General features: G+C 36.5%; 7 protein-coding genes and 1 pseudogene across 14 annotated transcripts; 6 read left to right on the top strand and 2 right to left on the bottom strand.

Moving 5' to 3' along the window:
- Positions 1 to 62,540: 62,540 nt before the first annotated feature.
- LOC121425031 (probable JmjC domain-containing histone demethylation protein 2C) lies at positions 62,541 to 142,569 on the top strand. Of its 5 annotated transcripts, XM_041620966.1 has the most exons (25): positions 62,541 to 62,582; positions 66,216 to 66,374; positions 74,981 to 75,097; positions 83,620 to 83,832; positions 88,789 to 88,870; positions 108,137 to 108,222; positions 112,625 to 112,844; positions 118,881 to 120,805; positions 121,188 to 121,499; positions 122,340 to 122,489; positions 122,971 to 123,093; positions 124,251 to 126,266; positions 130,334 to 130,412; positions 130,931 to 131,135; positions 131,678 to 131,895; positions 132,283 to 132,432; positions 133,397 to 133,501; positions 134,025 to 134,134; positions 134,452 to 135,162; positions 135,695 to 135,866; positions 136,312 to 136,533; positions 137,009 to 137,140; positions 137,986 to 138,125; positions 138,774 to 138,950; positions 139,478 to 142,569. In XM_041620966.1, exons 1-25 carry the CDS (start codon positions 62,556 to 62,558, stop codon positions 139,928 to 139,930), a joined length of 8,304 nt encoding a protein of 2,767 aa, XP_041476900.1. In that variant the 5' UTR covers positions 62,541 to 62,555; the 3' UTR covers positions 139,931 to 142,569. The 5 variants fall into 5 exon arrangements, with proteins under 5 accessions (XP_041476900.1, XP_041476902.1, XP_041476904.1 ...); XM_041620968.1 differs by lacking the exon at positions 122,971 to 123,093; XM_041620970.1 differs by lacking the exons at positions 62,541 to 62,582; positions 66,216 to 66,374; positions 74,981 to 75,097; positions 83,620 to 83,832; positions 88,789 to 88,870 and adding an exon at positions 102,840 to 103,367.
- A 3,554-nt stretch (positions 142,570 to 146,123) lies between these two features.
- LOC121424895 lies at positions 146,124 to 159,113 on the bottom strand. Its single transcript, XM_041620759.1, has 6 exons — positions 158,913 to 159,113; positions 155,737 to 155,849; positions 153,148 to 153,374; positions 151,981 to 152,104; positions 151,273 to 151,440; positions 146,124 to 149,747 (listed from the first exon to the last, which is right to left on the bottom strand). The coding sequence occupies exons 2-6, from the start codon at positions 155,831 to 155,833 to the stop codon at positions 149,641 to 149,643; spliced, it is 723 nt and encodes a 240-aa protein (XP_041476693.1). The 5' UTR covers positions 155,834 to 155,849; positions 158,913 to 159,113; the 3' UTR covers positions 146,124 to 149,640.
- A 5,464-nt stretch (positions 159,114 to 164,577) lies between these two features.
- Positions 164,578 to 187,721, top strand: LOC121424922 (small nuclear ribonucleoprotein G-like). Its single transcript, XM_041620812.1, has 4 exons — positions 164,578 to 164,727; positions 184,316 to 184,338; positions 185,702 to 185,826; positions 186,869 to 187,721. Exons 1-4 carry the CDS (start codon positions 164,696 to 164,698, stop codon positions 186,920 to 186,922), a joined length of 234 nt encoding a protein of 77 aa, XP_041476746.1. The 5' UTR covers positions 164,578 to 164,695; the 3' UTR covers positions 186,923 to 187,721.
- A 14,020-nt stretch (positions 187,722 to 201,741) lies between these two features.
- On the bottom strand, positions 201,742 to 215,481 carry LOC121425054 (enolase 4-like). 2 transcript variants are annotated; one of them, XM_041621009.1, is made up of 12 exons: positions 215,402 to 215,481; positions 213,189 to 213,382; positions 212,080 to 212,208; positions 211,173 to 211,363; positions 209,980 to 210,286; positions 209,475 to 209,603; positions 208,927 to 208,989; positions 207,762 to 207,926; positions 205,946 to 206,071; positions 204,482 to 204,674; positions 203,110 to 203,177; positions 201,742 to 201,957 (listed from the first exon to the last, which is right to left on the bottom strand). In XM_041621009.1, exons 2-12 carry the CDS (start codon positions 213,345 to 213,347, stop codon positions 201,748 to 201,750), a joined length of 1,740 nt encoding a protein of 579 aa, XP_041476943.1. In that variant the 5' UTR covers positions 213,348 to 213,382; positions 215,402 to 215,481; the 3' UTR covers positions 201,742 to 201,747. The 2 variants fall into 2 exon arrangements, with proteins under 2 accessions (XP_041476943.1, XP_041476942.1); XM_041621008.1 differs by lacking the exon at positions 215,402 to 215,481 and adding an exon at positions 215,304 to 215,321.
- Positions 215,482 to 215,786: 305 nt separating this feature from the next.
- LOC121425228 (ankyrin repeat domain-containing protein 53-like) lies at positions 215,787 to 219,988 on the top strand. Its single transcript, XM_041621241.1, has 4 exons — positions 215,787 to 216,155; positions 216,925 to 217,124; positions 217,804 to 217,968; positions 218,891 to 219,988. The coding sequence occupies exons 1-4, from the start codon at positions 215,949 to 215,951 to the stop codon at positions 219,792 to 219,794; spliced, it is 1,476 nt and encodes a 491-aa protein (XP_041477175.1). The 5' UTR covers positions 215,787 to 215,948; the 3' UTR covers positions 219,795 to 219,988.
- A 14,633-nt stretch (positions 219,989 to 234,621) lies between these two features.
- Positions 234,622 to 261,630, top strand: LOC121425115 (annotated as a pseudogene).
- Positions 261,631 to 261,731: 101 nt separating this feature from the next.
- LOC121425116 (kynurenine/alpha-aminoadipate aminotransferase, mitochondrial-like) lies at positions 261,732 to 274,563 on the top strand. Of its 3 annotated transcripts, none has more exons than XM_041621099.1 (12): positions 261,732 to 261,980; positions 263,348 to 263,443; positions 265,982 to 266,050; positions 266,317 to 266,449; positions 267,250 to 267,324; positions 268,652 to 268,764; positions 269,518 to 269,677; positions 270,418 to 270,500; positions 270,823 to 270,919; positions 271,264 to 271,390; positions 271,688 to 271,899; positions 272,413 to 274,563. In XM_041621099.1, the coding sequence occupies exons 2-12, from the start codon at positions 263,382 to 263,384 to the stop codon at positions 272,482 to 272,484; spliced, it is 1,203 nt and encodes a 400-aa protein (XP_041477033.1). In that variant the 5' UTR covers positions 261,732 to 261,980; positions 263,348 to 263,381; the 3' UTR covers positions 272,485 to 274,563. The 3 variants fall into 3 exon arrangements, with proteins under 3 accessions (XP_041477033.1, XP_041477032.1, XP_041477034.1); XM_041621098.1 differs by having other exon boundaries at positions 263,344 to 263,443; XM_041621100.1 differs by lacking the exon at positions 263,348 to 263,443.
- Positions 274,564 to 281,583: 7,020 nt separating this feature from the next.
- On the top strand, positions 281,584 to 287,428 carry LOC121425112 (homeobox protein Hmx-like). The gene is made up of 2 exons (XM_041621094.1): positions 281,584 to 282,915; positions 284,652 to 287,428. The coding sequence occupies exons 1-2, from the start codon at positions 282,150 to 282,152 to the stop codon at positions 285,137 to 285,139; spliced, it is 1,254 nt and encodes a 417-aa protein (XP_041477028.1). The 5' UTR covers positions 281,584 to 282,149; the 3' UTR covers positions 285,140 to 287,428.
- Positions 287,429 to 288,358: the final 930 nt, after the last annotated feature.

Genomic DNA, 288,358 nt, shown 5'->3' with positions numbered 1-288,358 from the left:
GGGTGTATTCATTTGAAGGTACATTTTCCTATAATTCTTTTTATCGTTCAAAACGTTTAATTGTGATTATTGTTATTTCCATAGAAGGTCGGTACCCCCCCCCCCCCCATTTCTTTCGAGTTCTCTTCTTTTTAGGGTTATTGTCTTCTTTCCGGTTTTTTAAGTTTTGTTTTATGATGGTGCTTTATTTGAGTTGAATCATGGCCAGTGAATAGCAATGTGACAATGTGGTCATTTTGTTTACAATTTTGAGGCAGTGCAGAGGGCCCAAATGGTGCTGTAATGCAATTGAAGTTTAAGAAACTTACTTGCGTTGTGTTCACATTTCAATGACCCGATAATATGGCAGCCATCTCCTCAGATCAGGAGTATGACTAGTGGTTCGGCCTAAAACCTGTCCGTACAAGTAATCTAAAGTATTACACCGTCACATTCCATCTCGGCTCTATATACCTTACATTCTTATTCATGTCTTTTTCCTTTAGGATCATTACCATCATCACCATCATCATCATCGCCATCATCATCACCATCATCATCAACATCATCACCATTATCAATATCATCATCATCATCATCACCATCATCATCATCACCATCATCATCCTCACCATCATCGTCGTCATGCATCATCTTCATTATCATCATCCTCACCATCATCATCACCATTATCATCATTAATATCATGCACCATCATCACCATCGTCATCGCCATCATCATCATCATCATCCTCACCATCATCATCATCATCATCAATATCATCACCAACATCATCTTCATCATCGCCATCATCGCCATCATCATCATTATCAGTTTCATCCCCCTAAACATTGCTTTTCCCCTGATCTTTTAATTCTTATCATTCTTCTCAGCTCAACTTATCAAACTTTTTTCTTCAACACAGTGACTGTGAATATCATGTTGATAAATATACAGATTAATGGGATGAATGCATCCAATCTCGCTTTCAGAGTTTGTTCAGTCTAGCGTCCTCTGTCGTTTCTTTCAAGACACAATGAAGACTTCCCAAATTCCAAAGCAAACTGATGTCTTAAAATCGAGAATAAAGGAATGCATTGGCCTATATCGGACGGGAAAGGGGGCACGTCCAACGAGCGCCACTTTCAGGGGTGCAAAATTGGGGAAAGGTGATACAAGAAAGGGAATACATTGTTTAGCTGAAATTGGACGGGGTGATTTCAGCACTTTCTGTGCATTTAATTTTAGAAAGGGCCTCATATTAGCGCTTTGCGCCTGCAGAAGAAGCAACAAAAAAAGTTCAATTGAAAAAAAGTCATATTTAGGCCATATCCCCCCCCCCCCCCGACAAAATAGACAGATGCCACCCCTGACTCTCCTATGGCCTTGTACGAGTTAATGAAGTAGGCATTCTGATGTATAAATCTCAGAAAAAAAATTCACGCCGGATGCTGGGTTTTAATATGCTTGCGGGTCCAGAATTACTATAAATAGTCGAAAGAAAGGATTATTTTACATTCACATAAAATGGGACGAGACGTTAAAGTCGGGAGTGAAGCACTGATAGTTGTTGGTTTGTTTACCACTTTCATCGAAGAAACATGAATCTTATCTTAAGAGGCCGGACATCGACACGGCGTCAGTTTACCAAGCTAAAAAGAGTGCGCTTGGATGAATTACATCGGCATTCACCTACACTTGCAAGTCTGACCGAATGTGCATGATTTGCAAGGGTTTTTCCTATTCCTGTTCTTCTTGCATAACCTTGTTCCATGAAACATGCAAAAAACATTTCTTATTTAATACGGAAAGAACTGAATTAATTGACCGCAGTGTTGATGAAGAAGAAGACTCCCACGAGACTTGCAATGTTTTTCATTGATCTATCTCTTCAGCATCGCAAGCGCATTTGATTTGATCTTGGATGAACACGGATTGTTGAAACCTATTCTAGGCTATAAAAGGAGAAAGCGGGATAATATTTGTGTTTGGCGTATAAATCGGAGACGATCAAATCCGCTCTCATTTCCAGGTCGCGTCTTTAGTGGAAAAAAAACAAGATACTTATAAAGAGAGGAGATACTGAAAGCATTCAAGGACGGAACGAAAAGCTGAGAAGGTTGGTAGAAATCATAATCATCTTCTTTTTTTCATGCGATATGAATAAATACGATTATTTTCAAATCAGAATAGCCTGTAAAAGCTATATAATTTTTGAATGATTCGAACATGAATGTGAGAAATAAACAATAATCTTTATTAGGCCTATAATCCGGATTTTAGAGAGAAATAATACTGTGTGTAAGTATTGTCAAATCAATATCAGATTCAAATGTTCGGATTAGTTTTTCTTTAATCAACCGGCGATATCTTCGGGTCATAATATAAATTCATGCTTGATGATGAGAAGGAGAGATGGGGAGGATCGAGGGAGGGTGGAAAAGAAAGTTTACATTGCGCGCATTACAAGATTGGTCAAAATAGTTTGTTGTGTCCGACCAAAAATGGTCAAACAATCAATTTAGTTGATTTAACTCATAATTCGTTTTGGTTGTTTTTGACAATCTTGTGGGGAGGGGATCCGACACATATTGACATGTAACTTGGTTAAATTTATGAGTCCATGTTGAGAGGATGAACAGTATGAGACCCCGTACAGAAATCAAGTTGCTTCTTTTTTTTTTAAAGTGTTTATGGTGGAGAGAGGGAAGAGACGCAAAAAGAGAACTTATCCTGTATCAGCATTCGATGAGTAAAGCTTGTGGAAAAAAAAATATAGGTATACATACTTGAGAACAAAATTTAGGATATATTGTGATCTTTAGCGAAAGTAAAACCAAAAAAATCACAAACATGAGTGTATAATTCCGCTGTTAGCAATTAACCCCCGCATATAAGGGTGGAAGATGACCAAAATGTGACGTCATAATTATTTTCCTTCATTGAATTATAATAAGAGTAAGAAAAACCAAACTTCTCATTTTATATTTTCTTCCCTTTTTCTTCCCTTTTCTCCCCCCCCCCCCCTCTCTCTGTTTGGATTTGTTCTGTTCTCATTTCTTTTTCCACTACTTGAAAATTCATCGGGGCTTTCGCCCCCCCCCCGCCTGTATATGCGGGGAATTATAAAGGAAAACATACTTCTGTATATACGCTATAAAAATATGAAGAAAATATAATACTTGTTTTGTTTTGTTTCATTATAGCCATAATGTGAATCAAGTTTTAAGGTTATTGAATTAAAAATTTGATAATTTGTTGTTATTGAGCTTGAGGAGGATTGGGCCTACTTTTCGTGTTGGTCTAAATAATAAATAATAACTTTTGTTGCAACTTACACAATGAGAGCCCCCAATTCTTCAGAGTGCTTTAACTTAATAATTAGATTATTATACCCATTCATTGCATTAAAATGAGCAAGTTTATTTTGTTGTTTTCTTTGTGTGAATCCAGTCTGGTTCATTAGTATGGGTTTTTTTTGTTAATATCCCTTGGAGTGAACAAATACCTTCTCAACTTCCCATCAGATATCGCATTATATTTACCGTTTACAAAGTGATAAGTCCGTCAATAACTTCGAACTGAGGTGAAAAGCCCCCCCCCAAAAAAAAAAAAAAAAAAAAACGAAACATCCCCCCCAAAAAAAAAAATCTCATGTTACCGTATTCGTTAGCCCCGAGGACACTAAAATATACCATATCAGCATACAGGGCCACATCAATTCACTTTTAGGATCGATTTCTTTCCATTTCCATTGGAATACTATTGCCTTTGGAAAGAATAAAGTGAATGTCCATTACCTTAATAAACTGAAGCTTTATGTTATTTTTTTCTGATGCGAAATGGAGGGAAAACAAACTGCGGTGTTCGGTATTATTGACTGACATGAAGAAAGAAGAATGGAAAAACAAACATGAAAAAAGACTCAAGATCCAAAATTCTTTTATTGGTCAATGTATGCATACAAAGAAATGTGTTTTACAATGTATGCGCAAAGATGAAAAATGAAGTATGTTAACAATGTTGATAATTGTATAGTCCTGTAAACAAACAAATCAAATGATTAATAACCTTCTTCAATTTCGTTAACACCCCTAAAATTGCATGTGCATAATATATGGTCTGTATGCTGCTATAACACCCCCCCCCCCATCCTAGTATTCACGGAATATAATATCGCATTCATTCATTCCGAAGCTTCGTTACTCCGAAGGTTCGTTAGTCCGAAAACTAAATGATTTTTTTTTCGTTTTCGGATTAACGAACCTTCGGAATAACGCCACAAATGTTCGGATTAACGAACCCTTTTACGTTTTCGGATTAACGAACATTGAGGTATAGGCAATTTACGTGTTTCGGAATTACGAACCTTCGGATTAAAGAAGCTTCAGAATTACGAAGTGTAACCATATAATGTAACGTAACAATAAATGTAGAAGAAATAGTAGATAATTTGTACAAGATAAAGGTGAAAGTAAGTTCGAGAGAAGAAGAGGAAACAGAGGAAGAATAATAATAAGAAGAAAAAGTAGAAGAAGAAGAAGAAGAAAAAAAAAAAAGATCAAAGAGGAGAAGGAAGAAAAACAAGATATGAGAGATAGAAGGAAAAGTAGAACATAAAGGATGAAGGGACCAGGGGCGAATCCAGGATTTTCCAAAAAAAAGGGGGGGGGGCAAATTTTCGGAAAAGATTTCTTCCCCAAATAATTTGACAACCCCCCCAAAAAAAAGGTCTTCAACCACAAATAAAGGATATTTCTTACTCGAAAAAAATGACAAGCAAAAAAAAGGAGGGGTCTTCAAGTTAAAAAAGGGGGCACACCTCTGTTTTCATGGCATTTTTTTCATAAAAGGAAAGACAGAGCCTGCATCAGAAACGGAGAGAGAAAAGTCAGTCATCGTTAGAAAAAGAAAAATGGTCTGGCATGATCAATTCAATGTAATTATGCTGCAACAAAAAGACAGATGAGATTTTAATTTATAACCTTTTTTGAATTCTGCTTAATATTCAATTCAAATAAACATTTATTTTCTTCCATTTCATTATTTTTTGTAAACATTAGTTCACACAAAAATTCATTTGTTGAGATATAATATCTTATATTCAATAAGATTGTTTGGGGCTGTCATACCACTTTTAGGTATATACATCGGCCCTCTAAAGGAACTGCCTTGTTGACATGTACAAATTATTATTCCTTTAATGCATTAATGAAGTAGATATAGAGGGAGAAATAGAAAAATATATTGAAAATGACTTGCTGTTCTTGATATTGCATCATATTTTTTCCATTTGTTGTTTGCATAATTATATTCACACTGTTAAAACTGACACCAATTGGTGTTAATAGAGGACCACACCCTGAGGTATTAAAATAACACCCTAGAGATTGAACATGACACCAAAGAGTGTAAATGTAACAACCATGGGTGTTGTAATAACACCTATAGGTGTAAAACTAACACCACCAACTTAACACCGGTGTAAAATAACTGGTGTGGTCCTCTATGTACACCGGTTAACTAACCAGCTTTTAATATAAAATTTACTTGACGTAATAATTAAGCATATATAAGTATGTTAACCAGATAAAACGGATAATCAATTGAAGTTATAACACCGCTTTGAATCGTGAAAGTTGTTTATATTTTATATACTAAACACCACATTCGATTGTCCACCAACAAAATGTTTCCTACAATTGTTTAAAATGTATATCAACAGAAACAGCGTTGGGTTCATGCAGTTTTGTTCCACTCAGTGTGGTTAATATTCTTTTCAAACAACCATCTATAATAATTTTGGTGCTGACAATCCTCTCATCTTTTACTATGTCTACTACATTCTGATAATCATATATTCATTGAATGGAATCCTCATCAATCGGCTAGGGATAAAAGAAGTCTTATTCTCTAAACGACAGCATAAATTCCTATATTGTTTTGGATTTCCTCATCAATCGGCTAGGGATAAAAGCAGTCTTATTCTCTAAACGACAGCATAAATTCCTATATTATTTTGGATTTCATGATTCATGCATATTCAATTGAAATACGAGTTGAAGAGAGGACAGTTAGAACATATTAGACCTGAAATAATATCACTGTATACAATCTTAACTTATTCAATAACATATGACTTTATTATTGTTATTATTGTTTTTATCATTATCGTTATCATTAATATTATTAATAGTATTATAATTGTCATTTTTATCATTGTCATTTTCATCATATACTTTGTAGTATAGTAATGGTAGCAGTATTCGTAATAATAGCAGTATTAGTATTGGAAGTAGTATTAGTATAGTATTAGTATAGTAGTAGCAGCAGCAGCAGCAGTAGAAGAAGAAGAAGTAGTAGTAGTAGTAGTAGTAGTAGTAGTAGTAAATACTACGAAGACTTTCCAATTTTTGCACAGATATATTTATCTAACTGTCTAAGTGCCATTATTTAGGAGCGCCTTGAGCACCTAACAAGGTAGATAAATTATGTGCGCAATATAAATACCCTGTATCATTATCATTATTATTTTATTAATAGTTTAATAGAATATTATTGCCATTTTCATGTGGTTTATCTTGTAAAGTGAGGTAAAACAATATATCAAGACATCAGGTTTAGATTACATTATCGTTTTGTAGAACATAAGTATTATATGGGGGAGGGGCAACGGCCACATCCTTTGCTGCTTTCGGTCATGACAATCCAATTGCCAATTTTTTTATCATGAAGTCCATATGAAGGTAACGATTTCTTTAAAAAAAATCTTTTTAAGAATCAAAACTCTTGAATGAAAATCTAAGGTAGATGTGTACTTATTTTTTTTCAACGTAAGACATCGAGACTCGGTTACTCATTGTTACAAGAGCAACAATGCTTATGAGGAGGAGGGGGATTTTGAACATTGATTACAATAATAATAACGATAATATTACACAGCAAAAATGTGGTGTTAACCGGTGTATACATAGAGGACCACACCAGTTATTTTACACCGGTGTTAAATTGGTGGTGTTAGTTGTACACCTATAGGTGTTATAACAACACCTTTTGTTGTTACATTTTCACTCTTTGGTGTTATGTGTAATCTCTAGGGTGTAATTTTAACACCTCAGGGTGTGGTCCTCTATTAACACCAATTGGTGTCAGTTTTAACACCGCAGTTTTTACAGTGTAGTAATGATGATAACAATGGTGATAATGATAATGATGGTGATGATAGTAATCATCATCATTATCATCTTCACAATCATAATCATATAGTGATAGCAATAATAATGATGATGATGATGATAGAAAAAGTTCATGTGCGCTTTATCAGAGCACATGTGTCAGACATGATATTGAAACTATATAAGCTCCAATATCATGCCACCGGAAAGGGGGGGGGGCTGATAGGACTGTTTCTAAGATAAGTGGCAAGGTGTGGCCAATTTTCCCGCTCGCTTCGCTTTAAACGCTTATCTCGATCTCTTTACTCTCCCGTAATATCGAAATCGAGCCTGGTTTGGAAAGCATATAATTTATATAGCCTACATAATTACAGCTGGGTCAGGGCATACAGGACGTCGCACACCTTACAATATCTGTCTGCCATTCTATATTGGAATAAACGTCATGTAATAGAATAGTTGAGATATTAACATCTTATACTCTGCAAAATGTTAAGTAACAGGGCCGTCGCCAGGGGGGGTGCGGAGGGTGCGAACGCACCCCCCTTCGGAACCAAAAAAAAATAATAATAATAAATAAATAAAAAAAATAAAAAAAAAAAAAAACCGGAGGGGGGGGTAGGGATACTTGAGGGCTCTTTTGAAAAAGATCTAGGCGAAATACTATCACTGCATGAAATTGAGTTAATACGTTGTTTTTTGTGGTTTTTTTTTCATAAAAAGCACCCCCCCCCCTAGAAAAAAGCTGGTGACGGCCCTGAGTAATCGTACGAATCAAGTTAAAATCTGTGACTAGAATAAAACGAATTCAGTATCTTATCGTAGTAATGACATAGCAATCGTGAAAATATAGATAAACTATGGATACCTTTTTTGTACTTACCACCCCCCGCCGCCTAACCATCCCCTTACAAAAAATAAATGGCACACATTGGAAATGTTTCAGACAGCGATTTTTTAATTGCACTATCCTTTTTTTTCCGAAAAAAAAATTCTGGAAAATAACTGAACTAATTTTGTGTGGTTATACATTACCAGGACTGATTTCCTGCTAACGGTATAACGACATAAATCAATATCATTATTCTGTGTCGGTTTTTCCGGCACGATCTTCGTTGCTATGGGTTACTGCATTGCGGAAGACCATAAATGTAGCAATTTGGGCATTAGTAGATATTTTTAGAAACCATAAACCGAGCACTCACTTCTAAAGACGACAGACCTCACACGGACTTCATGAAATCCCCCCCCCCTTTTTTTTACAGGAAACCAGACCCTCCCCGTCAAACTGAGGCCTATTGAGGAGGGTGTGGGTCAATAACTTCAGGAGCTGTATCGTCCTATTTTACGGCATTTTTACCCATCTCCTCTCAAAAAACAAACTTTCTTTCCAGCGCTCTTGTTTTTGCCACGCATGCATGGACGTCTTCATAAAAAACATTGCAAAAACACTCGGCTGTTGATTTACCACCAGCCTGTAATCTATACAGTATATGTCCACACCAGAGAAGTATTGAAACAAATCAGTTTGGAATCAAACCGATGCTGTTTGTATACTAATTGGTGTTGTATAAACACCCATCTGGTGTTAGATACCCAAACTAAACTGGTGTTGTTTTACACTTCTCCGATGTGGACATAATATACCGAGCTGGTGTTAAATCAACACCGGTGTTTGCAGTATATACGATACCCCCCCCCCCTCAATATATAGGGGAGTGAGGATTCAATTTCGTAAAATCGGCCGAAATAAATGTTTCACACCGACTCTGGAACACGACAGAAAATCGTTTTTCGTTCTATGTTCAGACTCATCGCCGCATCTTCTAAGTGATGTCGACTCGTATTACGAACAAAGTCAAGCAATGGCTACCATTTATCGATTACGAGTATACGGAAGTTTCTTTTTTTTAACAGGGAACTCTGTAATATAGTAAGGCATACCGTCCAGAGAGAGAGGGGGAAAGAGAGAGTAGAGGTAGGGAGAGAGGATAGGAAAGAGAAGAAAGGATACACAGCAAAAACTGTGGAGTTAACCGGTGTACATAGAGGACCACACCACTTGTTTTACACCGGTGTTAAATTAGTGGTGTTAGTTTTACACCCGTAGGTGTTATTACAACACCTTTAGTTGTTACATTGACACTCTTTGATGTTATGTTCCATCTCTAGGGTGTAGTTTTAACACCTCAACGTGTGGTCCTCTATTAACACCAACTGGTGTCAGTTTTAACACCACAGTTTTTACAGTGTAGAAGGAGAGGAAAATAAAAGCTGCACTGTTAGAAAAATTTTACTTAAAAAAACATTCCTTGAGCAGAGTCTCGAGAACACCTGTAATCTTGCTGCACTGTGTAATCTTGCATGCATGTGTGTAAAATTACATAAAGTTTATGTTTCGTGAATGTAACCTTACAAGTGCATTGTAATAAAACTATTTTCCCCTTTTCTAAAAATTGGCCTGTTCTGTAAAATGGTAGAAAATTGTAAAAAAAATTCCTGTTATAACAATTTACAGAATGATTTGGTTATTTCTTTCTGTAAAATCTGTTTTTCTGTAAAATATTATATTTTTTCTATATAACAGCGTGAAGGAGAGTAACAAAAGTAACATTTTTAAGTTTTGCATCATCCATAAAAAAAAGTTTCATGTTTTATATATTGGTCAATATGCATATCAAATAACCAATGATATCACCTACTCATTTCATGTTATGGTCTTTATTATAATGTAAAACAAAGTTTAACTAGAATTTTAATTCGTCATGAGGACGAATTAGGTAATCTGTCTCTGATTTCATGATCAGGTAGACAATCAGTATGTTTATTGAGATCAATGTGATCATCACGATAAAGACTGAACTTTTCTTACGAAAAGAACGTGTTGCGTACTCTTGAAAAAGAGGGAAATGAAAAAGTTGTGTATAAAAAAGTGTAGGTCATACACATATTGTTTGTACAGGAACATTGTACATTAAAAGGGATTTTAATCTCTTTTATTGTCAAATATTTTATTTTATATACATTGTAATGGTCATAAAGGACCATTTGCGAAATGTTGAAAAGAAAAAAAATATTATGTTCACCCCTGTCCCCTGGGCTCGAACCCTGGACCCTAAGGATGCAAGTCTCATGCCTTACCCATTGAGCTACACACTTCCCATAGACTTTACACATGAGCAAAACAAGAGAATCTCAAATCCAATTTTGCAAGTGAAATACGGGCATGATCCCGGCATCTGATCGGAAAATGGAGACCACACTTACGATAGCTTACAATCTCAGCTACAACATACTATACTCCAAGCTCAGAGAAAACCAACTAAAAGAAATGGAGATATTTGCTAAGTCCCCATACCTGATGATATTTTGAAGAAAGGGGGTGCTGTAACAATGCTCAGCACCCCCAGTAACAATAGAATAGGTCCATGCTTGTTATCATTCTTAGAGTAAGCTATTTTTAAAGTATGATGATTGTTGTCAAAATTGCAGTGAGAATTATTCCTTTCATAAAATCACTATAATCCTTATAATCATTATCATCATTATTTTTCATATTGTCATTTTCATCATAAGTCATGATTTCAACATATTACCAATAAATAATGTTAATTTTCATCACTTCTCTTTGTATAATTATGTGATAATTCTTGATAATGGTGATAATTGCAATTGATGGCACTTCTAAGTACACTTACTACTGCTGCTGCTACTGCTTACTGGTAGTGTCATTAGAGAACAATTGTAACATTTGTAATTACTTACTTAACAACAAATGAAAGTACAAAATACAAAATGCCTTGAAAAAGCCTTGAAACTGCCTTGAAAATGCCTTGAAATCTCAAGGCTCAAAATCCTCAAGGCCAAGGCCCTCTCGATGCCATGGCTTGAATTTGAATGTTCAATGCCAAGGCTTTGGAAAAAGTAGGCCTTAAGGCACCTTAAGGCCAAGGCCGAACATCAAGGCACTACAACACTGATAGTGATTCAATGGAGGGTTTCCTTATTGCAAGATGTGCAAAAATAAAAATATTTTATAATTCCAGCCATAAGATGAAAAATTTCCATTCAAATCAGCTTTTCCTTTAAAGAAAATAGGATGCTTACCTCTGAAAGTGTGAAAGGAAATCAGAAATACCAATCATGTTGTTGATAGAGATGTGTTTATACACTAAGACCGTATCTGTAACATCTTTAACTAGGAGACAACTCTCAAATTTTTCGTATAGATCAAGAATCAAGCCCCCCACCCCCAATAAATTATGAAAACAAGTATGATATTGTTAAATGGTTTCTAAGATTTTTTTACTTTTGAAAAAGGGATAGTAATTTTGGTAATATTCTTTTTTTATTGATTTTTTTTAAGCTATGCTTGATAAGTCTGGAACATGACTCCATATTTCTATACTGGAATCGTGTGTAAATTACATCAAATGTTGTGGTTGATGGGATGTTACTTTGATATATGAAATTATAAAGTATTTCAAGAAAGCTAGACTTCTCATCGTGAGCGGGAAGAAGTTATCTCTTTCAAGTCTGTAAAGCAGTCAACCTCATGTACGTACGGTTGTTAACCTCTCATGACTATAGCATGTTTCCACGGTTAACTATACTACTACTGCTATTACTATACTACTACTACTACTACTACTACTACTACTACTACTACTACTACTACTACTACTACTACTACTATTAAAATACTACTACTACTACTACTACTACTACTACTACTACTACTACTACTACTACTACTACTACTACTACTAGTACTACCACTACTACCACCACCACCACCACCACCACCACTACTCCTACTACTACTACTACTACTACTACTAGTACTACTACTTACTACCACCACTACTATTACTATTACTACTACTTCTACTACTACTACTACTACTACTACTACTACTACTACTAATACTACCACTACTACCTCTACTACCACCACCACTACTACTACTACTACTACTACTACTACTACTACCACTACTACTACTACTACTACTACTACTTCTACTACTACTACTCCTACTACTCCTACTACTACTACTACTACTACTACTACTACTACTACTACTACTACTTCTACTACTACTACTACTTCTTCTACTACTACTACTACTACTACTACTACTACTACTACTACACTATTAGTACTACTACTACTACTACTACTACTAATACTACTACTAATGCTACTACTACTACTACTACTTCTGTTGCTGCTACTACTATTACTATTACTACTACTACTACTACTACTGCTGCTGCTGCTGCTGGTACTACTACTACTACTACTACTACTACTACTACTACTACTACTACTACTACTACTACATGCTGCTGCTGCTGCTACTACTACTACTACTACTACTACTACTACTACTACTACTACTACTACTACTTCTACTAGTACTATTACTACATCATGTACATACACACACAAAATACCCCACCCTCTCACGGGCTCTATTTAATATTGTCTTGTAAATGATTATAATATTCTGTCATGTAAAGAATAAGAATAGATGGATTTACATGATCGATGCATCTTCCCTGAGCTATTGACAAGTATTTTCCGTGATATAAAGTTCTTAACGAGGAGTGCGAAATGATAAATAACATCAATAAACCGCAACAAAGACATGAAACGGGAAGGAACACTAACACTTCGAGAAAAAAAGTCAACATCGTACGTGAGCGCGTTGCCATGGAGATTCTTTCATTCCGCTCTAGAAAACTTTGACCCATTTCCATCTGGATGAATTCTCTATACCTTCCATCGCTCTCTCTGTCTCTCTCATCTTCATGGTTTAAGGGGGTAGTGGATGCCGCCCCCTTTTTACATATTTTTTCTATACAGAAAATATTTAACAGATATTGATTGATTAATATTGGTTGATATTATTAGTTTTTTAATCTTATAGACACCGAGTGCCATCTATATTCCCCTTCCTTTTCTTGACCCTCTCTCATTATCCCCTCTAACCTCACCCCCTCCTCTCATCCCAACAGGGGCGTCGATCCATTATTCAGATTGGGGGGCCGGGGGGCAAGTCAACATTCCAAAGGCACTCGATCACACAAAATAAACAAATTCTCACACATATGCAAATATTATGTGTATACATGCATGTATATATATATATATATATATATATATATATATATATATATATATATATAGCAATATAATCATGAACAGAATAGATATGTAACTAAACAACTGATGCGAGCGGGAAAAATGAGATTTAGACCTTAACATGAGATTTTCATTCATGATTTGTAAATCATGAAAAGGATGGGTAATTGCGTATTTTCCTATGATAATAATAATGGGAGCGCGAAAGTTGATGATAATACAAGCGCGTTTTAAATAAAGAACAGGCTGTGTATCTCAATAAACATGCGTGTGTTTTAGATTTAGACCTATAATTTGTACATTCTAAATACATTTTTTCTTTATTATGAAAATTAATAATGCGAGCGCGAGCTGAAAAAGGGTGATATTCCGATCTGAAGAAGGGTCAATTTAGGCATTATTCAAGCACTGTGTAGGTAAATATTGTTATTAAGTGGTTACGGTGCGAGCGAGAAGCGTGAGCTGATTTTTTTTTTTTTTTTTTTTACCTTTAAGATCGGGACATTTAAAGGACATTTTTTTTAATTAAAAAAATGACTACCTTCCTATTCCTCTTCCTAATCTCGAGATGAACTCGTCCATATTCCATTCTAAAAAAGGGACAATGTAATTATTAAGAATTCATGGATATGTTATCTTATTTATATATCTAATGAGCCTTATGAGAGCGCAAAATTTGATATTAAGACCTGAAAACTGGACACTTTAAGCACTTTTTAAATTATGAATACTATGCATGGGTACATATGTTTTTTTTAATGCGAGCGCAAATCGCGAGCCGAAAATTATGATAAAACTGTCATGAAAAAGTGAATTTTAAGTAGTTTTTTTTTAATCCACTTAGAAGAGGTATACATAACTCATCTGGATCCACCTATAAAAAAAGCGTTTGCCATTTTCTTGTTTATTCATTGGCAAAAAGAATGCCTGTATATTGAAATTCCTGCGTAAATGTACCTATTATTCCTATTATTCCCATAAAATATTGTATTTGAAATCGTATTTACACTTGCGAATGAGTCCTTTTTTTCCAAATGTTTAATATATTATCTTAGGGGATCCACGCTCTACAAGCAATGCTTTTTAGTGGATCCCCTCATATTCATATCAGATTTTGTTAAAACTATTTTACAAATGTTTTGGAACTCGTAATTGATTTGAAATCATTGTTATCATATTTCATTTGTATTTGCTTATATTTATGTATGTTTGATTTGTATTTGCTTATAATGTTGTTAATGGAAATGGAAAACAAACTTGAACTTAAACTTGAACCTTAGTTAACAAAAGTTCCAATAGTAGATGGAATCATTTCTCGCGCGGAGCGCGCGGAAAATCATAATTTTGTATTGTACAAAAGATGTAAGAACCAAATTTTATACTGGATTTGGCTAAGTTGCCAATTTCTGTGTAACTTTATAGTTTTTATTTTCTTTTTGCACTCAAGGAATCATGGGGGGGGGGCAACGCTATGCTTGCCTCCCTATTTCGTCGATGGGGCGATCGCCCCCATGCCCCCCCCCCCCCATGATCGACGCCTCTGCATCCCACCTCTCTCCTCCTCCTCTCTCACTCTTTCTTTTTCCATTATGTAAATTCAAACTAATCTTTAGCTAGATTATAAATAGCATCAACAAGCACAATAGTTCATGACTGAAAAGCTTCGAGATAGAAAACTTATCTTATTGGATTTATCAAGGTGTATATACATATTTTTTCGATTTGTTTTTAACCCCCTTATTTCCTTCTCTCATTCCTTCTCTTCCTATTCACCCATGGATTCTTCTCTATTGACAGGTCGAGCTATAATATTATGAACATAATCGATGATGGCGCTATATCGAGGAAGCTTGAGTAAACTTGGACACGTAAAACACAAACACCATTGATCTGGACATGGACGGAACACGAATAAAGTTATCATTTTTCAACTTAACTGACTGTTTTTTCGAAGATTTTTCTAAGTTTCAACTATTGCATTGTCTTTTTTTCCAAAATGTACTTTGATCATTGATTAATTAATTAATTCATTCATTCCTTCTTTCTTTATTCATTCATTTATTCATTCATTCATTTGTTTTCATTCATTCTTTCATTCATTCATTCATTTGTTCTTTAATTTATTTATTTATTCATTCAGTTATTTCATTTTTTTCTATCTGTCTGTCTTTATTTTCATATTTGGGGCGGTTCTAGGTTTGAATAATGGAATTGTTTTTGCTTTATGGACCTTACATTTGCATGCATACAATATAACAATTAGTTGAATTGAGAAAGTACATTAAAAGGGATTATTTGCTTTTAACCGTAAACGTCTGGTGAACCTAACTAAAAACAAAAAAAAAACACCTTTACCCCTTCCAGGACAAAAGAAACTCATATTTTTGGCAATGACCAATGAAAATTTGTTTAATTAAAACATAAAGATTATGAGCACGATATGACTATACAAAAATTGATATACACTCTGCATTTTCATATCACAAGCAAATGAAACATTTCTTGGCATGTAACGGTCGATGAGATTTTGATTTGATTTGATTTATTTCTGCATTCAATATAATATATGTTACATAACAACAAGGTGATACAATTAAGTTCACAAAGTAATAAAGCAATAGTCATAATAAAGCAATGACAAATAAATATCAACAAGAAGATATATTCAATCAAAAGAAAATAACAGCTTAAATGAATGCAGGAGACCGCCATCGTGAGCGGTTAAGCTTGAAAATGATGGCGGCCTCGTAAAATGTTACTTAATTTTATTTTTTCATTGATCAAGTGGGTGCAATGCAGGTGCAGGTGCGGGTGAAGTAAAGGGCAGTTGAATAATTAACTTGAAGAGGGGGATGCATATGAATCGATTGTTTTTCTTTTGATAGTGGCTTTAAATTAGTATATTGTTGTACATGACTTAATATTGTCTGGAAAGTTGTTCCAAATATCAGGACCAAGATGAAGATTTAATAAATTTGCCTATCGTTGATTCATTTCAATCATCATCTGAATATATTTCAAAACAAATCGTGGTCAAAGTGATTATTATTGACGAACTTGTTTTAAAATGATATGAAGTAAAATAATAATATTGTCCAATTTAGAACTTGCAGAGAAGGAGAGGACCTTAAGCCGTTGGTCCCCTGTTTGCTTGCTCACAGGCTGGAGCATTCGCGCTTTCTTAGCAGTCAGGTAAAAAAAACTCGGTATAAGTATTTATGATCGATATCAGCATTCATATTGATAATTTTCTTAATTTAAACATATTTATTCTCATGAGGGACATAATTTGATGAGGCCGCATATTTCTATCTGTTCCAGAATTGTATGTACAGGTGTACGTGTCCTCAATTGTTGCATTCTACCAAAAATAATTTCGACTGGCGCCCTCATATTTGTTTGGTTTATTTATCAATTTTATAATTTTCTCGTGAATTGAAAGCTTGCCACAGTGCTGACTACTGATCTATTATAAACGTTTTGCTTTATTTAAACGGAATATCACCGCATAGTTTTTTATATTACTTTTTTAACACGTAACTCGATGAGAGAAACATATCGTGATTAAATTTCCTACACAGTAGCCAGTTGGCCTACAGTATGAAGTAAGCGATCGGACGTACGTCTTTTGTATTTCTATGAAGAGGCTCCTCTCGAAAAATAAAGAAGAATAGCGCCCTCACATTAAATGATGTCCCGTTTTCCCATTCTGAAACCTATACCGACTAATACTCGATAAAAACTATATATGTCTGTATACATGGAAATAAAAGCAATATCTTTGTTGTTCCTGATGCAATTATTATCAAGCCCATGATGTTAATTATTGCTGCTTGTTGTTTGTTTGCTTGTTTTTTATTCTAGGATGACTGTTCGAATCAGACACTAAAACGAGTGTTGAAATTAAAATTTCGACAATACTGTATGATTGTGTTTTCCCCCGAATCAACCTGTTATTCTACAGATCAGTTTGTTTGAAATTCATGTGAAATATTGTAAACGTCTAGAAGATAAACACAAAAGAAGCAAATAAGAATGAAAATTTGCAAAATGATGCCACAGAATGAAGGCAACCAGTGTGCAAAATGTATTTATAATCCAGTCGATATTTATTGAGTTTTAAACTTTCCGACGGCGGCGGCGTCGTCAATATCAAATCTTAACCTAAGGTTAGGTTTTTGAAATGACATCATAAGTATATGGACCTAGTTCATGAAACTTGGACAAAAGGGTAATAAAGTATTATCCCTGCCTTCTTATCAGGTCACATGACCAAGGTCAAAGGTAATTTCGGGTCAATGAACTTTGGGCATGTTGGGGGTATTTGTTGAATTGCCATCATAACTTTTAAAATTTATTGATCTGATTCATAAAATAGGACATAAGAGTAATCAAGTATCAATTTTATAGTGAGGGCGATATCGTATCGCCCCGAGGCCAGTCAATATTGTTTTATCATTGTATTCCCCGAACATAGTTCGGAGGATACTATAGATTTGGCCTCGTCGCGCCGCCGCAGCCGCCGCAGAGATTTCCTCGTGAGCGCTCTATCAGCTGCATTTCTTCTCCGATCATCTTCAAATTTGGCGTGAAGGTCAAGTATGGTATAGCAAAGCCGCATATTGATATCGGTGTGGGCGGAAACATCATTTCCATGGTAACAAGAGTTTTTGTGGAAATAGCAGAGATTTCCTTGTGAGTGCTCTACTGGCTGCATTTCTTCTCCAATTGTCTTCAAATTTGTCATGAAGGTCCATTGTGGTAAACCAAAGCCGCCTAATGATTTTGGAGTGGGTGGAGACATGATTGTCATGGTAACCACATTTTTTGGAAAATTAGGTAAAACCTATAACTTTTGCTTTTGCCATTTTTTCATAACAGTTGGGACACATAAGCAATATTAGAAGGTGAAGACCCCCCCCCCATCTTAGGGTTAGGTTTACAAAATATGCAGATTACTCTATAATATTGTATTCCCCAACAGGTGATACTGGACAATACTTCAGGTTCTGCAGAGTCGCACTGCTGCGTCATAATATTGTCATCAAATTTGGTACCCACATGCAAAATGTGGGCAGGGTCTTTCTCGCCATGATAATTGTATTTATTTGTCAAATTCCTGTGTGAGCTCTATATATCGAAATGACGGAAGACGCGGTGGGTTCGGGGGATTGTGCTCGTCCGAGCGACCCGCCGAGCATCTCTAGTTTACGGCTAGGTATGTGTGTCATACTTCAGAAAGAAGAAGAAAGTACAGTCCAACTACTGATATTTATATTCACTACTTCATTTTTAAGTTTTATTTCAAATTATTATTTTTTACAAACGTTTAGCTTATGTTAATGATTATGGTATAATAAATTCGTTCTTACACCCATTGTGTTTATCTGTATCATTTTATATAGGCCCTTCGCTGTCTGTCCGTCTGTCTGACTGTCCTTTCAACTTAAATGATATTCATTTCTGTGTAATAGATAATATTCTATAATTTGGCAGTTGTTTCTCGCATCATCGATAAACTGATAAGGCCTTCCATTAATTTATGTCAACTGTTTTGAAATTTACTGTGATTATGGAAATGATGATGATGATAATGATAATAATAATAATCATAATAGATGATAATAATAATACTTCATTATTATCATTATTATTGTTGTTTATTATCATAATGATGCTACTACTACTACGACGACGACGACTATAATGTTAATAATAGCATAATATATTGTTGGGGTTCTTATCACAAGGTGGGCGTATGATATTTAACTGGTCTCTTAATAAATATACATACATTCGATCGAAATACTTGATCTGTAATACGAGGGTCGATTTGAAAAAAACAAATACAATGACAGGTGACGGTCAAAGCTCATATTTGGAAACATTGAAGTTGACAGGAGATACATAGGGCAGACATGTGAACTAACGAAGATGATGTCATGGAACTGCCTGTGTTCATAATAATTTTGTGGATATGACATGTCCATTATGCTCTTCCTATTCCATTCATGTGTGTTGGCTGTGAGAGGTATTTACCATTTATTTATTTTGTCATAGTATCAGCAAGGACATACTCATGTAGGTGGAGGTACATATGTGTACCTGTAAAGAAATCACTCCGTAAATTTTATCATAATCTGTTTCGCCGACTAAATGTCAATGATGGAAAATGCCAATACGCGATATTTACACTTATCAAAACTAATATAATGTTTATAAACATGAATTTTCTACTGGCACCATATATAGATATTAGTTTATACCGAACGTGACAATCATCAGACCACCTTGTGTTAACAAAATAATGACATAGATCTAGTAGATGTTCGGATTGATTTTTACCCTCAAAATACGCTGCAGCCTTATTTCCTTTGAAAGCATCGTTTATACCACTGATCTCCATAATATACAGATCAGAAGAGGTTCAAACCAGGGAAGTGGGAGTATCAATAAACTTTTCACCTGCACGCCTATCCAATTAACTACCATCCCCCCTATATCATAATAGACAAGGAGCTAACAAGAAGCTCCATGCATATGGTGATTATTGATGGTTTTCAAAACGTATTACCCCCAGGTATTACCCCCTTATAGGTTTTCATGAAGCCCTTACACTAACGTTAAGCTCCTATTTTAATGAAGTATTTTAGGTTTAACAGGTGGGCACTGCTTTCGAATGAATATACTTAGCATATATTTAAAATTTGCCTTTTATCCATTTCTATTGCTATCACAGTCGTTTATATAATTTTCAATCAAGCATTATGTAGAATGACTTTTAATATTGTAAAAAATTGTATTTCGATTTTGCAATAATTTGAATTCATAAAAATTTCTTGAACCTCTCAATCTTTTGTAAATTTTGTTGTTTGACAGTACTTAAGTGAAATCCATTTTAATAAAAACTTTAAAACGTTGGGGCTATATTAACAAAAAAGAATGTCAACATGCACTTACATAGTCTATCACATTCTGCTCTGGCATGCTTGCTTAATTTTGTATCAAGAAAAACACACCGAAAAAATGCTGACATAATAAATAAAGGGAGAGGGGGGAAGGGGTGAATATCTCTTTGGGGGCATCTCTGTGTGGATCTGTCACCCTACAAGTTCATGAAAGGTCGATCACCATGGCAAAGACATCTTGTAGATGACCCGTGTCAGTACCACCCCTGCCCTCCTTGCTCTGAAAGGAGGGATTTGCACATAACACAATATCATCTTAAGTAACTCTAAATTCCGACAATAATATGCTGCATCGAACAATAATTTAGAGCGTTAAAGGACAAGTCCACCTCAAAAAAATGTTGATTTGAATCAGTAGAGAAAAATCAGACAAGCACAATGCTGAAAATTTCATCAAAATCGGATGTAAAATAAGAAAGTTATGACATTTCAAAGTTTCGCTTATTTTCAACAAAATAGTTATATGAACGAGCCAGTTACATCCATATGAGAGAGTTGATGATGTCACTCACTCACTATTTATTTTTGTTATTTATTGTTTGAATTATACAATATTTCAATTTTTACGAATTTGACAATTAGGACTTCCTTGCCTGAAGCACAAAATGTTAAAATAATGGAATTCCACGTGTTTAGGGAGGAATGAAACTTCATTTTACATGACAATGACGAGAAAATCAAAATATTTCATATTTCATATAATAAAATACAAAAGAAATAGTGAGTGAGTGATGTCATCAACTCTCTCATTTGGATGTAACTGGCTCGTTCATATAACTATTTTGTTGAAAATAAGCGAAACTTTAAAATGCCATAACTTTCTTATTTTACATCCGATTTTGATGAAACTTTCAGTGTTGTGCTTGTTGAATTTTTCTCTTTTTATTCAAATCATGTTTTTGTTGGGGTGGACTTGTCCTTTAATGACAGAAGGCTATTGGCCCCAGATCCCGGATTTTTTCGAAAGGGGGGGGGGACACGTTTTCCCACGAAAAAAAAAGACAAGCCAAAAAAAAAATTCTTCACATTCAAAGGGGGGGGGGGGCACACTTTTGTTTTTTTAACGGCATTTTTACATTACAAATTTTAATTGTGCCTCTCAAGGGGGGGGGGGGGGACAGCCGGCCCGTGTCCCCCCCCTCCTGCATGCATCCGCCGGTCATTATAGACTATACTTGCTAGTTGTATGTATTGTAGATGATAGACATCCAATAGACAAGATAATAGACATCTTATGTATTCATTTAATTCAACCTATTATTTTGATCATCATCATAAAAAAACTCGATCCATAAACACCTCTTCAACGTTACTGACAAAGATACTGATCAATTTGACAGTGGATTCTTGATTCTTTTTACTTTAATCTCTATTCGAAAGTTTAATTACTGTTACAAGACATTGACCATGTAAACCCTATGTTTAAATTAAGTTTATTATTGAAATTGAATTGAATTATTCCTGCGGACTTGTAAATTTCATTTCCTTGTAAGCATTATTTTGTATTTGTAATGCACTAGTGAAAGGCAAATTTCCCGTCAGAGGATAATAAAGTTTTCAATTCAATCATCATCGTCGTCGTCAGACCTGTTCAAATCGATGATCCCCGGTATATAGTTTGTAGGATTATTATATCAGTCGAAAATAGGCTTGAATACCTTGAATAACGTTTCCTCCTATTTCTAATACATAATTTGGTTGGTGAATTTTTTTTACATTGCACACGTGAGAAATTTCCAAACGACCATTTAAAGTAGTGAAGTGTGTACTGCTATTATTGTTTAGAAGTAGTTCAATAATATTCCCGGTCATTTTATGACCACAACGTTTCACTCAGCTATTTTGATCATGTAGCTGTCTGTATACACGATTCAAAGGCACAGGGCGAGTATTCAGGGACCGCCTCAAAATATCTCTTACCGTATATGCCCATCTCCTCGCAAAATTGGCGATATCTCCGATAATGATCGAAAGAGCTTTATGTGGAATTGATGTCAAGAGATAATCACCAGATATCGATTTTATTTACAATAGGCACCTTTTTCAAGAAGTGAACAATGTAGCCTCTATCCATTGACAAACAGATCAGTATAGTATAGTGAATGAAGAAATGTGTAACTGGTAAAGGGGTATAGGCATATTATTGTCAGGTAAAGCTTATGGAGGAGCATGGGACAATCTTCCCCCTTCAAAATTGAGTCCAGATTCTCTACAAAAACAGCCTCATGGTATAAGCATAGAGCTATAGCTCTATAAGGCACCAGATATTTCATAAAATATAACATTCAACCAATCATCGTCAGCACCTCGCTCGATCAGTTCGTCCACTTTCTGCATTATGTTTACCCGATAGCCCCCCCCTCCCCTGGAAAAAAAAAATCATGTGTAGGCCTACATCCCCACGTAATGCATTATGGTACACAGCAAAAACTGTGGTGGTAACCGGTGTACATAGAGGACCACAGCAGTTATTTTACACCGGTGTTAAATTGATGGTGTTAGTTTTACACCTATAGGTGTTATTACAACACATTTGTTGTTACATTTACACTATTTGGTGTTATGTTTAATCTCTAGGGTGTGATTTTAACACCGCAGGGTGTGGTCCTCTATTAACACCAATTGGTGTCAGTTTTAACACCGCAGTTTTTACGGAAAATATTGATTCATTTGTAAGGGATTGAAATTTCAGGCTACAAAAAATAATATGGTCGAAAGCTACATAACACTGCTCACCTAAAACTCCGAAGTACCCGGGGTTTGTATTCAATGTTCGGAAGAAAGGGCTTTCCATTATATACAATATGATAATCATTGCTGTAATTAGTTGACACTTTGAAATGGAAAAGGAATGGGAAAAATATTTTATACATATTTGAACTTATTTGAAGTTCATCATGCAATGACGCCTGTATACTTAAAAATTATCTAATTATAATAATGACAATAATCCGCTTTTATATCGCGCTTAATCCATCGGAACGACGTGTCTAAGCGCTTTACAGATACCCGGTCATCTGATTCAACCAGTCATCCCCGCACACGATGTGTGCACATCCTCCATTCCCTGGGGAGTATTCCAGTCAGTCGCCTGTGAGGCGCACATAGTACTGGACAAGCTACAATGACTTTCACATCCTACGGGTACCCCGATTTAGCACCTGGGTCGAGAGTGGCAAAGTGTGGATTAACGCCTTGCCAAAGGAAGCCAGACCGCGGTGGGATTCGAACACACGACCGTCTGTTTACAAGGCGAGAGTCAGAACCGCTACACCACGGCTCCACCACATTATATCTATAGAGACTTGTATTGCCACAATGTAAAAATAATTGCAGTTAAATATTCAACCATAATCTCACTGGGGGCTGATTCAATCCTGGAATTTTTGTTTTCGTTTAATAATCTTCATAGGTGAAAAGTTGGCTCCGTATATCGTTCTATGATGATTTTTTGACCCCTGGATACGCTTTTCCGAAAATACGATTTTTAAAAGTACGTACCAGACCCCCAACTTGCTCACGTGAATCCATAATGTGCAAATCATATCATTTTCAGCCAAATTCATAAATGTATCATTATTTTTCTATTTTTGCTGTTTAAACTTATATGATTAGAATAAAGTCGCCGATAATTTCCAGTGCGAACAAATAAAATAATACCCCTCCCCCCAAAAAAATAAAACAAATCGAAGAACATGGAGCCTACATAAGAAAAAAAAACACAATATAGATCTTACCACAGAAAAATCGTGCCGGGCATCGAATTTGATTGAATTACATTTGATCAAAATCATATAAAACAGGTTTGGGGCCTATTTTGTTATTAAGAGCAAACTACTGATTTATTAATAAAAAAGAAAGTTAGCAGAATTATGAAGTTATTCGATTTAGTGGAGAATATGATTTTTCCAGTTTTGTAGATTATGTCAGCCGTACTAATGTGGATGCCGATTTTCGTTGCGATCGCGCCGATGGCGGCCAGATCATAAGGGGTGTGGGTGGGGCTCAGGCCCCCGTTTCTTATAGGCGTTGTCCGCCCCAATTAACGGAAAGTTGATTTGAATAAGAAGAGAATCATTCGTCATAGTCGATCGTAAGATAACAAAAAAGTTTGCGGCAGAGTTAACAACTTCGTAACTTGTACTTTGATTAGTCTTTTACAATATTTTTAAACATTTTTTTATTCTTATCATAATAATGCGAATCAATCTTTGAATTATCCCTGAACGCGTGGAAAAACGATTTTTTCGGTTTCGATTTTGCGAGGTGGAAGTAGACGAATTGGCAATATTGAACCCTACGAGCGTCTTTTATCACCTCTCTCTATATAAAAAAAAAACACACGGGCCTCTGATAGTCTAGTACACAGAAATACAATTCGTTGGTCTAGTAGCAGGTCCATGAATAAACAGAACCCCCTATAAACCTACCTCCTCGTATAAACAAATTATCATAAATATTGAATTTATTGTGTTCCTTGTATGTGAGTGCCTGTAATGAAAGTTTGATAGAATAGCTTGATAAAACAATAACAATAACAAACATGTGAATTAAAAGCCACGTGCACCGTCTTTCATTTACAAGCACACATACCATACTTACTGAGTGAGTGGGTGTCGTATCTGGTATGGCGGAAGTGGATATTTGCATAATATGGACTATTCTTTTCCTACGCCATTCAAGTTTACATTTTGTGTGATAAGTCTCGACCTGTGACCTTACATGTGCCCCTATACTGTTACGAATTCATGCGCACTACGAACAAATCCCATGCAATACGCGTAATGTGTACGGCATAGTTATCGCAACTCGCTGTGCAATTATTCAGCATCGACCGTGTTTTGGTTGCTATATCCACAGACATACCTTCGAAAATAATAATTAATTACGGTTTTCGTCATAAATTTAGTTGAAATGATATTGCAGGATGGGAATATTATATCGTGAGGAACTCGTAGGGAAACGGTTCCTGGTTGTCAGTGGCCTGTCGAAGCCGAAAATCTCAAAAATTAGCGAGTGGAAATGGAGAGCCGGAGTTATTCGAGCAGTGGATAAATCAAGCAGGGGAAAAGACGCCACCGTAAGTAATGAAATTCAAAAAGTGTGATTAAAAATGTAAATTCTTACTTAATTTGTTGTAGAATATGTACTGTTGAATTGTGTTCTGATTCTTTAATTAATTAACTATGGATTGTATGGGTTGACAAGGAAAACTATGTTGGTGTGTGATGAATAAAAGTAGAAAATTAATACCGTGAATATGCCAGTCAAAGTGTGTCCACCGCTTGGTGTCATACACGACGCCGTCATTTCGGGCGCGGCGTTGCCTTTGATAATGATGTTTGAATAAGCTTGCCTGTCTGGTGATTGGAAAGTGAACGAGGAATATTATTATGTTTTGATGTGAATTAAGTTCAGGTATCAAGAATTTGATATAGGTGAAATGGGTATGTTATGCCATTGTCTCTCAGATCAGTTTATCAATGTCAAATGAATGATTTCAAAATCAATCATTTTTCACATGAAATTTGCATGTCATGGATTTTGAAACCCACCTGCTTCTAAATTTTTAAGAGTCTTGAAATGTCCCATTAAAAAGCAAGAGATGTTTTGCCATGACCATTCAGTTGGTAAGGTTTACACAGCTTTGTTGGTGTACAGGTACATGTACAGTACCATGAAATAAAAAAAATTCTCACTATTTTTAGATTGGATTTTGTATTGTAGCCTGGTCCCTGGGCCGAATATAATACAAAACATTTTTCATTACCATATCTGAATATATCAGTGAAAAAAATGAATATCCTATAATACAAGGCCTGTGGAACTGTGGGCAGGTGGCTTCCAAGCTCCCACCTTTTTCATTAACCATACAAAAACATGCAAACTGTGACCGATCAAGTTGTTATTCTATTCATATTCAGTCTCCCTGACAAATTAATTGCAAGACCACTGCATGGCATACATGATGATGCTAGAAAAATGATGACCTACAATGTACATGTACCTGAAATTGATTTTTTTGTGACCCTGTAATGTTTGGGTAGGGTTGAATTCACAATTCTAATACATCTAGAATCTGTGGCATACAAACTGAAAGCTCATATACACTGTAAGATAGGGGGTCGGGTGTCCGGACACTTTATATTTTTGAAGCCTTCTTTTCTGTCTTTTGATTGCACTAAAAATATGAATTCAATAGTTGTAATTATCTTTTATTTTGTTCTCTGTAAACATACTTCTTCTTCTTCTTATATTGGTTTGAGTGGCGATTAGTCATATTTGACTATTGTCGCCATTTACTCTATTAATAAAAATCTCACTTCTCACATAATAAAATTATTACCAATAATTATTTATACATATGTGAAATATTTTTCATGTGCATCCTTCTAATATGAAAAGGGATGATTATGGTACAGTTTGCCGTAACTCTAATCAAAATGGCATATAAACAAATCTTCGCCAAAAACAAACCGTTAGCTTCAGCTCAGTTCCAACTAGTTGCGCTTGCCCTGTCCTTTCAAGATGCAATCATACCGGTCAGCACGGTACATTGTGCCGATTTTTCGGACGTAAATGCCTAGGTCACCCATGCATAGACGAGGGGGCGCTAGTGTACCTGTGCTTACAGATGGGTTAAACATTAAAATAATTTATTTCTTCTTTTTTAAACAACAACAACAAGGCGAAAACACTTGTGGGCTTTGTTAGAATACTGAATCATATGGCCTTGATGAAAATGTTAGATAAAATAGAATCATGCAAATGTTCAAGCCATTCATACTTATTATTGGAGGGCACCTTCAAAATTTAAGCTTTCAGACAGATCTCTCGGCTCCCTCTTGCTCACCCTACCAATTTCATAGTGTGCTAGAAGTACAATAAATTCAAGTTTATTACAGATTAAAAGTGTGTATTTTTTGGAACATTTACATGTCATGCAAATGTAGGCTATATGTAAGACAACCTCCTAGGCTAGATGTAGATCTATATGGTTTCAATATTCACTTGATACATCATTTGAGACAATGGGCTGGCTATAATTTCTGATTCAATCTCATCCTTCCTCTCTGTTTAGAGATCATTGTTAATATCTATCAGGTAATTTTACTCTGTGGATGTCTAGTATCTGAGTACATGTACTGTATATGTGTAGTCTTTTGAATGTCAAGTCTTGAAAGGATGAGAAAATATTGAAAATCATTTTTAGTAGAATCTCCCTGAAATTTCTCATGTTTTAGAATGGATCAATTAAGGATATACATGTATTGGTGAAGTAAACAAACTTTTTGTCATTGCATTTAAATGTCTTGGTTCAGTAATTTCAGTTTGGGAGAATTAATGAGCCAAGGTTTACAAAATACAACTCCCTGTATTAACAGTTTAAAAAAAAAATAAAAAAAATTACAATCCAATGATGTCTGCCAGCCATGTTTCCATTTTTTCTACAGAAAACAAAATTAAAATAGGTAAAAACACAAAGGTAATTTAACCTTCTTGAAAAAGGGAAGATTTTATGCATTATTTGATAATCTTACATTTCTTTTTCTATCTACAGGCCTGCGTGTGTGTTAAAATGAAACTTCAGTGGGAACATTAATATTGATGTAGAGATAGATGTATTTTTGACAGCAATACATGTATCTGTTTGTGTGGGTAATTGCGAATTTGTTTCGGAAGGTAAATGGGGCTGTATAAAGCTTGATAATTCAAGGCTACATCAATTTCACATCATGATTTAAGGGCAATATTAAAAGCAATAGAAATTGCATATTAAGTGTAATATTTAAAGATGTCAATACTCCATAGCATGAAAGCTCAATCAGGACAAGGGAATGTAAAGGTCAACTAAAATGGGGGTTAGTCAAATATAGCCAGTATTTTCTTGACAATCTTTCAAGAGTCTTTTGTGAAATCTATCCCTATTAAAAGCCAGGAAGCATCTCCAACCATTTTAAATTAACCTTGTGAATAGCCCTTTATGATGGTTGCACAGGAGAGAGGTTTCTATTATTGATAGCAGCATTTGAAATGAGGCACGCAAACACTGCCATTGATAGGACCTGAGCTTCATATTCTCCCTCAGCCAAGTATGTATTGTTATGCCAAGCATTTGACTAAGCCTTTTTATTCTTGTCAGTATATTGATCTCAGTCAGCAGGGGTGCATTGTGTCTTTCTACTGCTGCCATTTTGAAAGTTGAATGCACATTGTGATGCTCTTTCTCTCTTTCATGAGCATGGTTCTTCATTTTCAGGTGGTTTCCATACATTTATGGTATGTTTCTGAGCAGTTCAGTGATATCACCTGGATTAAAAGCCAACATCCTCAAAACCAGCTTATGAATAACAATGCTAAAGCTCAGTAGACTCCCAAATGCATGTTTCATTATAAGCTTTGTGATACACCATCTTCATTTTATAATTGCTTCAGAGTTGCGACTTTATTTATTTTGATAATCAATGATATACATGTTTACCGAATTTGAAATTAAAGGCGATTCATTTGCGCCCATGTAGGCTTAAATATTCAGAGAATATTAGGAAAGGAATATAAGATTGTAATTATTGTAGAGGGATCAGTTGTATGGAAAATTGTTGTAATTGGCGTTACCAAATGTACTCGATGTTGAGTAGAGTACATCTATTCTGTAGCTCTTGACATACTCTCCAGTGTTCTGGGCTTCCATATTGATCTCTATCTACATGTAAAATGGGGTCAGAAGGGCATACCAATGTAATAAGCTGCTCCCCATCCTGTAGTCTTTGCCAATAAGTGCATTCTGTATCCTCTTGCAGTCAGTGCAATGCAATCATGGCTATGTCAATAACTACAAACTGTTGTTGTCGCCATGCAGTGGTCACATCTTTTTTGCTGGAAAAAAAATCTCTTTGTTTCCACCAAGGACATGTTGTACATTGTATTGCGTTATTGCATTCTTCATGCTTCGCTTGATACGCAACAATTGGTAGGCAAAACAGTCACTTAGTGGATGTGGGTTTATTTATTGCATGCGCTATGTTATTGGCTGTATCATTACTGACTTCCTTAGAATTATTGAATTGCTTGCAACTCCTTGAGTCAGCATTGATTTCCCATGATTTAAAAGAGTTAATTCATGATATAAAACAAGTCCATTATGAAATATAGTCTGGCCTACATTTATATGACCTTCCTGCATTTGAGTAATTCCTTGAATGTTTGCACTCAGTACTTTGTTCTGTTTATTTCAGTTTAATAGTATTACTTTTTTTTTCAATTAGGATACACTATTCCTTTAGGATTTCATTTTTGGGAAATACTTAACTCATATTAATTATCTGTAATTCATCCCAGCTGATTTCATGTTGGACCCTTTACAAGTCAATTACATTTTTTTTTTCTTTTTGGCTTGCATTTCTTTTTCATATTATACATTACGTACGGTACATGTGTGTGTAGTTCTTTGTGGTGCAATATTATGAAAGAAGCATGATCTCTAGTTTCACTCTCAGAAGCACATGGTTTTCCCCACATCTCTTTCACTAGCATACATGTGTATGTTTACCAGCAAATACCATGTAGTAATAACAATGGTGAAATTCTTATTGCTATAACTTAGACTTCCCATCCAGTACAATTACATGTATGTGCAACACTGTCACTGTTTGTTGATGGGTAATAGTATGAAAGGGATGGTCCAGGCTGGAAGTATTTATATTTTAATAAATAGAGTAAAATTCACAGAGCAAAATGCTCTGAAAATTTGATCAAAATCGGATAACAAATAAAGTGATTGAATTTTGAAGATTTGCATTAATCCAGTGAAACAGTTCTTTAAGAATATTCATTAAGTGGTGTATATATATTTTTTTCTCTGCATCATTATTTCCAATGTCAACAAAGACAACACATACATAATCAGAGCCATGCTGTTTGACTGTTATCAAGAGTCTATGCCAATCATTCAAAGGAATGTTGATGTTGATACTGTATGTAATCTCTAATAACAGAATCTCTTCAATATATACACACATGTCGGTAGATTGGTGTCTATTTCTTTATGTTCCTGCTTGAATGCACCTATTCAACATCATATATATGGTCATATGAAGAAAGAAATCAATAAATTTAGGCCGATATATTTCAGATAGATCTAGCCGTTATGTTTTGTATTAAGAACAAATAAAGAATAATTAGGCCTACGCTGTACCTGTATAGGATATTGAGAAAAGGTTGAACAGAAGTTCTGGTAATAAACCTTATCAGTCATTCCAGTAGTGCGTTTGCACTGGGTTGCATGAATATCAATGTATTGTACCAATTTTTTTTTTCATTTTACGAATTAAAGTAATCAGAATTCTAGCTGGAATTGATCAACACTTGTTACTTTCTGCATTCATTGACATTTCTAAATGCACTCTACGTGAGGCTAGAAAATACAGCAGCATTTTAATCTCAGATACTCTCCTGTGTCTACTTATCAGGATGTGATTTGTAGTAATAAAGATCTATATTATTAGTCATTATCTTATGTCAGGAAGTGGAATCAGTTTCCTGTATAGTATTTTTATAGTGAGTGAACATTGAATGACCCCCTAAATTTGAAGTGGAAAATCACTGTACATACATGTAGGCATTAGAACTAATAAACTGACACACAAAACTTCAATAGCATATTGTAAATCATCTGCTCACATACATTTAGTGCATCGATAATTAGCTTCACCTATCGTATTAAGTAATAAGTTGAGCCTTTGAGGATGGGGTGAATTGATTACACTTCTGATCATGCTGATATACTTGCATATCAATGTAATGTCAGGCTATGAAAGCATATTAATAATGGATGAGGGTCATTTCAATGACATCTGAAGGGGGGGGGGGCTGAGTTGGCAATGATGATCAGGCAGGTTCCGTGACTCATATCCATGGGTCAGAGCGTTTCCCTGTACAAATAACAACCAACAATGGGAGTCCTTCCAGATGATCTGTTTTCTGCATTTGCTCCAGATCTCAACATTGCTGTCATGCCTTGCTTTCATCTTCTAGTAACCAGCATATTGGGTTTAATGCTGGTACGCTCTAATGCAGCATTCATTAGCTAATGATGGTAAAGGGGACCAACAGTGCAAGCGTATTTTCTAATTTCAGGCAAACCCATGCCAGGAATTTTCTTGATGCTGCATGTCTTCTCGTATATTATAATGTGTAGTACCTACATGTATTTCCTATATTGATTTGTTTATTTTTGTTTTTGTTTCCCCCTTGATGATTGTCAGAGTCATAAATGTACATGTATGACATATTATTGCATGTGCAGGAATACATAAAAAAATATCACAGAGCCAAAATATTAGGTCTTCACTCCTAAAATATAGGCCTATATATGTCATTTCATTCATCATGACACCTCTAAACTTTAGGGATATATGCTCTGCTACAGTTTTCAGTCAGTAAAATGGGCTGATCCAATGATTAAAGCTTAAAGGTGGTAGGCCAATATGTACGTACACATTCTGATTTCACATGAAATTTAAATGATTTATTTTCTAACAAACAGGAAATACATGTACCTGTGTATAACCTGTAAAAGGAAGTCAACTTGGTTTCGCTGTCGATGTCAGCCACCTCGCTTGTTTTGTCAGAAAGTAGTACTATCAGAATTCACAGCTGCATTGCGGTGATAGACTATGGGAACTTGAAATTATTGCAAATTATTGTCCTACATAGTGTCAGTTTCTGTATGAAGGCCCTAAAACATGGCCACCAAGCACAATGCTATTCTCATGTCCTGATGTAATGTACCACTTTTTTTTGGTATATTCAGGGATTATGGTTAAGATCATAATAAAAAAAAAGAATTGTATTAGAATTGTAGGGCTGTGTTCTACATGTAGGTCTACATTTACTTAATATGAGTAGGATATTTGTGTGATGCCATCATCATACATGTTTGTACATGTAGGCTAAATGTTAATTTTCAATGAAATTCAATCAATATAATTTGCATGGACTGTTTTCAGTGTTTGAAAAAATGCAGCATTAAAGGGGAAGTTCACCCTGAAGAAAACTTTGCTGTAAAAATAGCAGAAAAAATAGTAAAAAATATTGGTGAAGGTTTGAGGAAAATCTGTTAAAGAGTAAGAAAGTTATTAGAGTTCAAAATTTGGGATTTGTGACATCATAGACGAGCAGCTGCCCCATGTGTTATGTAATATAAAATGTGTGAATTTCAAATTTTGTATGGTTCCTGATGACTTAATTTTGTTTTCTTTTCATGATCGGGTGTGAAATGATTTGTCTATTGATATACAAAAGTTACAGTGAAAACCATTTTCAATTTTCTGAGAAAATGACATTTCATTGATTTTTTACCATTCGCTATGTAGAAATGCTGCTCGCATATGACATCACAAATCAAATAATTTAAATTCTAATAACTTTTTAATTATTTGATGAATTTTTCTCAAACCTTCGGCAATATTTTTTATTATTTTTTCTGCTATTTTTACAATAAACTTTTGTCAGGGTGAACTTCCCCTTTAACAGGTAGTAATGTGCCTACCCTTCAGCATTCTTTATCCCACTATTCTGTACATTAAAGTACAGAACAATAGATTTGGTTCACTGAATCTATTGTTCTCTGCTCTATAGTGTTAATAGTGAATTTACCGAATCGTGAAGAGTTACTAGGAAGTGTAGGCTATAAAGTACATGTAGTGTACTAGTATGTTTACATGTACGGTATGGATGTTTATACTGCAAGATTTCTTCGCTGAATGCAGCTTTGGGAGTTGTTTAGAATAAAATTAAACTCTGGAAAGAGTACTTTTGTGGCTATTTACTGTGTGCATTGGACTATGGTCTGAATATAAATTGAGAAGGACCTTAGTACTTAATCCTCTATTAATCCATAGATGTCTTTCATATGACAGAGGCTAAGCTTCATTCAATGAAACTTGCTAGGTTGAAATTAACAGCTTTTAACTGTAATTCAGTTTTTGTTTGAATGAAATATGTGAATAGACAGTCACACATTATCCACCTATTTGTAGAAGAAATATGTACATGTATTTTGATTTGACATTAAAAAATGTTCAAGCCATGAATCAGATCAGTTCACGACCTGAAACTAAAATACAGTGTTATACTGTTTTACAAGATATTATTTCTGTCCTTGGGACATTGAGCAACAGTATGTTGATATATTTCTGATAAAATGACTGCAGTATGGGCTGTTTTGTTAAATACTTCATGGATACAGGGAATAAAAAGGCAAGGAACTTTCAATGTATATACATGTATAGGGTGTCAGATATTTTCAGGTTGCCAGAATTTACAATCATTGCGATTGTTATTTTCATATGGTGGAATGTGTATGTTTACAAAGTGTATGCTTGTATTGCACAGTGGGTCATGCCTTTATACCATTCTAATTCTTCAGATCTTCATGGTCATGTGTTGTTTATGTACCTTCAGATATTAAAAATTTGCATTTCATTAGAGCTACATTGTTTCAAGTTGGCAGGGGGGGGGTGTTGATTCTGATGATATGAAGTCAGAAAAATTCTAACACTTGTCCACTTTTACCCTGATTTTTTTATGACATTAATGGTTTTATTAATATTCTTTTTAATTTATAGCAAAAAATATATACCAGTACACTTGTGTCAGTCTTTGCATGTACCCAAAGATTGCAAGTTGAACCTGGAAGAATAATTAAGGCCTACCGTACATGTAATGTATGAACTTCTTACTTCATCAGACTATGGGTCTTCAGATGAAAAATGAGATAGTTTGTCAACAGAAATGGAAATAGATATTTTGATAAGAATGAAAGATAATTGCGATATACATGTAGGCGATGTGTGTGTGATGATTGCTATTAAATTTAAATTGTGAAACTGAAAGCACGGTTGCACTCTGTGGTTTGGATGACAACAAATTGGCAATGTGCCCTGTTAGTTACTCTGGAGGGATGTTGCCCAGGCTGAGGTCGTTCTTGTTTTCTGATAATTCCATGCCGAGCCAAGGCCTACGTCATGGCTGAGGCAAGCTTCTGACAAAATGTCACATTTATTTGTAGCCGAAATTTTCATGTAAGGCCTGTATTCATTATTGCAGGCACCAAACATGCTGGCTTGGCTTGGTTTGGTTTGGTGATAGTGCAATGTGAACTGTGGATGACCCTGATCTTCCTGAGCTTGCCTGACAAAGATAATGAAGGCTTGCATAGGCTGGTAAACTGCTGATTTGTCTATTGCCAACTCGTCCACTCATCACATGGTCTACTTTCATTTCGTCTAAAGCCATTCTGTCCATCATCATTTGGTCCAATAATCACTTCATCTATTAAATCACCAGTTTGTCTAACACCCTTTCGTCTAATAACCATTTTGTCTAATAGCAATACCCATTTTCTTTTCATTCATTTTGCCCAATTAAGACTTATCCAATTAGACCAAATGGTTTATGGACTATATGGCTTGTGGACCTGCTGGTTATAGATGAAATGGTATAAAGTTGACGAAATGGCAATTGGACCATGTGGATAATGGACGAATTTATGATAGACCAAGTGATAGTCAACAAGTTGGTAATTAGACGAATTGGCATAAGACAACTAAAAAAACCCCAAAAGGCTCATGTAAATTGTGCGTCAATTCTTCCTGTCAAGCTTTGTAGACCTACATGTACATGGCCTACATACATACACATATATATCCATGTGCTCTTTTTGTAGATGCTTGTTTCAGCTAGCTACCAGTATCTTTGGTGGTTTGTTAATAATCAGAAATGCCAACAGATTCTAAGAAATTTGATCATACGCAAGTCTGCCTCAAACCTGTGTTATTGTTTGTACTGAGTGAGTTTGTGCGGTGAGCTAAAGTGAATGAACTCTAATAAACAAAAAAAGTAGACTTACATGTAGTTCAAACAACATACATGCCAATGTTGTATATATACATTTTTAAAATTAATTTATTATTTTTTTTAATAGATGTCCATGCATTTAAGAAGTAAAGATTTGTTTGAACTTGCTCTTGTGCCCGTAAGACATTAACTGGGGGTGACCTGCCACATGGAAATTTAATCTAGCAAGAGCTGGCAGAGTATGTAATGATATACTGCCTGCTACTCTCCGCTTGATAATAAGGTCTTGTGGCTGGTTGCTGGGAGGCACTCACTGCATTTTAGATGGAAATACTGTGCTTTGAGCCAGAGCCTCTTCCCCGAGTCAGTCAAGTTCAAAATTACATGACTCCAGGCCGAGCCGTATACCGTTACACTCTTAATTAGGCCAATGCAGCAGCAGCAAAAAAAAGCAAAACAAAAACTACAGAATCAGGCACTTTTGGGGTGTTGTTTACCTGTGGGTTTTCAGATTTTTTTCTAGCATGAGACCGCAATTTGGTCTGTTCTACCCAGAATGTCATTGGAGGTGCAGAATGAGAAAATGTATTGAATGTCAGTTTCGTTGAAAGTATGCGTTATATGATACTGTGATGTCAAACACTCTCTCTGAAATAACATCTGTGACACATCATAATCTTCATGGCAAGAATGCTGGTGAATAGAGTAAAATGAAATTTGGATATTTCTGGATAAAGACCAGTTTCCGCCTGGACATAGACCTGCTTGTACATGTTTGCTAAATATGGCTGTAACATACATGTACAGTGTAGGCATGTACATGTAGTATATTACACTGCAATTCTGGGTGACAGACTATATATAATTAAACTATGAACTTCAGTACATCGTGATTTATTTTTACTCATGCAAGTGGTGCAACAAGTAGACCTACTACATGTAGGCTGAATATTGTGTCAATTGCTGTATTCATTTGAAATACAGAATAAATTGTTATAGGCTTTCTACCACAAATCTCAATATTATGATTTGGAATTGAAATGATGAATTGTCATTGACCCTGAATATTAAATACTGCCATACTTTGTCAAAATGAAGCAAATTTAGTAGCATTTGTTGTACATGAGCAATGTGTGTTCGTTATTTACATACATGTACATGTAGGCATCAATTCAATATCTTTCTATAGAATGGTCATTTCCCCCCAGATTTTGCCTGAACGTGCAACATACAAAGGGTGATTCAGAAACAACAATAACTCAAATTTAACTGATGTGTCACTTGCTTCCTTTTGCCAAATTTGGGCAGAATATTTAGCATCAGTAGATGAGGGTGGGGCAAAATAAGGAATAAAGCACTAGTAGAGAATGCATAGGCCTTTATATTATACATCATCTGTGAAACATGAACATATTGTGTATGTACATGAATGTAAACATACAGGCTCATATTATGTAGTCATACATGTACATGTAGTTTAATATTCATATTCATAGTCCCTGTTAAAACCCATCACAAATGATGAAGTGCTCATCAACTTGTATCAGTCCTGTACAAGTTCAATTTCTTGTCAAGGACAAATTCATCATCGCTTTCCCAGGTTTGACCCAAGTAGTGAACAGTGCAAAGAGGCCAATTCAGCTTACACTATACAGTTCATGAGAAAGACAGTGTGGCCAGCATGTCCAGTCCAGCTATTGTTTCTATCATTCTATATGAACTCAAATTCAACTTCATATAGAATTTGAGTCAGTGCATGCGCATGGACAGATACAATATCTGGTTAAACTTCTGTCCTTCCCATGTGAAATGAAACCTCCTGGTCTTGTCATCAAATTCATATTAATTACCACATTATGGACATTTTATGATTGTGTGGAAAAGGGCAGAGAAATACAGCATGCTAGCCAGAATGTAATGACTGAAGTACATGTTTATCTGTAATATGTTTATTGTCTCACCTGCATAGCAGAGTGAGACGGCGGCGGCGTCAACATCAAATCTTAACCTGAGGTTAAGTTTTTGAAATGACATCATAACTTTAAAGTATGTGGACCTAGTTCATGAAACTTGGCCATAAGGTTAATCAAGTATTACTGAACATCCTATTAGAGTTTCATGTCACATGACCAAGGTGAAAGGTCATTTAGGGTCAATGAACTTAGACCATGTTGGAGGAAGAATCATCAAAATCTTAACCTGAGGTTAAGTTTTTGAAATGATGTCATAACTTAGAAAGTATATAGACCTAGTTCATGAAACTTAGACATAAGTTTAACCAAGTATCACTGAACATCCTGCATGAGTTTTATGTCACATGACCAAGGTCAAAGGTCATAGGGTCAATGAACTTTGGCCAAATTGGGGGTATCTGTTGAATTCCCATCATAACTTTGAAAGTTTATGGATCTGATTCATGAAACTTGGACATTGGAGTAATCAAGTATCACTGAACATCTTGTGTGCATTTCAGGTCACATGACCAAGGTCAAAGGTCAATGAACTTTGGCCGAATTGGGTGTATCTGTAGAATTACCATCATAACTTTGAAAGTTTATGGATCTGATTCATGAAACTTGGACATAAGAGTAATCAAGTATCACTGAACATCCTGTGCGAGTTTCAGGTCACATGACCAAGGTCATGTAAGGTCAATGAACTTTGGCCATGTTGGGGTTTTTTGTTGAATAACCATCATATCTCTGTAAGTTTATTGGTCTAGTTCATAAAAAGTGAACATAATAGTAACCATGTATCACTGAACATCTTGTGCGAGTTAGAGTAGTTTTCAAAGTCAGCACTGCTGCTATATTGAACTGCGTGATGCAGGTGAGACGGCCAGAGGCATTCCACTGGTTGGTATTTATAGAGCATTGAGTGAAATATTACTTTGCCTTGTTTTTCTGTTGTCAAATAACCTAGGTTCGCTGATTCTTAGTAAAAGAAGCAAAACAAAGGTTTGATGATAATTGGTTATTAAAGTAATAAGATACTAAAATCAAACTTTTAAACTATATTCGTGAGGGCCTATGGGGTGGTTTGATTGGGCATCAGAATGCTGATGGTAAATTCCCCTAAATCAGTGTAGCATCCCTGTTGCATGTAGGTGTTTCTCTTCTTACACACTACAAGTCAAAAACCTATTTTGAGGGTGGAGGTGGCCATTGTATTGGAGTTTGAACAGCAAGCAGACAAGATGAGATACAATGGGTGGATCATGCAAACTACTTCTCCTTTCAGCTTCAATGCCTTTCTGTTTAACTCCTAAAGAATAGTCCACCACTTAATTCAGAGCTTTGTATCAATTGTCATGTAAATGGTGTTCCATCTGACTTGCTAAAAGAAGAAATGTTATCAATTGATGCTTCATAGGTGTGCACACACTCAATATGTTTTGGTACAGTGTTGTAATGGTGGTTCAGATTTTTTATTTCGAAGTACAGCGCATGTAGTAATTCATGAAATTCAAGTTATGTGTACATATGTGTGACATAAGGCATCAATCATATTGCTTCTGTTTCTTTCAGTATTGACCCATTTACTTGTACATGTAGGTTCACATGTTTGCATTTGTGCTACATGTGTAGGCCTACATTTCCACATCATGATTAGATGAAGTTTTTAGGAAGTCCAAATTGTAAAGAGTATGCCTTATTTGGTAAGCTTGATATGATAGCAGGGTACTGATAAATGATAGCCAAATTCTGTAGAATTAGTTTGAGTCTATACTGTACATATGCCAGCTATTATATTTCGTTTCCCAATTTTTTTTTTAATAGAAACCTTGTTCCTGTTTATGGTTATGATGGACTGTTTGACCCCTTTGAGGTCAAGCGAAATTGCTGGCTTTGTGGAGGAATTTATGTTCTGTCATTGTCAGTGTTGATCATGTTGCAAACTTTTACCTTGATGATTAATTTCCTGGGCTCCCAAACCAAAGGATATGACCTTGTTGACAGTAGAACAATGCAGGCTGTTGTACATGAACAACATACTGGGAAGCCAGGTTATGTACCGGTATGTGTTCTCAAGCTGTCAGTATGCACACAGTATTATGCAGCTTAGCAAAGCTTTGGATTTTTATTTTCTAGATTTATGGTGGAACTCAACTCTGTATTGACATTCAAATAAGCAGACTATAAACAGAAGCTGTACATGTAAACCATGTATCCACATGTATTTATGTGAACTGAGTTTTTTTTCATAGCTACATCATATAACAAGTTAATACAGTCTGATAAGTTAGGTCTAGAATCTAGATGTAAACATGTAGGCTTTACACATTAGTAATTGAATACGTACATGCAGGCCTCTATTTTACAACTTAGGCCTACCAAAACAATTATATTTTACACATGTACCTTTTCATGTAGGCTAATCTCATTGCTGTACCAGAAGGGGGTAAATTGCCAATTCGTCTACTGCCAACTCGTCCACTCACCATATGGTCTACTTTCATTTAGTCTAATGCTATTCCGTCCATCAACATTTCATCTAACAACCATTTGGTCCATCACTTCGTCTAATCACCATTTCGTCTATGATCATTCCGTCCAATAACCATTTCATCTAATATCCATTTCATTTTCATTCATTTTGCACAATTTAACACTTAGTCCAATTGGACCAAATGGTATATGGACTAAATGGCTATTGGACCAACTGTTTATTAGATGGAATGAAATTAGACTAAATGAAAGTAGACCATGTGGTGAGTCGACGAACTGATGGTAAACCAAATGATAGAAGACGAGTTTGCAATGGGATGAATTGGCATTTGGCAAATCGGAAATAAACCCTGGAAGGTAGTCACTGACCTAGCAAGTCCCAACATGCCATAGGCATAGGCCCATATCATCATGGTACTATTATATAATAATTTTGGCCAAAAGGTTCACAATATTTTCTCAAACTCGATACTGTTTCTTTTAAAGGGGAAGTTCACCCTGACAAAAAGTTTATTGTAAAAATAGCAGAAAAAATAATAAAAAATATTGCCGAAGGTTTGAGAAAAATTCATCAAATAATTAAAAAGTTATTAGAATTTCAATTATTTGATTTGTGACGTCATATGCGAGCAGCATTCCTACATAGCGAATGGTAAAAAATCAATGAAATGTCATTTTCTCAGAAAATTGAAAATGGTTTTCACTGTAACTTTTGTATATCAATAGACAAATCTTTTCACACCCGATCATGAAAAGAAAATAAAATTAAGTCATCAGGAACCATACAAAATTTGAATTTCATACATTTTATATTACATAACACATGGGGCAGCTGCTCGTTTATGACGTCACAAATTCAAAATTTTAAAATCTAATAATTAAACTTTCTTACTCTTTAACGGATTTTCCTCAAACCTTCACCAATAATTTTTACTATTTTTTCTGCTATTTTTACAACAAAGTTTTCTTCAGGGTGAACTTCCCCTTTAATGCTTTCAAACACTACAAAGTGACCTCTACTACACATGAAAAAAAATTGCTATTATAATTGCCTGTAATAGGAAAGAAGTTCAAGAAAAAAAAACAATGTGTAATAACCACTTGAGATAAAGACAGGTGGCAATAAAACAGATTCTGAGCAGTAGTGTCGGCCCTAAGATTCACCTCTTTGTCACATCATCAGGCAGGGGACACATACCCTCAAGAGACCACCATTCATACATGTATATGACTCATAGATTATGCCTCCCAATTTTTTAAATGGGCAGACAGAAATAGGATCTAGATTCATATGCATGTAGCACCCATGATGGTATGCACTGTAGGAATAGAATGTATGGGGTTGTTTGCCTGTTGCACCACACGTACCCGGTATTTGCAATGGCAAAAGAAAAAAAAAGATAGAGGGAGTGAGAGAAATGTGTTGGAATGTTTGTTCCTAATGATACATGTATGTGAAACCTGTAGGCCTCTGATATATTTACTAATAAAGCGAATGGATTGCTTGTTTAAAAGTTGTAGAGCCTATTCAGAAAAAAACCAAATAATAAAGATTCATACTGGAAAAAAATGTGAACAAAAACTGAATAAGGGGATGTGATTTGTAAGAAATCCTTGACTGTACGTACTACCTGCTTTTAATAATATGAGCTATATGTAGGCCTTTGTATGTAAATCAATTATTGTGCCTTGATTTTTTTTATGATCAAATATCTTGTAAAAACTTTTTGTAAACATAAATCATGCACATAGATCTGGAAAAGGATTATGTCATTGTTTGTGCTCATGTTTTGGCACACTGACACACATCTTAAGAAAACATTTTCAGACCTGTAAAGTTACATGAACAACATTAATGGATTAGGGTATAAAATGATACAGTTTCTGGCATTGAGATGTGTTTAGAAAAGACTGAGGAAAAGGCGATAGCTCAAGATACACAATAGACTCTTCCCCAAACCTTGCATACAAAGATGTCCTTCAATCCACAATGTACTGTCACACAACACAATGATATAGGAAAGCCCACCAACAGACCTTGCTAGAATAAAAAAAGAAAAAAGATTAAATAAATGCTTCAACCTTCCTAGAAGACTGTGTCAACAAAAGGGAAGTTTGAAAGCTTTTCTTCCTTGAATTGTTCAGGAGTTGAATTCTTTTGTAGTTCATCCACAATGGCCTTTGTGGGGGTATATTGAATGGACTGTCTTTCCAGAAGCCACTACATGCTTACATAACAGCTCTTTGTTACCCTCAGAATGGGTCTATTGTGTAGACACCTTATTGTATGGTATGGCCAACAGGTTGCTGGAGTTTCAGTATTTTTGTTCCTCTTAATTTTAGCACAGTAGCACTCCAAATGGGCAAATAATATTCTTCAGAATTTAGTCTTCCATTATCAACATTCCTGAAGGTCTGTTCAAATGATTCTGGGTACTACTTCCTGCAGTGGTTGGCAGTTGATTCCAGGTCGGTTTGCTTTGTGTACAGTACTGATACTGAACAAGATAGTCTTGAAATCATAGTCTATGCTTGAAAGCAAAGGTAGCTTTAAAAGTTTTTAAACCAAAAGAAAAAGCAGTTATCAGTATTTTTTTTATTGTCAGGGTTCACGGCAATTTAGATTTAGGCATTGTTATTGTAAATTTTGCTCAATATGCATACACATATACAAGTGTGTAGGTACAGTATATGAATATGAACTTTGAAGTGAATGATCTTTAGATTTTGATAACAACACTTACGCGAATATTTCTATGGACATACTTAAAAAAACCCAGATATGTCTAGCAGGTCTATCATACAATTCAAAGGTATAATAATAGTCAGTTAAACATGATGAAAAGTAAAATATTTGTTAAATTACTGCATCGATTTTTGGATGAACAAAAGCTGATTACAATTACATGTAACAGTTGGCTTGCCTATATGTACATGGAACAAGTACTTACATGTATTTTTATTTGAGTACTCATTAGATGTATGTACTGTCGGACTACACTAAATTGGACAATAACTGTATACCTGCCAATGTCTCTGTCCTGAAATTATATGCTTTTTGTTTATGAAATTATGAATTTTGAGTTGACGAATAGCCAAACATGCTCAAAGGAGGTTGATAATTCAATTTATTGTATTCGAGCATTCAGTACTATATTTAGAATCTAACAGACAATATGCATCATGTGTTAACAATATCAAAGCTTGAATGGTGACCAAATAGAAATTTGTGCATTATTGCGACGTGTATTTTCAAGGGAGTGTAGATTTTGCACTTATGATTAATTTGTCATTCATATATCAATGATTAACAGATACCAAACAATGATCTTGACATGACTGGAATTCTCAGCTGGTACAGTAGATCCTGCTATATCACGCTCTTTAATATTATTTGTGTAGTGTGTGGTGACCTACATGTGTTTACTCTTTGATAGCAATGTGTATCGAAGGCCACAGACTGGTGTAATAAGCAGTGCAACGGAAAAGCACAAGAAAGTTTAGTCAAATGTTTGTTTCACTTGCGAGTGGCCTTATTGACTGTCAAGAAAAAAAATTGAAAGGATATGAGAGTCTGACAATTCTTTTTTGTCCAAGGGGGACAGATATTGGAGGGGAAGAAAGTATTTTGTTTGAGAGTGAGAGGGGGAGAGAGAGAAATACAGCCATGATTGGATTTGCATCTGAAAAGAAAGGTATTTCAATTGCTTCTGGGATTTAATAATAAGCATATATTGGTATTGTCGCATGTCAGATGGAGAAAGAAGTTCTGTTTGGAGGCAGACACGGGGACAAAGAAAGTAGGTTCTGTCGTAAACGAACACGTATATGAGGACCATGGAGTAACCATGCGCTATCAAGTATTGAATAAATAGTGGAATATGATAGTCGACTATTACATGGCATGTAAAGTGCTGTGACCTCATAGGCAGACCCTAGGGTAGGATTTACATTTGATTACCAAGCACAAAGCATGCCTTCTGTTGCCATACTCTGCTAATGAGAAAGAGTGAGAATTTCTAACATTGGTCCAATGTTATTTCCAGGTCGGCATTGTAAAGAGGATGCATTCATCCGCTTTGCCATGTACATGTAGGTTATTATTGACCAAACATAAATGTACTTTGTGCAGGGTTTACATGTAGTTTATCGAGGCTATCATCGCAGGTTGTGCAGAATTCTGCATCCTGTGTGCAAATGATCGGAAGATACTAAAATCTCAAATTTTGCAAGGATCTAATACCCTTTTTAGACAGGCTAAAATTTCCTTAACCCCGTACTATTGGTGGGGCTAAATGGCAATTTAGCCCCACCTATAGTACGGGGTTAAGCTTAGCCCACTTTCGTTTTACACAGCGTTTTTGCAAAGTGGGCTAACCCCACCTATAGTACGGGATTATTTGGCCCTGCAAAAAAGCAGGGTTATCCCACCAATTGCGGTGCTAAGAGCAATAGTACGGGGTTAAGATCGCATGTGTAAAACGAAAGTGGGCTAAGCTTAACCCCGTACTATAGGTGGGGCTAAATAGTACGGGGTTAAGGAAATTGTAGCGTGTGTAAAAAGTGTACGAGTGAAGTACTTGTACAACGAATGATCGACAAAATCCACTAGTCCGGGGTTAGCGAGTTTCGTGTGTAAAAAGCAAGCATTCCTTATCCGGGGTTAGCAATAACAATTTGGCATGTGTGAAAAGGAAAAAAAATAGTACGGGGTTAAGGATAGTACGGGGTTAGCGATAGTCGGGGGTTAAGAAAATCCTGTGTAAAAAGGGCATAATTTTCCTTGACTCTGGTTCACAAAGTATAAAGATGTATGAGTGAATTTGAGAAATTGTTTGGACAAGTATGTCTTATTTTTAAAAACAAAGCATTTTATACATGTACATGTACATGAGCTTTAGAATTAATAATTTAACCAATATTTTGATGAATTCAGAATGGGTATTGAACTGATGATAATACTGTCACAGCAGAAGAACAATGTGCTGCATGGAGCGTCAAAGACAAGTTGAATTTTATAAGTTCCATGATTGTACAGTAGTTAACCTTTGGAGGCTATTATAATGTGTTTTGCATATATTTTAAAGCAATATCTCATGATCCCAGATTTAACTTGTTGTTTACATATAGGCCTACATGTAGGCTCTAGGCCTACATGTATATGGTTGCTATTGGAACTCGTAGACTGTGATTGTATATCTTGTTGTATCATGTATCGTGTTATTCCATGATGTTCTTCTTGTGTATGTAAGTTAAACTTCTTTCACTCTTTGAATCATTAATGTGCTATGTACTGTACCCCATTCACACAGTCACTCTTTTAGACCTGCTTATACATGTAGACCTATTAAAGGGATGATCTGGGCTGAAAGTATAATAAGCTGAAAGCTTAATAAATAGAGTCGAATTCACTGAGCAAAATGCCGAAAATTTCATCAAAATCGGATAACAAGTAACAAAGTTATTGAATTTTAAAGCTTGGCAATATTTTCTGAAAAAAGTTGTCATGAATATTCATAAGGTGGGCTGATGATGTCACATCTCCACTTGATCTTTTTTTTTATTATATGAAAATTAGGTTTATTCAATTTTTTTCCTCCAAGAACTAGAAAAATGGGATTGACAACTGATTTAGTGCATTAGATATTCATTGCTGCAACTTTATATACATGTATTTCATTATAAGGGAGACATATTATTCACACAAGTATGAAATAATAAAAAAAAATATGATTTTATGTAATAACATAACATAAGAAAACAGAAAGTGGAGATGTGACATCATCAGCCCACCTAATGAATATTCAAGACAACTGTTTTCACAAAATATTGCTGTACTTTAAATATCAATAACTTAATTATTTGTTATCCGATTTTGATGAAATTTTCAGCATTTTGCTCATTGACTTGTGCTCTATGTATTAAGATATAATTATTTTCAGCCCAGACCGTCCCTTTAATACTAGTGTACATAATGTGAAGGAGATTTTTTTAAGCAGGAAGACCTGTAAATAGCTGCATTGTACTTGGTCTTTATCAGTAAGGGTTGCACATTGTATTGTAAATGGCATGGTACGATATCTGACTTGCTATTAATGACATTACCATTAAGCTTGGGATTACAACTTTGAGATTAGCATTAAGATAAGATAAATGTCACAAGGAACATTAGCTGCTGGTATGAAAACTGCCATTTTCCCGTGGGTGTGGAATTATTAAGGATTTTTATCTACTTGTACTCTATTATCTCCTACAAATTATTTTGCCTGTTGCTGTTTTTCATCAGCCCTGAACATACATACATATAGCATACTTTGATAATTCAATAATAATCATGGTGATGATATTGTAATCATTCAAACAGCAACTTCACAATATTACATTTCTTCAGTAAATTGAAGAAATTTGATACACTGTAATATGTCTAATGATAATGATGATGACAATGATGATAATGATGGTAAAGAAATGTAACAATCATCTACTTATATTTCTACTCTTCTGCTGCATCTACGTTACTTAATTTTAATGATAGTGATGCAGTGATAAATAATAATGGTGATAATTATATGATTATCATACTGATGGTTGTAATGATGATGATAATAGATACAGAGCTGCCAAGTAGTACTGATTTACCGTATTTAGTACTGAAAAGTGAGAATAATACTGATAGTTTCATGTAAAATACTGATGTGTCAGTTGTATGTGTGGTCCTATGGTATTTTTTGAAGATACTGATTTCCTCAACGAAATACTTATTTTCAGCTTCAAAAATACTGAAATGTTCCTTTTCAGGTTGGCAGCTCTGATAGTATGCATTGCAGCAATAATAACCTCAAATATTTTTATATTTTACATTGTATGTTTGTATTGTTACCTTTCATTTCTGTATAAAAACTTGAAAATACAATTGAGAGGGCTTTAAAGCATTGTACTTAATACAAAGGCTGCTAGTTTGATAAAGTTAGTCATAAAATCCTGTTTATGAAAATATTTCACAAAGTGCACCCTGAAAGGTTATATTTTCTTCACTGGTTTGACTTTGATTTGTTGATCATACTAGCATGAGGATTAGGAATCTTGCCAAGAATATAGGCCTATTTAGTAGGGTTTGAAACAAATAACATCTTTATTAGACTTGTGACAAAACAACAGCAAACAACAAATGAAATGATGAAAGTATTATAAGTGGTCGTTCCAAGAAATAGATGTTTTGGATTTTTTTTAATGCAGGAGATATTGTGTTTATGTGTTTTTACATATGTATCAGCAGAATTTGACAAATGCACACTTGTTTCCATCTGCCAATAGTATCAACAATAATAAACAAAATATGGAAATGTTTATGTTTGGTTAAAGTCTGTTATTCATCTTGTCAATAACATTACCAGTGTTGTTGCTTTTTTTTTTTGGGGGGGGTAAAGACACTGGTGATACAGTGATGCTAATAAATGCTATGGTGACCAGCAAGTCTCACGTGTGAGTCAATATTTCATGTCCATTTGCTATGCATGGATGCGGGGCTCTCATCAACACGCTGGACATTTGAATTGAAAGGGGGAGTGGGATGGGAAATTATCATATTCTTCACTGTTGTGTCTGCCTGCCCGCCTGCCCCTCTCCGGTGAAAAACATCATGCTGTGTTTTTGATTGATTGCTTTGTGTGGAGGTATGGCATGCTGGGGAGGACAGCGTTAATAATCAAATGGAATATTCATGAGCTGTGTGGAGAATGGGGTCAAGTGTGTGCAGCATGAGCATGGCCGACAGCCAAGTATAATATTTAAGCCTGAGTCATATCGATTATTTTGAAAACCGGTGTTCGACAGCTCTAATTCGATCGAACATCGATGCATCGAATATTGAAGGCGGGGAAAATTTAGTCTTGTTTTTGCGTCGATGCGATGCGCTTTGCATATGCACTACGCACTGACGGTATGCGCTGGCGTTGGCCGGGTGAGCGTTGCACAAGCAGATGACAGCAAAGTTCGTTTGTATTTTCCATGATCACAAAACACACAAAAAAAGGCCGGGGACCAAAGCAGAATTCTTCCCAAAATATCTTCAACAATGATATTTGCAGATGACAACATATAAGTTTAAAATGAAACAATAATAAAGACATGAATCACGCAGAGTCGATCCGAATGATTTTCGGTCAACTAGCATTCGCAGTCCATTCACCAGCCCCGTCCGCAGCTCCGTACACTCACTCTGCCGAAACGACAGGCGTGCTTGACGTCAGCGCCAGCGAACAAGTGCAATCAACGGAGAGCGCTGTAACTTGCCTGAAATTGTGTAGTTGGATCCAAAATGAGTTCCAAATAAATTTATGGGAATAAATACGTAATTTTCTCTGGATGGTCATTTGAATTGCTATTCAATGCTGATATAACGATTGTGAGGAAAGATTGTGGAATATGAGTTATGACGATGTTCGAGAATTAATCCTGATAATGACAATCCAGTTTTTTAGACGCAATTGAGCATGCGATCAAAATAAATACGAATGCTTCGAATCGAGCCCTAAATTCATCTAAATTATTACGATTTAACAAGATTTTATGGTCATACTAAGAATATTGACGATGTCAGCAAAGTATGTTATGTTCATATGGAAGAATTAATACTGGCCGGATTATTTCTATTGTTATTCCATCTCTGGACGTCTCCTCCAAGCTCCGAGAAAATAAGCACAATGCGCATGCGTGTTCGATGACGTATGACATATTTTCCCATTCATGAAATCAGAGCCCAAAGTTGGGCACAAACTAGCTTCAAATTGATGGGGGAAAAAAATCAAACGCAATTTTCTCTGTTTTGCCATGTAAAATGTTATTATATGGTGATATTACGAACTTGAACAGAGTTTTTGCATGTAGACAATGTTCGAGAATCAATCCTGATGTGATGATTATTTTTTTTAGACAAGTGCACTAGCTCGAAGTCAAGTCGATCGTCATGAGATGTCCGCCATTGAAAATTGAAACGAAATACAAACGTTTCACATCAAGCTCTAAATTCATATTAATGATTATCATATGCAAATTATTGTTAAATATTACGATTAAATAATGTTCTATGGTCATGATATTAATATTGTTCATGAAAGCAAGATTTATTTTACGTTGATCGCGTCAATTTCCGGCCATTTTCTGGTTTGATTAAAGAACAGTACACTGCGCATGCACGATCGATGGCCATGACTTCCATTCATGAATTCATCGTGCATAAATTATCTCGGCACGAGCAGACGAGTAAGACTCGAACTATGATCGAAATAAACTTCAAATTAATGGTGAATAGCATCATAATTACTCAATCGGTTTCATTTTGGGGGCAATAGAAATCAAGTAAGTAGTAGTAAAGTTGGACATTACTGATATTTTGATGATTGATTGTGTAAACCAAACGAATCGGCCGGCCGATGTATTTTTTTTTTTTTTTTCGATGCACCGATTTTGCAAAATCTGCACCGGTGTTCGATGACATCGATCGAACACCGATTTTAAAATCGATTCGACTCAGGCTTAATAATATTCCTACAGTGTTGATTGGAACATCTTATATATTTGCAGAAAGGGTTATATAATTTGCCTACAGTGTACTATATAGGACTCGTATTAACCTACATGTACCTGCAGATATATTTTAGAACTGTCGGGCGAATTTGACAGTGTACTATTCCAGAAGAATTTTGTAGATTACTCATATGTATTGTGACAGTATCAGGTTACCGGATGTTTGATGTTTGTCAGAAGAGAAGTGACTAATCAATTTTCCTCAGCAAACATTCATGAGTATTATGTACATGATCTGTACTTATACTCATTTTAAATAATAGCGAGGGATACCAAGGAAATTTCTTTGCCCTCTTCATCTTTGAATACTTCAATAATCCAATGGTAAATTATTGTTTTCTGTTGTTTTGAGCACCGTTTTCCTCCAAATTGAAAAAAAAGGAAATCGGCTAGAGGCCTACATGTACATGTAGGGCCTACCTGTAAATGAACATGACTCATTTATGCAGGGGGGGGGGGGGTGGTGTAAGATGCATGTGCATTCCAATCCTACAAATTTGCAATTGTACCTGTAAAATAAAATATCCTCTACATGTATCTTGTAATATTTAAGTTTATGATAATAAGTTGTTTGAAGAGGGGGAAATAATAACCCCAGTCTACCCTGTACCATGTGTGGTGATGCCCTGGTTAGTATGTGATCTGATAGCTAGGCACCAGCTGACAGCAGGAGCAGTTGGTGTGTTGTTATGACAGACAATGAAATATGCACACCTTTGACCCACCCTCTGCATTCTCCACATTATGACGGGCCAGCTGTGACTGGATTCAATAGCATTGTATATTCATTAATTCTTGTAGCTCTTTTGTATGACACTCCACATAAGTTGCTTTTACAGGGTCATTTTCTAAAGACCTGTAATATGTTCAAATTTAATGTGTTCTTTTCAGACAATGGTTGGCAACCCAAAAGTTTGCCAAGTTGCCAGACATAGCAACAAGCTACATGTACATGCACATGTATGTGCATTGTGCAAATCGGAATCCAAGTATTATTATCGTTATGGCATGTAGGCCCAACATTGTACATGAATATTTTAAAAGGAAATGAACCAGTTCCAGAAAAGAAAGAGCTATCAATTAACTTTTAGAAACAGGCATGTTAGATCATACAAAATATTCAACTATTTTTGGGGTTGACAGCTGTTTAGTTAATAAGTTGTTTATAGTCAAATGCCATGCATAAAAATGTTAATTTATTGTAGAATATGTCTGTGGTCAGATGTTCCTTGTTGTATCATAGGGTGAATCAAACCCCTTTGGTATGGCCTCTCTATGGCATTTCCAGTCTCTACACATGTTGACCCTGGAGGCATTCCAATCATAGCAAGACCAGTAATAATGCCAGCTTCCATCATGTCTCATGTTGCCTACCCAATGGAAATACACATTTACAATGTTTGCAGTTAAACTCTCATCCCTGGTATGATTCCAGTCAATTGGTCAATTACAAGGAGTACAACAGATTGAAGTAGAGATGTTGTTTTATTTGTTGCTAAATTGGGAAAATGCATTGCGTGTTTTCCATTGTCCTTTATACTGTTGTTTGTTGTGTTTACGCTTGTGGTGGCCTGGCTTGTACAATTCAAGGTCATTTTGAGAAGGCTGAATGCAAGTTATCATGGGATGGTATAGGATGATGCATAGACCTACATTTGTACATGTACAAGTACAAGTATATTGTCTTGTTATCCTATTTAGGTGGTCTGTCTATGACAGATCACCTATTGATTTCGTCAGAATTTTCCTTATTTCTTTATTTCTTTCTTTATTCTTGTCACCTATGTTTGTCGCCAACTTTTCTCGGAATTGGCTGAATCAATTTTGCTGATTTTTTCGTCATACATAGAATCTATCATAGAGACGGCATACTAAGCTTTTCAAGGTCATATGGTTATGATGACGTCATCTACGCGCCATTTTGTAAAATTCTTCATTTGATCATATCTTCATTATCAAAAATTAACAATATTTACATGACATTAACTTCAGGTCAAAGGTCATGTAAAGGTCATGACGTCAAAGGTAAAAAATTCTCCAAATGGCCTATAAATTTTTTTGGGTACGTTTCAGGTCATTTTAAGCATTTCAAAAATTTGCGCGCGCGTGATGCCCTAAAGCAACACAGAAACACCGTTTTTTTTTTTACATCATTGCATTGATAATAAAATTTTGAACAATTTAATACCTTGATCAACCTTCTACAACCATTAATAACGAAATTAACACCCGTTAAACTTTGCAGCACGTGTGGGCGCGAGCTCTCACTATAGGCCATATATGGGCAAAAACATGCCTATTGAAAAGTCACTGTAGCTCTTTAAATAGTCCATTGACCCCCAATTTTTTTTTCATATATCGATAGAGTATTAGTTGTAAATTTGATTTCATGTCACCAATGTCCCTCAATTTGATCATGACGTCATCAAAATGGCGCCTAAACTAAAAATTTCATTTTTTCAAAAATGACGTCATCAAATTTATATGATGTAGCTGAGATCCTGAGCTTTCGCAAGTGTTCCCTCCATTTTTTTATCAGATGCCGGGATCATGCCCGTTTTTCACTTGCAAAATTGGAATTGTAATTCTCAAAATTGCTTACACGTGTAATCTCTATGGGGAATATCGTGGCTCAATGGATAACGCATTTGACTTGCTTTCTCGAGGGCGGAGGTTCGAGTCCTGGGGTAAACAAGATGATTTTTTTTTTCTCCATTTTTTTTTCTTTTTACCACCTCGTACAAGATCCTTTATGATAATTCAAAGGTACAAAAGTTAAAATTTAGCAAGATAAAACAGATTATAATTACTTTTTTTCATATCACATGTACAGTATTGTCATACATCAAAGAGACCCTTTTACAGTGCTTTATCATCTCCCGTCTTTCACAAGCATTCTATCCATAATCAACATTCAGTTGTCATCATGAAGATCACATTGATCTGCATGAACATGGTAATAGTGATCATGATGGCAATAGTAAAGACAGACCACCTAATTCATCCGCATGACAAATTAAAATCTAGTTTATACTTGTACATGTACTGTAGTAGGCCTGCATAGAATGTTGTGGTATCAGGGATGCAGGCTTCATATTTGTCTCTCACCCATTTATACATGTACATGCAAATGTACATGCAGAAAATTATATTCACAGGTAATTTACAGAAAAATGCATTCTTTATGAATGAGCTATATTGATAATTCATTGCATGGCTAATCACCTGTTAATGGTACTAATAAAAAAATTCCTGTCTTTCCTGTCATTGATTTTTTGCCATGCCATGTAATGGAAAGAGGGATATTTGTATCAAATTATCATTGTGCATATTAATGTGTAGGCCTACTGATATGTATTTTCGGTAATAAGTTTCAGCGGCAATTGCTCCATGCTTTTTGTCTTTGTAGGGTTAGGCTTTAGTAGGGTTGCAATTAGGATTTTATGTTGGGATTAGCCTTTTGGGCAGGGTACACATTGTAGGGGAAGGCGGGGTAAGTTGTGACAGTTTTTGCTTTTTGCATGTTAGAATTGATATGATTTATAATCTTGTCGAAATAAGTACCTTGCCTTGAAATTTAATTCTTCTGAAATTTTTTCCACCTATATATAACTTTCTATCCCCACACTGAAAGTCATCGTGACCTTTGAAAAAACGATGTCAAATGGCTCAACTTGCCCCATATATGGGGTAAGTTTGAGCCACCTTCTGGGGTAAGTTGAGCCACAAAAACTATGTACAAAATGTATGAGGGGAGAACCAGCATGTCAATTTTTTGTTTAAAGTCTTTTCACTTGCTAATTCTCTATAAATACTAACATCCTTTAAAAGGAAAAGAGCATTCATGTAAATTTGCTCCTTTCAGCCAGCATTTCAATCGATTTTTATCGTTTGTTTGTTTTTTAAGATACATTACCATAGGAATTACCATGGCTCAACTTGCCCCATGCTGTTTGGCTCAACTTACCCCAGTCCGAACTTAGTGCGATAATTTTGTATCCACACATTTATTATGCATCCATCATGTAAAAGACTATGACAAGAATGAAGATCCATACCTGGACTAATAATGTTGTTATCATGTCTTTATTATATTTAAAGACGTGTGTGTTTATAAAGCACTTATCTATTTCACACTCTTTTTTACTTTTATGGCTGAAATTCATATTTTCCCCTCTAAAAAACTACTTTTTGTTTCAAAGTTGAAAACAATATGGTGGGGTTAGGGGTTATGCTATGGGTCATCAATACATGATACACCAACAATGTCTGACTCATTCATTATTGGCCTGGGGCTGGTGGCTCAACTTGCCCCTATGCTCAACTTACCCCGCCTTCCCCTACATGTAGTAAAGTACAGGGTTGAAGTCATTTGATTAGTGTGTGGAATTTGTAGCGGTGCCATTTTCGCTGGTAGTGGTAGGCCTATGTTCTATCCTGAGTAAGTTACAAGGTTAAAGATTATGATGAACTGGTGCTACAAATGGTTGTAAACAAATTCTTGCCAAATTGTAGTTTTGTGGAACCAATTGTTGATGATAGTTGTAGATTTTTTTCACAAGGCACTAAATCACCGTCCAAAACAGATCTATACAAAAGATTGAATTATACATATCAGAAAAGATGGTGTGTGTGCTGCGTTGCATTTTCATTTTGTTCACAATGAATGGAGAGAGATCTTTTTTCACCAATCTCCCCACCCCCTGCTTTCCCATTGTATTATCTGTATTGAATCTCTCAACAGATGAGAAACTCAGTCATACAGTAAACACAGCCAATTATTCTTGTTTGAGATTACTATCAAGATTTAGTCAGGTGTGTTGATTAGGGGTTGGGTTGAATGTATTTTACCATGAATCTGTTTGGTCACATGACAAGTACATGTATTCACACCTTTGTATTGAAAATAATATTAAACTATGAAAATAATATATCATGAGAATTTGTCCAGGCCTCAATTTTTTTGTCTGCTCTTTCACATGTGCCTACCACATAGTTACATGTATTAAAGATCAACCTAAATATGCAATACATTCTTCTTGCCTCCCATCAAAAAGTCTTTTTTAATTTGCTTTATCATGATTTTGTAGAAATCCCTGCAAAAACTCTCAAGCCTCTTGTAGTAGTTTTCTGGTAATTCTAGGTCGTAGAGGATAGACAGTGTCCTTTGCTTTCATTCTGGTGAAACAATATTTGACATTTTGTGATTTGACTGGTGTGAAAGTATTTATGGTATTAGAGTTTCCATCTTCTGTTGACCCGTTATCTGCTGGTGCAATCCATGAATATTGATCGACATTGCAAATATTGATTTGTCTGTTTTTTAATGGTGATGAAGTGTATGCATATTTCCCCTACTCTTCTTGTAGTACAGTGTCATTGTCAGTGGCCTACATATTCACAAAGCTGCTAAAAGAGAGAATGAATATGTGCATGGTTTGATTAGTTTCATGTGGTTAAGTGGTCTCAAAACCACAACTGATTGATTTCTCCCTTTCTATTCCATTCACTTCAAACTTGAAATTGAAATTCATGATAATTGGCAGCTATTTAGTTTTCCTTCTTTGATTTTGATTCTACAGTGAAGATTTTAAAGCCTGTGTATAGCTTTGGTAAAGGGTCAATAATGTGATTGATAATCGAATATCATCTAATATGACAGTCTTACTGAAGCGTAGAGACCGTTAGATATTTTTCCAACTGCACTTCTCTGAGAAAATTTCAAATATTCAAATCTTGGATATATAGCGCCCTCTCTCGGCGATGCTTGATTTAAATTTAAAAAATGGGCATTCAAGCACTTATCTTATAAATTTAGTGATTAGATATCCAAAAGTTACAGACAAAGAACAAATCTTGAAAGTTTCAGCCCATTCTATGATTTTGAATAGGATTTAATTGAAAGACAAAAACACACAGATATTTTAATTTGATCGGGTGACCCGATCAAGTTAAATTTCCATGTAAAATCGCAAAATTTATCCTGTAAAACACATTTTCATTTCATATCCTCCACATCATAACTGTTATAGGGCATATCCAGTCATATTAGCTAGCAATGAATTGGAATAGTGATTGGAGCATTTTGGTGGATTTACCAAAACTATACACAAGCTTTAAGTATTAAAGCTGGTTAGACGTACAGTATATAGATTCATTCATTTAGTACCCTGTATACTTTTTTCCTTGATATGCTACAATTCAAATCTTTTTACGAGTTGTATGGATTTGACCTTACATGTACCTAAATGTATGTTTTAAATAATGTTTGAAAAATTACTGCATAAGTACATGAAGGCCTCTCTAATTTGTAAAATTCCCCAAGAATATTGAAAAGAGATGTTGGTCCACGATTACAAATCAAATCGTTCAATTCCAAATCGGTACAAAAAAATAAAAAGATAAATGTATTTTGTAAACATTACATACAAATAGGAAGCACAATCGAAAATGTATATGAACCAAGTAAGATTTCAACATAATGCAGATAATAATTAGTTGGATAAAAATGATATCAATGGGGTTTGAAGTGATTTCACCCCCAAATCGCTCAAAAGAGCCCTGGCAAATTAAAATAAGATCCCCTGAAAATCCCTTTTCAATGCATTGAGCTTATCTGAAGCTGCAGGTTTGGGCAGTAGGTTGTGAAATTTAGCCCAGAAAATAATGTCATGATCGCAATATCAGCCTAAAAATATATATAGGCCTACATGTACACCTTATGTAGCTGTAGTATAAAATTCATTTTTTACAGTATCAATTATCTACAGTTTGACACGCAGTATATACGTGGAGTGCTACATAGTGGTTTGATACATGTACATGTAGATGATTGTTTGTTGGTACCTTCCATTTCATGGGTGAGTTGAGTCGGTAGTGTGGAACCAAGTCCATTGCCTTGTTATTTCCACTGCACTGAATTATTGACCTACATGTAAAGCTGTGTTTGAACAAGCCCTCTAGTCCAATGCAAATTATGCCTAGTTGAGTGGTGTGCATCAAAGGGGTGTGTGTCAGTAATATGTAAACACATGTGTTCAGGCTATTTATGGGATTTATATATGCTCTTCATCATGCAACAAGGGTGTATACATGTATTTGTCCTAATTTTGCTAGACTACACTGGCTACAGTTTTCATGTATACTGGACCTGTTGAATTTTAAATCTCAGACCATTTTTTCACAGGGGTGGGAAGAATAACTTTATATATTCTAAATTATTTGCAATATGGACATAATGTAAGCCTACATGTCACTCAGTTCATACATGTTTGAGAATATTGGCCTATGTTGTATCAATATTCAATGTAAGGCATGCATATAGGCCTACATGTATAATATGAATGTTACTTGTGCATTATATTTACAATTACACTGTACATGTGTATTTAGACCACAAATGTTTCCACTTGATGCCAGAAGTGGATTATATTCACCCATCAAATTACACAATTTGCTGTCATAACAGTCCTTGGTCATGTATTTACCACCCATCCAGGCATTGGTAGACTGGGATATAAAGCAAACTAATCATAAATCATGCAATGGAATTCAGGTCATCAGTAAACACTGTGTCAGTGATGTGCTTAGTCTATAGGGGGAACCTCCTGTTTTATATGGACAGCTGTATCATATCATTGTCTTTCTGCCTTTTCGCATCACTTTACACCATATGTGTAACTGTATTTCCAGTACCTTCTGGGCTGACAGAGCGTTAGTCAACTTTGCCCCACTTTCAGGTTGAGCTTGAGCAGATTTGTTTTTATTTGAATTTTCTATATAATGTGTTTGCTTATCTTTCATACTTGCATGAGGATCTGAATTTTATTTTAATCTGCAGCAATTATGGTGGATATATGCTAAAATAAGACCGAAGTGAAAATGTTTTTATATCAATTGTTAACTACTGTAAACATATAAACCAAATATTTTTGGGATTGAAATCCTAATATCCTATTGCCATTTTTTAAAATAGCGTAGCATTGCTTACTAAATAAATGACATCAGTTATAATCAACCACATTATTGGTAGTCAATCCTAATTTTCAAACAACCTTGGAGCGGAGCAGAAAATGGTAATACTAAAGAAAAAAAATTACATGCGCTCTTGCATACTATTTATGATGATATATATACAACTGTTATGAACCAAAATCATGGAAAATTCAAAGATGCTGTAACATTTTGTTTGCATCCTATATTGATTTATTACAAGTATGGTTATCCATTTAATTTTACTACACCTATAGTTATTCCTAGAGTGACCTTTTAGTTTGCATGCTTGTAGGCCTATAAATACATTTTGTTAAGTTTTATCAGTTACATGTACATGTAGAGCACAATATCACTTTAATGATTATTGTTTGGTAGTCCTTTATCTTTTCTTATCATCATGAGATTAATTTATTCATTCATAATGAGCCATGGTGATAGTAGTAGTTTCAACCTATTATCCTTCCAGCCAATTCACTCTCCTGTTTAAAAGTCTGCCCTAGCAGGTCTGCTATGATTCATAAAGTAATTTCCCCTGGGTATTTTCATATGATGAAGGGTTACTTAGGTTTAGAGCCTTTTTTCCCTTCCCTTTCTATCCTGTTTTGCTCACTATTCGCGCCGTTTCTCGGTGGTGGTGGTTGTCGGTAGTGGAGTAGAGCGAGAGAAGGAGAGCGTTGCTTCTGGCATCCTACTGACTCATTCCAGATAGGGTTTCAGCGCCGAGCTCTCCCTTCATGAAAGTTCATCCTTCTTTCTATCCCCGGCTTGCCTAATATTCTTGCCTGTGTTGATTCCAGGCGGATAGCATTCCTGCCATAGCGCCCTTCGCAATGAGTGAAGGCTCGTGGGATGGTGACTGCTAGGCGCAGCTGATACCAAGGAAAGCACTTCCCCCTCCAGATTCATTCCATTAGTTGATTTCATTATGGAAAGTGGGGGAATTTACATCCCTGGAATGTGGATGTTTGCAACATGTTGAGAGAAGATGATGGGGGTGGGGGGTGAGGGAGGGAATGTGCTGAAGAAGAACATTGATTATTAATCACAGACCAAGATGCATGCCCTTTTGAGATGTGAACAGAAGACAATTGTGATGAACAATAGGTTGTCAGTTCAAATTGTGAAAGTTACATTCAAACTGACAGACTCAAGATAGTTTGGGGGTTGAATGTTGAATATGAATGTTGAATGATGGATTAATGCAGACATTCATAACTCATACCATATCTAACGAGATACATTTACATGTGAGGCTCATTAAACAGATTTCAACAATGATAATGACACTGTATGTGTGGGTATAGAAAGTTAATCAATTTCATGTTCACCACAAAACATTGGGCATTTTCATGCCAGCCGATTACATAGAATTTGAAACAATTTTGTCTTGAAAGATTTATCAAGTTTACAGCTACCATTTGTTTCAGTTTCATAATTTGTAATGATTATGCATTAATACAAATGGGAGTTTTATCCTTACATGTAGAAGCTCAGATTTAATCATATTCTGACCATAAGGTAACTTTTGCATTGCTTACATTACATGTAACTACAGTATTGGGCCTATGCCACAGGTAGTTTTTTCTTCCGACCACGTGTATTTCTCCATTTTGGCTTCATATTCCAGCGTATTGTGAGGCATATTAGTACATTCCTCAGCCCACCTCCTTTGTTTCCTTGCTTGGTTTGTTTTCTTGCTTAGTTCCCAGTATGATGTCATTTGTGGTTACTCTGACCACAAGTCTCCAGTTAAGCCTTTGATAACACACGCTGGGGCCGTCTGCACCAGCCGAGTTTTCAAATTGGCGCGCTGATCCCACAAATTATCCTGATCTGAACAATTTCGAGATTATTTGTAATGGAGATGCAGTTATCACTCTAGATCGCAGGATTAATCTCAACATTGCAATCCCAATTCGACTTGGGATTATCTGCAATATAGCACGTTTTTGTACGAATTATCCCACTAATTTGCAGGTGCAGATTCACTCCAGATTATTTATTCACGACGTCAGGCCATAGTGCATTGATGCCTCGCTCGAGCAGGTATTGCTCTACTTGTGATGGTGGAGACAGGGTTTCTTGAATCTCGAGATTAAGCAAACTCAGGCTGGTGCAGCACCTTCTAATGAGAGATCAGACAGGGTTGATAAGAAGTGGGGATTAACTTATCACATAACATGTATAAAGATGACATAGGGTTTTTTCCTTTGTCAAAGAAATATAGTATAGAGTAAGTACATTTGTTTCTAAATAATGCTGGATTGATGTACAAGTATTTATAAACTGCAAATTAGTTATAATTTTCTTATTAAATAGATATTGTGCATATTGCACAGCTGGTATAATGACCGGTTTAGGTTTGATCTTAATACAGTAAACAAGGAAATTTGAGGTGTCAACACCTGGTATTCTCTGATTTGATGGGTATGGAATATGCCTGTTGTTAATTGAAGAATGTATATATTCGTCCATGCCCATTTTACAACCTATCGACTATTTACCACAGCAATTGGGATTTGTTATCTGAATAGATGAATTTGCGTCACTCATTTTCATTGTGGCTCCTGATGTATTCAAATCAATGAACTAGCGCTAAGAGTATTTAATTACCACCCTACATGAAGTTAGCATTTGCTTGAAAATAGCAACATGTTTTTTATATCAACATTTATTAAAAGAAAATCTTAAAGATAAGTATAGGCCCTACCAGTTCATTTTGTGCTCTCTTCTTTTCCGCTATCTGACCCCTTTCCCAGTAAACAACGTTTGGTATTCCTGTATGGACTTCAAAGTGAATTCACAGTATCAGCAACATTTACCGTTTCCATTTTACTCAATTTGCAATTTCACTCCTATTGTAATCTTTGAGATATCTGTTGATAATTCTCGCCTACATGTATAACTCACATTCCCATGAACTTTAGGAGCATATGTGGGTCTCTGTTATCTGGCAGATTTCAATATCACATTATAGACTGAAAAGGTCAAAGCCAATCTTTGCCTCTTGAATAAAAAAAAAGGCATGCTCTTTCAAATGAACTTCCAGCGATTGGTGATAAAGCCATGCACTGACTTGAATATATTGCTGTTTACACATGGCAACAGGTGTTTTTTCTTTTCAATTTTTCTAAACATGTTATTAAAATGTGCTTTCTTTGTAAACCCTATTATTAAATTTTATCAAGGAATACTAAAAAACACAGGAACCCCTTGTTTGCCTCTTTTCTTTATTGCTTCCATTCTCATTTCATTATGTTTGACAACTACATGTAGATCATGTCAAATTACACTTGTCTCACCCCATATTAAAGCTTTTCAGTGCTCTGCAAGTTTCTTTTGGTACAGTATTAAAGAGAAATTCCAGTAGTTGCAGTAAACACTTATTTCATGAGAAAGTCTGTAAAACAAGGCTTAATTGTCAGTATATCATCGAGGATCTAGATCTGGTACAGTTACATTAACTGAACTTTGGGAATCTTGAAATCTACGTTGAAAAATATTCACACCGAAGATCCCCAACACAGATAAGCGCACGTGGGACAATGTATAATTATTGCATAGAGCGTCGGGCCCGATGCCCTACCCGAATCCTGTGCGTATATGCTGATTTCTCAGCAATTACACAATTTCTTCCAGAATCCTTTGGCACATGCGTTTTATTTATACAAACGGACACTTTGGTGATCATTTCATTGGATTGTGTACGAACTCATTTTTATATCGTTACCAAAACTAGCATTTACCTTTAAGTTCATGACAAATTATGTAGTTGAACCCACCCCCTTGCACAGTTGAAGGCACATTGTGGTTTGAACAAACATTTTGATGTGGATAATCTTGTTATCATTTAAACTGTTTGAACAGATGAAAGCAAATCAGGATGGGCACATATATGTATCCAAGATAATTAAATCAACAAGTAGAGTTTGAGACAAAATTACTGTATAAAAAAAAATTAAAAAGCACAAGGAAAGGGGATGGTTTCTACTACATGTACAAGTCATTCTAAAAAGAATGTCTACCAGCTACATATAGGTTTACTGACACCCTGGGCTACATGTATCAAATTTATATTTTTCAGAAGAGGATTAGAACTTGAAATTTTAGGAAGGCTTTAGATGTACATAGAAAGTAATAAGAATTTTGATTTGAAATAGTTTGAATATGATATCTTTAATCAAAATCATGTGATTAAAATCACTGGTTAGATGACGATTGCATTTACTTTTAATAAAAAAAAAATGTTATAAGGCATAATGGATAAAACCATTTTCATTTCTTCGTTCATTTTATTATTATTCTGTTCAGTGGGTGATTCTTTTATTTTTATTTTTTTTATAGAAATGTTCCCCTAACACACCTGCATTCTAATAATAAGTCATTGATAATATTATTCATGACTCCACCACAAAATCCCACACCATACCAAAGCACAAAACCACCAGAAAATGACATGACAACCTCTGAGGGGTCAGTGACTGGCATGCACACACAAATCAACACATGTACGCCGCCAACGAGGGTCAGACAAGCAAGAAAGTAGTTCCGGCAAATTTCTCTCTTCCCTCTGTCTCTCCCCTGCATGATATGTCTCTATTCCATATCAAAGGTCAATCAACAAGCGAGGGAGCCCTATACATAGTCTTTGCTTATGAAGTCCCCTACATGCTTGGTCGTCTTCATAGACTGGAAGGCTTGTGGGGTTGAGAGATTCTGTCGGGAGTTACTATCACGATACATGGTTCCATGATAAGAATTAGAGCTGGCATGCAACTAATATAGCAGTCGGGAGTTTGATTGATGAAGCATACAGTGTGCCATGCTATAGGTAAGGTCAGGCGATATTTTGTTGCCCTCTTTTGTTTTTCATCCAACTCCATGTACCTTGATCTGTTATTACTTGAAGCAATAGGTGAACAATGAATTGAGTTTTAACCAGCAGAATGATATCGATCGGGGTTATTCACACTTTTTTTTCATACTGAGCATGACCCTTTTGTGATGGCTGGAGTGTGGTTTCTCTTATTGATTTTCCAATAAGTGGATGCTGCCTCAAATTTGTTCAGTTTCTCATTCAAGCTAGACTTATCAAGGTCGTTCATTTCAACTGAAGCACCCTCAATAGAAATTAATTTTAATTCACACTTCTAGTGGTCTCTTTGGCTTTTGTATGTGTGATGGTATTTGTGGTGGAAATTGATTTACATTTTCTAGGAATTATTTAATAGAATTAATGTTGATAAAATAGATTGTAGTTTATATATAGGAGTCTCAATGCAGGCTACCAATTTATTTCCTGTCAGATAGGTAAGGTCCGAAGAGTTGAATTGAAATCATTTTGCAGACAGCTAGATATTACCTTTTGAAAGTATCCAGACAAATTGTTATCTGATGGCAGCCTTTATAAAAAGAATACCGGTATGTCATCATTCTTCACAACCAATTTCCATCATATGTAAAAATATGTATTATTATTTTTTACTTACGAAATATTCAGGCCTTTAAAAAAAATGAAGTTATTGAGCTTCTTGAAGATAAAAAGTTTTTAAATAGACATTGACCAACTTTGGATTCGAGGAGGTGCCCATTGTAAAGGCATTACATGTATGTGATACATGTACATGGTCTTTCATGTAGAATGGTAAGGAGTTTTTTTTCTGATTGTTTAGTATTTATAGTTGGAGCATTTCCTTATAGTACAGTGTAGGTGTAATTAAAAAACACACCTTACATAGTATAGTCTTATTTTTCCTAAAGAAATAAACTCTACTTATTTTCAGCTGCCATTTGAGATCGAATTTGTGCATTCAAGGTCAATAATGAGATCATGCCTTCAGAAATTATATTGACCTCTTGCTGTCTGTCACATGTTTCTGAATGTTCAGCTTACAAATGTACATACATAGCCTCTAACGATAGTACGGAACTATAATCCTCAGTGAAAATATTATATGTGTATATGAAATTGATATTACCTGCACATCTGATTGGTATTTACAATGTAGTAGATCACCGAGTACTGTAATCTTTTATGTGATGAAGGATATGGCTTTGCTTGTAAATCATACATTCCATGAATAGAGAGAGCACCTCCAATCACAGTCTCTATTATTTTATTAAGATACATGTATAGACTGCACACTATTTGGTATATTTTGCTTGGATGGAAAGTGTAATATACATGTACAACTTCATGATGGGAGGATTGGAAAATGAATTTAAAAAAATTGTTGCAAAATTGTTCCAACTGTTGGAATAAATAGATTTTTTTTTTCCTAATTGAACCATGCAGGTGTACATTACAAGCATGTTGAAGCAAGGAGGGTCATAATATAATTGTACATGTAAATAAAGTACATCCCGAACTGGTCTGTGTGTTTCATGACACATTTTAGTTCATGACAAAAGAGAAGACTATATCAGGGCAAAATCATTTTAGGGATATTTTTGGAAATGTGAAATCTTTCAGCATTTTGTTACTCGAGAGAAAATTATACATGGCTATTAAAAAAAGATTATCTTAAGCTGAAGAGAAATTAGTCAGGTAATTGTGGAACTAGAATTGGCCTTGCTCTGATGTTCCAATCAATGGCGTGTAATAATAGCATGCACTCTGACAAGATTCAAGGCCATACAGCGAAGAAGGCACATGGGGATGGTGACTAATTAGAGCATGCTTGCCTTCTATCACTTTCACTCCGCTAATGGATTAATTCACGCAGAGATAATTGAAGGACATCTATAGCCTTTTTTGAAAAGCCATCTATGGCTGCCATTGTTCAGCTCTGCTCGCATTTATGCATATCGAGGGCTCACAACACAAAATTCAGAGATCGATCATATGGCTGATTTTATAATCAATTTCATTTATCGTTATCTGCAGTCAATCAGACAAATTGATTGCACAATTAATTACTATGTTGTTTGTAACAATGCCCCCGGAACTGCGGAAGTTGGATTTTTTTTGCCCTTTCTCTCCCACTCAACTCTCTGCCCTTTCTCTATACTTTTTTTTACATTCATCTTCCTAATGCATTTATAAAATGTGATAGAATTCGGTCTTGTCTGACAAAGAAGAAAAAAGGGTGAAGTGATTAAGGACTGTCAAAGTAGGCCTACGTAAAACATTGCAAAGTGCAAATTTTGATGAGTGAAATGTTTGAATACGGGTAGACTGTCTTTTAAGAGCCAGACCTTTTTGTATTTTATATGTTGTTGGGGAAAAAGCAGTTGAAAAATCATTTGAATTCTCTCTCCCCTGGAAATTAGTTATTTAGGTCAACAAGGAATCAAAGGAAATACAGTTCAAATATGATTCGAGATATAAGCCAAGATGAAATGGTGAAAATGTGAAATGCATGTGCGTGTGTTTGTGTGTTGAAGGCATTGTACAATTAATGGGAAAGGCCTACATTGTGTTCACAAAATCTTCAAATTCCATTATGGCATTAACTCCATTCTCCCATCAAGAAATCCATTAATATCTCAATTACCATCAGGAGAGGTTGTTGCTTAATGGGTTTGTTGTGTCCAAGAAATATCTGTGTGTGATCAGTTCCCCACTCTACACACACATACCTTCCCCTCTGTTCTTCAGCTATTCCGACTGATGCCCCTAGGGCATTCAACTTGGTTTCTTACTACTGCAACAGCAAGCGCAAAAGCAGGGTCGACTTCCCACTAGCTAAAGAGAAGGCGATTGAGCTCATGCAGACTTCCCAGAATATCACCGCCATCTTGGCAAAGTTTCCTCTCCCCGCTTACTCTCCCCTTTGGTTTGTGGCAGTGTTCTAAATACCATGATAGATGGGGATCAGTTCCCTCTTCATTGTGAAGAAAGGTTTTCTGGGCGTCTAGTCAGGTTGCATGGTATTTATTCATCACCTCGCTGCTGGTACAGTAGAAGCTTGTGAAATGTGCTCAGGTAGGCAGGGGAGTAGCTGCAATGCCTCACCAAAGAATCTCAATTTAGCATGTGGTTATTACATATTGACAGAGAAGCAAGGTTATTGATGAGGTATTGTAATAATGATTGTGTGAGTGTATGGCTTTTGTGTGCATTGCTGAATTGGAAAGCAGTCGCTTTTGTATTGGAAAGGAACGCTTGTTATCTTCTGTCTGTCTCTCCTTTGTTGTATTGGCAAACATTTCTCAGTATGATTGTTTGAAGAAGTTTGAGAAAGAGTAATATAGTGAGCTGTGAGATTTGGTTTTGGAAAGGTGCGTTGGGTATGGTTCTACAACAAAAGGAAACCACGCAACCATTCAAGGAAGAAGTGCTATGGAAATGCAAATAGGTCCATGAGTCATTTCTTTCAAAATCAAACAGGACTTGTTCAGGAACCATGTTACTGCATTTTTTTTTTAAATAACAAAATCCTTTACAATTGGCTTACTCTAATTGTAGAGGATTATATGTAGCTCAGACCGATGTTCTTTGGAACACTAGTAGGTCCCAACTACTGTAAATGAATGTTGAAAGGAGGAAAAGGTGGGGTTTTCAACCATAGTAGGGATCTCCTTTGAGTTTGTATAATTTAATCATGTCAGTAATTGAAGGTATGAGACAAATCAGAAAAAGAGGGACTGATATTTATACTTATGTAACTTATATTCTCTTCACTCTCAGAATGAATAGTTTTTGCCCTCTATCAAGGTAGGACATATTATTAGGGTTCACAGAATCCTTTTACCCACGTTTATAGGACATGACTCAGTCCCTTGCGAAATTATCTATTAAATGCCCGGGGTTTGGGGTTAAAGGGATAGGCTGACTGAAGTTCTGTTTTTATGTAGGTTTTTCACAAAAATCAAAGTAACAATCATTGGTGTGGTGAAATCTGTAACAACCAACAAATAAATTTATCAACTTGATATAGGCCCACAGACGTTTTTGGGGTGCACTTTACCTTTATTGCAAAATATTCCGTTTACTTATTCTCAAATATTTCTCATGAGGTATTAATTTCATTTCAATGTATTGATCAGTTTTATAGTGTTTTTTGCATCTTGAATTTACCATATCCCCTTTCTATTTACTTCTTAATTCAGGTTTATGTGGAAGTGGACAGTCTAAATTGGGAGAAGCGTGAATGGTTGAAGGTCCAGGACCCATCTCATCAAGCATTCCTGGTTGAAAAGAGTCTGGTCTGGGGTGAGAGGGTAGACCCATATGGTACCAAACCAAACACAGTACGCTGGCCTGCTCTGGTAAGTTAGTTCACATAAATGTTGAAGATTGTTATTAATGGCAAGATATTGACTATTACATGCATGGCTCTGAAGAATGGGTCCTGACTGGTCCTGACCAGACATTAATTAGTTTTATTTGTGCAGAAGTATCGTCCAAGTTGATAATGGCACTTTGAAATGAAAAAAAAGGTGTAGGTTATCAGGAGCTAAATATTGGTTATTATGAATAACATCAAGCAAAATATTTTTTGAATGTTACCGCCAGTGAATGTGATACAGTGGGACATATGTGAACAGAGTAGGAACTAAAGCAACTCTCACTCACCAAGGTATAATGAGAAGGAGATGTTTAGACTGGTATCTATCTGGGACATCTAGGTCAAGTTATCAAGAGAATAAAGACAGACGTCAAATGTATTAACCATGTTGACACGTGTTGTTTATAAACCTCTTAATATCTTAAAACCGGGTCGCACATACAGTGGGAAGTATTCAGTTTCACCCCTATGGTTGTTTCTATGTGCAGTTTCAAATGACTCATATTGAAAAAGGAAATGAAGAAAGTATATTTCTTTCAAAGTCAAAGAGTCGCAGTCAGTTTCAAGATATTGAAGGTCAAATCCAAAGGAATTAAATCGATGTTTGGGATTAGAATATGAGGGCATTCAATTTGATAACTTATAGTTAAAGATTCAACTACCTGTTTATTCTTATTAATATAGGCCTAATATTTATGGTTGTGGTTGAATTGTGACTGAATCATATTTTTTGAAATATACATTTTTACACATGTATGCATTTAGGCATACATTAATTGTAAATTCATAAAGTTAGTGTAAATTATGTAAGATGAACACTGTCTCGCTGTAAACAAAATAATATTTTGATTGAATACGATTGATTTTGGGGGGTTTTAAGGTACATGTACAACATACTTGTTTTTGAAGTGAAAATGAAAATGAAAACATATTATTGATGATGACAGTGACAGATGACACTCTGTTATATTTTTACCCATTGTGTCATGTGACTGAATAGAAAGTAATGATGTCATGATATATTAGGCCTAGATGTTTGAGTGCCAAATTTGAGAGATTAATGTGAGTGTTGTTTCAATTGAATTGGCTAAGGTTTGATTGCATTAGTAGGGACAGTGATTTTCCGTTTCAAAAAATTGTATTTTCCGTTTCAGAAAATCATAAATTCCGTTTCAGCATGTCAGAAAACGGAATTTCCGTTTCCCCATAGACTTTGTACACACGGAAAAGTGACAATTCCGTTTACACATTGAATAGCAAAATCACACGTACACTCGCACTGGTCAAAATTTGTATCTGCTACTGTACCAAAATCACAATAGAATCCGTTCTAATCGGATCTATGCGGGCGTATACAATATTTTTACAGAGATATTTAGCATGCATAAATCCTCACCTTTCACATTATTAGCATTATTTCACGGTAAAATGATATTTCATCGATAATTTTGGGGTTTTTTGACATCGTTATCATTAGTCAACGGCTTTTGCCAGTCCGCCATCTTGGATTTTAAGACCACGATATCGTGCTGTTACATCTTCAAACGTAGAGGGCAGCAACACAGGACCGTGTAGTTGGAACGATATGCAGTGAAGCCATAGAGTTGAGAAGCCCAACCCGGCCGGCCGGGTACGGGCGCGGGGCCGGGGTACAATTGAATGTGCTAATGTCGAGTGCAGTCACGATGTGTGAATTGTCATGATTGTAGCGAAGTAAGATCGTGTTTTCTGGGGTTTTGTGGCCATTTAATATTCTCATTTTGTTGTTATTTTGGAGTAATTTCTGTTGCTATTCTGTGTATTTTGAGGGAAAATACGTTTTCCGTGATTTTCCGTTTGAAATGCCACTTTCCGTTTCAAAAGGCCCTTTCCGTGAATTCCGTCCGTTTTCCGCGATCGCGGAAAATCACTGTGACTACATTAGTGAGGGGAAAAGCCACTGGATAGGTAGGATAAGGTCAGGGTGATATAAGAGAGAGGGGGTGTTCACCATTTTGTTTTTGTTATTGTGTGTGAATGAGACAAACAACCATTACTCTCATGACCTAGATAACTAAATGTACAATCATGTTCACACAAAATCATTTTATTTATTTTATAAAAAGTAAAACACCAGAGCGTCTCTACATGTAGTTCTTGTGCAAGTTGATTTGTCTATTTGATTGCACATTTTGGTCAATGCAATCAATTGTAAAATATTGGCCCAATGTTCGATCGTTCCTGGGTGATATTCAGAGGTGATTTACAACTACAAATGTCAATGTGAACTGACCTTTTAATGGGCAGACTTGTAGAAGAGAGAATCAGCAGAATATTGTAGAGCTTTGTGACGAGTGGATAAATAGGATTGCTTGGAAGTCCTTATTTTCAATTTATCCTGAGTTTTAGATTTTCAATTTATCCTGAGTTTTAGATTTTCAAATAATCTTTTTTTAAGAATAATCCCAAGAGTATCACACTTTGTGCAGGTTTCATACAATCTTGAACACCGTGGGTGTCTCTTCTTCGAAATAGTGAACATTTTGGTGAATTATTCAGCTTTATGTGAAAAGTGAAGATGCGCTCTGGTTTTTGCTCTAGATAATTTATTCATGATACCTCACCAACGACCGACCGCTATATTCAAACTTTCAGCTCGAAATTCGCATGCTTTGTTGCCTATGGTCACATTCCTTTGAGAATACCATTCCTTATTCCAATGAGAATATCTGATTTGGCTGATAGAGTTTAGGACTCGTGAATCTATGGACTGACCTCGGATAGGACGTCCGTCCCTCGGATAGGACGTTAAATGGAGGCCCCGTGTAGAGGATAGTCACCACCTTTGCACGTTAAGAACCCACTGCACTATTCGTATAAGAGTAGGGGGGAACCCCGGTGTAGTGGTCCACCTACATTCCCCCCAATCAGTTATATCGGGAGGAGAGACCTGCGGGTCATAGTGATTCAGTTCGCTTTTTGCCTCCCAGGCACAGGTGATGCCAAACAAATAATAATAATAAAAGGTTAATTGGGCTAAAGATAGTAGAATGGCAAATTGAAGGAACTCAGGCAGATAAAGAATTGTTAAATTATCATAACCCCCCCCCAAGAAAAAATGAATAGTTATTACAAATTAATAGGATTGATTATTGAAAATAATGAGTTAATATGTGGTTCTTCAGTGAGTTGCAAAAAAAAAAACAAATACAAAGCAGGTGTGGAGAAGAAAATTAATTTTCCCTAAGTCATATATACGAGGGGGGGGGGGTTAAAATCAAGTTGAAATAAAGTAGACCATACACATACAGGCCCTAGCTAGACAGTATGTTTGTAAAAAAAAATCATTCTTGTGTTGAGTTGAATGACAGTAGATGTAGATGTAGAAATGTATTGGTTTATTCTCATTGGATTTGAATTCCTTAGGCACACTAATAGTAAGAGGGATTGGTTTGAAACAGATGGGGTGTTATTCAGGCATTGTTACTATTTTCATACCATGAAATAGTACATGTATTATAAATGAATGACAGTTGGGCAACCTGATTCAATTATTAGTGCTAATTCACCCAGGAAGTAAATATGGCTGATCAGTGAAAGGATACTGTCTGAAAGCAAAACATGGGAAATTTGATAGTAGTACCAGGAAAATTGCACATATTATCAGATTACCAGAGTGTCTCAGAGTTCTTGATACATTACTCCCATTTGTTTCCTGATTACCTGAGTAAAAAAAAAAATTTAGAGTGAAGGAATTATTTGCTCAAGCAGTTAATGTTACGTCAGATGAAATGATTAATGAGATTTATTAAAGGTGTGATAAATATTACTTCAATCTCACGTACACACATTCTATACTGCCTATCCTTTATCATTGAGTTAAAATGTAAATTGTACACTGTATCCCACCTCTCATATGTTATTGCCACTTTTTACAGCAGTGGAGATAGTATGTAGATCGCATGTCTGCATATTGCTGTATTTTGAGTGGTAACTGATTGTCATTTGCGATCTGTTACCATTTGTGTACTATAGATAACAAGTTGTGATAATGTCTGAATGGATGTGTGATCGATTAGTGGTTTTAACTGGGCGGAGCTCCAATCGTTTGTGATGCCTCACAATGCATACATGTAGTGCACTATGTGACAAAATGATGTCGGCATGGAGAGCAAAATGTGACATTTGTTGTAAGCAATGATATTGATAACATCTTAATAACATGTTACTGATCAGTTGTTGCAATTTATCTTAAATGGCGATAACGTGTGAATGACATGTTACCCATCAGCACTGGTTACTATTAGCACTATATCTGAAAGCTACATTTTGCTGGGAGGCGGGCCGGGCTAGAACTCGGAACCCGGCGAGTTGGGGGGATTTCCCCTGGGTCAAGTTGGTCCGGGTTGAGAGCTAAAATAGCAGAGATCGGAACCTGTAATATGTCTTGCAAAAATACAAAATATACAGCGAGATAATGTGACTATTTACCTCCATGCGTGAATTGAGCTCATATTTACTCCCAAACAATCAAACCTAATTGATCTTTAACATGAATTTCAGCCCCATCTAGCATCTGAAACGACTTTATTTTGTGTTTGATCGCCATGTCTTTATTCAAATTCTTAGTCAAATTTCACCAAAACAAAAGGGCAGCAACCCTTGTTTGTTGACTTTGTGTTTGCCAGTTGTAATAGCTAGCTTCAGCACATACTGAAATAAATATACGGCAGAGTGAGACCCTTAAATCTGATAATTCGAACAATGAAATCATGATCGAAGCCGGAATAAAGCTGTTCCTGATGAGGTTGAAACATAGGTTAAGATCGTTACTTGGGAATTGATTAGGACAAATATTTAGGTTAAATTAGTTTGCTGACATTGCAGGGAAGAATGCTTTCGGGGCTGCAGCAGCGGTGTTGAGCGGTGGCTCCGAGTTTTTATTTTCTAAGCCTTCCGGTTCGTGCTCAACCTGGGTTATCCGTCTGGGCCCCAACGTTAAAGCTACATGAGTTATTATTGGGTTAATAATAATTGATATTGAAAATAAAAAACTATAAATTGTACTATACAAGAGCATGTTCCTGTTTAAAAGTAACCAGGTTAATGCAGTTGTGATTCTTACCAGAGGACGCCCATTGGTGATGTATTAATCTCTATCACCTTACTATCAAACTAGCCTGCCAGTATCCATTAATAATAGATGTTAGTTGAAGCAGGTGATCGAAGACAAGATAAATAGTGACTTGTCTTCGTCTCTGCTCCCGGCCCTGCTCAGTTTGTAACAATTACGTACCCTTACGGAAGGCCCCTTGTTTGGATGCAGGTGCTCAACCTAATGCCCATCATCGTATCCTGTACTTCAGGATACACATTCTGAGTTTGTCGTTTCAACTCTTGGGTCTTAATTACTGGAGATAAGGTCGCTAAGAGGTCATGATACATCACAATGCCTGTAATGATGAATGAAACCATTCCATGTTGGCTTTTCGTTGCATCATGCTCTGACCAAGCAGCTTCATCCAAGGCTGCCTGAAACTGATTCTTGTTGGCCAACGGTCTTTATCACATTATCATCTGGTCACTATGGTGTCTCACAGCCAAGCCTGCTCACAGCATTGAATTCATATTGATGGTCTAATCAGATCGCAATGCAGTGTTTTGACAAGGTAAACATATTTCATTTTGATAGTTGATTCAGAAACAGTGACGGAGGAAAACGACCTTCCACTATCAGATTTTTTCAAGAACTTTTGCTGCAGATTGATTGGGTTGAGAGGGGGAAAAGATTGAAGGGGGGGGGGGGGGTGGTTATATACATGTACATGTAGCTGTAACATGTACGTCATGTTAAAACACTAGAAAATAAGCAACTTGAAGGCCCCCAGCACTTGACATGCTAATGACTGCCAGGAGACAGCTGTAGTAAAGTAGGCAAGGTTCTTACTAATGCTTCACTTTATTGGATTTTGTCCCTGCTTGCCTGGGAGTAAGAAAAAAAAGAAAAGTACAAGAGCAGAACTTGTGTCCTATGTTCGTGACCCCCGTGCAGTCCTGAAATGCCAAGTTGAGTCAAAGTATGCCATGTTGAAGAGGAGGATGACTTAATTTCCTGCCTCTACTAAACTCAGATGTATTAGGAAAAAATGAAGCTGTAATAAAGAGTGACAGAGAGCAGTTAAAGCATGTGAGAGCAGTGTATTTCTTTATTTTGAAATCTCTGGTCTTGTGATTTCACATGTGGTCTTGGTTAAACCGTTTCTGGTCCTGGAAAATTTGCTAAGTTCATGATTTAGTGTATGGAAAAACATTGTAATATTGGTAATTGATATTACACATCGTTCCATGCCCATTCAAAGCTACATTGTGTTTGAACTAGAAAAGGTCCGAAAACTGAAAGGTTTTTACAAGCGTTGTTATCAGTGCAAGCTATCACCAAAAATTATTCGGAATTCCTTTGCTTGATTGTTATTATTGGAGTAATTAAAATGATAAAGTTGACATGTGAATTGTCAGCTATCATTTCACCCATCTTTTTACTTTTTTTTCTTTGACAAAGCTTTTTTGAAGTGATCAGACCTAAAATATTTTGCCCTGACTATGTCTTTACGTAAATATTTTCCTGGGCAAATGAACAAAGCGTTTATTGATATTCCAGACCACACACACGCTCTTGACGTTGCAGCATGGTAAAGCCAAATGGAAGTTCACTGTCGGGTTGGTTTTAATAAAAGCAGAAATGTGAGAGAAATATTTTAAAGAAGGTTCGGTGAAAATCCAATAAAGATTAAAACAGATTATTATTTAAAGGTTTTAAATTGTGATGTCACATGTCAGCAGATGTTCCATATGTTAAATATATCTTGTAAAATCCCTTTCCCTCTTGATTCATAATGATGGATAAAAAATGGAATAAGTCTATGTTTTTAGTAATGATGTAGGTAAAATCATTTGTCTGTGCTTTTTAGGAGAATGAAGGTGAAGGCAAAAGCTAGTGAATGACTTATCGTTGATCTTATAATCCTGTAATGTCATGTTTCAAAAGCCATTACAATCATGTTTGAAAAATATTCATGAGCAAAGACAATGACACGCATTCAATCTAATTGCTTGTCTTCAGTTGCTGGATATTGATGACTCAGCCAAAAATCTATGTTACTGTGGAAAAAAAGAAGATTGAAGTGTTATATGAAATATGTATCAATACAGGGGCTGGCATATATCCTTTATTCAGGAGAGGGGGAAATTACAGTCAGACGTGACGTTTTGTGCAAGCCGCTTAATAACATTTTCTGGCCTGATTACACATGGCATTTCATTTCCGCACGGGCTGTCACCAAATGTGGGTCTCGTGCAATTTGGAGGAGAATTGCCACCGTGGCCTGGGGAGCGGGGAACTGGCGCATGCATTGATTGAACTTTGGTGTAGCCATTGATCAATAAAAGAGAGAGAGGATCAACAAACAGGGTTGCTGTGTGTATGTGTGTATGTGTGCATAGGGGTTGTCTCGGAGGAGGCAGGGGCGGAAACCAACCAGGTGATATCATCACAACAATGCACTGGTTAAAAAAAATCTCAATTGTTGCTATAGACCAAACCATCGATGAAAATTTTATGAGCAGGCAGGAAGATGGAATATTGACAAATGACTGCTTGTCCTACATAGAATGAAATGTCACCATGGTTACACTTGAAGCCAGTTGCAGTGACAGATGAAAGAACTGAACTTTAAATGATTAATTGACTTTAAAAAGCTGATGGTTGAGCAGAGCGAGAGATATTTATAGCATCCACAAAAGTCCAAGTTGCATATATAAACTTGTGAATTGTGCCAAGGCTGTTTATCTTGGTAGTACAGCTAGGTTTCACATTACATTAGTCTGTATTTTCCAAAAATAAATTCAGAATATGTCCTGAAAATTTTCGTAATTTAGAATATAGGAAAATACTCAGAAAAAAATGTTTAGAGAATGGTAATAAAATTTGTGTGTACCTACTTTGATTTTGCCCTTCAAAAAAGTTACTACAGTAGAGGTGTGGTGGCCTATTTATGTAAACTTCATTTGTGCAGATATTCTTGATTTGTGGATGAATGTTTTAAAAAAAAATATATTGTTGAATTATATTTTGATTCAATGTACATGTGCATACTTTATTCTTTTGATACATGACTCCTGATTAATAATTTCATTTTAATGACTGGCAGCTGCTGACGACTGGTATTATTTTTTGGGAAAATTACTTCCTTTTGATATCATAGATTTCTTATCTTCTATTCGTCTGGCTTGATAATTAAGAATTGTGTATTCCCTGTAGATCATGATTGTTGACAATCAAAGTCTCTTTTGTTTCTATTCTATAGAATTGCTTGAAAATGCTAAAGTACTTTGTTTGCTGTTATGCTTACATGTAGGTTTGGTCAATGAGTGTTGAGTGCCAGGAGTTTTACATTTGACAATCATTGAAGTATTAACACCATTTACTCTAACATTTCAAAGTGCTCTCTTAATCTTTAGCTCGGAGATAAACAGGTTGCTGATTACAAAATGAAAGTAATTCATCTTATATTTTGATCTGATTGTGAAATGTTTTCTCTTTCAATCCAGAGCTTTGAAGTTCTTGTTGACCGTGTTGGTATATCGAGTTCGTCACTGCGCCCTCTTGAGTTCTTGGTAGACCAACATCTCCTCTTTGTAAAGGATAAAGAGATTCAAGTATTCAAGGTAAGACATTTATTCATTATAGTAACAATCATGTGCTCGCCTCAGATCATGTAGCACAATGTTTACCTCTCTACTATCACAGGATTAAAGAAATAAGAAGCCAAAATATGAATTCTGGCTTTAATTACTGTCATCCGTAAAAGCTCCAAATGAAAAAAATCAATATTTTTATTTCGTAAAAATTATCCTTGCCCAATTATAAAAAAAGCCTCAATACTTCAATTAAGTCCTTTTGGTTTGTGAAACTCGAATTTTGAAATATGAGAAAAGAAAGAAAAAAGGCCATAACAGTAATGTAGGCATTTTCTTTCATGCGTTATATTTCAAATTATGACCCCATTTTCTGTTGAGAGGATATATGAAGTGCTGATAATTATATTGAGGGACTTTGTTTACGTTCATGGCAAGGCCTTCAAGTACATAGGCAGAACAAAAATGTAGGGCATGTTACATGACACTTGAGAACAGACATAAAGAGCTTAACAAATTTCCATTCCCCCTGAAGTCTTGTTTTCGAAATGAGGTTGTAGAGAGACCATGAGCGGAGGATGTAGAGAGAGCATTGCTTTAGCAGCCAAGCCAACGGTTCCTGTGAATAGTGAGTTGGTATGCAAGTCAGGCTCTATTTATCTAGCCTCTAACCAGATACATGGCTTGAAGGAGAGGATGAAAGATTCATGACTAGACCTTGCTCCATCCACTCCATCTTCCCCTCTCCATCTTCCTGCCCCCCATCTCTTATTAAAGGAATGGTCCAGGCTGGAAATATTTATATCTCAATAGAGTAAAATTCACTGAGCAAAGTGCTGAAAATTTGATCAAAATCGGATCACAAATAATAAAGTTATTGAATTTTAAAGATTTGCATTATTCTGGTGAAACAGTTCTAGGCATGTCTTTTTGAATATTTGTTAGGTGGGCTGATGATGTCATATCCCCACTTGTTCTTTAATATTTTATTATATGAAATTAGGGTTATTCAAAATTTTCTACAAAGAATTAAAACAATTGGTTTGACAACTGATAAAGTGCATTTGTTATTTATTGCCGCAACTTAATATTTCATCATAAAGGAGACACATCGTTTACACATGTATGAAAAAATGAAACATTTGTGATTTATGTAATAACATAACAAAAAAGAAAGTGGGGATGTGACATCATCAGCCCACCTAATGAATATTCATGACGATGTGCATATAACTGTTTTCACAAGAATATTGATAAACTTTAAAATTCAATAATTTCGTTATTTGTTTTCTGATTTTGATGAAATTTTCAGCATTTTGCTCTGTGAATTTTGCTCTATTTATTTAGATGTAAATATTTTCAGCCCCGACCATCCCTTTAAACCTCGACACCTTCTCAGCCCCCCTTGTCTTTCACATATTCACTCATGGACATGAATCCTTGTCAGCAAGTACAAAATGGAACTCCCAGGAGCCATATTCATCCAGCAAAGTGCCTAGGTCACAGCTCTCCCATTTTGGGTCTTCCCTTCCCCCCAAGAAGAGATATTGCTCTGAATATTGATTCCATCTGACAAGTCTCCCTTTCCCCTCAAATATATTTTCATCCTCGTATGTCGGTGTATTGTGAGGTGCTCTCATACCCACCCAATAAAAAAATGTGTTGAAGGCCTGTATCTGATCAGGAATTTGTTAAGATCCAAAAAATAGCCAGGTAATTTGACAGTGTGAAAGCCAAGTACTTTATAGTATCCTAGAAAGAGAATACCACGAGTTAGTAGAAAAAATTCTTTATTTTTTTTAAAGTGTTGTGTCACTATGCAATTGATTATTAATATATTCTTGTACAGTACTAATTTGTTTTGTAAGATTCTGCAATTCAGCCTTTAGCTGCGAATGAATTTTCAATAAACCATTACCAATACCTAAAATGTAGGTCTAAGCTGCTCTTTTCAAAATTACAATACATTTGGCTTGGATTTTCCCAAGGTCTCAAAGAATTTGGCATTGTGAAAGGAATTTACAAGAACATTTGACGGAAAGGAAGTAGAATGAGCCCAAGATCCTTTGCAATGAATTGAATTCAAGAATGTTGTTGCTGGCTTGTATCTACGGGAACTTCCTCTGATAAAAGCGGATGTTAATGCACTAGATAAAATCAGAAGGTATCTTGAGGCCTGTTTAAGTTCTCATTATTTAGAAGGTATTGTGTGATTAAAAAGGATATGAAAGTGGTCTCCTGATCTTGAGAGGAACTCCTCAGGCTGCCAAGCTTTCTACACACAATATGTGATTTAAAAAAAAATAAAAGAAGCCATACATGTATTTTCCCCTTCAAATGATGCTAAATGCAGACAGGAGAGAGGTTACTATTCCAATTGATTATTTCTAGATTGTGGACAGTATATATAGACGGTGAAAAGCATGAGGAAGTTTCCATTACGAGCAGATATCCCCGCTCTTGTCGTCTATATAAATATCTTGAATGAAAACCAGACAAGTGCTTGGGGGAATGGCCCTTAATGTGGTTTGAGTATACCAGGGGTGGAAATCCTTGATTAAAAAACCAAGAGAATTAGGATGATAAATGAAGATTTGAATTCATGGTTTAGTTTGTAGACAAGACTCCACACCCAATCTTGGTTAACATGTACATGGATATTTTTCTCTCTTTTTTTTTTGGGGGGGGGTGAATCAATGGGCTGGACCACCAACTATGACACTGACTGACTGTATTGGAGCACTGCCAGTTGTGTTTGTTTTTCAATGTTATGTCTAGAGGAAATCAAAAACCTTTTGATATTGTTGACATCAGTAATCACCTCCTGAAGCATTTGTCAGTTACCTTCGTTTCCCCCAAAGTATTTTCTTCCTTTCAAATGTCATGCCCAAATGATCAAATTGCAAATCTTCACATTCACACAATAGAAATTCTAAGAAATCCTGCAATTTAGTAATAGTAATTTTGTGCTTTATTGAAAGTAATACATGCAAAACAAGTGAATAATGTATTCCCCAAATATTAGTTGGTCTTCACGATCAGGGCATCCCCCATGTGGTATATCCATTTAGAAGATAGGCCTTCAAGCTTTGGTGTCGCCATGCAGTTTGCAGTGCATGGTTCATATTTCTGAGGTGATCCCTGAACATTGTTTGAGGTCAGCTTTTGAGGTCAAGTCTGAACAGTACATCCTCAGTGAATCAAATCCCTCAAGAAAGTGGATCCTTTTCAGCTTGTTTGGAAGAGGTCCCCACAACAAGATCCATTCAGACATCAGGTTGTAATCAAGGACTTTGGTTTTGACTGAGGTTTTCTTTTACAATCTTAAATCAAATTTATTGTAAGGGTTATAAAGTTCAAGGGTTACAAGGAAGGATGATTTGTTGTTTATTGTTTTACTTCGGTTGTGTTGATAACTTGCAATATCATAACTGGCTGATCTCAAAGTGCTTTCTTAGGGATATTTTACATACCCCACTTCTTGATATATACCCTGTTGTATGGTTGCAATAATGAAAGGAGGAGTAGGGGTAGGGGTTGGAAGGGGGATTCACTTGTCCTTTTTAGGGCAGGGAGTCTGCTTGTGATAACATCTTACCATCATTCCTAACAACATGATCGTGACTCATTCATGGGTGTTGCAAGTTTACATTTCCCCTGTACTCCTAGGAGCTGCTAGTTTGTCTCGAGATTCTTTACAGACTGATTAGTGCTAAGGCCTGGCCCCTGTCAGCTAGTGTGGGATTAAAGAGAAGTTCAAATTCCTGCCAAGGTGTTCATTGGAGAAAGACCTTACCTGATTTTTTTTAACAAAAAGAAAATGCAACAACATAGGTTTTTGACACACTTGTTTTTGTCATATGTCCATTGATCCCACCTTTGTTGAAATATTTCAATCATTGTGCCTCAGCATAACTAGATGGAGGGCATACCTTAGAATATTGTGATATGATCATACTTGATTGAAAGCAATTGCGAGGTGCAGATGGTATGAGAAAAAAAGCTGCCATCCTTTTCGAAAGGGACATTTTCCTTGGACTTGTGCATTATGACATGGGTGGTGAGAGTCATATCCTTGTAAAGGCTGAAAGGGGATTAAGTTTTTCATCTTTCTGAATCAAAGGTAGTGTGAAATCATTTAATTCTGTGCAAGCACTGACCTGAAACAATCCCAGGGGCCATTGTATATTTGGAGGCCTACAAGATTGTGACCCTGACCTGATAGTAAACTCAATTGACTGATGGCCATCCTGCCTTCTTTATTATTGAACTCAGGGGCTCTTTTTCCATTACATCCTTCCTCCTATTTCTCCCTTTTTTTCCTGCTAGTTTGTCATCTTGTTACTTATTTACTATGCCAACAAGGCCAGTGAGTGATTCTGATTAGGATAATGAAGTGGGGCCTAAATTAAAGTGACAGATTGTTCATCAGTTGTAAGATAGTGCGTACATATGATTTTTTTTCTTTCTATCTTTCTAGTCTTTATACACCACTCTCTCATTTCCTATGTTTCTAGGCATCACTGCCCTTCCAATTCATATTTCATTTTGATTTGGTACTACGTTATAAATTTTGAATCATGTTGCAAATATATAGGCCTTATATATCTTCCTCAAGTGTTGAATGAAAGTAAAAGCAAAAGTTACATTTCTGTCTTGAGATGACGCATAGGCCTAACAATTTCCGCACAAACCCAAGCGAAAGTCCTTTTTCCTTCGCTTTTTTTTTTGGCCACTGCTAGAAAGCGGCTGTTCTAGTAACAGAGCAGGATATCTCCAATGTCAAATATCCTCCTTCCAATTACTTCTTCCTGCAAAAGCATCCAAAAACAGGACCAGATTGGTGCAAAAACATGCAGAGGAATGATCAAGCATTTGTGGATGGGGGAAATATTTTTATTTCATCCTGTGAACTTGAAAGCATTACATCATTACTATGTCACATTGAAGTCTTGTTGTAACATACATGTATCTGTCCCTTACCTCAAAGGGATCGTCCGGGCTGAAAATATTTATATCTAAGTAAATAGAGTAAAATTCACAGAGCAAAATGCTGAAAATTTTCATCAAAATCAGATAACAAATAATGAAGTTATTCAATTTTAAATTTCAGCAATAATTTTTTTAAATAGTTATATGTATATGCACATCATCATGAATATTCATTAGGTGGACCGATGATGTCTTATCCCCACTTTCCTTTCTCTTATGTTATTACATGAAATCATAAATGTTTAATTATTTCATACGTGTGTAAATGATGTGTCTTTATTATGATGAAACAAGTTGCGACAATAAAGAACTAATGCGCTTAATCAGTTGTCAATCCAATTGTTTTAGTTCTTGGTAGAAAATGTTGAATAAAACTTATTTCATATAATAAAATACAAAAGAACAAGTGGAGATATGACATCATCAGCCCACCTAATGAATATTCTTAAAGACATGCCTAGAATCATTTCACCGGAATAATTCAAATATTTAAAATTCAATAACTTTGTTATTTGTTATCTGATTTTGATGAAAAAATTTTCCAGCAATATGCTTTGCGAATTTTACTCTATTTATTGAGACATAAATATCTCCAGCCTGGACCACCCCTTTAACTCCTTACTCCTATTACCCTCTCTGCCCCTTTCCTTACCCCATTACCCCTCATGCCCCCTCCTCACCCCCACTGCCCCCTGCCCCTTCTCTGCACCCCTCCTCACCCTAATTATCCTCCCTGCTCCTTCTCCACAGGCAGTTGTGGTGAAGTGTGTCAGCCCCTTTTGCCTACCCCTCCTACTGTGCAAACCTCAGTGGGGTGGCGTGAAGGTGGCATGCACTTGTGATATTTGAGTCCCATTCCAATCAAATCCCTGCTCTAAATGTAGCTCAGCTAAAGTGTGGCCTTCGTGCCAAGGCAACAGAGGTCAAATCCGTCTCCACAGAAGGATATTGTTTTCGAGCTGGAAAAGACTGCAAAATGGAGGATACATAAAAAAAGGAGCTGAAGAGAAATAGAGTGGAAATCACAGAGGGAGGGTCGAGTAATGTTTCCTTTTAAACAATGGCAAAATAAAACCAAGTCATGTGCGTGGGAGTGACACCATGTGGCAAATAGCTCTATAGCACTTTCATATTGAAGGAAACATAAAATGCAGTTTTCTCCAACATAGAAGGTCATGAAGGGAGCAAATGGGAAAATAAATCACTTATTGCTTTGTACTACGTTTCCCCTTATGTGTTCTGATTATTTTACATTGATAACTACGCTGTGACAAGCAGAAAGATGCCCTGTTCGCATCCATTGTTTTGAAAATGAAACAACTTGGCCCATTTTTAGGGATGGTCTCAGCAAGTGTTCAGAAAATTGCTGAGAGTTTCTGTCAAACATGGCACTAAAAAGTTGATGTAAAAAATAAGATAAAAACAGCACTCTCCCAGTGACAGAATATGTTTAGATTATATTTCATAATATCACTCTGAAAAGAATTACAATACAGCTCCAGACAATTCACCCTCTTCAATTACTTCTATCTAGTAAAAACAACTATGTGCCTCACAATAGATTATTTTGGATAGATGACTATATAAATGCCACTTACTTTTATTATTATTAGGCCAACACAAGTGATGAAAAGTCTACAAATTTTAAAACACAGAATGAAATAGAATTTGTTTTCAAAAAGAAAATTTTGGCACTTGTCCATAAGCAGCTTGTGATTTTAGGTGACATCGAAAATCTACATTATTGCCCAAATAATCTTGCATTGCAATACTCTCAATGTGACAGACTAGGGGTTAATACCACCAGTGCAATGTGTGTAGTGTTGGCATGTGGTATCACTTGCACCTCTACCATTCCCTCAGGCATTGTGAAGGAAGGGGGGGGGGGTGATTGCTATCTAAACAACACCATGGCTGAGGTCAAGGGTGCCAGTTGACTGATGGTGAGCTGTTTGTGCAGCCACATTGTTACTCCCCATTCACTTTAGTCTCATTAATCAGACCCTATGAATGTTTGTCAGCAGTATCTCAAAAGAGCATCATTATTCATGGTTTAAAACATTTTGGAATACCCTGTAATTCGTATAAACTAAGACTGCAAAAATGGAAATGGCACTAGAGCTTATTGGACAAATGCTTTTCAAACTCCCTGTATTGTCTTCCCAATACAGAATACATAAATAGTGCAGTATTTTCACTAAGGAGTGGGCTCTATATATGTTTGGGGGTGAGCTAGAATACTGTACTTTACAAAGGCAGTAGGCCTATGCATCATCCACAAAAAAAAAAAAAAGAAAAAAGATTGCATAGGCCCTTACAATATGTTTGTGCATATTAAAGTGAGTGTGGATGTCATATCTGATTTTCATGCTTTTTTTGTGGACGTCATTTATGAACCTTCATACTGCAATATTACGGTAACTTGCTGTATTTTTGTTATCTGCCAAAGGAGGAAGCAAAATACTTCAGTTCATTGACCCCCCATGCCTCGTATTCTATATTAGAAGCATATATCCTTTAAAAAAACTGCATTATTTGAAGTTTTTTTGTGGAAAGCTGGAGGATATGAAAGATGTGATTGTGGTCACTCATTACACAGAGAGATATTATCTGTTGTGCTATTTTTGTATTCCAGATACCTGCTTATAGCAGAGAGAGTAGATAATGTCTAAAATGAATAATTCAGTGAAAACAATTCCAACGATTTTTGTTGCAAGATAACACTGTACTACATAACAGTGCGTGTTCAGAATCATTCAAAATCTCTTGTTTATTTCTTAACTGCCTTTTATGTATACTCTGTTGACATTTGAATGTGAAGATTAAAGTCGGAGGCATTAGATATTCAGTCTCCTCGCCCTTCTTCAAATATTCCTTCATTTTGAGGTCCTGAAACTGGTACTGAGATTAGACTACCAATATTTAGCCCCCCCCCTCATCTAATATTTGTTCATTTTGAGGTCACTGGTACTGAAATACCCATGAAATATGCCAGAATGTGTTGATACCATGTCTGAGTCCCTACATTGACATGTTCTTTATGGTTAAAAAAAAATGATATTCAGTTTAAAAATCTGTCTGTAATCACTGAACATTGTTTTAATATGCTATTATGATGAATGCAATGCCATGTTTCAGAAAACCCAGCAATAAAATTATGATGGTTGAATTATGATTGTTATTATTGTCTTAGAGCTGAGTTGCCTTTACAAATAAGCATTTTCATTCACCCCCCCTCCCTCAGCCCTTCCCCAGCTTTACTCAATATGATTAGGATCCAGATGAGGGCAATCAGGGCCTCAATAACACTTATTTTTCAGTTAAATATTGTTCCAGATTGCACCCCCACATGTATTTGGTCATCGGACCTATTTTGGTCTGTCACATCTTTGGTCATCTATTTTTGCATCGTTCTTTAACTATTGGTGTCAAGCTAATGAGAAACATGATTGAAATTACAGTTGCATGAACGTGAGCTGGGATTGAATCGATGATGAAACATCTGTTATAATTCTTGCTATGTCTGTCTTGTTTTTCCATTTCTTGAAAATGATCTTTAGGATGAGAATGTAAAGAACAGCACGCACCCAATCTTCCAGCGCTACCCAGAGGTCCGTGACGAGACTCAGAAATGGCTTCGTGAGCAGAAGGAGCAGTATGTGTTGATGCACGCCCCCTATCAGCTGACTGGGATACGTGTCAAAGTCTACCGGCTAGGTTCAACCACACAGTGGTTCACTGCAGTCATCACATGGCACGATCTACTATCAAGGGTAAGTATCCCGTGAGGCATCATCTTACATTTGCCACACTTCACCCGGGTGTGTTGCATCATAAACTTGGGCTGTTTCACAAAGATTCAGAGGGCTGACTAAAAATTACATGTAGGTCTAGGGTTGCATGTATACTGAATATGCATCTCTGCTTTGGTGAGATTAAAGGAGAATGAAACCTTTGGAACAAGATAGCTTGTGTGAAAACAGAAAAATCAAAGAAACAGATCAACAAAAGTTGAGAAATATCAGACAAATAAGGAGAAAGTTATGATCATTTCAATATTGTGATCACTAATGCTATGGAGAACCTCAAATTGGCAATGCGACAAAGATGTGTGATGTCACTTGTGAACAACTCTGTCCATTACTTTAGCATATATTTCATTTAAATTGCCTCTTTTTATCACATCCATCAGTAGACCATGTGTTCTTTCTCTAGGAGGGCATGTAATACATATTTTTAAAGAATACATCATGGATATTGAGCTTGTATCACCACAAGAAAAAGCAGAACTAGACATTTTGAGGGTAATTTATAGTCCATCAAAGGGAAAGTTGTTCACATGTGACATCACACATCCTTGTTGCATTGCCAATGGGAGGATCCCATAGCATTAGTGATGGCAATATTCAGATGCTCATAACTTTCTCATTATTTGTCTGATTTTTCTCAAACTTTCATTGATCTGTTTCATTGATTTTTCTGTTTACACACAAGCTATCTTATTCCAAAGGTTTCATTTCCCTTTAATGATTATGATCCATATAGGCCTGTGTTGGCCTACATTTAGTCAGACTTGACTCTTCGTGAAACACAGGGGGCCTACAGTGAGAATAGGAAATAAACTTGCAGAAAGTAAAGGTACTTAAAAAAAAATAACAGGAAGTAATTAACATTCAGATTTGTCAAATGCTTATTCCTGGACAATTTAAGAGTTTCATGACAAAGCAAACGTTCGGTTGTGGAGAGCGACAGAAATGTACTTCTAATCCTTTGTTTTTGGATGCAAATCGTCACAGTGCACTACTCAAGATTGTATCCTCAATTATGTTGCTGAAACAAGATGTCCACCGTTTTCTTGAAATCTTCCTGGCAGAAATATACGTTTGTGGAGGTTTTACTTGATACTGATGTTATCGCTTTCCAAGTACTGCGCTGGACTCACACGAAAAGGTGTTGGGAAGCTGCCAGTTTTCCTCTGAAGATATTCAAGACCTTGATTCGATGGGAGATATGCCCTCAGAGAGAAACAGATAGACAGACATTAGGGGGTTAGGGGTGTGATAAGATATACCCCAGCTCTGACCTTTGAGCATTCCTCGCTCTACTGGTATCTGCAGCAGAAACAACCAGGGAAGTCTTCCTTGAGGAATTGTTTTCTTCAGGAGATCTTTGGCAGGGATATATTACTTACAGGGTTGTTTATACAAGCCTGACAGATGATATGCAAGACTCCTCCTGGTGCTATCATCCCCCATGGAAGTTGATGTGAACAGCAAAAGCAGACCAGGATGGAATAGACAATTTAAAGGAACTGATGACAGACAAGCCATCTCCTCCCATGAAATGTATACCACATTAATGGAAACACAGATTGTATAATTGATTGGAAGTTTTGAATGCATTGATCGGGCAAAACCATCCTGTATCGTCTCTTGGGAAAATTCTGTTCTTTCTGTTGGTTATGAATATGTACCTACCTGTCAACTGAACAGTTATGGAAATGGAAGAGTCTCAATCTTGCCTCCATTCAATTCTGCAAAATCAAGGAGAAGCAACAGACATGGCATATTTACATTGGAAGTAACGGTTTTCGTATATTCGTCCATTTGCTTTTAAGTTGCTAAGCAACCATTTGTAATACAGCAAAAAGCTCAAACGATGGAAACACCAGTGAATTTTAATTTTCCCAACGTGAACAAGTTCATAACAGCGTTCTTTATGGGAAATCATCTCTCTATGGAAATTGTACAATTTCATCATGAGACAGAAAGTGCCCTGTGTGCAAAAATGAAATATAATTGAATGTAAGTGACAGGTTTATGACTTGGTATGATCTACAACTCTCATAAGTTAGTTTCATACACTCAATGAAAAATAGATTCATCTTTAAACCTTTAGAGGTACAACCTAGTATTACACGCAGGCAATGTTTATAAGTGCCAAATATCTTTCAGATCAGATATGTGCAAAATTACACTGATATACTTAAATTTTCTATTAAAAAAAGAAACAAATTTAATTCACCTACTTACTTCACAATGCACATAAAAAGATTATGAATAAATAAATTTTGCAATTTAGTTTAATGGTATGAACATTTGTATGAATGAGACGTCAATATAACATGAGCAAACATGAATACATAAGGGATATTATATTGGTGAAAATTTCAATGTCTGATGTTCTCTTTTCAGTTCGAATCAGTTCAGTTTTTGTGATCATGGTTAATCAATTTTCCTAGTGATTGTAAGGAAGATATGATTTTATTGCAACAATCATAAGTTTCTTAGATCCCATTCTTAGATGCGCATGAGTGTGATTCTTACACAAGTACTATTATGCGTACTAACAAACCACTCGATTGTTCTAATATTCCTTCCAAGGAGGGATGAAGACGTCATTCTGATAAAGTAGACACAGTGTCTGCCAGCTCCTCCCTCTCTCTGTAATACTGAAAACATTTAATGGTCATGGGAAAATTGAGACAACCAAGCTGAGTATAACGTAACATGAATGTTCACGAGAATAATCATGAATTCGGTAATGATAGGAGCTCCGTTATATACTCCAGAGAGGGAAGCATGTAGAAGAGCAATGAACTTCTCATCTGCAACTGTCTCGTCTTGTCGGCCCGGAGGCAATACATCTTGGCGCTGGCATCCCAGACTTTGGTAATGAATATTTTTCAAGAAATAACAGCAAGAAGTAATAATCCAAACATTTTATTGGGGTACAACTTTAAATGCTTTGACAATGGATACGATGACTTTAGAGGTATATAGATTTTCTGGGAAAGCATATTTGTGATGGGATGAAAATATGCTTGCATCCATTTGTTTGATGGTAGAATGAAAGTTAATTGGCACCTTTAATACAAGCAGCAAGCAAATTTGTTCTCTTCTCAAACATTGCTCTGCGTTGACCATAAAAAACGGCTACATAATGGTAACAGATATTCCGTTAATTGCATGCTGGTACAAGTGTTTTGACATTTTACGTTTGAGTAAACGCTAGCATGTCCATTATCGTAGATCCATTTCTTTCAGACCACATAAAGCTGCATTAAGAACTCTGTAGAGAATGCTCATTCGAAGGACACCTATTTGCCGTTTCATCCGCAATATGACAACATGTCTATTTAAGAAATTATCTGTCAAGGCTTCGTGTTTGTGACAGAGACACATAGCAGCCATTATAATCTTCACTTCTATTAATCGACTCACTCGTCTGACCCAGTTTGTCATCAAATTAACTAGCTCCAGAGATTCATTATTACGAAGCAATCAATATTTCACTCAATGGAGCTTTCTCACTCTGTCTCTCTCTCTCTCTCGCTCTTTACCTCTTCCTGTTCCCCCATTCAGTTCAATTTAGTTTGATTTTCATTCCTAGTCTATTTTATCTTTCACCTTTAGATGGATGCCACAGTTTTCATATTTCCAGATCAATATAGGTGAACATGAATACGAATTGCGTCAAAAGATTTTTTTTTTTAATCAATGAAAATCCTGAAATTGAGAGCATGGTAAGAAGAAGAAGACATGTCCATTATTACACTTCTAATGAGGCATTATATAGAGAAGTCAATTCAGGCAAAACACAAAACAAGGACAAAACGAAATGGCAAACTCACAAGAAACAAGCAATCATTGATTCTTGTTTGAAACACAGTGAATTCAGTCAACGAATTTAATCATTCCCTTTTTTTTTATTTACCAAAAGAATATTCACAAATAGATATCGATAACATTGGTATATTTTGGCACAATTCCATTAAAGTATATTTTTGTAAACTGATATTTTCCTTGATAATGGAAACTAAGTCATGTTTACTTCAAGACCAATTATTGTTTTGGTTATAAAGACTTGAAAACAGATTGAGCTCAGTTTTTTTGTTTTAGCAGAGATAGTTTTATTTTTTTTCTCATCAAGAAGAATCATGAAAATGGGCAAAATGTGGTGTCTACAGATTGTGACCAGCTTACATTGAAGTGAATTAATCAATGAGATTTTGTTTCTGTGCTTGCATTATGTGAACCTCACTTTGTATTGCATGCCACAAAGGAATAGGCATTAATTTGCCAACACATAGGTCATATTGACATTTTCCTCATACACGGATAATTTTCTGAAGACTCAAATGGAATAAGATGATAATGTACATTTATGGCAGACAATCTGCCACTATTTATTCAGTATCAGAACGATATTCATGCTGTAAATAGGCTTATAGAACATAGAACAAGTTGTTTTATAAAAACACTCGGGAATTATCTTGTTTGTTTCAGAGGAAGAGAGGGGCAAAGTGCATCTTTGACTGCACTTTTAGAGATCAATGCGATTCTGGTCCAGATTAACAATGCCTCCACCCTTCTTGTGCAGGAAACATCATTTTTTTATTAAACAAATTAGTAGTAATCAGGTTTTGGGGGTATTCATGTAAGCTTGAGGAATTTTCACACATCCTTTGTGTGATCATTAGGAGGGTTCACTGTGATAATCACTAAGATTATATCAAATGATTAGTTAATTTATCTATTATTTTTGTTCAGTGCACATTAGTATTGAAATCCAATTCAATCAAGCATTTTGTGTATTAGATTAGAAGTCCCGCTGATTGGATGAATTGTTTTCAATTATATCGTTTCTCATACCTTGCTTTATATTTGTTTTTATCGAGAATGAAATAAATGCAAATTGAATTATTTTTTTGCGGTTTTATTCTTCAGGAGTTGAGAGTAATGGATGACACTGTTCTGGAGAGTCACACAGAGAATCCAGCTCACATTCAGATGATGTTCCTTGATGATGGTAAGATTTGTTTATTATTGGATGACAAATATTATACAAATAGCGAATAGGCACGAGTGCGATGGTGGGAGATTTCGCTTGAGGTGAAAGAAAGATGCTCTATTCAACGAGGCATCAGCCGAGTTGAATAGAGCGTTTCTTTCTTTCACCGAATGCGAAATCTCGCACCATTGCACAAATAAGAATATCCGCTATTTGTGTTGTACAACGCCTCGGAATCAAGCGAAAATATTAAAAAAAAACAAGAGTTTTCCCTGCAGTAATCTATGAAAAGGGAGCAAAAATATTGAATGCGAAAAGCAAAATCCCACAAGCCAGGCCCACAAGCGCACATGATCTTGGACAGCATTGCGCATTTAGCCAGCGAGCTGTATGCGCAATGTCATTTAATCAAATGAAATCGCATTGTGACGTCACCTAAAGCCGTCCAATGGTACATTTTGGACAGTACATTTTGGATGGTATGTCTTGTGTGCAAAGGTACGAATGTGTGACATTCAGCATCCCATTTGCTCGCTTACAACAAGCTAAGTAGGCGTTGTACAATACTTATCACACGATGTTGATACTCTTCATTTTCACAATCTTTTCGAGCGATCATATAATAGATTTTAAGATAAAATAAATGGATGTGTTTGTCACCTTTTAGACAATTTTATTTGTTACGAAATCTTGAAGAATATTTTCATATAGCTCTTCTGCTTCACTTGACAAGGTGGGTATTTGGAAATTCCTTCACGATTTTAATCAATATAACAACCTCTTCAGATCTAATTCTAAGGATTTGACGAGAGAAGTTGTTTTTCGAAACAGGATATTATGAAAAGTTATTTATCATTCGAGCTTTGCTATTAAAGCTGATGATGGTACAGGGTGGAACAAGAGATTTGAAATAAGTCACAGAATTCAAGATTGCTTGATAATTATGATTTTTATTGTGGCTTCACATTTCTCATTAGTAAACCTAAGTTTCCGCTATGGAGGAGTGAAATGGTGTGTGAGTACTGTTAGAAAGTGTTTTTGTCATGATCTTGTCGTGTCTGTGCGAGAAGCACATGTACAGTATGTACACCCACACTATCTGATGTAACAGTTAAAGGTCAAATTCATTCCGATTTAAAACCTAAACAAAGAAAAGGTAGTACAATGATAAGATTCATCAAGCTGATTCCCTTAAGGGTTGGTTGTTTTTTTGTGATTGAAATCTTTGTAGAACAGTATTTAACTCTTATGAGCTCACCACTCATTCTATCATTAACAATCTATAAAGCCTTCTCAATTTATCACACTGAATGATCTTTCTTTTCAGTACAGTCTCCAAATGAAATTTACTTTCAAGCGTTAATTTGTAATGTGAGCCGATGGATATTTTAATATTAGAGGTAAAGTCTCTAGTTTTCTGTTTAAATGGTGTACTGAGAGTACTTTAGGAAACCCCAATTGATCAGTTCAGGTACAATATGACAATAAATCAGACAAGATTTTATGAAGTTTCAGTAATTGCATTCCACTGTAAAATACAGATTGATTCTACAGGCTATAGTAGAAAAAATTCTGTCCATATTGAGATTTTTTTGAAGCGCTGCCAGATTGATCCAGAACCTTTGTTCATCTTGTTTACGAAATTGAAATTTGCCTCGAATTCTATGTCAATTTACACAAACTTTTATGAATTGATAAGACCCATTATAACCAGTTCAAAAAGCATACATGCCCAATCATTTATCCCGATGAGCTCATATTCTCATGTTGACAAAGGCAAAATAATGATCATTTTATTGTTATCTCATTGTTATTATAGAAGTGCTGATTCCCACATATTCCTCATTTTATTCAGATGAGGAAATGATAAGGAAGCCATTGTATTATTGAATAGACATTACTTTAGATTGGAGGTAAAAGGTCACATCACAGGCCTAATAAAGACATCCTTCGGTTCAATAGGATTGTTGATTGTGCTTGATTGAACAAAGCCGGGTTGTGAGAGAAATCAAAGTTCAGGGATCTGGCTTATTGAATAAAAAAAAAAAGTGATGTAGAAATATTGAACATTGTGCTCTTTAATGGCTTATCTCACTTCAGAATACTACCTAGTAGGAAATCGATTTGAATTGCAGTATTTTTTTTCATTAGGTAAAAATCTTTTTGTTACAGTATGTATTCTTCACTTCTGCTGGAGAAAATAACTTTACAGTACAAGTTCAAGAATTTTGATTTTCAGCTTATGTTAGCTTTCCTCTACAAGAAGTATGGGAGCTCATGTAAATATTGTGACTTGGTGAAGAGATTATTGGTCACTAAATTGTGAAGCTGTTTGTATTTTTTTTTAAATAGTGAATGTGTGACACCCTTTCCTTCATTTCATAACTGTTTTGTGAAAAGATGTCAAACTTTAAAATGACTTCACTTTCTTATTTTGCATCCAATTTTGATGAATTTGTTAGAATTGAGGTGGTTTGATAGTTTTTTTAAATCTCTATAAATTTAAAATTAACTGTTGTTGGAGTGAACTTGGCCTTTTAATTCTTTCCTGGCCATGTCCTGACCAGACTACAGTCGGTCAGTCATGGGTGGAGCCTATGCATGTAGCATGTGTTTGGCAATGAGCGGTCCTGTTTTGAAGCATGGTATAATTAGATATCTAGTTAATGATTGATGTTTGCCAGAGAGGTTGCTGCCTTGAATTCTTGAAGCTAAATGTCATCAGTGTCTGGCATGGCTGAGATGTGAGAGCCCTTCCGAGGTGACTAAAAGTAGATCAATGAATTCATGCAGACTGATGTATTGCCATGTATATGTGCTATCGTGTCTCCATATAGCTTTACAAGTTTATTATGTGAGGTAGTTGTGGTTTGTCTGCAAGCAAGCCGAACTGGGATATTCATATTTTCTATAGCGTTGGTTATAATTCTAAGTCTCCGATCGGCAAAAGGTGCAGTTGATTTTGGGACTATTCAGTTGGCTATTTCATGAATGTCATCTTGTGATTACAATGCAGGGGGGGGGGGGCGTGTTTCATGAAGAGTTTATTGTCATGCTTAAATGTCAACACACGTATGATATTAACACGTAATCTGATGGATGGATGTGTGGTAGTCCACTTAACCGTGTGCATGATCTTACCAATGCCTTGATGTGTGATACATATAATGCAGGCAACTTGAATTTAAGTGAGACTGTAAGTCGCTCTTAAATCTTAGCGAAACATTCCCCCAGATTGCGTTCTAGGGTTTCATCTGAACTTCAAGCGGGAACTTCATCTGGTATAAAGGGGGTATAATTTGCAAGTAAAGATGCACTCTGGTAATGGCTTGGAGAACTGCAGAACAAAATGCCAATGGCAGTGAAGTTAGAAATATCTAGGCCTAATTACAGGTGAATCTGCCTAAATCAAATCTCTTCGGACCAAAAAAATGTGTTAGACTTGGCGAAATTCAATCTAGAAGAGGTACACCTAAATTCCAAGGACTTAAGATAAATACAGATAGTGAATATTTAGATTTGTGTTTAAACCTTGTTGATTTGACTGTAAAGCTAAAAGATTTGAATCTGAGTGTTTGTAGATTTAAAGTTCAATCCTTCAGATTGAAAATAAATCCATTATTTTGCTAGGGACTATTCACAGCCGATCTGGATTTCTGGATTTATTTTAATTCCTTGAAATTCATAAATGTAATCATGTTTTGTGTAATTTTGTCTGAAACATAGCTTTTTGACATTGGTTTTAATTTGAAAGGTCAACCTATGTTAATTTGATTGTAATTAAAAATAATGAAGAAGCTAAGAAACCACATTCTTTTTTACCAAGGACATAACATTCATATCGCTCTTCAAATGCCCCTCCCATACATCATGTGTCTATCATGAACTCCCTATCTGATTGCACATGAACTTTGTTGAAATCAACAAACTCCAATCGTCATTGTTTGCATAGTTGTTATACATACCATCAGAGCCTCCTATTATTTTGACTGACCTATAAATTGTATGCAATGTGGAGAGCATGACTGGCACCAGACTGCACGTAACCAGGGTCGTCAGGGCCAGACTGGTGAGCCCGCCTGTGGTCCCATCTACGGGATTGGTCGAATACGCAGGCTGGTGAGACTTGTCTCCTGAAAGGGTTCATGCACCCGTCTGCTAGTATCCTGACTGATTGGATTTTGGAGAGTGGCAAAGTTGAGGCTTTCCGCTTTTGTGCGTGCCTTTGGAGGTGCTAGCTGAGTGGCATATGGCTTAGCTTTTTAACCAGAGGGGGATTATAGCCTGAACATGGATTTAATGCTTTCAGGATTAGTAATGGTGACTGTACATTTCTAAACTGACTGAGTCTGCCAAGGTATGTTTTTCAATATTTATAAATAGTGGTCTTTGCTGTATTTTGAAAATGAGTATAGTGTGTAACTTCTGATGTATTCAGAGGTTTATACCTTGGTCACATTTGATCTACGGCGGCCGTACGGCGAGTCGACAACAGCCGTTTTATTAATTTCAATTCAAACCACCTATATATAGTTGGTACAAAAAATGTTGAAATGGCCGTTTTCGACTCGCCGTACTGCCGCCGTAGAGCAAATGTGACCATGGTATTAGACTTCATGACCGTGGTGCTAGTTAGATATTCATTTTTGCTATTGTTTTGAAATTGTGCAGATTATTTAGACTGAGTTATGCCATTTAAAAAAAAAATGACATGGGCCCGTATTCTGTAGTTGGGTTTACCTTTAGGCCACGGTCTAACTATGTGCTAAAATTATGGGGAGCCAAAAATTCAAATATTCTCTTTGTATATATTTTATGTATACTATTTTGCTTCATTTTGCTTTCATAATGAAGAAAATCCTTCAGTTATCATTCCCAGGCAATTATAAACAATTTGAGTGTCAAATGAGTTAATAAAGTGGATGTGTACTGTTAATGATTTGTGTCCCAATTGGCTCTCCATACTTTAACCGCAACTTTAAACCCAGTTTTAATTTAAACCATAGTTCAGAATACAGGCCATGAAGTTTAGGCCAAGTAAAAAAAGATAGTAGTTGATCGTCCGGGTTTTTTGAGAGCGGTGATGAGGGAGGTCCTTGCTATTTGCTATCTTACTATTTTTTTTAAGAACACGGAGGCATTTTGTCGGTCCAATTTTTGACATCAGTGATGAGGGAGGTCCTTACTATTTACTATATTTTTTGCTATTTTTTATTCAAATGATTGTCAGGCCATGTCAAGCTCGAATTATGTGATCGATGCATGCTCAATTAAGCTTTTTCGGTATTGATATTTTCAATACCGGTATTACTAATAGCTTCAATACCGGTATACCGACTAATACCGAGTAAATTCCCAATTTATTGTGCAAACAGTGTCCGATGTTAGTTTAGCCCTGATATGGCCTCGGATAAAGAAGGGATGCTTGTGGTCAGCTGAGGAATGCTCAGCATGGTCCGTTCTCATTGACAAAAACTTTCTCTTTCTTTACCAAAAGTTATACGATCATGCTCTCTCCCCAACGAGAGCTGTGAATTACCTGTGCATGTGCGCAAAATTATCTCAGCAAGCACATGGTACGAAATCAATAAGTCAAGTTGCCAAATGCTACACCGCACAAACTCACTGCTACTTACTTTGCTAAACGTGTGTACATGCCCTAACTTCCAAGCACCAAAATTCCCTGCTAAAACTGTCAAGAATATATGCGTGATTTTCCCTTCACCGATCTTGCCCCACTCATTCACATTCAGATTCGCCCCTTTTGTTTACCACTCACATCAACACGTGTTCGTCAAAGGTTCGAAGTTTGTTGACCTCAAATTTTGACGTCTCGTACATAACTTTTCTTATAAATGTCCATTGTGTTGAACCCCCCCTCTTGTGAACCTGCACGTTGTCTACAAGTAACCCCCCCCTAAACTTCTTATCCCCCGGCTGCCTCTTTCTCACTCATTTTTTCTTGCTTTTGTTTTTCTTTATCTCCCCAGCCCCTTAATTCTTCACTCTCTCTTTCCCATCGGCCCATTCTCTCCCCGTCACCACCCCTCTCTTACCACGAACAATCAACATCCTCCTCTTCTCCGAATCTCAATCTTCCCCTCTTTTTTGTCAATTTCATCTTTCACACATGCCAAATTTTAGTTGATCAACATCTTATCACGCCACGAGACCATCATACAATCATTCCAATAGTTTATTTTATTTTATTCATGACCGCACATGCACAAAACGGATACAACACCCATCACAAATCACACAAATATTCTCAGCCACTTTCTTCCATTTACGATCACTTCACAGATCAAAATAAACAAAGAGGGATGGCGTAACATTTTTTTTCCTGTTAATGTTATCAACATTTTCTGTCTTTTTTTATTTTCATATTTAATTAATTTATTCATTAATGTATTTATTATTTTTTTTGGGGGGGGGGTCAGACGATTTTTGTAGCAGGCTTATAGTATAAAAGTAAACTTGTCATAATTGAAACAATTCAAGAGCAGTCCAGAAAAAAAAACATTGCATAAAGAAAAAAAAGTTAATCCCTGTGGTTTGTCTGTCAATGCACAGCACCCCCCCCCCCCCCAAAAAAAAAAAAAACTCAGTGGACAAAGAGCAGTCCGAGAAAAAAAAACTTGCATAAAGAAAAAACAAGTGTTAATCCCTGTGGTTTGTCTGTCAACGCCCCAAGCCAAGGTTGATACTTTGTTGAAGCCCGCAATACACCACGTGGTCAAAAGGCAGGCTAGGGAGTGTTTCAAAAAGAGTTTTGTCAGTGATTTTGTTTTTGTAGAGGGATGTTACAAGCTAGGAAACCCTCGCATGTGATTGGCGGAAAGCAAATCTGTTGTTGAAACCACTGAAAAAAACTCTTCATGAAATGCTCTCCGTCTCGGTCGACTTCGTTGTTTATACTGTAGCTGTGTACACGAGTGCATGGAGCTGAGCCGACATGCACCCCAGTATCATTAGCGGTGGGGCCGAGGCCTTATGCAGCGGCTAACGGAGCTCAGACAGTAGTTAAGGGGCGATGTATTCATTTCGAGGTTAGATTATTGGATTCTGATTTCATTAAATACGTTGAGCCAAAGAACTTATTGTTTTGGCTTAATTTTACTGTAAAAATACCCATAAACGACAATACAGAAGAAAATACCGGTATGATATTTTCAACTTTTGGTATGACGGTATTTCGGTATTGAAATTTCTACGGCGGTATCCATACCGGTATGACTTTCATACCGAACGGTATTACTAATACCGGTATATCGAAAAAGCTTATGCTCAATATTAATAATAAATGATTAGAAATATATATATATATTATTATATATGTATAAATATCTATGATTGATTGGAAATCTATGGAAAAGGATAAAAATCTATTGATGTATCTATTGATGTGCGATATTGATGTGCGATAAAAATCTATTGACGTATTATTACTGATGTATACTGGTACTGTATTGTTGTCAAACAGAATGTTCATGTCAAGTGAATAATTGAAACATTTTAATTTATGTAAGGGTAAAAAAATGCATGGGGGGGGGTCTTTTTTATTGTCATGGAGTCTTGTTCAATTTTCCAGAGCCAATCTCATTTTTAGCACTGGGCATGGTTTCAGTTCACATCGCAGTTTTCGGGTGCTTGTTCGTTTACATAATGTTGAATACTACTGCTCAATTTTTATTCATTTTTAAAATTGATATTGAATATTAAATCCCTCATTGAATATTCGATGCATTGCCTCCTGACATTAGAAAACTCGCCAGAAAATTCAATGCATTTCACAAATTCACATGTCACGCCAGCACAGTCAATCACATCATCCTAGCACACATGCAGTTCACCCAACAGAGTCACAAGCACACAATCACCGTAACACACATCTAAGTACAGGCGCTATCACTCACCAAAAAACCCCGCTGAAATACAAATTACGTCATTAGAATTGATTTATCTGCGCCATATTTCCAGAGCAGGCGACGGATTAGTTCAGATTCAGTAAGCGGGGTCCCCGAAAATGCACTAAAAATGAAGAAATCCGCGATCTTATCCGAGTTTGCAAACTTTATTTCCTCGTTAATTTATGATGGTATCTTCAAAATTCCAACAAAAAAACAAATCAGAATTTTTTTCTTTCTTGCAATTACGGCGATATCGGACTTTGCAATTGTTTTTGAAGTTGCGAGAGAGATCCCAGAGTAATCTTGTGAATTTTTTCGTTATTCAGCAGCCATAAAAATAGTTAACAAGAAAATTGATGCTGCAATTAAAAAGGGAAGATGGCGCGGACGAGAAACAACACAATTTTTTTTTTTTTTTTTTTTTTTTTTTTTTTTTTTTAGAAAATAGTAAATAGCAAAAATTTTCATGCGGCGGCCAAAAGTGATGCGCGCGAGGACGATCAACTACTTTCTTATTTTACTTGGCCTTATGGTTGTGATAGGGATGGGGTGGACCATCAAACAAAAGGAATAGTATTTGGAGAAGAGGTTTTGGAGAGGAATAAGCATCCAGTATAGTATTGCATGACTGTGTGAAAGAGATCATCAAATTTTCCATATGTCTAGAGAAGAGGAAGAATGCATTTGAACTTGAAATGCCATCTGATCTAGTCAGACAGGCAGGCCTTGGTAAATAGATTGCATTGATTTCTGTCACTCTGCACTTCTGGTCACGACCTTTTCCTTTCTCTGACCCCTTTATTCAGTCCCTCTCCTACCCAGTAAGGTCAGAGTCATAATTCCTACATCTGCACAAAACCTGAGCTAGAGTTTGAATTAAAAGCAAAATGTTTAACTCACATGTTTTGCTAGTCTTCTTTTTTTATTTGGTATGATTGGAAATAGATAGGTAATCAATTGTGTTATTAAAGCAAAGTATCGTCTTAATCTTCATTTGGAATGCAACAGTTGCATTGTAGTACATATCCCCCCCTTTGAGAGATTTACAGTTAAGATGCTGCTTAATAATATGTATTCAATGCAGTTTATTTGTGCATGTGTTGCAGTTATCGAAGATTGAACATTAAAATTTAATTTAAAAAAAGATAAGACACTAAATACAATTATATTAAAGTTCCTGTAGCAAACAGCTCTGTCTCAGAAATTTTAACCAGCATATTATAAGTAAAATAGTCCATTGCCCCGTCTTACAAAGAATTACGATTGATCAAATCGCTCTCCACTATGGAAATCCATCTAAACTATAATTTTTTTCTGCAAGTAATTTGCACAATCTCCTTAGTAAACAAAGAGAATCACAATGAATCGTCAAGAGAATGATTGAGTACATGAATAAACATATCTAGAAAATATTTTGAACAAATTTGCGTTTTAGATGCTGACGTTGCTGGCCGTCCGTAGTTGTGATTGATCGGATCAATCGCAAGTCTTTGTAAATTGACGGGACCCAGGATTTTGTTCTGAACTCTGTAGGCCTACTGATTAGGGCCGTCTGCACCATCCAGAGTTTGAAAATTAGCGCACTATTTCTGATCCGGCAACTTACCCCGATCTGAACAATCTCAAGATTATTTGCAATGGAGATGCACTTCTCGCGTTAGTTCGTAGGATTAATCTCGAGATTGCAATCCCAAGTCAACTTGGGATTATTTGCGAAATAGCACGCTATTTCACGATTTATCGCGCTAATTCGTAGGTGCAGACGCACTCAGGATTATTTATTCACGGTGTCAGACCATAATGCATCAATACCTCGCTCGAGCAGGAATTGCTCTTTCTGCGATGGTGAAGACAGGGTTTTGTGAATCTCGAGATTAATCGCGAAGAGGGCTGAACTGGCTAAAATCTTGAGATTAAACAAACTCGGGATGTTGCAGCACCATCTAGGCCTATTGGTCCATTCAGAAAATTACTTTCAACTCTGTAGTCCGAGGCAGAGTCTAGAAATAAGCTCTTTCATGTAGCTTTTTGGTGATTTCATAACTTTATATTTTCATATTAAACACATTCGTGAAGTCTTACTTCTTCCAGGGGGGGGGGGTGGAATTATACTTCATTGATAATTGAACTGCCTTGATATAAAGCTACTGAAACGAGCAATATTTCTTAGTAAATTAAAAAGCATTGTGGGTTAAAACCTTGAAATAAAGCAATTAGACAATATTAGATCTTTAGTGAACGGTCATGAGGTGTGATAACAAAGTGACAATTGAATTGGAAATAACATGTGGTATTACCACATTGAAGTCTGTACAAAGCAACTACATCCTGCACTAATTTACTGGCTGTTTTTCAATGCCCAAGTCTGTGGTGAGAGGCTCCGTTTCCCCCAGGTCGTGAGGAGGTTATCCGACCCAGTGAGAAAGTGTGCTGTTGGTTTCTGTTTTTATGGGTTTTTTTACTCTGCCACTAAACTAGCGCGTGCACCGCCTTCCTCCCCTATTCCATATTTACATGTAGCCTACATTGCATGTTTGTGTATTTTGAGTGAAGTTGTTATTCTGAATCCATATTCCATTTTATAAGTGTTCGGGTTGTTTATGACTCTTTATCACTTCCATTATCACCTTATATTTCAAGGGCTGTATTCTGAGCCAAATGTTTGTTTACATTCAAGCCTGTTATCTCATATGAGATGATGAGAAATCATGCGAAAGACCTTTTGAATGTATTTAGACTGGGCAGTCAGTCGGGCTTTGTCACACTGTACACTTTTGCCAACAAGAGTCTCCACAAGTTTATGCCCACTTTGGTGGCAACGATGGCAAATTCCAAATAGTCTAATGGGGACACTATTGATCATACCAGATTTAGAGAAATATGATTGTTGATTTTCTTTTGAAGATCACAGGAGATTGAGAATGAGAATCAAAGGCAATGCAACAATAAACTTCATAAACTTCCTAATTAGAATCATTGGGCTCATTGCTTGAGTAAATTGCAGAGATTTCCAGTCATCCATCTATCCCTTTCGGCTTGGCTTCAAAATGGATCACCCCCCCCCCTTCCATGATGTATTGATGAAATCTTAGCCCTTTTCACACAGGAAGCCCCTATTACTCAGTTCTTTGTATCCTTGTGCAAACACTGCCTAGGAAATGCAGCAAATTTACATGTTCCCTGAACTTTTTTTTTTCTATTGAAGCCCTGGTACCATGGAGATATGATGGTAAAGCAAATATTTCATGTAGATATCTGTCATTGAGACATGAAGGCCAAGATATGTACTAGCAAGAGATATGACTGGAGGATTGACTGCTGTTTGCACTATTGGCAAATTATTAACACATATACTTGTTGGGAACATGGTTGGTGATACAGTGATAAAGCCAGGTCTTCTATTGATTGTCAAAATATATAGGTTATGGGATTTGATCAAGAGCAAAACTGATATGGAGAGAGAATGCCAGACTGACGTGTGGTTCTAAAGTTCATCTTTCAAGGGTCACTATTTATAGCGCTTAGCAGCAGCATCAGCTATCTGCGTGATTCGCACAACCAACAGTCTACAAATATGTACACAGTGTTTACCTTATGCAAACTTTGAATGAATTCATGTGTGTTTATGCAGATACCAATGGGTTAGGCAAACTTTCATTCCCATTTACATTTTAAGAATCGATAAACTGATTATTTAGTTTTGCTCTTGGATGCTGAATAAACATGTGTACTGCCTAATCAGTAATCACATGATGTAAAATATGTGTCTGTGTGAGGCAGTGGCGTCATGGGCCAAAAACAGCCGAGGGGGGGGGGGGCAGAACATACTATGTGGGGCAAAATTTTGAAAAAGAAGCGAGCAAGAATTTCAACCTTTTAAAAATTTATTAACAGCTTTTCATTTCTGAATAGATAACTGTACCAGAAATAGTAATATTTCTTGAGATCTACCAGATCATTTCTTTTCAAAACTTGACAGTGTGAATGGAGAATGTGCCCTTGCAGTTTGTATGATATAACATGACAACTTACACAATTATTTAGAAATTGAATCTGCTCCAAGATCTATTCCTTGTTTATATTGTAGTATTACATGACCATGAGATGGATTTCTTCCTTCGGGCAAGTCATTATTAAAATTAAAAGTTGTCTCCGCCTAGAAGACACAAGCCTACAAAGAAGAATATATAACTGTATATTATTGATATTTTTTCTCATTACTCTTTTGAGATGTGTCCCTCAGTTTATCCACATAGAGATGAATCTGTCATCTGTATTCCAGACATGATGAATTTCATCAGACGCATTTTTTGAAATATAAGTAGCTGCTTATTATAGTATGACATTTGAAATTGCCTGGCATATTGCGTTCAGATATGATGAGGTTCAGAAAAGATTGAATTTTTATGAATGAAATATATTCCCAAAGACATTGACGGAGTCTGTGGGAAGGAATAACGCCTTGTTGTCTGCCAAGGAATGGGATATCTTGGAGGGAATTTAGAGAGAAGTTAGCTGCCCTCGTGTGTCAATGAACCTGCAGTGTGATGAATGAGAGAGAGACATGGTGTACTGCATTTCATGTGAAGCTGCAATGAAGAGATAAATACCCAAGAGGCAACATAGCTCAAACGATCGCGAGCGAAGTTCTTCAGTTTCCCCTTCTAGTTCCAAGTCATTTAATTCTTCTTTTTGTCAATGGACACCTTGTCTTATGTCATGAACTTCGTGATTACTCACCTCCATTTCTCCTGAGGAATGTTTCATGAAACATTGGTGTATTTGTTATAAGCCACTGCATGCAACTGATTGGCTCGGATTCTAATTTGTTAGATTTTTCACTATTTTGAATTGGTTATTTTGATAAAACCGTTTGAGACAATTTGATTATCCTTTTACACTTTGATTCACATGTAATACAATCTTTAAGAAACAAAAATTGAATTGATGCTCTTTAAATCAAACAAGGAATAGAAATAGGGACAGTGATTTTCTGTTTAAAAATATTGCCTTTTCCTTTTCAGAAAATCGTAAATTCTGTTTCAGCTTGTCAGAATACAGAAATTCTGTTTCCTCATAGACTTTGCGTATATTAAAAATTGACAATTCCGTTTACCCATTGAATAGCAATATCACAACACTCGTGCTGGTCAAAATTTGTATCTGCCACTGTACCAACAACGCCAAAGAATCCGTTCTACTTGGATCAAAATTATTTTGACAAACACATTTAACATGAATACATCCTCACCTTTCATATTATTAGCATTATTTTACGGTTAAATAGAAACGACCTTAAAGAACTGTAAATTGAAACAGAATGTTGGTGTGATGCTTACAGATGTTTTTGGTGCATATCATACACTTGAAGTATCAAATCATTTTTATTTTTTTTACCTTGTAGTTTTAGCTTTTCATTCTCAATAATGGTTGTTTTCAGGGTTTATTAGTTCTGATACATGCACTAGTACACGTTTCTCTTGGTTTGATCATTTTTTAAATCGGCTGCTCACAAAGTTAAACAATACCTTTAACCCTTCCTTGTCCTGGACTAATGTCACATTATAATCATTGAGAAATGTGGTTGCATAAAGTGATTGTGTTGTGTTCATTATATTGATTGTGTAGGATTCAATGATTTAGTCTGTAAACTGCACCTGAAGGCATTCATCAACCAACTCTTTTCAACCCCTGTGCCCATTCTCCAGCTTCCACTCCATGCATGCCCCTAATTGACCTCACTATACCTTCCTTCTCCCCCTCCTTGTCGTCCCCTACCCCATACACTGCTTTGCCCCTTATTGACCTCGCACAATACTAGTAGAGATGACAAGAAGGGTAGCAAATACTGGTATGTGAATGTATACCTTTGTCACAATTTCTGATGTCCCCCTCCTCCCATCTTTCCCTATCCCTTCTCCTGCCTTCCCACTCTCTCTCTCCCCTCATTGTGATACCCCTCTCCTCATACCCCCTCCCCATACCCCTCCTTGCCCCCTGCTGACCTCACATTTCAAGTGTTGAGAAGCAGGGGTGCAAATATGTGATTGTGTACCAGGCAGTCTGTGCAGCGTGGCCTTACACACATGTGTAATGCTTCCTCTTCCTGCATTGAACTGTGTACGTGACCTTGTGCGGTGAAAAAGGACACCAGTGTGGCTCGCAGACAAGACTGTGTAGCAAATAGCAGGCCAGGCATGCAGGCTCTCTGCTGCAGCGGAAAGCAAGGCTTGTTGTCTAGTTGTGCGTTCCTTGCCTCATGTTCGTTGCTCTCTTGAGCTCTCTCATTTCTGCATTCCGTGTGTCCTTCTCCATTCACACGCCACTATAGCTGGAAAGGTATTGCTGGATAGTCCTTTGCCATTTGCAGACATTGTGTGCCCTATTCCTTCAGTGAACAGATATTTCTTCATTCATCTGACCTGGCAACAATCATTTACCAGTAAAAGGGAAAGGAGTCCATGAATACATGTGGATTAGCATATTTGTTGTGTGCTTTTGATTGTGGTTGGAGGTGATCTTGAAGAAACCGATTGGGGTAATGGAAGAACAGCATGGTTAATGGTTGCAACATTCAGCGATGTTCAGTCATGCTTATGATAGCTGTGAGTAGCCTCATTATAACATCTCCTATAACTTATTGATCAATGTTATTCTATTTTCAGTTTTGAGTATGGTGTTGGCCTATGTTAGGCCTAGATGTTGGTTTACATTCATTATTGACCAGGCATGTGGGGGCACAGGGTTATTCATTGTCAGTTGATTGTTTAGTTATTGACTTTCTAGACAAAAGGGATGGTTTATAGATTTTTTGCAGAGTCTGAGAAATGTCTGTCAAGTTACGTTTGCCAATGCCGAAAGCTTATTACTTGAGTAAAACTGGAGGGGTGGGGCCATTGATAACAAAGAGTCAGGGACGTTATAAAGATCACTTCAAGGGTAACAGTAAGTGGGATTAGCGATGTCTGCCTGGATGCGTGGATCATGTCTGCCGTAGACTGATGAGGGCACTATACAGTGATGAATAGGACAGGGGTGATTAAAAGGAAATCTGCAGCATGCTGTGTGTTGAAGCATGTGCCTGGCATTCTCGTCTGTCTGTGTTTGTTGTGTAGTGAGTGTGTGTATGGTGTGTGTCTTTGAGAAAGAGAGAACGAATGATGAAGGCTAGAGGTGTAGCGCAATACAGCAATTGGGTCGCTACCCTCTTTTCCTCTTCATTACTAGCCAGACTTTACAGTGAAGGAAGTACCCAATAAATGGTTTATTCCTTTTCTTCTCACGATGACATGGTGAAGTCACTTCTTCGAAGTGAATGGCAGGGATGCCATAGAAGATCGGTTGTCTTTCTATCTCACTATCCTCGCATGCTATCCTAGCAGCGCCTCATTTTGGCTCCATCCATTCGCCCTGTGATTCAATTTTAATGTGGTCAGGATATTTGTTGCCCCTTTCTCTCTGCATTTTTGCCACGCAATTGGGAGTGATGAATGACGTCTTGTTGAGTGAAATCATTTGTTAGTAACTCTCCTTATTCTAAGTACAAGAGATGGAAACAATAAGATATGATGATGATGTGTGTGGTCGTGATTCTGCCAGATGCTTGTCAGCTTGGTTACCAGACTATTGGATATAGTTTATAATCCGTGGTGAGTGATGGACTGTTCTATTTTGGTTTTGCCTATCGGTTATTATGATAAATATTTTTTGCAACTAATATCTTCCCTAGCTGGGTCAATACATAAATGTGTCATAATTCAAGTCTTATATATTATCCATACTCCATAGGGACTTGAATGATAACAATATGTTTATTACCCCAATGTTTGAGTCCGTTCAAACAGTGGTGTCTAGGATATGGATAATTTGTCTATGGTGTGATGACTCTGTATGACTCCATCACTAAATCTAATTTCCCTGCGCCTGGATTCCTAGAGGTCAAGTTGGGTTCAAAGGGCAGACTAGTCATTGTTGAGTCTTGATAAACATTTCCTTTTCTAGGCATGCTGAGGAACAAAGGAATCCTTTGCCCCAGGGTTGGTTGGTAGGTGGGTGGATAAGGTTACACATGGAAAGTCAAGAATGCAATTATTTCAGGAGGTGATGGGTCAAAGGAAGACATTGGGATCGGGACATGGTAGGAAATTACATGTATTTGACCTCTTTTTTCTCAATATTACCCCCCCCCAAAAAAAAATTCTTCCTGATATGAGAGAAGATGAGTAAAGTACTGTTTTTTTATTCATCCAAATATGGCAAATTATACTCTAATAACATGACGAGATTAGCAATCCCAACTTATGAAGGAACATGCAATATATGGCATGGCTAGTACATGTAATTCATCCTTGAATGTGGTAGGTAGTTGTTGTAGTTTCATGGTAGTCATGGTAGTAGGTAGTAAGGATGTCACTTTCCGTTTGCGTGTGGTGGTTGTGGGGGGGGTGACAATTCCCCTATGTCCCTCTTGTGTTTGCTACTGTATATGCATTCAAAAACATAGGTCCACTTATGTAATGTTGAATGTTTTCTCTAGATACATCACTCTAATTGGATGCACCTGCACACCTAAGAGATTTCTGGGACAAATTGCTTGGAATAGCCTTCGGAAAGTGATTTTGATATCACCAATGGTCTGTGTAAGAGAAAATCATTCATTGAATGAATGATTGTAGATCATTTAAGGTATTGAGACTTTCCAATGTACGGCAGGGTTTGAGGTAATTTTGGATTTTAGGGATGCAAACATATTTCTCAAGGAAAACAAAAACAGACCCCTCCTGCCACACTCAAACGCAATTCCAATTGAGATAAGGACGTGTTCCTTTTGCGATTTTCACAAAGCTGGATAGAATAGTAAAGTTTGTTAAAGACACAAGAAATACACATTTGAAAAGGAATGCGTACAGTACTTGTTAATAGATGGAATACAAATTTGTCAGACTCTCTCTTAGTCGTCAAGTGTTGGGACATACAAGAGTATAGTGAATTTTGAAATGATGCAAGATTCAATTGCAACAGGTGAAGTAGCATTAGAATCTTGGTTTCTGGATGTGCTTTAGTGGTCATAAGATTGTGATGCAATTCCCCAAGGTGATTAACCGTAACCAGTGTGATACTTTGATCTCATTTCTATCTATAGGCCTATTAACCTTCATTTGGATTAGTATTTTCTTGGTATGATTGTTAAGGTGGAGAGGAGTACATGTTTGACCAGAGATAAGATATTTCAGTCTTCCAAACTGTTTGTCTACAGCTGTAACACTGCTAAAATTATATCATTGACATAGGTACGCATAGGGAGGTGTTCTAATGATAATTATCCTATTGACCTCTAAATTCTGTCATGATTTATACTTTGCAGTTTGTGCATAGACCATACAGATACAGTACTAGTTAGCATAGAGTAAATATTCATTGTCTTAAAAGAGAGGTGTATTTATCATGGATACTAGAAGCGTGGTATCAGTGAATTGTCTGTTTCAAATAGCTTACCTCTGTCTGCATCATCAAGTCAACATTGATTATGATATATTACCAATAGGCAGTCTGCAGAATCAACCTGTTAATACATAAAAAGAAAAGAATAGTAACTACTAGTACAACTTTATTACATTAAGGTCAATTTGGTGTCAAATCAATTCTGTTTCATTACTACATGATGTACATAGTACAATATCCATTGAAATGAATAATTGCTGTATACCAGCAAAAAATAGATATATATTTAGAAAGAGAGAGAGAGAGAGCGCAAGTGAGCATATCTGTTACAATTTGTTTGGAATCTTTTTTTCTTTCAATGACCTGTGGGTGGGGAAATGGATAATCTTTTTTCAAGGGAAGGACATTGTTGAGTGGCCTTTTGTTACCTGATACACTCACAGAACCGTGAAGGTATTAGCACTAGCAGTTAGTGAGTGCTGCTGGAGTTATCTGCTCTCCAGTCCTACATTGCTTGGGTGGCTATGACTGAGCTTCTGAGGTGATCCCTAACTCTGTTGCTCTGCTATGCATGAGTTGCCTTTCAATAGGAAAACACCAAGAGGACTAGTCTGGCTCTACTCCAACTGATGGAAAACACTCACAGGGGATTGAAATCTTTTGTATTTATTGAAATTGAATGCTCTTTAATTGAAATGAGGAATGATATGACAGATGAATCATTTTTTTTTGGTTCCGAACTCTCATGTTATAAGAACATTATCCTTCCATGGTAAATATGACAGTGTATCATGCCTAATTTATGTGCTATGGACAGAGCTTTCATCCAAGTTTGTTATATTATATGACATTCCCAATTTGTGTTTTCAGTAGTGTTGTAGATACATGTAGGCATACAACTTTTGAGTCACTATGAATTTTATCAATGACATCCATATGAATAAATCTGCATTGCAACCATGTTGAGTTTCGTAAAGGGGATCGACTTCCTGAAATGATATAGCCAAGTCTCCATGCAGAACACATGTCACTCTCGATTTCATTTTAATCTGTCGTTAATGTAGGAAATTGCATTAAATGAATGAGACAGCCTCTCAAAAAGCTTCACAGGGCAAACTTTGCTAAAAGGTCATCTGCATTATGTTTTAACTGTGGAATATACTCAGGCGGTTTGCTCTGTCAACAGTGAGTACGGTTTCAGCAAACAAAGATTGTATTGACAGTATGTGGCTTGTGGGAAAGATAGGGATTGTAGACTGGGTTTTGAACAATGGGTTAGCATGGAACATTAAACACAGCTCCATTACAATGATATATCTAGATTAAAATGCTGCATAGTGCTCCTTTATGATTCTTGTGTCACATGTACTGCCATTCACATACGTAGCTTGTTGATTTATTTTAAAGGAAAATGAGTGAAAAAGTTGTTTGAATCGTGGGAAATGAGTGTTTGTATTCTGAAAAATAAGTGAGAATGTTATTGGCATAAAGTGTATGTAAGTAAAGAATGTGAGAGTATTGCTGTATGAATGTGAATGTGTTATTGAAAATTTGTGTGATTTTGGTTTTAATTTTAAGAACATTTTTATGAATGCCGTACCATGGAAAATGAGTTTGAATGAATATTGTGTTGTATCAAGGAAACTGTGCTATCCCCTTGTGTTCCATCAGATATTCATAAATCAGTTGTGCTGTGTTGACCGACAATTTGTTTGATCTGAAAATTGTCCTTGTATTAGACTGGATAAGAAGCATTATCATGTTTGCTTTGAAAATGATTATCTGGCGGTGTGGGATGAAATATCTGAATACTCCCCAGCTTTTCTCCTGGATATTTTGAAGAATTAATGTTTTTGTGATCAAAGAATTTATTTTGAAGTCAAACCTCTGTTTCCTTAATTTTGAACATTCCATTTCTTTTTTTTTGTTGCAGTTGTGAATTCTCTTCTAAAGGGAGAAAACGTTGGGATTACAAGACGTACTAACAGGGCTCCAGCTGTTACTACCCAAGCTACCACTGTAAGTATTACACATCTCTCTTTCACTGTGTCTTCATTTTTTTTCAATTAATTCTATGCACTTTGAAAAAATATCCACATTATTATAAAAACAAAACAACAAAGAAGCACAAAAATCAGATGGGCAAATTATCCTCCTCTGAGTTGTAAATTGATTGAAATAGCAGTGTAGGGTACTTACACTTACATTAATTGTTTGGAAGCGAAAAGCTCAAAACAAACCAAAATGATAAAGACCCTGCCCATCTTAATGGTAAATACTGGTATATTAGATCTTTACATCTTTCAAACAAGGTCGAGGTCAGGGTTGTTTGTGAAATTGATGAAAGAAGAAGGGGAAAGATGAAATTCAGAAAGATGCGGTTGCGTTACATTGACGCGATCGCCTGTAGCTCTTATTCCCTGATTTTAATAATTGCTGGAATGAACAATGAGAGACGGCAATCAATATGACATGTACGATGCTTTTTATTCCACTGTCTTGCTTTCCCGCTGAGTATTATCCAACGCTCTTATTATTTGGGTCTGATGATCAACGTTTCTAAGAAAGGGCCTCAAGAATCGTCAGCTTGTGCTCTTCAAATGCCATCAAGAAGATCAGTGATAAAGCTTCCCCTCCTAATGTATCTCGGCCTATATATAGCGTGATGATGATAAACCCGACTCTTACTGACATCAAGAGTAATCAGTACACACACTATTAGACATAGGTTGACTAAAAAGGGAACGATTTTTATCACTCGCAAATTGACACGTTTTGCAATTATACATCCTGTGTGTGTGTGTGTTTGTGTGGAATGGTAATCCTTTTGCCAGTGCTGCATAAAATTTGCATTTCAAGCCTGCGCTTCATTTATTACCTCAATGGTGATGTATGAAGAGTTGTAAACCTTTTTAACATGTATGCTGATTGGGTTATTAACCAGCAGTTGGAAGTCATTGAATTGGTTGGTATTTGAATAAGGTTGAATTAAATGTGTGCTGAGGTAGAAGATAAGAGGTAATCTCAAAGAAATTCCATGAACAAAGAAGTACATGTAGATAGGCCCTGTGTGATGTATATCATAAAATCGTGGAATTCAACATAGAATATGATTTAATTTGAATCATCCAAGTATCATCAACAAGGATGTCTCATGTGATGTTTTTCCAAGTCCTGCACACAATGACTGACATGATTTTCTAGACATGATTTTAATCTCCATGCCTATCAACATGATGTCTAATAGTAGGCCATCTTGAAGTTGAATAACATGAAACAGAAGGTGCTTTCAGACCTACCTGATCAACTAAATGAACATATTACTACTTGTCTAAGCCTAAAAATATGCATATTTCTTCCCGCTTCAAATGTAATAGTTTCTTTTTTTTCTGGGGTGCAAAATAGAAAAATTTTTATGTAAGATTACCCAATTTTTAAGCTATCTCTTACCTACTTTTTGGCTTGGGGATATTACAAGTTCTTAACTTGCCCACTGGCAAAACACCTGTGCCCGTATTCTGATAGCAGGTTTAACTTTAACTTGGGTTTAAAGTTGTGGTTTAAGTATGGATAGCCAATTGTTACATAATCATGAACAGTAGAGATATACTGCAGCCCATTTGGCTCTCAAATCATTCATAATTGTCTAGGAAATATAAGTAGATTGTCTTCACCATTGATGAATCAGGAAAGAGCACAGTAAATATAAGAAACATGCTAATTAATAACAAAATTGATACTTTTGGCTTCCCATATTTAAACCACAACTTTAAACCCGACTTCAGAATACGGGCCCTGGTGTTTTCTATGATGAGATTGATATGAAAGTATCTTACCCATCACATGAACTCAAGGCATGCCAGAACTATCCTTGGAATCACCTTTGTCCTTTAAATACCCTTCAATGCCTGTCTGCATGAAGGTCTTCAGTTATCATTGTGTTTACAGATCAGATAATCTTCAATGCAACAGACTTCCAACAACCATTAGAGCCTTGTTCATATGTGATGCAGGTATCTGCTTCAAACAACTATAGCAGCCTGCATGTACCAGATATATAGATGAAGATGGTTTTACAGTTGATATAAAATATTTTTTATATTTTTCTCTTGGGTCTTTACAAAAGTGTTTAATTTGTTTGCCACATCAACCTTATATGCAAACAATTTTGAATTCACATACAATCTTAAAACAGTTATGCAGGCCTTGATTGAATAATAAAACAAAGTTGTTAGATCACTTTGTGAAAGCAATGCACTACCCAATATTTGAACAGGGCTGCAACCTCTGTTTTATTATAAGGTCATGAACCATCTATTCAGTTATTTTCATTGACGGATTGCCATTGGCCAATGAGATTGAAGGATTGCAGTAGCTTTTAACAGATGCCTGAAAAATTGACCTATTGCTTCATGAAATACTATCTAAATGTACTAGTCGTACAGGAAATATTTACATACTGCTATTTTCACTCCAGATCCCTTGAAATTGTCTCTTTATTGCTATCTCAAAATATCACATCCGCTTTGAAGTTTTCCTCTTGACCTCAAATAACTAATAATGAAACTGAAAGCTTGTGTTCTCGACTGTTGTAGTCCTTGTGTCCTTCCTTGATTTGGTTCAATCTCAAGAGCTTACAGACAGAGTAAGATTAGAATGATGAAAGCCTCCTAGGACTAGAGGAAAGTTTTTAGTATTAGTATTTAGTATTTTTAAAGGTCAAGTCCACCTCAGAAAAATGTTGATTTGAATCAATAGAGAAAAATCAGACAAGCACAATGCTGAAAATTTCATCAAAATCAGATGTAAAATAAGAAAGTTATGACATTTCAAAGTTTCGCTTATTTTCAACAAAATAGTTGTATGAACGAGCCAGTTACATCCAAATGAGAGAGTCGATGATGTCACTCACTCACTATTTCTTTTGTTTTTTATTGTTTGAATTATACAATATTTCAATTTTTACGAATTTGACGATTAGGACCTCCTTGCCTGAAGCACAAAATGTTAACATAATGGAATTTCACGTGTTCAGGGAGGAATGAAACTTCATTTCACATGACAATGACGAGAAAATAAAAATATTTCATATTTCATTTAATAAAATACAAAAGAAATAGTGAGTGATGTCATCAACTCTCTCATTTGGATGTAAATGGCTCGTTCATACAACTATTTTGTTGAAAATAAGCGAAACTTTAAAATGCCATAACTTTCTTATTTTACATCTGATTTGATGAAATTTTCAGTGTTATCCTTGTTTAATTATTCTCTTTTTATTCAAATCAAGTTTTTGTTGGGGTGGACTTGTCCTTTAATTGTAGTCATATAACAGAGATTGAAACTGCTGGGTCTCTAGGCTGATCTTGAAATAATAGTATGTTGTTGAATTTCAAGTGTTAGTTTCCTGGTTGGGAACTATTGCTAGTCTTCTATTATGATTTGGTATCCGGGATTGAATTTATTTGAATTTTTTTTCTTCAATAGAAATTCAAATTCAAATGGTATAACAAAGAATTTATATACTTAAAAGTCGCATCTTAAAGGGTTATCTTTTATTATGTTTTATTGAAGTTTAAAATTGGTATGGCTTGAACTAGAGGAAACATTTTCTTTATTCCAGGAACTTATCCTGTTTTTAATTTCACAATCTTTTTTCTGGATCTCGAGCTTAAAATTTAATGCCATATAGTTTCTAACATGGCATTTACTTGATTTTAGGAGCATTCATGCAAATGTAACCATGCAGGTTCTTGAGCAAACTCTTGGTTCTGGTCGACCGTGTGGTGGTGTCAAAGAGACTCCTGCCCATGATTTTTAGAAGTCAAATCAAGGTTAACCAGTGCCTGTAATACCCATTTTGTCATGCACGTGATGACTCCGTATCTTGACTCTCTATCTTGACTCTCAGTAGGTGGTTTCAGACCGCCTCGAAGTTCGCCAGTTCCAGGTATTCTCTGATCGGGAAATTTACCCCGATCAGAAAATACCAGGTATTTTGGTAATGTGAAAGCAAACTACGCGTAATCTCCCCGAAAGAAAATACCCGCTAAATAGTAGGTACTTGGCGAAATTACGAGAACTTTCGTGGGGATTTTTCCAAGGTCGCAGGTATTTTGGCGATGTGAAAGCAAATTACGGGAACTGTTATCCCAGCGTGTAGTTGGGTGCGGCGGCGTGGGTGGCTGCTGGGCTAGAGATTTTGAATCTCCCGCCTTGCCTGCTTATCAGACCACACTGCGCATGCTCGTAACTTCGGGAACTTATCCCGAAGGATGTGTTTCGGGGCGGTGTGAATGCAGGAATAACTAACGGGTATTTTTTAGCCTTAAAAAGTTCTCGTAATTTAACGGGGATTCTTGTGATCGAGGCGGTTTGAAACCGCCTAATCTTGACTCTCAATCACCTTCCCTCTATCCAGACGACCCACACCCGGACAGTGCAGAGGAGCCACAGTCCAAGTCATGCCCCTTCTGGACCCCAGACTACAGTTATCAGTAACAACAGCAGTAGCAGTAGCGGAGGTAACAGTGGAAGCAGTAACAGTAAGAAGAAAAGGAAAGAAAATAAAGATGTCACCCCAGTCTCCACCCCGCCTGTTGTCCCTCAAGAACAACCAGAGAAAGGTGACAAGACTTTAGGTAAGTGCTAGTTTTTAAAGTCATTGAAACAACTAGGATCCAATGTGTGTGCATTTTTTTTAAATGTAGGGTCAAATAAACCTGCATGAATAATGAGAAAGAACAGATCCTAGAACTATGCATATTTGAAAAAACATAAATAAAGTCGCGCTGTTGTTGTCTGTTGTCTTTTTCATTGAAATAAATTGCAATGGGTTTTTGAAATATGCAAAGTTGACTGATTCAAATCTTCAGATAAAATCTTTTAATTTTACATTCGGGATGAAAAATAATCTAAAAAGTGTGGATTTAGCAATTGCAGCACTGAACAAAAATTTGAGTCCCTGGTACAGACTATTATTAAAATTTTGGACCAAATTTGGAGGAATTAATGAAAGGGCAATCAGTTCGCTTAGTTTGTCATGAGATATGGGGTTACATTTAGTATTGTAAATCTCAAAAAAAAATTATAGCGAGTTTCAGGTTAGGTTTGAGGTTAATTCTTGTTATTTTGAGTTCAGTATTTTTATTTTTTGAGGTTGTGATCAGGAAATCGGTGAGTCTCGGATGTTGACCATGGCACAGTTATCACCACAACAGGTGTTGAATCTCACTATATTTTTCCTGTCTTCAATGAAAATTGTTGCTTACAGGAAGAAATGTCTTGATTGTTCTTGGATAAGTCCAAGGTGTTTCAGTCATTTCTGATTCTTTACATTATCAAGAATGTTAGTACAGGAAATGAAAAACAAGCGTTTTCCTGAGAGTTGGTCAATTGAAAGTTCATGGTGTTTGATACCATCATGGACCTAGTATGGTCCATGATACCATTGAATGAACTGATCATAGTTACGCTCTTGTGCAGTTATTTTTAAATTGATATTTTACACCTGTTAATACTTTGTGGGCTTGTGTTCCATTATTTTTATGAAAAGATGCTTGTGGGATAGTTGTATGAAAGATGCAGTTCCGACTTTTGATAAGGTTTACATTGATTTTTATATCTAACGAATGTAATCAATCATAAAAATAATTTCCAGGGTTAATCGTATAAAAGCTTTTTGTTTCGGGGCATAAGTATGCATCTCCGTGTTAATCAATTGCATGAGGCATATATATCTTAGACTTGCCTTGTCTTCAGTTAATTTTGAATCTGTTGCTCCATTGACAAAAATGTAGTGTTGAAAATGATCAGTTGAATTTTAATCCGTATTTAGCACTTTTGTGAAGCAAAGATAGGTTGGCCTTGCCTTGTCTTTATGAGTTGACAATTGCAAATGAGAGGATATATCCTGTCCAGTCTATCTTGAGTAATGTGCAATTAAAAATAGGATCATATGGATTAGCTACAGTATATCGGATTAACATGTCTTCTTAATAGCAACACATTAAATTGGGAACACAATGCAATTTAGGGTCAAAGGAGTGTGTTGTTCTCCATACACAAATCCTGATTGATAAGCTTGGTTTGTTTGCAGAGGGTTTTTTTTTGTGAAACATGAAGAAAGAGCCAACTCATGCATCAGTCAGTCACCACAAAGACATTACTTGAAATCACCCCCCCCCCCCTTGTCTCTCCCATTCTATGACTCATGGTGCCAGGAAGACATTGCAATGTTCAGAGATCAATCCACAGCAAGGCCTCCTCCACATTCCAATAAACCCTGACAATATAACTAACTATCTGACCTTGCCAAGTGATTATAGGTCATGGGTGATGGTTACAGATAAAGAAATGTGCACGGAATAGAAATGGGGCTGTTTTATGATCACGAAACCCAAGTTTAATGGCCATTACAGATGTGATGATTTATAACCATGGCAATCAGACATGCCATGAATGTGAAAATTCTCAAGCGCTATATATACATCCTTGTCTTGGATGTGTGAAGATATTTCCCACACATCATTTTGTGGGTCTGTCCTTTTGGGGCTGTGGTGCGTATTACCATTAACTGTTGTGTGTTGTGGTATTTTTATTGATTAATCGTTTGAAAAAATCAATGTACCATGGGATTAAGAAATATTGTAAGCATCCTTGTCAGCAAACAGCATGTACCGTATCTGTTATGCTAGATTACGGGTAGGCTTTCCTAATTGCTTGTTTTTCAATATTTCATTAGATCTTGAATTGAAAACATGCACATGTTATGGTCTTATACTTAAGTTCCTGTTACATGATGTTGGATTGTAATGAAATGGTAATTGGATTATTTTGTATATTCAGAAAAGGACACAGGCCTGCTATTTGACCTTGTGGTTTTACTACATTGGCTAATCTATTGCGATAAAGGTGTTTGCGCTGGGGGATGTTTTTCAAGCAGGTGCAACTTAAAATTACACAAATTCATAACATGTCATTGCGTTAAGTGAATGAATTAGATCATGTTCATCTAACACCTATTCAGCAATGAGATTTTAACACGTGTTTGATAATTGATATCATATGCACATTAGCAGTTAACAAAGAGTTCAAACTTTTTATAGGCCAAGTCTTTCTCAGAAATAACTTTGAAGTTTTTTTTTTGTAGAGAAAAATTATATGGTTTAATGCTGATAATTTCTTCAATATGGTGAAAATATGAGAAAATTACTTCTCTATGTTTTCCTGTGTTCACAAAACAGTAGATGCACATATTTCCTGATATTGAAATGAGGGAGTTTATGATACCACACATTCCTTATTTCTTTTGTATTTTATTATTCTTAGATTAATATGAAATATTAAAATTTGTTGATAATGATTTGGTATTTAAGCTATTAAGCTATTCCATCAGGCACAATAAAGTAAAACGAGTTTACGTGTTCCATGACTTAAGTTTCACATCATCAGTGGAAAAAATGAAATAATTGATATTTCAAGTAATAAAGTCCAAAATATATAGGCCTAATAAATATGTGACACAAATTGGCTCCTTAATTTTCATACAGCCCATGAATGATGTGCATGTCACTATTTTGTGAAAAAATGCAAATTCACAGGCCCATATTTTTAAAAGAGGTTTCAAAATTTGTACCATGGTACGAAACCATGCACTATATGGGTTTCTTGTATTTTTGTGCTTCAATTACATGTAGGCACCCTTTACAAAAAGGGCATATTTCTAATTGGACTGTATGCAGTGAAGCAATGAAATGAGCGTGATGTATTACATACATAGTCCATGGTTTTGTACCATGATACAGTTGAAACCTCTTTATAAGACGTTTCATTTTGTTCAAATCTTGGTAGAATTTTAAGTTCTGTACTTTCTCTTTTCATGCAAATCAACTTTTTGCTCAGATGTACTTGACCTTTAAGGTTGTATTTGCATCTTGTGAGGGGGTATATCATGGGCCAGAGTTTTCCAGTTATTTGTCCATTTTAAACCATTGGGAGCTCTTTCTTTTCAATTTGACATTGATTTTTCAAAGCTTCATCTTTCGAAGAGTGCGGATGATACCACATATAGGCCTAATACAAGTTACCAACATGTTTTCAAATCACTCAAATGCTTTTAAAGAAATCCATGCGTATATTATAAATACAATTCCTAAAATATTGTCTGTTGATGCTATCCTTTTATAGAAAGTGATTGATTTATTTTTATACTAATAAATTCTCAATTCGATATGAAACAAGTACATTTTATGACACCCTGCAGCCCTTTACTTACACTAGACATACATCAGGTGCATAACAAGTTACATTGAGGCTTTGGGGCATGGTAGGTTATTTTAGAGCTCGGCAATAAGTGTCAGATTGAAACAATTGGAGCATTAATCTTGTTGTCCAAAGACAACTGTCCCCATGTTTACACCTCAACTAAACCTGACCTCCTGAAAGCCATCAGGAAAGCAGTTGTTATTCATTCCCTGGTGCACTCCAAAAAACCAAACCTAATGGAGTTAGTCACCCCACACTCCCATGTAGTCTTATCAACTAGACGTTGGTAACACCTTGGCTGGCCAGTGAGCCATGCCTAACTGGATAATGGGAGGATTGAATGTCAATACTACGGTGGGAAATGCAGGCCTACTTGTTCATGTTAGCATCACCCAATATTTATAAAGAAAAAAAGATATTTGTGGATAGTAAGAGGAGGATAAGAAACAATTAAACCTCACATATAATGTGATAGAGAGGGGGGTGGGACCTTAACCCATGTTTTATTTTATTTTATTTATTCATTTTCCAACACATGGGCTGGATAGCCCTCTTCAGCCTAGCGGCTGTTTTGGAACGTTGCAGGGGAGAAACAGTTGGAAAAGTGCCAAATCAAGATGGGAAGTACTTATTTATATAGTCAGAGCATAGTTTGTGCTAGGAAAGGATGTTTAGAAGGATACATGAAAAAGAAATACTTGTGAAACCAAAACAGGCTTGTCAATGTACTTTATAATGATTTTGCACTTGATGTTATATGAAGCTTGTTGTATTTCGTTAAATGATATTATTGATTTAGTCTTCCATTTCTCTGTGTGATCCCTTGTGGGATAATAAATCCGGAAAGTGTTTATATTTATATTTGTAATGATATTTATTATCTTCTTTAGGGAGGGGGGGGGGCAGATAAATTTTGAATATCTTTATGAACTTCATTTTTTAAGTTTGATATTAAATCACTTCTAATATCAGTATAAAGTGTTGATAATCAGAGTCAGGTTTTTCCTATTCTGATACAAAGACTGTTATTTTTTTAAATGAATAGGAAACTCAAATGCCATTGGTAGGCTACACTTGGTTTTATTTGTTATATTCACATGCAGGCAAATATTACCTTGAATAATTTTTCATGTAGAGGAACATATTTATAATACATGGAAGAAAAACCAAAAGGTCAACAGGACTTTGACAGAAGCCGTTGATGGGAGTGTTTCATTAAAGGAGTTGTCAGACGTTTTATCTGACAAGTCCCATTTCATCTAACAGTTACCATAGTAACACTTATCCAATCAACATCTTTGAAAGTTGTCAGATCTGACAACATGTCGGAAAAAATGTTGATGACACACTCCACTGATGTGTTTGAAACTATTTATTCTAAACTCAATTCCTTGTTTCCAAGATTAGCAAAAATTTCATTAATTTACACATCGCAAAATTCTCTTGTTCCAGTTAACTTCCTTATATTTGAATACATCCTCAGACATTTATTTAAAAGTTGTAGTTCGAGTGTGTGAGTTACATGTATGCTGCTTTTACATTGTCTTCAGACAGATGTTTACAGTTTATATAATTGAGTGTGTGAGTGACGGCCAGAACATGTGAACATGCTTTCAGACGGTTCTTGACAATTAGTTAGTAATTAGAGTGTATGAGTGAAGAGTATTGGGGTCAAACACGCAGGGTGTCAAGGTACTATGATTAGCCATGTCTCTAGATGAGAGATCCTTTTAAGTGGATAATTTCACTTATTACAAGTTTCCTGTGCTGATGACTAAAAAGATGAAACTTGCACCTCGGCAAAGATCCTTCTTTTTGCTGTAGACTTATGAAAAGAATCTTATACTTGCTCTTTTCTGGTTATTTCTGAAAAAAATATTGGTTTGAAGTATATTGGGTACGATTAAGTGTTTTTTTTTAAGGGGAGAAGTGAAGATACAATGTATAGATATATAAAACGATAGGTTAGCAATCAATCTCAGGCTTGGCAGTTTCCTATTCCTTGTATCAAAATTAGATTTTTGCTCAGGCAATGACTGAGCATTTCAGTTGTTCGTTGTATGATTACTTCTATTATTTAACAGTCATTAGTAATTACCAGTCGAATGTCGGGCTTCATTTGCGGTAACCCCATGAACCCCAGTGGGTTATGTGCTTGAGTGTTGGGTGGTTTTGCTATTACTTGTGCTGGTTGGTTTTGGCGGCACAAACCACATTGTGGCTTGATGATTCGTAGGCCTGGCGTCATCCTGTTTCCTCTTTCAATGAGATATGTCATCGGTCTGTAATAGTGTTAGATTCCCCTTCATTCAGCTTGCTCTGCTGATGCCTGTACAACAGGTTGTAGTTGCTACGTCTGCCCAAACGATATGCCTCCTGAATATTTCTTTAACCTTTGCTTTTTCCTGCAGAAAAACCTGGCAAGGAGAAAACCTTAGGAACCTGTGCCAGTGCACACAAGAGCAAGAAGGAGAGGAAGAGAAAATCGGATGAACCGGTTGAAGAGGAGAAGAAGCCGCCATCTTGTACACCTGAGAAGCGACCAAGGTCAAATTCTGGGAATTCTGAACCATCTCAAGAACGCGTTGAGTTGAGCAAAGGTGAAACTCTTGAATCCGTTATTCCTGGTAGTGAAACAAATAAAAGTGAACCTGCATCAAAACCTGATAAAGTGTGGCAATCGAACACTACTCCTGTGCAAGTGGAATCTAAACCAAGAGAGGATATTGATGTGGGCTGTAATTCCAGTAAAACCAAGAGTAAGGCAGTAAATAAACAGGAACAAGCCATTAGCAGTGATACAAAGGATTCACGTTCCTCTACTCCGGACTCTGTCAAGAAGCATAAGTCAAAATCAAAGAAGGAGCACAGACTCAAACAAATAGAACCCACAGAGGATACTCCACTGGTTATACCTGCTATTGATCAAAGCAGAGTGACTGCATCTACTAATGTGACAACCAGTGTCTCCAAACAAATGGTTGAGTCTAAAACTGAAGCAACTGGGACTGGTGGTTTGAGGCCACCTATTCCTGAAAAGGAAGCAAACAGGAAGAACTTAAGAGAGTTTCCGTCAAATGTTCTGAGAGAACAATCACTCACATCGGCCATTGCTGGAATCATTGCTCGGGAACTGAATAGAGACTCTTCAGATGTTTCCTCAGGTGTTAGTAAGAAACCAGAACCTAATTCAGTCACATCAGGTATTTCCACATCGGAAATACAACCATCAAGTGTATGTCAGCAAATAACAAACAATAGTAGTATTACAAAATCTAGCATTAGTGATAGATCAGTGAAAAGTGGACCAATAACCACAGCGTTATATACAAGTAGTAGCCAACAGAGTGTGTTACCAAATAGGACGATAGCTTCATCAAACTCTGTACCTGTGATATCACATAGCAATGGCGGATTGACAGGACTACCAGGCATGGATAGAAACTCCTCTGGAATTTCAAGTGAAAATACCAAGTTATCAAACTCTACAAATCTTTCATCCAAACCTTTTGCTCAACACCCAGTGCTTGGTGAAAGAATCGCAAGACCTGAAGCCAGAGATCCAAGAAGAGAAACAAGTAGTTCAACAAGTGAAAAGAGTGAAGGTGGGAAGTCTTCTTCCACAGATAGGAGCAGAGACTCTGATCAGTCCAGGACAGACAAAAAGACAAATCTGGTCACTGACCTAAAGACTCCAGTACAGGTTTATCGGGATCCAAATTTGTCAGACTCGGAAGTGATTCATGTGGATTCAATTCAGCATCATCCAGCTCACTTGATGAAGATAGGGGATCAGGCACAGCATACCCCTTCTCCGGGACAACACCCTATCACTCCATCCCCACACGCACTCAGGAATCCCAGTGCCACAGCAGCCCCTGCCAATCCCAGCGCCATTGTTGCCTCGCCGAGTGCCTTCGTGGCTGCACCCTCAGTCGGTCACATTCCATCCCACCATCCCATCCAACACCACGGTCACGCCATGTTTCCTGCGCACCTCCAACTTTATCAGCAGCATCCGTTGGCCTCGCAGCTGGTCGTACCGGGACACTTCCCGCAACACCATCTCGCAGGTTTGGATCGGCATTCGCTGCAACAGCTTCATACACAGGGCCTCGTTGGGCTAGTCCAGCCTGATCCTATGACCAGAATTCGGTTGGGTGGTATACATGGGATTGTGTCTCCACAACATGCTGCTACTGCTCTTCAGGGAAGCATGCACACTGGCTTGACACAAGCTCAGTTGCAGGCCATACACCAACAACATCCTGGCTTACCACTGCCACCAAGTTGGGTTATACAGCAGGAAGAGCTGGAAAGGGCTCATCTACAGCAGGTTCGTTCATTCAATCAATTATTAAATGAATCTTGTTAAAATCAGTTGTTTAGCTGGTGCATCCAAAATGAGTTGCTAATTGGATTTAAGTTTATTTGAACCTTCATGTAGAGAGTACCAAACATTCTTTCAAATGACAGAAGGTATATGAATTTGTATATATGCAAGTAGTGATTTTACAGTGTGCTGGGGGGGGGGGGGGTGGATGGGTGGTTCGTCTGTCAGTCTGTTGCAAATTTCCCATATCAAACTACATATTAGTTTCTGCTGAATGTATGTTAATAGTTCTGTTTAAAGAGAGCTCAAATGAAATTTATTCCATGTAATTTTGTCTGTATTTCTTCTTAATGATCATTCTACAATGTTTTATTTGGTTTTACAGCAGAAAACTCAGGCTGCTGCCGCAGCTGCAGCTGAAAAGGGTTCTTCTTCCTTACCCCACCACCCATCAGCCCCAACCAGCCAGGTACGGATCGACCCTACCCCTTCAGCTGCTTCCAGCGTGGACAAGAAACCCCATCCTGCCCATCTCCCTGCAGGCTCTCACCCTCAGCATCACACACACCCCCAGCTGATGTCTGTCAGCCAGGCTGCCCAGGGTGGTGCCCAGGGTCTTGTAGGACATGAATCAGCAGCAGCAGCCGCAGTAGCTGCTCACCATGCTAGGCATCAGTATCAGGAACTGGATGCACAGGTTAGTAAGAACAGGGCAAACCTGGTGCATTGATATTTTATTATTAGCACTAGATATTGGTACAGGTCAAGTTTATAATTAGAAGTCCCCCTGGGGTGTTTAATAAAAGCTGTTCATAAACTTATGCCCAACTACATGAACAAGTGGAATATAGTATCCTCAACTTAAATGGTAAACTTTCTATTTTTACAAGATTTTTTTTTTAAGTTACTGTTATTTAATCAATCTGTAGCTTAATTTAGTCTTGACATCACTGTTTACATCAGTGTGTGAAAATTTCAGCTAGTGCATTCAAGAATGATTTCGAACCATGCTTTGCTTGCTTTTTCAGTAGTTGATAAAATTGTGTGTACTTCTACAAATGTTTTAGGAATAGTTTTTTAAAACAGCCCCTGGGTTTGTGTAGAGTCTTCAGGATCTTCCTTGGTCCATCTTACTTTCCCAGTTTGTGTGTGATTGTAATGCACCCAAAATGGTCAATTTATTATGAACATTTTTTTTTACAGAGTATAAGTGTAGTTAACTTCTATATTTTTTTACCATAATTGCTAAACAAAAACAGTTTTGATGTTTTTGTAGATCTTACAGAGTTAAGCTTCGTCCTTTTGTTTTATCCTTTTGGATTCTAGATATAAAATAGAAGGTATACATTGTAAGGGTTGCAAGGATATTTAATTTGAAGATTTCTTTATACATAGTAGCATCTTCAGATATCAAAATTTTCACTGATGGCCTAAAATCAAGTGATCATGTGAGAGGGATTCTCATTGCATGATTTGCTATTGGTTTTGTGCATAATGCTCAATAAAGAATAATAAATTTGACACCTTCTATATCCAGGCGGCTGTCCAGCAACACTTCCAGGAGTCCCTGCGGAAGCTGCAGGTGCCCTTCTCTTTCTCTGCACCTACAACAGGTGGCAGTATCACAGAAGGTACAGCTCTTCCTAAGAACAAAGGACAACTTCCCAAAGAAGCCATGGACAGACAGGTGAATTTTCTCAGGTCATGCCAGAGCTGTGGTCGGTCAGCAAGGCTCAGTGAAAAATTATGCACTTTTGAATATCTTGAAGAACTTTCAGTGGTCAATTTATTCTGTTTGAGACATCGATTTCCTCATTTGATAGTCTTCCTGAAATTCTAACTAGATTCTAAAATTTCTTAAGTTCCTTTTTTTTTTATTTATCTTTTTTATATGTATTACCTGATCTCTTATCATGGTCGATTGGAATTTAAATTGCAAGAAAACACTTGTGTGTGCATGACTTATGAAGGGACTTGACCATTCGGGGGTCCCTGCCAAGTACCTCAAAAATGATTGTGCTATAAAATCAATTACGTTACTTAATTGGCCTGTTTATAGTGATATTTGAATGCATGTGATCGATAGACGACCCCATTTATGTTTGAAAGCCCTCTTAAGATTTGAAATATGAAGTGGAATTTTTTTTTTTTTGCAATGTTATTTACAGCACAAAGAGAGGCAAGAGCATGAAGAAAGATTAAGGAGGGAAAGGGAAGAGAAAGAACTTGAATGGCAAAGAATACAGAGAGATAAGGAGCGCAAGCACCAAGACTCTGATCCCAGACTAAGAGTAAGTAGGACAGAAATGTGAATAGTTGAATGAAAAACATAAATGATTTGCAATGCCCTTTTAATTGCTTGAAAATATTCTTAAATAAGTGAAAATGGGAATGTATGCCAATTAGAATATTGGTACACAGTATCTTGTTAAAGGTATACTCACATGGTATACTCACATTAACCGAGCAGTAAAGAGATCATATCAGATGACACAATGTGTTTTTGATGTGGAATGATGGTATGGGTGATCAATCTCAGTGTTTGCTGTGAACAAGGATTAGTTCTTGAATGTTGGTGATCAGTTTTGACGCTCTTTAAAATATCTGGAAAGGGATATCGAATTTCCCGTAATTCTGAGTGACACTTGGTTAAGTGAGACATTCTTTTGCAAGTTGGTTGCTCACATTGAAGTGCTGCCACAGTTCAGGAAGCTGTAATGGTTTGATTTTAGTTTTGATCACTCGATGAAAAGTGAAACCGTGAAAATGTCAAGGCAACGAAGCCAGGCACTTATAATATTACTCTAATGTTCTAATTATGTCTTCCTGTAGTCATTAACACTAACTTCTGGAGGCCGCTTCATTAAGATGGAAGGTGTAGAGTCGTTTCCCCCTGTCAAACTTGACCTTATCCATTTAGAACCCTATCAAGTATTGAAATTCAATGTTGGAAGCTGAAGGTTGAATCATAAAATGTTTGAATAAGCTGTAAACTTTTCACCTATCCTCTCCAGAAATAGTAAAATAATGGTATTTTTGTTTAGTCCCCGACATCATTGCTGTGTTAGAGTCACGCTTATCAATACTGTTTATGAGGAATATTAGATCTGTTGAATGAAGACAAATATATATGATATAAGGATGTTCTTTGTTAGTACTGCCAATACTTTGAAAATGGTTTGGGTTTATAATACTTGAATAAGATGTGACAGAAAAAATAACCTGAACAGAAATACTATGTTTTAAAGGACTAGTTGGTCTCTAACATTGACACAGTTACCTTTCAATCGGTTTGATGTTAGGTTTTTTTCCTCAATTCATGTGATGAAGCATGAAGCAAATGAATCAATGAATCCCCCTCAAGGAAACTGAGAGGACATTTCCTGACAAGTTTACTCTTAGCAGGATGATATTTATATAAATCTTGTTTTATGCATTTCCTTTACAGTTTCCTGGTATGGAGAGTGAGAGCGTGTACAAACATCCTGTCTCAGAGGGCAAACATCCCTATGATGATCCACTTTACAGGCAATCATTAGCGCATGCTGGACTTGTGCGATATCAGGAAGAACTGGCAAAGTACCCAATGGATCTCAAACACGAGCCCAAAATTAAACTTGAAAGGACAGAATTGAATGCAAGGACTCACGATGGGCCAGGTTTCAAGGCGTATCAGTCTTCAGTCAGATCGGATGCGCACACAACGTACTACAATACTTTGTCTATGAAATCAGAAGAACCCAGAGCAGGTGTGCCAGTGAGGACTGAACAGAATAGGCAGATGGCAACCGCATCGGCTTACAAGCCTAAACCTGATAATTTAGTGGGATATCAGCCATTCCTGCACACCATCACTAGTCATGGCGGGGAGAAAGGGGAACCGTATAGCAAGCATAGCGAGGAGTACAAGATGGCTGCTAATGCTGCTGCTATGCAGGGGGCTAGGCGAGCAATCCCAACCCCACCACCTCTTATTAAGAGAGAACCAGACAGGTCTGAAATAGCATTGCACTCTAGTGTGGTTCAAGCATCCAGGAGTGAGCGAAGGCCAGAGACTATGCACCATGCTGGAGCAGTGTTTACCGCAGCAAGTTCCAGTCATGATATCCATTTCACACAGGCAAGCAAGCATCTTGCGTTGTCAGATGTTAGAACAAACAATGAGGTATCACATTCGGTACCGGTCATCAAGCATACAATAGGCACTCCGCCTCCCTTGCATAGCTCGGCAGGCCAGACCACTGCGAGTCAGTTGGTAAGACAGTCTCATATACCCCCTCAGTCCCCTCTCAAAGTGGCAACTCCACAGCAGCTCTCAGCGGCTGTTCTTCAACTTGGCTCTCATTCTGTCAGCAGTACTACCGCAACAACCATGGGGGTGTATCCCCATCATGTCTACTCCACTGCCCAAACAACTACAGCCACGAGCTCTAACTCACTCCTCATGTCGGCCCTTCGTCCTCAAGACATAACGAGAGTGAGTGAAGCCATGGAAGTTGATCAAGGTACTATGAAGCGAAAGCCCAGTCACGCAGCGGCTGCCATGTTCCACAAAAAGAGACCAAAAACAAAGGAGGATATGCACAGTGATAGTGGGAACTTGGACAAAAAGGAGTCTACTGGTATGTCATACATCGAGCAATACCATAATTTTGTGATGGAACCCAATGCTCATAATAGTACGTCTGTTGGAAATGCAACGGTTTGTAAAGCGACTGAAAACATCGAGCTGAAAATTGAAAAAGTTGATCAGTACAAGCGATTGAGCCTAGACTCCTCAGCGCCAGCGTCTCTGTTGTCTGGTGAGACACATAAAACGCCGAATGGGACGTGTTCGGATGGTGAAAGCAACCGGTGTATTTCACCGCGTAGTACTGCCAGTGATTCTTCAGAGGGGCGTAGCTTGAAGTCGGCATCACCGCACCGTGCAGGAGGACATATGTATCTCAAGAAGGCCTGGCTGGCCAGACACTCTGAGAGCAAGACACCATTTGGTATGCCTGCTGCAGGTGCATCATCCACAAACAACCTTGATCCTAAACAAGAGCCTGGTCTTTCATCCAAGCTCTCAAATTCTCTTCCTAATGGACATCTCATGGGTGGTACCTTTGCACAGGTGGCGCAGAGCATGGACGCTGACAAATCGGTCACCATTGATGACATTCCAAAAAGCATTCCGAACCACATCTATGACTTTGATCAGGACAAATCCTCCACCTGCTCGGAAGCATCGACGGTATCCAGCCACAAGTCGCGATCGCGAAAAAGTGGGAAGGACAGGACTAAGAAAAAGGATCGTAAGCGTCATGGTTCCCCCGCTGAATCCAAGAAACATGGGAAAGATAAAGGAGATAAGAGCGAGGAAAAGATTGGTGACTGTGAAAAACCAAAGTCGGAATATGTGCTGGGACTGGAAGCCTGTAGGATTATGTCAAACAACGTGGAAAGCAAAAGTACTCAACAGGTCAGTATAACCAAATTCTTATCACTCCGTTTAAATAAAAACATATGTTTGGAGCAAGAGCATTGTTTTTTGTATGTTGTACTTAAAATATATTGGTAATCGTTACATAAAACCATTGTAGGTCTAGACCTTATTGATACTCCATAGAAATAATTCCATGAAATGAACAAAAATAGTCATTGGATGTTCAAGCATTTGTGATGGTTCATTGAATTGGGTTTCAAGTTGATATCCTTCTTGCTCTTTACAAACCATATGTAGCATATTATGTGTTGTGTTTGCACCACAAATTATATCGATCTGTATCATATAAATTAGCATTTCATATCTCCTGGCTCTGTATCTAATGCTTATCAGCCTTGTATATCATGCATCATGTTTTATTTGTGTTTAGTTAATGTAAATGAACGATGAAGCTTGTTTGGAAGCAATTCTTAGAATGACATTGCATTCATGAATACATAATGATTATGGTAGTTATACCCTTCCCCCTGGGAAGAAGAGGAAATAATTTTTCTGATTAGATATTATTACATACACCTGTACATGTGTAGAAATTATTTTCATGTGTGTGTCGATAATTTAATATAAAATGAACAGCATCCCAAATTTCAATTATCCGTGTAGTGTGTGAAGTGTGGTTGCAGTCTTAACAATGATAGAAATCAAGCACCTCAGTTTGTGTACAGTGGGATTGTGTTGGCATACTGAATTCATTGAATAAGAACATGATTCATCTGGAATGCATGTACATTCCCCTTACATCCCCTGCCAGGAAACCAGAATCAGATCTGCCTAAGAGTTAACCGTCAACAGCCAATTTAAACCCAACCCTAAAAATCTACTCCTGTCTTGCCAAGATGTTAGCTCGCAAGCAAAGGGGGTGAAGTAGTCGTTCTTATTGGTGTCCCAGATATAGGGAGTCACTACGAGGGTCAATTAGTCCTGAACTCAAAGTACCTTATGGGGTGAACAGGAAAGGGGTTTAGATCAGTCACGCATACGCGCAAAGTCAGGGAGCTTAAGAACAGTTCTTACATTGAAATTATGTGTTAAATAATTTCTTGTGCACATACATGTATATCATGAAACGTGTAAGTAAAGACCATCCATGGTAGACAGGAAATTGTCTTGATAAGTTCATGGTCTTTAAAGAAAGGTTCCTGCAATACTATATGTGGAAAACTAAAGGCATGGTTTTAATAGACAGGTGATCCTTCTATACAAGTGGTTAATTCATCAGCTTTGACTATGTTATGATTGCACGACAGATAACTTCATGATTAGCAAAGATCTCTGTAAGCTGTATTGAGTAATCTTCAGTTATTTTGATTCAGGATGTGAAAGGATTTTAGTACCTTATCTGAAGTATGGGGAAATCGCACTGTTAAGGATGTTAATGGTAGAAATAATTTATGAATGTGTCATATTCTTTTTAAATTGATAAAAAGAGAAAAAACATAAGGAGAAAACACACAGTACAATCAGCTGTAGCATTTAAAAAAGTATTTATTGGGAGGCGTTTCTAAATTCAATTGACTCTCCTGACTTAAAAAGTACATTGGGTTTATTTTTAACAACACTACAGCTTTGTAGAAGCTGAGGTTCATGTATTATAGATCAAGGTGAGGTTGGTTATAACAAATTAGTGTCACCTGCTGACATGACACTAGCATAGTGTTATATTGATGATGAATCATATATGACAAACAGCTCAAGTGTTAGTATGACCCGAAGGACAACCCTAGGCAAAAATCCCATCAATTATGTTTTTAAGAGATAGGATTAAAGGATTCATTTTTTATGAAATAATAGGTATTGTTTGACAGAGTCACAAGGTGTTGAAAAAAAATTAGAAATAAAACCCTTTTAGTATTTACATGTAAGTGTCATGATATTTTTTTTAAACAAGTGATATCCTGCAATAAATTTGGCACCTATTCTTTGAGTGTTTAGTTTGAGGAATGTTGAACATGTATCAGATACCCCTTTCACAAACCCAATCATGTGGATAATATTCCTATAATTTGATCGTAAAATCTGAGCAGGACCAGAGTTATCCACATTATTTCGATGCTGCAATTATCCGCATAATAGCAGCATCGGGACCAGATTTTGACTTTATGAACGCATTTCCAAAGTAATGCGGATAATTGCCATGGTGCAGTCACAAGGTCACCCTTTTCCAACGCAACCCCATCAGAGGGGGCGTGTGCAGTTGCCATGAAAATTAGCCACTTTTTTCAGGTCGGGCGCTCGTAGAAAAATAGTGCGGATTATTTTCGGAGTTTGTGAATGCAATTTTTATTGAATTATCCGCATTACTCTTAGGCGGATAATTGGAGGATGGGTTTATGAAAGGGGTATGAGTGTCATGACTTTTTTTTTAACAATTGATATTGACCTTGCAATAATTTTGGCACCTATTCTGTGAGTGTTAATGTTGAACATGTATCATAGTATCTTGTTAGGAGAGTCATCTGACATTTCCAACTTGACTTTGGCATTGTTTTCATCTAACTTCTGTGTAAAGTGAATTCCCATGGCCCATGTGTACCAGGGAGTACTATGAAGGAATATCCTAATAAGCTGGTTAGTGTTCATCAGCTGGGTTGGTGATATGATGGCATGTGACTGGCGGGAAGGAAGGGCTGAGCAATGCTCATGTTCCTTAGGGATCAACAACCATAGTTCCTTTGCCTTTAGGCCTTACTCTATCACTCGCAACCCGACCTCGTTGAATACCCCTCTCATTATTGAGTCTCTCTCAACTTTCCCTCCGTTTCATTATAAGTATGCTATGTTCACCATGTTTTATTTCTCTCTTTAAATCCCCTTTTTAGTATTTTAATTACTTCTGTCTTTCCCTTTCTGTTTATTAATTTTCTACACTAATTTGTTTTCTTTCTTGATTCTTTCCCCCCTTTTCCCCCATCTTTTTTTAAAATCCTCATTCTATCTTGCATTTCTTTTCTTAATTATTGTTTGGATGTGTATTCGCTTGATGCTGTTCATCCCTTCTGTTTTCCCCCATTTTTTCCCTCATTCCTATGATTACCCCCACCTTTTGATTTGAAATATTTCTTTTTCTATCTCCCTGTCTTGTAGAGGTTTTTTCATTGCCATAACTTTCATTGGAATCATCACATAAGTCACATAGTATCTATACTTTCATTTTTCTTGTCCTTTGGCATAATGTTCTCATTCTATGTCCTATTTCATGTCTCACACTCTTTTATCCAATTCCAAACAACCTTGTCCTTTGATATTTTCATCAGGATCATTTATTATTTGATTTGGATCATTGCCTTAGAGGCAGGGAGGAGATCAGTTTACTATGTATTCCTCTGTGGGTCATGTTACATTGATTCTCACCCATGTCTCAGACTGTTTCATAAAACTGAAGTTATGCATGACTTCATGAGATACTGGAGCATGGAATGATAAAATAAGAGCGTAAAGGCTCTCCTGATTAATTTGAATAAAGTTTGATATCTTTATAAAATTATACAATGATAGTGGCTACATATAGCATGCATGTCCACATACCTGCATATACATTTCAACTTTATTTGACTTGGAATATAATTGTATGTCCTTGATTGGGAGTACATTTGTCAGAGGGTCGTAGCATTTAAATGATTATTGCTATGAATTGTAAGTTTTGTGTAATATGTTATGTATCATTATCCTTGTATCACCTTAGAATTTGCTTTCAATGGCAAAGTGTTATGATATGTTTCTTTAAAAGAGACATTTCATTTGTTAAAATCAAAATCAGGAAATGTATCGTATTTCCCCCCTAATTCATTATATTATGTGTGACTGTGTACTATGATGATGTAAACAAGTCTAAGGTCATGTGTACATGTAGGTTCATGTACTATATGTAGAAAAATCATTGTAAGTTCCATATTGCAATTGTTCATATGTGTACATAACAGGATAGCACAAAGGTATTGCACAGAGCCCTACATATCATACTTCTTTGTTATAACTCATTTAACGAGGTGATGAAGGATGAGATTGATGAACATGATTTTCTTTGTTCTCTTTCCTATATATAGATCACAGAACTGCTAAATCTGATAGCACAAACCCCAAAGAAAAGAAAGCTTACAAGATCCAGCAAAGATAGTAAAGACGGTATGTTCTCATTTGAACAGTTTTTTTTTCCAAATTTATTTCTATAGTAGATTAAGACTCTAATGACAAATGATTAGCAGGATGTATTACTGCTCTGATGCCTTTTGTAATGGAATTTACAAACCTTCTATATGCAATGGTAATAAAAACTTAATATTTGTACCTTATATTTTGGAGAAATTATCTTGCCAAAAAGCTTAACTGGATTGTCTGTGCAGTGAGTTGGCAAAGTGACATTGCATGTTGATGATTACAATGGTGAATGATAGGTATTATTTACAATAAAACGGTGATATGCAAGTAATGATAATGAACATGTTCATGTATAGAACCCTCGTAAGATTCCTACAGTAACAGTTAGTAAGCAATTGATATGATGTCATTTTACACTGATGTTTAAAGAGCAGAAATGAAGTTATCGTAGTGCTAATATACTCGGTAATCTTCACTGCACCATGTGTGAATTTGAGCCACATACATGTACACAACTTGACAATATTCACACATTTGCTCACCAGGTCAACTGAATAGACAGGTTACCAAGCCTGCTGTGACCAAGCCTACCGTGACCAAACTCAAGAAGTCTGGAGAGGCCTTTCTTCAAGATGGCTACTGCTCCGACATCACACCGAACCTCATGAAATGCAGAGAATGCCGGATCAAACCTTCATCCAAGCAATCTAAACTTAATAACATTTTCTGCAGGTTCTATGCCTTCCGAAGGTAAATATAAAGCCATTGTCCTCGGAGTTTCCATAGTTCAAGGTTCCTGATACATTATTTTCAGTGGTAGTACATGGCGAGGATCCTTCAACCTCAGATTTGTATTGGTATTTCCTTTTGTAGAGTTCCTGGGGCTTCAGAGTTTCTGACAGATGTTAAATCATTTCTCAATTCCGTTGATTTCTGTTGGTCCTATACCTTCATTGGTACCAAGATTTTCTTGACAGTTTTGTAATAATCACATACCAATTTGCCTTTATCCATTTGTCTGAATGATCATCATGAGTGGTGTAACATTAAGAGATAAAATGTAAGATACAAATATATTGAACATGACAAAAATCTCACAAGTTTGTAATATGTAAGAGACTAATTTAACAAAATATTTAGGCAATAGCTCTCAAACACTAATTTGGGATGAAAGCAAGGTTAAGGTCCTTTAATTTTATGATTAATGATGATAACATTCTACTGGCATTGTTGATTTATTGTTGCCTATGACGGTCATAATCACAAGTTTCCTGTGCGTTCCTCCTCTCCAGACTGAAATACAGTACCAAAGGTAACCTAACCTTAGCCGGGTTCTCTGAGCCTGAACAGTGTGACTCAGAAGACCTTAGCCCCTGGTTACCTTACCCTCCGGACTCCGAGAGCAAGCTGGATCTGGAGACGTGTCTGTATATCTTATCGAGGGTCGGACCTCAGTTCTGTCAGCTGGTGCAGCAGGAGCAGCAGGCCAAGACCTGGTGTCCAACCCCAGGTCAGTTCATATCATCTTTGCTGTGGTTTCACAAACAGCACCCTCATGCCACAGTCAGACCAACCAAATTATTGCATTATTTCCAACGGGAAATCGGTCTCATTGCTGTGACTAGCGTTACTGAAGAATATTATTCAAATGTACAGTTTGGTTTAATATGGTTGAAGTTCATTTATCTTTTTATCTTTCATTAAATTGTGTTTATTCAATTGTTTTGTACATGCATGAATTAAAATTATCAAATTCACAAAGTGGTTTATCAATATTGGCAACTAAATTATGTGGATAGCAGTTTTTAACAATTCATGGATAGGATACAAAGCTTATGAATCATTTACCTAGTTCGACTCTTCTCTAAATGAATGCCTGTTTTCCTCTCCTGCACAGACAAAATAGCATGGAAGAGGGCAGTGATCGGTGTTCGTGAGATGTGCGATACCTGTGACACCACTCTCTTCAATATCCATTGGACATGCTCTAAATGTGGCTTTGTGGTCTGCCTCGATTGCTACCACTCAAAGAGCAATGAGGAAAAGAGTAAGTACCTTTTTAGTGTCCTTCACAAACAGCATCTGTTCAAGTGTCCTGTCTTTTCTCAGCAGGTTTGTATGTTCAAATGGATGGTTATGAGTCCATAGTACATGGAATGTCGTCTTGTGATGTTACCCAATGCTGCATGATTGTCCTTGGTAGACGAGTGTTCAACTGCCACACTTCTTGGATCAGAGAAGTCAACCTTCTGTGATGTCTAGTTTTTATTTGTGTTGCTTAACTCTTATCAAATTTAATGTTTTACAGGAAGTTACATTTGTTTGAAGTCATTGTACTGCACTGTATTATCTATCTTGTACTACACTCCTTTGTGTTGATAAATATTCTCAAAATGTAAATGTTTTTGAGGAAGTCCCATTGTTTTTGTGGAAGTTCTTTTTTTTTTTAAGTCGGTATTCTGTTCAATATTAATACATTGTGTACTGTATCTCTTCGGTTGGGAATAATTTTCTGTAATCTGCAGAGTTTTATTGATATGCCTTAAGTGACTAGACGCAGCATTACTCAAGAGGGGAAACAAAGAATGGAATAATACTAAACTTATTCATTAATGTGAAGCTAATCAATTATCAGAATTAAGAATCATGTTACTCTTGCTTCGGTTTCTACTCTTGTGATCGTTGTCAGAAACAGGAATGTAAATGCAAAAACATAGTAAAAATTGCCATGTCACTGGCCTTTCAAATTATTGTTCCCTGTAACTTTTTAAACAACCTCTTAAAAAAAAAACATTAGGAGAGATCGGGGTTAGTTGGAACCCGGGGTAAGTTGAAACATTGTAATTTTCTTTTCTGCCTGTAAAATAAATTGAGGGCAGTATTGAATACATTTATTTTACAGGCGTTAAAGAAAATTACAATGTTTCAACTTACCCCGCATTCCAACTAACCCCGATCTCCCCTACCTTTAAGATTGATAACAAGATTGAGTGTATTTCCTGTCTTTACAGATGATGAAAACGCTCCAGAGAATGGACCCAAGTGGTTGAAGTGTATCAAAGATCAAGTTCATCAACCTGATAGTCTCATGCTAACTCAGATGATCCCTGGAAATGGTGAGGATCTGTCTTCAATCAAAGTTTCTTTGTTTTTTTTTCCTATTAGGAAAAAAAGGGGAGGGGGTGGTGGGGGAGAAATTGGAAAAAAGAGGAAGATGATATCAAAGACCAATTTCATCAAATATAGGAGTAAAGTGAAGGGTGAGTGATAAATTTTGAGAAAGTATTGAATGAACATTGTTGCTACAAGTTATTGTGTTCAGGAGAATACATGTCCATTTATCAATGAAAATTTGCATGTTGGAAGGGAATTTTTTTATCCGTGCAATGAAAATCCTTAAATGCATAGTATAAATATGCCTTTTCCAGATACTGGGAATTACAAAATGCCTAGTCATTTTCTTGAATCAATCATATCTTTTCTCGGTGTGTAACAATGATTATAAAGCAATTTATCAGAGAGTGGTATCCATTCTGCTTAGTGATCAAGGTGTCTATTTACCAACCTTGGAAGAGTGCAGCATGACATAGGTGGATATCTTGCAGATGATTATTATCTCCTTTTGTATTAATTGCACAGCTTTGTGGGATGTAGGAGAGCTGATGCATCAGGTCTGCACCAAATGGAGGATACCATCAGCTTGTCCTTGTCTTGGAGATGGTAAACCAGCCGTCAACGGCATGTCGCCGGTAAGCCCAATCTTCAACTCCTTCACTTTCTGGCGCAAGGAAGCCCTGAGTGCCTCAATCTTACACCTCGCATTGTGTTGAAATGCTAATGTGCAGTGCGTGAATTTATGGAAATAAGGTTGTTTTGTCTTGACTAAATAGTAGGTCCTACTCATGATTTCCTACCATCCGCTTGTCAAATAATACTTTTGATACTTTTTAATATGAAGTATGGAAAGGAAGACTATGCATTGATTTTTAGGAATGAGGTTTATTTTGTCAAAGCAATCCACACACTGTCTTGATGTAAATCATTTTGTGTTCTCTCTTGTGTACAGACGAGTGGCCAGATTGCTTCAGAGTGGAAGAGGGATGACCTTCTATCATCTACCGCCCTTAGTGGTCATCTTTCAAACTCTCGTTCGAATAGAATGCCCAAGCTGACATCTCTCCCGCAGTCGGCCTCACCACTGGCCTTCCTAGCTGACATTGCTACGTCGCAGGATGGCAAACGTGGTGTGGATGGCAAGAAACTGGATGGCCTCAACTCTAAATCAGTTGACAAAGCGTGTTCTGTTGACGTTGATGCAAAGGGTGAACCTTGTTCCACGCTCAGAGACTTACTCACCAAGACAGCCGGGAAGCTATGCAAACCATCACCTAACGATGGAAACCTTCTCACGCAGTTGCTGCCCAAAGTCGATGGCATCTCCAAGAAGACGTCCCGCACGATGACAAGCACATTTGAGGACATCATCGCCACGGTCGTCGAGCAGAACATCTCTGCTCCTGGGAAGGATCGAAGCGGTGTCAAGACTCCTCGACTGTCCACATCCTCTGTCACGGACACGACAACGTCACCAAGCAACAGCAGCAAAATGGAGAAGAAAGGAAAGACTGCAGGGAATAGGAACACTCTTGTTGAATCTAGTGTAACATTTCCTGATGTACCTCATTCCTGGTTATGTGATGGGAGGCTGCTAAGGTTACATGATCCTTCTCATGCTGGTAATCTACGTATCTTTCAAGAACAGTGGAGGAAAGGAGAGGTGAGAACAATCTCTATTAGTTTTAATGTTATTAGATAAGTCAAGCCTATTCATCTTGCATTCAAAATGAGAATCTGACACCTTTCTCTATATTTGAAATTTTTAATTCTGTAATGTTACTTCACAAAGCTGAAATCTGTTTATAGCGTATCTCAAACAGATGATTTTGAATCCTGCTATGACACTGCCGTCATTTAACAAGGCACTGATTTACATAATTTGCTCTTCTCCATCTTGGTTTTAAATGACTACCAGTCAGGTTTGAAAGAAGATGTAGTTTACTCAGTTACTCAGTATTGTAAGCACTTAGGTGTCTTGCTAGAAAAATTCTTTGGGAGTGGAGAATACACATTTACCATGTGGTTTGGCTAACAACTATCCAATGACCCTATGCCTAATTTATGTGTATCTAAGCTCTTAATATGCATCCTTGAAGCACTGCATGCTATTTGACAGAATATTATTGTCTTGTTTGTATTTAGTCATTATTTATTAAAGTTTGGAATAATTTTTTTTTCTTCTCTGTACCCAGCCAATCTTGGTTAGCAATGTTCACAAGCAGCTTGATGATAACCTGTGGCATCCGACCTTCTTTAACAAGCACTTTGGTCACCTTGAAAATGACCTTGTAGACTGTCGATCAGGGGACGTTATAACAGGTGCCCCTATGAGAGACTTCTGGAATGGATTTGAGGATATCTCAAGTAAGTAAAGAAAGGAGCAACAGCAGTTGTATATTCTAAAGGCATACTTTAAAGAGATATGATTGATATTTACAATTGATAACTTATTGTACATAGTTTTCGATAGACTTAGGCTTAATTGAACCACTAAACCATTTTCTGTTCATTTTTTTTTATACAAATTTTATATATACACATGTATATTCAATTGATATAAATCATGTAAGAGTCCTATGTAAAAAGAATGCCATCGTTTGATATTTAAAAAATTTCCATGAAATTTTTTTGTTCTATTTTTCTTTACTGGATGACAATTTCATGGCGTTACTGAATAATAATAATTGTGTTGATTTCGTCAACTCTAAAACTTGATAGAAACAGTTACTCCTTATCAAAAGACCTTAGTTGTGACTCTGAAACAAGGGTAATGATATATTCAATTGAAATATTCTCGTTTTCTGATTAGATCGTTTGGAGACAAAGCAAGGGTTACCCATTATCCTGAAACTGAAGGATTGGCCACCAGCACAAGACTTCAGCGAGCTTCTACCTCGACACTTTCAGGATCTGATGAATAACCTACCCTTACCTGACTACACCCGTAGGGATGGTAGGTTCAACCTATCGTCTAGACTGCCAGATTTCTTCGTCAAACCCGACCTTGGACCAAAGATGTACAATGCCTATGGTGAGTTGATGTCCAATCATGACTGGGGGGGGGGGGTGTCTCATAAAGCAGTTTGTAAGTTATGCTTGACTATGTACCAGTGACATGGTATTGTGCTGAATGATATACCCTAAGTAATTGCAAACTGAACGGATCATGCATTCTTTAAATTGGTAATACTTCAGATTTTATTGAATATGCTTTGATTTATTGGTAATTTAACCCCCCCCCCAAAAAAAAAGCCAATCATTTTAAACGTCTGGCCTTTATTTTTCTCTTTTGATCAAATACTTCAACTCCATTAATTGTTCAATTAATTAATCATTTGGAAACCTCAGAAATGGTATGTAGGAAAGTGATGAAAAGAAATAGAAGCTAACAAATGATGATGCTCACCAACATTTAGATCGTAGTGCCCATGAATAGTGCACTAGATTTTTGTTACATGGGAACATTCCTGATAAAGGAACATTCTTCTGTTGTTCTTTTGCTCCAGGCCTTGCCCGCTATTCATCATGCGGCACAACCAACCTTCATCTAGACATCTCTGATGCTGTCAATGTGATGGTATATGTAGGCAAGCCACATAGCATAGACGGACAAGAAACATGTGATTCATATGAAAAAGGTGAGTGGATACAGGCTTTAACCTATATCACAGGGAGTATTTGGAGGGGGGGGTAAGCCCGGGGGGGGGGGGGGGGGCACTCAGTATATAATGCATAGTGGGTATGTGCCGCGGAGGGGACCCCCATTTTCACACTCAAATTTCCGTTCCAAGGCATAGCATTTTTGCCTTGTTGATAAAAAGAACAAAGAAAGCCGCTCCAAGGCATAGCATTTTCTTCTTATCGAGAAAAAAGAAGAGGGAAATCCGCTCCAAAGCTTCGCATATTTTTCGTTACGCCGCTCCGATCGCATTTAATGAGTCGAATTTTGGTGAAAAGCGGCCGCAGAGCTCCCCCGGCGGAGGCTGCGCTAGCTGCATCATGCACGCATGACCGTTCCGTGGGGATGCATACGCACTCACACGCTGGCGATCCGTTCCAAGGACCCCCGTTTTCACAAACATTTGTCGTTCCGAAGCCCGTTCCGAGGACCCTCCTTTTTACAATAAGCCCGCTCCAAGGCCCCCGTTTTTTGTCTCGCCCGCGGCACACCCCCACCACATTTTTGGTCGAGTGCCCCCCCCGGGGGGGGGGGGGTAAGCTGCCTTTAGACCACTCCAGCACCCTACATCATCATCATTGCAAACTAACTTTTTACATGTCGTTGCTGTCTTAATTCTCTTTAAGGACCTATGATTTGCTCTCGGGTTGTGATATGTATGTGTATCGACCATAAAGATTTATGTCACTGTCAAAGAAGAGTTTTAGTGGAGCAAGTACTAAAGATAGAAATTATCGCACTGTCTGAATGGCTGAATTGATGTGACTTATTGTGGATTTATTTATTCTTGTTTTGGTTTTTTAGAAGCAATCGAGGCTGTGAATCACATGTGTATGGATGAGCAGACCAAACAGAGAGTCAGAGAGAAGGAAGAGAGGCCCGGAGCCATCTGGCATCTCTTCAGGGCTGCTGATACTAACAAGATTAGACAGTTTCTTTGCAAGGTGAGTCTGCCTTTCCACCCTTCAAGACTACAATGGTTTTGGGACACTCCTGGCCCACACCCACTATGGCGACTTCCTGTTCAGTATAATCCATTCATTCATTACAATTTATAGGTGTCTTTTTTTGTGTCAGTATGTAACATTCATGAATCAAATTTTCATTTGACAACATGCTAAGTATGACAATCTTTCGGTGACGATAGTGGAAATTAGACATCAAAGCTTTAGACTAAACAAATTTAGAATATGTGATGGTTAGACCAAGTGGGTTTTTAGCCATGATGGTCTTAGCTGATCTAAGGGGGGGGGGTCAATTTGACATAGGCAGCATTTGACTGGATTGAGAGGATTGTGATTTGTATATAAATATCAAACAATTCAAGGAGACTAAATCATCAAGATGCAGAATCTTCAGATGAAGAAATGAAGGAATACTGTGTTGGTAAATGTAAACATATAAGTGACATACAGAAGTCTGATTCTTCCAGCTTATAATTCCAAATTCTCAGTTGGGTACCAGCTGGTCCTGAATATTTTGTCACCAAAAGATAGTAATAAGTAGGTCATTAGCAACTATATACCATATTTGGGAACAAACTGAATTTCCTTTCTAACCAACACATCCCATCTGATCTCATTTGCATACAGCTGTCTGAAGAGAAGGGCGAGGATGTGCCCACCGACCACGACCCCATCCATGACCAGAGCTGGTATCTGGACAATGAGCTGCTGGATCGTCTCTATAAGGAGTATGGGGTACAGGGATGGGCCATCGCTCAGTGCTGGGGTGATGCTATATTCATTCCTGCTGGTGCTCCGCATCAGGTAAGCTTACCGTACCCATATCATTGTGAAGAGTTGTGATTATGATGATAAAAACATGTATATAACATGCTTTTATACACAAGTTTCAACACCCATGGAAGGGACTGGTATATGTTGCTCTGAGAAATGATCCTGCATTATTCCAAAGTCTGTTTACTGGTCTACTGAGTGATTTTTAACTATCATTATGGGGTTAATCTTTAATAGACTCTCTTATCACATATCAGCATATGGAACAAGTTGTTTGCCCTGCTTTGTGTGTATACCCTCAGAAGCATAAGCTAGATTCAATTTTTGTTAAATTATGATAAGCTACACAAGGAGTGGATAATGTGATCTTACTAAGCATGCAGCATATTGTCCTGAATCATTCTCCCAATAATTCTTTTCTATGAACCCATTCATTTAGAACTATGTTGGATGTTTGATTTGTGATCCATCTAAAATGATTTTAATCTTTGGTTTTTTGATACTTGTGATTTTCACGATGCTGTAGTGACCATGTCTGTACTTTGATTTCATTTCAGGTGAGGAATGTCCACTCGTCCATCAAGGTTGCAGAGGACTTTGTCTCTCCAGAGCACATCAGTGAATGTTTCTGGTTGACGCAGGAGTTCCGTCAGCTCAGCGCCACCCACTCCAACCATGAAGACAAACTTCAAGTAAAGAACATCATCTACCATGCCATTAAGGACACCATTGGGCTACTGGTGACCAAGACACCGCCCGGGGAGTTGACCGACCCCATTGGAGCTGGTAAGGTGGTTGAAGCACTGCAGCAACAACAACAGCAGCAACTTCTGCTGCAGCAGCCACAGACTACTGCAACATCACAACATCATCAGCAGCCACAACATCAACAACAGCTACAACAACAACAACAGGTCCCCCAGCAACTGGTTGCGAAATCACCGCAGTCTAAGCCCTCTCCTGCGTCAACGCCACCAGTCACAAGCAACAACACCTGCAGCAGCTCGTGACAATTAGCCAATGAAAAACGGGCGTTTCAACTCGAGAGGATAGGGTGTCAAGTAAACTAGATGTTGGTCATTGTTCAATCTGACATAATTACAATGTGTAATAGTCTAGGAAACTCCAAAGAACCAATATATTCTATTTAGGTAGAGGTAGAAATGTCTGTCAAAACCAACAAACTCACTGGGGACTGGAGTGAGAAGCATTGGGGTACAGATTTTGCCATGAGGTATGTAAAGTGCCAGGAACCTGTAGATTTACAGAAAGAAGATCCCTACATGGGTTTTGATTCTTCCAACATAGTATGCCAATCAGATATTCAAAATATGGGATGTCATAATGCATATTGCTTACCACTCGGAGCAAATCTTTTGAAAGTAAAATACACTTGTAAATGAAATAAAGGCATTTAGTGGTTGGCTTGATGATCGTGGTTTGTCTCTTTTTTTTGTCTCTTCCACTATATACATGTACTTGAAGCAGAGTATATAGAAGACTCACTGATTTACATGTTAAATGTCCAAATACCTCAGCAATCATGGAGATAAGGTGCTCTGATTCTATAGCAAATTTAATTTAGACATGGAGCAAGAAATGAAGATTATATTAGAGCTATATCGAATGACCTCAATTGGAATATGAAGAGAAAGAGAGATGGATTGGAAGATTTTGAAAAAGGTGGAGGAAATGAAATTTCAAATATTTTATTTCTAACTTTCAATGAATTCATAAATGGATGAGATATATTTATGCGTTTTCCAATGGAATTTTGAAATTGATTTTATATGACGAGGTGTCTGTACATGTACAAAGTTAGTGAATGAAAGCAGGAGAGAGCATCCTGTTCGGTACGTGTAGTCAAGGCTAGGTGCCCAGAACAGGGTTTGAAATGCTTCATTGCTTTGTGTTTGGAACAGCAGCAGTGGCAGAGGTGTGGATGTCAAGAAAGACATAATCACTTGCAAATCCATTGTTTTTAGGAACCATTTTCGATTAGTCACTGTCTTATTTTGAGAAGGAAAAGGAAACCAAACTTTTTAAGATCATAATTTTTTATTTATTTTTTTTTACATTGCAGTAAGATGTTCTGAATGAAGATATCAACAAAAAGCAATGGGAAATGTATTTTGGCTGTCTAATATCGAAGGGCATCAGGAGTTCCCATTCATATAGGACTGAACTGTGATATGCATGATTTAAGCTCTCATTTCCCTATGTTTATTAAGTATTTTATTACCCTGACTTGTCCAAATTGTGAAATGGACAGTTTGAATGAAATTAACCATCAAATTGAGCAAATGATCACTTCTGTTTTTGTATCAATGAGTTGCAGAGAAGTGCGATGCATTATGGTTAGAAATGTTTATAAGTACAAGGTCGTGATAAGGATTGGATAACTAATTAATGTTTTTTCCTATAATTGGCAGTCCATTGTGTTGTATGTATAACTATCATGTTGGTTGCATGGCATGCAGCATTGTTGATTTCATTACAATTCTTTCAAACATTCCATATGAATTTTTTTATTTGTAGTGATTTTTTTTTCTTCTTGTTTATATCAAGATTTGTAAAAACCTCAGAAAATCATTTGACCAAAACTAAATGTGCCTGATAAATAAACGAATGAAATTGGGCGATTTATTGTAGAAATGGGTATAGGATGTTACTGGCATAAGGAAATATTGAAATATGAGATCTTGTTGATTCATGATTGATTTTAGAATAAGGAGGAATAACTTTATGTTAAAATTATGTCCATACAATTTTATAAGTGTGTGTTCATAATAGTTCAGAGGACTCTTTTTTTTGCATTCATTGATTAAACTGCCTTTTCCATTTTATGTCAAGCACATTAAGGGTTCTTTTCAGCTTGGATAGGTCAGCATCATGTAGTTGAAAACTTTCCAGATGTTTGTAGGTTATGGTTGTATATGTAATAGTTGAATCTTGTCCTCATTTATAGAAATTATGTCATTTCTGTGATGAAATGGATTGGTGAGTGTCATTTGTACAGCGATGTAGAGAACAATATATGTAGCACGGAATCAAATGTTTGTCATTATGGCAAAAATCATATGATCATTGTAAATATGTGAGAGATAGATATATAGCATCTATGTACTTTATATCTTAATTCTTGTCTCGCAGCAAAATGGACTTTTCTCTTAGAAAAGCTGTGATATCTTTTTTTTTTTAACACAATTACAAAAATGCACCTTGATTGTGATATTTTCTGTTGATAAAACCCATTTATATGAAATTGATTTTTACAAGAAACAACAAAGATTGATTTCTTTGTAGTTGTGTTTGTTGTGTGGTAATGTATATACTTAGGGTCATAGTGATATTTTTGTATGGATAGGGATTCCTGTCTCCTTATCTCTCTTTTATGAGTTTGTAATCGAAATCACTTTGATGACCTTTTTAGTTGACAGAAGACGATGAAATGTATTTCGGTTGGAAATAGAATTTATAGTCAAAAGGAAAATTGTGTTTATCTGTAAATTCTTGTGAATATGACATTCTTATTTTATGAAATCAGTTGACTTGTGCATGGCTTGGCTTGCTAAAAAAAGTGAAGAAAATGAAGAAAATCTTGTTATACAGTTGACTAAAACAAATAATACAAAAACATAAAATATAACTTCCAATTTTGTGATGTTCTTTTATTTGTGTGAAAATGAAAGGGATTTGTCGGATACTCGTTCTGTCTGCATGATTAACGGAACAAGATTGTATGTGAGCAAAATCAACAGAGATAGAGGGAAATAGGGAAATGTGGAAGATAGACAACAGAATATTGAGAGAAATTTGAATAGAATGTGGAAGTGTTTAGGAGATGATAGTGAAGATCAAAAAGAAATAAAAGAGAAATGAAAATAGAAGGACAAGAATCATAGAGAGAGCAAATGGAGGAGGAATTAAAGTGGATCTATGAGGGAAAATTATGACATTTGATATACTGGAAAGGAAGTGCAAAAAAAGAAATTCAAAGGAGATGTGTCATCTTATAAAGTTTCTGTTTGGGATCGTGAGAAGTGAAATTTAAATACTTAAAGGTCAAGTACACCCCAGAATAATGTCCATTTGAATCAATAGAGAAAAATCAAAATTTCATTGAAATCGGATGGAAAAAATTAGAAAGTTGTGATACTTTAAAATTTCGCGAAACAGTCATATGGACAATTCAGTGACATGCAAATGGGAGATTCAGTGATGTTGCTCACTATTTCTTCTGTTTTTTTTGTTTTTTTTGAAATGTACCATATTTCAATTTTTCCAGATTTTACAATAAGGACCTACTTGACTGAACCATAAAATGTTAAAACATTGGTAATTCCACATGTTCAGGGAGGAATAAAATTTCTTTTCGCAGGACAATAAGGAAATTTGAATATGTCATATACAAATAATGCATGCAGCTGAGTGCATTAGTGGAAATGCAGAGCACGCGAGGTTTCTTCAGATAGGTGCCGCACTGTGCATGAGCCGCTTGCGGCGAGTGTCCAGTGTGCACCATCTGAAGGAACCAAGCTTTTTCTGCAATTAAAGGTCAAGTCCACCTCAGAAAAATGTTGATTTGAATCAATAGAGAAAAATCAGACAAGCACAATGCTGAAAATTTCATCAAAATCGGATGTAAAATAAGAAAGTTATGACATTTCAAAGTTTCGCTTATTTTCAACAAAATAGTTATATGAACGAGCCAGTTATATCCAAATGAGAGAGTCGATGATGTCACTCACTCACTATTTCTTTTGTTTTTTATTGTTTGAATTATACAATATTTCAATTTTTACGAATTTGATGATTAGGACCTCCTTGCCTGAAGCACAAAATGTTAGAATAATAGAATGCCACGTGTTCAGGGAGGAATGAAACTTCATTTCACATGACAATGACGAGAAAATAAAAATATTTCATATTTCATATAATAAAATACAAAAGAAATAGTGAGTGAGTGATGTCATCAACTCTCTCATTAGGATGAAACTGGCTCGTTCATAAAACTATTTTGTTGAAAATAGCGAAACTTTAAAATGCCATAACTTTCTTATCTTACATCTGATTTTGATGAAATTTTCAATGTTATGCTTGTTAAATTTTTCTCTTTTTATTCAAATCAAGTTTTTGTTGGGGTGGACTTGTCCTTTAATATAACGCACGAGAGAGCAAGTGCATTATTTGTTTTATAAAAAGAAAGAAATTCTTAAAAAGTTACAGTACAGTTTTGTTGGACTTCTACCGCACTGGTTTGCTTGAGCGTGCAATGTCAATTTTCGTTGCGCACCTTTTGCACTGCCATGCAGTGCACAAGAAAAGTTGGATGTCATGTGACGCGTAAAGGCCAATCGCGATGCTTGAAATAATACACCTATTTTATAAAATTAAATAGTGAATGTCATCCATCCCCTGATTTGCATACAGACCGGGATGTGCATATATCTAATTTGTGAAAGTAAACGAAAATTTTGAAATGTAACTCTCTTATTTTACATCCGATTTTGATGAAATTTTCAGTGTTATGCTTGTTTGATTATTCTCTTTGTATGAAAATTAACTCTTTGTTGCAGGGGGGGGGGGGTACTTGTCCTTCAAATTGGGCAATTCTAGAATATAATGAAGGATAATTCCGCAAATATTGAAATTAATTATCCATTTTCTAGTTCACATGGTAATGGTCTCAGTTATTGGCCTGAGCAGTTCATAACTTAAAGAAAGGAGTCAAAATTTGGAGTAGGAATGCAAAATGATTTTATGGAATCATGTTCAAATCTGTGACCATGCTACCATCCTTAATGGAATAAAAGCGAATTAAATATTTAGTCTTAATGACGTCATAGCAATCATACTAGTGAGTGCAATTTGACCTTTACTCCAAAATAAGGGCTTCTGATCATCTAAAATTGTTCTTTTATTCTTAAAAGGTAATTTCATCCTCGAACATGACACTTCATACATATTTTCAAAACAAGTAAAAATGTGATTTGTTTCATAAGATCATTGACCAGTCTTAAGGTGTACAGAGGTCTTTAATGCTTGAGTGTATTCCAAATCCCAATCACAGTTTACTTTAATATTTTTCAAAATATATATACAAAATGCAATTTGTTAAATTGGATTATTACCTGAACGAAGCATTTCGGAGACGGGTATAAACACGTATTTTGTCCGTCTAATTGATTGATTTGACACAAAATACATCACAATGGCCCAGCCAGGGATCAACTGCTCAACTAGGGACCATAATATTCATACACCCCTCCTACGCGAATTTGTCATTTTTCTAGTGCGCTTCTGTAACAAATTATGGGTTCATATCCGTATTCCCATTCATCGAACCATGGAGCTGTAACAGCTCCATGATCAAACCCTTTCTTGTGAACGTGTTCAGTATATGCATGGAGCTATCAGCTCAATAGTATGTGTGAGCACCATGCATGGGGAGCGTCTGCGTTGTGTACACTTATGTCACAATTACTTGACTAGGATTACTTCATCAATTTTACGAATAACGTGAAATCAGAAGTACCAATAAGTAGATATGAAGGCTTGGTCCCACTGCACTTACGGATGCAGAGGATGTAATATGGAAAAGAATCTTGCCATCCGTTGGAAAAAGTTATGTATCCGATGTTTGCTCTTTGCACACATGTTTCGTCCTCTCTATATCCATCAAGCATCCATCCACTGATTTTATTGTTTGCCCATTTTGTCCATTGTCTGGAGCGGATGAAAACGGATGGAGCCACCCCGAAATTTTGCTTGTCCGCTGTATCCCTTATGAATGTGTTATTGGCAATTGGACCAGTGGCTACAAATAATTCCTTCAAGTACACATCATACAGCTGTGGGCTTACAGGTAATATTGACTTGCTTTAATTTTCAGGAGATACAGTCATTATACATGTATTTCCCTCAGTAGACCCATAGTGTCCTCATTATTACTCAGGGCAATATGAGACTACTTTTGACTTTATAGAGAAGTATATATGGTATCTCCCTAAAAGCCGGTTAATATTATATAATTGCAGACTTATGACAGTCATGAGACCTTTAATGGCTTATTATCATTCTTTATCAAATAAGACTTTTAAATTTGAACCAAGAATTCTAGAAGGGAGAATGTACCATTAACAAAATACTTATTTACAAATAATTTCAAAAAATGAAAAAACAAATAGACAAATATATCATATATATATATAAAGAAATTTATTACAAAACTAAAACAAAAACAACAAAAATGACTTACTCACTTATAGAATGATGCTGTTATTCTCATGTCACATAAATAGTCATATACAGGCATCTTGATTTCATCTGTACAGTATTATAGCATTGGTTCATCAAAGCCCTAAACAAAATCTTCATTACCATTCTTTACACATGGGTCCTACTTCATAGAGTCTTGTTTTAATAACAAATGCACAATGTCTATAACAAGATTATCATTATCAGCCAATCAGAATTGAGTGATTCCAGTAGCTCTGACCTTTTGCAAATTTGTTGCTACACCAAGTTTTGTGAAACAGGCTCCTGGTTCAGCAAAGCAAAACTGCTGTATGTATAAGTTTTGTTCTCGGATTAAACTCTGAATCTAACTTTGTGGCAGATGCCCACATGATTAACTATTTTTTTCAACCTTTATTTGATTTTTCTTTCAAATTTTAACAGTGCATACTGAATAATTACAGCAATCTAAACTAGTAGCTGATCAATGAAATTCAGTTTAAGTTATTTTAAAAGGATATTACCACGTGTAAAGACCACCAAATACAATTTTATGCTGTTATTACAAACAGCAACTGGAAATCAATCATTTGTTTGTGATAGAGAGTCACTGCCATAATACTCTTTCGGCACTTAGTTCCTGTCATTTTTAAAGCAATGTGACAATGATAGATAATAGAAGTTTGATTTTATGTCAACTACCAAAATTCATCATTCTCTTTTTTTTAATGGGACCACCTGTCTCCAGCAAGCAATTGGTAATGTCCTTCGTACTAGCAAATAAATGAAACTATCCATATTTAAAGCAAGAAAATAAAATAAAGCAAACAAAATGAATTTAGTAATACTTCACATATAATATGAGGACAATCAACACCAACTACTGCTTCCATATCAAGCTTAACGATTGTGAAACGTCAAATCCGACTCAACATCAAGTTGTATTAAATGGAAAATGTCAAACAAGCAAAGCACTGATAATTTCATCAAAATTGGAGGAAAAATATGAAAGTTTATGGCATATTCTTTTATTTTTGCAAAGAATTCACAAGTTAATGAACAACATGGGGCACTATGCAAATGAGGCAACTATTGGCATCACACACTCACTATCGTGGGTTTTATTACAATAATTAAATATTTACATTTTTCCCTCTTGTAATTCAAAACAAAGTTTTGCTGCAATGGAATATATGGGATCACCATCAATATATATTCCATGATTCAACCCCCACAAAAACCAACTTACTCTCAAATTTGCAAAAAGAAGAAAATTGATTTGACTCTCAGAATTAGTGTTTGTGCATGCAACATCATCGGCTCTTTCATTTGGATATCATATGTGTTGTGCTGTGCATTAAAATGTGTTGTAAAATGAAGCAAGACTTTGAAATCACATAACTCTCTTATTTCACAATTTTACATCCAGATTGAGATTGATACTTTTTTTTAGTTTTCTTTATTCATTCAAAACAACTTATGGTTGAGGGAGACTTGAGTTTGATAACTTTGCACATGGCATCATGATCGTTTTCAATCTTGGAGTGGGCAAACTTTTCAAACTGAACTGACTTGCCCTGCTTGCAGATGCAATGTTCTGTCCAAAAGATCCATTATCTATCTCTACATCACCAATAAAAAAAAATCAAAGAACAGTTATCATATCCTGTTCTGTTTTTTGACAGCAGTCCTGGAATATTACCCAATTTATCAGACATGATGCAATATTGAACCTTTTCAAATGTGCTTTAGCAGTGCAATGAAAGTTAATGCATTGAGAACAGATTTAGTCACTTATTAGACCCCCCCCAAAATCTTTTTTGTTTAATTAACCTGTATGAGAGGAATACCATAAATGGTTTTTTTTTTCTGCTTTTATTTGCGATGGCTTACTGAAGTTTATCAAGTTGTGAGATGGAAATTCTTCAATTTTTAACAAATTTTTGGACAAAAAATTACAAAGGATAGTCACATCACCTACACCAGAAAAATGATCAACTATGGGTGATTCCTAAAAAAAAAAATGGATGAATGCTTGAAAATTCTAAAATTTCTGATTAAAAAAAGCAGCACTTTACATGTGTTCAAATTGAAATGAAGAAGCTGGAAAACCTGGATCTTTGACATCATTTATGTGACACAGAATTTTGTCAATTGCTCACTGAGTGGTAATGGCTAATTAAGATCATTGTTGCATGCACTGTTAGCTAAACAGACTGAATATTGACCATTCAGAATTGTTCCCTCATATTTGTGTTCCAGGGACTAGTATGATCTTTTTTTTTGCTATCATCTTAAAAGACATTTTAAAAAAGACATCTTGATAGTAAATACATGTACATGATTATGATATATACAGTATTACAGTTATTAATTAACTTTAAAGAGTTTATGTTCCTTTTTGGCTTTAGAAACCATGAATGCAGCCCTTCTCTGCTGTGGTTATCACCTTGGGTATCATCGACTCATATTTCAGTACATTGATATAACTAAGTGGCATTAACAAGTACATTGCTTCATGATAAATGAAGTCAGACAGTATGGTGTTAAAGAGATGTAATGGTATGATGGCACTCACTAGATTTGTCACCTGTTCTTGATATGAAAAGCTCCACATGACAGGGCTACCTGGTAATGTTAGCGGACATTTTCTCCTATGACAATTTCTTCAAGTCCACGGGATGTAATCTGAAATCTTGTTGGATTCAAACTCTGGTTTAAAGTTATTGATAGCCACGAGATGTTCATTTTATTTTTCAGTACTTTTGGTACCCCAGTAATTCATAACTGTCTGGGAATGATTTACTTATCTGAATTGTTTTGTCATCATTAAAACATGGAGAACAAATTGAATATGAGAAACCAGTAACGTAAATAAGGCTTTGGCAATTTGAGTTTTCCATAATTTAAGCACATAGTTTGTTCATGGTTCAACTTAAATTGGACTTTAGAATAGGCCATTGGATTAGGGTTTCAATAGGGTTTGGGGTCAAAATAACATAAGGAATTAAGGTTGTTGTTAGGTTTGAGGTTGAATTTGATATGTAGGTTTCCCATGGGGCAGCTGTCACGGGAGCAAACATTGTAGAATCACCTGATGATGTTGTTGGCACGGCCAATGATGCTGTCAAGGTCATCATCTCGAGGAATGATCTTAAAAGTGTCTTCCATAGATCCTGCAGCACACTGAAGATATCCATATGAACATCTTTCATTGATTCAAACAATCCCTGCCAGACAGGTATCAAAATCACAAATAGTCCAGTTTATTTTTCAATACCTGTATGACAAATTCTCTACTGGCATCACAGCTCCAGGTTTTGGCTTGACATAACGCAGCAATGGGACAGCATTTACACACAACAACAAGGTTGGATAGATTACTTTACTTTTACAACAACAGTCAATATCTGTTTCAGGAGTGCTTTCAGAGGACAGAAGTTCCTGGATGATGTCCGCTCCCTGTCCACTGGAGAAGTGTTTAATCAAAGATAAGATTATTGATATCCAGGAAGTCGATGGATTCTACAGGTGGAAGATCTAAGCACTCCATTGGAGTTGATGAAGGTGGAATCAGCAGATCATCATCTGTAACACATGATAAGAGAAGGATGGACAATTAAATTGCATCTACACAACTAATCACCATTCAATAATCTCACAAAGTATGCAATTTGGGTGAAAATCTAACGTAAAGGAGGCAATAAAAAAAATCAATACCAAATCAAGGCATGATTCTTTGAGGTGTCATTTGTATTTCGTCTATGACTACACAAACCTGAAAAACCAAAAACTTATTTATATATGTCTAAATAGCTTCCATAAATAGAATAATAAGAGAGAGGAAAGATGTTTCCTGTACAGAAATCCAGATTTTTTTCTCTCTCAACACCAAAACCTTGTACCTGCTATATTCAATTCAATAGACCAGATCGTTTTACTTCAGGGACAATTTTGGTAAAATGACCTTTCATTTCTTTCATTATGATAGGCAGATTTGAAAGCAAGATATTACGTAAGCATGCCTTACATAGCAACATGAAGAAATTGAATGGACCAAGTGACTAGAATAGCACACCAATGAACACTATATGAAGGTATTTGTTGCATTCCTATTTTTAATGCATATCATAGCATGTTGCAAAATGTACTTGGAAAACTGTGAAATACCAGTCGTTCGTGGACGCATAGGTAGTTGTTTTTTGTGGATGTACATGAAAAAACACAATTCAAAAGAATATATGCATAATCAAGGCATCAAAGTTGGTGCTTATCTCATTAGATTTTAAACCACTTTGTCACTTTAGTACAAATGACCTTCCTCTGATCATGCGCAGAATCTTTTGATCATGTACAGAAAGGAACTACCAACTGGCTTATTCAAATTTATTTCCTCAAGTAAAATATACATACATACAAATCATTGATATTAAGAGATATATTACACATGGAGGGGTCAAAGAAAGCACAACTGCTTACATATAATAGGCCCCAAAGTAAGAATAAATGATATTAATACATGTAAAATATATTATCTACATATATAATAAAGATAATATATATTATCTACATGAGGCCAGAAAAATTCAACTCAATAGAGCCACTGTTGCACTCGTATACAATTCATGCAATATTCTCTAACTCGTGGAATACTTCTGGGGAGAATTTCATGAAAAAAATCTGTGTAAAGTTTTATGCAAAGAGTATGTTTTATCCAACAGTCAAAAGAAAATTTATCAGATCTGACAACTTGTCACAAGAGAAATAGCGATGGAACGTCCGGTATCCCATATTGAGCCATCTAATAATCTAACAAATTGAAGATCTACCCAAACCCCTTTTTGGTAGGTTTGATTCCCAGTCATTGTGTGCTTTCCTTCAGCAAAATTTTTGACACTGTGCTGCACTAAACCCAGGTGAAGTCAGTAAGTACCCGTTAGGAAGAAATTCCTTGAATGCTCGAGTGCCCGATTAAGGTAGCCATGCTAAAGCCGGGGTAATAACAACACAATCATGTTATGCCCACTGGGAGGATAGTTTTCGTAACTGAAGTGGCTACCCTGGGTAGAATATGACATTGTAATCATGATTACCAGTGGAGGTAATATATCACCTGATTGGCTGGGTCTGATGATCTTATCCAATGAGAGATGTGAGAAGTCTGGATTGATATCATCAACATCTCTGACAGGGTATCTAAATAGAGTGGTCTTCATGGTACCAAGACGATCTAGGTGTGAAGACAAGCAATCCTCGGCAGGAAGCCGGTTGAAGGTCCGGTCTAGGAAAGACAGAGACAGTACTATAATGGTCAAGTAAAGTATCATTATCATAATTATCATCATAATAATGTGTGATGTTTTCACGGGGTCAGTATTCCTAGAAATCAAATATCTAGTAAGACAATATGCAATGAAGACATAGCGTATGGTGGTGATTGTTTTTTTTTTACCTTTGAATCTAAGAAAGAACTGACACTGAATTTTTAAACCAATTTCCTATATTTTTATTGAAAAAAGATGTGAGCCGTTGTCAACTCCAATGAAGTTAAATTCACAAATCACAATAGACCGTATGCTTTGATATTATTGCACCAGCTTCTTGGAGGTCAGTGCCATTGCCTTGCATGTAATAGTGATATGCAGCTGGCGCATTCCCGACAACTCTGTTAAACACATATTCCTATATCCTCTGAGGGAGGGCAATATGAGATTATGATATCAATCACATGCTTAAGGTCTATATTACTCCATACAGAAGAAATAGAATACACTCCTGTTCATATCACCAGAATTTTGAAAACATTGAGAAATCAACTTACCATCATCTTTAAAGATCTTCATGTTTTCTACATCAGGGAACGTGAAGGTTGGTTTGGGATTACTTGCTAAGGATTTCTTGATCTCTGGTTTGACCTTGGGGGCTCTCTTCTTGCTCTCTATGCCCTAAAATAATATAATACAATGAGAAATATATCGGTACCTAAGCAAATATTGCTACATGCACAGGAATCCATGCTGTTAACTTTATAGATTTTAAAAGACATCTTTACAACAAAAAATATTGAAAAGGGAAAACAAAAGGGAATGATTTATTTTTCAGACATGGGGAAGAATTGACAATTTACATATGTTGGTAATAGAACATAATGTCTGAGCACTAACATTTTCCTAAAATTCTGTTCATGTTTAAAATAATTCCTGATAACTTTTGGTCCACCTACCGGTATAGAAAAAAAAAGAACCTGCCAACCTCTGGGAATGAAAAATGTATCCTATGATAAAAAACTGTACTTTTCCCAAAAAAAACTGTATCTCATAATAAAATGCCGTGCACACTCGCTCATCGCGGCGTTCAAGCTAAAATGCTCACTGCTCTTCCAGACAAAAAAAAAAACGTTGAAACATGTGAATATCTCACCCTGGTTTTAACAAAATGATTGAAAAAAAAAGTTACCTGAAATTACACTGATTTAATAACCATATTGGTGTAAGTTTTATGAAATAGAGATACGATTTTTCTCAATAAATTACGATTTTGTAAAAAAAAAAAAAGTTTAACATATTTTTTAAAGAAAAAACATACTGCCGTATTTTGGTTGCAAAAACGTACTCATTACGGCCAAAACGTACTGGTTGGCAGGTCTGAAATAAGCAAGAGAAACTAGCTTCATCCAACATATATTACTCTATCATTGAATAATTTAATATTCAGCACATTCATAATGAGTTTTACAGGGGATAAGTGGCTGTGTATAGGGATGGGCATCTACATGCAGACAATTGTGGTCTTTAATAAGTAATCTATTAATCATACAATACTCAAGACTTGTGAAATCCATGAATTCATATACATCACTCTTAAAATTCCAACTTATTTACATTAGAATCTGGGTCCACAAAAATATATTTCATTATGCTTATGGAAGGTTAATATATATGTAACATCAACTGTACTATTAATTTGTTTTGGATCAAAAAATCAATACCTTTAGAGCTGGTCCTTCTCCGAACACCTTGATGCCAGGCCCTGGCGTCTTGAGCTGACTTCCAAGAGGTTTCTTGATGAGTCCACTACCCTGGTTAGTCTTGTGAATGGTGTTACTTAGACTCCCTAAAGGTTGACGACTGGCCTTGTTGTTACTCAGGTCACCCAGAGCCTTCCGGTGGGGAGTCACTAGAGAGTTCTCGTTGGATGAAAAGACCTTGCCCAGACCTGGCAATATACAATGAAAAAAAAAGCACTAATGCTTGATTCTTTAAAGGACAAGTCCAACCCAACAAAAAGTTGACTTGAATAAAAAGAAAAAAATCCAACAAGAATAACACTGAATATTTCATCAAAATCGGATGTAAAGTTGTGACATTTCAAAGCTTCGCTTAATTTCACAAAACAGTTATATGTACATCCTGGTCAGTATGCAAATGAGGAGAATGACGATGTCATCCACTCACTATTTCTTTTGTATTTTATCATATGAAATATTCTAATTTTCTTCTCGTTGTCAAGTTAATTCCTCCTTGAAAATGTGAAATGAGCATTGTTTAATACTATATGGTTCAGTCAAGCTGGTCCTTAATTGTCAAATATGTAAAAACATATTGTATAATTCAAACAATAAAAAAAAATGTGAGTGATGGACATCATCGACTAATGTGTATGTCACTTGAGTTGTGCATATCACTGTTTTTGTGAAAAATAAGCGAAAATTAAAAATGCCATAACTTTCTCATTTCACATCCGATTTTGATGAAATTTTCAGTATTATGCTAGATTGATGTTTCTCGATTGATTCAAATCAACATTATTCTGGGGTGTACTTGACCTTTAAAGATAAATGCCAGTAGTGGATCTCAAAATGAATTTGAACAGAATCCAATAAAATGACCACCCAAGTGTTTGCATGTATGAATAACACATATGTGCCAAATGGCTCTGGAGAAAACTGTAATTGCTGAGAAATAAGCAACATACGCACAGGATTCCATAAAATATTGTGCATTTCTCAAAGCAATATTAACACACTATCCCCCCATATATATGCCTTTTTGTGTTAGTGATCATCAGAATTATCAGTTTTCAGCTAAGATTTCATGATTTCACAAAGATAGGTTTATTTCAATGTAGAACTAGATCTATAACAATATGGTGACAATTAACCTTGATTTTAAAGACTTTCTCGTGAAATAATTGTTTGCTGCAACCACTTTCTTTTACCTTTAAGGAGAGTGTAAATGTTTCATGTAATGTGTGCAATTCAAAAGAAGCAGTTCAACGAGCAAATCAGGCGATTGGGAAAAAATGAGCATGTAATTTTTTTTTAAGGGGAAGTCTGGCTCCACCCCAACAAACATTTGATTTGAAAAAAAAAAAAAAAAAAGAAATCAAAGAAGCATAACACTGAAAGTTTCATTAAAATCAGATGTAAAATAAGAAAGCTATGAAACCAATGATGATGGAAAGATAAATGGTTCATAATCACTTGGTAAAGTTGGTGTATAGCAGATGGTCTAATTTTCTAACATCTATCACCATGGCTAAACCAACTTGGTCTACCATCAAGTCAGTCTAATTTTCATTTTGTCCAATAAAGTATTATGCCCATGGCATAAGGTCCAATTTCCATGTCATATACTACCTTTTCCCACATATATACCGAGACTTAAATACTGAGTGGATATCAAATGAAAATATAGCAAACTGGAAGTTAGACAAAGTGGTAAGTGGGCTAAGTGACAATTAGACCAAATGGTTAGCAAATGAAACACTGGTAGGAGAACTAGGATTAGACCGTGTGGGATGAGACCAAATAGAAAGTAGACCAAGTGGCAATTTACAGGCTTTATTTATTTATTTTTTTATTTATTCTCGAATATTTATACAGAGTGGCCTGATCAGCATAAAAATACATACAATGCACGAAAAACATAGTTACAGGACATTATGAGATATAGAAAAAGGGAATAAATACAAGGTAAAATACGAAAATGTGTTACGAGTTACAGATGGCAAGATACATGATGAAAACATGCAAAATATTAACATTAAAAGCTGGTCTACCCCAGGGCTCTGTGATTATATATAAGCATTTAAAAACATGAAAGATCGTTAAGACACAAGGCAATGTATTACACAGTACTAATAAATTTAATTTTGGAATAAAAAAAAAAAAAAAAAAAAACAAGCAGAAGACATCTTGCATCATTGATAATTTTATCACTTATATACATCAAGATAAAAAAGATAAAAACAAAACAGATAAAACACAACACGTTTTAATGTCTAGATAATAAGTGGTAATAACAGAAAGACAACAAATGAGCAGCAATCGATACCAAATGTACTATAGGAACGGCACGGACAATAGAATAGTGTATGATAAGTGTATTGTATAATGATTAAAATGAACGATATGATTTGTCTATATGTGTTTAAGTTGGAATTTAAAGGAATGAACAGATCTTGAAAATCTTATATATTCAGGCAGTTTGTTCCAAGTGAGAGAGCCTGAAAATAGGAAAGATTTTTGGTAGAAGGTCATACGACATTTTGGCAAGACTTACTAGGCTAGACTTACCTCTCCTTGGTCCTGCAGATAGCATCTGTCCTCGTTTACCAGCCATCACTCCTCCTGGGTTCTCAGTGTCTACATTATGCTGAATAGAAGTTGCCATCGTCCTCAAAACTGAGCTGAAATTTCAGATATGGAAGAGGAACAAGGACATTTTTTAAGAGGGTATTGGTGTTGATTGCCATGAATGGTTATGGAAGAATAAAAATGAGCAATCACATCTTTTGAAACCATTTTCACGAAAATCAGGCATACTTTTATGACGCCGCATGACCTGTACTGACAGCAGCTCAAAAACATAATAAAGCCAATGTAAATAGTTTTCTGTTTTTTCTTAGGTATGCATGAAAAAGTAATAATCATATAGACTAAAAGAAAAAAAAGATGCATGCACGCTCTCTACACATCAAACGTCTATGCCACTTTAAATCTGCTTTTTGCATTAGAATATCTGGATGAAAATTTTCCTTTTTTTCACAGAAAAGAACTAGGAATCACTGAGTGATTGTGGGTACGAACATAGAGTAAATAATCAATTTAAGTAGAAACTTTCATTTTGGGGGGTTGTTTTTCTTTAAAATATTTGCAACATTTTACCTAAAATCTAACACGTGATTATAAATAATTAGTATAATACTGCTAATTATTTATAATCATGTAATAAATTTTAGTATTTGTGAAATAATTTTTATTTATAAATTGTTCTTCAAAACGGCATCGCTAACCGGATGTACGTCAAACATAAGCGGTTCAAGGGTCGACCCTATTGTTTTTGCGTTGTGTACATTTGGATCGAGGGATCTCCATGACAATAGTCTGGTAAGAAACCTTCATTTATTAACATATTAATTGACCATTTTTTAAACCTTCCTACACATCAGGCATACCAAGGTGTAGAGATTAATAAAATCACAACAGTTTACGTGATTTCTATATTAAAAGATGGATCTCCTAGGGAAATCCATCTGTTTACATGTGTCTCTTACCTGGGGGGGCCACTTACATTGACGAGTGCATACCATGCGCGACCAAAAAACACGTAAAAAGGATGTCCTTTTCACGATAGGGCACGTAACGTGATAAGGGTGTCAAAAACACAAAAATAATGAAAAAAAGGGTATCTATTTCGCTAGGAAAATTACGTGTTAAGGGTCGATTTTGCGGGGATGATAAAACAAAATTAAAATGTTTTATAAAGGATGTCCTTTTTGCCCCAACACTTCATGTTTAGAGTCCGTTTTGCGCGAGGTGTAGAAGGTAGGATCGTACTAAACCAAATAAGGTAAAGCCGACGACCGAAGGACCCGTAACAATAAAACATTCCTGTACTTGTTTAGGGGTTCATTTTGGGGAATATTTGCCAAGAGTTCTCTCCTTCTACCCCCGTCTCGATCGGCCATTTTGTTACAATTCATAACAAAAATGGCCGATCGAGACGGGGGTAGGAGAGAACTTCGTTTTTTGAGGTTCCAGTCTGTGCCCAGATGTCAGAAAAACTGCCACTCGTTAGACCATCATCCATATAATCGTGGTGATTGATTTCTGTTTTAACTTTTTATTCGAAGAATTATTTTGACCATACTTCACGCTTGTCAGGTGAGTATGCCAAATTGCACGTACGATCCTTGGCTCCTGCCCGCGTAAGCGTAGCGGGCAGGAGTTCCCTGGGGCTGGGTTACATGCACGCATGCCCGTTCCATAGGGTGCATGCATACACACGTACTCACACGCTGGCGATCCGTTCCAAGGACCCCCGTTTTCACAAAATTGCAGTTCAGAAGCCCGTTCCGAGGACCCTTCATTTTTATAAGCCCGCTCCAAGGCCCCCGTTTTTTGTCTTGCCCGCGTCACACTCCTAACCACTCATGGTTTCAAATCGTCTCGTGTGTGAAGGATTCATATGCACCTGGTGCACGCGAATCTTTCACACCATTTTTACTAAAATAACTATGACTTTACATCATAGCTATGAATTATAATTTTTCTATAACACTTACCAAACCATATGGATCGTTTGTTGAATTCTCTTTGTTGTTTGTTTTAATAAAATAAGAGCATTTTTCGTGATCTTCACGTAGATGCCTCTTGATCAGCGTTGATATCAACTTTTGCCTAAAGAGGGCGCGCGATATTATTCACCAAGCCGGTAGGCACTTAAGAACCAAGTTTGAAAGGATACTCGTAAAATTATGTCACTCTCGCCGATGAATATTCATTAGATCGTGGTCGTGCGTGTTCAATACACACCGAGTGCATGCATGCAGAGAGTTTGTATTGAACACGCACGACCAGGATCTAATGAATATTCATCGCGAGAGTGACATAATTTTACGAGTGTCCTTTCAAACTTGGTTCTTAAGTGCCTACCGTACCTTTGTTTACGGTGTTGCAAGCTAGCTGCATTCTAGGCGATCAGCATTATTTTCTTGCTCGTTCAATCCACTTTCATCATCATCTTGTCAAAAGATGGCGTACTTTACCAATAAGTATATATCCTACATGAGATGCAACCTGTTGATTTTTGGTACAATTTCCTATTACGCGCTGACGACTTGAATTGAGAATGTTCGATACGAAAAATTGCTTTTCGATTGTTGTTTGCGTACTTTCCACCACAGTATTAAGGACGGATCGAACGGAGTATCCTGGTTGAGACTTGGAGGTAAGCGATAAAAACAGTTTTATAAATAATTTCCAATTCATTTTTTTTTTTAAAACTAAAACTATTACAAAGAAATCATTAGTGGAGAAATACTGAAACGTTTGACGTTTTTATTCCCTCACATTCGTGTGATGAATGAAAACGTCAAAGTCCACTATGAAACCACATGCGTTGTGCGAGGTTAGTATTACTAACCTCGCATGTTCAATTGTTGTGTGAGTGGCACCTAACATGCCTAAGCTAAGGCTAAGCCAGGCCTAACACTTTTTTGGTCGAGTGCCCCCCCCCCCCCCGGGGGTTCACAATCTTGAACTGGCGTAGACTCATATCATATACTACACTAGATAGGCTTTAGGCCTAGTATTTAAGAAGAAGAAGACTCTGCTCAGCTCAGCGCCGCCGCGGAGAGGCCAGTCTCCTGAGCTGAGCTGAATTTCGTTACCTCACCCGCCGCAGCTCAGTCACACCCGAAACCAGAGCTCGTCATCCTACATGCCGTACCGCACCGTACGGTACTTACCTGAAAATTCAATGATTTTGTATCGCTTTGACCGGTGTTCACGAGGAGATCACCCACAAATTCTGCAAAATTGGAGTAGAAGATTTAGATAGGTTATAATAACTCACAAACTAAAAAACCAGACGAGAATTAATCGAGGCTCAAAAGAGGCAAAGAAGTCTGAGGTTTTTTTAAACACGCCGCGTCAATGAAAATAACAACAGCTAAAGTCGAATTCTGATTGGTGCATAGCGGTGCATGAAATTGGAACCAATAGTTTAGTGCACGGTGTATGGTATCCTCGAGATTGTGAAGGAAAATAAACAAAATAAACACGCCAAGCAAAAATAATATGAGGATGACTTTTAACAATTGAGTGTCAGTGCAGATCAACAGAATGATTATAATAACGATATGATAATGACAAAATAAGCTGAAAAAAGGAAAAATAACAGTATGAATAAGGAAGAAACTAAAATATGAATTCTAACAAAACTACAAAACCTAATTTTTAAAACATGCCTTGCCTGAAATTCGAGAAAAACAATTAAAAAAACTAACATATAAGAATGCATAATTAAGTGATTAAATAGAGTATTTTATTGAGATGATTTTTTTATAAAACTATTGCACACGTAGTTACCATGCAGTAATGCATATAGCATTTCTATTTATTTGAAAGCAAGATCATAAGAGCATGATTAAATGCGTTGGTCACGGAACCCCTAAAAGAATGAATGAATTGATTTTCTGTGACAATGTGAATACTGTATTCCGAAAAAGAAAATTGGTCAAACGCACAATGTTCATGTTATTTTTTCTCTTTTTATTACCAGGTTTAACTTAATTTCATTTTTTAATCTGTAATACAATCATTAAATTCAGTTCAGTAGGTTTATATGAAAACCAAAAGGCACTCACAGAAATGTTTCCTCTGCCGCGCCCCAGCATAAATATAAGAAAAAGAGGGAGAAGAAAGAAACGTAGTGGGAAAAATTTATTGTACATTATAATGTTATATTATATTATGTTATATGTTGTGTTACATAAGAATTATTTTTTCATAACTTTATGAAACATAATGTGCTCAGGGCCTATTTGTTCATTATTCCTAGCACTAGCATTGTCTGTTTAACGAGATATACATGTACAATCATGTTGGACCAAAACGTCCTGTTTTCAAGTCAATATGCACCAAATAAATATCATCGCACTTCGAGTTATTATTGTTTTATGTAGTGACATATGCTTCTTTTCATGACTACTTAAAGTGATAGCCCCATTTTAAGGTCTGCATATTAAAAAAAAATCCTGTTCGTGCTTACGTTCTAATTAGTGGATTGATGAGATATGTCTGCTCTTCATAAATTCCTGGAATCGGTCCTTAAAATGTCTCTTTTTCTAATGTAAATACCCGGGTGTAAATATCAAAAATTTTCAGCTCGCGCTTCGCGCTCACATCATTTGTTTAGTGAAATACGTATGGTCATAGTAGATTCCTACAAACAAGCCTTAGAATGCCCCTATATCTGAATTTCCTATATTTTCAGCTCGCACTTTGCGCTACTGAGATGCATATGATAATCATGATTACTATGACTACAAAAAGCTCTTCATGTGTTTGAATGCATGTGATTCTAACAAAATCAGCAATCGCTTGGCACTCGCATTGGATGACTATGGTGAGATATGTATACTCTTAATGGATTTAAAAAAAAAAGAAATAGTTCTTAAAATGTCCCTGTTTGGGGTCAATATATACAAAATTTTCAGCTCGCGCTTCGCGCTCGCATCACTTTGTACGTGAAATACGTATGGTCTTCGTAAATTCCTACAAACAAGCCTTAAAATGCTTCTCTTCAGGTCTGAATTTGATCAGTGAGATACATTACATATCCGTTAAATGGCACAGTCCTTAAAATGTCTCTATATAAGGTCAATAGGCCTATACCTAGTAATTGAGCGCGCTTTACGCGCTCACTGAGTGACTCAAAATTTTTGCTGGTGCCCCCCCCCCAATGCCGTGACCCACGGTACGCCACTGGCGTTGTGTGTATTAAACGTCTCTCCCCTATTCTATAAATGCAGGCTATGTTACAGGAAGAACAATCCGCCCCTCGGCTATGAGTTACAGGTCAATTCCACCCCAGCAAAACGTTGATTTGAATATAGAACAAAAATCACACTAGCATAACACTGAAAATTTCATCAAAATCGGATAAATAAGAAAGTTATGGCATTTTACAGTTTCGCTTATTTTTCACGAAACAGTGATATGCACAACTCAGTGACATGCAAATAAGTCAGTCGATAATGTCCATCACTTACTATTTCTTTTGTTTTTTATTGTTTGAATTATACAATATTTCATTTTTTAAAGATTTGACCATATAGGGACCGACCTGACTGAATAATATAATATTAAACAAATTCCACATGTTCATGGAGGACCGGAGGAATTAATTTTTGTACTGGACAATGAGGAGAAAATGAGAATGTTTCATATTTCATATAATAAAATATAAAAGAAATAGTGAGTGGATGACGTCATCAGTCTCCTCATTTGGGCTTATGTCGAAAGGGTGGGTGCTGTCGCGTTAGGGTGCGTCAACGCGAACGCGAAGATTCGTCCAAAGCCCCCCCCCCCCCGGTTTGGCCGAAAGGGTGCGTTGGGAGCGCCACGTCGCGTCGCGTTCACTGGAACGCGCCCTTTCGTCCAAAGCCCCCCCCCCCCGGTTTGGACGAAAGGGTGTGTTTAATAATAATGAATAAATAAATACAAATATTTATAAGAAAGCTGAATATAAGGTATTTTGTCAAACATTTCCAATTTGCACGTAAAATAGTGGATTTTCAATCATTTAAAGCATTGACAATTTGAGGAAAAGAAAGAAAAGTTCAACTAAGAATAATAATGATAATAATAATAATAATAATAATGATAATAAAATCAGATACCCACCCTTGCAATAAGCCACTTGGCGCCAATTTTTCACTCCAAATTCATTTCCATAAATTCACTCTTTGGGGTGAAAATTATTATTATTATCATTATTATAAGTATTATTATTATTATTGTTATTATTTTTATTATTATAAGTATTATTATTATTATTATTATACAAACAACACGCACATATTATTATTATACACACAACACGCACACATACACAACAGATACATCTCACAAAATATACTGAGGCAGGGTCTCAAGTGTAAAATATAGTAAGGTAGGGTCTGAAGAGTTAAACGTTGTGAATGCTGACCCGACATCAATTTTGGCCTTGCCCTTCCAGGACACATCTGCCGTAAGTTTTATAATTTGGGGGACACCAAATATATCTCCAGGTATACGAATGTTTTCCTTTGTAATAAATACACACATGCAAAGTATAAAATTGAAGGTAAGTTACTTTTTTTTATTTGAAAGAACCTTGAAATCAGTCATAATTTTTACATGTATCAATATTACACCATAAAACATTTCCACCGAAAAATCCTCATGCAGCATGCCGTCATTGTTTTTTTTTTTTTACCTTAAAAGAATGTTTGTGCCATATGATGATTTATGTTCCTATGCAAATTTCACATATCACTCGTCTTTTTTGTTTGTTCAGCTTTCTTATAAATATTTGTATTTATTTATTCATTATTATTAAACACACCCTTTCGTCCAAACCGGGGGGGGGGGGGCTTTGGACGAAAGGGCGCGTTCCAGTGAACGCGACGCGACATGGCGCTCCCAACGCACCCTTTCGGCCAAACCGGGGGGGGGGGGCTTTGGACGAATCTTCGCGTTCGCGTTGACGCACCCTAACGCGACAGCACCCACCCTTTCGAAATAAGCCCCTCATTTGCATACCAAACAGGATGTATGCATATAACTGTTTTATTCGTGAAATTAAGCGAAACTTAGAAATGTCATAACTTCCTTATTTTAAATCCAATTTCGAAGAATTTTTTTAGTGTTATATGCTTGTTGGATTTTTCTCTTTTTTTTCATTTTTTTTTGTTTGAGTGGATCTCCGCTTGTTCTCGGATTTCTCGAGATATTCTTGTTGGGCATTGTCATCATTTATGTTTGGTGGACATAATGATCTACTATTTGGAATTAGTACAACATAGTGACAATACGCGTTTTGGGGGGTCACGCATGTGTACAGCAGTTGGCTGCCCCCCGGGCAAACATTTTACACTGAAAGTTTCATCAAATCGGATGTAAAATAAATAAGTTATGACATTCCAAACTTCCGCTCTGCACAAAATAGTTATATGTATAAATGAGGGGACTGATGACATCACGGTCCACTCACTTTAATTATTTTTTTGTATTTCAATATATGAAATATATAATATTACTCTCATCATCCGTTGCGAAGCAATGTTTAATCCTCTCGTTAATATTAATGTGGTTAAGTCAAGTTGGTCCTTAAATCTGTACCAATTGAAATATTGTACAATAAACAATACAAAAAATAAAAGAAATGGTGAGCGAGGGACATTATCGAATCTTTTATTTGAATAGGAAAATAATGTGCAAGAACTGTTTTGTGAAAGATAGGTGAATCTTCAACATGTCACAACTATCTTCTTGTTTTATATTGGGTTCAATGACATTTTCAGCATTATGCTTTTTATTTTGTTTATTTATTCAATTCAATATTTTTTCTTTGGTGGTAAATTCGACGCTTATAAAACTCCGTTTGAGCATTGCAGAGGATAATCTTGAGCTAGTATGCAGACGCACACAAACAAAAACGACCAGCACAATGCATTCTGAATCTGCATGCATGTACGACTATTATGCTGTTCTTTACTCATCTTCCTTACATTGTACAAATAATAAGTTCAAAAATATACCTGGCATCAAAATATTAAATTGAACAGAGCGGGGCGGACCTAGGATTTTCCAAAGGGGAGAGCACACTTTTCCCGAAGAAAAAAAATTGACAAGCAAAAAAAAAAAATTCAACCGTAATTAAGGACATTTCGTCCACGCAAAATTTGACAAGCAAGAAAAAAAAAGGATTTATAAACAAATATTACGGAAATTTCTTCCACGGTCTAGTATCAAATGGATATATTAGTTTTGATAGACTGGTCAACCTTCAATGATCAATTGCAGGGTCAAATGTATTTGGGGCATTTTTTTCCAAAGTTTTTTTTTCAAAAGACTAGCCAAACGTGTTTAGGGTATGTGTTTTTTTCCCCAAGCCTTTTCCTGGGATCATAATCTGGCGACAACTTGTTTAGGGGCCAAAATGTGTAAATAAAGCCCTCGAAAAAAAACTTGTTTAGGGGGTTATTCTGCACACAGAGAAAAACTCATTTGGGGGTGTTTGGAAATAATTTGGCCACGCGTGTGTACAGCAATATATTTGACTGTCCCCGGCTGCGCCCCCCCCCCCCCCCACTGGATCCGCCAGTGGAACGAGAGAGAGAGATATACGGTACATGTAGGCAAAATGGACAACTATGTGTGTGTGTGTGTGTATTTGAGTCTTGTCAGACGTGTATCAATCAGGTATGATTATTTACGTCTGGGACCGACCTTTAACGTCACCATCCGAAAGTCGTGATCAGGGCTAGAACCTCGAACCTATGCATCAATTATTAACTTCGATTACAGGCGCACGCCACAACGCCCAGTCAAACATGATTGATTGCCGATACCATACAACGAAAGAAAAAAAAATAGTCGTCTAACTTCACAAATTTACCGATCGTTTCTGCTTCGCCTTTTCGGAATCCAAACTGAATCTGATTTAAATCTTCAGAAATCTTCGCGATCTTCTCACCAAATCATGAGTAAAGCACATCCACCAGAACTCAAGAAGTATGTTTATATATATTCTCGTTTTCAAGGAGTATTTTAAACGATAGCCCATTGTGTTGACTGTTAAATCTTTGCGCTAGGATAGCTTGCTTTAGAATTTGGCGAATTTTCGTGCGCTTGCTTTGAGTTTGATGATAAGTTACTAGTTTTCATTGGTAATGATTTGTAATATTGCATGGAATAATCCTTGTAAGTAGTGATAGAGTCTAGATGCTACTCCGAAATTCGTCCTCATTCGTTTTATCTACCGTGAATGTGATGTTTTCCTCCTTTCACCTACGCGTCTTGATCATGTGTGGGGCATTTGCATTTGAGTTGACGGACAGTCCCATTCATTTATTTTGATGTGGTGCGATGGGTAACGAGCGTGCAGGGGGGGGGGTTTACTGCGGCAGCCCGAACACGTACTGTGTTCGGGCTGCGAATAGCTTCACCCAAGCTCACCGGATCCGGACCGGATCGGCCAAAAGAGATTCGGGAATTTAATGATTATTTGTTATATTGTAAGACATTGGAAAGAAGGAATCAATACATACTTACAACTTAAGCCGCAATATTCACAATCCTCAAAACGAAGAAGTAATGTCCCAAAACTAGGCAAAAATGGAGGGATGTTTTTCCGATGTGCATTAAAAGTCGTTTGTACAGGAACCAATGGAGGATCGATATAGCCTTTTGACGAGGCAACGAGATAAATTTGATTTTTGTCAGCAAACAGGCGAAAAAAACAAAAACAAACAATAAAGGAAAAATATACTTAAAAATAAAATGATAATTGAATATGCGTAATATTTGTGAATTGGCAGTGTATACAGCCACACGCGTGTGTCTTTACCATCCAGCCACACGCGTGTGGTTATATCCAGAACACCTATCTGTGGATACCGCCACACGCCGCCAGTAATAACAGTAAAACTCGTACCGCGGTATGTAGGTCTGACCGTCTATATCACGATCAAAATAACCTCATTTCTTCATTAAATTCTTACATTCTAAACTCCTTTGATTTCTTTAAATCGTTTCAATTTCATTCTCACCGTCTTCTTTCCTTGCTTTTCTTGTCTTGTTACAAAAGGCCGCCTGTTAAATAGCAAATTTCCACACTTTTTCTACTTGTGTTGACTCTACTGAATCTAGGCTATGTGCGCGTACGTACGAAACCCAAACTGTGTATGTCTACTACTGCGCTGCGCTAACGCTGTATGGGTCTGCCACCGCGAAGGAAGCCAGAATCGACACAAGTAGAAAAAGAGAATTTGCTGTTAAACAGACGACCGTTTGTAACAAGACAAGAAAAGCAAGGAGAGAAGACGGTGAGAATGAAATTGAAACGATCTAAGGATATCAAAGGGGTTTAGAATGTAAGAATTTAATGAAGAAATGAGGTTATTTTGATCGTGATATAGACGGTCAGACATACCGTACGTGTTTTACTGTTATTACTGGCGGCGTGTGGCGGTATCCACAGATATGTGTTCTGGATATAACCACACGCGTGTGGCTGGATGGTAAAGACACACGCGTGTGGCTGTATACACTGCCTTGTGAATTTTAGTAAGTTCGCATGCATGTTCATCAGATTTGCCAATAGCACTAAAGTCCATATAGAAAATATAACTTAAGGCCCCGACAAAAGGCTATCATTCGATGCGTCGGAGAAAGATACATGAATATTCATGAGTCTAGTTCCGTAAATTCTTGCTTTTCCCTTTGCCTGATAACAAGTCAACATACGGCTTTGGTTTTTTCTTTGAAAGAAATAACATATTTTCTTTTGAATTATTTGTTTTTTCTTTCTCCTTCATTTTTTTCTTTTCTTCTGTTCTATTTTATTTTCCTTTGCCCTTTTTTTTATTCTCGTTATTTTGTTCCCCTACCTTCTCTTCATTTTTGGGTCGGTTTTTTTTCTTCCTTTTTTTTAGTTTTCGCATTTGTTTTTTTTTTATTCTTTTTTTTCTTCTCTTTTTTTGTCTCTAATTTTCTTCTTGTCTTCTTTGTCTTCGAGAGATAATACTCATGGTGTCGTACTACAAATTTTTATCATTATTATTATAGAAATCTACAGATATAGGTAAATAAACAAGCGAAGAAATAAATTAATACTCATATATTAAAGGATATTTTCAGGGGCGTACCCAAAATTTTCCGTGGGGGGGCAAATTCGTCTGCCCAAAAATTTGACAAGCAAAAAAAAAGAAAAGAAATTGTCTTCAACCAGAAATAAATGATTTCGTACCAGAAAAAAATTGACAAGCAAATAAGAAAAAAAAAGGTCTACAAGTTCAAAAGAGGGGGCACTTGTGGCTCGTCGGGATCAGTTGTGATTCGTCATGGGGGCAGGGGTACGTCCATTGCATGAGTTATGACTCGTCAGAGGGGGGGGCAGTCTACCCCCCCCCCCCTCTCTCTCTCTGAGGTACGCTTGTGAAAATATTCGTTGATCAAAATTATTGAGTGATCAGCAAATCATCTCTTTAAGATATTGATGCCCATTTTCTGGAACCCAGCAACTGAAAGGTCTGCGCTGACTCAGCCTAGAATCTAGAGGACTCTGTGATGTGAAATGATTTTAAAGACATTATCACGGAGTCCAATGCTGGCTCCCACATATTTTAATTTTGTTCTTTCTCTCTTGTTATGTTTTCCATTTTATTTATTTTGTATACTGTGCATGCATGAATCATTCTGTCAGTTTGAATTGTATGTTGTATGTTTTAATGAGAATTTAAAATAAATAAATGAAATGAAAATATATGCAAATCTCATTATCATCCAACAACCATTTTCATATACTCTTGATGCTTATATCAATATCAATTTGTAATTTGTTTGAACGGAGATTATAAGATGATCATGAAATATGATTAAAATTCATATGTTTGTTTCTAGATTACTATGTAATCTTTCATCTTGTTGACATTCTTTAAGCCTCAATCATTGAGTATATAAATCTCTGCGGGGATTCCCACAACGTTCTCGCCAGTGTAGAACACTCGCGTCGCATGCGACACACGCAAATTCCACAAGCTCCTGGTGCGTCACGCGCAAAAAGTGAGCGACACGGGCAAAAAAAAAAAATTATAAAAAGTGAGGGAAAATCATCGAAAATAATTGTTGCATCATTCATCATCAATCCTCAAAAATATAGAATGTTTCAGAATCATTTCGGCAACAGACAAACTACGATCTTATCACTTGACCGGATAATATCCATGCATATACACTGGCGCATTTCCACTTCCAGCCGGCTAGCCAGCCACCCAGCCACGCTAGCTTTGCCAGCCCGCTGGCGCGGGTAGCTAGCTGAGCCAGAGCCGGACCTGCACGCAATGTTTGGAACTGAATTGTCCGCGATGCGACGTAACTTTTCATTTTTACATGATACCGTATTCTGATAACTTTCAAGTAATTTTGATTTTAAAATGAATTGTTCCATATAATTTTCCTAGTAATTACTTGCTAAGTATATTCTTAACGTTCATTCTCAATTTCTGCTGTCATGTAACAACGAAATAATTGTTGAAATTCTGAACTCTAATATAATAGGCTTGGCCGGCCGCGCGTTTCCGTTTTACACCCTGGCGAAGGCATTTTCCGGAAAAGTAGCCAAAAAGCGACTAGTGAAGAGTCTACACACGTCGCTGGTTGCATGCAGCGTGCGACACAGGCGAGTCCACCACCGCATGCAATTTGCACAGTTACTGATCATATCAGAGCACAGAGTTCCTCGGCACTTCATATATAGAGAGAGCGGCAGTCAGGAGTGAAATCGAACATGCTTTTGCCGGCAGTCGCGTTGTTTATGATAGTTTTTTTCTTCTAAAAATAAATTATTAACTGAATGAATAGAATGACAGACAAAATCAAAATAAACAGATACTTATAATGGAAAGACAAATTGAAGTTTGATGGATTGATACACTTAGAAGCTGCCGAAAGATAGATATAGAAGACTGATAAATAGATAGAGACAAGATAAATAGATAGAAATAGAGAGAGAGGTGAATAGATAGATAGAAAGAGAGAGAAAGAGGGAGATATGGATGGATAGATAGATAAATAGAGAGGGGGGAGAGACATGAGAGGTCGACATATAGAGGGAGAGGGGGAGAGAGAGAAAGAGAGAGAGAAGGATAGATAGCCGATAGAGAGGGAGAGATGTTATAGATAGAAATATGGACGGACAAAGAGTAAGAGAGAAAAAAAGACAGACAGATGCTAGAGAAGGAGAGAGATAGAGAATTTGAGAGACAGATAGATAGATGTTAGATAGATAGAAAGATAAAGAAAGAGAGACAGAGAAGATAGACAAATTAACAGATAGATAGATAGAGAGAAATAGAGAAAGACAGACAGATGGATAGATAGAGATAGATAGATGAGAGATAGATAGATGTTAGACAGATAAAGAGGGAGAGAGACAAAGAATATTAACAAATTAACAGATAGATAAGTTAAAAAAATAGAGAGAATAAAAGACAGACAGATGGATAGATAGATAGAGATTAAATAGATAATTAAAGAATGAGAGAGACAGAGAAGATTATTAACAAATTAACAGATGGATAGATAGATGGATCTGAGAGAGATAGATAGAGAATTTGAGAGATAGATAGATGTCAGATAGATCAAGAATGAGAGAGAAGAGCGACAAATTAAGAGATAGATACTGTAGTTACATAGGTAGGTAGAGAGAGAGAAATACAGAAAGACAGACAGATGGATGGATAGATAGAGAGAGATAGAGAATTTGAGATAGATAGATGTTAGATAAAGATCGAATGAGAGAGACAGAGAAGATTATTAGATAGATAGATACTGCAGTTACATAGATAGATAGATAGATAGATAGAGATAGAATTTGAGAGATAGATATATAGACAGATAGAGAGAAAGACAGACATCAGCAAATCGGCAAGGCAAATGATCAAGGCCGAACATCCGTATTGAACCTGGAAAGTATAAGCTCAGCTGCATTATGTTCTGCGGATAACTTCGGTGCGGACTTTGGATCGCGCGCCCAGCAGATAATGTAAACAAACGTAGACGTAGACTCTTCACTAGTCGCTTTTTGGCTACTTTTCCGGAAAATGCCTTCGCCAGGGTGTAAAACGGAAACGTGCTGGCCGGCCAGCGACGTGCGTATGGCAAGCTATTTTAACATTTTCTGATATCAAAAATTATTAGATTTATTGATATCAAGAATTAATTTCTTAAATTCATTTCTTGATATCAAGAACTCATTTCTTGATATCATAAAACGATTTCTTGATATCAAGAAATTAATTCTTGATACCAAAAAACATTTATTTTTATATCAAGAATTAATTTCTAACTTGATATCAAGAATTCATTACTGATTAATAATCAGAATGATTTTTTTGCAATAAATTGACGATCGAATTCAGAAATGAATTCTTGATATCAAAGATTCATTTCTTGTGATATCAAGAATTCATTTCTTGATATAAAAAAATAATTTCTGGATATCAAGAATTCATTTCTTTAAAAAAATCAGATTGATTTTTTGCAATACATTGACGCTCGAAATCAGAAATGAAAATGAATTCTTGATATCAAGAATTGATTCCTGAATAAATATCAGAATGATTTTCTTGATATCAAGAATTCATTTCTTGATATCAAGAATTAATTTCTGAATAAAAATCAGAATTATTTCTTGCAATATATTGATGCACGAAATCAGAAATGAAAATGAAGACCTTGATATCAAGAATTAATTTCTTGATATCAATAATTCATTTGTGAATAAAAATCAGAATGATTTCTTGCAATATATTGATGCATGCACAAAATCAGAAATGAAAATGAAGATCTTGATATCAAGAATTAATTTCTTGATATCAAGAATTTCTGATTGAAAATCAGAATGATTTCTTGCAATACATTGACCCTCGAAATCAGAAATGAATTCTTAATATCAAGAAATTAATACTTGACATCAAGAAATTAATTCTTGATATTAGAAAATGTGAATGAATGTTAAAACGGTTTGCGATATACATGTGGATGATTTTGTGAAAGGAAAAAAGCGAGATCCCAGGAGCGAGATGTTAATGTTATTTGTATGACAGCTAATTGCTGGATTCACCATTTATTTTTCATTCTTTCATCTAAAACAGACTATAATTTCTTGTATTGTTTTTCACATGTGTGTACAGTTCTATTGATTGATGTTCTAGGGGGGGGGGTGGCGTGAGATCGATGTTTAGGTATTTTTAATCGATATGTCATGCCAACTCCCCCGCCCCTAGATCCTGCATCGTACAGATCAGAAATATGCCTAAGACTTTGCAACATCTCTCTAAAGGGAATTTGAATTGCAAAATGATGAAAATGGTCAACACATTTTCGAAGTCTCAACCTGAAAAAAAATAAAGCATGGTAAAAATGAATAAGTGATTTTGTATATTTCCAATATTTCCCAACTGAAAATTAACTTACTGAAAACACACGTTCGTGATACGTAGGTGTCATTTTCAAGTGACCAAACATTAAAGCGGGAGTTCACCCTGACAAAAAGTTTATTGTAAACATAGCAGAACTTAAACATAATGATAAGCATTGATGAAAGTTTTACGAAAATCCATCAAAGACTTTAAAAGTTATTAGAATTTGTATAATTTTTTTTATTTGTATAGTCGCTGATTGAAAAAAAAATCAATGAAATGTCCGTCACCACCCAAAGCAATCGCTCTCATGGCTCATGTTTTAAAATGACCTCAGTGGCTGCCCAAATGATACCCAAGAGAAACGATTTTCATCTCATGTTTACCTGATTTAATGGTTCAGCAAATCTTGGCAGATTATCTAAATTTGTTGTCGAGTGTCCTGATGACAGATCTAGCCCAGCTGCTTCACCCAAGGTATTACGCAATGTACCTTATATGACGAAGGAGGTATCACTTGCTTTGGCTGTAGCTTCATTTTTTTTTATTTCTTAAAGAGTTCATAGCAAAAGCCTAAAGGTATATAAAATATATTTTAACTCGTTAGGACCTCAAAATTTTTTAAAACATTCCTAATGGATCGTTCATTAATCTGACATTTTTGTGACTTCTATTTCGTTTTATTTTCTTTCCCGCGGTTGTCAGAAAATGCGTGATTTATATTTATTTTTGGAGAACGGGAGTCCGTACCGAAAGGTATATTAAATATATTTTAATTCATCAACACATCAAAACAATGTTAAAACATGTCCTGATAGATCGTTCATTAATCTAAAATGTTTGTGACTTTTGTTCTTTTATTTTCATTTCCGCTGTTGTCAGAAAATTGCGTGCTTTATATTTCTTCTCGGTGAACGGGAGTCTGTAACGAAATGTATATCAAATATATTTTAAATCATTAACACCTTAAAACAATGTTAAAACATGTCCTGAGATAGATCGTTCATTAATCTTAGATGTTTGTGACTTCTGTTCTTTTATTTTCATTTCCGCTGTTGTCAGAATAAATGTGTGAATTTTATTTCTGAGAGAGTTCAAAGCGAAAGGTATATTAGTCCAGTCATTTTAACTTTTCACTTGGAACAAATTGCAACAGAATTTATTCCAATGCAGAACATTTCTTTGATGTCCATAGAAGACCATACTAAAAGTCCCCAAAAATCCGAATAGGGGAAAGTGTTCTAATTTGCATAAACATAATGGTTAATTTTGGCCATATTCGCTCATTAAGTTTACGTAGCAGACGACGCTAGTGTATATTATGTACTCAGACCCGATTACAAATCATATCAATTCCGGCCTCGATATACTATAAACATCGACTTCTTCAAACTATCGCTATATCATAAATATCAGAAAGCAAAAATTTATACTACAAGAACATTGTTACCATTAACATTAAATACATAAATTCGATTCTGTTTGGACTCTATCAATTGTTTAACATGAAAGGGTCTAGGCACGGAAACTATCATATGCTAGTCACGTGACATTGTACACCAAAATAATGACATTTACTGCTTGCTTGTTCAAGAGAAAAATAAGATGTAGCTATTAGACCTGCCACATCCTATCATACTACTATTAAACTATATACCGAAGTCACACTTTTTCCGTATTTTGCCAATTTATAGGAAAATCTGTCAATTTTGAGCCCCTGAAGAGGGAAGGGGTCGATGCGCCGTATTTTGCCAATTTATGGGGAAATCTGTCACTTTGGAGTCCCTGAAGATGGAAGGGTCGATGCGCTGATAAACCAAACCTACTCATCTCTAAGTTTCAAATAATAAAAGTGACTTAACCATATAGCAGAAATGCCTTTTGCCTGAATAGGGGGGGTCAAACACTGCAATTTTGTTTTAAGAAAGAGGAAAAATAAGCACAAAAGGGTGGAGAGACTTCGGAACCTCTAAGGGGGGTAGGCTTTGCTGAGCCAACACTTCTTTATTGTAGTTGATAGAGGAAAATCTACTTTTTTATCTCCAAGTGGTTACGAAACAATGAAAGAAATTTGCTATAGAGCAGAAACAACGTTTTGCCCCAATAGGGGCTCCAAATTGGCAGATTTTCCCCATAAATTATAAATAAAATAAGGAGGGGAAAATTTGCAAAAAGCGTGGGGAGACTTAGGGAACCTCTGAGGGGGTAGGCTTTGCTGAGCCAGCACTTCTTTATATAAAGCTGATAAAGGATTTTTTTTATCTCCAAGTGGTTACGAAACAATGAAAGTGGTTTGCTATATACACATATATATACAAATTTTTTGCATCAGTGAGGGCTCCGAATTGATAGATTTTCCATAAATAGGCAAACTATGGAAAAGGGATGGGTGAGTTTGGCAAACCCCTGAGAGGTTGGGTTTGCTGTGCCAGCACTTCTTTGTATGTAGCTGATGGAGGAAAATCTAATTTTGTTATCTCCAGGTGGTTCCAAAGAATAAAAGTGGTCTACTGCAAAGGGGGAAACGCCTTTTACCTCAATGGGGCTCCAAAGTTTTACAAGAAATGGGCAAAATACGCAAAAGGGGTGGGGTGATTTTAGCAGCCCCCTAAAGGATGTAGGCTTTGATGTGCCAGCACTTCTTTATACGTAGCACATAGAAGAAAGGCTACTTTTTTGTTTCCAAGTGGTTTTAAAACAATAAAAGTGGTTTACACTGTAGCAGAAACATCTTTTTGCCTCAATGAGGGCTCCGGATTTATAGATTTTTCCATAAATTGGCAAAATATGGAAAGGGGTGATTGACTTTAGCAAACCCCGTAAGGGATAGACTTTAATTGCTGTGCCAGACTTATCTGATAATAGAAAATCTATTTTGTCATCCCCAAGTGCTTACAAAACAATTAAATCACTTTACTGCAAAGGGGAAACACCTTTTGTCTCAATGGGGCTAAAAATTGTGCGAATTTTCCAAGAAATGAGCAAAATACATAAAGGGGTTTCGTGACTTCGGAAGACCCCAGAAAGGGTAGGACTTGCTGTGCCATCACTTCTTTATATGTAACTGATAGAGAAAAGCCTACTCTTTTGCCTCCAAGTGATTTCAAGACAATAAAAGTGTTTTTCTTTGTAGCAAAATACCGCTTTGTCACATTGGGGGCTCCAAAAAGCATGATATTTTTAATAGTTGAGCTACGGAAACTTTGACAAGCTATTGCGGGGCTATGCTGTTATGTTCTTGAACGTAATTAAATGCAGGATGCAGAGCAATGCATCCTCTAACTTTTTCTAAGAGATTTCATTAACATAAAAGTTACTTTAATATGCAGAAAAAGCCCTTTGTTCACTCATCAATTTAAGTAATATACATCTTTGTATCGCTATACGTCATTGTATTTACGCGTGTTAGTCACACCAACAAAGGAGAGGCTAGACCGATTTAATATATTGTACTATCTTCAAAGGCATGCCAGCGATCGCGTTGTAGTCGATATAAAAGACTGACTGGGACACGGAGGTTGGTTTTTGGTGTCACTTTGTCGCAATATCGCATAATACATTCGGATGTATTTGCGCTTAATCTAAGCAAGTTAAGACATTAATACTGTTATGAAGCATATCAATTTTCTCGTTGATATATCCCCTTTCTTGTCGAATGCTGATATTTTGCATTAGTTGTTGATGCTAATGATAAAACAGAAAGATATCAACGCACATGCAATTTTTGACCGAAAACATGGAAATTTTGACATAATTTCTCACATTTTTCGAAAAATATGAACCGGGCAGTCCCGGAAACGATTGCAATCGATTTATGATATCTTAATCATAGTGAATTGCGTATTCATTTCAAGATTTTTCCATTATCTGTACAAAAAATATTAAGGATAAGGCATATCAATTAATTTTGGCAGCCATCTTGGATTTATGCAAATTAGCTCCCTTTCCCCTATTCGGAAAGTTTGGGACTTTTAGTATGTTGTACTAGAGACCTCACAGAAATGCATTGTGATAGAAAAAATTCTGTTGCAATTTGTTCCAAGTTTGGTCAAAATTTGGGCTAAAATGACTGGGCTATATAAAATATATATAAACTCGTTAGGACCTCAAAACAATTTTACAACATACCTAATCGATCGTTCGTTAATCTGAGATGTTTGTGACTTCTAATTTGTCTTATTTTCTTTCCCGCGGTTGTCAGAAAAATGCGTGATTTATATTTATTTTTGGAGAACGGGAGTCCATATATAACGAAAGGCATCTCAAACACCTCAAAACAATGTTAAAACATGTTCTGATAGATGCGTGATTTATATTTCCTCTCGGAGAACGGGAGTCCGTACTGAAAGATATATCAAATATATTTTAATTCATTAACACCTCAAAACAATGTTAAAACATGTCCCGATAGATCGTTCATTAAACTTAGATGTTTGTGACTTCTGTTCTTTTATTTTCAATTCCGCTGTTGTCAGAATAAATGTGTGATTTTTATTTCTTAGAGAGTTCAAAACGAAAGGTATATAACATATATCTTACATGTAACTCGTAAGGACATCAAAACAATTTTAAAACATACCTAATCGATCGTTCATTAATCTGAGCTTTTGTGACTTCTATTTTGTTTTATTTTCTTTCCCGCGGTTGTCAGAAAAATGCGTGATTTATATTTATTTTTGGAAAACGGGAGTACATAACAAAAGGCATATCAAATATATTTTAACTCAAACACCTCAAAACAATGTTAAAACATGTCCTGATAGATGCGTGATTTATATTTCTTTTCGGGGAACGGGAGTCCGTACTGAAAGATATATCAAATATATTTTGATTCATCAACACCTTAAAACAATGTTAAAACATGTCCTGAGATAGATCGTTCATTAATCTTAGATGTTTGTGACTTCTATTCTTTTATTTTCATTTCCGCTGTTGTCAGAATAAATGTGTGAATTTTATTTCTGAGAGAGTTCAAAGCGAAAGGTATATAAAATATATTTAAACTCGTTAGGACCTCAAAACAATTTTAAAAAACATACCTTATCGATCGTTCATTAATCTGAGATTTTTGTGACTTCTATTTTGTTTTATTTTCCTTCCCGCGGTTGTCAGAAAAATGCGTGATTTATATTTATTTTTGGAAAACGGGAGTACATAACAAAAGGCATATCAAATATATTTCAACTCAAACACCTCAAAAAAAAATGTTAAAACACGTCCTGATGCGTGATTTATATTGCCTTTCGGGGAACGGGAGTCCGTACTGAAAGATATAATAAATATATTTTGATTCATCAACACCTCAAAACAATGTTAAAACATGTCCTGAGATAGATCGTTCATTAATCTTAGATGTTTGTGACTTCTGTTCTTTTATTTTCATTTCTGCTGTTGTCAGAATAAATGTGTGAATTTTATTTCTGAGAGAGTTCAAAGCGAAAGGTATATAAAATATATTTAAACTCGTTAGGACCTCAAAACAATTTTACAACATACCTAATCGATCGTTCATTAATCTGAGATGTTTGTGACTTCTAATTTGTCTTATTTTCTTTCCCGCGGTTGTCAGAAAAATGCGTGATTTATATTTATTTTTGGAGAACGGGAGTCCATATATAACAAAAGGCATCTCAAACACCTCAAAACAATGTTAAAACATGTTCTGATAGATGCGTGATTTATATTTCCTCTCGGAGAACGGGAGTCCGTACTGAAAGATATATCAAATATATTTTAATTCATTAACACCTCAAAACAATGTTAAAACATGTCCCGATAGATCGTTCATTAAACTTAATGTTTGTGACTTCTGTTCTTTTATTTTCAATTCCGCTGTTGTCAGAATAAATGTGTGATTTTTATTCTTAGAGAGTTCATAGCGAAAGGTATATAAAATATATTTTAACTCGTTAGGACCTCAAAACAATTTTAAAACATTCCTCATAGATCGTTCATTAATCTGAGATATTTGTGACTTCTATTTTCTTTTATTTTTCTTTCCCGCGGTTGTCAGAAAAATGCGTGATTTATATTTACTCTTGGAGAACGGGAGTCCGTAACGAAAGGCATATCAAATATATTTCAACTCAAGCACCTGAGCCTCAAAACAATGTTAAAACATGTCCTGATAGATGCGTGATTTATATTTCTTCTCGGAGAACGGGAGTCCACAACGAAAGGTATTTCAAATATATTTTAAGTCAATACAGCTCAAAACACTAAAACATTTCCAGACAAAAAGACCCATACATTTTTAGATAAACAGCAACTTAACATTTCAACATTTTGCCGATGTCAACTCTAAGTTAGGTATTGGTGTGCGCCGCCGATTAGAACAATATTACAGTGAACTTCGCGGATTGGCAATGAAACTTGACTTTACCAGCATCAAATCATCAAAGCACATGTGAAAATCAAAACATCACGTGTAAAATCGGCCACCACCGAATCGGCGGGTTTGCGACACGCGTAAGAAAAATCCTGGCGAGAACGCTGCTGCGGGATAAGTATAGGCCTGTAATTACAAAGAATTGAATTGCTCATTACATATAGGATGCATAAATTCGCCGGGAATCTTGCTTATCTGATTGTTTTCCTGGCATCCAAGAGGCGCTTTTTTTCGAATACGTCCCGTTCTTTATATATCTTAATTGTTTTGCTTATAAGAATTAATGAATAATAATGATGACACTAAATCAGCTTATCTATATTTCTACTGCAGTACCACTGAAGTATTGATGCAGAAATCAAATTTTGTGATAGATTTTGTCATAACATCCCAATAAAAGTCAGGCCTTTGTCATGAACCTTTTCCATTTTTCTATAACAAGTGCGTCGCAAGGAGGCGGTGGGGTGGCCTACCCCATCCTAACGCCACCCCCCCCCAAAAAAAAGAACATGAGAAATGGTGAGAGCGAAGGGTAAGCAATGGCGAAAAAGATAGCTTTGCGGGATTTTCTTTCTCTATAAATATTTGCTTCCTCGCAAGTTTGCGAGGAAATCATGAAAATATAGTTTTCTCCTTTGTTTACCTTTCCCCGTTTTCCCATCTCGGCTTAATTCTATTTTGTTTCGTTGCGGCATCAAGTTTTAAAAAATAATATTTGGGAACGGAACTTTTATTAAGATTACAGGTCAAAGTAATATATTTCTTCAAATTGATCAATACCAACTTTCCGATCCCTAGGTAAGGGCGGTAAACTTTATAACAATGATGTCAATTACCCACAAAGGCTACTTCTTCCGCTTTTCAGCTCTTTACTAGTGAATTTATTTGGGGCCGCAGACGGCCTTATCATGAGCATGTAAAGGGGCAGTTATAAAAATTGTGAAAAAAGTACAATATTACTAGATGATGGAAGTTCATATGTCATCAATCTCCTGTCGCCTATTTTGCGCCATTAATTTGATATTTTGCATGTCACTTTTTGTTCCTAATCATTCAAATACACTGTTAAAAATGATTGAAAAAACGCTGTTTACGACACGAATCACACAATTGTTCAAACAAATATTTAAAATCTTAAACAACACAGTTTAAATTCAAAATTTGATTATCAATAATTAAATTCAAATATCAAATTATCAATAATTAAAGCTTGATTGTTTAAGATTTTAAACACTTATTTAAAATGTTTAAACAACTACTGCGCAAATCACACAATAAATAGTGTTGTTTAAATTATTTTTGACAGTGTAAGCACTTCATATAAATGAGCTCAATTAGGGGCGGAACCATGATTTTCAAAAGGGGGGCAAATTTTTCCAGTGAAAAATCTGACGAGCAAAAAAAAAGAAGAAAGGTTTTCCAACCAAAATTAAGGAAATTTCGTCCAGGAAAAAAAAATTGCTAAGCCAAAAAAACAAAATGAAAGAAATCTTTTTAACAAAAAAAAATTATTTGGCCTGAAAAAAATTTGACAAGAAAAAAAGGGGAGGGGGCACAGTTCAGCTTTAACACCATTTTTAACATCACAAATTTTCATTATGCTTCTCAAGGGGGGGGCGAGCCGGCTTTGCCCCTCCCCCCCGGATCCGGCAGTGAGTTCGATGTTTTTAATGTGAATTTGACAAGCAAAAAAAGGTCTTCAACATAAAATTGGAGGTCGTTTCGTATCAATTTTCTTTAGAAGGGGGGCGATTAAAAAAACCTATGCTACTGCCATGGTGATTAGAGATTATCAAAGCGGCAGAATTTTTTTTTTAATCATAATTATTTATTCTTTACAATATCTTGATATTTATTTTAAAAGGAGGCAAAGTTGTTTTTAAGTATGTCCTTTCATTTAAAATCATATTCATTCCTTCCTAATTGCTATAACAAGTGAAAAAGATGAATAACATCAATAAAATCAGGATTCATATTAAGAAAATCGTTATTCTAAATGTAAAATTAGAATCTGTAACTATTTCTTTAATATCTAATACTCACAAAGGGAATAATCATAATACAGACTAAAAGTTTCTACATGATCTAGATATCTCTTAATATAAATATAATACACAATCATGCTATTTCGTAAATTTTATTTTGTTCAGTATATAAAACACACACACACCAAGAGAACAGTCATGCTCCCCCCTTCCCATAAGCAAAGCATAAAAAGAATGAAAAGGAGAAAGAAATATAAGTTTATAACAAATGACAAATAAAAAAAATATAAACATGTATTATAAAAACACAGAATGTAACAAAATAGAAATATATATGAAATAAATTATTTTTTCATTAATACAGATTTTTTTTCAAATTAAAATGAAAAAATGGTATTGAACATGCCTAAATCACGATGTAACTGAATCGAGGCGACTTGCCGAAAGTTTTGACTACATGCATATTCATTAAACTGTTTTGTAAAGGCAGAGACGTCATCTTATGAATATTTATATACGCATGCGCAGAAACTATTTTCACGTTCTTCAAACATGGCGATCTCGCGATTGGAACAAAAGTCCGAAAATTGACGTTCTTTCGAAGGATTTCTTGGAATTGTATACATCAGTTTTAATTGAAAGTTAAGCTGATTTAGGAACAATTTGTTTAGGTAAGATCGATATTCATCGTTAGATTTTTAATTCATTATTATCACCGGTTTTCTAATGCCAAACATCGCGAAGTTTTGTACTCCGGTGAGAATGCATGGAGGGACTCGGGACCCCGACACTGTCTGAAGACGTGTCGGGGTCCCCGGGGCAAGGGGGGGGGGTCTATTGTCCGGACATTGGCGCTGCCTAAATGCAGTTTCGCAGCTTTCTCCACACAACTTACTAGAAATCCCAGAAATTTGAACCGTAAGATGTGCCTAGTCTTGAGGACGCAATGATGATGATTTTTTTAAATATGTCATATATTTCTTCATCATTGACGTCTTGACACTCTCCATAGTGCCTTCAGCGAACGACCAAAACAAAGATGGATTCCCCCCAAAAATCCATCCTTTTAAACCGAATTAAAGAGCATTCATTTAATTTTATTAATTCTTACACCTTCCTACGCCTAATGCGTAGGAAGGTTTTAAATATTACTATTTAAAAATGTAAAAAAATGAAGATTTCTTACCTAACTGATGCCGCGTAGACCCCTCGTTCCACATGTAAACAACGGAAATACAATAGCGTCGACCCTTGAACCGCTTATGTATGACGTACTTCCGGAAAGCAATGCCGTCTTAACGAACAATTTAGAGATAAAAAATCTTATTTAACAAATATAAAAATTTATTTTGTGATCATAAATAATTTATATATATTGATATGAATTATTTATGATCACAAAATAAATTTTAATATTTGTTAAATAAGATTTTTTATCTCTAAATTGTTCGTTAAGACGGCATTGCTTTCCGGAAGTACGTCATACATAAGCGGTTCAAGGGTCGACGCTATTGTATTTCCGTTGTTTACATGCGGAACGAGGGGTCTACGCGGCATCAGTTAGGTAAGAAATCTTCATTTTTTTACATTTTTAAATAGTAATATTTAAAACCTTCCTACGCATTAGGCGTAGGAAGGTGTAAGAATTAATAAAATTAAATGAATGCTCTTTAATTCGGTTTAAAAGGATGGATTTTTTGGGGAATCCATCTTTGTTTTGGTCGTTCGCTGAAGGCACTATGGAGAGAGTGTCAAGACGTCAATGATGAAGAAATATATGACATATTTAAAAAAATCATCATCATTGCGTCCTCAAGACTAGATGTGCCAGCACCAATGCAATTGAGCATGCCAGTCAGTCATTAATGTAAACATGTTGATTCAAAACAAGTCAACTTAGCCTTAGGCCAGGGCCTAGAAATAATAGATGGCAAGTCTTCAAAAATCGGGGACAGGGTGACCAGATTTCACAAAATGATCTAGAATCTACGTGACAATTGACAAAGCATGCTGCACGAGCGGATCAACAAAGAAGGCTACAGTGTTAGACTTGTGAAAAAGAATATAAAAATTGGAAGGGAGGGTGAACAAAAGAATGAAGGAGAGAAAGTAAAGATGAACGAAAAGAGATGAATTGAGAAGAAAGAAAAAAATGAAGGGGAAATGAAGGAAAAAAATCCAAAGAAAGATAGAATAAAAGAAGGATGAAAGAAAATAAAAGAGAAAAAAGGATTCCATTATTCTTTGAAACGAATAATAGAAAGAAAAAAAAGAAAGGAAGAAAAGAAAAGAAAGATGAATAAATGTCTGGAAACAGAAAGGAAAAAAGAAAGAAAAAAGGAAGAGGAAAGAAAAAAAAAACAGGAAGGGAAGGAAAAAAAGAATAAGGGAAAAAGAAGGACAAAATAATGAAAGAAAGAGGGAGGAAAGAATGGAGGAGATCATGAAAAAAGAAAATGATGGAAGAATGAAAAAAAAAGGAGCGGAAGGGAGAAGGAAACAAATAAAGTTTAAGGAAAGAAATATGAAGGAAATAAAAAAAGAAATTTAATAAAGAAGGAAAGTGAGAGAAAGAGAAAGGTTCAGGGAAGAAAGATAGGAAATAAAGAATAGATTGAACAAAAAAGGGCAAGCAGGAAGGATAGAATAAAGAAGGATAGAAAAGAAAGAAAGAGGAAAAATTTCAAAATTTAAGCCAAAAAAAATCCAATCATATAACAAAAATCTTTTGATATTTGGTGTTTTTTAAATATATTTTTAAAAGTTTAAAAATCTAAAAAAAATTAGAAATGAATAAAATTTTAATGTGAAACATTTTCAAACTTAAAAATAAGATAGATGGAACAAAAAAAGAGCAAGCAGGAAGGATAGAACAATGATAGAGTTAGAAAAGAAAGAAAGGAAAAACTTCAAACTTTAAGCAATAAAAAAAATTCAATTGTATACCAAAAATCATAATGATATTTGGTGTTTTTAAATATATTTTTAAAAGTGTAAAAAATAAAATCTTCTAGAAATGAATAAAATTTTAAAGTGAAACATTATCAAACCTAAAAACAAGATGAAACATTGCAGCATCATATACAGGCATCTCTCATCCCATTACAAGTTCGCACCGTTAACAAGACTCAAAACCAAAAACCAAAGCTGAAACAACTAGTTCTAATTATGAAAACTCAATAACTTGTTCCTCCGATTTCATCTCCAAATCAGTTCTCTGAGAATCCATTATATAAAAAAATTACTGCTGATTTTGTGATTATTTTGGTGGAAAAACTGTTTATCATGTGAGATTGTTTGCACCATTGAGAATCTGCTCAGATCCTACATGCCTAGCTAGTAGCGTGCCACACACAGGCAGGAGGCCAGTTCGTTTCCAATGTAGTTCATGGTATTAGGTTAGCAAGAAAATCACTGCAGAACTTGCAAAAGTTTAGTTATCAATTTTATTGTTGATTATTTGAAGAAAATTGATTTGTCACTTTTAAATGTATTAACTATATTTTGTTCAATATTTTAAAATACGGGACAAATAGGCGTCCCGGTAAGGGTTTGTCGGGACGCCGGGACAAAAGAGCAAAATACGGGACTATCCTGGGAAATACAGGATGTCTGGTCACGCTAATGGTAATCCCACTTGGCTTGCTCACTGCAGCTACTAGTAGTACTTTGGTGACTTCACCAGAGTTAAAAGTTTTGCCCTTTTCACCGCATTCACGCAGCTAAAAATGGTCATGGTTTTGAGGGAAAAATCATGTTCATTGCATTTCTGACATATATGATCCCGTTTAATATCCAATTTTAATGATTTTGGTATCAAATCAAAGAGAATAAAATGCTTTATGTGGCATCAATTTAAAAGAAGTTCAAAGTCTTGTAAATACCCTTCCCCCACTACTCTAGAAAGCCAATGTAAAACTGCACACAAAATATCTGCACTCTAAGTGTGTTGTGAAAAATTATACTACAGAGCCTATTGGGAGCATTTGGCTGAATTTCATTCGAAATTCATTTGATTATTACTCAAATACTGATTCAGGCATTATACTATGAAATTTTGTAGACTTCAATTTTGCACTATTTTCATCAAGATAAAAAAAATCAGACAGTTTAATGCAACTATCCTGCCTGTGGTGAATCTACAGGTAGGACTATGGTATGCCAATGCAGTACACAACACACACTTTAAAGATACATGTAATCATTAAAATAACACTTTTCTGACCCAAAATATTAATTTCCATACAGTTGCAATTTATTTTTCATTAGTAACATGGGAATAATTTTGGTATTCACCAGAGCGCTCAAAAACTTGAATCTTGGGCATATTTTTGTGCATGCCCTCTATTGGTGGAAAGTAATATGGCAAGAAAATTTTCATTTTTCAATCTCTTTTTTAATTTAGAAAAAAATATTAAAAGAATCGAATTTACTGATTAGCTGCAATGGAATCTGACAGAGTCAAATGAATATTCTGTCAAACAATTAAGTATTTGTTCCAAAGAAAAAGAGAAAATAAGCCAAACATTGCCAACCTTATTTTGCCACACATGGAGTAAAAAAAGAGGATGAGGTTATCTTATAACCTTGTTCATTGAATGAGTGGGTAATCCTGTAGTATTATTGCTGTTTTACAAATAGAATTCGTATACAATGTAGGCGTTCAAATTGATCATCTGCCCGCACTATCTATACAAAAAAAAAGAGAAAAAAAAGATATGTCCATGACTGTTGTGTGAAAGAAAGGACATGCCAGAAGCAATAAATAAATTTAATCCCTGTCTTTGTCTTTTTCTTTCTTGTAGGTTCATGGACAAGAGATTGTCATGTAAGTACAAAATACCTTAATATAATTCATATTCTCCAGCTAGATGGCGGAAAAAAAAAGTTTGGATGAAGCTTACGAAGAGATGCATTATGTCTTGTGTTTCTACATCTAGTTGAGTCATGATTGAAGTTAAGAAGAAAACAGCTGTTCGTTTGATCTATGCACTCTCATTTTCATTGAAAATTTAGTTTCAAATATCAAAAAATGATTTTCATGACAACATATAAATTTGTGTGACGGTTCAGTGTCACATACACTTAAATGGATACTCCAGGCTGGAAATGTGTATTTCTCAATAAATATAGTAAAATTCACAGAGCAAAATCAGCGCATGACGCCCACACTTTTCCGACAGTCCCAGACCAGTTGAAATTGTTGACGGGCCTGTAACTTTTCAGAAATAGCCAGATTTACTGGTCTGACATGACCATTAAAAAAAAGATATATATCAAACTGAATACAAGTGATATCTTATCTTTTGTAAATTAATAATAATGGCTCTGGAGTCTCAAAAATATGACTCTCACAAATTATGTTGTGTGTGTGAGTGTGTACCTTTGCCATAGTTTTTGTTTTTTGGAGGGGGGGGGGGGGTGAGGGGTAACGATAAGCAATAAAAGACAGCAAAATAAACTCTTTTTTTAATGTTTTTCTTTATTTTCTTTATTTTGGGGACCAGTAAATATTAGGTGTGGACCAGTGAAAAATTGAAAAAAATGGGTATCTGCTGGTCCGACATGAACAGGTTGGACCAATAGAATAGAAGGGTTAGTGTGGAGCCCTAGCAAAATGCTGAAAATTTGATCAAAATCGGGTAACAAATAACAAAGTTATTGAATTTTAAAGATTTGCATTGTTCCGGTGAAACCGTTCTTGGCATGTCTTCATGAATATTCATTGGGTGGGCTGATGATGTCGTATCCCCACTTGTTATATGAAATTAGGTTCATTCAAAAATTCCTACCAAGAACTAAAACAATTGGATTGACAACTGATTAAGTGCATTAGTTATTTATTGCCTTGGTGTATGAAAAGGTGGAAAAAAATGATTTCATGTAATAACATAAGAAAAAGGAGACTGGAGATGTGACATCATCAGCCCACCTAATGAATATTCATGACAATGTGCATATAACTGTTTTCACAAAATATTGCTAAACTTTAAGATTCAATAACTTCATTATTTTTTATTTTGATGAACTGCATTTTGCTCCGTGAATTTTTAATTTTACTCCATAAAGATATAAATATTTTAAGCCCGGAGCATCCCTTTAAAGTCAAGACTGCTACATACATTTGCTTGTATTTACATGTTGATTGCTTGGTGGATAAGTGTCTTGTGTCTTCATTTTTGGATAAACAGTGAAGCTGAATGGCAACCGTAGAGTGACTGGAGTTCTTAGAGGATTTGACCCTTTCATGAACCTTGTAATTGATGAAGCAACAGAAGATATTTCGGCTACACAGAAAAATGACATCGGCATGGTGGTACGTTGTTGAACATGTCATCAAATTTCGTCTTTCTAACGTGATAAGCTATTACAGTCATTGATAATGATACAACTGACTTCATTGTGATTGCCAGAGTGGGTACTCATTGTAGTTTCCTTTACCTAATGCTGTGATGTGAATTCAAGATGCAATTTCTGAAATACTAAGATGGTTGAATGGAATAATTCAATAGATCTGTTTTCATGTGCATTCTAAGACTTCCAGCTTGGCAGTGTATCTCTCTTCAAATATGGAGCATATTCAGCATTTATATTCAAATTTTAAGAACAGTGAAATTGATATCAATTTTTTTGTGTATACTTGTAATGAACATTGTAAAGAGTATTTACTACAAAAAATATTTTGAGCTTTAGTGATTCTGAGAGTCATGCATTATGATTACGTGATGAATTGTTTTTACAAATTGAAATGGAAATCTGTAAATGCTGGTTGATTTTTGGTGGAATCCCTGGGGTCAGCAGCAGAGATCTCATAGGGGGTGGAATCTGTTGCTCGGATATAGAATAGCTAAAAAGAGCTCAGCTTTAATGTTCTTCACAAGTATGCACATGAAATATTAGTATATATTTTCATTTCATTGATTTTGATATGTGAATATGAGTGTTGAATAGATTACTATTTAAAAAAAACTATTAAAAAAAAAACTTTGAAGGTGAAACTGCCAGTCCAAGAATGCACATAAAAACAAATTTATTGAATTATTCTATTTACCCATCTTTTCAGTTAAGAAGTAAAAACAAAATGTAAAACTGTTGAGAACAAAAGGTGGCTCCCAGGAACAATGCAAGTACAACCAAGTGCAAGTTTGGCACACGTATGCCACATAAAATGTGAATGTTAGACTTCGCCAATTTTTACATCAGCATCCTTTGTAAAACAAAACCTTAGTATAAAAAATTGTGAGCCTTGTCAGAATTTGACTTTGGGTTTAGGATTATAAGAAGTTATATCATGAGACTTTTAGGTTAAAATGTAGAATCTAATTATATTCCCATTTTTGTGTGTTTACTTCCAACAGGTGGTGAGAGGAAATAGCATCATCCTTCTTGAAGCCCTGGACAGAGTATTATAGCAATAGCCATCCAGTCATGACTATTCATCTGTTCTAATGCCTTGTATCCATTGTGAAAGCTGGAGGAGAAATCACCTGGACACTCAATAACTTAACACAATTAACACAATTGGTAGAATCATCATATCAATATTGTCAAGTTCCGAAACGCTTGATTTACAGAGATATCATCTCATAATCATGTAATTTATCTTTTCAAAATTATGAAAAAAAGATATCACAACTTAAGTCCAACTGTAAATAATCCTGTAAATATATTTGTGTCTTGTTGGAAAATGTAATTTTAAAAGAATTTTGTTGAAGGGGGAGGGGGGGGGGTCAACATCAATACATTTTGGAGAGTGGAAATAATGAGGAAGAAAACCACAGATATTTTTATCATTCCTTTAGAGAATATGCCCAATTTTCACTTTCTGTATTTACATGCTAGTGGGTAATTTTCTTTTTTTTTATACAATGCAAATATACAGTTATACTGTTTTAGATGTTAATGGTTTCTGCATTGCAAATCAGTAACAACAATGTTTGAATTATTTATCTAACCAGAAATAATGGTAAATCATACCGTGAATGTATTCTGTGAAATTCCCAGTAGGTCGGGGTATACAGTATTTTTTTTATTCATAAGTCTTGGTGATTCATGTTCTGTATCTGATCAGTTTCTGAATCGTTCATGTGCACAAACCTTCATCACAGATGTGTTTTGGGGATCATCTAAAGGAGTAATTGTACTAAACGGTTGTTACTGGTTTTGTATTTTCATTGTGTTCAATAAATCCTGCTTGTACATTTTCTCAAAGAAATGTTCTTCACTGAGAATTCTTTGTATCTGGAGATTGGGGAAAGTTTTACGACTGTTGTCTGTAAACTGTTGCCACAGTTAAAACACCTTTGCTTCTAAGCCAATCAAAGTCAAGAAAATTTGTCCGATCAGACAACTTTCATGTAAGTTTCATCAATTCTGATTGGATAAGAAACGCAAGTGTCTGACTGTTACTATGGAAACCATTGGATAAAACAACCTTTGCAGACAAAAAAATTTTAAAAATGACTTATCACTCCCCTGACCTCTTGGCAGATGACAAATGTTGATGAAATGCATCTTGGGGGATATTTTAAAATGTCTGATATTTTCACTGATGATGATAGCTAAAATCCTCAGCAAATCAGTCAAAGTTACAGGCAAGACGCTTTAAATCTGAAAGTGAAACCATGGTCTCAGTAGATTTTGTATATTGACTCTAAAGCTTGATGTAATTTATGTGAATCTAAGGCCGTGTTTATGCTTCCACTTTTCAGGCCAGAATCAGCGTTTCCAAACGTGGTTAGTCGAAAACACGGTTGCGTCCATGCTTTTATTTAAACGCTGTTTCAAAACGCCGATTGTAAACTCACAAAAAGGTGCGTTTGACCAGAATCAGGCTTTCTTGGGAAGCATAAACAGAACCATGATCGTAAACGTGTTTAAATGACGTCATTAGGTACATGCTTCCGGTGAGATGAAAATCCGCGGGCAAATACAGTCGTATTGCTCCATGTTATCTCTACGTAATAACAACAATCGGAAAAAAAACTTTCGAAAAAAGGCCCGCCCAATTTGACCTCGCTTTACGATGCGAAGCCAGCTGGAGATCATGATTTGCTCTGAAAAGTGAAGCATAAACAGCACTCCCAGAACTACGTTTACGATCGGCGTTTGAAATCGCTGATTCTGTCCTCGCAATGGAAGCATAAACACACCCTTCATTAATGAAATGTTTATGAATTCCATGCCCTGTAAGCGTTTTTTCTCCACTTGATATAAGGGCTAATTCACCTAAATGGTATCCAATTGGGTTAATATAATCGGACTACACCTTGTGAATATTCATGAGAACAGAATGTAGTGTAATTTCCGATTATCAATCAGCTCGACAGCTGGTGTGGTGCAATTAGTAAAACGATGCGCTATTGTGATTTGACCGCAGTCAAGATCATTGATGCAATTTCAAGTCTCACCTTGGAGATTTTTTAAAGTTCAATTCAAAGCCTCCTGAACGGAGTTAGCCCTTATCTTAAAATGGGGGGGGGGGGGGGGGGAATATGTGCCTTGTCAAAAAACTGCACAAATTATAAAGTTGGGCATTTAAAATGGGGGGTGGGGGCTGAATATGCATCAAAAATCACAAAATAGAGGGCAATTTTCATGTTATTGAACACAATGAAAAAAGTGGGAAGCTGAAGCACCCCTAACCTCCCCTGTTCCACAGCCTATTTGTGAATGTTCACTTTGCTTTGCCAAATCCATTTTACCACCATGGTTGGTGGCATTTTTGGGGGTTGTTGATGAAAACGGTTCTCTGAAAATGTAAATAAAATGGACAACAGCACATAATGTATATTTTATTCTTCAAACATAATTTAATGAAATGTACATATATACATGTCACATTTTTTAATATATAAATTTACAAAAAGTTGTAGCCATATATAATCATATGTACAATATGTTACATGGTTAAAAATGTGTGATGAAATTTCACCACTCGGACAGAATTTAGATAAAATTTACACAAAATTGAGATCAAATTATTTTAGTTATTGATACATCTCATGAGAAAAATGCATTTTAATGCAAATTATTGAATTCATTCAATTATTAATTCATTCTTGCAAATACTTCCAACTTGCTACTTGTAAATGAACAGCCAACAAGTCCAATCAATATAAAAGCTTTTTGAGGTAACTCAAATCTATTATTATTTCATTTAGGATGAGACAATAAAGAACAAACAAACATGGCCAATATTTTGAAAATTATATCTTATTTAACTTGCTACATTGGTCAAAATTGAATAAACCATTTGCTTTTGATTGTGCATTTTGACTTGTGCCTTGGACCAAGGGCATGAATTTGCACACTTCCAACCAAAAAAGCTTTCAAAATTTGTTATTGACAAAGATAAAAAGATAAAAATAATTTTCAGAATAAATGGCTATGGTCTCCAAAATCATTACATTTCTTTCAACATACAAATATTTGCATATTTCATCATGTTAAACAGATGTTTTGGTAACACCCACCCATTAACCCTAGAGGCGGGGGGGGGGAGGAGGGGGTCTCGGAGGCCCCCCTCAACGAATCCCGCAATATTTTCGCCGTGCGAAATTTTTTGACCACGCCGCTCGCTGAATTTTTACTTTCAAGTATTGCGCAACTTTTGAGACCAACTTTGCGTTACCCGGGTACGTGGTTCGGAAATCACGCAACATTGTGTAAGTGCATGTCAGACCGAAAATTGCTCAAAAACGTGATTTCGTGTACAAAGTCAATGTAAATTGTGTTTTCAACCAAAATTCATAATGTATGATTATTTTTAGTTTTGCTGGTCTAAATGTATTTATTTTATGCTTTTTATGATCACAAAAGAGTCCCCAACAAATTTCATTGAAAAAACAAAAGGTCAAAAAAAAAGTAATACATAAGAAATTGATATCACAATTTTTTTCATGTACACTTGCTAAGAACACTGCAAAGAGTTTCTATACCAAAAATTATTACATTTGGAGCTTTATTTAGGGAGTTAGAGGAAAAAGTATGATTTCGCATACTAATTACGCATAAATTAGCATAATCGCTTAATAGTGATTCACATGAAATAAATTAATATACAATCTTGTAGATTATGTCCCAGGCAACCCACGTGCCAATTTTCGGCGCGATCGTGCGGTTGACGGGCTCTTAGGGGGGCCTGGGAGGCCCCCCCCCCCCGGCATATGAACTCCCAAAATACCCCGGCCTAGATAGGGTTAATGGATCAAAATGACCCAGTCTATATACAAAAAAGGAAAAGTGATGTGTGGTCCAGTAACACATGCACATCAATATCTCTTTTTAATCTAAGTACACAAGGGACCTATGTGCATGTGAAAGAACACTTCACTTTTGGGGGGGGGGGGAAACTTTTCATTCTAGCAGTTTGAGCTTTCAAATTTCAGATTTACAATAGCATTTCATCCGTTGGTCCACGAACCAAATACTGTTACACATATACATGTATTAACTACTGCATCCAAGTTGTGACCTTGCAAGAATAAATGCATTTACTGCTGCAAGGTTAGGCAGACTGCAATACTTTGACTGACCTATACCATGCTACACAAACTCATTGTTATACTTATTAACTATTGAGTAAATCAATTATTGTAGACATCCAAATGGGCACCGTCACCCAGAGATAAACTAATGTGAAAGATGGATTAGTCTTCATTAAAGGTCAGTTTGTGTGCCGACCTTAAAGTGATGGGTTAACATTGGTTTGACTTTTAAAATATCTGGGCTAGAAGGTCACACTTGTCACCTGTGTCTGTGATATGTTCCAAAAATGAAGCCCAGAAAAAATTGCGTTCGAAAATGATTATTTAGTGCTTCAAAAATTGAAATATAAAGTGACCGGAAACAACATCTTAATTTCATCCCATACACTTATGTGTACTATTTAGGTGTCTAGAAGACGCCTATTTACAAAATCAGGGTTTGCCTTGCAGCTTTAGCTCTTTATTCTCAATAATGGTTGTTTTCAGGGTTTATTAGTTCTAATACATGCACTTGTACACATGTTCCATCTTGGTTTGATAATTTTTTAAATCGGCTGCTCACAAAGTTAAACAATACCTTTAACTAGGTTATCAATTATTTCAAGTTAAAGGTATAGTGTATGATTGGTTGATCTCAGACAAGGGCAATGAATCAATTTTGAAATTATTGCATTCATTAAATACCTATGTTATTACTCTATTTTATCACGGAAAAGAAACTTGCATAACTTTTCTATTTTCATGATATTGAGGGGTGAAACATAATTATACCTCGTCTCGGTTAACCTAGCTTAATTGTTGACGCCCTCTCGAGTTACAAAATAAATTGAGATAAGAACACCGTTCGAATCATGCATATTCATTACAACCTCATGCATATTGATGAAATACGTCATGGCGCATGCGCAGTATCAAGAAATCCCCGTATCAACTAAGTGCAGTACTGTATGTGAAGCTGAGTAGAACGCAAACATCGAACGGTGCGTGCAAGCTCAATGAGCCGATGCTAGCCGGCTAGCGATATGCATGCTCTCTGCCTTGGTTTCACACATAATCCACTGTTAGCGATAGCACACACAGGACGAGAATATTACATTGAGCTATGATTGTATCGTATACGTGATCATAAGGATTCAGACACGTTGACTATCTGACGTGAATGAGGAAGCAAAGGATTGCTCAATACTGCTTACTTTCGGAATCTATAATGTCATGGATCTGAAAGTACTCCAGGACTAAAAGAGATACGAGAATCCCAGAGAAGGGCAATTAGGGCCGAGTTTGATTTTTATTCATGTGGATTGTAGCTCTTATAGGCATATTTTCCCTTCATAGCTTGGGGTGCTTTATACGGGAACTAGGAGCGAGGCGCTAGCGCAGCTTACTGTATACTGACTCATTGGCCCTCCCCAAAGGAAAGGGGAAGGAGGAGACTGAGAGAAGAAAGAAAGAAGTGGATTGGTAAAAGAGCATGGGTGTCGATCACGGGAGGGGATATATTTCCCAATATTTCAAGGGGGTGGCCTCACTGGCCTGTATTATCACCCCCCAAATAATTTAGGGTAGAAAAATTATAATGATGAAAAAATGAAAAATTTGATCATGATGATTATAGTGATGATTATAGTATGCCATCAGTCAATTTGTTTCTCTCGCAATTTGTGTGTATTGTTATTAAATAAAAACATTCTTTTCCAGGACTTTTAAACAGATGGGTGGAGGTTCAGGATGAAAAAGAATGAAATGTATGTAGGTCCTATATGATATTTTAACACATGACATGAAAGGACCTCAACGAAAAACAACTTTTGTTGAAAAGGTGTTCCATCCTCTAGTGGTGAATAAATGAATTTTAATAAATCAATTAATTTAAAAGGGTGAAAAATAAACGGGAGTAAAAGGGTGATAAACGGGGAAAACCCCATGGACGTAAATCCCAGAGGGGTAGATCTTGAAAAAGTACAAATAACTTTTCACAGATAGGAGTTGCATACATCATGCTCAATCAAAATGTCCCAGACAATTTTTGTAATTTTTCTTTCGTATGAGTTTAAAATAGGCTTACTTGTAACACAAATCGAATTTTCCAAAAAAATAAATAAGTACAGTACACTGCAACAATGAAGGAATTTCCAAGAACACCGTGCATATCTCCACTCCCAAATGTCAATGTTGAAAGATCCCCATCCACAAGAACATTTGTGTCAATCATCCCCCCCCCCCCCAACCAAGAATACCGATCGATCGACACCCATGTAAAAAGAGAATCAGGAGAGCGATCATAAAGGGATCTGAACACAACCAAGGAGCTTCCTAATATAATATTTTGGTGTTTTTTTTTTCTTTCCTGAATGTTTCAGTCAGTTTCAGATATTATTTGTCTCCACTCACAAAGTACAGAGGAGAAATTGGAAAAAAAATTAAAACAAAACTATTTTAAAACTCTAAACAGACGGCCACCACCATTCTGTCTAGAGCCAAGCATGAAGAAAGGGAAAGGGCGAAGAGAAAAAAACGATTATTTTCAGGGCGGGTTGGGTTCTGCGATATAAAGCAGGGCTTGTCTAACACGGGGTTACATAGAGGCCTATAGTAAAACCATAGAGCTATTACAGAAAGCTCTACATGATAAAACCAACACAAAACGAAAATGCAACCCCAATGCAACACTTGACCACTTTTCGTTTGTTTAGATTGAACTTTAGAGGTCAAAAGGTGAGCTGAGAAACCTGTTGATGCGAAGTACGTACGTGTAGTCTACATTGTGTAGACCGTGATAGTGTGAATGTGACCAACGCAAATTGCAAGTTGCAAATTTCGAGCAAGCAGAGTAGAGGCGTCATGAGCCTCCCCCCCTCCAAAAAAAAAAGAGGTGGCAGACATGACGCCAGGGACAAGTTTTCTTGGAAAAGTATTGTTTTTGCAGCCACAGAAAGCTTGCATCGAGATATGGTAAAATTAATGAGAAGTTGAGTATTGCGCGGTGGGGGGGGGGGGGCACTTCCATTCAGAGTGGATACCATGCGCGACCATGGGGTCTCGAAAAGCACCCTAAACACGTAATTTCCATATTATGAAAATGCACCCCTTAACAAGTATTGGCGAGTGAAACCCTACCCTTAACAAGTATTGGAAACAAAACGATACTCTTGGCAAATATTCCCTGAAATGAACCCTAAACAAGTACAGGAATATTCATTGTTACGGGTCCTTCGGTCGTCGGCTTTACTTTATTTGGTTTAGTACGACCCCACCTTCTACACCTCGCGCAAATCGGACTCTACACACGAAGTGTTGGGGCAAAAAGGACATTCTTTATAAAACATTTTAAATTTGTTTTATCATCCCCGCAAATTCGACCCTAAACACGTAATTTTCCTAGCGAAATAGATACCCTTTTTTCATTATTTTTGTGTTTTTGACACCCTTATAACGATACGTACGTAACGTGCCCTATCGTAAAAAAAGACATCCTTTTACGTGTTTTTTGGTCGCGCATGGTATCCACTTGTCAATTGCCCCCCCCCCCCCCGGGAGGTGCTATATGGTCTAGAACCGCTCTACGTATCCAGAGTTGTGATTTCCAGGGCCGACCATGCATGTAAGAGTTTTTCAACAGAACTTTACAAGACACACCGTGGGACAAAGTGCAATAACGTATGTGAAAGAAGACTAAGCAAACTTAGAGAAGCAGCAATCATGGCAATGTACAACTTGTCCAAGGGAATTGTTCAAGTACGTCTGCATTGAAATGTGTACATTTCCAGAGAACACACTGAAAAACTGTGAATGAACGTGTGACGTACATGAGCAGGACAAAGACATTTATACTTGCATCATGATTGCCATAACATTTTAGACTTATTTAGCAATGGAAGTGTAACTCCCATTTCCCTTTTATAACTATAGGAAAAAAAGAATGATAACTGTTGTTTTATAGAGTGGAAATTTATTTTTCATATTGGGACAAAAGATATCCCGGCGTGTCAACATTTCGAAACTCATGCGGGAAAATGATATAATAATCATTTTTGATGATTGAAAAAGAAGTTCCAATGTTCACACTGTCACGATTTTTTTTTGGTGGCGGTGCTGAGATAATTTGACAAAGCAAAAGAAAAATATAAAAAAAATGGTTCCAATACAAATGTTGGTAATTTTCCTTCATTTATCAATTTCGACACCTACCAGAATTCCAGGGGTGCTGCCTATATGGAAAACAATACACGCCGCATCCCCTTGTAAGAGCTTGGGGTGCTTTGCACCCCCCCCCCCCCGTTCCAAGGGCCATATAATCGCGGAATAATTAATCGTATCAGATCAGTCGAGGCGGTCGTATTGATCGTAGAAAGTGTTGAAATGGTTAAACTATGTGGTGATGTGACTTTCGAAACAAAACAAAAATATTTTTTTTTGAAATTTTTTGGCAAGCCCATTCTGGAGAGTTTTAATTGGTATACGATTTTTCTGGTCATGGACGCTATGTTCTGATGTACTTAATTTATGGTGATGTAATGCACATAATTATGCTGCCGATAAAAATATAATATTTTGCCTTTATGGGTGTTTTACAACTCCAGGAGGATCAATGAGGATGCAGTTATAATTCTGAAGTGAAGGCAAAGCGGCCATATAGCATGATGGGGCATGCAAGCAAACGAGTAATTATACTTCCTTGAATAGTCATACCATAATAAAGTTGGAGAGCTGAGAGAATAATATTGAAATATAGAGAAAAATAACATTGAAAACGCGAACATAAGGAATACACGCAACCCAAGGCTAGGAATTGTATAAACATCGAAAAATGCAGAAAGATGTTAGGAACCATGCATGAACGTATAATTTCAACCAGTGGTGTAAATAATGAACGTAAAAATATGAAGGGGCTAGATATACGTATCGGACACAAATCATTTTTTTTATCGGTGATAGATTTTGACATAATATTCAGATAATAGTTCCCAATTCTCGCTTTCTTTTTGTCTTGGCCGTGACAAATTTGGGAATCCATATAGCCCCAATCCTTCCCCATTATGTTGAACGTCACTGATTTCAACTGAATATCGTCAAACATTATATTGATTGATTGATTGATTGATTTTTTGGCAAGTCACCATAAAAACAACAGGCTTACACAGGATGACCCACAAAAGCTCGAAAGCTTATTCCCAATGGGAATTGTAGGATTTAACTTGTAAATAGATATTACCTTGGAAATAAGCTTTACCTTGTAAATAAATATTTACGAGGTATACTTAGTCACGCTGACAGACGATGCAGCGTGTGAATACAGCATGAATTTCATTACATGATAATAATAAAATGATACTTACGTAATGTCATGGGTGGTGAAAAGAGGATGGGACGTTTGTAATTCGCTACGCAGGTTTTTGATAGTAATGTGGTTAAATAGAGGGTTGAAAATAAAATAATGAGAGACTGAAACGATCTATTCATACTATAAATTCCATGAAAGAGAAGCGATTCAAACAGAGTATTATAATATTGCGTATTCCCTTTTGACATGTTTGATCGTTCTTTCTTCCTTTCTTATCTCCTCCATGTGATCCCCCTTCCCTTTCTTGGGGCGGCGGATGATGGGGGGGGGGTGTATTGGATATGAGGAAGAATGCAGTTAGGTGTTATGGCACACTCGGACAAGTTCAATTCAGTGGCCTAGTAGCTCCATTGGTAAATTGCCAATTCGTCGTCTTCCAAGTGCCAACTCGTCCACTCACCACATGGTCTAATTTCATTTAGTCTATAGCCATTCCGTCCATCAATATTTCTTCGAACAACTATTTGGTCCAGTATCCAATTCATTTTCATTCATTTTGCACAATAGCACGTTGTCCAATTAGACCAAATGGTATGTGGACTAAATGGCTATTGGACCAACTGGTTGCTGGACGATAATGGATGGACTAATGATAGACTAAATGATAGTAGGCGAGTTGGCAATTTGACGATTTGGCATCAGACGAAATGGAAACCATGCACTTATATAGTGTCACGCCGGTATAGATAAAGAGCTAGGTACAATGTTGGAAACGATGCCCAACAGACATGCGCGTATCCAGGATTTTGCACTACGAGGGGGGGGGCGACTATTTTTGCGCCCCTGTGAACTTTTCGGGAAATGACACCCCGATCCGCCCAGCCAGGCATCTGTTTTCCGATCAAACATTCTACATTTTTTTGCAACCTGAGCATAATATGTATATGAATTATTTAAACAATTATTATTGATGCGAAAGCGAAACGTGAGCTGACATTTTTTTTATTCTGACCTCAAATTTGGAAAAAATCTATGAGCACTTGGCTTTTGGTAATCAAGAACAAAATGGGTACCTATCAACATTTTATGTGATCACGAAGTGCGAGCTACCAATTTTTGAATTTCTAATCCAACACTGGATATCATAAGCACTTTTTATAACCATGAACAGGATGGGTATAGAGTATTTATCTAAATAATTTAATTAATGCGACCGCTAAGCGCGAGTTCAAATTTTTTGATATTCTGACCTAAAATTTGCACATTATAAGTATTATTAGTAATCATGAACAGGATGTGTATCTAACCAATCATTTAAAGCGAGGCGCGATATTCCGACCCAAAACTGGACATTCTTATAAGCATATTTTGTAACCATGGAAACGATGGGTATCTATTTAAAAATTGTGGTAATCATGAACAGGATTGTCATCTAACTAAACAACATTGATGCGACCGCAAAGAGCGAGATGAAAATTTTTCATATTCTTACCTGACATTTGAGTGGCATTTTCGATTATCATGAACAGGATGAGCAGTAACAAAACAATTTATGCGAGCGCGAAGCACGAGCTCATTTGAAAATATATTAATTTCGATACAAAGACAGACATTATAAGCACTTATCTGCATGACCATGAACAGGATCGCCACCTTACTAAACAATGCAATCGCGAAGAGAAGGATGATTTTTTTTTATATTCTGATCTAAAATTAGGACTTTCTAGGCACTTTTGGTAATCATGAACAGGATTGGTAATTGATGTGAGCAAACATGAGTTTGGCACCCCCACCCCTCCCTAGGTTAATTGAACCTGAATTTGGCGCACCGGGACAAAACTCAAATTGGCGCTTGGTGAACATCCATTCGGCACCCCTAGGTTGAACATCAATTCGGCGCCCCTATGTCAAACATCAACTCGGCAACCCGAGGAAAAACATTGATTCGGCTCCCCAGCCCCTAAGTTGAACATTTTTTTCGGCGCCTCATACGGCGCCCAGAAGTAAAACATCAATTCGCCCCCTCCCCCTAGATTTAAGAGCAATTTGGCACCCCCTAGGTCGAACATCGATTCGGCGCCCTAAGCAAAACATAATTTCAGCACCCCCTAGGGTGAAAAAAAAATTGGCGCACCTCCCTCCCCCCATGTCAAACAGCAATTTTGCAACCCTACGAAAAAATATCGATTCGGCGCCCCCTCGGTGCCCCTATGTCGAACTTCGATTCGGCGCCCTCCTATGTCGAACATCTATACGTCTCCCCTTTCTTTGTTGAACCTAGGTCGATTATCAATTCGGCCCCTCCCTATCCCCCTCCCTAGGTCGAACATCAATTCGGCGCTTACCTTTCCCTCTCCTTTTTCCCCCTCCTCTCTTTCTTGTCCCCTTTCTCTTTTTCTTCATTCCCCCTTTCCTCCCTATTTCTTTCCCTTCCTTTTCTCCCTATTTTGGCGCCCCTTTTGCCTACCTGGGGGGGGGGGGGGCGGGCGAGAATTTGTGATATTTTAATCTGAAAACTGGATATTTCTAAGCAGTTTGAAACCAAAAACATAATGTGTACCTTTGATGCGAGCTGAAAATTTGTGACATTCCAACCTGAATATTGAACATTGTAAGCACAATATGTAACCAAAACAGAATGAGTGCCTTACTCAATAATAAATGATGCGAGCGCGAAGCGCGAGCCAAAAAATTTGTGATTTCCATCCTAAAATGTATTGTTTGACTTCAAAAAAAGTATTTTATTTTGAAAAGGGACATACATCACTTTGAAAGAAGGGCACTTTCCATAAAAAAAAACATTTTCCTACTAGGATTTCCTTGGGGGGAGCAGGGGCACTTGCCCCCCCCCCCAGAAAATCCCAGTAGGAAAAAAATATCTAACCCCGGTTTCGCCGCACTGGTTGTAATATAACATAGGGTTACAAATTTTATCTAACTTCAAACTGGTTCAAATTTTTTACAATTTCTTTCCCTCACATGTTTGCGTGTCCGTTGACATGCCCAGCGCTGAGAAGTCATGCCAAAACGAGATTTTGCATGAAGCACATTCGCTGAACCATCATCGGAACTTCGGAATCACACAGAAATGGAAGACCCTTCCCCATATAGTTCCAACTTGCTGTATGTCCTCGAATATGTATTTACAGTATATATGTCTCCATGATAAGTACGTAATTTTATTCTCCAAGCCCAGAGGACCATGGAGGAGTGGGGTGGAGGGAGAGGCACCCAGGAGACGTCATCATCAATTTCAATAACCCCCGCAATGACCCAAAGGGGGATAAAGTCACACATGATACTTCTTCATTATATACTACCATTACAAGTTCAAAAGAAAATTACAAAGAGAAACTTACAAAGATAAACACCAATTGTACGCCCCCCACCCCCATATTGACGGCGCGACGTAGGGGAAAAGAAAGGGAAACAAGTAATAGAAACGAAAGCAGAGGGGGGGGGGCAAATATAAGAGGAGGAAGAATGAATAAAATAAGGTGAGGGGAATTCAGACTTGGGAAGGGGGAATCATATGTCACTATAATAAAAACAATTTAGCTCGCGCTTTGTGTTCGCATTGCCTGTTCGATGGAATATATATTTATCTATACCAATTCATTTATTAATTCATTCATTCAGTCATAGTTAAACAGGTTCAAAAGATCAGAGTTTTTAGTAATCAATTACTTTTTTCATCTTAATTGGTCCTTGTATGTAAAAACATATAACAGTTACAATAACAAGGTACAATTCATATCAAAACAGTAGAAAACACAGAAATATTGTTGAAGGCCTTGCCCTAACAGTAAAACGAACAAGGGAACTAAATAAGCATTTACTACATGTAATTCACATGCCACGCTAAAGCCGGGGTAATAATATTAGCAAGGCCCGCTGGGGAACACGAAACTGAAGTGGCTTCGCGATGCACTATGTAGGCCACACCGTTATGAATATTTTGTTTTACCATTTCTATATATTCAGAGGCAGATCTAGGATTTTCCAAGGGGGCACATTTTTCCTAGGACAAATTTGACAAGCGAAAATATGGTCCTTTTAAAAGGGGGCACACGTGTTATAACGGTATTTTTTACATTAAAAATATTGATTGTGACTCTAAAGGGGGGGGGCACAGCCGGTCCCTGCCGGATCCTTCAGTGTGCATCTTGTTAATGATCATAATGATATTTCTCTGATCAATTTTCAGGACACAACACACGATTTCCGAAAATAATACCTCACGCTTGCATTTTTTGTAGGGCTATAGTACTGTTACGACTATAGATACCAACAAAAATTAGCTTTGAGCTGCAGATCGATCGGGGAAAATGTGGATGAAAGTATTGTTCACCCCCGGCCCCCCTATAATGAAACCTGGATCCGCCCCAGAATATTGTTTAAAAATGGGGAAAACACTAGGCCACGCTGTATTTGTCCTTTTTTATTGATAAATACATTGAGGCAGTATATTGACAAATAATTAGTGGAATAGATCTTATAGGCCTAGTATAGTACGCAGAAAGCAAAATGAAGAAAATGGCGGCCAAGCTAGTTCAATACAAAGTGATTTTCCTTTCCTTTAAAAAATGTACTATATCTTATTTTTATCACAACACGTGATAATGATGAACAAATCAAAATACAGAACCTGAAGAAATTGATAACAATTCAGTGAATCGGAAACGAAACAAAAATAGGGGGGAAAATATGAAAAAAAATAATAGCCCTTTCACAAGCAACCATAATTCTCCCTCCCTCCAGAAAATACAGATAAACGAAGCAAAGATGAAAGCAAGGAAAGGGAAGGAAAGCCGTCTTTCGGCACTCTGCCAGATATCCAGATGTCAATCTCCGCGATTTGAAAAACAAACGTGCATAACATCCCAATATTCATGATGGTCATTTGAAGAAGTTCCTTGGAATTGGTTGTTTCCAAGTAATTTGTATGTGCATTCGAGGGACTCATGGACTGCACGATTGTACATGCTTCTACGGAAAATGAATGAAAACGTCGCATAAGACCGCCGTTCAATCGGTATACCGTCTGTACATAGCCGGTATACAACTATACACACAGATCGGCACGCGAGACTCGAGCGAAGGCGATAGATATGAATATTCATGAGGAGGTATTGATGTCATTTGGTCTCGAGGTGGCGCTCTTTATTTTTTATGTCAATTCTAATATATGAATCAAATGAAAGCTCACTCGGCAAAACTTCTCTTCTTTATATATTTTTTAAGAACAAAAACAGTTCTTTCTGACCAATGCAATACATTGTATGGACTCAGAACTTGTTTATGAATATTACGAAAAGCGGAGAGTGAAATATAAAAAAAAGTTTTGAAATAAACAAATGTCACATTATACCTTTAAGCAAAATATGTGAAGGGGCATGATCAATAAACGTCCTGGAACACAGCTTATAAACATGTTGGTATGACCCTTCCTCTCAATTCCTCTCGATTATTTGCTACCATCCTGTTCACTTCCCTGTCCCTCTGATGGGGATGGAGTAGGTGGTCTCTTGATGGGGAAGCTAAACTCCTCATGGACTCTAAGCTGACCTTGCTCATTCAAGGTCTCTGAGATCTGCAGGAGACGGTTGTACTTGGAGATCCTCTCGCCTCTTGCTGGAGCACCAAACTTGACAAATGTAGCTCCGATACCAACAGCCTGTGAAACATAACATTTTCATTTGATCAACATGATGTATTACAGAGTTTTTTCATTAGATAGTATTCATTGCTTGCTTCAATTCAGTTTACATGAAATTATACTAAAAGCATAGACATAAATCTAAAACTTTTATACAATAATAAAAGCAGCACCCCTTAAAAAATATATCGCACTATATCTAAAGTATATAAAATGTATCCTGTGTTTGATCGTAATGTTAATCTTGAAATTATGTTATCTTTCAAGAAATAGTAATGAATTATGGCATCGCATAGAAATGCCACTGCACAATGCAAAAAAAAGCAAGGAACTATTGAAGGATGGTTTTGTTTTAACATGATAAGCTATAGTGCTTCTAGGGTGATTTTACACAGCTGCAAGTTTCATACCATCTTTAGTATACTCGTCTTAACACTCATCTTTGACATGAATTGAATGTTAATTATTGATAACAGCAGAGTCGCTGGGGTGAGCACATAATACGCCCACCTGTAACATGGAATATGGAGTTATTGGTCAAGCAAGAAAAGTGGAAGGTGGCTAATTGACCTTTGACCATTTGACCTCAAAATCAATGGGCTTGCTGGGATCTATGTTAGTATCATATACACCAAATTATATGAGTCTAGCAGAGCTGCCAAGCAGTACAGATTTTCAATATTTAGTACTGAAAAATAAGAAGAATACTGATGGTTTCATGCAAAATACCGATTTCTAAAGTTTCCGTTTTATGTGTTGTCTTATGATATTTCATTGAAAATACTGATGTCATCATCAAAATACTGATTTTCAGCTTTAAAAATACTGAAATATTATTTTTCAGGTTGGCAGCTCTGGCCTAGGTTAAGTTAAACTAAAGTTTTTGTGTTTACAAGGACTTCAGAAGGGTTAGATGAAAACATGTCACCGTGACCTTGACCTGAAAATCAATAGGCTTCCTGGGATCCATGCTAGTATAATAAACACCAAATTATATAAGCCTAGGTTGAGTTAAACTGTTAGAATCATCCCTACTTAATTTTAAAGACAATAAGAACACAAAAATATATGCAGTACTGATCAGTCATCACTACCTAGCCTATTAAATGAACATGTCGATAAGTTATCTCCAGTAAAACTTCTGTAATGGAAATTGAGTTTGCTACTTACTAGATCAGCTAGGAATGTATCAGATGTATCACCTGGTACACTGGAGATGGCTGTGATCGAGGCTTCCTCTATCATGAAGAAATAAAGAGAGAGAGAGAGGGGGGGGGGGAAGGGAGAGTGGGGGAGGGGTGGACAGAAATATTAAGAGAGGGGTGGATGGAATGCACAAGAGGTAAAAAGATTAATGCTTACCCGTAGATCTGAGCCAGGTAATGTAAACTAAGATCAATAATACTGCCATCAAAGCAACACACAGTGTAATACTCAACGACCAATCAAAGTCAACATGTACATTACACCTAAGGTATTTCAATACCATGTGTTACATAATAATAATAATAGCGGCATATTTACCCAAGGTAGCCACTTCAGTTCCGAAAACTGTTCTCCCAGCGGGCACCCTTTGATGCTATTCATTAATCTTCAACTACATATGGTTTGCATAATCACTTCAAATAGGATAAGATGAGACAAGGATTGAAGAATAGCTAAATTTGACATCACCATCTTCACTGTGTTACGAGCATATACTTGATCGTCCCTACTTAAATGGTGTATTTCCATTTCGTCTAATGCCAATTCGTCCAATTGCCAACTACCATTGGTCCATCATCAGTTCGTCTACTCACCACATAGTCTACTTTCATTTAGTCTAATGCTATTCTATCTAATAACCAGTTGGTCCAATAGCCATTTAGTCCATTTACCATTTGGTCTAATTAAACTTAAGTGTTTAAAGGTAAATTCCAGTTTTGGTAACAATCTCAAAATGACTTTTTACAGAATCTAATATAATGACCACCCAAGTGTCTATTTGTATGAATAAATAATATGTGCCAAAGCATTCTGGAAAAAATAGTGTGATCGCTGAGAAATAAGCGCTGATTCGGTCACTTCTGTCGGGTCTTTATTCCAGCAATAATAATACACTGTCCCACATGTGCCTATCTGTGTTGGCGATCTTCAATGTGATCGTATTTCAGCTTAGATTTTATGATTTCACAAAGTTCAGTTTATGTAACTGTACCAGATCTAGATCCACAATGATATAGTCATACTTAACCTTGGTTTACAGACTTTCTCACGAAATTAATGTTTTACTGCAACTACTATCATTTAGCTTTAATTGTGCAAAATGAATGAAAAGAAAATGGATATTAGACCAACTGGTTATTAGATGAAATGGTAATAGACGAAATGGTTATTGGACCAAATAGTTATTAGACGAAATATCGATGGATGTAATGGCATTAGATTGAATGAAGGTAGACCATGTGGTGAGTGGCAATTTATCCTTAAATCATACATTCGTAAAGGAAACATAAAATATGAAATAACAACTTGTGATTTCTAAACAACAAATTAATCATACCTTTTATAATTGTAGCTGCCTGTATGATGTTGGTAACTGTTGTCATCTGACGCACACGCAGTGAGGCACCGCTTGCTGCCAGCTCGCCAAACCCTTCTTGAACAAACTTCTCTACACGTGGGTAGACGTGCTCTCCTATGATGTAACACTTCTCTGAAAGACGCTCGCAAAGTTTGGTCCATGTCTCAGAATCCTCAGATTGAAGATCAAATAATAAAACCAAAATATCTTTACCTGAGCCTCTCAAGCCAATATGCCAGTAATATGTTAGGCTTAGGAAAAAAATGACTTAGCTGAGGTATATAACACATGTTTACATGAATTGGCCTAAGAAAATAACTTCAACTTTAAAGGCAAATAGTTGACTTAGTAATGCTAGGTCAATTTACGCAAGTTTACCTGCACTACATTCATTCAAGCCCAAATTATGAATATTGAAAAGGAGCAATAATGCTGAATGCAAAATGTCTGGATATAAAGCAACACGACATGTTACCTCGTATAGTCCTCAGATAATTTTTATTACATAATTCAGGGCTATATTTCATCTCATTTTCTAGTTGATTTTAAATTTTCACCAGACTTCTCTTGGCTCCAAACAGGATATGCTATCTATCCTTTAGATTCATTTGTTTTCATAACTATAATTAATAATAATGATAATAATATAGGGTATTTATATTGTGCACATATCCACCTTGTTAGGTGCTCAAAGCGCTCCTATATTACCCGGCTAAGCTAGGCGTTCATAGTGCACACAACTTTTTAAAGAATTACTTCCTACCGGTACCCATTTACCTCACCTGGGTTGAGTGCAGCACATTGTGGATCAATTAATACAATATCCCATCAGTGATTACTTGTTGTCTGTGTATATCAATGATTTAGCATGATATCGGTTGATGTTATCAAAGTAAAACTCTGCATATCCTCTTTGTTTCTATAACTATCTTTAATACGATGCTTCTTTACCTGTTTCTGTATTAAATCAATGAATATCTCGATCGGTTGATGATGTCAAAGTAAAACTATATCACATCTATAATCTTGTTTTTATAACTATCCTGAATGAATATTCCCACAATCAATCCAATGAAGAGTATAACTTACTACTGCTGTATTAATGTTGCTATTCGGTCACTATGATTTATTATTGTTTTGAATTACATGTCCATTTTGCTTTACCTGAAAATTTGTGATTTTTTTTTACCTGATTGCTATATAAGAAAGCATGAATGCTTGTAAGCAAGCAACCTGAGGGCCGATGGCGTAAGGTCCTCTCCGAAGGACCTGGTACTGAGGATTAATGCCTTACCAAAGGGAACTAGCAAACCAAGTGGGAATCGAACCCGGGTCCCCAGAAAACGAATCCCCGCTCTACTGATATGATATTGAATGATATTCAATGTTTTGAATGAGCTATAAAACACATAAGATAAAGAAAGAAAAAAAATATTTCTTTACCTGTTTTCTGAGTGGATCAATCAATGCCACAATAGCAGGGTATCGGTTGATGATGTCTGTATAAAACTCTATCATATCCTCTGATGTCTTTAGCATACCTGTCATAACTTCATACTTATTCTTTTCCTGAAAGAAAAAAAAACATACAGGTATTTCATGTGACATAATATACCTCAAGCTACTTACAAAGTTAGTCCATTTTTTTTTCATTTTACTTGGACATTAACTGCAATAAAGTATTTAAGTAGTAAATTTCTCTCTGCTAATAATTTTTCCCGTGGTGAAAGCTCACATACTGTATTCATGTCAATAATAATAATAATAATGATAATAATTAGCATTTAGTACGCTCTCCATAGTTAACTATATCACAGCGTTTACAAACGAGTTTAAAACAAGAGTACATAATAATTACAATAAAAATACATTCAAATGAAATTAATCGGAAAAGAGGTATGTTTTTAGAAGTTTCTTGAATTGATCTGAAGAGTTTGATGATTTAATGAAAGTGGGTATGTTGTTCCATTCCAATGAAAATCCTGAATTGGATGTGGCAAAATAAGTCATAAACTTCTTTTTTTTACCTTATTATTCTGTGTACAGATTTTTCAATATACATGATTTATTTTCTTTAATAAAGATGCTATAATAAGTAATGACATATCTGATCAAATGATCAGAGAAGGAAGAAAATGTTTGGACTCGAATCTGGCACAATGACTTGTTTAGAATCATTTTAGAACTTGTCTACAGTGAAACCCTGGCTATTTTGTCTGTATTATGTCCAGAAAACCATGAAGATTCTGGATACATTCGTAATTCCGAAGGTTCGTTATTCAGAAGGTTCGTATTTCCGACGATTCGTAATTCCAAAGGTTCGTTAATCTGAAAAAGAAATGAGGTTCATAATTCCGAAGGTTCGTTTGTCCGAAAACTAAATGATTAACTAACCTTATTTCGTTTTCGGACTAACGAACCTTCAGAACAACGAACCTTATTTAGTTATTGGTTTAACGAACCTTCAGAACATCGCATCTTATTTCGTTTTCGGGTTATCGAACCTTCGGAAAATCTTCGGATTAACGCCAAAAATGTTTGGATTAACGAACCCTTTTACGTTTTCGGATTAACGAACATCGAGGTATAGGCAATATATGGGTTTCAGAATTACGAACCTTCGGAATAAAGAGCCTTCGGAATTACGAACCTTCGGAATTACGAAGTGTAACCGAAGATTCTATGCAGTGAGCCTTCCAACATGCAGAGGAGCATTTCATTGGGTTGGTTATTTTCTTCAATGTTCCCATCCTGTTTGTAAAGTTGCTAGTATCTCCTGAAACCCATTGGCCCATATTCTGAAGTCAGGTTTAACTAACGGTAGACCAAGGTCTAACTGTGCCAAAATTATGGGAAGCCAAAAGTGTCAAAATTGTTATTACACTGTATGTTTTTTATGTTTCCTGTGCTCTTTCCTGATTCTTCAATGGTGAAGACAATTATCTATTTATGCTTTCTAAACAATTAACAATGATGTGAGAGTCAAATGAGCTGAAATATTATATCTCGACTGTTAGTGATTTATGTCTCACTTTTCTATCCATGGTTAATCCACAACTTTAAACCCAAGTTTAAATTAAACCAGACTTCCGAATACGGGCCCTAAGAATTTTCTATATTACAACATTAAATTCCAAAGTGTCTTAAAAAACACTTGTTTTAATTGATTGTCTTTCAAGAGGAATACATACTTCAAGTCAGAAAATATCCTGAAAATGCTATAAAAAATAGGAAGAAATAGAACCTTAGCGATACCTACTGGTTCATATATCTCATGGGCAGCACAGTTCAAAGCAATAAAGATGTCTTCTCCTGGTGTTAGTTCCAGGGCTGTAACCGCTTCCTGGACCAGGTCTAGGAACTGTTCTTGACGATCATACTGGGGAGTGAAGGTTCCGTTATCATTGACGTAGTAGGCTGGGACCTATGATCAAAGGAAAAAATGTAATTTTTTTTCATTTGTATGATTTTTTTTATATGGCTGCACTTCTAATTGCATGGGGTGACTGACCTTGGTGGTGGTTCACAAAAATATGAAATTATACATTACTTTATGATCAAGTGGATGTGAAGTGCTAAAAGAATGCCAGCCAAATGCTTTTTTTCTATATTCTTTTCAGAAAAATTGACTGATTATTAAAAAAAAAATATTTTCAATTTGATTGCAGCACACAATGAGACGTGTGCAGGAATTTCAAACAACATAAATTTCTACCTTAGATATAGTTGCATTTGATTGCCATATTCTACGTAGTCATCAATAGATTGAAATACACACCTTATTAAAACAATATCCAGGGTGGTATATCATAAAGCTCTTTGTAAGTTACACACAACTTTAAGCACGAGTGATAAACCTATTCTAAAAGAACACAAAATCACACTGCTGGCATCATTAACATTAAAATGGGTTTATAAGATGACAGACTGATCATGCCACTATTCATAAAACAGAATATGTTTGGCCATAGGTGTGTATATCCACACTTGTTACCTTCAGAGTAGTCCACCCGCCACTGGCGGATCGGGGGGGGGGGCACAGCCGGCTCGTGCCCCCGCTTTTGACAGGCACAATTAAAAATTGTAATGTAAGAATGCTGTTAAAACAGAAGTGTGCCCCTCCCCTTTTGTGAAGACCATTTTTCTATTTTTTATTAATTTTTTTGCTTGTCAAACTTTTCCTCGGGAAAATTTGCCCCCCCCCTTCGAAAAATCCTGGATCCATCCCTGCCACCTACTGTAGATTGTTGACAATGTTTTTTAAAGTTACCTTGTGATAATAATCATGAAGGTATCAGACAAAACATCCACAATGTTTTTAATAATTTTTAGGTCAATCCCATCTAGGTCTCTCAACCAACAAGAACATGCCATAGCTGATATCAAGTGAGTGCAACAGATCATATATGATCTGAATGACTTACCCCTAACTTGGCAAAGAGGAGCTTTCCAATTTGGTGATAAACAGTCGTCACTTGTTTCATTCCCTAGGTTAGAGAGAAAAAGTATAAAAGATTTCCAGACAAATTAAATCATTTAAGAGATTTTAACAATTATACTTTCTTTGTCAAAATGAAATCACAATTCAAAATTGAATGAAAAGAAGAGAAAAGTGTGGATTGAATCAAACTACTCAATGTGTTCAGACTCCTTCTTTTCTTCTTCTTCCACTCCGATGCAGACTTCTGCTGGCATATCATTGTACCCTTCACATTCATATGTTGTTTTACTGATCTTGAATAATACTCAATGAGCATGTTGGAACTTTTATCATTGTAATGGTAGTATGGTCATTGTAAACTCCCTATTCCTTTGGTATTATTTACACAAGTCTCCATTGAATATCAACCTTTTACTTTCAGAGGTAAATTTAGTCACTATTTTACTTCATACATTTATATTCAAAGGGTTTAGTGCATGCCCCCACCCTAAACTAAGTTATGATGCCTCTATTACTGTGATTGGTACATACCTCTTCCAATGACAGTCCAGGTTTAGGCAGAATTAAAAGTTCTTTGATGAGGTTCTGCTTGCCTGGGGCTGGTTTACCAGAGCTCAACACACTCACCATGGGCATAGGCATAGTCAATACATCCATATCCTACAAGAAATTAAATCAATGATCATTCATCAGCATATTCTCTAATTTTTACCCCTTTATAATTTACTTCATTGGAATATGATGATTGTTCAGCGATCATCCCTTACTGTTAGTTTCTTACAAAATAAGCAACTATGTATCATCCCCCAACATAAATTCAAATATCATTGCAATACAATGTCAGAAAAATTCAATATCTAGATGATGGAGACAGGTAGCAGTTTCGAAGAAATATTGAATCACTATCAAACATATACTACTGAATAATTATTACACAACTGAATAATAATATACTACTCTTGCAATAATACATAGTGTAAGGTTGAGTAAACCATCATTGACTGTCCATATCAAAATAAACAGAAGACATACATACCACATTTCCAGCAATGTGGCATATGTGTTCATACAGCTGGACCTTCTTCACTAGAGCTCCCGCCATGGCAACCGCCTGAGATACGGCACACGCTGCACTGCATGCTGGGTACAACGGCTCTTTTGGCTCCTCCAGGGCTACAATGCCTGACCTAGCACTCCCTGCCTTCTTCTTCCCTTTGGGTGAAACAGTTTTCTCCTCCTTAGCGGGCTCCTTCGGCTCCTGGTTGAGCTCCTCTTCGATCCTTTTCAGCCGCTCCTCCTCCTCCTTCTGGTCAGCCTCGGCTTTCAGCTTATCAATCAGTGTTCTGAAGAAAAAGTGACGTAAGTGTAACGTAAGTGTTCTGAAGTGTGAGGTAAGTGTTCTGAAGAAAAAGTGACGTAAGTGTAATAATGATCTCTCTACGCCTTTATAACATCTCTTAAAAATCAAGAATAATCTGCAACATGGTTTATAATTAATAATATCGCAAAACAGTCAGCTAGTTAAAACCCACAGGAAAATCCTTTATTATTTAGATGTGATAAAATGTAAACCCGTTTAATCAGTGTCTTCGAGCTGAACTGTAATCTAAATCATAATATGAACTGATTCTCCTATCTTTACTGCACATGTCAAGATAGTTTTGGAGTGTATATTTCATAATCACACTCAAAATATTTCTAATATTCCTCCATACTGAAATGTACAAAATAATGCAGGCTGTGACCAAATTATATTAAACAACTTTTACACACCCTATATAAATTAGGACTTGAACTTGAAAAGATATACTGTAAACCACATGGCAGCCCAAATCTGAATTGGGTGGAATTTACATTTGTCACATTAAAATACAACAAAATAATCAATCAAGACACATTGTATACCTGCTTACCATGAACCTCAAGAAATGGGCTAAATGAATTGACATAGGATGAAAACAGGGACATTACAAAGTTTTCCAGACAATGGTATTTGATGGGGGGGGGGAGGTAATCCCTTTGGCAGCTCATACAGGAAGCTATACTGGTACATTCAGATTTCTCACAAAAATAAGTACACAACGGTTGAAGTGGCTCTCTCTTTGGCCAAAAATAGGGACAGTTGGCAGTTATGACATAAGAACAAAGTGTAATTGAAGAAGTATGAATAAAGTGGGGTTTTTTTAATAGAGATTATGAAATGTGACAAAATAATTCTTATATGCTCACATGACAATGTCATCAGCCTCTTTCTGATCAGTAGGATCGACACCGCATAATGCTTCAGTGAGTTGTCCATTGATCAGTGATACGGCCGCCTGTGTGTTCTGCAGCCTCTCCTTCTCATCTGCTTCTCTCTTCTCCAGCGTTACATTATCAGGGTAGTGATTGTAACTGCTGGCAGTCGCAGTAGAGAAATGCTGAAAGATTGAATACGATAAATGAATGAGAATTTCTGAACTGCAGCAATAGTCTTGTATCAATTGAGATGTTTATGAAATCATACAAATAACTAGAATACATGAGGAAACATTTGATAATGTTCAATAACATTTGCAATAAACAATATCATTTTTTTCAATAAAATAGATATCAAATATCAATCAAAGAATTGATAAACTGGTGTAATTTGGATTCATCCATCAAGATCACTCAATTAAAAGGTTAACATAATAATCATAGTCGCTTTGACAATTACATCAATAGCAACGTCCTTATCAAGCCTTTTCCACTACCAACATAAATGAGCTAAAACAGCATCCAGGATCACATGTGAAACATTTTCTTTTAACTCATAATTCTTGAGCACAATTTCATAAAGTTTGTCAGCACTGACAAGTTGCCTTGCTCCGACAGTTACCATAGCAACAGCCCGAGACTAGTGCTTCTCAGCTAATTAAAACTGTCAGGGCTGACAATTTAGTCAGTGCTGACAACTTTCTTGAAATACCCCCAGAAGAGCAAAATCAAGTGTACTTTTCATCAATGAAGGACTCATGTTTAAAAACACAGTTTAAAATGTGCTGGCTAGTCACTGTACACAGCCTGTGGAAATGAGAATAGGTCTATTCACTCATTGAAAAATCAAACTTTGCTTAACTAGGATATATCTTAAACTAAAAACATTTCTTCTTACCTTTTCCAATCCTTTGATGATACATGATATATCTGCTTGAACTGTGGGCTGACCTTTGCTATCATACACCTCTCTCCCGTTTACTTTGTGAATGACAGGTGGTTTCGCCTTGCTTTCAAAATACTCAGACTGAAATATTCAAGGAGAAATTGAAATATAACAGATAATTTCCTTAAAGGTCAAGTCCACCCCAGGAAAATGCTGACTTGAATAGATTTTTCACAAAAAGGTGATATGCACAACTAGGTGAAACAGTTGATGATGTCTATCACTCACCCTTTCTTTAGTTTTTTATTGTTTGAATTTATATATTTAAATTTTTCATAGATTTGACAATAAGGACCAACTTGACTGAACCATATAGTATTAAACAAGGCTAATTCCACATGTTCTGGGAGGAACTAATTGTTGCATCACTTGACAATGATGAGAAAATTAGAATATTTCATATTTCATATAATAAAATACAAAAGAAATAGTGAGTGGATGACGTCAGTCTCCTCATTTGTATACCAGCCAGTATGTGCATATAACTGTTTTGTGAAATTAAACAACACTTTAAAATGTCATAACTTTCTTATTTTACAACCGATTTTGATGAAATTTTCAGTGTTATGCTTGTTGGATTTTTCTCTTTATTGAATCAACTGATTCGCTGGGCTGGACTTGTCCTTTAAAAATATATATAAATGTATATGATCTTAGGCTTATGATGTGAGTAGCTTTTGGACTTAAGACTGAATATATATATAGTTCAATATGGTAAAATAAATTGAGAATTACAGAGGTTTGAGGGCCTAATTTGGGCAAAATATTAATTGATCAAAGTTTTAAAAATCTCAGCAAATTTACATTCATATGTATTATATCATTACATTCTTTCCAGCTATATTTATGGGTTGATGATGCAACATCAAAGAAATATTTATTTCAAATCTTATAAGTCTTTCATTGTGACATTTACAAATTACTGCATGGAAAAATACTTCAACTTAAATCTTTAAACTGTGCATATTGGAAGTTTCTCTGTATGAAACGCATATTTTGTGTCTAAAAATTTGCTTCTACTTCATCAGCTGTCAATATGAGAGCTTATAAAATCATCTCACCAGATAGCCATAAACATCAGCAGGGTTTTCATGGAACATATTATTGAGAACTTCCTCAATCTTCTCTGGGACTTGATTCTCTTTGTAGAAATTAACAGCCCTTTGCTTCATCTCATAAAATTCTCTTGCACTCCGTTCCGAAGCTCTACTGGCAGCCATCTTTAGATTACAACTCACTTCAATTCTTGATCTTCCTGTATTGGAGAAACAAGACATCATCTCATTTAAAGGTCAAAGCTTCGGTCTCTGTTATGTTGGTTGTTCCACTGAACTTTGTCTGAGACCAAAGTTCTAGCTCGATCTGGACAGGGAATCGATGGCGATATGTTTATGTATTAAATTTGGACTGTTTTCTCCCTTTTAAGTTCATTTTCCCCATTTTGTTGCATTTCAGGCCAAAACGGAATGATAACCTTTATTTTGGTACAGTTCTTCTTATATATTTTTGTGAAATAAAGACAAAAATTTAGTATGAGCCTCATCGGGGGGATTTTGCATTGTTAACCCCCTAATTGCCCTAATAGTAATAATGGTGGCTGCACGATAGCGAGCCGTCTGTTTATGAGAAATAAAAAAAATAAATAAAATGTTTAAAAAATCCTCGAAACAGACGTCTGCCAGCTGTCTTGCACGAACATCGCTTGAGCCTGGGGTACTATTGCTAGGGTGTCTGGAGAAAATTTTTTTTTTTCTTATTTCAAGAAAATATCACATTTTCTTGGTGAATTTGAAGAGAAATGACCTTCAGACTGACAGAAATGTAACATTTTTGAAAAAAATCCAATTATTGGCTACAAAGAAGATTGAAATTAGGTCAATTTTCAGCATTTCTCTGCCATAGACTGATGAAATGGACACACACAAATCCAAATTTTTAGCTTCCGAGAGCTGTTATAAATTTATCATGAATGCCAAAAACTTGTCCATATAGAGTCAAATAGGATGTTTTATGCTCTTTCTGAAACAAAATAGAAATATAAACACCTTCAAAAACACCTAAAACTCTCATTCCTTAATGAGTACAATGTATGACACACATGAACTGCTTTATTTTTTCCATGATACTTGCCTCTCGACCCTATTTCTCTTTCCCCTCCCCTTCCCCTTTTCTGCTGGACACATAATCGTTTCCTTTTCTTTTTCCCCCAGTTTTTTAATATTCCCTTATCCCCCTAACCTGTGTAGTTACTGCCCCCTTTTTCTTTTCTTGTTATTCAAACCTATTCTGCCATACTTTATATATGGTCTAGATTGTCTTACTTTACTTTTAATTAAATATGATTAAGATTACTTTAAATTTATTCTAAAGGACTTACAATTACAAGGTTTGCTTTTTAATAAGTCCCTCATTTCCATTTTCACATGCTAACTGTAATCTATAATTTGTCTAATCATCAAAACGTATCTGGAACAAAGAATTCTTTATATTTGATTTATTTGCTATGAATTCGTTAATTATTGAAGTATTCTTATAACACTTATTCTGTTTTGCACATTTATACAAATGTATATATATGTTTGTTATGTTTATTATCAGAAAATTTAAGTGAAATAAACTAAACTGAATGGTATGATTTGCATGAAGATTTGGAAACCAGATCACAATGAAAAATTGCGACAAAATGAAAAAAATTGTGCAAAACAGAAACTTCATTTTCCCATAGAAAACGCATGGGGAAATGGCAATCTCAACACACATAAATAAGGGTTTGCAATTTATCTCTAAATCCTTATTTAAAATGATCATATAAACTTATCCTTACAATTGACTTTGTCAAAAGAAGCCCCTGAATTTTCTCTTTCCATACATGTCAAACACAAGTTAATAATCAATTCAGATCACATTTTTCTAGTACTCAGTAGTAGCCTGAACTTCCCGAAAAAAATGTGACATATTTCCCCTTAATCAGCCTGTTTTATGCTGACACTTTTCAGTGTGGATTCAGACACCCTACTAATTGGCTAGCAGCTCAAGCGATAGTCAGGCACAGGGAAAACAACCTCAACGTCACTCAGCTCAGCCACAGGGCTCTGCCGCGGCAGCGGCGAAGATGAGGCTAGAACGTGCTGGCCGAGGCAGAGGTTATGAAAAATGAGGGGAAAAAACTCACTTACTCTTGTCCTAGATTAGCTGCTGAGCATAAGAATATGATCGAGATTTGTAAATGAAATTGCAGTTTAATTTTCTGGGATGTAATTATAAGAGAACTTACAATATTTAAAAGGTGAGTATTCGTTTTTCCGCAGCTGCCAACCGATCGTCGCCTTTTTTTCTGCGAATTTCCGACTGTCGACTATCAATTCTGGCTTATGGCAAGCTATCTATTGCTTGATTCCCCTAACCTGTTCGATTTTTTTATTGTCTAAAAACAATACATATACAATTTTGATAAACATATCAAACATAAAATTTTGATTTTCATTGTCATAATTTAAAATTTCAAACTATTTATAGCAAAATAAAATTTTTAGGGCAGTAATTTTTAACAGAGTGTCATGAGGTTTCAGAATCATGAAGCGTGCCATACATAACCCGGAAGCAAGATCAAAGAGACTCCCTAGCAACTACTGTAAACAATCACAGTCATATAGTAAGATACTATACTAGCTGCGAACTCTCTGTGTGCGTTGTCGTTGAGTTGAATGAATGCACCGTAATCTTTAGACAAATGACTACTTTTACTATTTCGGAATGATTCTGTAAACTGTAAGTTGTAAACAGACATACTTTTTAGAGGCGAGAAAATTTCCAAAGTTGCAATGGAATCGAGCTCACGGATCAAAACGACAGGATCCAATTACACGATCGCCACTGGCGCTGGAGCCGTCCCGTCCACCTCCACTTCGAAGCGGAGTCGAAAGGCGGCTCTGGGCGGGGATGAATTTATGGCAGCGGCAATCGGAGATACAGCCTGGCTCAGACAGACTCTAAAAGAGGGGAAAAATCCTGCAAATTTTGACAAAAATGTAAGTGTTTTGAAATAATCAAGGTAGGCTAATCATGTCTAAACACCTACACCATCATGTAGGCCTAGTCTAGAATTTGAAAATGTGTCGATGTAAATATAGTTAGAATTTGGAGTTTCTGATCTTTTCTATTTGTCAAAAATTTTGAATGTTTTTATTTCAATAATAAGTAAGCTAAATAATATTCCAGTCCAGGAAAAGCCTGGGATCGGGGAAAAACTCTTACATTGTTAATGTTATAAAAAAAGAAAATATAAAAATCATATTTTCATTTTGAATATAAATAAGAAATTATAGGCTAAGTAATGCAATTATCAAACCTAATAATTTAGGAACTTGCTTTGGATATTGTTACATGCATGATAAATGTCTATGGCTTTCTTTGAATAATTATTAATTTGTTAAGCATGCAATAATAATTCTATATTGCACAATTCCTTTACATACAACTATGCGTTACTTAACATGTGAAATAGTTTTAAAACAGAAGTAAACAAAAAGAATGATTAAGTTATAATTATAGGAAAATAGGAAGCCCCTGTCTCTTCAAATTGTTAATAAAACATGACTTATTTATTGAAACTCTTATAAACTAAGCAGGTTTTTAGTTTAACTAACGGCACATGTGCATTGTCTAATAATCTGAACATATTACACAGATGATAATGAGTTTTTGAAATCACTTGAATTAGATTCCACCTTTTTTATTGACTACATCTATATTGAATCAATATTTATCATTTATGACTCTAAATGTTTATTTTTACAGGGATTATCTGCTATTCACCTGGCTTCTCTACATGGTAGAATAGAATGCCTGAAACTTCTGGTTGAGAAGTACCATGTGAGTGTGAACTTGGCCAGTTCTACGGGCTGGAGACCAATCCATCTCTGTATTAACAGCAGGACTGGAAAGAGATCTCTGGAATGCATGAAGTATCTCCTGGACATGGGTGCAGATCCATCGGTGTAAGTTGTTTTTCATTGTGTTAAAAGTTATAACCAGGCCAATAATACACTGACTACAATAGGGCTAATATGTATTCATGAGGTCATATCTCAGGCACCCATGGACCGATTCTCACCAAATTCTGGTGGTGGAGGTATTTCATAATGCTTTACCAAAATATGGTATAAAAATGCTGAAATGGTGAAAAAAAATTGTGACGTCATCACTTTTGTACTCTATAATGGCAAATTCATTGATATGATGTAGTAAGGACTCTATATTTTAATCAATTTAAAACTTAACACCAAGAGTAAATAGAGTTCAACTTAAACCAACTAAGTGATTAAGAAAATTGGTTTAGAAATAAATGTATGTAGTGAATTGTTTTTGAAGTCAGGATTTCAAATAGATTGTATAATTGAATATTAAAGGTTGATCTTAATTTGAATATTTAGTCAACATCCTCAATATTTCTCTAGAGTTCATGTGAATATAGATTTTATTCTCTCTTCTCTTGCAAGTCTAGATTGAAATTCTTCTTAGCTATAACATATTTACCAATTTCTTGTATTTTACAAGCTTTTCATCTTATGATTTTATGAATGAGTTTTTTTATTGTAATCATTTTAATATTTTGTAGATCAGATGAAGAGAAGACATGACTTTACTGCTCTTATGTTCTATATATCTTTTGTGTAGACCCAATGAGGATCTGATGACCCCTACCCACCAAGCTGCTATTGAAGGAAGTGTTAAGTGTATGGCAGCTCTTCTTGCTCATAATGCTGATATAAGTACGCCTGATTGTAATGGCCATCTACCTCTTGATTATGCAAAGATTTGGGGACATAGAAAATGTGCCAGGTAAATGATTTTAATGATTATTTTACTAATGATTATACTGTGTAATTAATTATTCAGCAAATCCCTTCAGCAGGTGGGTCAATCTGCAGTAAACTAAGAAATATGATTCAAAAGTTTATTAGGCAAATATTCTATATCCTTTTTTTCCATCATTCATTCAGTTGTTCTTTTGCTCATTCTATTCATTCACATATGTATTTGATATTTCATTTACTTGTTTGGTTCCATTTAAGTTATGTATGATTAGTAGGTTGGATGATATTGTTACAGATTTGAATTCTGGACATCAATTCAAAGATCATGGCCTGTATTCTGAAGTCTGGTTTGATTTAAACTCTGTTTTAAAGTTATGGTTTAATTGTGACGAAAATCTCTCACAGTATAATTTCAATGCATCAGTTCATTTTGTCTCAAAATATTCTTAACTGTTTCTGAGGGATAAATAAGGTAGCTTTCTTCACTGTTCACAAGTTAGGAAAGAGCACAGTAATCATGAAGAAATGTAAAATGTAAGGTAAATTTTGACATTTTTAGCTTTCCATAATTTTAGAACAGAGTTAGACCGTGGTCTAAGTTAAACCTGTCTTCAGAATATGGGCTCGTGTGTTAATCACTTTGAGGTAGAAAATGAAATAAACATGTTCTTACCCACTCCTGCATAAATTTGCATAGCATAGGTTCCATCAGTTAAGAAAGGATGATCTAATTTTAGGAATATTTCATTTGTCATTTATTAATTATAACTGTGATTGTCTTCTGATAGAACCTCAATATAAACACCAATTCTCCTTTTATGGGATGCAGTGTATATCATAATATTGTTACTGCTTTGGTGCTATTTAGCTTCAAGCTCAGCATTTTACATGTAGTTCAGGAAATTTTCAATTCATGTTTACCGATATTTCATCTCTTCATTTCATAGACTACTGGCATCAGAGACATGGAAGCGAGAGAAGGAGGCAGAATTGACCAAGGTGACTGAGCTGCAGCAGCTTAAGAATCTTAAGGATGCTGTTGATGATTGGGAACAACAAGATCAGCAAGCTTACAAGGAAATCCAAGCTGACCAGTTGTTTGAAGAGTGGATGGAAAAGAAAGGTATAGCAGACAAACAATCACCCCGACTTGTCTCTCATAAAAAGGAGTCTTCAACACTTGGAGCAATGGCCAACCAGCTTTACCAGGCTAACAGTCCTCGGAAAGCAAATGTTCCTGCAGTCAAGCTACAGGCTGTTGGTGAGAAGACTGCAGCAAAAGGAAAGGCAAAGGATTCCAAGGGAAAGACACAAACCAAGTCAACACCAGCTCCTGTAAACACCTCTGGTGCAGAGCATATTGTAGCCAAGGAAAGGTTATGCAAAGGCAAGACAAAGCCAAAGCTAGAACCAGTAGCAAAGGTCAAAGTCCCCATCCTTGAAATCACTGGAAATCCGAACCTTGACAAAGTTAAACTCTACACACAACCTGTGCCTGACCTTCCGCAAGAAGTCATTGACAGAATACTTCTTGAGAAACTCTCACCCCATGAACGTCCTCTTTCCTTCAAATGCAAGAACATTATCGATGCCCAGCACAGACGCCTCTATGATGACAGCGTTAAGCCTATCCAGGAGGTCTATGCCCACATCTCAAATGATAAATCATCAATGTTATTTCCAGGAGTAACCGGTTCTGGGTCATCATCATCAACAAGAACAAGTAGCATCTCAGATTCAGACAGTTTTAATAACCAGAGAATAGCAGGTGCCTTGAAACACATAGCCAAACCATACAAATTTCCTCAGATTCATGGAGAAGACTATACATATGGCTTTGAAGTATTATGATCCTGATCCTCTCTTTAAATTATTGCTTAGTGTCATCATTGATCAAACAGATAAGAAGGTCATCATAAAATCCAATATAACAAGCCATTGCAATGACTACATCTGGAATATGCTTTCTATTGGATAAAAGGATAATTTTTTATAAATGTTTAAAAACCAATTCCACTCCAACAAGAAGCTTATAACGCTAAAAATATCATCAAAATTAGACAGGAAAAGGAATGTTATTGCATTTTGAATTTTTACTTGTTTTCACTAATCATTCATGCACAACATACTAAATGATATCTAAGTGAGAGAGCCGATGACACCACATTGTCACTATTTATTTCATATTTTATTATAAATAAGATATGTTTTCATATTTCAAAATATGGACTGACTCCAACTTGTCCAGCATGTTCATGTAGAATAGTCTATTGAAATTTATTATGATAAATTCAAGTGCTTATTTATTTTTAAATTCACAAAATAAAAAAAAACATGGTTTTTATTTTATGAAAAACAAAAGAAATAATGTGTGACATTATGGAAATGTTGGTTGGAATACACTTTATTTTGTGCAAAAATGGTTTTGAATAGTGGAGTGAAACTTCAGAATTTCATAACTTATTTTAAGTCCAGTTTTCATACAATTTCTGTGTTCTCCCCCCTCCCTTTTTCATGTATTGGAAAGGGTTGGATGATAATAAATATGTATTAATTTTTTTTTTCCTTTTCCCCTGACATAATTCCCAAGGTATTATTCCAGTGTTCATACATTAATATGTAAAATACAGCACATGGCTGCTTTTATGTTTACTTTGGATCACAATCACCACATCTCCCCTGCCCAAAAAGTATGTGAATGAAGTAAGACATCTTGGCTCCAAATTCACATTAAGGTTAATATCATTTTCATGGATAAAACTTCATATCAAGGCATTCTGGAATGAGTTGAAGAACATGTGAATGTCCAAAATTTTCAATAATTGGGGGCGTAATGGGTTGCATTTATAATAAGCAAATCTCATTCATCTTTTGTTATCAGTATTGTTGGTAGTAAGCTGTATACGATTTTGTAAGAATTTGTCCTTGTATTCTTGCCAAATGTTTTAAAAATTAACCAAGTATTTAATTTGCAGATAAGTGTTACCATTTTATGTGTAAATTTTTTCTCTGAATGAAAAAAATCTAATTTGCCCCCCCCCCTCTTCCCCAAAATAAAACCAAAAGAAAGCATCAGGTAATCAAATAGCCTAAGATACAATGTTTTCATAACTAGTGATATGAATAACTTTCCATAGTCAAGGAGTCCGGAAGCGGGGGGGGGGGGGGGCAGGGGGGCAAAATTTTGGGGGGGCAAAACGAGATTTTGCCCCCCCCAACGTGCCCCCCTAAAGTAAAAAAAATTATTATTCAAGGAGAAAAGTGAACGATGAAGGCACTTTTCTGCCTAAAAATTGTCATTTCCATTGTCAAAAATGAAAAATTTCGACCCTGACGGGGCAATCATATAATCATAGTAAGCCTCGCGTCTTTTGACGAACATGTTCCTCTATGAAACATAGGCCTACCTTTGAGAAGCCCCTTTTCCACCTTATTACAGTGTGATAACGTATAACCTTTTAATGAATATAATTCAGACTAAAACCGAATGGCAAATAGAAAGTGGTTCACCAATGCGATGCTGGTTGTGTCGGCTAACAAACGCGGCCCAGAAACGCTCAGACCGGACCCGGTATCACTAACGCGCGTGAACTTACTCGAGCAACATATCTGAAAATGACTGTAAAACAGAAAAGGTTAAAGAGTTGAAGAGGCTTGAGTAATTGGATCATTGGATAAATGAGAAGATGCTAACTTGAGTCGGTGAATGGAATGCAGAGCAGGAGTACTTATCTATCAAATACTCAATCCTCTTCTACCTTTTCTGGTTTACTGTCTTTTCAGGACTACGCGCATTTAAACAAAAAATTACTTGACGATCAACTGTTCACTTCCTCCCCTATCAATTTCATTTCTTCCTCTATCCACTTTTTCGAAAACTCCACTTGGTGTTCCGACAACCATATTCGCTATTGGAATGTAATTGTTTTCTTCTAATAATGTTACCTAATGTACATTATGAACTGCGGAAGTTTGTTAAAGGGATGGTCCGGGCTGAAAGTATTTATAGTTTAATAAATAGAATTCACTGAGCAAAATGTTGAAAATTTCATCAAAATCGGATAACAATTTTTGTATTTTTTTATGACTTTGTATTTTATTATATGAAAATAGGTTTATTCAATTTTTTTAAAAGAATGTTCATGACGACTGTTTTCACAAAATATTGCTAAATTTTAAACGTCAATAACTGTATTATTTGTTATCCGATTTTGATGAAATTTTCGGCATTTTGCTCAGTGAATTCTACTCTATGTATTAAGATATCAATATTTTTAGCCCGGACCATCCTTTTTTCATGATTATTTACAAATGAATACTTCCTGGAATTTGATAATCATCAATTCCTAATTATGGTCACATTTTCCCCAGAAAATATGTAAAGAAAAAAGAAGATTTGAAGGGGTCATCTAAAAGTGCTTCCCAGCCATACAAACATGCAAAAGGAAAAACATAAATCGAGTAATGAATGTTTTAAACTTTAGAGATTTTCAGAAAAGTTTTAGATTGTTAGAGAATTAAGCTTGACATATTTCTTTTTCCTTCAGTTACAAAATATGAAATGTATTGCCCATGCATGGATAATCAGGGACTATCTCCAATGATGATGTCAGAAGTGATTTGCATAGAATGGGTATTTAAGTGCTTATCTACGTCTGCCACGTCAGAACAGTATGACATTTTGAACTTGAAGACATTCATTAGAATTTATTTTGTTTCTGTTGTTGCGCTTCTTCTGCTTAATACACTCCTTGTTCTGACAGGAATTACTTGAAACTTATGATTGTGCTCTCTCGCGTCTTCCTTTATTGCTAATGTACATATAAATATTACTGAAAAGATATTGCATGAAAAATGTAATTTCTGGTATTTTGAGTCAATATAGGAAAGTTAATTGATCAGACACAAAAAACACATTCCGAAGCGATCGTTTTGCGCGTAGATTTCATAGGTTCTCATATGATTGTGAGTATAGTCTTTCGAAGTGCTAGTCTTTTGTAGTGAATTCTATGTTTGAATTTCAAGAAATTTATTTTTGAATGCTCTTAGAAACGCAACTTTTATACGCCATTTTTACACAAAGTCCTTACAGGGGGGGGGGTCCCACTCCCACACCCTCTCCCGCTCGATCGCTTCGGTATCTCACGCTGTCAAAAATATTGTGCCCCCTTCGGGATTTTGCCCCCCCCCAAAAAAAAAACAAAAAAACTGAAAGTGTTCCGGCGCGCCTGTCCATAGTTTGTCAGATTTATTTATGCGACATTTAATATTCATTTAAGTGATGCTTTGTTTCCAGTACAATGTACAATTTTACTTGCTCAAATGATTTGTTACTAAGCTCCGATAGCTTACATTATATTAGTTGTTTAATATAAACAATCTGAAAATCTCAATCATACTCAGTATTAATGAGATTTTTTTATTGATTGATATTGATACTGTATTGTCATGAGATGTATTTTCAAATACTGAAAATCTTAGAAAATAGTTCATATAATATTTTGCTTGATTTTATATGGTGCTTGTAAGTGCTGTTTAATTCTTTTTTAGATTTGAAAAAGAAGGGGAAAACTATATTTGAAAACAAGTTAGCATTTAGATGGGGACATCCCGATAGACCGCGGGTTCGATAGACCGCGGGTCCGATAGTCCGCGGGTCCGTTAGACCGCGGGTCCGATAGACCGCGGGTCCGATAGTCCGCAGTGCGTGTAAAATTATGATCAGATATATCAAATGTCATCGAGAGGTCCAAAGGTCAAATGATACAAGACCATGGGGTTCTATCAGATCCATGGGGGCGAGGGGGAACTGCCTCACCCCCACCCCCCCCCCCGCTCAAAAAAAGAGGGGGAGAGGGGAAAAGGAGAGAATAAAAAGAGAGAGGAAGATGGGAAAAAGAAGATAATAGAAAAGAGAGTAAGAGGGGGAAAGGAAAGACAAGGAAAAAGGGAGAAGAACAGGGGGAAAGAAGAGAAAAAAGAGAGGAGGGAAAAGGAAGACAAGAAAAGAAAGGAGAAAGGAAAAGGAGGAAAAAGAAGAAGAAAAAAAAGAGGAAGGAAGAGAAGAATATTTAAATAGAGAGGAAGATGGGAAGAAAGATAAGAAAAAAGAGAGATAGAGGAAGAGGGGAAAAGAAGAGAATAAAGAGAGAGAGAGAGTGGAAGGGGGAGGGAGAGAAGAAAAAAGATTAAAAGAGAAAAAAGGGGAAAGGAAAGAAAAAGAAAGAGGGATAAGTAATGGGGGAAAGAGAAAAAAGAGGAAGAGGGAAAAGAAAAGAAAGGAAAAGGGGGAAAGAAGAAGAAAAAATAGGAAGAGAATAATATTAAAAAGAGAGAAAGATGGGAAGAAACATAAAAAAGAGAGAGATGGAAATGAATGTCGAATGTCCCATTGGGGGATTTGAAATCTCATCTTTTTAGGTTGGAATATCAAAAATGTTCAGTTTAATCGTTGAAATATGTATCGTCTTAATGGCTAACTTTTCGACCAGGCCATAATATGTAACATTTCTGCTCGCGCTTCGCGCTCGTGGTAATTATCTAGTTACATGCGCGTCCTGTTCAGGTTCACAAACATTGCCCAGAATGTTAAATTTTCAGGACAATATACATGAAATTTAATTTTTAGCTTGCATATGGCTTATGAGATTATAACACATTTATGTTGCTTATAAAGTAAATCTAGGAAATGACTGTTAGGACATGGGCGTTTGCCCCCTCCCCCCCAACAAAAAAGAGAGAATCAACGCTAAGAAAAAATAGAGAGAAATAAAAGGGATATTAGGATGAAATATACTATTATTTTCCAAATATTATGTCAAAATCTATAATACTATCACAACCTTGTATTTTTGTAATAAAAGTGTCAACATATTTGCTTGCTCGCTTCGCTCACTGCCAACTTCTTATTAATTTTATGCGATACGCCATATCGACACCCCTCGAAATTGTTGGCTCATTTAATACGGCACTTGGACAAATCAACTTTGAGCGGCCGATCGGGGAAAATGTGAGTGAAAAAAATGGCCCCTCCCCCATTGGCGGAAGCTGGGTCCGCCCCTGACTTAGGCTTTCAAGATGAAATACAGGAATAAAAAATCAGAACGCGCTTCGGGTTCTCATTATTTATTTAGGCCTTGTGAGATACCTCAATGTGTTTTCCAAGAATAAAATATCAGATTTTCTTTAACGTCTACCCCCCATTTCATCTATTTTTATATAATAATAATAATAATAGCCAATTTTTATAAAGCGCTTTTCCCAGAATGGCCCAAAGCGCGTTACAGCATATTATTACCCCGGTCATTGGATACATTTCAATCCCGCACGAAAAAGTGCACAATTTCCACTCCCTGGGGAGCATTCCTTGCATTCATCGCAGCCTCATTATGGCGCTGGCAAAATCAAACATACAATATCTTTCGCATCCTACCGGTACCCATTTAGCACCTGGGTCGAGAGTGGCAAAGTGTGGATTAACGCCTTGCCAAAGGACGCTAGGCCGCGGTGGGATTCGAACACACGACCCTCTGTTTACAAAGCGAGAGTCAGAACCACTACACCACGGCTCTTCCACTTATGCAACTATATATCTTGGTGCCCTCGGCCCCCCCCCCGCCCTGCACCAATGCTGAATAAATACGCCACTGATGAGGATAATTAGTCGAGATTGCATATTCCCTATAGAGGTTATCATTAATAATATTGAAGGGTATACTAAAACAACAGTACAGAAACTACAGCTCCGGTTCACAATATTCTAGTAGGGCCTAATCTGGTGAGAAGTTAAACCAAATTGAAACCCCCCAAAATCACTCGTGCTTCGCGCTCCCATTGATATTACATCATGGGCGGAAATCCCAGGGGGGAAAGGGGGGGGGAACGTGTCCCACCTACTCAAAATAGTCGGGGGACACAATATAAAATGTCCCCCTACTATTTTGGTCTTTTATAATCATAGAAATACATTATTCTAAATCGAAATAAAACATGTATTTTGGGACGAGATGACCTTACTTTGGCGATGATAACCCTTTTTTTTGCTTGTCATATTTTCCGCCCCTTGTCCCCATAGGCGGATCCAGGGGGCCGAGCTTCCCCCCCCCCCCCCTTGGCGGAGCAAGAACGAAAGAAGGAAAAAGGAGGAAAAAGAGAGGAGAAAAGGAAGAGAAGGACGACGAAGGCATGAAATAAGATGAGGGGAAGACTTGGAAAATAAAAAGAATCTTTCGTGCAACTATATAAAACTTTCGCTCGCGCTTCGCGCTCGCATTGCCTATTAGATGATTTACATATCTTGTTCAGGGGTGGATCCAGCTTTCGCCAATAGGGGGGGGGGGGCGAAAATATTTTCACCAACATTTTTCCTCGATTGGCCGCTATAATCTGATTTCTTGTTGTTGGTTTTTCACGGGGTAAATTCTTTGATATATTATGTCCCTAGAGCTGAAGATTCTGAGCAGTTTTTTATAATCATGAACAAAGAAAAGTATCCAACTTAAGAATGCGAGCGCGAAGCGCGAGCCGAAATTTTATTATAGTAACGTGAAAAGAGACTCAATTAGGACTTTTTAGTGATTAATGAAGAGGATACAAGTATCACCAATTAAATAATGAGAGTGCAAAACGCGAGCTCAAAATTTTTGATATTCTCACCTGAAAACTGGACAGTCTAAGCGCGTTTATTTAAATAAAGAACAAGCTGTGTGTCTTAAACAATTAAATGCGAATGCGAAGCACGAGCTTAAATTTTTTATATAATGACATGATAAAGGAGCATTTTGACAAATTTTGGAAAGAATTTCCAAAGAGGACAGTTATCTCAAACAATGCGAGCGCGAGCTGAAAATTTTGATATAACAATTTGTGTAAATCAAACAAAATAATGAAAGCTTGGTGTGCGAGCTAAAATATTGCGTGCAATTTGATTTCAGAAGTGTCATTTAATCCTCTTGAATGGGATTCATTACACAGGCAATGCGAGCACGAAGCGCGAGCGAAAATTTTTATATAAAGTCTATTTTCCATTTTTTCCCCTCACCTTTTTCTTGTTTCCTTTCGGGGTCGGGCCGGCCGTTACGAGGCTGTATATTACACATCATGGGTATAATACCTCTTTCTTACTTTTCTTTCTGTTTGTCGTAGTTTCTATAAAGAGTACACTTTTTTCTGCAGGTTATCAAAAAATAGGGGGGGGGGGCCGGGGCCGGCTCGGCCCCCTCCTGGATCCACGCCTGTTGTTCAATATGTAGTTCGAATATCAAGTTTGGAAGTCAATATACAACACATATATATTTCACCTCGGAAATCGAACTTTCATTATTTTGTGTAATTTACAAATTGGTTTTTAAAAAGTGCTCTGTAAAAATATCAATTTTATGGTTTGAATGTTAACATTTGCTGCTTGCGCTACCCGCTCGCAAATTTTGATTTATCATGTACCTATATTTTCGTGTATTCCATAAAGTTTTCAAAATATCCCTTTTCTTGTCTGATTGTTAAGACGCATCAGCTAGCGTGCTGCACGCTCGCATTTTGATTGGCGAGTTATATAAATGTTTCAATATAGTTTATACAACAAACTATTTAAAATCCCCTTTTCATGACAGTTTATCAAAAATTATAGGTCGCGACTTGCGCTCGCATTAATGGTTAAAAATATATTAACTGATGCATCCTATTCATAATCACAATTGTGAAATGTCCAGTTTTTATGCCATGATATCATCAGATTTCGTGCCCTCATTAGGCATTAATAAATATGATATCAATTTAATAATTAAATTGTCCCTTTGTTTCATCTCGCGCTTAGCAAGATGAATAGGAAGATAGTCATCATTTTCATATGATGGCATGTCGTAAGGATGTCCCGGTCCTTATGTCAAAACTCAAAGTAATAATAATATCAGCTCTTTTTTAAGTGCGATCCATATCCACCTTACATTTTTTCTACAAAGTGCTAGAAATATAAAGCTGAAATTGACTCTTTTTTTTCAGATCGGACTATCAAAGTTTCATGATTTTCATGATTAAAGTTGTATTTAGAATGCCTAGATTCTAGGTCTAAATATGAAACACGCTCGCGCATGTTTATTCAGATACCCAACTTGTTCTCTAATTTAAATCATTATCCAGTTTCAGATCACAATATCAAAAATTTTCTGCTTGCGCTTTGATGATTTACAAAACATGAACAAGAGTGGCCCCCTTTTAGGTCTAAATCTCTTTTTTTTCTGCTTGCGCTTCGCGCTCGCATCAATCGTTAAATTACATAGCTATCCTGTTCACGATTACAAAAACTGATTGAAATTTTCCATTCTTTCTTTAAAAAGTTCAAAAATGTTCAGCTCGCGCTTCGCGCTCGCATTTTTTGATTGTTGAAATATGTGACGCGTTCATGGCTAAGTGCAAGCAGTCCTTAACAGGTACCAGTTCAAAACGTATAATTTTTTTTGCGCTCGTATTATTAATACTCATATTTTTAGGATTTACAAATCATGAATAGAGTGTCTCGTTCAGTGAAATATTATGGGACTAAATCTAGAAATTTTCCGCTCGCGCTTCGCGCTTGATTTAATTGTTTCTCATATACCTATTCTGCTTGAGTTAATAAAAAGTGCTTAGAATTTCCTTTCTTTGGGTGAAAATTTCGAAGAGATTTAGCTCGCGCTTCGCGCTCGCATTATTTGATTGTTAAATCAAATCTAACAGGTATCTTTTTCATCAGTTCATTTCCCCCTCGCGCTTTGCGTTCGTAGTAATTATTAAGTTGCATACATGTCTTTTTCAGGATAACAAACATTGCCCAGAATCAGTTCAACTTTTAGGAAAAAATACATAAAATTTTCCAAAAAATTAGCTCGCGCTTCGCGCTCGTATCATATAAATGAGGATGATATTATGTATTAATTTATGAGAATAAAGCCAAGAAGTGACTAATAAGGACTACCCCTTCAAAGAAACAAACAAAAATTATCTTCGAGCTGCCGATCGGGGAAAATATGGCTGAAACAAATTTCCGCCCCACCCCCTATTGGCGAAGGCTGGAACCGCCCCTGTGTCCCCCTACCTTTTGGTATTTATGTATTCATGGATTTTTTTTTCAAGAACACATTAAAAAGTGGTCTTTATTTTTTTTTTAATGTGATTATAAGATAATTTAATATAGTCTGACCGGGAGGGAGTAGGAGCCATTTTTCGAAAAGTACACATGGGCGCCAAAAATCAGGTCAAATTTGCTCCCCCTCCCTCCCCACGAAATCCTGGATCCGCGCCTGCATGGGTTCTATAACAATAACCCAATTAGGGCAATCACCCCCTGACAACTACTTCAAGGAAAATATTATCCCCATATTTTTTACCGCCGGGGACTGTTACCCCCCTCCCCGGAAATTTACTCTGCAGACAATTGCCCCAGATAATTATGAAAATAATAATTCCGAAAATGCCTTAACGTGACAACATGGCGTGGTACTTAATCATTGGCGGCCGAAGGCAAAACATTTAAGGGGATCCACCTGAAACTTTGGGATGGACACAGGTAAAAAATTGACAAGCAAATCAACCAAAATTTTAGGAGGGACCACCAAAATATTTTGACAAGGAAAAAAAAAGAAGCTTATCATCCAAAATAAGGGGGGGGGGGCAAAATATTTTAGGGTGGTCTACCTCAATTTAGGGAGGGGGGACGTAGAAAAGATATTGACGACCAAAAAAAGGTTCTCAACTAAAAATTTAGGGGGGAAATCCCCCCCGCTTCCGCCGCCTAAGTAATTAATAAGCTTATTATTTCGACATAGCGATATATTCTATCTTGTCAAGTAGATATGTCCACATGGCGAGATATGAAGTGTACAAGTCCCGGCAAGAATCTCGATGAATCGCCATGTTGACATGCAACATATTTAAGTCGACTTGGCAAGATACAATATCTCGTCATGTTGACTGTTGACATATAACTTTTTATAAGTGGACTGACTTGGCAGGATAACGTATCTCGCCATGCGGACATAATAAGCTTATTTAGTCGATATGGCAAGATAAAGTATCTCGCCATGTCGTCAAGTCGATGGCATTTTAGAGGCTCCGTATGGCGTCTAGAGGGTATATTTCCGGGGGGGGGGGGGGTAACAGTCCCCGACGATAAAAAATATGGGGATAATTATTTTCCTTGAAGTAGATGTCAGGGGCGATTGTCCTGTGGGTCATCGTTATAGAACCCCATGGACTCGTATCATTGACCTTTTGACCTCTTTATGACATGGATTTCACTATATTGTCATGATGATAATTTTACACACACCGCGGACTATCGGACCCGCGGTCTATCGGGCCCGCGGTCTATCGGACCCGCGGTCTATCGGGCCCGCGGTCTATCGGACCCGCGGTCTATCGGACGCGCGGTCTATCGGACCCGCGGTCTATCGGACCCGCGGTCTATCGGGCTGTAACCCATTTAGATTACTGGTATAGTAATAGAAAATAAAGTAAATGTTTAAAATGATGATATCCATGAGAGCATTGTTAGTAAAAAGTTTGTTAATAATAATAATGATGTGACTTGCAAAGCGCCAAATCCACTCTATAGTGTGCTCAAGGCACATAAAGAGCTAAGAGTAAAATGAGAGTTTTCAGAAGATTTTTCAAAGTCTCGACATAGGTGCATTTTTAAAGTCTTCATGAAGGCTATTCCACAAAGTGGGGGACACATAAACAAATGACCTTTCCCCCAAGTTTTAGAAAAGATATCTAAACGTCAATTATTTTATTGTACGTTACCTGCCAAATGAAATGAATAGGTAGATCTCAATTATCTCTTCCTGCTTATTTTTATTAAGGAGAATGCAACTTGAATAAAAAGTTGGCTTGTGAGAAAGCGGAAAAAAAAGATTAATGAAAGAAATCAACGAAAGTTTGCATAAAATTTGTCAAACATATTAAAGTTATGAGTTAAGAACATTAATGCTATATGGAGATTCTAACATGGGTAATGCGAAGAAGATCTCCTTTGCACACAATTAAATGGTTCCAAAAGCAGTGTTGTAGTGCCTTGATGCTCGGCCTTGGCCTTACCTACTTTTTCAAAGCTTTGGCCTTGAACACTCATGCCTTGGCCTTGAGGATTTTTAACCTTGAAATTTCAAGGCATTTTCAAGACTTTTTCAAGGCATTTTGTTTTTTGTACTTTCATTTGTTTTTATATAAGTAATTATAAATGTTACTATGTTATTAGTAATTGTACTATATATTCAATGGCACGACTTCCAGTCAGCAGTAGTAAGTGTACTAGCAGTGCCATGAATTGTGATTATCACCATCATCAAGAATTATCATATTCATGTATGTGACAAAGAAAACAGTAATGATGAAAAATAGCATTATTTATTGGTAACGTGTTGTAATCATGACTGATGATGATAATAATGATAGTAATAATCATTATGATTAAGATAACAGTGATTTGATAACAGGAATAATTCTGACAGATCTGACAGCTAATTTTGACAACAATTTTCATAAAGAATAATAACAAGGACTTTCCTTGTATTATTTCCTTTGGCCAAGAAGAATGTTTTAAGTCTTAATGATATTATATAAAGATTTGGTAAACTTGAACACAATCTTCAATTTTGTCATATCCAAATGGGTTATGTCAATTGCATGACGAACCAAAAGTTTTGAGGGGCCAAGCATGGCATATATATAGAGCAAAATTTCTGCCAAAAAAGTTGAATGGCAAAAAGAAGCTGCTGAAAACTGCATATATAAAAAAAAGAGCCAATGGAGTAAAAGCGATTGAAGTGAGCGAGCGAGCAAAATTTTTCACCCTCTTACTAAAAGAAAAGCTAGTTCTTTTGATAGAATGTGACAATATGTTAAGAAAATAATATCACATTTACTCATTTACCTTTCCTTTTTCCGTTTTTTCAGTTTATTCTTGGTGGTGGAACTTCTCTCTCTTTTTTGAGGGGGTGGGGGAGGGGGTTCTGATATTTGTAAAGAGGTGAGAAAGGGGGAATATAACTTTATTTTTCTAGTATTCTTTATTCCGATTTTTGAGGTAAAATAAGTGTAGAAGATACAAGAAATGAAAATTGAAATTTAAAAGGGGTTGTGAGCAAGAAAACAACATAAAAACGGACAGGAGTCCTAAAAGTGACTCCTTTTCAGGTCAGCATTTGAAAATTTCAACTTGTGCTCACTTGCTCCCCTCCCCCCGAAAAAATCATTGTAGGAAAAAATGCCCCTCTTCCAAAATCGAAAATGCTCTTTTTTCCAAATGAAATATGCCCGTTTAAAATGAAATACCTTTTTTATAGTAAATTATAATACATTAATTAGGTTTGAAAATCGCCAAAGTTTGGATCGTGCTTGCATCATTTATTGTTTAGTACAGTATTAATCCTGTTCATGGTTACAAAAAATTAATGTTTAGAATTTTCAGGTTGGAATATCACAAATTTTTGAGCTCGTACTCTGCGCTCGCATTATTTTGATCGGTGAGTTATGTATCATTTATGAGTCACTAAACATGCTAAATGCAGTCCCTAACAAGTAACTTTGCAGACCTGTCAGTATATTACAAATTTCAGCTCGCGCTTATTAATTCTTTAGTTAGATAAACATCTTTTTCATGATTACAAAAACAGCCCGGAATATTTAATTTTTATGTCTCAATGTAAAAAAGTTTTTGCTTATGATTCGCGATAGCAACATCTCGCAAGGATGCCCTTTTAAAAGTGATTAGCACTGTAATTGACCAAACATCGAGTTTTTCAACTTCAAAATTGATATTTTTTTAAACCACTAAATCAAAATATCTGTCTTATCAATGAGAAATCACTAAAAAGGCTTTGGTCAACTTTAGGATTGTGATTTTTTTACATGGTCAGCCCCCCCCCCCCCCCACTTTGAAAATCGTTTCGCGGCACCTGCATATACAGTAGAACAACCTATACTCATTTTCATATGCTAGTCTTTCTCCTCTTTTTCTTCCTTTTGTTTTACTTCTTTTTAATTTCATAGAGGCGGTCACATTCCGTCCCTGTGGTGCCGCCTTTTGGATATAGGGTGTTAGGATGATACCCTTCCTTTTCATAATGAAAAATAATTGTTAAGAATGCTCAGATTCTATGTGGGGGGGGGGGGTTAAATCTAAAAAAAAAGAGAGAGACGAAAAACGATTACGCATCACGCATGAAAGGTTTGAGCTACGCATGTTATTCTTGATTTAAAACCCCTTGAAAACGTGCTTGAATTATCCAATTTCATAGCAGAATATATAAAAAAAATTCTGCTCGCTCTTAGAGAGATACCCATCCTTTTCATGATTACAAAACATGAATAAAGAGTGTCCAGTTTTTAGGTCGCGTCATTTGCTTAGTTACATACCTATCCTGTGCATGATTATAAGAAGTGCCTATAGAATGTCCACTTTTCAGGTCGGAGCAGAGACGTCGATCCGGGGGGGGGGGGGAGCGATCGCCCCACCAATGAAAATATTGGGGGGCAAACATATCGTTTTGCCCCCGAATAATTCTGCATGTGCAAAAAATAAAATGCTACACAGGAAACAGCAAGCGAGATTGAGATACATAACTCGATCTTTAATTAAAATCGTGCTCAAAATTTCCGCTTTTCAGATTGGAATATAAAAAAATATAAGCACGCGCTTCGCGCTCGCATCATTTCTGTTGCAAAAACCCATACTTTACATGATTAAATAGGTGAATAGAATGTCCCGTTTTCAGTTCTAAACCTCAAAACAACTCCCGCTTCGATTTGCAATAATCTTTTGTTGGATATTTATATCTCGTTTTTTATTAAAAATGTCCATCAAACTAAAAAATTTTCAGATATATATATATATATATATACATATATAAATAATTTATTGGTTGGATGTTTAACTTAAGCTGGTCGTACAGTCTGTTTCACCCGAAGGATCATCAGCGACTGGTAGTATGAAGAACACAATTTTTTGATAGTATATACAGAGCATGTGCATTAGGGTATAACATTGGGTTGACAGAGCATGTAAATATGAATGGGGTTACTGAAGGGGTACATGTGCTTTGTTTATTACATAAGGGGTACTTAGGGGTCATTACTGCATGGTTACAAGTGAGGGGGGGGGGTAGGGCTATCCATATCCAGCAAGGAGGAACCCCGGGGGGGGGGCACTCAGTATATAATGCATAGTGGGTATGTGCCGCGGAGGGGACCCCCATTTTTACACTCAAATTTCCGTTCCAAGGCATAGCATTTTTGCCTTGTTGGGAAAAAAAACAAAGAAAGCCGCTCCAAGGCATAGCATTTTCTTCTTATCGAGAGAAAAAGAAGAGAGAAATCCGCTCCAAAGCTTCGCATATTTTTCGTTACGCCGCTCCGATCGCGTTGAATGAGCTGCAATTTTGGTGAAAAGCGGCCGCAGAGCTCCCCGGCGGAGGCCGCGGTAGCTGCATCATGCACGCATGACCGTTCCGTAGGGATGCATACGCGCTAGTACGCTGGCGATCCGTTCCAAGGACCCCCGTTTTCACAAACATTTGTCTTTCCGAGGACCCTCCTTTTTACAATAAGCCCGCTCCAAGGCCCCCGTTTTTTGTCTCGCCCGTGGCACACCCCCACCACTTTTTTGATCGAGTACCCCCCCCCGGGGGAGGAACTTTTTCTTATGTCTACAGGTAGATATGAGTACCTCTAAGTACCCCTAAGTACCCTAATTAAGTACCGGTCGACTGCTCCGGATTTTTTTTAAGGGGAAACCGTTCTGCATGATTTGGTCTTAGTCTGCAACTGGAACAAGATACTGTTTTTTTGCCTAGATAAATAATCACCACTTTCTTGGTTCTGTGTGATTTGACCACTTTCCATTTACACGATATACTACGAACTAATTTTGTTGATGCACACCACTATCATGGATTATGATAAGTTTCTTACTCGAAGGGCTCTACTCTCCCAGCCATCACCTATCAGATCATTTCGTGAGTAATAATAATTTTAATCACTTTTCCCCGTATTTGGCATGCAAATTCGATTTGAAAAATTAACATCGTTTGGTGTCAAGGGTGAATTTATAATTTATCTTGGCCGGCTTTAAGGGCGCCATGACAGTTGGTCATAATTATCCAACTTCAATGCGGCGGCCATGGGGGGGGGGCTTTAGAAATAGAATGCGAAATTCCCTTAGCATTGTATAGCTAAAGAGAATCATCATCTCATTTGAGGGGGAATGTTGATTTGCATGAATGTGATTACGCAACGTGTTATTGTTGCTATGTCAGGTGGAAGGCAGTTTTCTGGTTAGCTTTTAGTCGCGATCATCACGCCATACAGAATAGTAACAAATTTTCTTCCCCCAGACTTCTTTAATTACGGAGATTTATAAAAAAAAACATAAAAACGTACAAATGGCGGAAAGGGTTATTTAACAAAATTAAGTATGAAAATATAACCCCAGCCGGAACCTCAGGCATGGGCGGAAATCCCAGGGGGGTCGTGTCCCCCCCCCTACTCAAAATAGTAGGGGGGACAAAATGTCAAATGTCCCCCCTACTATTTTGGGTCTTTGGTGATGCTAAGAAATATATCACTGAAAATGGGAATAAAACGTGCGTTTTGGGACGAAATGACCATTTTTTTTTGCTTGTCAAATATATTTTCGTCTAAATGACCTTAAATTTTGTTTTAGGTAATACCCTTTTTTTTTGCTTGTCAAATTTTCCAGACCCTTGTCCCCCCTACCTTTTGGGAGAGATTTCCGCCCCTGACCTCAGGTAATGTGACTTGAGTTCATGTTTCAGGTGTGCATTTCCATCGCTGCAGATACACATACATTTACCATATGACAAATCAGCACCCAAATTGTTCTCTGAATGCTCCTATTAGATGCATTCTTTTAAATTTCATAAACCTTTCACACATTATCATGATCCGGTCCAGTTATAACGAATCCATTTTGTTATTTTGAAGAAGGGGATCGAAGGGGTTTCATTATTTTCATTATTTTCATTATGGCTTCTTATTTGAAGCTCTAAAGTTTCAGTTCTAAAGTTATAGAACATCTGAACCGTATACTTAATCCGATTTTAAAATGCAGCGGAGTCAGACCACTTATCATTTGCATGGTTTAAACTGATCACGAAGTCAGGTAAATGCGCTGTTCTGTCGGAGGATAGAGCTTAGTCTGCAGGCACAGACCCTCATTGGAACTTTGATCAACAAGTGAGCCTCCACGCGAAGACTAGCACATACAAAACTTGCTGTTCCAATAGAGCCTTCAGTACACAAGGCATGAGTAGGCTGCACATTCAGACCCTTATTTCGAGTGAAGGGTTTGCCCAGCAGACTAGATAGAGCTTGACATTGAGGTCACTTTGCGACTCCTGCAAATGTTGATTTGACAAACTAAATTTTTGTTTTCAAGACTTGACTTTTATTTGCAATCTATTTCTTTGACACTTCTGGTTGTACTCGTATAGGCACTATACTATCCTGATACTGGTCAAATGGTAATGATTATCATGCAGTGATCATCATTACCTTTCGACCAGTTTTTAATTGTCTGTTCGAATCAAATTAATGAGTATTTCTTTCCTATAGGAATCCATGATAATGATCAGGGGCGTAAATCCATGACGTCATACTATTCAAATGAGGGGGGGGGGGGTAAACAATAGTTCATCCCACCTGAACAATATTGCCCGTATTCTGAAGTTGGGTTTAACTTAAACTCAGGTTTAAAGTTGTGGTTTAAGTATGGACAGCCTGTTGTTGCATAAATCACTAATGGTAGAGATATCATATTTCAGCTCATTTGGCTCTCAAATCATTCATAATTGTCTAGGAAGTATATATAGGTAAGCAAGTGAGTAGTGGTATACTGCAATATCTAATAGTGCTTGACTGTGTAGGAGCTGAGTATAAATAATTTATCGGCTGGATGCTTAACTTAAGCTGGTCGTACAGACTGTTTCACCCGAAGGATCATCACCGACTGGTAGTATGAAGAACACAATTTTTTGAGACAGGATAAAGTATATACAGAGCATGTGCATTGGGGTATAATGTTGGGTTGTCAGAGCATGTAAATATGAATGGGGTTACTGAAGGGGTACATGTGCTTTGTTTATCACACAAGGGGCCCGTTACATAAAACTTTTTACCTGAGAAAACTCAGGTTGTTTTTACCGGAGTTTTTGCCCTGTGTTAAAGTCAATGGCAGAAATCAGACTAACCTTAGTTTTCAGTTTTTACCAGAGTTTTCTCAGGTAAAAAGTTTTATGCAACGGCCCCAAGGGGTACTTAGGGGTCATTACTGCATGGTTACAAGTGAGGTGGGGGGGGGGGGGTAGGGCTATCCATATCCAGCAAGGAGGAACTTTTTCTTATGTCTACAGGTAGATATGAGTTCAGTTCGAGAGTTCAAATTGTTGTTTTTCTTTGCAGTGATGATGAAAAATTTCTCCCATAGGCAGAGGTTGCAGCGTTTTGTGAGTGGAAAGTATGGTTGTGCATGGCGTACGATCCTCCAGGTTATCTTGTGGGGTGTGCCCTCATCTTTCAGCTTCAAAATATGCTTGCTGAGCTCGGTGCTGTGCCTCTTCTCTTTATCCTTAAATGATGCTTTGTGAGATGCATGTCTGGTTTTGAACGTGGTGGAAGTCAGTCCGATGTAGGATTTTTTGTCGTGGGGGGTGGTAACTTTGGCTTCGTAGATCACGTTTTTTGTTGTGCATTTTCCTGGTAGAGGGCAGTCTTCTGTTTTCCGGCAGTTGCACTTTTCGGTTTCTCGGCTTTTTTCTGTATTCGATACTTTGTTGTTGTGTGCCTTTATGGATTTGCCTATGTTATCCCTGTTATCCATGCAGCTGTAGCTTATTTTTAGGGTGTTTCTGTTGCAGATTTTATGGAGTTCATGTTCCTTGGGGAAGTGTTGGTCCACAAGTGCCAGAAATCTTTTCCCGATGTTTGTGTTGATATTTTGGCTATATGGCGGGTTGAACCAGGTTATCGTTCTTTTCCTTTGCCGTTGGTGTGGCCTTGGATCCGTGTTGTTCTTGGGGTTGTCGGTGAGGGCAGCATCGTGGCCGGCTTCAGTAACCCCATCCCGGGGGGGGGGCCACTTCCATTCACGAGTGGATACCATGCGCGACCATGGGGTCTCGAAAAGCACCCTAAACACGTAATTTCAATATTCTGAAAATGCACCCCTTAACAAGTATTGGCGTGTGAAACCCTACCCTTAACAAGTATTGGAAACAAAACGATACTCCTGGCAAATATTCCCTGAAAGGAACCCCTAAACAAGTACAGGAATGTTTTATTGTTACGGGTCCTTTGGTTGTCGGCTTTACCTTATTTGGTTTAGTACGACCCCACCTTCTACACCTCGCGCAAATAGGACTCTAAACACGTAGTGTTGGGGCAAAAAGGACATCCTTTATAAAACATTTTAATTTTGTTTTATCATACCCGCAAATTCGACCCTAAACACGTAATTTTACTAGCGAAATAGATACCCTTTTTTCATTATTTTTGTGTTTTTGACACCCTTTTCACGTTACGTACGTAACGTGCCCTATCGTGAAAAGGACATCCTTTTTACGTCTTTTTTTGGTCGCGCATGGTATCCACTCGTCAATGTAAGTGGCCCCCCCGGGAACCCCATTCATATTTACATGCTCTGACAACCCAATTGGGACCTTTCGCAATCATCACGGACGCTAGTATTAGGGTCCCCTAACACAAAAGTTAACGCTTAATCACACACTTGATTTTTAAGATTGATTGTGCATTACAGTCAATAGAATCAAACGTAGAAAACTGCTCTACGATCAATGCTAAGCTTTGTGTGACAGGGGGGTTACAGGCCCTACAAATCTGCTTTTCGTGTGCAAAATCCCTTTCCGCGATACCCGTACCGCATACATGCATGTATATTACGACTGATGGCTGGAGATATTCAAAATGCAGGACCTAAAATAGATTTATGACATGGATAAGAAAGTGGTTTTTCAAACAAATCGAGAACATATTGAGTGAGGAAAAACTTACTGAATGAAGGCTTAAATATAGATCATTACAGTCCATCGAATCGATATTACATTTAATGTGGATTATTGGTGGATCACTGGCAATTGATTTCATGGATAAGATCAACCTCTCCAGCCGAACATTTCGCATGCGTTGATATGTACACATCATATGCGATACCTTTGAACTCGTTTCCTTTTGTTTCTTTTGTTTACTCCTTATACACAAACGATATGCCTCTCGCACACGATGTGAGGGGCATTATGTTTTACATTCCCCAGAAATGGGGATTAGATTCAAATTCCGGGGGGGCCACTTCCATTGATGAGTGGATACCAGGCACGACCATGGGGTTTCGAAAAGTACCCTAAACATGCTAAACAAGGGAAGCAATTCTTTTCCAGATTATGAAAATGCATCTCTTAACAAGTATTTGGCTTGTGAAACCCTACAAGTATTGGATATATATCCCTTTTTCAGCATTTTAAACATCGTTTTGACACCCATATAACGTTACATAGGCCTATATACGTAACGTACCTGCCCACTCTGTCCCCTTTTACGGGTGGTCGCTACTGGTATCCACTAATCAATGGAAGTGGGCCCCCCGGGCGGCCTCTCGAGCTCTAGGAGGAGTCAAATGTGGCTTTGGAAAGTCGTCCTCAATCGGATAAATCGCTGTTACCATAGTAGCAACCAGAATTTTGCACACGAAACGCATATTGAATGTTTCCGTCGTAGATGCGAAACGAACAAAAAATCTCATGTCACACAATTTGCATTGCAGGACTGAGTTTTACGACCATGATGACGGGCCCAAAAAGTCCCTTCCAAAGTCAACTACCGTTGTAAATAAGCGTCCGCGTCCTCAAACGAAAGGTCGGGAATATCATACCCTAATGCACATGCTCTGTATATACTTTATTCTGTCTCTAAAAATTGTGTTCTTCATACTACCAGTCGGTGATGATCCTTCGGGTGAAACAGTCTTTACGACCAGCTCAAGTTAAGCGTCCAACCGATAAATTATTTAGGAAGTATATATAGATTATTGTCTTCACCATCTCGTCAGGCAGCATATGTCATCTACTTTGAACAATTGGCTGAGTCTGATTTTTCACTTTTATGTCATTGGTAACATCACAAGGAACAACTTCCAACTTGGTGACAAATTTCTAATGGTCTTCTTGACCATGTGAGGGGTCAAAATGTGGTCAATAGGGGTCAACTTTTTGAATTGCCCCAATTGTATTGAGTCATACACCAAATTGTTTATCTGGTTATACTGAACAAAAAAGTGTACACAACTACATACTCTTGACCTTCCATTAAAAAGTTATGACCGGAAATGTCAAGAGGTCAACGAACTTTCGTTACATTGTATATTATATGGCAAATTACACTGAAGGTGATAAAAAGTTAATATTTTCGTGTGTTTTTTTCTTTTTTGTATGTGTGTACTTTTTTTTTTTTTTTCATAATATTTTCATCTTTAGAGGTCGTTATCCAGAAGATATTAAGGGTCAAGACAAGGTCAGGGAAAGGTCAAAAGGTCAACAAACTTTCATTGGTATCCAAAATACACTAAAAGCGGTTTGAATCTTAGAAGTAGGTTCTTCATTTTGAAAAGTCTCTAAGAAGACATTATCCATTAGATAAAAAGGGGGTTAAATCTGCTCATTTAGGAACAACATAGATGAACAGTGATAGACGTCGAATAGTTTAGTGCGGTATTATGGTTTATTGCAGGAATACCTTGAAACGACTTGACAAAACTTATAAAAATCGTATCATCTTCATGATGTTATAAGTGCAACCAGCTCTTTCCGAGTTTCTTGATTAAGGAATTCAATTCAAGTTCTTTTCATTTCCAATTTACTGGTCTTTGATATGTAAAGAAACATTTCGTCCATTTGCTTTGTACAGAATATTTTAATCAACAGAAAATATTGTAATGTCCTGGGGTGTATGTGTAATACTATGCTAATAAACACATCGATTGATCAGTGCTCCCAACTCCAAAGAAAGATGCCTAACATCTTATTTGATGTAACTTACGAATAAGATAATGAGGTTAGGATTGAGGGTGATATGATAAGTTCGGGCTCCAATTATTGTTCCTTGATTAATTGGAACGAGTGACGGTTATATTATTTCTAACAAAGAGGCAACATTTTGCAGGCATGCACATTGTAGTCGTTAGTCATGTCCATTATGCTGATGTGATATATTCTGACCATCACTCGATTTCTGGAGCCAAAAAGGACTGCACAATATTTCTGATTGTGCTGTCATTAACACGGCTTTAAGCCTACTATTTTATCAAGTGTTTATCAAGGTTTTTTTCCAGAGCATACAACGAGAATTTAAACTTAATACCTGTTCTCACGATAGTGATATGTAAAGATGCTGATTGTTCTTTTGTCGTGTTTTTTCCTACTTGATGAACTACCTGGATGTCGCCAGAAAGAATAATCACATATTTCATTGAAGTAAACCACGGCCATGCCGCAGCAGGCGGGGGTGGCAGCTGCCCCCAGAAATTGTGAAAACTTACATTTTTCTTTACTGAAAGATACATAATAATTGACCAAAAGTATGCACGAAATCTATAAATTTCTTTTTACAATTATGCAAAAACTGCCCCGATGATTAGCTCAGAACAGCACAGCACCAAAAATGTGTAGTCCTTCTTGACTCCAGAGATCGAAATATTCAGAATATATCACATCAGCATAATTGACATATACACGACTACAATACGCATGCCTGCATGATGTTGCCTCTTCAAAAGAAATAATATAACCGTCACACATTTGAATTAATTAAGGAGCAATTGGAGCCCAAGTTATCATATTATCCTCAATCCAAACCTAATAATCATATTTTCTTAAGTTAATCCAAATGAAATGTTATGCATCTTTCTTAGGAGCTGGGGCACTGGTCAATCGATATTATTTTGTTAACATAGTATTACACTTATACCCTACTACAATACAATAATTTCTGTTGATCGAAATATTCTGACAAAGCAATGAAGGAAATGTTTCTTTACATATCAAAGACCAGTAAATTGAAAATGAATTGAACTCAAATAAAATTCCTTAAAGAGAGACTCGGAAAGAGCTGGTTGCACTTATTACATCATGAAGATGATAAGATTTTAAGGGCATAAGGGTTTGTCAAGTTGTTTCAAGGTATTCCTGCAATACCATGATACCACACTAAATGCATTCGACGTCTATCTCTGTTAATCTATTTTGTTCCTAAATAAGCCCCTTAATATATTTAATGTCTTAGATACAGACTTCTCAAAATAAAGAACCCACAAAAAATTAGACTTCTAGGATTCTAGTCGCTTTTAGTGTATTTTAGCTACATGTTGACCTTTTTTACCTTTCCCCTACCTTTTCTTGACCCTAATATCTTCTGGATAAGGACCTCTGAATGTGAACTTATTAAAATCGAAAATAAAAAACAGTACAAACATGCACAAAAAGGAAGAACAAACCCCCCGGAAAATAGCTTTCTTAACACCTTCAGTGTAATTTGCCATATACAATGTTACATTGTTACAGAAACGAAAGTTTGTTGACCTTTTGCTATTTCCGGTCATAACTTTTTAACGGGAGGTCAAGAGTATATGATTGTGTACACTTTTTTGTTCAGTATAACCAGACAAACAATTTGATGTATAACTCGACACAATCGGGGCAATTCCAAAAGTTGACCCCTATTGACCACATTTTGACCCCTTACATGGTCAAGATGACCATTAGAAATTTGTCACCAAGTTGAAAGTTGTTCCTTGTGATGTCACAAATCACATAAAAGTGTCGAAGTAGCCGGTAAATCATGACATATGCTGCCTGACTAATCGATGAATCAGGAAAGAGCACAGCAAACATAAGAAACGTACAACTTAATAAATTGATACTTTTGGCTTCCCATACTTAAACCACAACTTTAAACCTGAGTTTAAGTTAAACCTGACTTCAGAATACGGGCCTAAAGGTTCGATTTATACTCAAGTGAACGAGATATTCTTTTAATCTGTTTGTAATGGATGAACTGCAACATAGAATCCAATTTTTATACATGTATATTTACATGGATGATGTTTGGCAAGCTTTCAGATTTGTTTAAATTAATATGTGCAGACAATTAAATCGTTCGTATTGAAGGGAGCATTGGAAAAAATAAATGATGTGAAGAAATAATAATGTTTTTAAGTAGATATCAGTTTTGTCACTGAAAAGAACATTATTGTGATCACCATCCCCCCTCCCCTATACTGCTTGGACCAATTTCACCACCAATGTCACTGCCAATTGTCCTCTGTCTTGACTTTTCAGATAGGCTGGCTCTGGGAAGTCCTCTTCCTGTCATTGACATGGCACTTGGAATGCCAAACGATGACCGGACGTACCTTGTAGGGGCGAAGTTCAATCTCAGGTTCGTAAACGGTAGAATATTGGACGATCAGAGATAGAACGGGCAAGCGCGGTCATAGAAAATAGATGGAGCAGGGATGGACCATAGGGGGGGGGGGGGAGATGAGACTGATTTCCGAGAAGAGGATTAGGGGTGTGGTATGTGGCATTTAAAGCCGAATGTGATAATAGACTACAGATTACCTGCTTATGGAAGCTTAAAAGTGCCACCGAGATGTAGAGATAATTATCTCGGGAAGTCGACATCTTGATAGCAAAAGTTAAGATGACGAGATCCTGGATCTCATCATGTCAACATCTTTTAGAAGAGATGATGAGATGACAAGATCCCGGATCTCATCATGTCAACATCTTTTAGAAGAGATGTTGAGATGACAAGATCCTGGATCTCATCATGTTGACATCTTTTAGAAGAGATGATGAGATGACAAGATCTTGGATCTCATCATGTTGACATCTTTTGGAAGAGATGATGAGATGACAAGATCCCGGATCTCATCATGTTGACATCTTGTAGAAGAGATGATGAGATGACAAGATCCTGGATCTCATCATGTTGACATCTTGTAGAAGAGATGATGAGATGACAAGATCCTGGATCTCATCATGTTGACATCTTTTAGAAGAGATGATGAGATGACAAGATCCCGGATCTCATCATGTCAACATCTTTTAGAAGAGATGTTGAGATGACAAGATCCCAGATCTCATCATGTTGACATCTTTTAGAAGAGATGATGAGATGACAAGATCCTGGATCTCATCATGTTGACATCTTTTGGAAGAGATGATGAGATGACAAGATCCCGGATCTCATCATGTTGACATCTTGTAGAAGAGATGATGAGATGACAAGATCCTGGATCTCATCATGTTGACATCTTGTAGAAGAGATGATGAGATGACAAGATCCTGGATCTCATCACGTTGACATCTTTTAGAAGAGATGATGAGATGACAAGATCCCGGATCTCATCATGTTGACATCTTGTAGAAGAGATGATGAGATGACAAGATCCCGGATCTCATCATGTTGACATCTTTTAGAAGAGATGATGAGATGACAAGATCCCGGATCTCATCATGTTGACATCTTTTAGAAGAGATGATGAGATGACAAGATCCTGGATCTCATCATGTTGACATCTTTTGGAAGAGATGATGAGATGACAAGATCCCGGATCTCATCATGTTGACATCTTGTAGAAGAGATGATGAGATGACAAGATCCTGGATCTCATCATGTTGACATCTTGTAGAAGAGATGATGAGATGACAAGATCCTGGATCTCATCATGTTGACATCTTTTAGAAGAGATGATGAGATGACAAGATCCCGGATCTCATCATGTCAACATCTTTAGAAGAGATGTTGAGATGACAAGATCCCGGATCTCATCATGTTGACATCTTGTAGAAGAGATGATGAGATGACAAGGGCCTGGATCTCATCATGTTGACATCTTTTGGAAAAGATGATGAGATGACAAGATCCCGGATCTCATCATGTTGACATCTTTTAGAAGAGATGATGAGATGACAAGATCCCGGATCTCATCATGTCGACATCTTTAGAAGAGATGATGAGATGACAAGATCCCGGATCTCATCATGTTGACATCTTTTAGAAGAGATGATGAGATGACAAGATCCCGGATCTCGTCATGACGACATCTTTTAGAAGAGATGATGAGATGACAAGATCCCGGATCTCGTCATGTCGACATCTTTTAGATGAGATAATCTGACAAGATGCTTGCACCTGCACGCATTAACACCGACAGGAATTTGGTTGATATTCGATTTTCGATATTCAAACTGTGAAGTTGGTTCGATATTCAAACGCGTGTGAATTTGGTTAATTTTCGATATTAAAAATTAGGGGCTTTCAAAGCTAAATAGGGGGTTTAACAGGTGCAGCACATCTCGGGCAACCATAAATACACTGGCTTGCCCTATTACGAGGACATTTAGGGGACAAGGTCAGTGAATAAAAGGGCATGAAATTTTTAATTTTTGATTTTTTTTTCGAGGGACCCCTAGAGATATCCCGACGGCTTAGCCAGGGTAACCACGTATCTGAACTTGTAGAACTCGACTCGGGCAACCAGATAAACACTACCTTGACCCGGTGCATGCACATTTAGGGGGCTCAAATTAACAAAATTAAAGGGAATAAAGGGCTATTTAGAGCATTTTTAACTAAAAAAAAGTATTTTTTCAAGAGGCCGGCCCCAGGGATATCCCGACGGCCTAGCCATGGTAGCCACGTATCCTAACTTGTAGAATTCGACTCGGGCAACCAGATAAACACTAGCTTGACTAGCTTGACCGGTGCATGCACATTAAGGGGGCAACTCGGTAAAGCATCTCATGAGCAGATCTTAATCTATTATACTCAGTCCTCATTCCTCCGCCAATAAAATATTCCGAAAGCTGAGTGACACATGTATTTTTCTTTTATTTGCACAAAATATGTTTAGTGGTTGCCCATTCTTTGTTTTTAGAATCAGTCTAATCATTACACATACTCTTCATTGTAATCAGTTTACAAAATTAAAAAAAAATGAGAATTGGTTGGGTCGAATGAATATATTTAACCTTTTGTTGTAGATCGTCATATCTTGGAGAAAAGATGTCGACGTATATCGATAGAAAACGTATTGTCAAAATATAAAATATGAGTATAAAGCTCCTCTAATCTTTGAATGATTGTCATGAGACATTTTCTTTTGCATGTATCTTTCAATTCAATTAACCAGCAAGGAGTAATACCCCTCCAATAAAACTTTCATGAACGAAAATGTCTCTTTTAGACAATATCGCGTGACTAATTTCAAAGCTCTTGATTGATTGATCGACTAAATTTCCAAAGCGACTATCACATAATTAGAATTTAATTTCAAAATCATTTTAAAAGGCCAAAATTTTCTAGCTCGCTTCGCTCGCTTGCGACTTTTTCAAATTATTCCACATTTGCTATGTTGTCGTGCCTTAGCATATTTCGTTTATTATCCGCAACTGCGTTGAACTTAATATAATTGTGGTGTATGTACCCGCGATATGATAAAAAAAATTGGCCATCTGCAATATTTAAAAATATCACGAGGTTCCGGGGGCTCCGCCCCAGACCAGTGGCGCCACCGAATGGGGAGGCCCCAGTGAGTCCCCCCCCCGAAATTTGAAGAAAAAAGTGTGTTGTAAACGTCATAATTCTCCAAAAATGTTTTTTGTTCTTTAAATTTTATTTTTTTCCTCCATTCAAAATGTTGCTCGCGCTACACGCTCGCAGTTATTAATGATTGAGATAAGTAAATTATCTGTTCACATGGGGCTTAAAAATCATACGTTATTAGAGTTTTCATTATTCGTTTTAGCGAGATACATATCCTGCGTATTCATAATTTTCATAAATGAAATATTTTCAGCTAATTAGATAGCCATTCAGTTCATGATTAGTATTACAAAAAGTGCTTAGAACGTCCAGGTATCATCCCGGATATTAAAAATTTTCAGCTCGCGCTTCGCGCTTGCATTATTTATTTGGTGAGATATCATCTTTATGACCCGATCAATGCAAACAGCTAATCCTTAACAGGTCCCTTTTCAATTCAGTATAGGGACTACATTTTCGAGCTCCTCACTCGATTTTTAAAAAATTGTGTGTCACCATCCCCGGCCCCAAAATGTTTGTTTTTCCTCCTCCTAGGTTAAAAAACTTGGTGCCATCATTGCCCCGGACCCGATCCGCATAGCACTCCCCCCTCCAAAAAAAAAATATGATGTCATTTTCTGCATACCATGTCAAAATCAATCTCAAAGTTAAAGGTGATTTTTTTGTCTCGCTCACTTCGCTCGCCTGAGATTTATTATGAAGCAAATTTTTGCTGCGTGCGCCATGGTGTGTCCTCTCTTTTTTGTCCTTATCACGCATTGAGCTTCGCCCTTATGCTCGGGGCATGATTATAAAATATCCTGTTCATACAATGATACGATCAACCCATCAGTTCTCCCTTTCCTTTCTCTCCCTTCCCCCCCTTTCTTTCCTATTTCCCCCTTTCGCTTCTTTCTCTTTTTTCTATCTTTCCTTGTTTTTTTACTGTACCCATTGGCGGTACCAAGGGATGGGGAAAAAGTCAGGACCGTGGTTCCCCATGCTTGAAATAGCCCTATATTCCTTTAATTTTGTTAATTTGAGCCCCCAAAATTTGCATGCGTCAGATGAAGCTAGTGCAAATCTGGTTGCCCGGGTCAAGATCTACAAGTTAGGATACCTGGTTGTCCCGGCTATAGGCCGTTTGGATATCTTGGGGGGCCACTTAAAAAAATCACTTTATTAATATAAAAAATGCTTGATATAGCCCAATATTCCTTTATTTTAGTTAATTTTAGCCCTCAAAATGCGCATGCACCTGATCAAGCTAGTGTTTATCTGGTTGCACGGGTCACGTTCAACAAGTTAGGATGCCTGTTTGCCCCGGCTAGGCCGTTGGATATCTCTGGGGGCCCCTTGAAAAAAATATACTTTTTTAAATTAAAAAAGGTGCTCTAAATAACCCTTTATTCCCTTTAATTTTGTTAATTTGAGCCCCCTAAATGTGCATGCGCCGGGTAAAGCTAGTGTTTATCTGGTTGCCCGAGTCGAGTTCTACAAGTCAAGATACGTGGTTACCCTGGCTAAGCCGTCGGGATATCCCTAGGGGTCCCTCGAAAAAAAAATTAAAAATCTCATGCACTTTTCTTCACTGACCTTGTCCCCTAAATGTCCTCGTACTAGGGCAAGCCAGTGTATTTATGGTTGCCCGAGATGTGCTGCACCTGTTAAACTCCCCTATTTAGCTTTGAAAGCCCCTAATTTTGAATTTCGAAAATCAACCAAATTCACACGCGTTTGAATATCGACCCAACTTCACAGTTTGAATATCGAAAATCGAATATCAACCAACTTCCTGTCGGTGTTAATGCGTGCAGGTGCAAGCATCTTGTCAGATCATATCATCTAAAAGATGTCGACATGACGAGATCATAGATCTTGTCATCTCATCATCTCTTCTAAAAGATGTCGTCATGACGAGAGCCGGGATCTTGTCATCTCATCATCTCTTCTACAAGATGTCAACATGATGAGATCCGGGATCTTGTCATCTCATCATCTCTTCTACAAGATGTCAACATGATGAGATCCAGGATCTTGTCATCTCATCATCTCTTCTACAAGATGTCAACATGATGAGATCCGGGATCTTGTCATCTCATCATCTCTTCCAAAAGATGTCAACATGATGAGATCCAGGCCCTTGTCATCTCATCATCTCTTCTACAAGATGTCAACATGATGAGATCCGGGATCTTGTCATCTCAACATCTCTTCTAAAAGATGTTGACATGATGAGATCCAGGATCTTGTCATCTCATCATCTCTTCTACAAGATGTCAACATGATGAGATCCGGGATCTTGTCATCTCATCATCTCTTCCAAAAGATGTCAACATGATGAGATCCAGGATCTTGTCATCTCATCATCTCTTCTTAAAGATGTCAACATGATGAGATCCGGGATCTTGTCATCTCAACATCTCTTCTAAAAGATGTTGACATGATGAGATCCGGGATCTTGTCATCTCATCATCTCTTCTAAAAGATGTCGACATGATGAGATCCAAGATCTCGTCATCTTATCTTTTGCTATCAAGATGTCGACTTCCCGAGATAATTATCTCGTGGTTACCCTGGCTAAGCCGTCGGGATATCTCTAGGGGTCCCTCGAAAAAAAATCAAAAATTAAAAATTTCATGCCCTTTTATTCACTGACCTTGTCCCCTAAATGTCCTCGTAATAGGGCAAGCCAGTGTATTTATGGTTGCCCGAGATGTGCTGCACCTGTTAAACCCCCTATTTAGCTTTGAAAGCCCCTAATTTTTAATATCGAAAATTAACCAAATTCACACGCGTTTGAATATCGAACCAACTTCACAGTTTGAATATCGAAAATCGAATATCAACCAAATTCCTGTCGGTGTTAATGCGTGCAGGTGCAAGCATCTTGTCAGATTATCTCATCTAAAAGATGTCGACATGACGAGATCCGGGATCTTGTCATCTCATCATCTCTTCTAAAAGATGTCGTCATGACGAGATCCGGGATCTTGTCATCTCATCATCTCTTCTAAAGATGTCGACATGATGAGATCCGGGATCTTGTCATCTCATCATCTCTTCTAAAAGATGTCAACATGATGAGATCCGGGATCTTGTCATCTCATCATCTTTTCCAAAAGATGTCAACATGATGAGATCCAGGCCCTTGTCATCTCATCATCTCTTCTACAAGATGTCAACATGATGAGATCCGGGATCTTGTCATCTCAACATCTCTTCTAAAGATGTTGACATGATGAGATCCGGGATCTTGTCATCTCATCATCTCTTCTAAAAGATGTCAACATGATGAGATCCAGGATCTTGTCATCTCATCATCTCTTCTACAAGATGTCAACATGATGAGATCCAGGATCTTGTCATCTCATCATCTCTTCTACAAGATGTCAACATGATGAGATCCGGGATCTTGTCATCTCATCATCTCTTCCAAAAGATGTCAACATGATGAGATCCAGGCCCTTGTCATCTCATCATCTCTTCTACAAGATGTCAACATGATGAGATCCGGGATCTTGTCATCTCAACATCTCTTCTAAAAGATGTTGACATGATGAGATCCAGGATCTTGTCATCTCATCATCTCTTCTACAAGATGTCAACATGATGAGATCCGGGATCTTGTCATCTCATCATCTCTTCCAAAAGATGTCAACATGATGAGATCCAGGATCTTGTCATCTCATCATCTCTTCTTAAAGATGTCAACATGATGAGATCCGGGATCTTGTCATCTCAACATCTCTTCTAAAAGATGTTGACATGATGAGATCCAGGATCTTGTCATCTCATCATCTCTTCTAAAAGATGTCGACATGATGAGATCCAAGATCTCGTCATCTTATCTTTTGCTATCAAGATGTCGACTTCCCGAGATAATTATCTCAACATCTCGGTGGCGCTTTTAAGCTTCCATACCTGCTCGGTATTATGGGTCTTCATCATTCTGTTAGCACCATTGTAAAACTTTATATAGCTGTGTATATATATCTAATTATATGTTCAATGCGCCCATGCTTATAGGCCCATGCTTTTTAGCACTGAGATGTCTACGAACATGTACATTATGGTGTATTGGCAAGAACAATTATTTTGTTGGGCCAGACGTATTTTACGGAAACGTTTTATTATAGCTTGGTTTGTTAACATTATACAGTGCGTATCAAAAAAAAGTTTACACTTTGAAAAAGCTCTGGGAATTAAAATATATTCAACATGTGGGTCATTTTTCTACATATACCCTTCGGTTTGGGTCTCATCTATCCAATGAAAATAAAAAAATTGACAGAATGTTACACTTGAGTGAGCACTGTTCATTTTTGTAAAGCTCGCAGAAATCTGCGCAGATTTGCTCGTTTTCACGCTGTGCCAAGGGGAAAAGGCGAAGTCAAACTTACTTTGCGAAACATTTCTCGTACATTTCCCTTTCACATTGAGTCAGTTGAAAAAAACGTATACATGCAAACATGTTGTGACAATTTGCCAACAAAATTATAAATTTAACATGTACTTAGCACAACCTTCACCCCTTTTGTGCCAGGTGGATCTGAGGACATAACTTAATCTAAACAAAAGCTTATATCAGACATCTCCAGCAGTTTTTCACTAAGTTTTTAGCACTTAAAGTGGGTTTATATTTCATTCATCATTTAATACTTGTTTCTCCACTTTTTCCAAGCTTGACAATGATTAACAAAATTAAAATCAAGCACAAGCCATTTCATGAAAATCACAGATCAGTGTAAAGCAAATATCATCACGATGGCTTCAGTGTGTGGGGGAGTGGGGTGGAGCGCAATGGCTCTATTCGAAGTGTTTTGGGCAAGGAAACAAGTTAAAAAGGGTAAAAGATATCTTCAAATCACTTTTATTAGCTAAATTCTATGTGTTCTTCATGATTAAGGTCTACTTTTATTTGCAAAACTATTTCAGAGTTCTGCGCAAATCATTTTTCACTAACTTTGCAAAAGTAAGTGGTGCTCACTCAAGAGGAAAATACTTTTTGACAGTTATATCGTCATTTGCTTTAATGGACCTGTATCAATGTTAAAATGTGGAAAAAATTTCAGAATACTACAAATGAATAATTTGACAGGACTTTTTCTAAGTGTAAACTTTTTTTTGATACGCACTATAGTATATGAATGTCATCAAATCGAAATTACATGGCCATTTCTTGTACAAATTTTGGAAGTCTTTCTTTTTTACATCCGATTTGACATTTTTTTTACTTTATTGAGCTCACTTTGTAGACTTATCATGTAAGAGTAGGAAAAACATCGGGAAAATTGGGGGAATGGAAAATGTGTTCCCCTATAACAACTCAAAATGTAGTCGCACGGTGAAGGAATGTTTACAGGAACTAAATAGGAACAAAAAGGAAACATCAAGCTTTCACCTTTTCAGTGTTAGGTGATACGAACGGGCTCACGTGGTGTCATGTCACATGAACAGATGTACGTTCGGCATTAAAGGGATATTCCAGATTGAAAATAATATGATTTGAACAGATAAACATAATACTGATGATTTCATCGAAATCGGACAAGGAATTACAGTTCAAATAATTGCATTAATCCGGTGAAATGGTTCTATGCATGCCCTCATGATTTATGCGATGAGCAAGCTGATGTCATATCCCTATGTATTCTTTTGCATCTTAAATTGTATTTATTAAAATTTTTTCAGTCAAGAATTGAATAAAAATGGATTGATAACTTATCAAATATTTAATGTGTAAGATAATCATTGGGTGGTTTCCAGTCCGGTGTTGGCCTTGGTGTTGGTGTGGAAGTTTGGATTGCTTGCCCTTGCTCCAAAACTTATTCTTAGCTTGTAAAACTGATCCAGATCACATTATTGACATCTCAACAACTAGTGAGTGACTTTTTAGGGACCATCTTCATTTTATGTTGGGCGTTGTAATCGTGTAAAAATGGACCTAACACCAACACCAAAAGGTCAATACTGAACTTGAAATCGCCACTGCTGCAGCTTATTCTTGGCTGTTACAAGGAAAACATCATCATATACACGTGTATGAATACGAAATAACAGAAAGTGGGGACATATGTCATGATATCAGCCCAACTGTTGCTATTCATGAAGTTGTGCAAAATTATTTTTTTTTCACAAAATATTCAATATTCAATAATTATTTTGGATCAGGTTTTGTTAAAAATTTCCATCATGTTTCTTGGTGAATTTTACTCTATTTATTTTAGATATAAATGTTAGATATAATAAATGACCGATTTAGGTCTGGAGAGGGTTACCACATGCATAACGCCACAAGCAGCCATGTTAGAAGAAATAATAATTATACTTGCTTATACATGCGCTAGTTTGTCAGAAGTCTCTAAGCTGTTACGCGCGCTGCGTTTCAAGGAATAAATCACTATCAGGTACCCATTTACCTCACCTGGGTTGAGTGCAGCACATTGTGGATCAATTTCTTGCTGAAGGAAATTATGCCATGGTTGGGATTCGAACCCACGACCATCTGTTTCATAGTCCAGAGACTGATCCACTGGGCTACAAAGCTCCACGCTCCAAATAACAACGATGTCAATGGGAATCTTGTATATTGGACCCATGAAAACAACTGATTGATGCACAGGTTTTATTGTTCGCTCTCCAACATCGTGAAAATGGCTGCTTGATGGAACTATCTTTGCTATATCCATATCACACATATCTTTTTGATTATATGTTTTTTTTTTCATTTCAGAGATGGTACTACGATAGAATTGAGTGAGGAAGATATGAAAGTAGCTCAACAATACAATCTTTGTGATGGGTAAACCTTTTTTTTCATATCTTAACATTGTATTGGTTATATTCAAACCATATTCGATATCCTACAACTTTTGTTAGCTTTTCTTATACATGTATAAAAGTTTGAGAAATAGCACGGTGTTTATGCCATCGTAAACAACGCATTTTTTTTAAATCTACGCGGACCGTTTTATCGTACGTCAAATGAATGAAAGAAATATTATTTGTACGTGTTTAAATCATCATGATTTCAAAGTTAATCAATGGAACGTGGTCTCCCAACATTTTCATGGCAGGATCGTCCCTCTGCGTGAATGGGTGACAGAACTGACAATGAAGATGCACAATCCTCCAACCTATGGCGATGAGAACAAGGAGAAAGCATTGAGGGTTATCGTGAATGCTGGAGGGATCCATGGCATCAGTGGGGTAATAGAAGGAGAAAGGATGGAGACTGGAGAAATGAGGAGAGAGAGAGAGATAAGATAAGGAGAAATTATGGTAAAGAGGTGAGCTGGCACCCGGGAGGGAGGGGGTAGAGGAGAGAGAGAGGGAAGTAGAGAAGGAGAAAGGTTCTATAGAAAGATAATGGAGATGGAGAGCGGAAAATGTCGAGAAAGGGAGCTGGAGGGATCCGAGAGAGGTGGGGGTGTATAAATAAACTTATTTGGAAATATAGAAACTGATATTGGTATTGATGATGAGAGTTTATAGTGGTCATGGTGGCCTTCGTGGAAATGCAAAATAGCGATGATTATTCATCATATTGTAGAATATTTGTCGTTACCATCGACAGTTGGATGATGTTCGCTGAAATACTAGTAGATTTTATAATGAATCTTTGAATATATTTTTCTCACTCTGTCATTTCCTTCATTATTTAGGCTGTATCCACCTTTGTGAATCCTGGTGATAAAGTTATTGTCACTGACTACTTCTATGCTGCATTCACTGGAATGGTAAGATAAGAGAAATCTCATCCCCGATTCATGTATTCGAACCTCTATCACCGACGACATGATGTCATTGCAGTGATTTGCAATTAAGCTTATGGGTACATGGAAAAGTTAATATGGAAATGGTCATATCTGGCCGATGAAGATTGAATTTATGTTAACTTTTCTCCTTATATTGTCACTAAGTTTTGTGAATAACCTTTCACCACCAAAATGCATGATCTACTGAAGCTTCTAAGTGCCAGGCAGATTGCGAGATAATAAGACGAAAGGGCGGGTTAAATGACGAGAAGACATGTTATTGGAACCTGGCAGGTCGGCTTGTTCGGAAATGTTGACAAAATGACAAATTGCTGAAACTTGGTATTATTGACTTGTTTGTAATCATGGTAATAGTAGGAAGACAATTTGACGAGTTGTTGGGATTCAGCAAGTCGACTGGTTCGGAAATGTAAATAAGATGACGAGTTGTTGAATCTTGGTAAGTGGACTTGTTTGGGAGAAAAAAAGATGATGAGTTGTTCCATTTTGGTACACGGCATCTTGTCTACAGTTCCAAAGAAGTTGATTTGCCAAGTTTCAATAATTTTACATCTCGTCTTCTTGTCGCAAACAAGTCCACTTACCAAGATTCAACAGCTCGTCATCCTATTTTCATTTCCGAACAAGTCGACTTGGTGAATTCCAACAACTCGTCAGATTGTCTCCTTATCACAAACAAGTCGACTTATCAAGTTTCAACAACTCGTTACCCTGTCTTCCTTTCCGGACAAGTCGTCATGGCAAGTTTCAATAACTCGACATTTTTTTTTGTCCCAAACAAGTCGAATAAGCCGTCGCCTCCTCGTCATTTAACCCGTCTTTGTGTCTTCTTTTAAGATTCCGTATCTATTTGATTCTGGAATGATAGAACTTTCTTTTGAGGTGGCGAAGTAGAGTAAACACTATTCACACACGTGGCGGATCCGGGGGGGGGGGGCGTGCTGCCCGTGCCCCTCCCCTCCTGGGAGTCATATTCAATATCTTTAATGTAAATATGTCGTTCATACACGAGTGTCCCCCCTCCCTTAATAGTAACAGCAAATATTTTCAATGGGAATATGTCGTTCATACACAGGTGAGGACTTTGTAAAACTTTCCTTGCCTTGGGAAAATGTGCCCCCCCCCCTTTTTTGGAAAAAAATCCTGGATACGCCCCCGACCCACTCTCCCCTTTTTGTCCAGGACAGTATAGTGGTGTACTAACATGGGCTAGCAGAAAGTGACGTCTGTATACTTTAAGTGGCGATCGGGTACACATTCCTTGCTTCCCCACTGCCGGAAAATTCTAAGGGATACCATAATCATATAACGCGACGTGAAGGGGTTATCGTATGTGACAAAATTCACGTCTTCGTACTTTTATCATTTTTCCCCCGTTCAAATATTGATTATATGAAGTTACGACGATATGAGGCAGAACCTATATCCTTAAGAACCGAAGAAGATGGACCAAACATCGATCAGCTTGAAGAGATACTCTCAAAGTATGATAGATCGGATGAACAGAAATGGTAAGATAAAACCCCTCACCCCTCTCTCCAACATAGCCCATTTTACTCTAAACCTGAAATATAAAGACAGCTCTGAGAAATAATAACATTTTCAAAATGTTAGATTATAACCCACTCTTAAACAGTCTATACTCAAAGTTAAATACTTTGTCAGAGGGACTCTTAATACAATTTCTGTATTTAAAAAAATCCTTGTCATTTTGTTTCAAATTTAAAGGAAATTCTTATCGTTTGACAAGAATGTACATTTCTTTAAATATAGATTTCATTGATTACCCCGTCTGACATTTTATAACTACAAAATTTAGTTAATTGTTGTTGTTTTTCAAAATATTTTGAATCAACTAAATCGCCAAGTCTGTTGACGAGTCTTCCCCGTGTGGAACGCTATTAGCTTAGTTTATTTCTGTATCCTATATCATTTATTGATGTAACCATTGTACGTCTAATCGGTCAAACTTACGAATCGTGGAACTTATTAATCACCTCGTCTGATTTTGTTGGCGGGAAATAGTTAGTTTGTTTGTTTAATGTTATTTATTCACAATTTAAAAGAAAATGATAGTTAAATGCAATCACCATAATTCATCGAGGCGATGAGTAAAAGAAAATAAAAGATTACCAAAGTTATTTAAAGCAAAAAGTCGTCTTTGGGCAGAGTCGCAATATCAGACGAGCTCACGAAGTTTCTCTTTGTACTTTATAATTTTTTTTAATTGTTATCAGTTATTCATGTAATTACTTTAATGATATTATGATTTACAGGAGTGAAAGACCTAAAGTGATGTACACAGTACCAAACGGCAACAATCCATCCGGAGAAACGACAACTTTAGAAAAACGAAAAAGGATATACGCCCTTGCACAGAAGTATGATTTCATTATCATTGAAGATGACTCCTACTACTTCTTACAGTTCAAAAAGGTACTGAATTCTTAAAATTTGTCAGTGCGTTATTCATGGGGAGGGGTAGCTGCTATGTACTTAGTACGAATCGTAACTGTCGGCAACATCCGGGTGAGCTTTTCATGAAAGGAGTTCTCAGACGTTTTATCCAACAGTAACCATAGTAACGTTGTCGTCACAGCCAATTAGAAGCAAGGACACTTGACAAAGTTGATCAAGTTGTCTGACAAAAATCTTGATGAAGAACTTTGAAAATCTAGATAATATAGGGTATTTATATTGCGCACATATCCACCTTGTTAGGTGCTCAAGGCGCTCCTATATTACCCGGCTAAGCTAGGCGTTCAGAGCGCAAACAGCTTCTTAAAGGGGAATGAAACCCTTGGAACAAGTAGGCTTATGTAGAAACATAAAATCAAAGAATAAGAATAAAGAAAGTTTGAGAAAAATTGGAACAATAATGAGAAAGTTATGAGCATTTGAATATTTCAATCACTAATGCCATGGAGATCCTCCTATTGGCAATGCGACAAGGATGTATGATGTCACTGATGAACAACTTTCTCTTTGGTGGACTATAAAAGCCCTTAAAATGTCTCTATTTGCTTTTTCTTATGATGATACAAACTCTTTATCCATGATGTATTCTTAAAAAATATGTACTACATGCCCTCATGTAGAAAGAACACATGATCTATGGATAGATGTGATAAAAGAGGCAATTCAAATGAAATATATACTAAAGTAATGGGGAGAGTTGTTCATCAGTGACATCACACATCTTTGTCGCATTGCCAATTTGCTATCTCCAGAGCATTAGCGATCGCAATATTCAAATGCTCATAACTTTCTCATTATTTGTCCGATTTTTCTCAAACTTTCGTTGATCTGTTTCTTTGACTTTTCTGTTTTCACACAAGCTATCTTGTTCCAATGGTTTCATTCTCCTTTAAGGAATTACTTCCTACCGGTATGATGTACCTCACCTGGGTTGAGTGCAGCACATTGTGGATCAGTTTCTTGCTGAAGAAAATTACGCCATGGCTGGGATTCGAACCCACGACCCTCTGGGCCACAATGCTCCACGGTAACGCACTATAGGTTTTATGCATTTGTAACCGGGGACCGGAGGGGGGGGGGGGGCAAAATCGGAATTTGAAGTTGTTTTCTGATTAAAAGGAAAGTCGAAAAGAAAATGGTGAAAGTTAGAGTATATTGCAAGTATATTGATTTTTTTTAACACAAAGTGTAAAAAATATTATATGTTTTTAAAATGGAATGTTAAACCTTATCTGCTGAATATTAACTTTCTTGTTTTTTTTTAGGAGCGACTTCCATCTTACTTATCTTTAGACGTTGACGGGAGAGTCATTCGGTGTGATAGCTTCTCGAAGGTGCTGGGTGCCGGGTAAGTCTATAGATAAAAGCCGCAGCTATATAGTTGTGGGTGGTTATTCTTTTAAATATTGACAGGATTCAACAGTGTTTTCCGACAAAAAAAGAACTAGGCATGTTTATTATGAGAGATCTAAAAGTCGAAAATGGCATGCATACACGTATATTTCCCTTGACTTATATTACAAAAATCATTTCAAAACCGCTTTTGCTTGATTAAAAAATTGCTGGTATATCGTACACTCTAAATTACAGGGATTTAAAATAAGTCCACATGGACTGTAGTTAGGGACCAATCAAAGTCCGGATTTAGTTTGAATCCATAAGATTCATTTTTAAATCTCAAAAGTTTTAAATTTAAGTCTTTAGGACTAAAACTAAATCCAGAAATCGACTGGTCCCTAACTAAAGTCCAGTTGGACTTATTTTAAATCCCTGTAATTTAGAGTGTATGCCCTGGGATAATAGCCTAATTAATATATTCAATTATTGTAAAATAGTTATTCACCATATATCCTAAAATTAATTAATTGTAATGTATTGATTATAGGTTCCGAATAGGCTGGGTGTCTGGACCTAATGCGTTAGTAACACGAATGTTCTACGACCTACAGTATACTGTTCAGCATGCTAGCATATTTGCGCAGGTATGTAAGCCTATAGATTTGACAATTTGTTCACTGTGGTAAGTCTGCAATTTATAAACATTTTTTTTATAGAAATATTAGTATTTTGACCAATTCGTCACCCGGCGTTCTCAACACAGTCTTTTCCGGGGGGGGGGGGGGGTGCGAATCCTAAGATTTTGCTCCAATTGTAACTATACGGTATCACCAAAATAGTGAATATTCATTACCCACACCGAAATAATTCCATGACGATGATCTTCATAACTTTATAATACATAAATTCTCTATTTGTTGCCCCCAAAAGGATACCATTTTTTTAACCCCCTTCCTTTCAAATCTCAAACACCATGACATAGGTGGTGGTCAATAGACTTGTAAGGCGATGGGGTATAGAAGAGTTCGTACGTCGAGCCGATGATTTGAGAGACTTCTATCAACGTCGACGGGATATCGTGGCCCAGGCTGCTCAAAAACATCTCACAGGTAAAAAAAAAATCAGTAATAAGGGATGCGGGATTGGGTGGAAATTAGGAGGAACAGGGCTCCATAGGGAGTAACAGGTGGGAACGGACCCTCCACACCCATCGACCTTCGAGCCCCCCCTCCCCCTTAGGGGGAACAGATCAGTGTTACTATTATGGTAATTTTACCATTGACTAATATGGTCAACAATCAATTAACATAAAAAAATTCCATGGAAAGGGGTGGTTTTAGTATCAAGAGATAGAGAGCAAGAGAAGATAATACAAACATATTTAAACCCTCTCCCTTTTCACCCAGGACTTGCTACATGGAGTGTGCCACAATCTGGTATGTTTTTATGGATCAAATTAATTGGACTTGAAGGAAACTCTGAAAGTTTCATCTATTCCTTCGCCGTAAAGAACCAGTTTATGATGGTACCAGGTGGGCCTTTCACCCCTGGAAGATTACCAATCGTGTCCCTATCTACGAGCATCCTTCTCAAAAGTCTCAGAAACTGACCTCGAAGAGGTAAGGTACAATAATAATAATAATAATAATGATATCCGCATATTTACCCAGGGTAGCCACTTCAGTTCCGAAAACTGTTCTCCCAGCGGGCCCTGCTATTATTACCCCGGCTTTAGCACGGCTACCTTGATCGGGCGCTCGAGCATTTGAGGAATCTCTTCATACCGGGTACCCATTCACCTCACCTGGGTCGAGTGCAGAACAATGTGGATAAATTTCTTGCTAAAGGAAATTGCGCCATGGCTGGGATTCGAACCCACGACCCTCTGTTTCAAAGTCCGAAGACAAATCCACTGGGCCACACCGCTTCAATATAAGTGGTTGCTGCAATCACCAGTCTAATTGATTATTAATTTGGTGATTTTCATGTATTATAGAAACGGGCAATCACGGGCGGGCAATGCACTATCAATGCCCATGTTCGCATATTGTGGGAAGTTCGGGACAAATTAGTTTATATTTAGTTTTGAAAATTTTGAAGTCAGATTTCGTTGTCCATCTAGCTAATTATTATTTTTTGACATGTCTTTCTTTCTTTTCCAGGGTCTGAAAAGATTGGCAACTGCACTGAAAGAGGCAAAGACCAAACAATCAACATCAGACAGTGATTGAGAAATGACATGTACCACGAACACTAGCTATATACCTAATCATTCGGACGGACAAAGTGATAGAAGAGCACCATCTATTTCACATTCTGTCTGTCATCTTGACCGTCACCATTTTATTTCTTTCCAGCATAATGTATGTGTACTGCATGATGTTGGCCACTAAAATTAAGGAAAACAGGGAAGGGGGGGGGGGGTGAGTTTAGTGACTCATGTCTCTCGACCATGCCATGAATATATTTTCTCACACCTAATTTGGTCATGATATATTTGACCATCGATCATAAATAAGTAAGGCAAAAAAATAAAATATTTGATGCGGCCTGTACCTAGAAATTGTTTCTATAAAATCAGGCGAGGTTGGTGTAGGCCTATAGGTGTACATGATTTGATTATATTTTCATTTACTCTCAGTCTCTATGTATTAAATCTTTTGAAGTAATAATCCAGTATTGTTATTCTATTTACATTATCTTTATTTAGTTATTCATTTATGATGTGTTGAATGCTGCAGTAAGTAATTCATCATGATTTTATTGATACGACTGTTTTTTTTTAAACTTCTCATTATACCCCCCCCCCTTTGTGGTTCTTCGATTCTATGCCGCATCGCACAGGATCTTTATTTTCTGATTACTCCATTGTTTTTACTCTTATAAAACCTTTTTTCATACTTATAATCCTTGCAATATTCTTACGGGTTTTTTTTATTTTTATATAGGGATTTATGCTATAATATCTTTTAATCGCATGCTGGGTTATGTTTACACTAAAATGTATTACAAATCAAGTAAGTTTTATTTTTAATTCTACGTTTATTAATATTGGACAACGGGGGCAGGAGACTTTTTCTATCGTGGCCTGTATTTTGAGATTTTTAAAGCTGAATAGAATCGTATACTGTAACTTTCTCAAACCAAAATAAGATCCACTTGTTTATGAAATTTGTCAGAGTATATGGGGGTTTGCAGACTAATCGTCATGGGTTAACTTGTCGTTGCAAGAACCCATTGCTTTTTATTGAGTAACCAATCAGGGAAGAAGTGGATGAAAATATAGTTTACCCGCCCCCTCCACATATTGGCGAAAGCTGGACCCGCCCCTGTTTCCGACCGGGTACATACTGTCGTCCTGTTTGTTAACATGATTGCGACATTTACGATCCATGTACACCAATGAGTTTAAACAAATATAGAGTGAGCAAAGTTCAACCTTATGCAGCTGGTATCTAGTTGCTTTCTCTGGATGTCAAGTATGAGGCCAATAGAGGAATTTACCTTGTCATTGTCGACCTGGGCTTATCTGAAGAACGTCCGGTAGACTGGTCCGGATTTTTTTTTTAAGGGGAAGCCGTTCTGCATGTTTTGGTCTTAGTCTGCAACCGGAACAAGATACTGTTTTTTGCCTATAAATAATCACCACCTTTCTTGGTTCTGGGTGATTTGACCACTTTCCATTACACTACGAACTAATTTCGTTGATGCACATCAGTCACTATCATGGATTATGACAAGTTTCTTACTCGAAGGGCTCTACTCTCCCAGCCGTCACCTATCAGATCATTTCGTGAGTAATAATTGTTATCAATCACCTTTTCCCCGTATTTGGCATGCTCCTTGCAAATTCGATTTAAAAAATTAATATCGTTTGATGTCAAGGGTGCAGGAATTGATACTTTATCTTGGCCGGCTTCAAGGGCGCCATGACAGTTGATCATAATTATCTAGGGTTTCTCGTCGTCATATGTAGAATGATGAATCCAACTTCAATGCGGCGGCAAGGGGGGGGGGGTGCGAAATTCTCGTAGTATTGTCCCGGAGTATTGTATAGAAAGAGAATCATCATCTCATTTGAGGGGGAATGTTGATTTGCATGAATGTGATTACGCAACGTGTTATTGTCGCTATGTCAGATGGAAGGTAGTTTTCTGGTCAGCTTTTAGTCGCGGTCATCACACCAGACAGACCAGTAACATATCCCCCATAAGCATAAACCTTTCACACATTATCATGATCCGGTCCAGTTATAACGAATCCATTTTGTTATTTTGAAGAAGGGGAAAAGGGGTTTCATTATTTTCATATGGCTTCTTATTTGAAGCCTATTTCAGTTCTAAAGTTATATAACATCTTAATCGTATACTTAATCCGATTTTAAAATGCAGCGGAGTCAGACCACTTTTCATTTACATGGTTTAAACTGATCACGAAGTCAGGTAATTTCGCTGTTCTGTCGAGAGATAGAGCTTGACATTGAGGTCATTTTGCGACTCCTGCAAATGTTGATTTGACAAACTAAATTTTAATTCTCAAGACTTGACTTCATTCGCAATCTATTTCTTTGACACTTCTGGTTGTATTCGTAGGCACTACTATCCTGATACTCGTCAAATGGTAAAGGTTATCATGCAGTGATCATCATTACCTTTTGACCAGTTTTTAATTGTCTGTTCAATTCAAATGAATGACTATTTTCTTTCTTAGGAATCTTTAGTAATGATCAGGGGCGTAAATCCATGGCATCATACTATTCAAATATACTATTCAAATGAGGGGGGGGGGGGTAAACAATAGTTCATCCCACCTGAACAATAGGTTCGATTTATACTCAAGTGAACGAGATATTCTTTTAATCTGTTTGTAATGGATGAACTGCAATATAGAATCTAATTTGTATACATGTATATTTACATGGATGATGTTTGGCAAGCTTTCAGATTTGTTTAAATTAATATGTGCAGACAATTAAATCGTTCGTATTGGAGGGAGCATTGGAAAAAATAAATGATGTGAAGAAATAATAATGTTTTTAAGTAGATATCAGTTTTGTCACTGAAAAGAACATTATTGTGATCACCCCCCCCCCCTACTGCTTGGACCAATTTCACCACCAATGTCACTGCCGATTGTCCTCGGTCTTGACTTTTCAGATAGGCTGGCTCTGGGAAGTCCCCTTCCTGTGATTGACATGGCACCTGGAATGCCAAATGATGACCGGACGTACCTTGTAGGGGCGACGTTCAATCTCAGGTTCGTAAATGGTAGAATATTGGACGATCAGGGATAGAACGAAAATAGATGGAGCAGGGGTAGACCATACCGGGGGGGGGGGAGAGGAGACTGATTTCCGGGAAGAGGATAAGGGGTGTGGCATGTGGCATTTAAAGCCGAATGTGATCATGGTGATAATAGACTACAAAACCTGCTCGGTTGGTTGACCTTCCAAAACATGGGTCTTTTTCATTCTGTTAGCGCCATTGTAAAACTTTATCAATATCATCTGTTCAACATGTTCAATGCACCCATGTTTATAGGCCCATGCCTTTTAGCACTGAGATAACTGTCTACGAACATTATGGTATAAGAAAATAATTGGCAACAACCCATTTTGTATTGGGTCCGACGTATTTTACGGACACGTTTTATTATAGCTCGGTTTGTTAACATTACAGATTATGAATATCATCAAATCGAAATTACATGGCCATTTCTTGTACAAATTTTGGAAGTCTTTCTTTTTTTACATCCGATTTTCATGACATTTTTTACTTTATTGAGATCACTTTGTAGACTTATCATGTAAGAGAAGGAAAAACATCAGGAAAAGTGGGGGGATGGAAAGTTTATTCACCTTTAACAACTAAAAATGTAGTCGCACGGTGAAGGAAGGTTTACAGGAACTAAATAGGAACAAAAAGGAAACATCAAGCTTTCACCTTTTCAGTGTTAGGTGATACGAACGGGCTCACGTGGTGTAATGTCACATGAACAGATGTACGTTCGGCATTAAAGGGATACTCCAGATTGAAAATAATATAATTAGAACAGATAAACATAATACTGATGATTTCATCGAATTTGGACGAGGAATTACACTTTAAATAATTGCATTAATCCGGTGAAATGGTTATGCATAGGCGGCGGAAGCGGGGGGGGGACGTGTCCCCCCTAAATTTTAGGTGGGGGGGACGGTCCCCCCCTAAAAAAAATTTGCTAACCTTTTTTTTTTGTCAAAATTTTTGGAGCACTTGTCCAATTTTTTACATGTGTCCAACCCAAAATTTCAGGTAGACACCCCCAAAATTTTTTTCCTTCCGCCGCCAATGCCCTCATGAATTATGCAATGAGTAAGCCGATGATGTCATAATTATCCCCACGTTTTCTTTGCATTTTAAATGATATTTGTTACAATTTTGTCAGTCAAGAATGAATAAAATGGATTGATAACTTATTAATTATTTAATGTGTAAGATAATCATTGGGTGGTTTCCAGTCCGGTGTTGGCCTTGGTGTTGGTGTGGAAATTTGGATTGCTTCCCCTAGCTTCAAAACTTATTCAGAGCTTGTAACTGATCCAGATCACATCATTGACATCTCCACAACTAGTGAGTGAATTTTTAGGGACCATCTTCATTTTATGTTTGGCGTTATACTCGTGAAAAAAAAATAATATAGGGTATTTATAATGCGCACATTATCCACCTTGTTAGGTGCTCATGGCGGTCCTATATTACACGGCTAAGCTAAGCAGTCATAGCGCACACAGCTTTTTTAAAGGAATTACTTCCTACCGGTACCCATTTACCTCATCTGGGTTGAGTGCAGCAATTGTGGATCAGTTTCTTGCTGAAGGAAATTACGTCATGGCTGGGATTCGAACCCACGACCCTCTGTTTCAAAGTCCGAAGACTAATCCACTGGGCCACAACGCTCCACTGGACCCAACACCAACACCAAAAGGTCAGCACTGAACTTGAAATCGCCCACTGCATGCTGCAGCTGATTCTTGACTGTTACAAGGGAAACATGTGTATGAATACGAAATAAGAGAAAGTGGGGTCATGATATCAGCCCAACTGTTCCTATTCATGAAGCTGTGCATAATTATGGTTTTTCACAAAGTATTCAATAACGTCGTAAATTATTTGGATCAGGTTTTGTTAAAAATTTCCATCATTTTGCTTGGTGAATTTTACTCTATTTATTTTAGATATAAATGTTAGATAGAATTTTGTTTGTACCCCTTTAAATGACCGATTCAGGTCTGGAGAGGGTTACCACATGCATGACGCCACAAGCAGCCATGTTAGAAGAAATAATAATTATACTTGCTTATATAGCGCTTATATACTTACTTTGTCAGAAGTCTCTAAGCGCTCTATAGTATATATGCAGCATAATTACCCTGGCTTTAGCAGTGCAGTTGTTAAGCGCTCCGCGTTTCAAGGAATAAATTCCTGCCAAGTACCCATTTACCTCACCTGGGTTGAGTGCAGCACATTGTTGATTAATTTCTTGCTGAAGGAAATTACGCCATGGTTGGGATTCGAACCCACGACCATCTGTTTCAGAGTCCGGAGACTAATCTACTGGGCCACAACGCTCCACGCTCCAAATAACAACGATGTCAATGGGAATCTTGTATATTGGACCCATGAAAACAAATGATTGATGCACAGGTTTTATTGTTCGCTCTCCAACATCGTGAAAATGGCTGCTTGAGGGAACTATCTTTGCTATATATCACACATACCTTCTTTTAAATTTCATGTTTGTTTTTCATTTCAGAGATGGTACTACGATAGACTTGAGTGAGGAAGATATGAAAGTAGCTCAACAATACAATCTTTCTGATGGGTAAACCTTTTTTCATATCTAATATTGTATTGGTTATATTCAAATCATATTCGATATCCTACCGCTTTTGTTAGCTTTTCTTATACATGTATAAAAGTTTGAGAAATAGCGCGGTGTTTATGCCGTAAACAACGCATTTTTTAAATCTACGCGGACCGTTTTATCGTACGTCAAATGAATGAAAGAAATATTATTTGTACGTGTTTAAATCATCATGATTTCAAAGTTTATCAACGGAACGTGGTCTCCCAACATTTTCATGGCAGGATCGTCCCTCTGCGTGAATGGGTGACAGAACTGACAATGAAGATGCACAATCCACCAACCTATGGCGATGAGAACAAGGAGAAAGCATTGAGGGTTATCGTGAATGCTGGAGGGATCCATGGCATCAGTGGGGTAATAGAAGGAGAAAGAATGGAGACTGGAGAGATAATATAATAATAATATAGGGTATTTATATTGCGCTCATATCCACCTTGTTCGGTGCTCAAGGCGCTCCTATATTACCCAGCTAATCTAGGCGTTCATAGCGCACATAGCTTTTTAAGGAATTATTTCCTACCGGTACCCATTTACCTCACCTGGGTTGAGTGCAGCACATTGTGGATCAGTTTCTCGCTGAAGGAAATTACGCCATGGCTGGGATTCGAACCCACGACCCTCTGTTTCAAAGTCCGAAGACTAATCCACTGGGCCCCAACGCTCCACGATATGGGGAGAGCAGAGAGAGGGAGAGAAAGAGAGAGAGATTAAGATGATAATCATAATAATATGATAAAGATAAGGAGATATTATGATAAATAGGTCAGCTGGCACGAGGGAGGGGATAGAGGAGAGATAGAGGGAAGAAGAGAAGGAGAAAGGTTAGAAAGATAATGGAGATGGAGAAAGGGAGCTGGAGGGATCCGAGAGAGTGGGGTGTATAGATAAACTTATTTGGAAATATAGAAACTGATATTGGTGTTGGTGATGAGGGTTGTGTTTATGGTGGTCATGGTGGCCTTCGTGGAAATGCAAAATAGCGATAATCATCGCTATAGATTATTCATCATATTGTAGAAAATTTGCTGATTTTGTAGATCTTTGTGATGTTATCATCGACAGTTGGATGATGTTCGCTAAAATAATTTTTAAATTCAATCTTTAAATTTAAGGAAATATTTTTATCTCGCTCTGTCATTTCCCCCATTATTTAGGCTGTATCCACCCTGGTGAATCCTGGTGATAAGGTTATTGTCACTGATTTCTTCTATGCTGCATTCACTGGAATGGTAAGACAATGTAGAGAAATGTCATCCCCGATTCTTTATTGAACCTCTATCGCCGACGACATGATGTCATTGCAGTGGTGTGCAAGCATGAGGAAATGATATCTGGCCGATGAAGATTGAATTTCCGTTAACTTTTCTCTTTATTTTTTCACTAAGTTTGGCGAATGACCTTTAACCACCAAAGTACATGATCTAATGAAGCCTATAAGTGCCAGGCAGATGACGAGATTAGAAGAGGAAAAGGCGGGTTAAATGGAGAGAAGACGAGTTATTGGAACTTGGCAAGTCGATTTGTTCGGAAATGACGACTTGTTGAAACTTGGTATAAGTTGACTTGTTTGTGATAGTATAGGAAGACAATAACGAGTTTTTGGAATTCAGCCCGAATTCAGCAAGTCGACTTGTTTGGAAAAGAAAATAAGATGACAAGTTGTTGAATCTTGGTAAGTCGACTTGTTTGGGAAAAGAAAAGATGATGAGAAGTTGCATTTTGGTACTCGGCATCTTGTCTATACGGTTCTAAAGAAGTTGATTTGTCAAATTTAAATAATTTTTCATCTTGTCCTCTTGTCCACAAGTCCACTTACCAAATTTCAACAAATCGTCATCTCATTTTCATTTCGGAACAAGTCGACATGCCAAGTTTCAATAACTCGACATTTTTTCTTGTTGTCACAAACAAGTCGAACCCGCCGTCGTCTCCTTGTCATTTGACCCGTCTTTTGGTCTTCTTTTAAGAACTTTATAGAGGAGAAGTAGAGCAAACGCTGCCACACGCGTGGCGGATTCGGGGGGGGGTTGCTGCCCGTGCCCCTCCCCTTCTGAGAGTCATAGTCAATATCTTTAATCATGTTAATGTAGATATGTCGTTCATACACGAGTGTCCCCCTCCCTTAACAATAACAGCAAATATTTTCAATGGGAATATGTTGTTCATACACAAGTGAGGACCTTATAAAACTTTTCTTGCCTTGGGAAAATGTGCCCCCCTTTTTTAAGGAAAAAAATCCTGGATCAGCCCCGACCCACTCCCCCCTTTTCTCCAGGACAATAGTGGTGTAACAACATGGGCTAGAAGAAAGTGCTGAAATCGCTCCATTCCATTATTGGTGTGTGGTTTTTTTTCTTCATCACATGAAAGTTTTATATTTTGTTCTCAATTTTCTATCTTTTTTTCATACTTTAAGTGGCGATCGGGTACACATTCCTTGCTTCCCCACTGCCGGAAAATTGTAAGGGTTACCATGAAGGGGGTATCGTTTGTGACAAAATTCACGTCTTTATACTTTTATAATTTTTCCCCCGTTCAAATATTGATTATATGAAGTTACGACGATATGAGGCAGAACCTATATCCTTAAGAACCGAAGAAGATGGACCAAACATCGATCAGCTTGAAGAGATACTCTCAAAGTATGATAGATCGGATGAAAAGAAATGGTAAGATAAAACCCCTCTCTCCAACATAGCCTATTTTACTCTAAACCTGAAATATAAAGACAGCTCTGAGAAATAATAACATTTTCAAAATGTTAGATTATAACCCACTCTTAAACAGTCTATACTCAAAGTTAAATACTTTGTCAGAGGGACTCTTAATACAATTTCTGTATTTAAAAAAATCCTTGTCATTTTGTTTCAAATTTAAAGGAAATTCCTATCATTTGACAAGAATGTACATTTCTTTAAATATAGATTTCATTGATTACCCCGTCTGACAATTTATAACTACAAAATTTAGTTAATTGTTGTTGTTTTTCAAAATATTTTGAATCCACTAAATCGCCAAGTCTGTTGACGAGCCTTCCCCGTGTGGAACGCTATTAGCTTAGTTTATTTCTGTATCCTATATCATTTTTGTACGTCTAATCGGTCAAACTTGCGAATCGTGGAACTTATTAATCACCTCGTCTGATTTTGTTGGCGGGAAATAGTTAGTTTGTTTGTTTAATGTTATTTATTCACAATTTAAAAGAAAATGATAGTTAAGTGCAATCACCATATTGCTGATTTTCATCGAGGCGATGAGTAAAAGAAAATAAAAGATTACCAAAGTTATTTAAAGCAAAAAGTCGTCTTTGGGCAGAGTCGCAATATCAGACGAGCTCACGAAGTTTCTCTTTGTACTTATAATTTTTTTTTAGTAGTTATCAGTTATTCATTTAATTACTTTAATGATATTATGATTTACAGGAGTGAAAGACCTAAAGTGATGTACACAGTACCAAACGGCAACAATCCATCCGGAGAAACGACAACTTTAGAAAAACGAAAAAGGATATACGCCCTTGCACAGAAGTATGATTTCATTATCATTGAAGATGACTCCTACTACTTCTTACAGTTCAAAAAGGTATTGAATTCTTAAAATTTGTCAGTGCGTTATTCATGGGGAGGGGTAGCTGCTATGTACTTAGTACGAATCGTAACTGTCAGCAACATCCGGGTGAGCTTTTCATGAAAGGAGTTCTCAGACGTTCTATCCGACAGTAACCATAGTAACGTTGTCGTCACAGCCAATTAGAAGCAAGGACACTTGACAAAAGTTGATCAATTTGTCTGACAAAAATCTTGATGAAGAACTTTGAAAATCTAGATAATATAGGGTATTTATATTGCGCACACTGATATCCACCTTGTTAGGTGCTCAAGGCGCTCCTATATTACCCGGCTAAGCTAGGCGTTCAGAGCGCATACTTCTTAAGGAATTACGGTATGATGTACCTCACCTGGGTTGAGTGCAGCACATTGTGGATCAGTTTCTTGCTGAAGAAAATTACGCCATGGCTGGGATTCGAACCCACGACCCTCTGTTTCAAAGTCCGGAGGCTAAACCACTGGGCCACAATGCTCCACGGTAACGCACTATAGGTTTTATGCATTTGTAACCGGGGACCGGAGGGGGGGGGGGCAAAATCGGAATTTGAAGTTGTTTTCTGATTAAAAGGAAAGTCGAAAAGAAAATGGTGAAAGCTAGAGTATATTGCAAGTATATTGATTTTTTTAACACAAAGTGTAAAAAACATAATATGTTTTTAAAATTGAATGTTAAAACCTTATCTGCTGAATATTAACTTTCTTGTTTTTTTTTAGGAGCGACTTCCATCTTACTTATCTTTAGACGTTGACGGGAGAGTCATTCGGTGTGATAGCTTCTCGAAGGTGCTGGGTGCCGGGTAAGTCTATAGATAAAAGCCGCAGCTATAGTTGTGGGTGGTTATTCTTTTAAATATTGACAGGATTCAACAGTGTTTTCCGACAAAAAAAGAACTAGGCATGTTTATTATGAGAGATCTAAAAGTCGAAAATGGCATGCATACATGTATATTTCCCTTGACTTATATTACAAAAATCATTTCAAAACCGCTTTTTCTTGATTAAAAATTGCTGGTATATCGTATGCCCTGGGATAATAGCCTAATTAATATATTCAATTATTGTAAAATAGTTATTCACCATATATCCTAAAATTAATTAATTGTAATGTATTGATTATAGGTTCCGAATAGGCTGGGTGTCTGGACCTAATGCGTTAGTAACACGAATGTTCTACGACCTACAGTATACTGTTCAGCATGCTAGCATATTTGCGCAGGTATGTAAGCCTATAGATTTGACAATTTGTTCACTGTGGTAAGTCTGCAATTTATAAACATTTTTTTTATAGAAATATTAGTATTTTGACCAATTCGTCACCCGGCGTTCTCAACACAGTCTTTTCCGAGAGGGGGGGGGGGGTGCGAATCCTAAGATTTTGCTCCAATTGTAACTATACGGTATCACCAAAATAGTGAATATTTATTACCCACACCGAAATAATTCCATGACGATGACAATGATCTTCATACTTTTATAATACATAAATTCTCTATTTGTTGCCCCCAAAAGAATACCATTTTTAAACCCCCTTCCTTTCAAATCTCAAACACCATGACATAGGTGGTGGTCAATAGACTTGTAAGGCGATGGGGTATAGAAGAGTTCGTACGTCGAGCCGATGATTTGAGAGACTTCTATCAGCGTCGACGGGATATCGTGGCCCAGGCTGCTCAAAAACATCTCACAGGTAAAAAAAAAATCAATAATAAGGGATGCGGGATTGGGTGGAAATTAGGAGGAACAGGGCTCCATAGGGAGTAACAGGTGGGAACGGACCCTCCACACCCATCGACCTTCGAGCCTCCCCTCCCCCCTTAGGGGGAACAGATCAGTGTTACTATTATAATAATTTTACCATTGACTCATATGGTCAACAACCAATTAACATCAATAATTTTATGGAAAGGGGTGGTTTTAGCATCAAGAGATAGAGAGCAAGAGAAGATAATACAAACATTTTTAAACCCTCTCCCTTTTCACCCAGGACTTGCTACATGGAGTGTGCCACAATCTGGTATGTTTTTATGGATCAAATTAATTGGACTTGAAGGAAACTCTGAAAGTTTCATCTATTCCTTCGCCGTAAAGAACCAGTTTATGATGGTACCAGGTGGGCCTTTCACCCTGGAAGATTACCAATCGTGCCCCTATCTGCGCGCATCCTTCTCAAAAGTCTCGGAATCTGACCTTGAAGAGGTAAGGTACAGAGGTGGTTGCTGCAATCACCAGATTAATTAAGTGATTATTAATTTGGTGATTTTCATGCATTTTAGAAACGGGCAATCACGGGCGGGCAATGCACTACCCGTTCAGATCAATGCCCGTGCAGATCAATGCTCATGTTCGCATATTGTGGGAAGTTCGGAACAAATAAGCTTATATTTGGTTTTGCAAATTTTGAAGTCAGATTTCGTTGTCCATCTAGCTGATTAATTTCTTTTTTGACATGTCAAATATATCATATTAAAAATGATTAATATTTCTCTGTTCAGATTGCTTGCTTGCTTCGCTCGCCCATTCAAAATAATTCTGATTTAGGCCACCGTACTATATGTGGAAATTTACACACTATACATACACTGAATGCTTGTATTTTGACAGCCATATTCTCTCATGTATCTAATATAATCGCGCTCAAGCTCCTTCCTGTAAGTTCATTGCACTATCCACTACATGTATTTATATGTCGATGCGTTTCTTTTTTTCCAGGGGCTGAAAAGATTGGCAACTGCACTGAAAGAGGCAAAGACCAAACAATCAACAACATCAAACAGTGATTGAGAAATGACATGTACCACGAACACTAGCTACCCAATCATTCGGACGGACAAAGTGATAGAGCGCCATCTATTTCACATTCTGTCTGTCATCTTGACCGTCACCATTTTATTTCTTTCCAGCATAATGTATGTATACTGTATGATGTTGCCCAAAAATTTAACTGGGCGTTGTGGCGTGCGCCTGTAATCCAAGCTGTGGGGAAGTTACAAATTGATGCAGAGGTTCGAGGTTCGAGCCCTGATCACGTCTTTCGGATGGTGACGTTAAAGGTCGGTCCCAGACGTAAATAATCATACCTGATTGACACACGTCTGTCAAAAACTCAAAATACACACACACTAAAATTAAGGAAAACGGGGAGGGGAGGAGTTTAATGACTCATGTCTCTCGACCACGCAGATCTCTAATGAATATATTTTCTCACACCTAATATGGTCATAGTTTGACCATTGATCATAAATAAGTAATGCAAAAAAATATAATATTTGATATGGCCTGTACTTAGAAATTGTTTCCATAAATCAGGCGAGGTTGGTGTAGGCCTATTATATAGGTGTACATGATTTGATTATATTTTCATTTACTCTATGTATTAAATCTTTTGAAGTAATAATCCAGTATTGGTATTCTATTTACATTATCTTCATTTAGTTAATCATTTATGATGTATTGAATGCTGCAGTAAGTAATTCATCATGATTTTTTTGAGACGACAGTTTTTTTTTTCATTTTAAATTCTTGTTATATTTTTCTTCTTTGCGGTTCTTCGATTCTATGCCGCATCGCACAGGATCCTTATTTTCTGATTAGTCCATTGTTTTCTTTCTTGTAATTTTTTATACTTATATATCCTCGCAATATTTTGATCATATACATTATATGGATTTATGCAATAATATTCTTATCATCACATGCTGAGTTATGTGTACGCTGAAATGTATTTCAAATCAAACATTTTTTCTATACGTTTATAACCATCATGACCATTGGACAATGGGGGCAGGAGACGTTTTTTTTCTATTGTGGCCTAAATTTTGAGATTTTTTAGGCTGAATAGAATCGTATACTGTAACTTTCTCAATCCAAAATAAGATCCACTTGTTTATGAAATTTGTCAGAGTATATGGGGTTTGCAGATTAATCGTCATGGGTTAACTTGTCGTTGCAAGAACCCACAGCATTCTATGCGTTATTATGAGACATATCATCTTTTGCAATGACAATCCACAGTAATGGCTATCTGCCACCCCCCCCCCCAAAGTTTAAAAGCCATGTTGGTATATGTGTTTACCAATCTTTCAATTAATAACAAAAAAACAGAATGTCGACGGTTTGTCTACCCCCCCCCTTGTATCCGCCAGTGTTTGTCCCCTTTCCTACAATAATTCAATGAGGTAGAATCTGGACAAAATATGAAAATTAGGTATTTAGTTTTTCATATCATATCTGGCCTTGTCACTTGAAACCTTAAAAATATACATTTTTTTTATTGAAAACAGAGTCTTATTTCTGCATTCTTGAAAAAAATGAGAAGTGAAATGATAAAAAAAAGTTTCATAGAGCTTTATCTCGGCATTTCCCTTCACCATCATGAGCGATGATTGGCTTGATAAAGTTTACATCCGACCAACCAGAGAATGCGTTTCATTTAAGAGATTTTTTCGGACGCATTTGAGATTTCCTTGTAGCATGGACGCTTTGATTGATGGAAAGATGAGCCGGAGACCAACATGAAGACTTTATCTAAACAGTCTGGAATGAAGACCACCCAACTTGCCCTTCCACGGAGCATATAGACTTGTGGAATCTATTACACGTATGACATCGATTGTCATTTTCCCACTCTTTCTGTCATTCTCAAAATGTGAGAAATTTGATGTCGAGTAAATAATTACCACCATCACGGTTTTAAACATTTCAATCAAACTGTCGGCTTCAATTTCGAATTAAAACTCTCGGTCAATCCCATATGCTTTATATCCATTTCGAGAAACAAAATTGAAATTAATTTTGAAAGGTTTTCTAAATTATCATATTTTTATATCTTATATCATACACTGTAAAAACTGAAGTGCTAGTTTGGCACTTACATTGCTTGTATAGTAACTGCAGTACGAGTGCTGAGTTTCTAGTTGAAATTTAAACTAGAAAGTCAGCACTCGTAGTGCAGTCACTATACAAGTACTGTAATTGCTAAATTAGCACTTCATTTTTTTTACAGTGTAGAAACAAATTTAAAAAATCTCGAATCGCTGTATCTCAATAAGCAAATGTTATGGAAGCTGAAAGAAACTCCCGATCGATTGTAATTTTATAGGTCCTGAAATCAATTATTGCTTCTTGATTCTTGCAATAAAATGGAAAATAAATGTTTCATCAGAAAGTAGATCTGTGCGTTCATAGATTTGATTTATCGATCTCTAAGTGAAATTGACGTTTCAATGATTTAAAAGATTTAATTTGATTGATGTATCAATTGTACATTTGCACTTATCGTGTGCAAAGAGCTATTGCAATTAAGTTTCTTTGTAAACCTTAACCCTCCAGTTTCTCCAATGTCGTTCACATGGTATATTTATTTATTTATTCATTCATTCATTCATTCATTCATTCATTCATTCATTCATTCATTCATTCATTTATTTATTTATTTATTTATTTATTTATTTATTTATTTATTTATTTATCTATTTATTTATTTATTTATTCATTTATTTATTTATTTATTTGTTTATTTATTTATTTATTTATTTATTTATTTATTTATTTATTCATTCATTCATTCATTCATTCATTTATTCATTCATTCATTTATTTATTTATTTATTTATTTATTTAGTTAGTTAGTTATTTAGTTATTTATTTAGTCAGTCAGTCAGTCAGTCAGTCATTCATTCATTCATTTATTTATTTATTCATTTATTTATTTATTTATTTATTCATTTATTTATTTATTCATTTATTTATTTATCTATTTATTTATTTATTTTATACTGCAGGGTAGACCTGTTCAGTTATGCAAAACTGCTTTCCAAAGGCGCCCTGCAGTTTAACAAATAATTCAACATCATAACAAATCAATGTATATGTAACATATAATATAGTAAAAACAGACAAAAATTATGTACATATAGAGTGAAATAAACAATTACTCATGGAATCATTACTTTTACATCAAGTTATTCAGTGCAATTACATGTAGGAGGACAGTAAGAATATACAATGTTTTTCTAATGCATGGAGGGACGTGCATTTTTGTATATCACAAGGGAGAGAATATTTATATTAAACTTTAAAAAAAAGAGTATCCATTTTCGGAAAAAAAATATTACATGCATTTTTTTGCAGCACACTCCCGGTCTGTCTATATTAAACCTTCAGAGTAAAATCATAGCAGACCCCCTCCCCTCCCCACCCCCATTCCCCATTCCTTTCCTCCCGTGCGTTCTATTACTATACCATCTTTCTCCACGTGTTTCCATTTCGTTTTCCTCAAATTCCTCTGATTTTAATCCCCATAGCTCTTGTGTCGTCCTTCGATTAATGTCAAGTGTAATTACTTCCACTGATATGTATATCAAAACCTTTAGTATAGAATTGGAATGTAATCATATAAACAAACTTATATTAAAATCTTCCAACTTTTTATCTGCTACACACTCAAGATTGCATCCATCTGAGCTGCGATATACGCGTTGTCTTCGGTATCAGACTCGAAACCGAAAGAGAGTCCCCGTTTGTACGGTGTACTATCACGTGTTTTGTAAAAGGTGTAATTTTTGTGACAGTGCATTTAAAAAAAAGTAGTGGTCAAAATGAAAGTTAATGATCAAAATTAACGAAGATTCCTGTACATTTTAATCAATAATTTCGTTATAATGAGTAAAATATTTTTTTTTTCTGTCTTACCAACATTTTGGTTGGAAACATATTTGACAACACAATATGAGTCAAAATAGGGTGGGGGGCACAATCCCCATAATTTTCTTCATTCTTGTAAAATCGACTTTGAAAAATAGTTCACAATTATTTTTTTTTTCATTTTTACTCGCTAGCAAATACACTCTAAAAAATTTAAATAGATTCACGCAACAGTCATTCTTACTAAATGCCAATTATCATAATTGGGCCCGCGAGATGTCTTACCTTAAAGACTATATGAAGACCTATAATAAAATTCATTAAGCAGTGTCATATGTTTTTAAGTAATCATATCTATTCTAGGGAAATGCTTTGTCGGTCGCTGTCGCCGCTCATTATTTAGTAGAAATTAAATAGTTTTGGACGAAATGTGACCAAGTGCTATAAACAGATTTTATATCTACATAATAGATAATAACGAATTGTCACTTCTGTAAATCCTATGAAAATAAGAGGGTTTTTTCACATGCTCCGCTCTTGGATGACATAGAGGATGGAGGCAAGGTGAATTCGAAAAACAGAAATATAAGCAATTTATATAGATGATCGAGTCGGAACATCGAATCTTATAAATAACAATGATAAACAATGATGACAATTAGTTGGACTTATGTCGTGCCAAATCCACTCTGTATAGTGCGCTGTGCACAAGGCGCTTTTCAATAAATATTAAATGAAATCACATAACATATCTAAAAGACATATAGACTATCTATATATATATTAGATAGACAGATATAATTACTCGGTCTGTTCGGACATATAATTATGCAGGGTGGCATAAATAAGCTGATTTCATAAAATTAGGAAATCAAGAAAATCCAGCGATCTAAATAATATATAGTTATGTCCATACCATATATCTAATGCATATATAAATACTTTTTGGCGAAGAAGATTCTCTTCACTTCAACCTGCTATTAACTCAAACCATCGCTACTCAAGCCATATGCAGCTCATCTCATCTGGTTTACGGTTACACTTCGTAATTCCGAAGGTTCTTTATTCCGAAGGTTCGAAATTCCGAAACACGTAAATTGCCTACCTCGATGTTCGTTAATCCGAAAACGTAAAAGGGTTTGTTAATCTGAACATATTTGGCGTTATTCCGAAGGTTCGATTATCCTAAAACGAAATAAGATTCGATGTTCCGAAGGTTCGTTAGTCCGAAAACAAAATAAGGTTCGTTGTTCAGAAGGTTCGTTAATCCGAAAACGAAATAAGGTTCGTTGTTCCGAAGGTTCGTTAGTCCGAAAACGAAATGAGGTTCGTTAATCATTTCATTTTCGGACTTACGAACCTTCGGAAATACGAAACTTCCGAATAACGAACCTTCGGAATAACGAAGCTTCGGAATTACGAATGTATGCGCTGGTTTACAGTCCTTTTCAGGACTTCAATCACTTTCAAGAAAAGAATACTTCTAATTTTCTCTGTGTTCATCCTATTTTCCATTTCAATCTGTCTGCCTGTATTTTTTCCCCTTCTTCATATTATACATGGTGAACCATGAACCTTCTCCACGTTATAAACCCCACCATACAAACCTACAAAGATCATAAAGAATGGTATTACCAGTACACTGTTAGAAAAAATAAAAGAAGTTCCTGCAGCAGAGTCTCGAGAACACCTGTAATTTTACCGAATTGCGTAATCTTACAGGAAATAGGTATTTGATGTATGGAATCTTACAAATTTCCTTGAATAAAACACCCTTTTCCCCTTTTTAAACAGACCTGTTCTGTTAATTTGCAGAAAAATTCTTGTTTTATGAATTTACAGAATGATTATTACGCAATTCGGTAAGATTACAGGTGTTCTCGAGACTCTGCTGCAGGAACTTCTTTTATTTTTTCTAACAGTGTACATTAAAAAAAAATGGGGATTTGATAATCATTTTTTTTTGGTATCGTATCTGACTCCATAAACTTGTGCACGTACCCCAGTGCTGTTCTGTTTAATCATGTAAATAGATTTTTTTTACTTTTTTATTTTTATTGTCATTTATATTGATCATTAAAGATTGAAAAACAACATATAACACTTCTACATATATAGAAGACGGTATAAATGCTTCCTCGCTTGCCCCGCTCGCTAATATAATTTACATGATGGTAGTGGTGTCCCCCATCCCTACCCCCTCCAAAAAAAACCACCCAACTAACAGGAAACAAATTGATGCCCCCAAAAACAACGAAAAACAATTTTTCTAAAGACAGAAAAAAAGAAAGAAAGAAAAGGGGAAGGGCAGAATAAAAATTAATGACTATGGAGGGAAAAAAGAAGAAAAAAAAGAATAAAGGAAAAAAAAATTGAAAAGGAAACAACAAAATAGAAAAAAGATAGAAAAGGAAAAATAAGAACTAATAAAATGGTCGAGATGAAATAAGATGATGGCAGAAAATAAGAAAAGAAGACGAAAGAAAGAACGAAAAGAAAAAAGGAAACACAGAAAAATAGAAAGAAAGAAAGACAGAAAGAAAAGAAATAAAGGAATAAAAACACCCAACTAACAGGAAACAAATTGATGCCCACCATGATGACCAACAAAACGGCTTGCCTGTACCACTTCTGTTTGTTTTTAATTAGCTGTTGGCAAGTATTAAATTGACATTGCTTAATTCATATTGTTTTGAATATCATTTGAACATCAAAGAGCTTCTTTTACTTAAAGAAAATGTTTGAATGCAAGTGTTCGTCTCTGTATATTGGTATTTCTGCCGGTTGCCATGTTCGAAACTGGTCTCGACACGGAGACAAGACGGAATGCGCGCGTGACTCGCTCAAGAACCACCAACTGAGTTATAGAAGACCTAAGTACCAATTATCATCCATAACCTTGGCTAGTCGCAATCCTTTCCTCATCATTATGTCATTTCTAATCACAATTTTTCACCAAACAAACAATTTTAAAGGGAATTAGCCTCTTTATCTGCATCCTATTTCTGTTATAATCGATCAAAGTTTTTTTAGTCGAGTGTCTGGATCAGTGGGATAGCAATGGATAGCTTCTGGTTGTACTGGGTGTGTTTATATTGAGGTATTCAAAGTAATGGTTTCGATTAGATATATTTTGATAATTAAAAAATAATTTTGACGACGTTAATGTTAAATTCTGGAATCTGAAATTACTGTCAAGAGTGATAAAGATTTGGAATCAGACTAATGCCCCAATGACATGGTTGAAATTGCTTTTGAAGAGAATACGAGATTCATCAATACAACAAACAAGAAAAAAAACAAGGAAAAACATTTTTTTTAAGACAGACAGACAGAAAGAAGAAAGAAAGAAAGAAAGAAAGAAAAGGGGAAAGGCAGAATAAAAATGATTGACAATGGAGGGAAAAAAAGAAGAAAAAAAAGGATAAAGGAATAGAAAAACAAATTGAAAAGGAAACAACAAAATAGAAAATAAATAGAAAAGGAAAAATAAGAATAAAACAGTCGAGATAAAATAAGAAGATGAAGGCAGAAAACAAGAAAAGAAGACGAAAGAAAGAAAGAACGGAAAGAAAAAAGGAAATACAGAAAGATAGAAAGAAAGACAGAAAAAAGGAAAGAAAGAAAGAAAGAAAGAAAAAAAGAAAGAAAGAAAGAAAGAAAAAAAGAAAGAACGACAGGAAGAAAGAACGAAAGGAAGGAAGGAAGAAAGAAAGAAATAATAAATGAAAGAAAGAAAGAAAGAAAGAAAAAAAGAAAGAAAAAAAGAAGAAAGAGGTCGATTAGAAGAAATATTACCGCCGAAGACTGATAAAAAGAAGAATTAATCGAAATCCAAGACTTAAACAAACCATCCAAGCAACATTGCTAGATTGTAGTAGATTTCAAAATAATTTCGGGATTTGAAATCAACAAACATATTAAAGGAACTATAGTTTTGTTTGGGTAAACCTAACTACAGTATGATATTTTCCAAAACTATCGTTTGATAAGAATATACGATACCCTGTATATTCACATACAATCACGTAAAATGTTTCCCGTCTTCCCATTAAACATTTTAAATAAATAGAAGTGATATTTGAAAACCAATAAGGCATTAACTAAGACTACATGGGTATAATTTTATGCACATGATAATCACAATATATTTTAGGAGACGCTCGTATACCAGTCTATACCATTATTAAATCCATATGACAATTCAAGTATTGGCGTCGTTCTACATTCCAATTACAACATATTGAATCGGTTTGAAGTGAAAGAAATTCTAGACATTCTGGTACCATCTCAAGAAAAACATCATCCAGAAATAGAATAAGGTTTGAAAACAATATCAAGGCACTTATCCGCGTGTTTTCCGTGTCAAATCTTATTCGAATCAAGTTTAATGAGGCCGAATTTTCCTATGCAAAAAAGGTCACGCGCCCTCGTTAATGAGAGTTGGTCCGTCCGGAAAACGAGACGTACAATCGTTAAGAAAACCGTGGAAACGATGAAATATGCTCATCTTTATGATTTGCTTTACATATCATACTATTTCGCATCTTTATATTAATGATAAGAATATATGATTTCAAAGAGGCAGAGGCAGTGAGATAGCATAACAACAAATTGGTTAATGTTGGCATGGTAACTTTCTGTTATTAAAAAAGTCCGAAGGTTACAAGTACATATTACGCAATGATCACAATGGAGAGGTAGAAGGACGCTAAAAATGGGACAAGGAGTGAGAGAAAGAAAGAGTGAGAGGGGTGAGAGAGATGGGATGAGCAAAATTTCTACGAGAAAATAGGAAAATCAAATAATACGGTTCCATGTTCTAGCTATCTAGATATTTAAACCATTCCCAGATCTGTGTTTTTCATCATGAGCCATTGGTAGAGCGAGTGTCAATAACTTCATCCTGTCATATCCTATTGCAAGGTGTTGGATATTGGGTAATCACCCGAAGTAAAGCACCAATTAGATTCCACTCAATAGGAACCATTTACTTCGCTGCTTCCTACAACATCGACAACTCAGGTGAACCTCAACTCGGTAGGGTGACGAGCAGCGAAACCCGACTCCCGACATCTTTTGTTTGAACTGGCATCCGCCCCGCCGCGTGAACCAATAGCATGCGTTGATAGGACATCACGGGGGCATCTCTCCACCCCCTCAGGGGGTTGTTATCCTAATCGTTGGTCGCCGAGCTGTCAATCTACCCACCGCCTGTCAGTTTAAGTTGTGATTATCCCAACAAGAATAATGGATATTGTCGAATAAGCCCACCCCTATACACGTACTCGTGCGTGCTCGTATGGTTGAAGAGCCGGGGAGATTGGAAGACAGTTAAAGTGGATGTGGTATTGGTAGCGAACTTGAAAGATGAGAGGGGGAGGGTTGGAGTAGATCCCAAGAAAGAGGAATAGAGCGATAAAGGAAGATTAATGCCATGATTGACGGGGGCCTAAGGTAGACCACCATCATCATCAGGACTCCTCTTCGCTGAACCAAGGGGTCAAGAGATTTCTACTCTCGGCTATAATGGTCAACACATTCCTTCTCTTTGGTCAGTTCAAACAGAGGAGGGAGACAGACAGGTACCTCTGATAGAAACAGCGCTCAACAAAATTTTGTCGAGTTTTGGACGTATAAGTCATTTTTCGATAAGATTGGTGGATATACATATCAAAATCTAGTTAAGTCTCTCGTCACTCGGAGCCTCATTTCTACTGCTCTGATTTTTGTCATCCTGCACTTGGTTAATATTTTTTCCTTCAAAATTTGGATCTAATCGAACCGCATCATTTCCAACCATCATGAACGAGACTCAATTTACCAAAGACGCGAAAGCAGATAAAATTGAGCGAGGTGTCTTGAGCGAAGAACGTTTTGAGGACGAAATGGAACACAGCGACCAGAATAACAAAGTCACATCTTTTTCTATTTTGGATATCTTGGGAAAATCCAGAGAAAACAGTAAAACGTGCAAGATCCCTGTTGCCTCATCATCGCCCAGATCAACGTCGGAATCTCCATCGAAACCATCGAACTTATTAACTGTAGCATACCCTTTTCATCCTAAGCATCGTCATCATGTTCATCACAAAGGGGAATATCTTCGTCATCAGATGTCACACGATCACATGATGCGACATCACCACCACCACCACCATCATCATCCTCGTCAACATCCGTATCATCCATTGTCGCATACAAAAGACTCCACAAAAGATAAACCATCAGACAATTCACATGCAGGTGATTTCGTGCTCACTGAGAAACAAAAACTTGCCTTGCGTCTTCAATCACCACCCCATCCTCCGAGCCATCTGCGTCGGCAGCTCGAATCATTCGACCACCATATCGACGAGGAGACTGATGATCGCGAAGACCACATCGATCCGGTCGATGAACTTTTCACCATCAAGCGAGAATCATTTCACGATGGAAGGACGATTTCCTCCTTGAAAGTGGATGTTGACTCTCAAAGTATCCATGGTAACGGCGTCGATGAGGAGGATGACGAGGAGATGACGAGAAGTCGACAATCTCCTTCTCAGTGTTCGTCACCCATCTCTTCAGGTGAGTAAATATAAATATAAAAGAATTTAAATTAAATTACAGGTTATTATTATGAGGGAAGCTGCTGGAAAGCTAAGGTACTGAAGGTGGTATAATTTCCTAGATCCATTATAAGTCTCGATCATTCGATGAAAACTGAAAAAAAGGAAATATTATGGCTGCTGCTATTTAGGCCCTATGGCTACAGGAAAAAAATGGTTCTTATTAATTATTCAAAACAATTCCAACTCCTCTTAGAATCATTGGTCAAAGTATTCTTGATGTTGGTGAACATGACTGTGTACCACCAAGCTCATTATCTACCTAACTTCTAAACGATTTAACCAACAATTTCATAATAACGGCGAGAGAAATGACTGTAATGAGCATTGCTTCATTAATAATCCGCTACACATACATAACCAACAATCTTGTTATTTTGTCAAATTTGTCTTTGAGGGTTTATCCGTTGTTTTATTTGAACTTGGTCATCTCTCTACTTCCGCGATCATATCGTATTGAAATTACGAGATCACAAAACAGAAGTCATCCGTTAACAAATCATTTGATACCGAGGTCCCATTCTTCTTCTCTTTGCTCATCTGTCATGCCTGTAGCGATTGCTTTTAAGACATTAAATCCTATTCTGTCCCACGACGGTCATCTTGACGATGATATTAATTGCTTGGACACGGTCTGTTCTAAAATGGACCTGAGATAGGTCTTCAAGTTCATGGTACCCCTATAGATAAAACAAATATCACGTAGCGAGGGTTGAAGTGAATTCACGTGAAGCTCACCAAGACGGCGACGACGTTCCGCGATAGGCACGACGCGACGCAGGTTTTGTTTGGATATATAACCCCATTTTTTTTTAAAAGATATATCGCATGTCTGCCTAGTAATCAAGATTTATGTACATGTCGATGAGCGAGATGTGATGAAATCATAATGGTTTCAATGGAGCAGGTGCTTGTTCGTATTATAATTCGCAAGAAAATCTTAAGGCAGCCGGCAACCTGCCGAACTGTTGTATGAAAACCAAATTGAATGACCAAAATGGCTAGCTCTTCTATAACCTACTGCATATGCCGAAAAGAGAAAGTTTGGTTTCATTTAGATAAGGAGGAAGTGATTGGTAATAAGATGAATGAATGTACAGAACTAGTTCCGATTGATTTAACGACATTAAAAACCAAACGCAAGACTGGCGTGTCGCATGTTCGCCAGTTTAAATGTATAAACTCGGCATCTGTCATTTATATCGACATTCATGTCTGGTACCTCACAGAAATCTAAAGACCTAGATAATTTTTCTATTTTTTCAACTCGGTTCACTTAAAAGTTTAACCATTAATGAGTAGGGAAAAAATTGTCTGTTTTAGGTGTAGAATACAAACCAAATGCTGCGTTAAGTGTAATATAATATAAGCAATGTTCTTTCCTCTTTCCTACCATTGCAAAAAGTGTATGTTCATTTTTACCTAGTTTTGGGGTATTTTTTATTCAACCCTTTACTAAGGAACGAGTCGGACCATCGGCAAATAAGAATATCGATAGAGAAGATATATTAAAATAAAGCAGAGAGTTCCAACTCCCTGACTGCAAATACTATGCTACAGACAAATAATATATCAGTCGTTTAAAAATGATTTCATATTCTCGTTTTCGCGTTTTAATTCTTCATCCAACAAGTAATCTGAAATTCAATTTATTCTTCCCTAACATTCATCTTTTTCTTATCATTATATTGCCAGGAATCGACCACGATTCAAGGTATGACGACGACGTCCAGTCGTCATCGTCGAAGACCAGAAAGAAGCGATCACGAGCAGCGTTCTCCCACGCTCAGGTTTTCGAGCTCGAGCGGAGGTTCAGCCACCAGCGCTACCTGTCTGGCCCCGAGCGAGCCGACCTCGCTGCCGCTCTCAAACTCACAGAACAGCAGGTCAAGATCTGGTTTCAGAACCGACGATACAAGACCAAGAGAAAACAGATGGCAGCCGAGATGATGTCGCCGTTGCCTGCCAAGAAAGTCGCCGTCAAGGTCCTCTTTAAGGACTCCCATCATCTTCCGATTCCTCATCATCCTCATCATCCCATGGGTTTTACACCAGCCGGCATCGAGCATCTCTTGCCGGCATCCATTGCTCATCTCTACCCGCAACTCGCCGCCTACCACCCATCCGCCAACCCGTTATATCACTACTCAAGTGCTTTGCACGGTGTTCTCTATGGACACTGAGAAAGGAAAATTTTTATAAAACTTTTAATTATCTTTTTTTTTATTCGAAGGCGACAGACCTTCTAGTTTTGAGAACCTTGGATGAATAAAATATTGGCATAGGTGCTTTTGACTTTACACCTTTCTGACTACCAGACTCGGTCTTATTATTTTCATATTCCAAGGGGTACTTGAAACCTTTTTATCTAGGGACCGAAAATGTTCAAATATAGATAATATCACAAACAACCTTCTAATGAAAAATGATTGGATACTATGATATGCAATGTGATATTGATAATAATTATCATTTTGTGTTTCAAATTAATATTCATGAATTTAGATTTGTAGGCATAATTTTGAAATCTTGTTTAGAGGGATAATTTCAAAATAATTTCAATATATTTAATTAAGTCATCGGGTTTGGAGTCAGTTATTGTGGAAGAGAACTCTTTCGGATTGTTATGAACAGGTAAGATCAATGTTGCATTTTACCCGAAAATAAGACTTACAACATCTTTTTGTTTTCTTATTCTGAATTAATCTATTCAGTGGCGTATGACTGTATGAGAGAGAATGATTGAAGTTTTGCTAGACGTTTTTATTGCACTCAGTATTCAAATATACTCTGTTTTTTTCAGTGTTTGATGTTTCAAATAATGAAATGAAATTAGAAAGTGAAAAACAAATACTGAACTCAATTCTACGAATTGGGATTGGGAAAATGTTCATGACAAGTTTGTTATTCCGGAATATATGAAAATATTTCCTTGGGAAGATTATCGAATCATTTCTTCTCATCTAATATAAGATATATTTCCAGCACCCTATCGTCTATGCTATTAAAATGCATGACAAGAATTTCATCTGAGTAAACATTATCTAGAAAAGTGAAACCACCTTTTCGTTATGAACAACAATTTGACATATATCCGTTGAATTGTTTATAAAAACTACAAATTTGTTAAATTCCTCTTTTAATTTCTTTGTTTGTGTTTTTTTCAAACGTTCAATCTACTTCTTTTTACCCAAATTCCTAACACGAGTCTTTTCAACGCAAAACTTTCTTTTCCAACTCAACCAAGTAGACGGGAAGAAAAAGAATGTTTGAGAACTGACGCACTTAGGGGTTAAAGACGCTACTTGCGGATTGTTTATTTCCATGAAAATATCACCATAAATCATAAATAAATTTTCTCTTGAATATTTGGGGTAAGAGTATATAAAAAAAAATCAGTCTGTATAAACGAGTTTTGACGTTAGGTACTGTGCTTTGATAGGCAACCATTTGGTTCAACCCCATAAATCATGTTTTTCATGTCTTTGCATTGTTGTCGGTTGATGTATGAAAATAAAGTTTGAAAAGTTTGGCTTTTATATTTGACTGGTTGTATGGAATGCTATACAAAGGATGTTACGATTCAGATTTCAGCATTCATGTGTGTGTTGTACAAATACATTAAATAGATCGTTTTACCCTTTCCTAAACAAAGCAGCCTATTTTCTTTCTTTTTTTTCAAAAGAAAAGAAATATGTTGAATAAATTAAACAAATCGTGCCTTCGTATTAACGCGATCAAGCATGTCGCTTTTGAAAAGAAGCATCGTTTAATATCTTGTAATAAAAATAAATGAAGTCATGCAAATATAGTTTTGGTCTCTTCGTCATCATCAAATATTAGACCGTTGTTATTGAATAAAGAATATAATCTGTTAAAAGGATATAAAATAGTATAAATTGGGCATAATACCAGTTTCGGGTTTATGGTTTTATACTGATTAGATAAATAATAGGCTTACAGTATTTGATTTCGAGAATTTGAGATAAACAAATGTAACGAAAAAAATATATTTTGTAGAATAACGATTGAAAAAAACAATTTTAAACAAATTTCTGTATCAGAAATACAAACTTCATGTGATTATCAAGGGAAGTAGATACATATTTTCCTTTTGCACTTGCAGTGTTTCATTGTGTGACGTCAGTTTTTGTGTATATTGAGCGGCTTATATCATATATACATATATATTGTATATACCGTCAGTGATTTTATCGGTTATAGGAGTTATAATTATTATACACACAGTCGAAACAGGTTTTGTAGTTTTAAGGAAGAAAAATTGTTATTATAGATTTATACCTTAAATCTGATTTTTAAGATCCGTTGTTTTATCCTTAAAATTTCTGTATATACTTTTCATGCGGAAAAATAAATCGTTTAGTGCCAGAGATTATGTTTTAGTTTATCTTCCTTGTTGTTGAAGAATGTGAGTTTTACGTTTAAAATGCCTTCATCTAGATATTTACCGCCACAAGTTTTGAATTAAATTTAAATCTGCTGCAATTATTATCAAACCATATCCCCTAGTAAATCACTTGCATGTGATTTACTAGCCAAACTAAAGTTTTTCATGAAAGTTTGAAAGTTTGAAATACGACATGAATGATGACGGTAATAATGTAATGATGATTATGAAGATAATGGTGGTGGTGGTGATGATGATATGATGATGTTGATGATAATAACAATAATGATAATAATAATGACAATAATAACAATAGTGGTAATACCGTGCAAGAAGAAAGAAATTATGTGGATATGCAGCAGGGATCCAACGACAGAAAGAGGGCAAGAGCGGGTCTTAGAGAGGGGAGGGAGGGGGGGGGGGGGGAGAGGGTGGGGGAGATATGGGAGAATAGGATGGATTAGAGAAAGATTAAGAAATAAGATGAAAGTGTCAACCTTATGCTTCATACATAAGGGTAGATAGCTCTGGGGAACCTTGATTTAAGCTACGCCTATATTGTTCTCTTCATCCATTTCTTTAACAACAAAAATTCACACACACACACACACACACACATATACAGTGCGTCCCAGAATAAACAAAACCAAGATTTAGCGATCATTTATCATAACTTAATCGTAAATAGAATAGACAAATGACCTACCAATTTAAAGCTTAGAATCTCCTCTTTCATCTGATATTACTTAGGTTTTTTCTTATTCACGCATGAGTGAGCAAAAACAATTTGAAGAAAGGATACCAAAAACTCATTTGGCGGGGGGTATCTGGGTTTCAAAAAGAAAACCACATTTCTGAAAAGTTCAATATCTGCTCTTTAATTTGGTACCTCAATTACAGAAAATGGTCAAGAAATAACAAAAGTTCTGGTCATTTGAAATAAGGCTTGTATTTCCATAATTTCATGAGATAAACGTGTTTTCACCGGTTTCCC

This window comes from Lytechinus variegatus, chromosome 12, assembly GCF_018143015.1.
Source record: "Lytechinus variegatus isolate NC3 chromosome 12, Lvar_3.0, whole genome shotgun sequence".
In the NCBI taxonomy this organism is placed as follows: Eukaryota; Metazoa; Echinodermata; class Echinoidea; order Temnopleuroida; family Toxopneustidae; genus Lytechinus; species Lytechinus variegatus.
This window is presented reverse-complemented; position numbering and strand designations above follow the sequence as displayed.

What these genes read in the sequence shown, in the direction of transcription:
- LOC121424895 (XM_041620759.1), bottom strand. Translation starts at nt 155,833, where the DNA reads ATGGCAACTTCTATTCAGCATAATGTAGACACTGAGAACCCAGGAGGA. An exon ending in GAAGATCTTTAAAGATGATG is followed by an intron (nt 151,441 to 151,980) that starts GTAAGTTGATTT and finishes TGTCTTTCCTAG; the next exon opens with ACCGGACCTTCAACCGGCTT. An exon ending in CATCAGACCCAGCCAATCAG is followed by an intron (nt 149,748 to 151,272) that starts GTGATATATTAC and finishes CATGTGTTACAG; the next exon opens with ATGATGATCTGCTGATTCCA.
- LOC121425112 (XM_041621094.1), top strand. Translation starts at nt 282,150, where the DNA reads ATGAACGAGACTCAATTTACCAAAGACGCGAAAGCAGATAAAATTGAG. An exon ending in TTCGTCACCCATCTCTTCAG is followed by an intron (nt 282,916 to 284,651) that starts GTGAGTAAATAT and finishes TTATATTGCCAG; the next exon opens with GAATCGACCACGATTCAAGG.
- LOC121425031 (XM_041620966.1), top strand. Translation starts at nt 62,556, where the DNA reads ATGGCAGCCTTTATAAAAAGAATACCG. An exon ending in ATCAGGAACTGGATGCACAG is followed by an intron (nt 121,500 to 122,339) that starts GTTAGTAAGAAC and finishes TTCTATATCCAG; the next exon opens with GCGGCTGTCCAGCAACACTT. An exon ending in AACAGTGGAGGAAAGGAGAG is followed by an intron (nt 135,163 to 135,694) that starts GTGAGAACAATC and finishes CTCTGTACCCAG; the next exon opens with CCAATCTTGGTTAGCAATGT.
- LOC121425228 (XM_041621241.1), top strand. Translation starts at nt 215,949, where the DNA reads ATGGAATCGAGCTCACGGATCAAAACGACAGGATCCAATTACACGATC. An exon ending in CTGCAAATTTTGACAAAAAT is followed by an intron (nt 216,156 to 216,924) that starts GTAAGTGTTTTG and finishes TTATTTTTACAG; the next exon opens with GGATTATCTGCTATTCACCT. An exon ending in GGACATAGAAAATGTGCCAG is followed by an intron (nt 217,969 to 218,890) that starts GTAAATGATTTT and finishes TTCATTTCATAG; the next exon opens with ACTACTGGCATCAGAGACAT.
- LOC121424922 (XM_041620812.1), top strand. Translation starts at nt 164,696, where the DNA reads ATGAGTAAAGCACATCCACCAGAACTCAAGAA. An exon ending in CATGGACAAGAGATTGTCAT is followed by an intron (nt 184,339 to 185,701) that starts GTAAGTACAAAA and finishes TTGGATAAACAG; the next exon opens with TGAAGCTGAATGGCAACCGT. An exon ending in AAAATGACATCGGCATGGTG is followed by an intron (nt 185,827 to 186,868) that starts GTACGTTGTTGA and finishes TACTTCCAACAG; the next exon opens with GTGGTGAGAGGAAATAGCAT.
- LOC121425054 (XM_041621009.1), bottom strand. Translation starts at nt 213,347, where the DNA reads ATGGCTGCCAGTAGAGCTTCGGAACGGAGTGCAAGAGAATTTTATGAG. An exon ending in TCCTCTTTGCCAAGTTAGGG is followed by an intron (nt 207,927 to 208,926) that starts GTAAGTCATTCA and finishes CTTTGATCATAG; the next exon opens with GTCCCAGCCTACTACGTCAA. An exon ending in ATACATTCCTAGCTGATCTA is followed by an intron (nt 201,958 to 203,109) that starts GTAAGTAGCAAA and finishes TATGTTTCACAG; the next exon opens with GCTGTTGGTATCGGAGCTAC.
- LOC121425116 (XM_041621098.1), top strand. Translation starts at nt 261,914, where the DNA reads ATGGATTATGACAAGTTTCTTACTCGAAGGGCTCTACTCTCCCAGCCG. An exon ending in GTCACCTATCAGATCATTTC is followed by an intron (nt 261,981 to 263,343) that starts GTGAGTAATAAT and finishes TTGACTTTTCAG; the next exon opens with ATAGGCTGGCTCTGGGAAGT. An exon ending in TGCTCAAAAACATCTCACAG is followed by an intron (nt 271,391 to 271,687) that starts GTAAAAAAAAAA and finishes CTTTTCACCCAG; the next exon opens with GACTTGCTACATGGAGTGTG.